This window comes from Cyprinodon tularosa, unplaced genomic scaffold, assembly GCF_016077235.1.
Source record: "Cyprinodon tularosa strain WSP-4 unplaced genomic scaffold, ASM1607723v1 ctg225, whole genome shotgun sequence".
Classification (NCBI taxonomy): domain Eukaryota; kingdom Metazoa; phylum Chordata; class Actinopteri; order Cyprinodontiformes; family Cyprinodontidae; genus Cyprinodon; species Cyprinodon tularosa.
In genome coordinates, this window is record NW_024038839.1 from 733,553 (window position 1) to 961,131 (window position 227,579).

At 38.9% G+C, this 227,579-nt stretch overlaps 10 protein-coding genes and 1 long non-coding RNA gene across 18 annotated transcripts in view; 3 read left to right on the plus strand and 8 right to left on the minus strand.

Annotated features, from left to right (window-relative positions):
• LOC119784405 overlaps positions 1-22,770 on the plus strand; it is a 30,700-nt gene extending 7,930 nt beyond the window's left edge. For 2 of the 5 annotated variants that reach the window (XM_038286442.1, XM_038286446.1), the window contains 29 exons: positions 1-87; positions 217-491; positions 580-752; positions 2,279-2,337; positions 2,518-2,606; positions 2,895-3,014; positions 3,099-3,136; positions 5,698-5,832; positions 5,949-6,065; positions 6,192-6,221; positions 8,544-8,582; positions 8,749-8,874; positions 9,905-10,031; positions 12,567-12,737; positions 12,824-12,858; positions 14,104-14,268; positions 14,901-15,035; positions 16,840-16,878; positions 16,965-17,105; positions 17,973-18,052; positions 18,130-18,153; positions 18,599-19,376; positions 19,460-19,541; positions 20,186-20,308; positions 20,392-20,634; positions 20,728-21,174; positions 22,274-22,390; positions 22,471-22,592; positions 22,676-22,770. The exon at positions 1-87 is cut by the window's left edge and continues 243 nt beyond it. In XM_038286442.1, the coding sequence (XP_038142370.1) occupies positions 1-87; positions 217-491; positions 580-752; positions 2,279-2,337; positions 2,518-2,606; positions 2,895-3,014; positions 3,099-3,136; positions 5,698-5,832; positions 5,949-6,065; positions 6,192-6,221; positions 8,544-8,582; positions 8,749-8,874; positions 9,905-10,031; positions 12,567-12,737; positions 12,824-12,858; positions 14,104-14,268; positions 14,901-15,035; positions 16,840-16,878; positions 16,965-17,105; positions 17,973-18,052; positions 18,130-18,153; positions 18,599-19,376; positions 19,460-19,541; positions 20,186-20,308; positions 20,392-20,634; positions 20,728-20,864 (3,568 nt within the window). In that variant the 3' untranslated portion in view covers positions 20,865-21,174; positions 22,274-22,390; positions 22,471-22,592; positions 22,676-22,770. The remainder of the gene's footprint in view (positions 88-216; positions 492-579; positions 753-2,278; positions 2,338-2,517; positions 2,607-2,894; positions 3,015-3,098; positions 3,137-5,697; positions 5,833-5,948; positions 6,066-6,191; positions 6,222-8,543; positions 8,583-8,748; positions 8,875-9,904; positions 10,032-12,566; positions 12,738-12,823; positions 12,859-14,103; positions 14,269-14,900; positions 15,036-16,839; positions 16,879-16,964; positions 17,106-17,972; positions 18,053-18,129; positions 18,154-18,598; positions 19,377-19,459; positions 19,542-20,185; positions 20,309-20,391; positions 20,635-20,727; positions 21,175-22,273; positions 22,391-22,470; positions 22,593-22,675) is intronic. The other 3 variants (XM_038286443.1, XM_038286444.1, XM_038286445.1) reach the window with 3 other exon arrangements.
• A 4,612-nt stretch (positions 22,771-27,382) lies between these two features.
• LOC119784398 lies at positions 27,383-37,237 on the plus strand. The gene is made up of 5 exons (XM_038286431.1): positions 27,383-27,511; positions 31,996-32,074; positions 32,358-34,699; positions 35,247-35,308; positions 37,183-37,237. Exons 3-5 carry the CDS (start codon positions 32,732-32,734, stop codon positions 37,220-37,222), a joined length of 2,070 nt encoding a protein of 689 aa, XP_038142359.1. The 5' UTR covers positions 27,383-27,511; positions 31,996-32,074; positions 32,358-32,731; the 3' UTR covers positions 37,223-37,237.
• Positions 37,238-37,278: 41 nt separating this feature from the next.
• On the plus strand, positions 37,279-59,425 carry LOC119784397 (neurofilament heavy polypeptide-like). Its single transcript, XM_038286430.1, has 20 exons — positions 37,279-37,600; positions 37,803-37,993; positions 38,604-38,752; positions 38,912-39,043; positions 41,872-42,005; positions 42,141-43,036; positions 44,515-45,719; positions 46,846-46,948; positions 47,050-47,172; positions 47,246-47,521; positions 47,679-47,885; positions 52,572-52,736; positions 52,908-53,102; positions 54,345-54,491; positions 54,649-54,843; positions 55,997-56,275; positions 56,453-56,632; positions 57,596-57,712; positions 59,038-59,159; positions 59,236-59,425. The coding sequence occupies exons 7-20, from the start codon at positions 44,601-44,603 to the stop codon at positions 59,308-59,310; spliced, it is 3,303 nt and encodes a 1,100-aa protein (XP_038142358.1). The 5' UTR covers positions 37,279-37,600; positions 37,803-37,993; positions 38,604-38,752; positions 38,912-39,043; positions 41,872-42,005; positions 42,141-43,036; positions 44,515-44,600; the 3' UTR covers positions 59,311-59,425.
• Positions 59,426-63,697: 4,272 nt separating this feature from the next.
• On the minus strand, positions 63,698-68,563 carry LOC119784416 (matrin-3-like). Of its 3 annotated transcripts, XM_038286458.1 has the most exons (6): positions 67,564-68,563; positions 67,448-67,484; positions 64,845-64,955; positions 64,650-64,771; positions 64,496-64,580; positions 63,698-64,285 (listed from the first exon to the last, which is right to left on the minus strand). In XM_038286458.1, exons 1-5 carry the CDS (start codon positions 68,497-68,499, stop codon positions 64,512-64,514), a joined length of 1,275 nt encoding a protein of 424 aa, XP_038142386.1. In that variant the 5' UTR covers positions 68,500-68,563; the 3' UTR covers positions 63,698-64,285; positions 64,496-64,511. The 3 variants fall into 3 exon arrangements, with proteins under 3 accessions (XP_038142386.1, XP_038142385.1, XP_038142384.1); XM_038286457.1 differs by having other exon boundaries at positions 63,698-64,580; XM_038286456.1 differs by having other exon boundaries at positions 63,698-64,771.
• Positions 68,564-73,162: 4,599 nt separating this feature from the next.
• On the minus strand, positions 73,163-87,893 carry LOC119784409. The gene is made up of 15 exons (XM_038286450.1): positions 87,580-87,893; positions 87,229-87,413; positions 86,949-87,083; positions 86,458-86,556; positions 86,326-86,378; positions 83,647-84,362; positions 81,859-81,945; positions 81,746-81,780; positions 81,305-81,457; positions 77,412-77,540; positions 76,995-77,033; positions 76,673-76,798; positions 76,479-76,605; positions 73,310-73,480; positions 73,163-73,233 (listed from the first exon to the last, which is right to left on the minus strand). Exons 1-15 carry the CDS (start codon positions 87,695-87,697, stop codon positions 73,163-73,165), a joined length of 2,244 nt encoding a protein of 747 aa, XP_038142378.1. The 5' UTR covers positions 87,698-87,893.
• LOC119784410 lies at positions 87,889-91,517 on the minus strand. Its single transcript, XM_038286451.1, has 4 exons — positions 91,051-91,517; positions 88,822-88,883; positions 88,185-88,223; positions 87,889-88,060 (listed from the first exon to the last, which is right to left on the minus strand). Exons 1-4 carry the CDS (start codon positions 91,429-91,431, stop codon positions 87,889-87,891), a joined length of 654 nt encoding a protein of 217 aa, XP_038142379.1. The 5' UTR covers positions 91,432-91,517.
• A 4,214-nt stretch (positions 91,518-95,731) lies between these two features.
• On the minus strand, positions 95,732-99,435 carry LOC119784411 (neurofilament medium polypeptide-like). Its single transcript, XM_038286452.1, has 4 exons — positions 98,136-99,435; positions 97,973-98,050; positions 95,999-96,097; positions 95,732-95,742 (listed from the first exon to the last, which is right to left on the minus strand). Exons 1-4 carry the CDS (start codon positions 98,986-98,988, stop codon positions 95,732-95,734), a joined length of 1,041 nt encoding a protein of 346 aa, XP_038142380.1. The 5' UTR covers positions 98,989-99,435.
• Positions 99,436-101,121: 1,686 nt separating this feature from the next.
• Positions 101,122-106,146, minus strand: LOC119784412. The gene is made up of 6 exons (XM_038286453.1): positions 106,095-106,146; positions 105,867-106,007; positions 105,489-105,577; positions 105,369-105,392; positions 103,549-103,628; positions 101,122-101,666 (listed from the first exon to the last, which is right to left on the minus strand). Exons 1-6 carry the CDS (start codon positions 106,110-106,112, stop codon positions 101,122-101,124), a joined length of 897 nt encoding a protein of 298 aa, XP_038142381.1. The 5' UTR covers positions 106,113-106,146.
• A 3,112-nt stretch (positions 106,147-109,258) lies between these two features.
• On the minus strand, positions 109,259-183,299 carry LOC119784395. Of its 2 annotated transcripts, XM_038286427.1 has the most exons (54): positions 183,211-183,299; positions 166,236-168,064; positions 164,671-164,732; positions 164,326-164,364; positions 163,638-164,222; positions 162,824-163,467; positions 160,498-160,775; positions 156,255-156,404; positions 154,678-154,776; positions 154,499-154,560; positions 152,997-154,087; positions 152,689-152,901; positions 152,565-152,599; positions 151,540-151,692; positions 150,637-150,765; positions 150,481-150,519; positions 148,743-148,862; positions 148,536-148,662; positions 147,990-148,160; positions 147,878-147,912; positions 147,160-147,324; positions 145,274-145,408; positions 144,850-144,888; positions 144,614-144,754; positions 142,285-142,373; positions 137,876-137,899; positions 136,435-137,144; positions 134,718-134,879; positions 134,596-134,630; positions 133,957-134,109; positions 132,461-132,589; positions 131,785-131,823; positions 130,063-130,188; positions 129,851-129,977; positions 127,726-127,896; positions 127,611-127,645; positions 126,586-126,750; positions 126,376-126,510; positions 123,808-123,846; positions 123,577-123,717; positions 122,956-123,035; positions 122,830-122,853; positions 121,997-122,715; positions 119,175-119,315; positions 119,062-119,093; positions 117,711-117,860; positions 117,474-117,596; positions 117,229-117,267; positions 114,677-114,799; positions 114,475-114,595; positions 110,789-110,938; positions 109,979-110,013; positions 109,596-109,760; positions 109,259-109,506 (listed from the first exon to the last, which is right to left on the minus strand). In XM_038286427.1, the coding sequence occupies exons 2-54, from the start codon at positions 167,847-167,849 to the stop codon at positions 109,339-109,341; spliced, it is 10,476 nt and encodes a 3,491-aa protein (XP_038142355.1). In that variant the 5' UTR covers positions 167,850-168,064; positions 183,211-183,299; the 3' UTR covers positions 109,259-109,338. The 2 variants fall into 2 exon arrangements, with proteins under 2 accessions (XP_038142355.1, XP_038142357.1); XM_038286429.1 differs by lacking the exon at positions 156,255-156,404.
• Positions 183,300-187,723: 4,424 nt separating this feature from the next.
• LOC119784413 lies at positions 187,724-215,440 on the minus strand. The gene is made up of 39 exons (XM_038286454.1): positions 215,406-215,440; positions 215,183-215,323; positions 214,656-214,741; positions 213,033-213,056; positions 212,539-212,822; positions 211,688-211,882; positions 211,566-211,600; positions 211,082-211,234; positions 210,859-210,984; positions 208,685-208,723; positions 208,383-208,508; positions 208,182-208,302; positions 204,680-204,841; positions 204,565-204,599; positions 204,279-204,443; positions 204,058-204,192; positions 203,604-203,642; positions 203,379-203,519; positions 203,189-203,262; positions 203,071-203,094; positions 202,205-202,812; positions 201,897-202,067; positions 201,772-201,806; positions 199,356-199,505; positions 199,114-199,242; positions 198,918-198,956; positions 198,640-198,774; positions 198,439-198,565; positions 196,800-196,976; positions 195,741-195,775; positions 194,966-195,127; positions 194,733-194,867; positions 194,131-194,169; positions 193,905-194,045; positions 193,569-193,657; positions 193,435-193,458; positions 193,019-193,319; positions 191,399-191,603; positions 187,724-188,864 (listed from the first exon to the last, which is right to left on the minus strand). The coding sequence occupies exons 1-39, from the start codon at positions 215,436-215,438 to the stop codon at positions 188,734-188,736; spliced, it is 4,971 nt and encodes a 1,656-aa protein (XP_038142382.1). The 5' UTR covers positions 215,439-215,440; the 3' UTR covers positions 187,724-188,733.
• Positions 215,441-215,528: 88 nt separating this feature from the next.
• LOC119784396 lies at positions 215,529-217,551 on the minus strand. The gene is made up of 3 exons (XR_005280929.1): positions 217,445-217,551; positions 217,118-217,282; positions 215,529-215,664 (listed from the first exon to the last, which is right to left on the minus strand). It is a non-coding gene; the product is annotated as an uncharacterized LOC119784396 (long non-coding RNA).
• Between the last annotated feature and the right edge of the window lie 10,028 nt (positions 217,552-227,579).

The window sequence follows — 227,579 nt, forward strand, 5'->3', positions numbered from 1 at the left end:
GTCGCAAAGTCACAGCTCTGAGGACAGAAAAGACAGACGTAGGAGCCGGTCCAGATCACCTCGCAGCTATAGAAATACTCACAGGTCTGTTAAAGCGAAGGTAGATGGGGAACTCTTTCAACCGTTGGTTTATAATTACATCTGGGGCATCATATTCAAGTTTGGATGGCTTTAACCTCTAGAAAAAAAACAAACCCAGCTCACTTGTTTCTCTGTTAGGTCTAAGTCTCGGTCTCCACGCTGTGACAGGCCCACCTCCTCTTACCATCGCTCAAGAAGCCCAGGAAGACGTTATTTATCCTTTAGAAGAGTTATGGAGCAACGCCTTCAAAGACGGCCTTACCAGAGAGATCCGTCGCCAAGAAGGAGCGAAAAATGGAAGTCATCGAGAAGAAGCCGAGAGAGACGAGAGTCGTCAGAGACATCGGCCCCTCAGGATGAGGGGTCGAGCAACGTGGAGAAACTGGCCAAGAAAGTGCTGGAATCATCAGGTTGGACCAAACTAGGAATGAGCTTAGATAGCCTTATGTGTTACGGTGAATATTGTTGATTCATATTTTTGTGTTTTTTTCCCTCTAGCCGTCCAGACTTTGTCGGACCAGATAGACGTGGAGAGCTTCGTCAAAACCCTGGCCCCTGTCTTCCTCGCAGAGATCGACAAGCTGAAGTCCACACCCGGGTCGTCATCACCTAAAGATGGGGCGGACGGAGCAAAAACAAGAAGCGCGGCTGGTTCCGCCGCAAAGCTAAAGGTCTGATTACTTCAAACTAAGATTCCCCATTTTCAGACACCACAGGGGCCCCTTCTGACCCCCAGCATTTTGCATCATGTGTACACACATTCATCCTGTTTCAGGACTGCCTAGTATTTATCTCATCCATGTCCCCTTTAGCCTTGTCTCACTTTCTGCTCTGTGTTGACGAACGCTATACTGCTGCCACCATGTTTCACCAGGGGATGGATAGTTGAGGGTCATCTGCGGAGTTAGATATTCATCCAAACTGAGATCTTTCAGATTTACGTCTAGTCTGACCATCTTCCTCCCGTGTAGTTGCTGCACCTCACTGCATGGCTTGTGGGTAACTTCAAGCAGGACTTTCTTTCCTTAATTTCTATGCTGTGGCTAGGGTTGCCAACTCCCTGAAAAAAAAAGGGACACCTCATGGGCGTGCCAGGTGACCTGATTGCTTTTTTTTCCCCTTTGTGTGGGAATTTTTTTTTTTTGCATTGAATTAGATGCATATTTGTGAGTAACATAAATACACGGAAAACAAATTACTATCCAACAATTCACTTTAATATAAAATATCAAAACTTTGTTAAGTATCTTAAACTTAAGCCTGTCCTGCTCAACTTCAAACTGTAAAAATGAATATAAAACAGTAAATTAATAGTGCACATTTTTGTTGCAAAAGCAAACTTGTAAACATATTTGCGCCTTTAATGCAATGACAGTAGGCTACAGTTGTAAAACAGAAAGAATCATTAGCTAAATGCTACATTATTTCTTCCACTTGTTTTTCCTCTGAGCTCTTGCAGCAGTGAGTTGTTTGTCTTTGAGTGCTGCTCTGTTGTCTCGCGCTATCTTCTCCATGAGCATCAATTGGCTCGACCAATGGGATGAGGGTATTCTGGGTCGTTGCATATATGTATATCAACAAAGGACAGGGCCTGGGAACAAGTTTACCATAAGTTTTGTATCTAATGTGCCCTTGTTCTTCATTTTCCATTAGCTTTATAGTATTTTTTTACTGCTACAGCTAGCCAGGGCTTTCACTTCTGAACCCCAAAACCTCAAGCAAGGAAACGGAGACAACAACAAAAAAACAGACATAGAGTGATTAAAGACAGACTTAGCACGGAGATATAACGACATTCATCATCAACTTTATTTATAAAGTACTTTAACAACAACTAAACTGAGTAAAGTATTGTAAATAAAAATATAATGAGAAAAACAAAAAAAAGTTACAGTGTGTTAATAAAGCTAAACATATAGAAATAATGTATATAGAATGAAAACAATAAAATACAACACCATTAAAACAGTTAAGATTCATAATAAAAGAGTTGGGTTGATTAAGCAAAAATAACCAACATCAGTCATGCTATAACAGCATCATTCTTCTTCCAAGTGAAAAAATGAATGTTGAAAAAGATGTGAATTAAGGCTTCATTACCCAGAGGATCTCTGCCTTTGTTATCAGCCATTTATTACCTTTTGATGAATTAGATTATTAACTGTAAAGTTATTTTGCAATATTTTTTTATCAACAGTCTTCTGTTCCCAAGAAGCCTCCGTCGACTTTAAATGAGCAGAAAAAGTCTCCTGAAATGTAAGCTTTGTCTTGCTATTATGTCATTGAGAGTTTTAATTATTCTATGTTTATGTTATGGTTCTATTATTAATGATTAATGAATCTGTGTAATATTAATGTTTAAGTAGCAGCGTTTTTTGCTGCTGCTACTGTAAACGTTTATTGCTGCCGTGACCAAATTTCTCTGGTTCCTCACAGAGAGTCTGAGCCGTTGGACAAGTCGGTTGTTAAAAAAAAGGCAGAAGCATTAAAGAAAAAGCAGAAAAAGGAGAAAACTCAGCTGAAATGTAAGTGGGAGACTCTTCAGTGGTTAGAAAGGTTTATTGTACAGTTTTTCAGCTTGAATATTGTCTTGAAACTTTTTTTTTATCTGCTCTGAATGAGGATTGAGAACTAAAACCTTCTGCTATTTAGATGGCTATTACTTTATTGGAGCATTTGTATAAAATTGTCACAGTTACCCTAAAATAGACCAAATTATACTCTGATGTTTTTTTCTTTTTGTCGTGTTTAATGTAAACCAGATGTGGATGTGATATTATCTATTTACACTTGAACACCTTATCTTTTTAAAGCTCCTGTGAACAAATCTGCAGCAGCTACTGCACCAAATAAAAAGCCGACAGCAACATTGGCTACATGTGACCAGACTCCAGGAGAGCAGATAGAAAAATACTTGGATCCCGAAGACCTCTGTATGTAAATAGTACAGTTCTACTAGTAATGATAAAAAAAAAGTTTTTGTTCTTCAATTTTCTATTTCTTTGACTCCTCACCAGGTCCTCTTGAATTTAAGGATTTCTTATCACAGCCAGATGTAAGCGCTTTTCTCTTTTTTGTCATAAAGCTAATCATACTATTTAAATGTGACGTTTATAAATTTGTATTTTTGCTGCATTATTTACAGGAAAGCCGCAGTTAAAATGTAATTGTGTGTTCTTCTCTTCTTTTGTGATCTAATTTTATTGGTGTTTTAAATTGGTGAGGCATAACGAATTAGGCACACCTGTGCCTGTCAAAATGTAATTCAATTTAGTTTATTGATATAGCTCCAATTCACAACCCCTGTCATCTCGAGGCACTTTACGGAGACAATACAGTCAGATTGGGTAAAAGCTCCAATCAAGAAAAACCGATTGACCACATCAATACACTGACTTGCAAGACATGCTCCTCCTGTATGAGCTTGTGCCGATGATTTTCCATTAAAATTTGTAATTGACTCTTCAGTAATCCCAGACACTGAGAATGCATGCAGCGAGAGTTGAGAGGAAAAAGAAGAGAGAACACAAAGTTATGGATTGAAATAACTAATACTTCAGAATGGGAGAATAGAAAGAGAATGAAGCAGAATTATAAAAAGTGGTCCCTATGTCCTCTAGCAATCTAAGGTTATAGAAGCATGAATATAGAAAACTCAGTGAAAGTTCAGGTGAATAGTGTGTAACTGTGTAAACAATGAGACAGCTGGTCAGTGAAAAATAAATTTAAGGAAAGAAGCGATACAGTCTTTGTTATCTGTAGGAAAATGTTAAAAGCTGTTTTAAGGCTTTTGAAACTAAAGCCCCTGTCACACCTTGACGATTTATACCAGCGTATGCCTGACGTACAGAAAATCTGGCAAAATCGCTGGCATACGTTGGATAAGTTATGGGTACGTTTTCTATAAGTTATGAGCACGCTGAAACACGCTGGTCCAGGTCAGCATATGGCAGGTACGTCAAGAACCCAACGTATGCTAGCATTTGGGGGCAACAGTGGCGTTGGATGTAGGAGTTTGCCCTGAAATCGAAGGGTTGACGGTTCAAGCCCCGACTCCGACTTTCTACTGATGGTGGTCAGAGGGCCCGGTGGCGCCAGTGTACGGCAGCCCCGCTTCTGTCAGTGAGCCCCAGGGCAGCTGTGGCTACAATATAGCTTGCCACCATCAGTATGTGAGTGTGTGCGTGAATGGGTGAATTAATGTAGTGTAAAGTGCTTTGGTAAAGTCTTGAAAAAAGGCGCTATATAAGTACATGCCATTTACCATTTGCCATACATGGGCCATAAGTTACAGACCAAAACCTATGAGTAACTTGTGCACAACTTATGCATAACTTATCAAGAACTTATTTCCAATGCATATCAACATACTGAACGCCTTTCTAATGTTCTAGCTACATTTAATGGCATATTGGCAGCATTTTGGTATAAAAGGGGGGTCACAGCAGGAAACCATTAGACTTCATCCCCATTATAGGGTGAGTGAGAAGGTAAGTGTAATGAATCCTCCCTGCGTTCACGCCCATAGCCAACAAACTTCCTAGCAGACATGACGCTGATTCTCCTGCAACTGCAAACCTTCTTTCTTTCCTTTTTTCTTTTTCTTTTTTTTTTTTTGGCGGACGGTAATCAGCAGCAAGGTGCATTGCTGCCCCCCTCAGAACACTGGCTTGTGCATCATTTTATGGGCATTACGCTACCATCCGTTATGCATAAGTTAGGCTGTCGTTGGACATAAGTTCTGGACTCCTTACGAATACTTTATGTATATTCCAAATTTAGAAAGTTTAGGGTATGCCAGCGTTTTAGAAGATTCTTGGACGTCAGGCATACGCTGTCTAAATCAGCAAGGTGTGACAGGGCCCTTAGTTGCTAGAGGAGCAAAAAAATGCTCCAAGAGGGATTCGACAATGCATCTTGGAGATCACAAAGAACCCAGATCAATATCTTAGGCTGAGTATATCTTACTTACCTTAGATAAGTTTAACGTGATTACAATTGAAAATGAAAAAACCGGGAAAAATTCAAGTTAGGAAAGCTCCATTGGACAATCTTTGAGATCATATCAAAATAACATAAAAGCCTTTCTAACATTGATCAAAACACATGCAATATCCCCAGATTTTGGAACAAACTCATGGTAGGAGTAGTAGGATCCAACTGTACACATAAAGGATGTGGTTCATGAAAGCACAAGGAATAGGATGCACTGTACAAAAATCATGGCTCCCAAGGTTTTCTCACAGGCTTTGATAAAACCTTATTTGAATGGAAACCTGCAGCCAATGGTTACATTTCTAAGGTTAGTTCCCTACTCCTGCTTTGGTTGGCTTTACCCTGGACAGTCATTAAGTAACATGTGTATTTCTATGAATGAAGACAGCAGTTAATCAATATTGAAGTAGTCTGTGAATGTTAGGGGATGTTTCAACTGATTGGGGTACCTTAGCAGAAACCTGGCTTAAACAACACATTTTTGAATCTAAGAAACTTCATGCTCACAAACAACCCCCATGTGCCAATGCTTAGGTTTGATCTATGTCCTTATCAAAGTGGTCTTACATGAATGTTCTCTTTGCTAACATGAGTTCTGTTTTGATTATGTCACATTTTAAGACGAAGGAGCTGCTGATAACCAACCTTCCCAAGTATTCTGATGGCTGTTATAAAGAGGAGGACCTAGTCGACCTCCTCCGGCCTTTTGGGTTTAAAAACAGCAGTGACATTTTTGTGATTCCTCAGAAACAAATGGTAAATATTTTTGTGCAAATCTTTTATTGTACTTCCCCCCCCCCCACCCCCCTAGTTAAGTGCATGTGATGCATGTATCACAGAAGATTTGCTAAGTTCTCCTTGTTTCCTTTTAGGCTTTTGCTTTCATGCAGCATAAAAATGAGCTGAAGGATGCACTCCAAAGATCTCATGACGGCATCTTTTTCAAAGGATCTAAACTTTGTTTTCAGGCTTGCAGATTAACATCTAAGGTAAACACATGTGTTTAGACTGTTAGGACGGTTTCTGTCCCTCCAACTTTTAAAAGGTTACAACGCTTTTATTCAGAGAGTCATTTATACTGCCTTTTTTTAAGTATCTGAACTCTCTGTTTTCAGGATCATAGGAGACCCATTGCCCGATCATCGGTGAGTTCTGTATTTTCTCAGCTCTGTAATACAATACAAACAGCTCTGTTTTTCTCTATCTTATGCAATAAAGTAGTTTCTCACCTCATTTTGTATTTTAACCTTTTCTTCATGAGCGGGTAAGTTCCATCCAGGATGTCTGCAGCAATTTGTTTTTGGTTGTTTTTTTTTTGTTTTTGTTTTTTACACGAGTGTTTCTCTCAAATCTACAAGTACAGTTAATTTCCTCTTGGTTTTGTTAGATCCTGAAGATTATTTCTAAACTAAGCTGACTCATAAGAGGTGGATGGATGAGAAGAGAAAATATAGATATTAAATGTGGTCCATTCAGATCAGGATCAGGATATTTAAATAAAACATACTTCATTGCTGCAGGTAAATATTGTGAAATATTGATATAAACACATACAATGAACATTAGGATTAAGCTGTTACAGATTTAACCAAATCACAGGACATTAGAATAGATCAAAAGGCTACCAAAAAAAATCCAGAAATTTTGTCTGCCAAGGCTGACTGGGCTTCAAAGAGACAGAAGCAAACAAAATCAAGCAGAGATGCAAAAGGTAACTGTTAACTAGCTCTACAGGCGGCCCTGTCCAGGAAAAACACAGCCAGGCAGAAGAGCTTCCATGTCAGAGGATGAAACGGCACATCCAGTTAGTCACAGTTAGAGAAACAGGACTACACTAAAAATCAGGTCTAGCTCCAACATCTATAAACAAAGGTGTTGATGGAAGCAGCACAGCTGATATTTTTCTCCAGGATCGAGTCAAAGCCAAACAGGAACAGACCAGGCAAAGCTACTATAAGAAAAGCAGAGAGGGCATAATGTTAGAGGTTAAACTGATAAATACTGCAGAATGGGAGAATAGAGATAGAATGCTGAAAAGGGGTCCCTATGTCCTCCAGCAGTCTAAGGATATACCAGCATAAATATAGAAAATAACCCAGGATAACCTAACTATCTTGGATGAGGTATAAGAAATGTAGAGCTAAGGAGAACTGTCTGTCAGGACTGAAATTCTCCCAAGCTTGATCAGGCTATTAATGCTCCATGTCAACCCACATCTCTACCCACCCAGTGAGTAAACATACATCTATGTTTTTAACTATAATCTTTATTAAGAACTTTTTAACCTACTGTAGCCTTGAAAGTAGACAGGGTGTCTGCCTCACAGACTAAAACTGGTAGTTGGTTCCACAGGAGAGGAGCCTGATAACTAAAAGATCTGCCTCCCATTCTACTTTTAGAAATTCTAGGAACCACTAGTAAACCTGCAGATTGAGAGCGAAAGGAACAATCATATCTCTGATATAAGATGGAACTTGGCCATTTAAGGCTTTATATGTGAGAAGGAGGATTTTAAAATTTATTCTGGATTTAACAGGAAGCCAATGAAGAGAAGCCAGGATAGGAAAGATATGATCTCTCTTTTTAATTTTCATCAGAACTCTGGCTGCAGCATTTTGGATCAGCTGAAGGCTTTTAACTACAGTTTGTGGACTTCCTGATAGTAAAGAATTACAATAGTCCAGCCTTGAAGTGACAAATGCATGGACTAGTTTCTCAGCATCACCCCTGGACAGGATATTTCTAATTTTTTGCATTTTTTTTGGAGATGGTAGCAGAAAATTCTAGATACCTATTTCATATGGGAGGGAATTCATTTTTTCATATGGGAGTTGCAGCCTAGTGGTTAGGGCATTGCACTTGGAATCCAGAGGTTCTGAGTTCTAGCCCCACTCCCACAGACTGCTACTCTGGGTTCCTAAGCAGGAACTTTACCCCCACAATTTCAAAAAAGCTGACGCTGAGCTAAATGACAGGTCCTTTTAAAAAATAACCACATTTTCAATTGATTCCAATCCAAATGAAGTGGCTGTTAATTCATGGCCATAAGTTTCAGCCTCTACAGCAGGCCTCAAGGGCTGATATTCAGCAACTTTTAAATGCCCCCCTGTTCAACAAACCTGAATTAATGACTGATTTACCTTATTGGTTGCAGCCAGGTTCTTTCGGGTCCTGAAAAGGATCGAATTAATTGATTCAGCTGTTAAAACCGAGACACATCTAAAATGTACAGGTTCCTGACCCTCTAGGAATGGGCTCTGATTTATGACAAGCAGTCATTGTGATTCCACTAACTGTTTCTTCCTACCTCACTTTGGGTTACTCCCTACAGTTTAGCCAAATTTAAAAAGGTTTCACAATCCTGGTGAGAAAACAATGTCTTAAAACAGACTGTTCACTTTTTGCACTTGCATTTTTAGATTTTCTCATTGTATACTGTTATATTTACCCTGAATTTTCTGTTTCAGCTTGGCTTTTACAAAGCTCTGATGCAGTGCATCGATTTCGTAAGTAATATTCATCTAAACCCTTTAGAAGGTATTTGTTCTGAGCATTGGCTGTTTGCTCTGATGACTGACTACGTAATATTCCACAGTTGATTAATTAGAAACCATCAGCTGTAATGTCAAACAAATTTTTAGGTTTAACGTTCACCTGCTCTTCTTATTTTAGGATGTGGAAGATAACGAAGAAAGTATAATCCAAATTCAACACATCTCGCCAAGTGAGAGCAGTGACCTTAGGAAGGCTCTGAGAAACATTAGTTCTGTTAGGAACTTCCTCCCTCTACTAAACAAGGTACCAATACATGCACAGTCATGGCATATAGTACAAATCCTGGTTCTGCTGGAGGTTTTCTTCCTGTTAAAGGGGACTTTACATCTCCACTGTCACTATATGCATGCTGACTAATGGTGAATTGCTGTAAAGTCATCAACACAATGCTAGCAGCTGCCAAATGATGCTACATGTTATATATTGAGGAGTGAATTCTGCAATATGAATAACAATGCAATCTGCAGGGTTCCTTAAATAGAAAATGTTTTAGTGGAATAGAATAGGAAAAGATAATCCTTTATTAATCTGAAATGGGGAAAAAAATTGTGTTTTTTTTTTAAATAAGAAAAAATAATTCTGTAAATTTTTTTAAAAAACAACCTGAAATGTACAATGAGGAGGAGGAGTTGAAAATGTACAAAATGTGCATGTTTCAATTTTGCATGAAAAACAGCAACAGACAGTTTCTAAATACAAAATGCCTAGATATAAAAATGCTTATTGAGCTTTTTGGGTGATAGTTATAAAGCAGGCATCCCCAAAGTCGGTCCTCGAGGGCCGCTGTCCTGCAGGTTTTAAAGGTTTCCCTGATCCAGCACAGCTGATTTTAATTGAAAGCTGATTGACAGGCTTTTGTTTAACTGCAATCATCATAATCAGCTGTGCTAAAGCAGGGGAACATCGAGGACCGACTTTAGGGATGCCTGTTATAACATCTAACAGCTGCTCATAGTAAAGACCTGTGATAACTCCGCTAAGTGGCCCTAAGGTGCAGCAGTCTTTCACTCTTTTACTCAATCTGTTTGGATTAGTTAATTGAACTCACTCTCTAAAGGGTCTTGAGATGATATATTTTATAAATTGGACTAAAAAAATGACTATACTAAACTAAAAACAGAGGTTTATATCACAGCTAATATCCTCCATGAAATATTTACTAATGTCACCAGTTCAAGGTTTTTCTGATAGGATGCAACCCTAGAAGTGAAATGTGTTTAGGTCAGTTTTAAACACCTTTGTTTCTCCCCTGTGACTTGTGTGTATGTTTCAGGTTTATGTGGAGTTTCATTCGGATCGAGATGCGGATCGGCTAGGAGTTTGGTACAGCTTCTTGAAACCAGGCCGCAAACACAGAGTGAAACGCTTAAAGATCCCAAGGGGCCTCACAGTAGCACTGTGTGAGTTTCTGTTTCAAAAATCCTTTAAAATAAATATACTTATTTAAAAGTTACTGGTTAGTAAAAAGTTGTTAAAAACATTGAAAGTAATATACCAACTCAAATTTCAGAACATGTGAAATAAGAATGAACTGGAGGTAAACTCTCCTTATCTCTACAGCATTTCCTCCTCTTCGTCCTTGAGCTTTTTCTGTGGTTTTTCTCTTTTCCCTCTACTCAGCAGCTCCATGGTCAGCAACTTGTTCACATTTCACTTATATCTCCTTTCCACAACCCCCGCCTCTAACTGTGGCACAACACTGACTGACTTGACCTGTCTTTCATACATCTCTTTGTTTAAGATAAAAAATGAAGTCGTGCAGTTAAGGTCTCAGTGACGAAATTGCCATTTTTACTTTACTTTTTTACTCTCCTCACTAACAATATCACTTTAAATATGTTTGTGGAGGGATTTCTCTTTTTGATTTATTGATTGACTTTATTCATCTCGCAGTGGAGAAATTTACTTGCTACATCAGCTCAAATAGTCAAAGAAAAAGAATGTGCCAAAGGAAGAAAAAGGTGCATTGGATATATACAGTACCTCCACATATAATGTTTGTTTTTTTCTCTTTTTTTTATTGTAAGATCATTATACCATACGGAAGAGGATTGGGGCCACTGAAAAAAAAAAAAAAGTTAACTGTTTTTTAAATTTTATTATTTTAGTTTAACATAGGAAAAAAGTCAGAATTCTGACTTTTTTCTCAGAATTCTGACTTAAATCTCAAAATTCTGACTTTAATCTCAGAATTCTGACTGAATTCCGACAATAAAAAAGTCAGAATTCCTAGATTAAAGTCAGAATTCTGAGATTAGAGTCAGAATTCTGAGAAAAAAGTCAGAATTCTGATAAAAAAGTCAGAATTCTGAGAAAAAAGTCAGTATTCTGAGATTAGAGTCATTATTCTGAGATTAGAGTCAGTATTCTGAGATAAAAGTCAGAATTCTGAGAAAAAAGTCAGAATTCTGAGAAAAAAGTCAGTATTCTGAGATTAGAGTCAGTATTCTGAGATAAAAGTCAGAATTCTGAGATTAGAGTCAGTATTCTGAGATTAGAGTCAGTATTCTGAGATAAAAGTCAGTATACTGAGATTAGAGTCAGAATTCTGAGATAAAAGTCAGTATTCTGAGATTAGAGTCAGTATTCTGTGATTAGAGTCAGAATTCTGAGATTAAAGTCAGAATTCTGAGATAAAAGTCAGAATTCTGAGATTAGAGTCAGTATACTGAGATTAGAGTCAGAATTCTGAGAAAAAAGTCAGAATTCTGAGAAAAAAGTCAGTATTCTGAGATTAGAGTCAGTATTCTGAGATAAAAGTCAGAATTCTGAGATTAGAGTCAGTATTCTGAGATTAGAGTCAGTATTCTGAGATAAAAGTCAGTATTCTGAGATTAGAGTCAGTATTCTGAGATAAAAGTCAGAATTCTGAGATTAGAGTCAGTATTCTGAGATTAGAGTCAGAATTCTGAGATAAAAGTCAGAATTCTGAGATAAAAGTCAGAATTCTGAGATAAAAGTCAGAATTCTGATATTAGAGTCAGTATTCTGAGATAAAAGTCAGAATTCTGAGATTAGAGTCAGTATTCTGAGATTAGAGTCAGAATTCTGAGATAAAAGTCAGAATTCTGAGATAAAAGTCAGAATTCTGAGATAAAAGTCAGAATTCTGATATTAGAGTCAGTATTCTGAGATTAGAGTCAGTATTCTGAGATAAAAGTCAGAATTCTGAGATAAAAGTCAGAATTCTGAGAAAAAAGTCAGAATTCTGAGAATAAAGTAAATTCTGAGAAAAAAGTCAGAATTCTGACTTTTAAAGTCTGAATTCTGAGATTAAAGTCAGAATTCTGAGAAAAAAGTCAGAATTCTGACTTTTTTCCCATGTTAAACTGAAATAAAAATTAAAAATCAGTTAACTTTTTTTTTTTTTTTTTAGTGGCCCTAATCCTCTTCCGTAATACGGGGTTATTGCACAGGGTTTTTTATATAGATGAATATTTTGTAGAGAAAATGGTTATATATTTATATGCTGGTTTTATGAAAATGTTAACAAGGCACATCCAAAAGTAAGTAATACATTTTTTCCTAGAGTAAAATTTCATTCATGTAGTGTAATTTAGTCATCATGGTTATGTTCTGCTTCACTTTTCACAAAAACTCCTGTAAATCAAAGGAGACCCAACATAAAAGTTTGGGATCCACTGTAATAATTATACAGTTCATCCTCAGACAACACTAAACTAGATTTTGTCTTACTGTAATTTAACTCATTATCAATATTTTCTATAGGCATGTTTTCCTGAAATGTGTAATTATCACTGTTTTTTTCCCAGATTGTTGACCAAAGGTAGATCAGTTCCTCCACCTTTACGCCACAGACTCGCTCTCATTCTCATATTTCACTGACTTTCCACTCACTTTCCTGAAGCAGCATAGAAATAAAACCACGTTTCTACAATATTGTGCTTGTAATGAACTTGCTCTTATTTCTGCAGCACCCAGACTGCCTTCCCAGGCTCTTCCTGATGTAGCTGATGCTGTTCCTGGTGCGAGGATCCCAACAGCCAACTGTGGGGTTCCTTCTGGCACTGTTCCACCATTTTGGGTCACAATGCCGTCTCCCCCGTATATATTTCCCACCGTGGCTCCGTGGTTCAACATCCCTGGTAACAAAAACTACTGTCTGCTAAAGAAAACACACCTTTAGAATGAGTTGGACCGACTGAATGATGGAGCTATTTTTGATTCTCAGATTTCATGACGGTGAAGGAGATTGATGACATTGAGGTGAATTACTGTTTTTTTTCTTCTGTTTAAGAAAATGGAGTTTGCATGTTCTCCCTGAGTATGCGTGGGTTCTCTCCGGGTACTCCGGCTTCCTCCCACAATCCAATAACATGACTTTTATGTTAATTGGTTTCGCCTAATTCTCCTTGGGTGTGAGTGTGTGTACCTTACAAAGTATAAAAATAACAGAATAAGTGGCAGAGTTAAAAAATAAAATACTGTACTGTAAAGTGTTTTGACAAATATAACTACTGTATATATAGATGATAATAAATGATCGATAAACAGCTGTGGAGGTTTTTACAGTAATGGATATGTGATAAAATAGCAGCAACACCAGAGACGTGCAAAATGACAGCAGCGTGTTATTTAACTGACTAAGATAGAAACTGCAAAATCAGCCTGAATGTAACAACTTATTGAGGCAGTTGGGAACAGTGATGGTTATAAAGTCTTCTGGCTGCTGGGAGGAAGGATCTGTAATAACGCTTCCTGGTCCATTTAGGGTGCAGCAGTCTGTTAGTGAAGGAGCTCTGCAGTTCAGCACCAGCTTCATGTGTGGGGTGGGAGACATTATCCAACAGAGATGTTACTTTAGTTAGGATCCTTTTGTTTCCAACCTCCTGCATCGAGTCATTAAGTAAAAAATGGCTGCCTTTGTAGAGAAAGTGGTTATAAAATTATATGCTGGTTTTATGAATATGTAAACAAAGTAATAAGTTTTTGCCTAAAGAGTAAAAGTTATTTCATGTCGTTTAATTTAGTCATTGTAATAATGTTCTGCTTGACTTTACAGTGATTTAAAATTAAGAGAATATACAGAAAAAAGTACCAAGAACATTTATTTTCCCTTCAGTAAAGATCTTTAAAATAAGCTCACCTGTTATTAAAGAGTTCAAGTAGTTCAAGCCGATGCTGATAATCTAAGAATAAAGAAGATAAAGGGCCGTCCAAAGTATTAGCACTTTGACCAGTGATAATAAATGAGCCACAGGTGTTTAAGAAAACAAAAGAAACCTTTTTTTTTCTTAGCGTGTAATGTTTCTTATATTAAATGTCTGTTTTACTGCTTAATTTTCTGGTGTTAGATTATGCTGCTGTATTAAAAAGACATTTAATCTTAACGGTTTATTCAGTGGGTGGTAGTTTATAACCCAAAGTATTTAAAAATGTTTGAAATGCAATAATATGTGCTCCCTTTGTTGGTATATATTAACTGTTTTTCTTTTAACCCCATCCCTGCAGAAAGCTCGTCCTCAGGCCTCTAAATTCTCCACCATTATGCTGACTGGGTTTTGTGTATCAGTGTGGAAACGCATCCAAGTCGATGAGCTGGTGGGCCGTTATTTCTCTCCCAAGGACCCTGAGTCTTTGGTCTCCAATGTGGTCGTCCTTCCGCTGCAGAGGAGGGTGAGGAACTCTATGGCATGCTTTGCATCCAACAAAAAAACAACAACTACAACAATACCGTAAATAGAATAGAATAGAAAAACCCTTTATGGTCCCTCAGTGTAATTGTGGTGTTACAGCAGCAAAAGGTTATAGCTGAAGTGGTCACACAAATGTGGACCTTAAACAAGTGTATAAAAATAACAGAATAGGTGACAGAGTTAAGAAAATAAACAAATAAATGACTATACTTTACATTGTTTTTACAAAGACATACTGTGCATCTAGTGAATAATCAATAAACAGTTGTGGACATTTTTACAGTAGTGGATATGTGAAAAAATAGCAACAATACCAGAGATGTGCAAAATGCACACGGTCAAATAGCTCTAGGGAGACTAATTTGTTGTGGAATAAATATATATATATATATAGTTTTTCCAGTTTTATCTGCCGAGATTCAGATAAAAAAATTCAGATTTTTATAAAATAGAAAGTCCTAATTTTACTCAAAATGTTAATCGGGAGTAAAAAAAATTTTTTTTGCACTTTGTTTTATTTGCACATCGGAAACATTTATTCAATCCTCCTACACTGTTTATTAAACCTTACTCTGTGTTTAACAGTCTCCACTGTTTCCATGTCGTCTCCAGGCCTTTGTGTATTTCAGCAGCTGGGATTCCTGCTGCGCCTTTGTCCAGGAGCATCTTAAACATCCCGTTTCTGTGGAGGGCTCCCCTCTCAGCGTCCACTTTGTGTTAGAGGACACCCATCCAGGAGACACCGAGGTACTGGGACTGGCTGAAGCCTCAGAGCTCCTCACTCTGAACCATTTAACCTGCCTCTAATTTTGAAGGAAAGTAATAGCAGTTATAAAGATAACTCAAAGGTTAATAAATAGGTTATAATGGATCTTCTTGTTTCTGTGTTATGTTCCATTAAAGGAATAGTACACCCAAAACATGATTAGCCTTCATTTTCTACTCACCTCCATGCTGAACAACACTCTGGAGTACTTTTTTGATATCTCAAATGCATCTGGAGATCTGGGAGGCTTCTTGCTGTCTGCTGACATTCAAATAATGGAGGTCCATGGCGCCCGAGACAGAAAGGTCCATAAAAGTCCACAAAAACGTGTCAATATTCCTCCATACTGCTCGTCCAATGTAATCCAAGTGTCCTGAGTGGGTAGCATCCAGAATTTACTCGAAACGAAGTCATTTAGAATGTTTTTAGAGCATAAACAGTAGTGTATAGGATTTCCTAATAGCGCCCCCATGCGCGCTCACGATTCTACGGAAGCCGGCAGACCAAACCAGCGCATTCAGCTCGGCAAAGAACTCATGCTCTTCCTCAACACTGAAGTCCTCAGACATTTTTCTTTCGTTGTTTCTTTCTTTGCACAGGTAAACAGCACATTTCTTCTTCTACGCTTGCATTATCGGCAGACCAGACGCTGAATGCGCACTTTCTTCCGGTTTGGTCTGCCGGCTTCCGTAGAATCGTGAGCGCGCATGGGGGCGCTATTAGGAAATCCTATACACTACTGTTTATGCTCTAAAAACATTCTAAATGACTTCGTTTCGAGTAAATTCTGGATGCTACCCACTCAGGACACTTGGATTACATTGGACGAGCAGTATGGAGGAATATTGACACGTTTTTGTGGACTTTTATGGACCTTTCTGTCTCGGGCGCCATGGACCTCCATTATTTGAATGTCAGCAGACAGCAAGAAGCCTCCCAGATCTCCAGATGCATTTGAGATATCAAAAAAGTACTCCAGAGTGTTGTTCAGCATGGAGGTGAGTAGAAAATGAAGGCTAATCATGTTTTGGGTGTACTATTCCTTTAATACATGACCTTCATTCATCACTTTTAATTTGAGTTTATTGATCTCAGATTTAATAATTTTTCTTCTTTAACCTCTATTATTTACTCATGGGTGCGCTTAACAACACAGCATATTGTCCATGATCTGCATAAATGATAAAAATAAACAAAGATTAGCATAAAAGTTCTTATTTACAAGAAGAAACAGTTAAATTGATATTTGATAGTTTTTTTTTTTTTTTAGTTTAGCATCCTAAACCCTTGAGGGAGAAATTAACAGCATTCTGTTGAAACAGCAAAAAGATAACAGGAAATATTACGTTTTTGATTTTATTAGAAGACATATTTAGAAAAAAAAAACATAAGTAGGAGGAAGAAAATATCTTTATTAAAAAAGCAGTTATATTCTATAAATACTGAATAAATTGTAAAACAAACCTAATTCATTAATACTATGAAATTTAAGGTAATATAATGGAAATTATGCTAAATCAATAAGCAGATATGTTGAGGAAAACATCACTCACACTACGATTCAGTGAAATTTACAAATTAAAAAAAAATTATTTCTTGAAAGGAAGGAAGGAAGGAAGGAAGGAAGGAAGGAAGGAAGGAAGGAAGGAAGGAAGGAAGGAAGGAAGGAAGGAAGGAAGGAAGGAAGGAAGGAAGGAAGGAAGGAAGGAAGGATTGATTTTGGGTCTCAGGAAGAAATTTAGCTTCCTTTTGTGTAACCTCAAAGATGTAATTTTGTGTCTTCAGGAGACGATGTACCAGACTCTGATGAGATGGAGCAACTCTGTGAGTAATTACGGTAGTCTTTAATTCCAACCTTCCAACATCAGCCTTTTCTTCTTTTAATGATTTATGAATCTGTTTTTTTCCAGCATGTTTCTGAGCCTGAGTCCCTCATGCAGCGGCTGATCTGTGTGAATCAGTCTGAGGTCAGCGTGGGCCTTGTCACTGGCCTTCTGAAAGAGGTTGCATCCGTTGCTCCGTTTGTCAACTACCTGGTCCTGGCTGATCGAGTATGTCTGCCCAAACAATCTGAAGCTGCTCTATTTAACTGTTTTAACAGGAGATGCATTTTACCAGCTCAGGGTGTATTTGCCACATTTGGTCTCCACGGTCCAAAGCTGCCGTTCTACAGGAGTTAATACATCGATACAAACCCTGGTTCTGACCAAACACCCAGACTAAAAGCGCTACCAGACTCTGGTTCAGTTAGTTTCTGCCTAAATAAGAACCATCCAACCTTTTTGGACTTAAGATACCATAGCAGTGAGCATTCACTGCAAAACATTTCAATCTAAGTCTATTTCTTTTAAAGTAAGTGTTTTTTGTTGTTGTTCTTTTCTTGAATGAAGCAGGTAAGTTAGACATTTCTCAAATTAAATGAAAAAAATTAACATTTAAAGTAATAAAAAAACAACTGCAGCCTCTTATTTCAATATCAAATTATCTTATTTTAAGGCTAGAAATGTAGTGCTGAAATCATACTTGGTCCTCCATAGGTTGCTTAGCAAGTGTGCTGTGGGTCTGAAAGGTACAAATAAAATAAAGGATGCTCCTCTGGGTCTGTACTGTAACACCTGTGGCTTTGTGATGCTACTGTGATATAGCATAAAGAATAAAAATGTTAAAGCAAGCAAATGAAAAGAAGAAAGGTCCACCTTTGGTCTGGATCAGAGAATAGAACCAAATGACACCTCCTCTTTGTATGGCTTCACTCTGGCTTCACTCTTTGTATGGCAAAAACTTTATTTTTCATTTTTTATTTATATATTCAATAGGAAAAAACTGCTAATGTTCACACTCTAAATGGAACATCAAAATGAAAACAAGAAACATATTCTGTTTGTTTCTCACTAGTTTCCCTTCTCTATTTGCTCCAGATCTACATAGAAATGTGTGAATCCAGCGGTGCAGCTCAGCTGCTGAGCTCAAAGAGCAGCCTGTCTGAGCGGACCGGTTGGTGAGTTTGGTGATAAATGTCTGATTCGAGTTTCTCAGTGTTAACAGACTCTGAACAATTGTCTCTCTGCTCCATAGTGGGAAGGTTCAAGGCATCCGTCTGTGAGTATCTGAGCACTTTTTTTGTTGTATGCTGATGAACATTCTCAGTCATCCAGATCATAGTCATTCCTTAAAGGTTAAAAAAAATCCACTTGACTTGGTTTCGCCACAAAGCTTCCTGCAGAGGTAGCGAAAACGTCTTCAAATCACAAGTCCAGTGGATTTTTTTTTTTTTTTTTTACTTTTACGGAAATTTTTTTGTTGTTTTGTGTTTTTTAGATCATCATGTGTAAAATATCCATCCATAAAAGGTTTCAACAGTAAAACATTTCCAGCAGTTTTCAGTTTTTCGACCTTTAAGGTTTTATATCAATGTAACCTGTATCTACTTTTGCATGTTAATAGTTAAATGGTTTGAAAAACTATATTAACTCAGATCCTAAAGGAATATTTCCCATACATTCCAGGAATGTGTTTTTCCTATAAGATATGTTCCTGTTTTCAGTTTGAAGAACCAGGATCAGAGTTCAGAGGACTTTGAAGTTATCTCCTCAGAAGTTGCAATGGAGGCAGCAGTAGAGGACGCTGCTGCAGGAACCGTTGAAACTTCAGATGGTCATCGACCTGCAGATGGGGTCCAGTCTGGTTGCTCTGAAACCTCCTGGCTCGGTCCTGATAGTCTGAAGACCAAAGATGAAACTTGTGAGGAGCAGCAGAGGGGAGCAGGGGCTTCTGTCACTGAGCGAGAAGAATTTAAGGGAAAAGATCAGACAGAAGGTGAAAATGATCATACAAACCCTGAATTTCCTCATGAGACGTCACCTGAAGCTGAAAGGGGAAACATAGAGGAAGGGGAAAGGGGAAATAAGGAGATTGATTCAGCAGACGATCAGCCGGTGAAGATGGCGAAAGACTTGGAGGGCGGTGACAAAGAAGAAGAAGAAGTGACATTTCAGAAAGATCATGGAGCGACCAGGAGGAGCAGCACCAGGATCAAGAAGTCTAAAACCAAAGAAGAAGAGAAATCAACTAAAAAAACAAGGACGATGCATAAAAAATATCAAGAACAAGGAAATGGGGATCAGATGACGACGGGTGAAGAGGATGAAGCTCCAGCTGGATCAGCAGTAAAAGGAACATGTGGCGCTAAGGCGGAGAGAGAACCTGACCAGGAGCAGGGGGCTGAGCGATCCGGTCCAGCGGAGAAGAGAACAAAATCCCAAACAAATACAAAAAAACAGTCTAAAGGTGAAACTGGAGAAGAAGAAGAAAGGGGCTCTGAAGTGAGGAGAACATCTGTTAGATTGTCTTTCCAGAGGGACAACTCTGAATTCTGTTTTTCATCATGCTTTTATTTTATTTTCAGCTTCCAGTGGTTCTGAAGGAGGATGAGGAAATCAGGGCCGACACCCTGACAACTGTTACCAGCAGGGATGGAAACACCTCAGGTTTGTGTTTGGTTTTTAACCAGAGTTTATGTTTATTTCATGGTAACTAATTCTCCAGAGAAGGCTGGGTCATCTAGATCAGATATCAGAATTTAACACAGCTAAACTTTTATTTTTGTTAATGAATGTTTTGTTTTTTTTGTCCACCAAATCTAAAACATCATAAAATAAATCCAACAGTCCAATTAGGTTTATTGAGTTTATTAGATTAGATTAGATTAAAAAGATTTGTAATTTTGTATACACGTGTAAAACAAAAAGAAACTTCGTTTAGAACAGCTCTTTAGACAATATCATTTTTTTTAAATGCAGCCTTGAAAAATAGTAAAATATATATATATATATTAAAACAGTAATATTAATTTTTTTAGTTTATTTTATTTAAAATGATAAAATATAATTTATATAATTATTATTCTGATGCAGTCCTAATGCAGCCTTTAAGAGCCCATTACCATTTCAATAGAAATATAGTAACATTTTTTTTGTCTAAACTTTGACATAGTTTGTTTAATTCATGTTCTGCCCATTTTTACCTGATAGAGTCCGGTTTAGTCCAGTTATCTTGGGTTATAAAAGAACACAATCAGTCAACGAACCCTTTCTACCTTTTATTGTTTTTGTTTTTTTCATGATATCTTAAGTTTTGGATCAAAATCCAAACATTGCGGCAGCAGGTGAGATGGAGAAGATGGAGGAGAAGGAAGACAAGGTGACACAAACCAGAAAAAGAGGCCGACCCAGGAAGAAAACCAGGAAGTCACCTGGTAGCAAACATTACATTCAGCTTCACAAGGATCTCAGACTGAGAGAAAAAAACTAAGATTTATCTATATTGTATTTTTGTTAGCAGTGAGAAAATCTGCTGGAGGGGAAACTAAGAGAACGGAATTAAACAGAGAAGAAGAAGAAGAATTGAGGCCTCCAACGCCACAAAGTCCTGCTCATTCAGGAGGAGTCCAGCCAGAGGAAGAGATGGAAACGGGCACTGAAGCAGCTTCAGCTGAACAGCAGCTGCAGCCTGAAGGTTCTGACAGTCAGAACCTGGATGGAGGCTCCAAAGAAGACGGACAAACCACAGCAGACCTAAAAGGTTTGGATACACTGCGTTCTTTTTAAATCTCCCAAAATACATCAAAATATGACACAAATCTCTGCAAATGTTATTTTATATCTTATGTTTTAGATCAGACTCCAAATGCGGAGGAGGAGAAGATGGAGGAGAATGAAAGCAAAAGGAAACGAACCAGAAAAAGAGGCCGAACCAGGAGAAAAACCAGAAACACAACCGGTAGCAGAGCTCACAAGCAGCTGCACAAGTGATGTTTAATGCTAAAAATAAAAAAGATTCACCACTATTGTGTCTTGTTTACAGTAAGCACTGCTGCAGTAGAAAAGACTGAGGGGACTAAAGACAGAAGAGAAGAAGAAGAAGAAGAATCACAGCCTCCGGAGCCGCTTGATTCCTCCTCAGCTCTGAACACAGACACGTCGGCTTTATCAACAGAGATCCAGGAGGAGGAAAAAGATGCTGTAGCTGCTTTAACTCAACAGCAGCATGAAGGTCCTGACAATCAGAACCTGGATGGACGCTCCAAAGAAGAAGAAGGACAAACCACAGCCGACCTAAAAGGTTTGGGATGTCAGTACCAGAAACAAAACAATAAGTTAGACATTATTCACTTTTTGGATCGCGTGAATACTTGAGCATCAGTTTTCAAACCTCACCTCAGGTTCTGAACCAAATTAGCTCCAGACTTTGACTGGGTCATTTGAAATCTGTGCTGTAGATTATTTACAACAAAAATAATGCATTTGCTCTGTCATCATGACCTAATACATTATTATCTGTAATAGTGCCACCATTTACAGTTTTTGGCTTTTCATAGTCATTAAATTGTCTTTTTTTTTGCCACATTTATCTGAGGAACAGAACCCACATGTAAATTCTAGAGTTATGATCTCTGGAAAATCCTAGAGAAACACATCATCAGATCCATATATACGGCTTTGAGTTTCAAATTTTACACAGAATCCTGCAGGGAGTTAAATCTTTGGAGTTAAATCAAGGTTCTGCTTAGGAGAAGCAGCCCCGTAGCATGATGCTGCCACCACCATGTTCATTAATGGGCACTGTTCCATGAATTCAAACCCTGAAAAATATGCAAAGTATGCTATTTTTGTGTATCAGCACTTTTTGATGAATAAAATCTATACATTTATGTAAATTAGTGCTGAAACAGTCGTATTATTCATGATTAATTGATCATTGAAATAATCGTCAACTAATTTAGTAATTGTTTAATCGTTTAAATGGAGTTTAGAGACTGTAAAACATGCCTTTAGCTGAGAGAGCGACCCACTTATACCAAAGATTGTAAAAAGATATATTAACATTTTGCATTTAAGATTAGAAAAAAACTTTTACTCTTATCAGAAATGCTTTATCCTTATCTCCTCAAATGGAAAAAAATTAGTTTCGTCTAGTTTAATTGCGTAAAAAGTATTTTTTAAGGAACCTTTGGCTATCTGAGTATTAATCAATTAGCAAATTAATTGTTTCTATTTAGAAGAAAACCTTTATTGACTTCTAAAAGGTTAATTTATTAAAGCTTTATGACAAAAAAATCTGTCTAAAAAGCTTTTAAGCTTTAATTTCTTTAAGAAAAGATCATCTTCTTCTGATCTACCGGTAAGTGTATACCTGCCTTTTTTTTCTTATGTATCTTTAGCAGTTGTCAAAAGCCAGAGTGAGAACCTTGTCGAACCTGTGAGGAAGCGAACCCGCCGGTCTCTTTGTGGCGCTGATGATTACAACCTGCCACCATTCAGCCCAGACGTCTCCTTTGGTGAGACATCAAGTCACATTAGCTTACCACATTGAAATGCTTCTCTGCATTTTCATGTTTCTGCTCCCTCTCATCTGCAGGTAAGGAGTTTACGGTCCGTAAACTGGGATATTTCTGTTCCCTCTGCTCTGTTTTCTACCTGCTTGAGAACGCTGAAGAGGAAGAGCACTGCTGCAGCAAAACGCATTACGAGAACCTGCTGGTAAACACAAATACTAGCTTTAATGCACCGGATACACACAGATGGGAGAAAGCATGGCTTATAAATGCTTATTTGATTTTCAGAGACATTACCAGATGGAAGCAGAGCAACCTTCACCACCTCCAACAAGGAAGACCAGAAGCTCCCGCTGATCCTGATTAACTGGACGTGTTTTACTGCAAAAACGGAGGAGTCAAACTTTAGTTTCCATCGCTTAAATTGTACTCTATCTAAGTGTTGATGAAGGTTCTCAGTCATCCAGGTCATAGTCATCCCATAAAAATTCAAAAAATATCCACTGGACTTGGTTTTCAAGATTTGAAGACGTTTCGCCACCTCTCCAGGAAGCTTTCTCAATTCAAATGTCTGGATCCGCAGTGAGTTTGAGTCTTTATATAGACAAGGCCTTGTATCGCTTGGAAACATGCAATGGTAACCGATGAGTGGGTCGTTAGTTCCATCGTTAGCCTGTAATATCTGAACCTGTCTATGATTCTAGGGGTCGGTCGTTAAAGGGGGGATTGTCTTCTATAATACCTGAAACCTGTCAATCATAGACAGGTTTCAGGTATTATAGAAGACAACCCCCCCCCCCCCCTTAATGGCAATCCCCCCTTTAACGACCGACCCCTAGAATCATAGACAGGTTCAGATATTACAGGCTAACGATGGAACTAACGACCCATTCATCGGTTACCATTGCATGTTTCCAAGCGATACAAGGCGTTGTCTATATAAGACTCAAACTCACTGCGGATCCAGACATTTGAATTGAGAAAGCTTCCTGGAGAGGTGGCGAAACGTCTTTAATCTTGAAAACCAAGTCCAGTGGATATTTTTTGAATTTTTACGGGATCTATCTAAGTGTGAAACTTTGAGGGGAAAAAATAGGATAAAAGAGCACATACAATACCATATATTAGTTTTTTACAGAAAAAAATTTTTAATTGATGGTAGCTTTGATGTCCCAAAAATGCTTCAACACAATTTTTTCTGTGTTTGATCTTTCAAAACCATTTGTCAGACCTCTTAGACTAACGCTTGCTTAAAACTCCAATGAGGAAGCAGCTGGGGTCTCACAGTCTGCTCTGATTGGTCGGCTTCCTCTCAGCCTCTGAAACTTGTTTTAGAGTTAAAAAGGTTTTATGGAACTACTATGTTGATTTAAACTGGATGTAACTAACGCCAGGATGAATATTGCACATTGGCTGTTTTTATATACGATGTGGGCGGAGTTAAATACTAACTATGTAAAGACAGATAGGTGATTAGGGCTGATTCTGATTATTGTAGTGATTTCCTCTTTTGCATTAGTCAGGCTTCCATTGCTCGGCCAAAAGTGGTAGAAAATCTAGCCACTGGTTTTAACTAGAGCTGTCGGATTAATCATGATTGATCGTTTATTGAAATAATCGTCAACTAATTTAGTAATGGATTGATTATTAAATGGAATATAGAGACTCTAAAACATTCCTTTAGCTGACAGAGAAACCCACTTAGAGTAGTAATCATTTTTTTTGTTTAACTGTCATTACACTGTCACAAGTACAGAGAAATGAAATCAACTCTCTGAAACGAAAATCCGCTGTAATTTGTATTCCTTGATTCATTGAATAAAAAAAACAAAAAGGAATAAAAGGTTTTAAAAGGCATTTGCTTAGTCTGAATTTGACCATACATTTGAACATGGATGTGTGAATGCACCACATGAGAAGCATGTGTCATTCTAGACCAAAACAATGATGAAGATCATTGCTGGGTTTTACTTTTTGGTAGAGCTTTTTAAATAAGTACAGAGCAAGGCGTTTGAAGAAGGTAAAGTTAATCTAAAGTTAAAACAATATAAATTTGGGCAAAAAAACTATCTGCTGTTGAGGAGCTGTGAGAATTGGTTTCCGGGTTCAGACCCCATAGCAGGAGCTGGCAGTCTTCACATTTTAGACACAATTATCTTTCAAATAAGAACTTCTACATCTCTAAAAAAATTGGACAACATCCAGTTTCAGGCTTTGAGGTTATGTAAAGGGGCTTTTAAAACAAGCTTAACAGCAGCACTGCAGGTGGAAATGGATGAAATGCCACTTGAGTTGAGAAGCATTCAGTTTTTATATATATATATATTTTTTTTATTTAACCAGAAGAAAAAAAATCCCATTGTGAATAAAAACCTCTTTTTCAAAGGAGTCCTGGCCAAGAGGCAGCAAAGTTAAATAAGAAACAGAGATACATTAAATTAAATGACAGGTACATTAAAAAACATTTCAAGTAAAACAATTACAGATCATTGAGGCTGCTTCAAATTCTTTCAACTTAAAAGCATTTAAAGATAAAAACTTCCAGTTTCTTTGTAAAAATAAATTCCACGCACAAGGAGCTGCGTGCCTAAAGGCTTTCTTCCCCAGTTCTGTGTGGGCAAAATGAACAGTGAGCAACAGCTGATCAATGGATATCAAGGAAGAAGAAGCCATGATTTTTTGTGTAAGTGAGGTACAAATGTAAGAGGGCAGTAATCCAAGACTCAGTCCTTAAATAAACGTGTACCAATGGCACTGCCTTCTATTAGGGAGGGAAGACCATCCCACCTGAGAGCAAAGGTCACAGTGATGTCATGGCTCTACAGTTTGTGATGAACCCTAATAAGGCATGGTAAACAGAGTCCAACATTTGAAGACATGAAGAAGTAGCATATAATTTAAATGAATTATTGGGCTAATTTACAGGGCCATAGTGAAGATCATCCAGCACAAAGCACTTTAAAATCTTGTTGGGGAATGGAGAAGAGGGAGAGTAAAAGCAGTTATACAAAAAGCAATGGAGTTGGAATGAACAGATTTAAAGTTCGGTCCAACAGTACCACTGCCAGCAGTGCCACCTTGGATACTAGAATAGAAAAGGATATAAAATCCCTTTATTGTCCCACCATAGGAAGGTTCTGTTACAGTAGCAAAAAGATTATAGAAAAATAGTCACACAAATGTGGGCTTTATAACATAATAGTGAAGAGTTAAAAAAATAAACAAATGAAATACTGTACTGTAAAGAGTTGTATCAACTGTGCAAAGTCAGCCTGAATGTAACAACGTATTGAGGTGGTTGGGAACAGTGATGGTTATAGAGTCTTACAGCTGCTGGGAGGAAGGATCTGTGATAACGCTCCCTGAACTACCTAAGGCGGAAGTAGATCTTACACTATTAGAAAAGAAAGAAAAGGACAGGGGGTGTCATTTGAATTCACATACAATACAGGCATATATTAACAGTTACTGCAAGATATGAGTATCTGTTATTGTTCCAGAGTTTGATATCATAATAGGAAAGAAGAACAGTGATAATATATCAGCTAGCAATTCTGTTTGCAGTGAAATGGGTTGATGAAATAAGACCATTGAGAGTGGTTATTTGTTCAGATTCATCGTCATCACTAATTAGTTTACAGAGAAGTCTCTCAGATAGAAGAACACATGTTTTAATAGAAATCCAGCAAACATACAGAATTCAAATGATGGGGACAAGAGTCATATTGTTGTGGGTACCAGCACACAGGGGAGTTAAAGGAAATGAAATGGCAGATAAGGCTGCAAAGGAGGCTACAAAAAGAGAAGCCGTCCATGTGTAAGTTAAAATTAGTTAGATGGAAACAAAGAGCATCATCAAACAGACTGAAGGAAAGGTGGCAAAAGCAATGGGAAGAAGAGAGGAAAGGGCAGGGGTTTGACATGATTCAGAGGAGAGTGGGAGAAATGAGATGTGCATTAAGGAATAGAAGAGAAGATCCCATTAGTGTCCCACAATGGGGAAGTTCTGCTGTTTACAGCAGCAAAAAGATTATAGAAAAAATGGTCACACAAAAGTGTATAAGAATAACATAATAGTGATGAGTTAAAAGATAAACACATACAACTCTGTACTGTAAAGCTGTGCACCTGGAGAATAAATAACCAATATGAAAGTATGGACATTTTTACAGTTTTTGAAAAATAGCAACATCAGAGATGTGTAATATGACAGCAGCATGTTATTTAACTAACATAGGTAGAAACTGTGCAAAAACAGCATGAATGTAATAATTTATTGAGGCTGTTGGGAGCAGTGATGGTTATAAAGTCTTACAGCCACTGGGAGGAAGGATCTGTGATAACGCTCCCTGGTGCATTAGGGTAAAGCAGTCTGTTAGTGAAGGAGCTCTCCAGTTCAGCACCAGCTTCATGTGTGGGGTGGGAGACATTATCCAACAGAGATGTTACTTTGGTTAGGATCCTTTTTTTTCCCACATCCTGCACTGAGACCAGAGGGCATCCAATCACAGAGCTGGCCTTCCTGATCAGCTTCTCCAGCTGCTTTCTCTCAGCTACAGATAATCTACTGCTCCAACAGAGAGCTCCATAGAAGATGGCTGATGCCACAACAGAGTCATAGAAGGTCTTTAGGAGTACTCCTTGCACTTCAAAAGACCCCAGTCTGCAAAATATAAGGAAATATAAGAAAGAAAAAGACTTAGTTTTGGTCATAAATGGATTAAACTGTACTTTACTCAAAATAGGTAAACATAACACTGGTAGGTGTGAATACTGTGAGCAACAAGAGACAATTGAACTTGCTATGGTAGACTGTATAATATGAAAGAAATAGGAGGGAAATGCTTCAAAATCTTAAAAAGGAAAGAATATGCTTTAATTTAACAGAAATCCTTAGAAGGAACTCAAGAGATAAGTGTTATGTAATTGTTTTTCATTATCTTATATTAATTAAGGTTTTGTTCATTTTATTTTGTTGATTTTGTTAAGTATAAGTAGTAGCCGTTCAGATCCACACTCCCTACCAGTTGGTGGCGGTAATGGGACATTTCGTTGCGTGGCAACCACCGATAAAGTCCCATACAGACGAAGAAGAAGAACTTCCTTCGAAGGCCTAGGATATACGTACGTTACGTTTTTATATTTTATGCATAAAAAACATTTCGTTTATTTTTATTTTTTTTTGTTGTTGTTGGTTTTATTTTTATCTTCCTGAACGCACAAAAAAAATTTCATTAATTTTTAACGTCGGTTTCCTGTTCATCTCCCTCAATGGTGTTCATTGAACTTAGTGCAGGAGGCTAACGTTAGCTGCTAGCCTGAAAGTGAAACTGTAGGAAAATCTCCTGCATTTATACTAAATTAGCTCCTAATTTACGTCCTCTTACGGTAGTGGGTTTAATTACGCGTCATATATATTTTGGATAAACCTGCCAAAGGCTGATTTGCTCATTTTTTTCTTCTTTTAGCTTCTAAGCTAACATGCTAGATCAGCAATCATAGACTGCTCTTATGTTATTTACTTCAGTTTTATATATTTGAAACATTTCAGCCAATTGTTCAGTAGGAGAAATTGCTTTGGTCAGCCAAAACTGCTTTTAATAACACACAGAATGCTAAAATGTTCATTACAAGTATGAAAATGTCTGTTATAAGTGTGAAAGAAAATGTGTCTTAGTGCTAACTGAATACTGATGCAAATACATAGAAGGTAGGGGCAGTTTATAGCCTTTTGGGCCTAAGTTTGGTGATTATTCAGACTTATACCTTATTCAGACCTTAAGCAGGTGTGTTAAAGTAAACTTACTCCCATCCAATCTAGATTAACTAAACCGCAACAATGTGAATAACACAAAAACATAATTTCATCTGGTTGGTGGGACTTTTTAATTCAATGATGTATGGGATACAATCAAGATGATGCCATGATTGCATCGTATTAATACAAGAGGTGGATCATCTGAGTGAAATTATCCTGATTTCTGAGCTTTTTCAGAAACTTTTTTAATTTTTTTAACTGGAGGTTTACTATTAGTCCCCTATCAGAGCAGCTTCAGTGTAGGGCGGAAACAATTAACCGGATTAATCCAGATTATTGAAATGATCGTCAACTAATTTAGTAATCCATTAAACGTTAACTGGAGTATAGAGACTTTAAAACATTCCTTAAGCTGACAGAGCGACTCACTCAGAACAGTTATATATAACTAAATTGTACAAAAAAATAGTTAAACATTTTGCTTTAACTTTAAAACAATGTTTTCTTCTGTTAATATGCTCTATCCAGAAGTCCTCAAGCGGTAGAGTTTTAGTTTCCCCTGGTTTTAATTCTGTGAAAAATCTTCTTTGAGGATCCTTTGGCTATCCGATTATTAGTTGTTTAATTGAAAAAATAATCAACCGATTTGAAAAATTATTTGTTGCAGCTCTACTTCATTGCAATATCTACCCTTCTCATTTACACTGTTACAGCAAACAAGAAAAAACAGCCTGATTTTTAGAAATTGATGAATATGAAATTTCACAGAAGTCCATATATTGACTAACCTGCCATGGCATAAAATCTTTTTGTTATATATTGTGTTCAGGCAGCATGGCCATACATGCAGTCTGTGATGCAGTGAGTAATGCACTCTCCGAACCACGATTCCAGCTAATTGTCATAGTGATAAAAATAATATTCAGAGCACAAGCACACTGCTCTAACCACTCTCCCAATACTCCAAATTATCTTCTCTCAATTTGCACTCTGATTTTTGTAATATATTTTTTTATTTAGCTTCTTATATCAAATATTCAAGAAACAAGTGAATGCCCAGGGTGTATGAGGACATTATACATTTAGAATACAGAAAATTAAAAAGGACGGTATCTCAAAAAGAAAGCAAAGGAAAAATGAACTACTCGACTTGTCTGGATAATATTTTGTTTTAACCATTTGATTTTTAAGGTATTTTATTGCATTGTTGTTGTATTGAACGTTTCTTTTTCCCTCTGAATTACATCAGGTCTTCATTAAAAGCTCATGTCATTGTTTCTCGACCAGCTGATGGGCTGCTGGCTGGACCGTTTTCTAGGATTCAGGTCAATCCTGAAAGCTAGCCTGCCCTACAGCAGGTTTGCTGTTCCCAGTACGTTACCATGGTGACTAGCTTCGTGGTACTGGATAGTCAGGGTTGAGGCTGAAGTTGTCTCTCTAGCCTAGTAATCCAGCTTCATGATGCAGGCCTCTGGTCTAAGTGGTTTTCAAACTCAGTCCTTAGGATAACCTGACCTGTGTGCGTGTTTTAGATGCGTCTATAAAAGTGTATTCGGACCGAGTGCAGCTGACCAGGTCAAGATCCGCGATTTTAATCATACCAAACAAGCAAATGCAAAGAATATGATTTAATGTGGGAACTACTTTCAGTGATATAAATCGTGTTTTGTGAGAAAAAAATCCTCTGCTTTATGTAAATAATGTCTTAAAGAAGCAGTATTTGAAATTTCTTGTAATATGGCGTGCATACTTCATTAATTCTTTGAATTAATTAAGTTTTTAATTATCAATTTTGTTGTTATCATGGTAGTACACATATTCATCAGTACAAAGTACTAGCATGACGTGTCTCTGCTCCAGCACTCCCCCCTCAGCAACCCGCTAAGGCTGCAGGGGCCTGCAGGTGTGTGAAAATCATACAGGATGGTTGGTTCTGCGGACTGAGTTTAAAAACCACTGGTCTAAATGACCAATAATCTACATTGTTAAGCTGTTTGTATGCACTTTGATGATCATTCATTTCAACATTATGTATACTTTTACAGTGATCTGTTCAGTTGGTTTTGTAATATGCTGTCAAAAACTACTGAGGTTGAGAAGTGGAAGATAAATTAGGCTCTTTAAAATAAAACCGAATGTCTATAAACTGTGACATAAAGCTGCCTGTTTTGGGGCTTTTTTTCTCCTGACTCTAAACACCTGGCTTGAATAAATGAGTGATTAACAGACTTAATAAATGGCATTTAATTCTGATGTGATGGAGCACAGATTTTTCTCTAAAGGGAAATGTTGCATTAAGGAGAAGGAGAAAGGTTGGGACGTGGAGAATTAGGCCTTGCACCTATGTGGATGTGCGTTTCCTTGCTTGGAAATAAATTTTCATCCAAACCTTTTCTTTTCTCTATGGTTAACTTGATATTTGACTGGAGGTGCAGTTAATATAATAATGAGGATGTATGGAACGAGTTAAAGAAAAGCATGCCTTAGTCATGCCTGGGTCATGGTTACCACAAAAACAGGCATAAATTGGAGGCAACTGGACTTTCATGCAGTATTTCTGAGAACATTTTGACATCTATCCAGGAGACTTTGCTCTTGTTTTCATGCCTCTGCTGGGGTTTGCTTTGCTCCGTTACTTCCTTGTTTACTCTGGTACAAGCCGACAGAATAGACAGTCCATCATCAAGTGTAAAAAAAAAAAAAAAAGGAATATCAGATGCCAAGAAGGAAGTGATCTGAGTTAAATAAGAAAGTTGGTGTTCACTGAACCTGGAGCTAAGGTGGAGAACCTGCCAATTTGATGGATATGCAAGTACTGCCAGCAGATGGTTATGGCATACCACAGTGTTTTCTGTCTGCTGATTGTGCTCTTTTGAAGCTTTAAAGGAGTTGGTCCCTTCTGCAAAAGTTGTTCACATGTAACTTTTTTTGTTTAGATTTTATTTTTTTATTTTTTTTAAAAATTGTTGGCCTAAACTAAAGTCATAAATTGTTGGTTTCAAAGCAGGACATCCCTGTATATAAATCCTGTAAAGGGCCTTTCTATGTGAGCATCCAGTCCAGAAGTTGTCAACAATTGGCTTTCTTAACTAGTTTTTACGTTTGAATTGTTTGCGGCTGGTTATTTATTTATTTTTAGGTTTTTACGGCACTAGTGACTCATTTTTAGTACAGTGGGCTCACAGGAAGGGGCTATGAGAGAGGGGGAGAGACCTCCCGCACACACTCTGGTGCACCTCTCCAAAAAGGCCTCTGATTGGTCAAATCTAGATCTGCTCTGCACTATACATATTTCCTGTTTGGTACATTTATTGGCTTGTTTTGTTTGTATGACCACCATTGTGGAAAACGACTCGTGAAGATGGACCAGCTATAAGACCGAGGAGCGCGAGAACCCTGGGACCCTTCTTTCCACCTGGATCCCCGCTCCTTTTCGCCCTCGTTGTCCCTCCATTGTCGCACAAACTTGCCCTCTGCATTTTTCCACTTCCTCACCGCCTTGGTTACCCACGGCTAGTTCGTGATTGTTCCTCTTGCATTGTTGCGTGGAATAACATAGCGCAGACCACTTTTCAATGTTGGGCATAAATCAAAAATATCTGCGACAAGCCCACTGTGACACACTGCTGCAGGAGTATAACCAGCCCTTAAAACCTCCAATGTGTCGTGTGTGCCAACCACTGTGCCACTGAAGCATGCTCGCGGCTGTTTTGTTTCTGTCCACACACGCCCTATTCCTCAACACAATGGATTGACAACACCTTTGAATCAACTGTGTGTTCTGAATGTAACGTACTTGTAATTATCTTGAATGTCTCTTAAACCAGGTTGTTCTTCGCCTTTTTCCCAGACTTTTGTTGAATGTCGACTGAGGAAGTGCAAGAATCTCGAATCTTCTGCATTCCTGTTGCACTACATAAACGACTGAGGTGAGTTTAGAGGATGTGGTTCCAGGCCGACCGACGCTCGTCTCTTCAGCAGTTTTTCTCTTCGGAAAATTCAAGTCATTCATTCAAGTTTGGTGTCTTACTATATGACCACTATATAATGATTATTTTGTTGGATATTCTGTTTCACATTTTGGTCTTTGTCATTGCGTATTCTTGTGTAAGAAAATATTTTTTTTTCTGTTTGGAACTATTTCATCTTTAACCCCTGGTTTCTATCTTCTACCAACTCTGATGTGTCACTCTCTCTGTTTTCTTTTGGTAGTGGACAACTGAACTCTCTTAAACCTCGGAAGACGGTGAAGCTTCTGAGAGGCCTTAAGACTGTCCTGGTGATGGCTTAAATCTTTGGAGGACCAGTTCTACTCCATATTCAGAACACATTTGCGTTCAACATTTTCTTTTCTTTTGCTTTTGGACTTATGTCTCAACTCTCAGAGATGTATGGCTACCCCCAGAGAGATAATTTTTTTCCCCCCATGTGTCGTTTAAACTGAACATTTAGGTAGCGCTGATGCAGGTCCACAATGCGATGGTGGTAATACATTAACTATCTGCTATCCAATTTTTAAGAAACTGACTTAGGCACCACTCTGCTCTTCTGTGGGGGGGCGTTAATCTATTGGTATTGGTAAAACCATGTCATTACCACCGTTTAATCCCTATAATTCAAGGAATCAAAATCCTACCCAAGGTCAGCCCACTAGGCCAATCTCTAGTAGATATTCAGAGATGGACAACTGGAGGGCACAGCGACTTATTGATCCTGATCCAGAAAGGCAGCGTTCTCCACCATCTTTGGAAACTTCAGGAAGAAGAGTCCCTCGAATACTAGATATTCCAATGACTTATAGGTCTGAACAGAGAATGGTGATGTCAGAAAGGGACTTTGAAAGATCAGCTGGGTTCCTTGACAGCAGAATTCGAGAGGACACTGTAACTCCGCCTTTAAGCTTTTCATCCACCACCAGAAGTGTGCCATCCTTTGATGATACTGACAGAGATGGAGAATCTGATGATGAAAGTGACAGCAACTCTTTGAGTTGGTTGCAGATTTGTAAGATCCCTTCAGAGGGTAATCCTGGGAAATTTCAGCCCTCAGTTTCATCTCACCATCCCAGCACCAGCGATGGTAGGTGTTTTTCTGGCGAGAGACAACACAATAGGGAATCTCTGTCTGTAGCAAGAAGTTATGATAATCCAACTCCAGGCAAACAGAGCAATGAGGTATCTCAACTCCAGTCTACTTCAGACCTTGCTGGTGTTCTCCTACAGCGCTTTGGACTTGAAAAAGAAGACTTGGATTATCTCCTGATGTTACCTGAAGATCAAATAAATTCTGATAATATCGATATGATCTTGAAACAGATCATCCATATGAAGAAGAAAACATCTTCAACACAATCCTGCTCTGACCCCCAACCCTCCACAAGCTTTTTTGGACAGGACGAGCCTAAAGACACAAGAGAGCCAGAGATGTTCCAAGACGATATCTTTACAAGGTTCTTGAAACCTGCCAAAGTGATGGACTATGGACATACTAGGAGTTATACTGTGGTTGGGGAGAAAAATGAAAATGTCATCAGTCATGAGACTAGACGTAAGAACGATACCTCTAGCAGAAGCAGATCTAAAGAAACATCGGGAAAAAATACTACCGAAGTGAAGACCAGCTTGCCAATTCCTTTACTTGAGTCGACAGATTTTTCTTCAAGACTGACATCTACTAGCAGGTCTGGGAGTCTTCAAACCAGAAATCTACCTGGTAGGCCACAGTCTCAACCAATCCAGGCTTCTCAAAACACCCCTAGCTCGTTGATTACCCAAAATAAAAACACAGACCCATCTATGAGGGGACTAAACCAACCAGCGTTGGTCTCTAAAAAAAGTTCTGCCTCCTTTATTCCACCAGAGGCAGACGGGGATGCTCCTAAAGAGCCGACGACCCATGCAGATCCCATTGAGCCATTGCAGAGCCAGAACCAGGCACCAAAGATTGGTTTCATTCCTTTTATTATTTCAAAGCAAATTGCAGAAGAAAGGAAAATATCCAATTTGTCTTATAGACACTATCGCAAACCGGGTACTCCACAAGTGGAAGCTCAAGATTCAGAAAAATCAAAACCACCTAACTCACCACCAGGTGAAGGTGATGGTAAGCAAAGTAGTCCTACTGATGATCCGAGTAAAACCCACAAACATCCTGCCGGGGTAGCTAAAGAGCAGGTAAAGGAAAAACCAGCACCAGAAGAACTAAAGCAAACGTCTCAAGGAAGTAAATTAACAACAGACTCCAAGAACACCGACATGATGAGGCAAACTAAATCCCAAGAAGAGGCATTACAGCCATATTCTTCATCCGCGGAACGCAGTGCTTCATATGCTTTTGTTTCTAAATCACTTGCTCCTCCTCCACGTCGGTCAAACACTGAAGCAGATAAACGCCATAGTTTGGTAAAGTCTGCTTACAGCGAATTGGATCTAAAGAAGAACAAGGTTTTCAAGGGAGTACCAAGGCAGTCCAAGATCAATGACTATTTAGATGTCACGCCACCAGGCTTTCCACATCGCTGCACTCTTTGTAACGTCTCATCTAACAACGTAAAGGTAAGTCATTAAGGGTGTTCTATTTTTGATTTACTGGTCTGTCTTTTTTTGTTGAATATTTGATTGAAAGCTCAGACTTGAATGAGCATTAGCTTAAAACACCTGTATCCGTCAATCCCTAGTCTTAAGCTATTTTTTAACCATTTCAAACATAAATGGTGTTTACGATGTTATGTTTTTTCATTGTATTTGTTACCCATGAAGTAGACTTGTTTTTCTCCTACAAATTCTCATGAGAACCGGTGTCATGTTATCCTTGTCTCCTCATCCTCCTGCCCTTCACTCATTGTCCTGATCAAGTCCCACTTGGAAAACCATTGCAAAACATGAAGATAACTGAAGAGAGCTACCTCAGACCTGACCACAGCACAGGATTCCTTTTCTTTGTTGTTTTTATTCTGTATGCTGATTTTAATTTAAAAAAAAAGAAATGTTAAACAAATTTGTTCGGTGTATTTTTTTTTTTAAGTCTTTGAAAAAAGGTAATTTAAAAAACGGCTTACCCTCTGGAAACTTCTTAACATTTTTTGTCTCTTCTCACAACCAGGAATTGGCTTCCCATCGTAAGACCACCCTCCACCGCGAGAACTGCAAGTTACTTCAGAGAGAGTTAGTTTTTTCTTTCTCCAGATACATTTACCTTTCTTATTATTAATAAATGGTGAAAACACTGGTTCTCCTTATCAGGCAATTCATTGAAAGACCACAACCTTCGCTAATAGTGTATTAAGTTAATCATATTTCCAAGTTGTAGTCTGACTTTCTTTTTTCTTGAGCCAAACAGCAGTGTGTAGGAACTGCCTAGAACAGTTAGGCACCATTTTGATACAGATTATTGATGTACTCATTTTTTGAGGAGAGAGGAAACCTTCATGTTGGGATCGGACAAGCTGTATAATGGCTATATTATAGCTTGATATTTTCAAAGGCATTCGCAAGTTTAAGACCCTAAACGCATTTAAGAGTTTTACCAGAATTTTAAGACTTGGATATTTAGAAAAATATTAGACACCTGGTTTCACAAACTAATCAGCTAATTAAATCAAAACACATGCAAAGATCAGTTTAGTTCTGTAGGCTACACAATCATGGAGAAGAAAGCTGCCTTGACGGTTATCCAAAAGGCAAGCATTGCACTAGAAGGGCAAGACATTCATTGCTTAGGAGGCTGGCTGTTCAGAGGTATGTATCTATGCACATTAATGTGTGTTGTGAAGGAAAAGATGTGGTATAAAAAGGTCTACAAGCAATGGGGTTGGCTGCACCTCGCAAGGATTGTGAAGCAAGACCTATTTAGAAATGTGGGGGAGGTTCACAAAGACTGGACTACAGCTGGAGTCGGTGCTTCAAGCAAGACATGAGTTATATCTGCTGCATTCCTTGTATCGATCCGCTCTTGAACAAGAGACATCGTCCCTGTCTTTCCTGGGTTAAGACAAAAAGGACTGGACTGCTGCTGCGTCGTCCAGAGTTTTCTCCGATGAAAATACTTTTTGCATTTCCTTTGGAAAAAAAGGTTCCAAAATCTGGAAGAAGAGGGGAGAGATGGAATCCATGTTGCTTACTTTCCGGTGTAACATTTCCCCAGTCAGGGATTTTATTTTTATGCCGTCTGCCCGTGTTGATCAATTGTGTTTTCTGAGGTCCAAGGTCACTGCAACCATCGACCAGCAAGTTTTAGAGCACCTTATCCTTCCAGCAGCCGACCGAATTTATGGAGATGTAGATTTAATTTACCAATACGTCTTGAAACCTGCACACTGTGCCAAAACTACCACGTCATATTTAGGGACCATCGTATCACTTTTCTGATTCGGTCAGAAAACTCAGCGCTTCACAGTACCCCATAGTACATCTATGGGGTACTGTGAAGAGGATGTTCTTTAGGTGTAATAATCCAGGCAAAGGGAGCCCCAACAAAGTATTAAGTGCTGTACAGACTCATACTTTTTGTTAGGTTGTTTTTTTTTTTAACATAAACAACTTTTTTGTTGTTGTTAATGTTAATACTTTTTCAAAATTGGCAAAGAGTTTTGTAAAAGTTTTTTCTATTTTGGTCTTAAGTAATATAAACATTTTCTAAAATACTGACTTCTGGGTTTTCATTAGTCATCAGTTGCAATCCTAAAGATTAATAGAAATAAACGTATATATAAAATATATAAGTCTGTGTGTAATGAATGAATATAATCCAATTTTCACTTTTGGAATGAAATTATCAAAATAATTTACTCTTTCATGATATTCTTATTTTATAGCCAGTAGCTGTAAAAAGGGTTGAAAATGGCACAGAATGTAGGAGGAATTTGGCTATTAATGCAACACTCCATTAAAGGGTTTTCTTAATTGAATCAAGCTGTGCGGTTTGTTTTTGTAAACCTCTTAGGTGTTTTATGAATGCCTCTCTCTAATGCAGAAATCTTTCTGCTGTTAAACTCTGACCCATTTCATCTTAGGTAATTGTTTACATGTCTATATTACAGATATCCAGACTGGCATCACGGGAAACAAGATCAAAGGTAATTGTCTATACTATTAATTCACTATTACACTACAAGTATTGTCTGTTTTTGTTTTTCTAACTGTATTGTTTTTTTGCAATTGTAGAGTCTTGGATAAAAAAGCTAAAACCCGGAGTAGGAGCCGTTCCCATTCACACGGTTCCTACCACCGTCACAGAGACAGGTCCAGCAGCGGCTCCTGTTCTCGCTCACGCTCCCGTAGCCCACAGCGCAGTCGTACAAAGGAAAGACGCACCGAGAGCAGCTCCCGTAACCGCTCAGGCAGCCCACAGCGCAGTCGTACAAAGGAAAGACGCACCGAGAGCAGCTCCCTTAACCGTTCCTGCAGTCCTCGCCATCAACATGGCTGCAGGAGTGAGGAGAGACAAAGGAGGGGGAGGTATGTGAACACAGGAAAAAAAAAAAACTTTCTCAATGCACCAAAATCCAGTATCCATTTGCCTAAGTACTTTTTAGATCATTGAAGTTTAAAAATTATGCATTTAAAAAAAAAAGATTCTTATGGTTTTCCACTTTTTTTGTATTAAAATATAATTTTTCTGATACTTTTTTTTTATCTGAAATTATTTACTGGCTTTCAGGTCCCGGTCTCGTTCCTCATCTCCATCACACAAGTCCCGCTCTTCTCATAATTACCGTTCACGTTCAAGGAGCTCTGAGAGAAAATCGAGAAGAAAACAAGAAAGACGATCATCATCTGAAAGATCAACACCCAAACGCAGGAGGTCTACCAGTACAGAGAGACTTGCAAAGAGACTGCTGGAGGCATCAGGTTTGACTTGATATTTTAGATTTTCAAAATGTTAACCAGGACAAAAAAAAGTCTGACTTTACTCGCTATATTGTCTAACTTAAAATAATCCCAAATATGTATTGCAACACTTAGCTACCCATCAGTGGGTCACAGTTCGGTGCCTACCTTGGTTTTAAGTTTGTGTTTCGGTACTTTTGCAGTTCCTTAAGGGAAGAAAAAGTAAAACATAGAACTACTTATTTTTAGCGTAAACATGAAAAGGTTTAATTTAAAAGGACAGCAAAAAAGATTGCTTGCCATAGATACAAAAATCAAAGTGGAGATCATTCAGGTAGATCAGGGTCTTCACAGCCAAGCATTACCGAAATGCATGATGGCATTTAGCCTGGCGTTGCCTGGTTAATTTGCTCCAGTACATGGAAACATGTCTAATTCACATTTTTATTGACCGTTGAAAACTTGAGATTAATGAGTCGGTTCTGAAACAGTCTGTAGAATAAAATAAAACTCTACAGTCACTGGAAACAGGAAGCACTTTACATGAATGTTGAAAATGACTAGAGGCTATGGCCTTCCGTCAAAGGTCACTAACAATCCAAACAAGTTATTCCATTTCATCCATCTTTAGGTGTCCAGTCTCTCTCAAACCCTTCGGATTTGGAGGCATTGGTAAAATCTTTGACACCTACTTTAATAGCTGAACTAAATAAAGGGAAGCCAAGATCCTCTTCGCCGTCCTCTGGGTCTACTACAGAGACAGACTCTTCGGACACTGAGGCAAGTTATTCTCCATGCTAATTAAATGGCAAACAAAAAAAATATATGCAAGTGACGGAGATAAACTACCGTAATAGTAGATTTACCACTTTAGCTCACAATACTCTATTAAAAAGAAATCCTGTATTTACTCTTTTTCTGTTTCTGCCCTCTGTCCAGGATGAGTCCTCATCTGAAAGGTCAGTGAAGCTCAAAGGGATCCGATGCTATAACTCATACAGTGAACTCTCCACTGCCCTGAAGTCATTTGGGAAGATCGAGACGATTTTGCTACGTAGAGCTCGACAAAAGGTATGTCTAAAGACTGAACATAAAGTGTTCAGGACAAAACGTATGTCATTTGCACACATTTCTCTTAGCTGTAACATCTTGTACTAGGTGTGGGAAAAATATTGATAATCATTAAGTTTTTTACTATTCAACATCAATCCACAAGATCCTCTGCATAATTGTGGGACATTATCACGTAATTAAAGACGTTAAGTAGAGAGATGTAGAAAAATCCCTCCAGACCCTTTTCATAAAACTAGTGTAGGGTGAAAAAACTACAGCTGCTGTCGCAGGAAAGAGTCTTTTATTGAAACAATGAAGGTTTACAATTATAGAGGCTGTTAAGTTCTGATTATTTTGGCAGATTTAAGTTGTTAAGTCTGGAAATAAACCAAGAAACCATGCAAGTTGTAGTTTTTCCTTTAGAGCGGAGGTCTTCAACAGGAGGTCCGGGACCCCTAGAGGGTCCACGGAGGTACTACACGGGGGGGTCGCAAAAGTTTTAGTTGATTATCTTTTTTTTTTATATTCCCCACTGCAATGTTTTCCACTAATTGAAATATCTATATATCACAATTTAGTGAAGTATTTCAAGCTGGGCACCATTTCATGTTTTTTCTACTTTAATAATCCCCGAGGGAATTTACTTCTCTGCATTTAACCCAGAGTCACAGTCTGTGGGAATGGGGGATCGAACTCACAACCTCATGATTCAAAAGGATACAAAACCTGTCCTGTCAACCAGGAATCGGAATCAGAAATACCTTTATAATCCCAGGGTGAAATTACTTTTAACATATTTCTCCATCTATTATAGAGTGACTATAGTTTGATATACGCAATTTCATACAATTTATATATTTAGGTGGTCCCCGCTCCATCTTGCCATCGGTTTGGGGGTCCTTGGCCTGGAAAACGTTGAAGACCCCTGCTTTAGAGAATATTATATATGCTGCTGCTGATTATGTTAATCATATGAGATTAAAAATAATATTTAATCTAGAACTCTAACTATGCTTGTAGATATATATTTATACAGCAATGTTTTTCAGCAGGGCTGCAGCTATCGATTCTTTCAGCAATCAATTAATCTCAATACATTTGTTTAGTTTAATTAATTTAATTGAAAGTCCTTTTTTTTTTAACAGTGTCCTGTCTGGCAATGTGGCAATAAGAATAATTGTCTTGATGCCAAAAAGAGCCCAACAGATTTTACTTTCACAAGTGGAGCGGTATGGCAATTGCCATATTGCTCCACTTGTTTCATGTATATAAATTGCTTTATTATAATTATGCAGGGAGTTTTACAGTTTATATGGACACTGCAATGTAAATAGAGCAGAAGAAGAAAAGGAAAAAAGAAAAAAAAGAAAAATGAAAGAAAGAAGAGATTGAAAATGTTTTGTCCTTATCTCCTTTCTGTCTGCTTCATCACCTGTAACGAGATGAAAAAAGAACAGCACAACCGAAAGACATGGTACGAGATATACAATAAAGCAACACCTTTAAACTATCGCTAAAGTAATATTATTAAGTCTGACATGTACTCTGTGGTGGAAAAATACTTTCAGTAAAACATTTATATTTGGAATTTAGAAAAAAATCTGTGTGTATTTATTTCTTTTTTTTATACTTTATGTTTATTGAATGTGTTTCATTTATCAATCACATACAGAAAACAGAACAGAATTACTGTCGACAAGAAGAATTACTTACATTCTGACAAAGATGAACAGATACAGGATGAAAACAGCATACAATTTTACATTTCAATCTTGGGATTTTTGAGCAGCTTTTGAAGTGACAGTAAAAGTGACCTGATTCAGTTATTGTTTTCTAGAAATCTAGTCCATTTGCTCCATCTCTTTTTATAAAGATCCGATTGCAGTCTCAAATCTGTGTGTATTTTATATGCATTGCAAATGCAACAACTCTTACAAAAAAAATTACATGTAATAAAATATTTATACAATACAAAGCTTTTTAATCCTAAAGGAAAATGTTTATATTTGTATAGAGTTTTCTTAATTGCTGCTGTAGTTTGATTATTCTTTCAGCAGACAGCCTTTAGGATGACATATTCCAATATTAGTTTTTTGCTTGATATTTGGCCGATATCTAATATAAATGTTGGACCCTGTCAGAAACTACCAGATACCTTTTTTCCCTCAGTCTAACCTTAAAGGAGAACACGTTTGTTTTTCACATTGGCCCCTTGATTTTATGATATTACATCATGTTCTACTCACCCTTATGAGTTTTGTGTCATTTGGAGCCGTTCTGAAGATATTCTGTTAGGTTATATCCAAGTAACGTTTTCCTGTGGGCAACGACTTGAAGGCACAAACTAAACTGTTCATAATTTATCATTTATGGTACGCCAGCATTCATAACATGTAGGCAAATCACAGCGTGGATGGTAGTGCTGGAGTGCATCTAGCGATCTATACCAACTATAAAAAGGCAATCTTTATGAGATGGTTAAACATAAATACTGCTCTGCACATCATCATCTGCCATGGTTGCTGTTGTTCTTGCCGTTTCTTCATGGCAAGACACAGAATAGTGACCTTTGTCGGGTATTAATGGCGTTTAGGTCGGATGAATGCGACCTGGCCGTTCAGACACAGGTCGCTTTTGAAAAGATCAGATTGGTATCAGATTTAGTACCAAATAGCCAAGTGGCCTGGGTTGCATTGGAAAAAAATCGGATCTGTGTTGTCTAGACTGCCATGAAAAGATCAGATAAAGGTCACATATGGGCCAAAAAATCAGATTTGGGTCACTTCAGGCTGCTGTGTGAACTGAGCCAAAAGGAATACAAGTTTATCATGTTTGCTTTATTGTAGGCAAAGGTCATTTTCAGGGAAGTGGAAGCTGCAGAGAAACTCCGGCTCGCCAAGGGCTTCGACTTGATAGCAAACTATATTTCTGTGATTCCTGCTTCCACTCCTACTAAAGAGCAGAAGACCACTCCTCCGCTGTAAGTCATAAAAATATCTGTAGAATTGCTGCTATTTAGTTTTTTTTTTTTTTTGTTTTTTTTTAACATCCAAGCAATTAGTCAAATTTGAATATATGTTGTCGTCTCATACCTTTATCCTTTTTCTGTGCAAAGAAAATCTGCTGACGATGATGTCACATCCCGAAAGAAGGAAACTGCTTCACATTCCTTACCTCAAGAGAAAACTACAACCGGCACGAGTGGAAGGGCTGCAGATCAGAGAGATGACACTGAGACAAAGATCACCAGCCTCAAAGAAGAGACGGCTTCAGCCCCAGCGGAACCTAAAACTAAAGCAGACAGTTCAGGAACCAAAGAAGCCAAAGCTGTAAAAGATTCAGAAAGTGGGCTTTATGCTGGGGAAGATGTCAATGAAGAAAAACAGGCATCTGTAAAAGATTCAGAAAGTGGGCTTTATGCTGGGGAAGATGTCAATGAAGAAAAACAGGCATCTGCAATAGATTCAGAAAGTGGGCTTTATGCTGGGGAAGCGTTCAATGCAGAAAAACAGGCATCTGCAATAGATTCAGAAAGTGGGCTTTATGCTGGGGAAGCGTTCAATGCGGAAAAACTGGCATCTGCAATAGATTCAGAAAGTGGGCTTTATGCTGGGGAAGCGTTCAATGCGGAAAAACTGGCATCTGCAATAGATTCAGAAAGTGGGCTTTATGCTGGGGAAGCGTTCAATGCGGAAAAACTGGCATCTGCAATAGATTCAGAAAGTGGGCTTTATGCTGGGGAAGCGTTCAATGCAGAAAAACTGGCATCTGCAATAGATTCAGAAAGTGGGCTTTATGCTGGGGAAGCGTTCAATGCGGAAAAACTGGCATCTGCAATAGATTCAGAAAGTGGGCTTTATGCTGGGGAAGATTTCAATGCAGAAAGTTCTGCAGAGGAAAAAGCTGAGAAGTCCATAAAACCCAGTGATGCTCAGCTCTCCAGTCCAGCTGAGACCCCACCTGCTTCATCAAAGCAGGATCCAAACTTGCCAACTGAAGCTGATCCTAAAGGTGAATATTTGACTTTCTATACTGAGGTTTTTAAGGGATTTATTAATGGAAATGAGCAGAGTTTATAAAGCTAAGTTCAAAGAAGGTCTATTATCATCATTATAAAGCTGGTTTATATCCAGAAAGAATCAATCATGGTTTCCACTCAGTCTCTTTGGATTTTTATTGGGCTGATTTGACTGTTCATCTCTGAAGGCTTGTTAGGGTGGATGGCGCCACTTTTTAAAAATAGACAGGTGTAAATAAATTAAGGAGGGAGAAAAGACTGAATGCCTCTAAAAATCTAACCATGGATGGCTGAATATGATCTTTGTCTCACATATGGCTGGGAATCTGGGACACAGCCAGATGTGAGACATGGCAGGACTGCTTTGCTAAATGTAAGAGGCTCTTCCACCATTTAAAGAAACGGCTTGTCGTCTTGGTTACTCTATTCAGGTTAACTGCAGTAAATATTGCTGTAAAATAGACTAGAATCTATTTTAAATAACAAATCTATCCCCTCTAAACAGTGGTGTCAAAAGTACGCACATTTATACAAGTATAGATACTGCAGTTTAAAAACACTCTGGTAAAAGTTGAAGTATCAACCTAACCTCTTTACTCAAGTAAAAGTGAAAAAGTATGTGTTCCAAGAACTACTTAAAGTATAAAAGTATAAAGTAACCTTAAAAAAAAAAACCAGTCTCCATCTCCTGATACGCTCCTGCCTGTGTCCAACCTTTCAGACATTTCAACATCTTTTCCTGAAGCGAACATTGTAGCATGGCATAGACAATTCACAATTGCAATCTGATGATTTCCTTTAGCTAACCAATGAGTGTTTGCGATATATGACTCATCCAGTTACACTAGTTTTCACTAGACGTGGATGAGGCCAATGATCTGCATTGGATGGCGCACATAACATGGAATAAATATTTATCAAGATTAAACCGAAGCCAAGAGTAAGGAGTAATGTTCGTTTTAAATATTTAAGGAATAGAAAGTACAGATAATTATGTGAAAATGTAATGAGTAGAAGTAGGAAGAAAAATAAGTATTGGAGTAAAGTATAGATACTTAAAAACTGTACTTAAGTACAGTAACGAAGTATTTGTACGTATTTGTTAGTTGACACCTCTGCCTCTAAAGTTTAATTATTTACTAATTATTATGTAGGCAGCAAAAAGCCCTAATCTAAAAGAGGACAACTTAGGGATGTTTATCAGTGAATAATCCATAATAATGATCTACTGACTTTATCTATTGGATCCTCAGAGCGCTTTATTGTCCCAATTTAATGTCAAAGCAAATTAATTCCTTGTAGATAAATCTACAAGGAATAAACTTAATTCATTTGGCGTTTAGCAGTAATATAATACTAGTATCAATGTCCTGCATAACTACAGAGTTGTGCAGTTCAGGTAAAACCTGAAAAAAAAGTTTAATCTGTTATTAGATTATGTGTAAATCACTAAAGCTTTTTGATCCCAAAGGTTCAGAAGACGTTGGCCCTGAAGAAGCTGAAAAAGACTCTTCAAAAGATGTTCACGACACACAAGTCATAGATGGAGACAATTTAATGGATGAGACCATAACAGAATCTGAAGGTCCAGAAACCGATGCCCCAAATGAGCTGGTTTCTAAACCTGACGGTGAACACAAACCAGAGGAAAACGTTGTTCACCAAGGGGTGGATTCTATGGAGGTTGGATCAACAGCAAGAGAAGAAGAAATCCGGGCTGAAAAAGTGGAAGAAAAAACAGACGATTCGACAGCCTTGGGAGACCCAAGGCCCAGAAGAAGCCAGAGAACCAAGATGTCTAAGACTGAGGAGGACCCTCCAAAGAAGTTTATGTCAAGAGCAAAGAACAGAAAAGCAGAACAAGAGGCAGAAAAAACAGAGGAAGCTACTGCGGCTTTAGATGCTGCTGAGAAAGAGGTGACTGAAGAAGATGAACCTGTGATGCAGCAGAAACCCAAGAGAGGGAGACCAAGGAAAAGCAGCAGGAACACTAGAAACCAAAAGGCTGCTTTGAAAAACAAACAGCCCTGCAGTCCAGCAGCTGTGGAAGAAGATTTACAGGACAATGACTCAGTGGTGGAAGAGAAGGTTAATGAAGCTCCTGGAGGAGAGACAAACTCAGCAGAGCCTCAAAAGGACGTAGAAAAGACAGTTGAGAGAACAAGCTCTGCTAGAAATGAGGAAGAGGAGCTTCAGGCCGTCACATCTCTGGATGCTCCGGTTCAGGAGATGAAAGTGGAAGAAACTAGCAGCCTGGAGGTAGCAGGAGATGAATTTAGAAGAGAAACAGATGTTCAAGATGAAGGAGAAAACCCAGCAGAAGTGCTGGTCTCTGAGGAGCAGAGTCCGATTCAATCGTCTGGGGATGCTAAAGATGCTGAAGGAGCTTTATCTGGTGCAGACGGGTCCAAACAGGAAGTCTTAGAGGAACCGAGTCTGAATCCGTTAGCTGATCCTTTAAATCAGGATGGACTTTATTCTGAAGGGACAATTCAAGACTCCTTAAAGGAAGAGAGTCTGGCTGTGTCTGACTCTAATGTAGAGGCTTCACCTGAGGAGTCAGCTCCTCCAGAGGAACCTGCTGCAGGAGAAACCACCCCACCACCAGAAAGCAATGAGTGGGAAAAACCTACAGCTGATCTCAACGAAGAAAAATGTGTCTCCTCCATGTCTGAGGTGAACATTTGATCTTTTGGAGCTTATCTGTGCAGAAATCAATGAGGTGACTGAATGGCTGATTTGTTTTTTTTATAGATCACATCAGAGGTAAATGAAGCAGGTGGAGCCGAGAACAGATGTGACACTGAGGAAGGAGAAACTCTGAGATCTGCTAAACGCAAACATGATGAGAGCACAGGTCTGAATGCTTCCAGAGTTATTTTCAAATATTCATTATTGAGTTATGACTGCAGTTAGCTATTGCAGCGGCAGAGGAGGGCAGTTTTAAGTTTGAAAGTCTGACTTGTGTTTTCAGATGAGGCTGCGAATATTGTATCGGCAGAGGAGGAGGGAAAAGCAGATGAAGACGAAGATAAAAAGGAAGTTAAAACTCCCAGAGGCAGAGGTCGCCCCAGGAAGAAAGCTAGGAAGACTCCTGGTAACACAATGACTGAGACACACTGAGGTTAGGGTTCAAATCCAAAGATCACTGAGGTTTTCTTCTTTGGCAGTGAAAAAATCTACCCGAGGTCAAAGAGCTGAGGCTGAACCAGAGAGAGAAGAAGAAGAAAAGGAGTCTTTCTCTGCTTCACTGGATTCTTCCTCTGCTTTGGATAAAGACTCGTCTGCCTCTTCAGGCGCCGTCCAGACAGAGACCAAGCGGACTGTGGAGGAAACAGACGGTTCTTTGGTCTGTGATGAACAGCAGCTCCAGTTTGAGGATCCTGATGGAGAGAAACAGGAGGAAGGTTTGAAGGAGGAGAGAGAAGGATCTGAAATTAAAGGTAAAACATGCTGCCTTAGAAGAGTCTTAGAGGAACCGAGTCTGAATCCATTAGCTGATCCTTTGAATCAGGATGGACTTTATTCTGAAGGGACAGTTCAAGACTCCTTAAAGGAAGAGAGTCTGGCTGTGTCTGACTCTAATGTAGAGGCTTCACCTGAGGAGTCAGCTCCTCCAGAGGAACCTGCTGCAGGAGAAACCACTCCAACAACAGAAAGCAATGAGTGGGAAAAACCTACAGCTGATCTCAACGAAGAAAAATGTGACTCCTCCATGTCTGAGGTGAACATTTGATCTTTGGGAGCTTATCTGTGCAGAAAATCAAGGAGGTGACTGAATGGCTGATTTGTTTTATTTTAGATCACATTAGAGGTAAATGAAGCAGGCGGAGCCGAGAACAGAGGTGACACAGAGGAAGGAGAAACTCTGAGATCTGCTAAACGCAAACATGATGAGAGCACAGGTCTGAATGCTTTTAATTATTGAGTTATTATGACTGCAGTTAGCTATTGCAGTGGCAGAGGAGGGCTGTTGTGAGTTTGAAAGTCTGACTTGTGTTTTCAGATGAGGCTGCTAATATTGTATCGGCAGAGGAGGAGGGAGAAGCAGATGAAGACGAAGGTAAAAAGGAAGTTAAAACTCCCAGAGGCAGAGGTCGCCCCAGGAAGAAAGCTAGGAAGACTCCTGGTAACACAATGACTGAGACACACTGAGGTTAGGGTTCAAATCCAAAGATCACTGAGGTTTTCTTCTTTGGCAGTGAAAAAATCTACCAGAGGTCAAAGAGCTGAGGCTGATCCAGAGAGAGAAGAAGAAGAAGAAAAGGAGTCTTTCTCTGCTTCACTGGATTCTTCCTCTGCTTTGGATAAAGACTCGTCTGCCTCTTCAGGCGCCGTCCAGACAGAGACCCAGCAGACTGTGGAGGAAACAGACGGTTCTTTGGTCTGTGCTGAACAGCAGCTCCAGTTTGAGGATCCTGATGGAGAGAAACAGGAGGAAGGTTTGAAGGAGGAGAGAGAAGGACCTGAAATTAAAGGTAAAACATGCTGCCTTAGAAGAAAGTTTGTGAACTTCATTCATTTTCTGCAGTAATCAATGTGCTGCGTAACTACAATTATGTGGTTCAGATAAAACCTGAAAAAAGGTTTATTTTTAGATTATGTGTAAAACACTAAAACTTTTTGATCCTACAGGTTCAGAAGACATTGGGCCAGAAGAAGCTGAAAAAGACTCCTCAAAAGATGTTCACGATGGTGAAAGCATGGAAACAGAAAGTTCTGAAGATGAAAAAGCTGAGAATTCCATAAAACCCAGTGATGCTCAGCCCTCCAGTCCAGCTGAGATCCCACCTGCTTCATGGAAGCAGGATCCAAACCTCCCAACTGAAGCTGATCCTAAAGGTGAATATTTGACTTTCTATACTGAGGTTTTTAAGGGTTTTATTAATGGAAAATTGCAGAGTTTATAAATCGAGAGTTGCGCATCTAACTACGGTTCTATGAATCCCGGATGACCGCCAGAGGGCGGTGCTGAAAGCACTGAATGTTCCCTTCGGGCATGCGCAGTTCGAGTAATTATACCAACAGTCACACCTGTGACACCGGATGACCACTCAGAAGCTATATAGCCTGGTGTCATCCTTTGTTCTGCTCCTACAGAATCTTCTCGCAAAAGCAAGGATTCTGAGTGACAGAGAAGCTCTGGCGGTCATCCAGGTTTCATAGAACCGTAGTTGCATACGTAACTCTCGTTCTATTTCATCCCTACTGACCGCCAGAGGGCAGTGCTGAAAGCACTGAATGACTAATGCCGACGATGTCGCAAGGAATCCTGAGCACATACCTCACTGAGGAGGCCCAGCAGAACCCTGTAAAAGGAGCTGACCCAGGGGATGAGGGGCAGCCACATTGACACTGTAGAACCTGGTGAAGGTGGTTGGGGAAGCCCATGAAGCAGCGGCACATGTTGCTTCTAGTGGAACCCCTCTCAAAGCCACCCAGGAAGCGGAGACACTCCTGTTGGAATGTACTCTCACACCGACTGGCAGGGAGCAGTGACCTGCAGCGTAGGCATGGCAGATGACACTCACAACGCTGTTTAGAAAGAGGACAGCCTAACCTTGCACCCCCATAGCATAGGAAAAGGTGGTCCGAGCGTCTCAGATTGGCGGTGGCTGCAAAGTATGCCTCCAACGCCCTTACTGGGCACAACAACTCAAGACTCATACTCAGTTGCACCTGGCTGAGGTTTAAACTGAGCCAGCCGCAATGGCTGGTTACGGTGAAAAGGAGACGATACCTTAGGCACAAACCCAGTATTGGGCCACAGGGTAACACCAGAGCCATCTGGAGCCCACCTGATACACATAGGTCTGACAGAGAGAGCATGTAGCTCGCTGACCCTCTTAGCTGAGACCATAGCCATCAGGAAAGCAGTCTTGCAGGAGAGCCACTTGAGTTCGGCTTGTGACAAAGGCTCGAATAGATGGTGGCACAGAGCTGCGTGAACCAACGGCAGATCCCAATCTGGGGCTCATGGATCCGGCCACTGGCATAACCTACGAGCACCACGTAGCATAGTAAAAGGTGGTCCAAGCGTCTCAGATTGGCGGTGGCTGCAATGTGAAAAAGTGAAACCAGTTCATGGTGCCCCACTGTACGGTTGTCGACAGATCGGTGAATACACGAAATTGCTGCAACATACACTTTAAGGGTTGAAGGACAGCAACCCTTATCAAGGAGAGACTGGAGGATCTCTAAGATAGTGGGCACCGAGCAGGAAACCGGGTTCTCATTGTGGGCAGAGCACCACTGAGAAAAGAGGCGCCATCTGTTAGCATACTGCAGCAGAGTGGAGGGCGACCTAGCACTCAATATGGTGTGTCTCACGGTGTCTGAACACCCAGTAAGCCTCCCAGGGGCCATGCCCAAAGCTGGAGACGTTGAGGGTTGGGGTGCTATATCTGTCCTCCCAACTGAGACAGCAGATCCCACCTTGCTGGAAGACGCCATGGAGTACCGTGACACAGACTCCAAAGCACCGGGAACCACGGCCGCGCTGGCCAGAACGGAGCTACCAGCAACACTCTGTGGCCCTGCTCGAGAACCCTCCGTAGAGTCGGCCAAATCAGCGAGAGGGATGGAAAGGAATACAGGAGAACCTGCGGCCATGGATGAGCCAGTGCATCCTGGCCCAGTGCGCCCGCCATCCCGGTCAGGGAATACTACAGGGGGCAATGGGTCTACTCCCCTTGGGCGAACAGATCTACCTCTGCCTGCCCAAAGAGGTTCCAGATTATGCGCACTACGTCGCATAACCGGTGAAGAGACCACCCTGGAGCAGGTGCCTGGCAACCTGGTTCTGCCGTCCTGGCAGATACGCTGCACGCAGGGTACTCAGACGTCTATTCCAGGAGATCTCTCGACACCTTCAAGAGACCTGCTGACCTGGTGCCTCCTTGGTGGTTTATATGATAAACAAAAGAGATGTTGTCTGTTCGAATCAGCACATGCCCTCCCTCTAGGTGGGGCATAAGGCACCTGAGGGTCATGTGCACAGCCAGCAGCTCCAGCACATTTATGTGTTCGGTGCGCTCCCTTGGGTCCCAGAGACCCCAAACATCTCTGTGTTGCCACACGTTACCCAAGCCCATGAGGCTGGCATCCGTGGTGACCACTTCCCTTCGACACACCACCAGTGTCCTGAACAGATGCAGAGAGGGCTAACATGATGTGCGCCAGGGAATTACAAAGGCGGCCAGCACGCACTCCTGCATTGTACGCCTTACAGAGGAGGTCATCTGTAACCCGACATTGAGTCCGCAGGCACTGGACACTCAGGACGCAGGGCTTCATCTGGTGACACAATCAGTGAAACAACAGCGGGTTCAATTGCTGGCATATGGTCCAGTGCCGGCCTTCACCGACTCATGCTTGGCAGCTAAAAGGCAACCATCTTAGGAGAGACGTGACAACTCTCTCGGTTCCCGCACTCGGTTCCGGCTCTCGGTACACACTCCCCTCTCCGGGAGAGGGGCAGAGATGCCGTGGTCCCATCACGGCGCTTAGAACGCTTGGGGGGAACCACCTGCCCAGAGGGCGAAAGGTCCGAGCCCTTCAGTGGGCACGACTGAGCCAACCAAGCCACCCTCACTGCATGGGGCATAAAGCTGCAGTTCCTGGAGGAGTTCTCAGACAGCACCTTCAAAACGTGCTCATGTCCAAGGCAGGTAGGGCACAGGTCTTGGCCATCCTCTGCCTGCAGGGCAGCCCCACAATCCATGCAGCTATGAGAGCCATCCATGTCGAAGGCCGACAAGGCTTTAAGAACAAAAAATTATCTAAAATCGGGAGAGGGGGCGCAAACACAGTCATCACAAATTATAGCAGAGAAACGAAAGAGGCTGCGAACACAAGGCAGCCGATAGTGGGAGAGGGGGCGAGAACCGCTACCGTCACCAGGTATAAAAACCAATAAACCAAAAAAGCTAACAAGCTGTATGGTAACTTAAGTTGGGAGTAGGAGCGAAAAACGCTGCTGTCAGCAATTAAAAGAGCAGACCAACGAAAAGGGTGCAAAAAAGGTTGATATTGGGAGAGGGGGCGAAAAACGCTGCCGTCACCATTTATAACAGAGTGGACCAACGAAAAAGGCTACAAACAAACCAAAAAAGGCTAACAACGTTAGCCGTCTCCAACTTCGGCAAGTGAAGCTGACCACACTTGGTTGGGAGAGGGAGCGAAAACTGCTGCCGTCACTGATTATAAAAGCGTAGCCTGGTGGAAAAAAAGGCTGCAAGTAGGGCATATACTGGGTGAGGGGGTGAAAACCGCTGCCGTCACCAGGTATAACACCAACAAACTAAAGAAGCTAACTACGTTAGCCGTATATAACTTCGGCAGTGAAGTTGTTCACACTGGGAGTAGGGGCGAAATCGCTGCCGTCACCAGTTCAAAATAAAACAGCACGAAGCTGTACATAAAATGTTAAGAAAAAGCCGTGAGCTGGGACAGGGGGCGCGGACGCTACCATCACCAGCAAACAAACTAACTAACCCTCCGTAATCTTCAGAATCGACCCGTTGCAGCCCTGGGAGGGCGGAGAATAACCGCAACTCCAGTCAGCAAGAGACAGAAGCTTTAAACAGCGGGTAGGCTAGCGAACCGCTTGCGAGGAGAAAAAAGGAGCAGAGCAAAGGATGACACCAGGCTATATAGCCTTTGAATGGTCATCCGGTGTCACAGGTGTGACTCTGTTGGTATAATTACTCGAACTGTGCATTTACCGAAGGGAACGTTCAGTGCTTTCAGCACCCCCCTCTGGCGGTCAGTAGGGATGAAATAGAACCACTCAGAGTTGAACACGTGAGTGACAAGTATGAAAAGCTTTTGTCAATGGAGCCCCAATTTGACGAGTCACCATGACAACAGGCAACAGGAAGTGCCTATTTCACTCCACTAGAACTAGAGATTTTAATTAAGAGAAAAATAGCACTACAGCTGCAAAGGAGAGGAGGATGGAGAGGAAGATGGCAAAGGAGAATATTGTTGCTCCAGTTAATGCACAAGTTTATATGAAGTAGGCTATGGCAGGCCATTTTTACATTTATTAAAGCACTCTCCTCTCTGTTGTTCCATTTGCAGATCACTAAAATAAGATTCTTCCTGATCAAAATCACACCTCTAGACTGAACTGTAATAATATATTTTCTAAATTATGTTTTTGAAACAGAAACTGAATTTCAGAAAGAAAAACACAAGCAAAATTATACTAGTAAGAATTAAGAATTGGCTGTTTTGACATTTATCAGCTTGACTGAAAATGTATTTATTATATCTGGGGGAAAAAAAATCATAGTAAAAATAATAGAAAATGAAGACCAGTAACAACAGGGATGTGTAGATCTGAAATTAATTTCTAGATGTCCAGAATTTTTATTCTAGATGTGAAAAACGTAATTTTGTTTGAAATGGTCATTTTGACCAGAAAAACTATTTTTATCAGATATCAGGAATACATACTCAGTAAAACTAATACATATCAAAATGGCTCTGCTTCCCTGGATTCTTCCTCTGCTTTGGATAAAGACTCGTCTGCCTCTTCAGGCGCCGTCCAGACAGAGACCCAGCAGACTGTGGAGGAAACAGACGGTTCTTTGGTCTGTGCTGAACAGCAGCTCCAGTTTGAGGATCCTGATGGAGAGAAACAGGAGGAAGGTTTGAAGGAGGAGAGAGAAGGACCTGAAATTAAAGGTAAAACATGTTGCCTTAGAAGAAAGTCTATGAACTTCATTCATTTTCTGCAGTAATATAACACTAGTATCAATGTGCTGCATAACTACAGAGTTATCGTTCAGATAAGACCTGAAAAAAAGGTTTATTCTGAGATTGTGTGTAAAACAAGAAAGCTTTTTGATCCTAAAGGTTCAGAAGATGTTGGCCCTGAAGAAGCTGAAAAAGACTCTTCAAACGATGTTCACGACGGTGAGAACATGGAAACAGAAAGTTCTGCTGAGAATTCCATAAAACCCAGTGATGCTCAGCCCTCCAGTCCAGCTGAGACCCCACCTGCTTCATGGAAGCAGGATCCAAACCTCCCAACTGAAGCTGATCCTAAAGGTGAATATTTGACTTTCTATACTGAGGTTTTTAAGGGTTTTATTAATGGAAATGAGCAGAGTTTATAAAGCTAAACTCAAAGAAGGCCTATTATCATCATTATATTCATCTCTGAAGGCTTGTTAGGGTGGATGGCGCCACTTTTTAAAACTAAATAAAGGAGGGAGAAAAGAGTGAATGGCTCTAAAAATCTAACCATGGAAGACTGAGTATATGCGTCTAAAGAAAAGCAGTCAGAGATGTGGGTACGGTAAGGCTCTGCTCGCCCTTAATGGACGTGCAACAGTGAGAAAAGAGCTGCTTTGGTTTAGAAGGGAGGAAAAACTCTGAGCACCTCTGTGGTGGAGAGATTTTATTTCACATAAAGGTATGAGTTGGACGCACATTCACTGGTTATGGTTTTTATGGCAGCACTGCTGTTCTAAGTCTAAGAGGCTCTTACACCATTTAAAGAAACAGCTTTGGCTAGATACCCAGCTCCTCTACTTCCTGACCTTCAGCTGCTCCTCTGTTTCCTGCCTTTCATTACTGGACAGAATAATTCATCCAGGTGTGTCTGGCCCTTGTCGTCATGGTTACCGAGATCAAATTAACTACAATAAATAACATTGCTGTAAAATAAGCTATCACCTCTAAAATGTAATTATTTACCCATTATTAGTGTTATATTGGCAGTAAGAAGCCAGAGTTTAAATAGGTGAATTTCACATTAAAAATAATAAATTAAAATATTGCTTCAATTGTCGCATATTGGGATTTTTTAATAATAGTATTTTAATTATTTTCTGTGATTTGGTTATTTTTTTTTTTATTATATTTTGATTCAACAGTTATTTAATGTTTATACTTATTTTGTGTGACTTTGGGAGTTTTATCAGTGAATAATGCATAAAAATGATTTGCTCACTTTATTGGATCTCCAGAGTGTTTTATTGTCCCACTTTATAGTCAAAGCAAATGAATTCCTTGTAAATGTAAACCACTGCTACTACTAAACTCTCCTCTGATTCTTCCTCTGCTTTGGATAAAGACACACTGAGGTTAGGGTTCAAATCCAAAGATCACTGAGGTTTTCCTCTTTGGCAGTGAAAAAATCTACCGGAGGTCAAAGAGCTGAGGCTGAACCAGAGAGAGAAGAAGAAGAAGAAGAAGAAGAAGAAGAAGAAGAAGAAGAAAAGGAGTCTTTCTCTGCTTCCCTGGATTCTTCCTCTGCTTTGGATAAAGACTCGTCTGCCTCTTCAGGCGCCGTCCAGCCAGAGACCCAGCAGACTGTGGAGGAAACAGATGGTTCTTTGGTCTGTGCTGAACAGCAGCTCCAGTTTGAGGATCCTGATGGAGAGAAACAGGAGGAAGGTTTGAAGGAGGAGAGAAAAGGACCTGAAATTAAAGGTAAAACATGCTGCCTTAGAAGAAAGTTTGTGAACTTCATTCATTTTCTGCAGTAATCAATGTGCTGCGTAACTACAATTATGTGGTTCAGATAAAACCTGAAAAAAGGTTTATTTTTAGATTATGTGTAAAACACAAAAACTTTTTGATCCTACAGGTTCAGAAGACGTTGGGCCAGAAGAAGCCGAAAAATACTCTTCAAAAGATGTTCACGATGGTGAGAGTATGGAAACAGAAATTTCTGCTGAGAAGTCCATAAAACCCAGTGATGCTCAGCTCTCCAGTCCAGCTGAGACCCCACCTGCTTCATCAAAGCAGGATCCAATCCTCCCAACTGAAGCTGATCCTAAAGGTGAATATTTGACTTTCTATACTGAGGTTTTTAAGGGATTTATTAATGGAAATTAGCAGAGTTTATAAAGCTAAGCTCAAAGAAGGTCTATTATCATCATTATAACAACTGGTTTATATCCAGAAAGAATCAATGATGGTTTCCACTCAGTCTCTTTGGATTTTTATTGGGCTGATTTGACTGTTCATCTCTGAAGGCTTGTTAGGGTGGATGGCGCCACTTTTTAAAACTAAATAAAGGAGGGAGAAAAGAGTGAATGGCTCTAAAAATCTAACCATGGAAGACTGAGTATATGCGTCTAAAGAAAAGCAGTCAGAGATGTGGGTACGGTAAGGCTCTGCTCGCCCTTAATGGACGTGCAACAGTGAGAAAAGAGCTGCTTTGGTTTAGAAGGGAGGAAAAACTCTGAGCACCTCTGTGGTGGAGAGAAATTATTTTAAATAAAGGTATGAGTTGGACGCACATTCACTGGTTATGGTTTTTATGGCAGCACTGCTGTTCTAAGTCTAAGAGGCTCTTACACCATTTAAAGAAACAGCTTTGGCTAGATACCCAGCTCCTCTACTTCCTGACCTTCAGCTGCTCCTCTGTTTCCTGCCTTTCATTACTGGACAGAATAATTCATCCAGGTGTGTCTGGCCCTTGTCGTCATGGTTACTGAGGTCAAATTAACTGCAGTAAATAACATTGCTGTAAAATAAGCTATCACCTCTAAAATGTAATTATTTACCCATTATTGGTTTTATATTGGCAGTAAGAAGACAGAGTTTAAAAGAGGTGAATTTCACATTAAAAATAATAAATTAAAATATTGCTTCACTTGTCGCATATTGGGATTTTTTAATAATAGTATTTTAATTATTTTCTGTGATTTGGTTATTTTTTTAAATTATATTTTGATTCAACAGTTATTTAATGTTTATACTTATTTTGTGTGTTACTCAGTGAATAATGCATAATAATGATTTGCTCACTTTATTGGATCCCCAGAGTGTTTTATTGTCCCACTTTATAGTCAAAGTAAATTAATTCCTTGTAAATGTAAACCACTGCTACTACTAAACTCTTCTATGGTTCTTCCTCCGCTTTGGATAAAGACACACTGAGGTTAGGGTTCAAATCCAAAGATCACTGAGGTTTTCTTCTTTGGCAGTGAAAAAATCTACCGGAGGTCAAAGAGCTGAGGCTGAACCAGAGAGAGAAGAAGAAGAAGAAGAAAAGGAGTCTTTCTCTGCTTCCCTGGATTCTTCCTCTGCTTTGGATAAAGACTCGTCTGCCTCTTCAGGCGCCGTCCAGCCAGAGACCCAGCAGACTGTGGAGGAAACAGACGGTTCTTTGGTCTGGGCTGAACAGCAGCTCCAGTTTGAGGATCCTGATGGAGAGAAACAGGAGGAAGGTTTGAAGGAGGAGAGAGAAGGATCCGAAATTAAAGGTAAAACATGCTGCCTTAGAAGAAAGTCTATGAACTTAATTCATTTTCTGCAGTAATATAATACTAGTGTCAATGTACAGCATAACTACAGATTTATGCTGTTCAGGTAAAAGTTGAAAAAAGGTTTAATCTGATATTAGATTATGTGTAAAACACTAAAGCTTTTTGATCCTAAAGGTTCAGAAGATGTTGGCCCTGAAGAAGCTGAAAAAGACTCTTCAAACGATGTTCACGACGGAACAGACGGTTCTTTGGTCTGTGATGAACAGCAGCTCCAGTTTGAGGATCCTGATGGAGAGAAACAGGAGGAAGGTTTGAAGGAGGAGAGAGAAGGACCTGAAGGCGCTGAGATTAAAGGTAAAACATGGTGCCTAAAGGGGGGATTATACCACTGCAACAATGTAAGGTTGGATTTTTAGGGATGTCCTGATCTGATATCGATGTCGGAAAATTGGTTCAGTATGATTTAAAAAGTTAATATTGGAATAAATCGACCTGCTTCTAAATTCTCAGATACTCCAGAGCTCATAGAAACACTGCTTTTCTTTTTAAGTTTAACTCTTTGGTGAATAAGAAATGTTGTTCATACCTGATGTTATTGATAAATTTGGATTAAAATAAGTAACAAAAGCCTGGATGATTAATGCAGATCGAGTTAATATCAGTCACTCAGACACTCGAAGCTGCAGGATCAGTGAAACAGAGCCCTGATGTTTTTAAGCCATAACTCAGTGACGTTCTCCTTTCTCCTCCACTGAATGTGTTTTAATAAAGATTTCCTGATTTTTCAGATATAACTGAAACAGATCTGCTGATAAATACAACCAGTAACTTTCATATTTTTATTTCATTTAAAAACGTCACAGTGAGCGGGTCACAGAATCATTCAAACCAGCATATTGTTTTAATTAAATGTTTTTCCGTTTCGATTAGTTCAGACTGCCAGAGTACCGTCTAGTTTAAAGGTATAGTGGAGGAGTTTCGCACATTTTTGGAAAGACCCGCTCTCTCCAATTAAATAGAAATGCACATGCATAACCCTGTACCCACTCACGAGAGGGAACGTCTATTAATCACGTGCGAGAGCTTGCACGAGCCATTCGTCCTCATGCAAGGTCTGTTTAAAAGTTGCCGTCTGCATTGCTCACACAAGCTTACTTTCCAAAGATTTGCAATTTTTCCGGTATGTCAGACTCGCCACCGGTAAACATATCACCAGAATGATTGACAGTTAGGAGGACCATTTATCCAGCCTGAAACAGAACAGAAATAAAGCTGCTGATTAAAGGACTTAAAATGATTTATTTCTTTGTTCTGCAGCAGAGAGCAAACAGAGAAGGGAGCCGGCCGGACCTGAAGCAAAGAGATCTAGATCTGTCTCTCCAACTGTTGCTGATAACTTCAGGCTGCCTCCATTTGACCCCGATCTTCCTCTTGGTGAGAAAACATTTAATACTATTTTTTTTTTTTTGTTCCAGTCTGTTTAGTTTATGTTCTTTTGATTAAACCAGAAAAAGAAACCTTTTGCTCTGTTAGAACCTTACATCACTCCAGTCACAGGTACTTGTTATTTTGTGGTTTCTCTTTTAAATGATGGTTGTTTATAGACAGTCTTTAGCAAAGAAAAATAATAATCCTAGTATAACCGAACAGTATTTCATAAATGTACTGAAAACAGCATATAGAATATTTAAAAGGAACATTTTCAGTCAATAGCAATTTTACATAAATCATACAACATACTAGATTGTAAAGTTTTGTGTTTAAAGTATTACTGTCTGAGAGATCCTTATTTAACATACTGTGCAGCACTATGGTGAACAGCATATTTTATGATGTGTTGCAACATAAAAGTGCCATACATATTATAAATAGGGCAGGATTTAGCCACCATACTAATCCACCATTTATAAATTCAAAGGTAATTTAAAGATCTTGTATGTAATGGAATAATGGAATTTAATAAAAATAAAATAAAACGCCTATTCTATTCCAGAGAGTAAGAGATGAATGTAAATTTACCTTACATAAAGTAAATCAATATTAGATGTGGAGAACTGCTCAAAGTTTAAGTCCTCTACATCCTGTCATTGTTTAAAAAAAAAAAAAGCTTAGATTTTTTCTTGTATTATTTCTAAATTGTTAAATTAAGTGTAGCTTCATGTTTTGTAAGGCATACATTCCTAAGCTTTTGCTTCAGCCTAATCCTTTCAGCCACAGTATGTAAACACCATTTGTTTTTATTTCTGAATAAACAAAACTAGTAGCTTAATGAGGTACACAGTTGCTTGGCTAGCAGTGCTGGTCTGTTCCCCTCAGGGTTGATCTAGCTCAGTCTGGCTTTCTGATGTTCTTTCTTGGCTGCCACATTTAGTGTATGTGTGTGTATATAAAAAAACACAGATTTTGTATGCTCTCACGTGTTTTATAGGCGTTCCCTCTTGGGAGCAGGTACAGTGGTGTGCATGTGTATCTTTTCAAAAATTTGCAAAAATCCTCCACTATAGCTTTCATAATTTCTCCTTTCATGTCCTACTTGATTTCTTTTTTTTCTTGCTGTCTAACTTCATCATCTACTTCCGTCTGTGTCGATGTTTGTTTTAAGAAACCTCAACAGGTGCAGAAGGATATAGGAGAGTGAAAGTTTTTATCTAAATCACCTTGAGAGAACGGATCACTTCCATTTCTGCATTAAAAATATTTTTTGTAAATGAGTTTAGCAGCTTGACCCTATAGACATTATTGTTTGGTTTCCTCTACAGGTCAGGAGTTCACTGTGCAGAAACTGGCACGTTTCTGTCAACTGTGCTCGGTTTTCTACCTGAATGAGAATGAGGATAAAGACCTGCACTGCTGCAGTGAGGCACACTATAACAATCTGCAGGTAAACAAACAGGAACCAGGAATCATCAGTGTCTCTGATCGTCTCTCGTTGACTCTTCCTTCTCTTCTGTCTTCAGAAATATTACCAGGAGCTTCAGCAGAACTCTACCAGATCCTGTGAAGAAAACTCCCATGGTTTGGTTTCTGAATGAACTGGATAAAAAACACGATTTAAAGTACTTGGTTAAAGACGTCCCTGGATGAAAAACACTGCTTAGAGAGATTAAGGAAACAGATCCGCTGATTAAACTAGTCAATTTCAATATATTTGTTTCTTCTTGGTTTCATTAATAGAAAATAGTTTCTATCTGTAAATGTTCTTGCTTGTTTTGTGATGCTTCCTTGAAAACTACCAGCATTTTATTGCATTTTGAATAATAGAAGTGTGATTTGATGGAAAGTTTTAATGGGACACTTTGGTACCGACTGAACGGCTTCAGAGTTTAGACCTACAGCTTCAGTTATTTTAATATTTGCTATTTATTCATCAATAAAAGAAAAATAAATTGTCAGGCAAATTAAATCAAGCTATTGCCCTGACCATGATCCATCCCCTCAATATGGCAGCTTTTTACTTCAACTTTTATTCATTTTAATCCCCATCAGCTACAGATTAACACTGCTGCTACTTTCCCAGAGTTCATACGAGGAATAAAAAACAAAAATGCTGAAAACTTAAAGGTGCAGTAGATCTTTTCTGATGCATTTTTCACCATGTGGCTTAAAGATCTCCCCACAGCTGCTTAGCAAGCAGTGAAATAGAACTGGAAGTGAAACTAAAATGTTCCCCGCAGCAGTGAGAGATCAATGAATAACCTTAACCAATCACAAAAGAGTTCTACACGAAGATTAACATAAAAAAACATGCAGAATACTTCATTAGTCTGTAACTGTTTCAATAATAAAAGTTGAAATTAAAATCTCAATACCACCCATAAACCCCCTTATAAAACGCTGTCATTACAAATTTACATCGACACTTATAGTGACTTTAATCCTCACTATTTACCAATTGTGAAAATGCCTCCATCCTATATACACATACACCCCAAATATATACAGTGTAAAAAAAAAAAAAAAGTTGTCAGCCACTGATTGCAAGTTCTAATTAGAAAGATGAAGTGTAATTTTCATTGAAGGTTCACTTCAGCCAAGTGACCAAAAAAAAATAAAGGAAATCATAATATTAACTTTTACGGAATAACATAATGTTGGATTTCAGAGTTTATTTGAAATTTAAGCATTTGGTCAATAACATTGTTGGTGATGACAGGTCAAACGTCTCCTGAGGCCTTTTTCACAGAACCAAGATTCAGGGATTCAGTCTCGATTTCCTGCCTGCTTTTCTCTGCTGTTCCTTAGCAGCAGCAACACCAACGTTAGTGATGTGTGGAGCCCATAGAGCATAACACTATTGGTGCGTGTGTCGTTTCAAGAAAGTCATGTGACCGATACAGGACTGACTCACTAAACTGTGTTTAAAAATGTCTCTACTTTTGCAGTTTATCATTAAACTTATCAAGAATTTTGGAGCAGCCTAAAAAGGATAGGAATATTTCAGCGTTGTTTTTATTTTTAATTTCCTTGTCTCTGTTATCACTCAACTTATCTGAAAGTTAATTTCAAATTGACTTAGTTTACAGTTTACTGTATTCATCGTTTCAAAAATATGATTTAAAATCCTAGTACACAAGCGTCCTCATTTACATTTTCTCCTAAATTGTCACGTTATGTTTATATTATTGATTGGCTGCATAAAAAAAAAAAAAATCTAAAGATATAAGAAATAATACAATGTACCGGTAACTTAAATTATATCATTGTGCTAGGTCATCAAATTGAGTTTAATCTGTCAAATAAGCTGCCTGTAGTGTCTTTAAAGGTCCAGCAGGTGTCAGTATTCTGAGAGACAGGATCAATAGTTTGGCAATGTGTGGAAACGCTTCAAGATGCCTCATTAACCATCACTAACGTACGTCGTCCTGTGCTGCCATGTTGATTTTAGCTCAGCAGCTTTTGTCAGCTCTCTACGTCCCCCTTAAACCATAATACTGCTACATGATTCATAGAGCCGTTTTAGGTCAGACTCTGAAACATTTGAACTTGCACATACCATCAAGTATGATAACTGAAGGTGGAAACAATTCCATATCTTCAGTTGGGCTTTATCACATGATCCAGGACACGACGGAAGAACTAAGGCTACGTTCACACTGCAGGCCTTTTTCGTGAAATCCGATTTTTTTGCATTCCCGTTCACATTTCCAAATATACAGGTGCTGGTCATAAAATTAGAATATCATGAAAAAGTAGATTGATTTCAGTAATTCCATTTAAAAAGTGAAACTTGTATATTATATTCATACATTACATACAAACTCATATATTTCAGATGTTTATTTTGTTTAATTTTGATGATTACAAATGACAACAAATGAAAATCTCAAATTCATCATATCAGAAAATTAGAATATTGTGAAAAGGTTCAAAATTGATGGCCCCTGGTGCCACACTCTAATCAGCTAATTAACTCAAACCACCTGCAAAAGCCTTTAAATGGTCTTTCAGTCTAGTTCTATAGGCTACACAATCATGGGGAAGACTGCTGACTTGACAGTTGTCCAAAAGACGACCATCGACACCTTGCACAAGGAGGGCAAGACACAAAAGGTCATCGCTAAAGAGGCTGGCTGTTCACAGAGCTCAGTGTCCAAGCACATTAATAGAGAGGCGAAGGGAAGGAAAAGATGTGGTCGTAAAAAGTGTACAAGCAAGAGAGATAACCGCACCCTGGAGAGGATTGTGAAACAAAACCCATTCAAAAATGTGGGGGAGATTCACAAAGAGTGGACTGCAGCTGGAGTGAGTGCTTCAAGAACCACCACACACAGACGTATGAAAGACATGGGTTTCTGCTGTCGCATTCCTTGTGTCAAGCCACTCTTGAACCACAGACAGCGTCAGAAGCGTCTTGCCTGGGCTAAAGAGAAACAGGACTGGACTGCTGGTGAGTGGTCCAAAGTCATGTTCTCTGATGAAAGTAAATTTTGCATTTCCTTTGGAAATCAAGGTCCCAGAGTCTGGAGGAAAAGAAGAGAGGCACTTCATCCACGTTGCTTGAAGTCCAGTGTAAAGTTTCCACAGTCAGTGATGGTTTGGGGTGCCATGTCATCTGCTGGTGTTGGTCCATTGTGTTTTCTGAGGTCCAGGGTCAACGCAGCCACATACCAGGAAGTTTTAGAGCACTTCATGCTTCCTGCAGCTGACCAACTTTTTGGAGATGCAGATTTCATTTTCCAACAGGACTTGGCACCTGCACACAGTGCCAAAGCTACCAGTACCTGGTTGAAGGACCATGGTATCCCTGTTCTTAATTGGCCAGCAAACTCTCCTGACCTTAACCCCATAGAAAATCTATGGGGTATTGTGAAGAAGAAGATGCAATACACCAGACCCAACAATTCAGAAGAGCTAAAAGCCACTATTAGAGCAACCTGGGCTATCATAACACCTGAGCAGTGCCACAGACTGATCGACTCCATGCCACGCCGCATTGCTGCAGTAATACAGGCCAAAGGAGGCCCAACTAAATACTGAGTGCTGTACATGCTCATACTTTTCATGTTCATACTTTTCAGTTGGCCAACATTTCTATAAATCCTTTGTTTTTATTGGTCTTCAGTAATATTCTAATTTTCTGATATGATGAATTTGAGATTTTCATTTGTTGTCATTTGTAATCATCAAAATTAAACAAAATAAACATCTGAAATATATGAGTTTGTATGTAATGTATGAATATAATATACAAGTTTCACTTTTTAAATGGAATTACTGAAATCAATCTACTTTTTCATGATATTCTAATTTTATGACCAGCACCTGTATGCTACTTGTATGTGATCTCCTGTGTGAACTGCAGTCATACAACGCAAGTGTTCCACATACGCAGTAGAGGACGCAATGACATCACAGGCCAGCGTGCTCTGTGTTTACGGAAGTAAACATGGATGGTAGTACTGGAGCGCATCTTGCAATCTATACCATCCATAAAAACACAATCTTTACGAGATGGTTAAAATGTATACCGCTCTCCGCATCGTTTGCGATGATTGTTGTTATTCTTCCTGCCTCTGCATAGAAGGACCCAGAATAGTGACCTTTGTCGAGTATTAATGGCGTTCATGTTGGATAAATGTGACCTGGCTGGTCAGACACAGGTCGCATGTGAAAAGATCAGATTTGCATCAGATTCAGGACCACATAGCCAAGTGGCCTGGGTGCCATTGGAAAAAAATCGGATCTGTGTTTTTCAGACTGACATGAAAAGATCAGATCCAGGTCGCATGTGGTCCAAAAAATTGGATTTGGGTCACTTCAGGCTGCTGTGTGAACGTAGCCTTCGTCTCTGCTGGTCTGGGAAAGCCTCAGGCGGAGATGGGGGGAGGCGTCTGTGGAAAGGAAAGTCTGGGAGTACCTGGCCTGCCACGGCGACCCGGATAACACAACGATCTTTGAAGTTATTGACAATACTTTGAATTTATTTTGGTCCAGCTGGAACCAGCAGCCCGTCATGCCAGGGCACTGAGACCATCTGAGCGCGGCAGCACCGCCTTCCAGCGTGTTTAAGGGCTGCAATCGGTCTCAGAAGACAACTACTTTCATGCAACATTTAATGGTATTTAAGTACAATACAAACAAAAGAAAGCAATTGTACAATCAGGTAGCAGCTGATGATTACAGTTACATAAATCAACACTTTGAAAGCAATTTATCATTTTCAACAACTGAAATATTGGGGGGAAAAAAAAAAGTTTTTCCAAACTTTGGAAGAAATTTCGTAGAGTATCTGTTAGGGACAAATCAACCATATTACTTCCACAGTAAGTCAACATATGGGGCCCTAATAACGCTCCTTCACTTTAAAGTTTTTTTTTCCTTCCACCCAGTGAGGCTGGAAAAACAAAAACAATTTCTGTGGAAAAACCCTAAAAATAAAAAAACCTAAGCAACAGGGAGAATCTAATCAGTCTGCCTCGATCTTCCAAAAGATAAATAACATTTTGACGGCTGAACGGCTCTGAATCTTTAACCTGATCCGGAAAGGAACACGTTTCTCATTTCCATCTGTGCAGCAAATGAAGAACATTGAATTAGAAAGTATAACTTCCATCCAGCGCCACAATGTCCACTATTATACAGCAACATCTCTGGCAGCAGAAAGGGAAAAGAAAGCAAACTGTGCATCCAGGAGGAGAAGGTAACAATAAGCTTTACAACAGTAGCATACATCTTCCACAGTGCGATGCTGCGGTTGGACACTTGATTGAGGATTACCTCAAAGACGGTCAGATCAGTCAGATGCAGATGTCTGGTAAATCAGGTCGATGGATTCAGTCGTTGACAGCTTCTGGTAATAATTCTGAAGGACAGATGAAGAGGAGCTGAGGCTGAGCTGGTGAGTTAAACCCTGGCTGTGTTTCGATCGTACCTTCAGGCGGTCGTAGTGAGCGCGGCTGCTGCAGTGGGAGTCATCAGCTGTGGTCCCGTCCAGGTAGAAAACGGAGCAAAGGGAGCAGAATCGACCCAATAGAGGCTCCACAAACGCCTCACCTGATTGGACACGGAGACTTAAAAAACAGAACCTGTTCGTCTAAGATCACAGCTTTCAGTGAGCATGTCTCACCGAGGAGAGGTCTGCAGCTGGAAGGGAACAGCTTAAAGCTAAGGGAGACCGAGGAGGACTGGAGGGGAAACGTCTTCAGTCCATCCAGCCCTCTGCTTGGTTCACTGCTGACTGAGGGGAATCAGATCATCAGGGTGAACAACATGAAAGCATTTGACCTGAACACAGATATATTAAAACAAGGAAGTAGTCTGGATTATAAAGAATACAGTCCATGGAAACTAGCAAACGTTTGATCAAGTCTTTTTTTTTTCTGAGGGTTCATATTTTCATGTCTGTGCATCAACCACCTCAGTGGCAAACCAATGTTCAGTCACTCTGAGGGCTACAAAAGGCCCCCTGAGCCATATGTCAGCCAAACAGCAGGGAATTAGTCCCAGCATATTACAAATGTCTCCATCTTCAGACTGGAATCTGACGATTCATTCTAAGTTGGATCATCTACATGACGTGTTGATTACAGACTCTACGGCGACAGTAGTGTTTGGCGTCAGATGAAGGAGTTTGTCCTGCAACCAAAATTGTATATACCAGTATATAAAAAACTGTAACTAGAGCGTGTAACAAAAGTAATTTCCCTCTGGGATTATTAAAGTATTTTCTGATTCTGAACCAGAGGGTTTTCAGTTTAAACCTTTCAGTGTCGTTTCCATGGGTAAGACATTTTATCTGCATTGCCAGCTGATGGTGGTCAGAGGGTCCGGTGGCGCCTGTGTACGGCAGCCTCGCTTCTGTCAGTGAGCCCCAGTGTAGCTGTGGCTACAATGTAGCTCACCACCATCAGTGAGAGAGTGACTGTAGCGTAAAGAGCTTTGGTTGAAGTTTTTTTTTGACTTGACTCTTCATAGGACAAGTTACCGTTTTTTTTATCACTTTAAAAATGGAGATTTATATCCAGCCATTCAGCAAAGATACTGCTAAACAGCTTTACATGTTATTTTGGTATTTGATCAATTGGATGACCCCTTGAATGATATATTACCTATACTAAATTAAGCAAAAAAATTGTTAATTTAAGAAGCAAAAAAAGTAAAATTTAAATGAAAATGTTAAAAAAGTAAGAAAGCTTTAAAGCTCTAAGATAATGCTGAAACAAAAACCTTTTTTTCTTTCACTCAGTGTTTTTTATTCTTATAGAAACACTTGTAATTTTTTGTCAATATATTTGGGAAAGTGGCCCTTTCTTGTCATCACATTGACCTTAATCTTTGCCATCAAAATATCAATGTTATTTGAACGTTACAAAGGTAATAAGGTCCTGCCCTGTCCTCCAATAACACTCTTGGCTTGAAATTGTGATTTATAAATACAGGCCATTTACCGTATTACACACACAACTGTGAATCTAATCCCCAAAAAGTTTGGTCTCCCCTGTGTGCTACTTAGAACAAGCACATCCTGTCCCTGAGTGGTTAATTGAGGGTGATTAACAGCCTTTCTAACTTGTCTGAAATGTTGATCTGCCATCTTGCTGTACAGCAGCTTCACTCTGAGCAGCAAATACGCTCTGAAATCATCTTCATATCGCTGACAGTTTATTCTCTACTGAAGGCGCCTCTACATAGAGCTAACATGGAAATCACTCAGTTCAGTTGCCACATTCAATGTCTCTAATAATTAAAGTCGTAGGGAAGCGGCTGTTCCAACCGTTGCAGTTCTGAATTCTTCAAAGAGCCTGACTTTACACATGTGAATAAAATGAATGTGTTTGGTCGTTTATCAAGGGGGTGGGATTGTTGTGGCGGAAGGTTCGCAAGCATGTTTGGTTGTGGCCGGTTTGTTGGAAGCATCTTGCTAACCAGTTAGCAACTTAGTGCTAGTAGATTCCCAATGGGAAATTCCATTGGGACCAATTAGCACTTAGAAATGACACTGTCAAGGAACGCTATGGACAGAGGAAACATGCAAGAGGAGTAGAGTTTTGTGTCGGAGGTCGTGGATGAGTCTCCTCTGTCATAATTTCTATTTAGAGGAGGAAAGCGGGGACAAAGATGTTGTGGAAGAGGACGCCAGAAGCTTGGTTTGGTGTAGAAGGCTTCCAGCCGTACATGTTTGAGCCCTTGCCTCGCAACGCTGCCAGTTCTGTTAGCTCTACGCCTGCTGAAGACACAGACGTCCATCCCTGTGAACACTGGGACGGAACTCAATGGTGAAATAAATTATTCTTACTTCTCATTTCAACCATTGCCTATGTTAGCTGCGACATATTAATCAAGATGCTATGACCGAAAAAAATTTGATTGACAGATGACCATTGATATAGGATTGGCTGAATTTAGGTGTACAGGCTGACGTATAACTAACTGGCCTGCATAAAATAACGAAACAAAAACAGATTTTAAGACAGGATTTTTTTTTTTTTCTAAATAGAAATTTTCTAACTTTTGGGACAATATGGTCTGATACAGAATACATGTTTAAGTCAAAATGATTTGACGTTTAAATATGACTTCCCTACAACTTTGAGGCCTTTAGTGATTTATTTGTGAAGATCTGGTTTTACCAGATTTCCTTCACAGCAGTCGAGCAAATGGAGCCAAATTCATGGCACACCTCCGATGTATATGAAAATAATTGATCATCACGTTCAAACAGATACAGACCTGAGCGTCTCCCTCTTCCTGCTGCAGATCTTGGACTCTAACAGGAGAATGAGGCGGTTAGAAGTAAACCAGACTTTTAGCTCCGTATGACTTATGAGTTTAGATGTGAACCACACCTCTTTCTGTAGGGTTTTTTCTTGCTCTTCACATCCTTCGCTCTCATCCATGGAACGGAGCTCCATCAGGTTTCTCTTTATTCTAACATCTGTTGCGCTGTCACCTTTCTCTGCTGGATGGATTTCCTCCAGAGGAGTTTTCTCCTCCCTTTGCTGCTCCTCGTCTCCACCAGATGGTTTCTTTTCTTGGTTCCAAACATCTCCCTCAGTCGTTCTTCCTCTGGTAGATCCATGTTCATCCGCCTCCATCTCTTCATCCGTCTCTGTGTTACTTTCAATCCCTTCCCTTCCAGATGTGTAGCTTCTGGTTGGTCCATCGTCTCCTGTTGGTTTTTCTTCATTAGTTTCAGACTCTCTGTCAGTAGGAGTCTGATCCTCCCTTGAATCCATCACTTTGTAAACTCCTCTAAAAGGTTCCTCCTCAGCCTCAGTCAGCAGGTTAGAGGAAGTCTCTAGTTTCTGCACCTCAGTCTCTGTCACTGGTTGATCACCAGCTAGATTCCCAATCCCCTCAGATACCAGAGGACCTCCATGATGGTCGATCGGGTCGTTCTCAGCCATAGGTGTCAGGGATCCTTCATCTTCTTGCACTGGCTCAGTTCTATAGATTTGTTCCTCTACAGACTGACCTCCCTCAAATCTTACCGCTGCAGCTCCAACATTAGTCTTCAGGCTCTGGTTGCATAATTCCTGCTTTCTCTTCTTCACAGAGCAGCGCTTCTGTGATTCTGTTTTTTGTTTGGTTCCTGAGCTGCATACAGTGATGGACTCTGGTTTACCATCTTCTCTGTCCAACAGAAGAGTCTTGGCAGCGGCGGCTGAAGAACATCTTCGTTTAGCAGGGAATGAACCTTGTGAGGTTCTACTTCCTCCCTGCTGGGGCCAGAAAGTCATCCATCCAGCTGCAGGTTTTACAGAGAAGGGAGCAGCAGCCATGTTTGTGTTCACCTCAAGGCTTATTTCAGTGTCAGTGGAGTCCTGCAGACGCTGGTTTAGACTCCTCAGACTTAAAGAGCAGAAACAGGTTTAAATGTTTTTTCCTCTGCAGAGGATGTCCAATACTAAAATAAACAGTGATTTATTTATTTGTTTTATTTTGGTTTCTCCCTCCTAAAGCCGTTTCCCTAATTAAACAGCAGATTTTAAGCTAGTGTTAGATTTTCTAGACCAGGAGTCCACATCCTTTTTAAGGCAGAGGACTACTTTATAGGTTAGTAGGTGGAGGGTGGAAGGGATGGAGGAAGAAAGAAAGGAAGGAAGAGAAAGGAGGAAGAGAGTGAGGAAGGGAGGAAGAAAGAAAGACAGAAATAAAAAAAGAGTGAGAGGGACAGAGGGAGGAAGAGAGGGAGGGAGGGTCAGCATTTACCTTAATTTCATACATAAAACATTTTAATTTCTTTTAACTTTTTTGTGACATTTCCATTTTGAAATCTCTATAAATGCTTAAATACCCTGTATGAGTAAAACTATAAAATGTCATTTTTTAAAATAAAAATCAAATAAAAATGTCAATCTTAGCCCACTGGTGAGTTGAGCTGTTTTAAGCTGCTGTGGGAAGTGATGCACTAAATGTTTAGAGGAAATCAGCCGTTTTTCCAACTACAAATATTTTTAATTGATCTGAACTACAGAAAAAAATAACATTTCAAAGGATGTGAAAAAGAACACCCAAGCATCTCCTATTATTGGCCAGAACGCGAGTCACCCTGCAGAGCAGAGTAGGAATTATCTATTGACTGACTGGCTTTAATATAAGATACTTACGGTTCAATACGTTTCACTTGGCTCCTGTTTGGGAAGAAATAAACAAAAGTCATCAACACCAAGACCCATCTGGGTTCGTATCAAGTTCACTTAAATCCTCTCATACCAGATCTGATGCGTTGATGAAGCGCCCAGTGAAACTTTATGAACAGCTTCTGTTACGCCACTAGGTTCAGCCATCTCCACCACGATCTGACAGGAAACAGGTGGAGGAAATAAAATCAAGAATGAAACTAAAACAGAAAACTATCAACTTTACACTTTGCTCACGGCATACGAGTCAGATATCCAGCATCATTTATTTATTTTTTTCCTCTATTATAATTCATGCAGGGAGTATTACAGATTATATGGACACTGTAATGTAAGTAGAACAGGAAAGGAACAACAGGAAAAAGGAGAAAAGATGATAAAAAGAGGACATAAAAGGGAGACGATAAAACACCTTCAGTCTGCTTAATCACCTGCAAAGAGATCTAAAAAAAAAAAAAAAAAAGAACAGCACAACCAACGGATTCAGTATAAGATACACTAAAGTAGCACCTAGTAGTATTATTTAATCTGACATGTATACTGTGGTAGCTGGAAGTAAATCTCTAAGCACCTGGAACCAACCACCTGTAGTTGTTTGTGAGAGTGCTCTTGTGCATGTAAAGTTTATCCAAAGGATAAATGCTCAGTAGTGGTTGTGAAGAGCCAAAGACCCGCCCCCCACCAAGGGAGGAGGTGAGCAATGTCACACTAACCCATCTAGTCCAACATCATCATCAAACTACATGTCAAAAATGAGACAAGTTGTGATGCGGGTGTTTCGCAGTTACCCGGTTAGCGAGCGGCAGGAAGTTCACAAAAGCAGCAACAGAAGCTACTTCCTTCATGACCAGCATGGCGAGGTGTGGGGACGGTTGGGAGGTCTCCACGCACAGCAGCCGCTCCTCCAGAGACGCCGCATCTGAGACGTGCTGAAGGAACAAACACCTGAAGGTCACCTTTAGCTGCCGCTTCCACTCAGCACTCTGAGAGAGGAAGGACTCACAGCATTGCTCCACTTCATCAGAGCTCTGTACATCGTCTCCTGCAAGCAGAGCAGAGAGTTGTTAGAAATCCTTCCAATGGTTGCTGTTCCCTGTTTTTAATGGAAAATGATCAGGGAGCCACCTGTAAGTGGACCATAGCTCTTCTGCTCATTTTATATTATTTACTCTTGCCATTTGATCCTTCAGCTTCAAAGTGTTACTTTTGCTCTTTAGCTGTGTAATAAATGCTTTTACACAACACATACATATTCTTAAATTTTAGTCAAAATTATTTCTCTGCAGATATAAACAAAAAAGCAAAAGAAGCGCCTTTGCAAACTTGTGACAATTATTTAGGCAAGTTTTTACAACTCCTCTAATATAACCTTTAAAGAAATATTTGCTTTAAAAAATAAATAAATAAAACCCAGACACTGACATAGACTTAAGTATATATAAATATTTAAAATATCCCATCAATGTTGAATAAAATCATAATGTGAGATATTGGGGCTGGGAGATTAATGGATCTTGATCTAATTACATTTTCCATTTATGATCATTTAATTTTTGGAAAGATATTCTCAGTGTTTGCAGAAATGTTCTCCTCTCTGGAGGATATGAGGGTGTGTTAGGACCATGGTGGATAAAATGAACCAAAGTTTAAAGCTCAAATGGAAAGGAGTGCGTCTAGAGCAGTTTTATCATGTGTGATGGTAGATGATCCTTTATTCCGTAAAAGTTCAAAAAATATCCACTGGACTTGGATTCCTAAGATTTGAAGACGTTTCGCCACCTCTCCAGGAAGCTTTCTCAATTCAAATGATTCTTTATTTTCTCTATGTGGCTGGTCTAAATCGTGCTAAAAAAGTAATAGAAATCAAAATAATTTCACAGTATGCTGGACGCCTCTAGAGATCACCAGCTGTGGCGTCAGTGTAGTCAAACGTCGTCTCACAGCATCAGTTGGATTAAATATACCACAGTTGCAGCGGCTTGTTTTCTCTGTTTTATAGCTTTAATAAAGTGCCTGATGGCTATAAAGCTTATTTAAAGCATTCTTTATTTTATTTCATCAAAAAAACAAACCCTAGCTAATTGAACAGTGTTGTATAGCCGTAGCTCCAGATGGATTTCCATATCATTACGGTCCAGGCTCCAGAACAACAAGAGCCGCGACGGATAACAGTCAGCTACTGCAGGTGGAGACTCACAGCTGGAACCCCACTGGCCCGGAGCCATGAGCAGAACTGGGTAAAAACCACATCCGAAGGGCAACGTTTCCCACCCGGACAGCAGAAAGTGTTTGGACCGCTCAAACCCAGCCACCACAGAACCAAGCCGAATCCCAAAATAAAGGTCAGACTCTGGTTTAAACTAATTAAAGCTGGTTCTGTGCTTCAATGTTCTCAAAGATAATGAACTTCCAGCGGTTCTGCATTTAGCAGCAATGATTAAACCAGCAAGCATAAATAAAACCACTAAGACTCTGATTGCTTCGTATTCATCAAAGGATAAAATTTCATCACAAAGGTGAATAAATTATTGACTCGCCATTTAAAATGACTACTTCCTGACATCAGGGCATCCCTCAGTGGGTCATTCTGAGGGATGCCCTCATTTTTTCTAGCCTGGGTGCCATTCCGAACTTAGTCCCGCCCACAAAGTTTGAGGTCGGGAAGTTCGGTCTGGCTCTGCTCCATAGTAGCGCGAGTATTATCGCCCACCCTCTGGCGATCCAATCAAATTGTCAGGGCGGGCTTTATATGATGAGGGACAGATGACCAACAGTAACGTAATCAACCACGTGACCATTGCGCGCATGGGTGACAACAATACTGGCTGCCGCTGGAGAGTTTAGGTGAGTAGATTCTGCTATTAGGTCTGTTCTAGAAGATATCGACAGCAAATTAATTTTAAAAGAGGAACATAGAAACGCGATCAAGTCTCATCTTCTTATTATAGGCGTGCAACTGCACGCTTTGATTTTTGTTGACAACAACTATGCGTTGCTTAACATACGTCACGCACTCCGTTGCTCTTATTGGTTGTAGGTCTATCCAATTGAGTGCCGAGGCATTTTTTTTCCTGGTTCGTTCAAAACACGCCCCATAATCACAGCTCTATGGAGCAGTATCAGACTCATATTCTGACTAGAATTGAGTCGGACTACGTCAGGCTACATTTTTTCACTTGTGATGTATTTAACGTTGTACATACTATCAAATTCGAAACTATAACTATGTGTCTTCTATTTGAACTTTAATATTAAGTTTAATATTAGGAGGTTTTATCCCCCGCCGCTCATTGTTGCAGTCTTCCCCCCTAATGATAAACTGTTTCGTACCTCAGTGAATCCGGGCTGCATGTCCTCTAAGACGAGGTGAACGCTGAGCTTGCAGCCTTTGACTGAAACTGGCTTTCTGATATGATGTTTGACAAAACCCCTGCAGGCGCTCCAGCTGCTAAAAAACACAAACGCCTGAAGTAGAAAGAAAAGAGAAAAAAGTGAGGACAGAATTGATTGTCTAACAACAAAATAGCCAGGATGTGGGGTCTCTACCCTCCTCTGCAGCGGTAAGACTGTCACATTGTAGAACCAAGTGTGCAGGTTTGGTTTGGGGAAGAAATGCCAAACCAGCTTGGCCACATCCTGATGGGTGTAGTTTTTCTGAGGTAAACCGGTCAGCATGACGGTGCTGAACCTCGAGGCCTGGATAGCCACCTTCTGCACAACAACAAGGTACAGAAGCAAAATATTCACCCTAAAAACTCTAAACTGTGCCACATTCATTTACTCCTAGATTCTTATAAGTTTGTCAACATTTGAGTGAAGAGAGCAAAACAGAAATGACCTCTACAGACTCCATTGTTTCGACTGTCAGATAATCTAAGAAAGGAAGAGAGAAAACTGTTAATCTGAGTAACAATAAGGCTCCAAACTGCTTTGAGGGGATTTTTCCTACCTGGAATATTGAACCAGGGAGCGAAGGTGGGAAACACACAGGGGTTGGTGCTCATGGTGATCCAGAACGGAGGAGCGCTTCCCTGAGGAACGCCACACTTCGCAGTCGGGATGGCGGCGCCATCAACAGCTGCATGGCCGTCTGGCAGAGCTCTCTCTGCAGCCGCTGGTGCTGCACACAAATTGACAAAAAGTGTTTTTAATGGTAATGAACACTTAGTTTCACTAACAATCTAGTGATTTAATTTTTGTTTTAACGGAAACTAATAAGTAAATAAACAGTTTTTAATCCTGTAATGAGGTTAAAGCTCTACAATGAATGCTGGTCTGTCAATGAATGCAACAGTCATCAAAGCGGTTATCAAAGGGGAGCCAATTTAAAGATAAAAATCTGTTGTTTTAAAAAAAAAAAAAAAAAATGGATTTATCATAGCTGAATACGAAAATGGTGTAATGGATAGTGAGCCATTTAAAATAAATTGCCTAAATGATTTATTTTTGTAGACTATTTAAAGTAAATTATTGAAAGTGAATTTTCCAAATTGAGAATGTTGATTTTTTTTTCATGGATATTCGTTTTGATTGGCATTGTTTGTTTTTATTTTTATTTTGTTTTAATGCATTTGCACTCTGTAATGTTAAAAGTTTTTGTTTTGTCCCTCACAGGCTGCCGTAGCTAATGAGGCCCTGTAACAGTTGGTAGAAAAATTGTCCCAATGAATGACTTGAACATTTAAGATTTTTTTGTCACCAAGAAAACGACACGTAGTGTCCCCAGTAAATGCAGCGAGGTACCTTTGGTTTTATTGTTTGTATTATAATATTTGTAAAGGTTTTAGTTTCCACGGTGACTAAGGTAACTGTGGTGGCTATGATAAGGATCTTCATTAAATAAAATGCTAAATTCACCTTTCGAGACTGGCTGAATAATTCAAGTGATGGGGAGCTTCTACAGGTTGTTTTCTTGTAAAGTGCTTCAAAGCTACATAAACGTACATGAATCGCTGCTCAGACACAGGTCTACTACTGGCAGTCAGCTGGACTCTGGATCCTTTGGTAACCTGCTGCAGCATTAGTTTTGCTGAGACCTGATAATGACCGACCAATATACGTAAGCTGGGCAAAAAAACCCTCCAACACATGCAGGAAACCCAACCTCTGAGGACCTTTATTTCCTATAGGCCCTGGCGATTTAGACCTTGACGATTTAGACCAACATATGCCTGACGTACAAAACGCAGCGCATGTTGGATAAGTTATGTAGCCTGATAAACCAGACTAAATGTGAGATTAAATGTGTAATTTTTTTCTGGCCCTGATGAATGAAACATTGGAAGATTGTTGATGAGAATAACCTGTTGTCTTTCAAACAACAATGAGGACAGCCAACTGTGACGTAGTAAGTGCGACAGAAAGCTGGTGGGGGAGTGTAAATAAAAAGCTTGTCGGTAAAACGGCGAATACGTCGTCCTTAAAAATGAATGGGCGTAGAGCCTCTTCCTGCTTACGTTTCAACGAAAACCCCAATTCTAATCCTTCCAAAACTGATTCCAAAGCTGAGTCAAATGAGAACTATTCAATAGTTGCTGCCATTTTCCTTGTTTTGCTTTTGTCGTCACGCCCTCAAAACCCCGCCCACTTAGCATAGAGAAATTCAAAACACTGCGTTATGATTGGCCCGCTAGTTCTAGGGCCTGGGGCATTGATCGAGGCTAGACCTCTCGCTGGCAGAAATGACTTCGGCCGTTGGCGGGTGGGGCTAGTTTACTACGCTATAAGTTATGGGTAATTTTTGTATCAGTTATGAGCACGTTGAAACACGTCAACATTTGAGCAAAATTTCCTAACGTATGCCAGTGTATGCCATACATGTGTTAAGTTAAAGCTAAGTCATCTGATCGTCGACATATGTTAAGTGTAAGTTACTCACAAGTTGTGGCGTCTAGCTTGTCTAAAACTTATGAGTAACTTGTGCATATCCAACTCATATCAGCGTATGTGATGTGTTCCAGTCGACCGCTGAACGTGTTTCTAACTTACAGCTACTGTATAATGGCGTATTGGCAGCGTTTTGGTATAAAAGGGGAAACTATCAGTTTTCCTTCAGGCTGCATTCGCTTCATAGGGTGAGCGAGAAGGTGAGGGTGATGGATCCTCCTTGCATCCACACCCATGACCAACAAACTTCCTGATGCTGAATCTGCTGCGACTGCAAACCTTTTTTATTTATTCCTATGTTTTGGGCAGGTGGTAAACAGCAGCTAGGTTAATACTGCAATAAAAGACATCTTTTTATGCAGACAGGGTGCCACCAGGCGCATTGCTGCGCCCTTAAGACACTGGCTTGTGATATTTAATGGGCATTAAGGGCAGATTATTCTTCTGCAACCGCACACCTCAAATGTCGCTTGCGTCTGGCCGTGAACCGGTTTTGCTAGTATGGTTCTGCAACGTCGGTCTGGAATTTCTAGGGATGCACAGCAGTTTCCCGCCAAAGCACAAGGGGGAGCCTATTCAAGAACTCGCGGATGGTCACAAGAACTACTTGGGCAGTGCCGGCGGGAGTGTTTATCTTCCAAAACAACAATGGCGCGTCTGCAGGATATCACAGTCACGGAGATGGATATAGAATTGCGAGACATTGAAGAGAAACAGGTTCTGTTAATGGAGTTGGCAAAAAGACAAAGGAGGACCCGTAGGTGGTGTGTACGCCCCTTGAATCACACCAGGGATGGGACTGGGGAGTTTCGACCCGGCACCGAATCGAGAAGGACGACCACACAGCCAGCCGGAAAGGCATACCAAGGACCAAACACCGCTGCATTTAGGTCTGCGCACTTCCGCTTGAGTGCTGTGCGGGTTTGCGACCGTCCGACGCGCAGTCAGGATTTTTTAGAGGTGCGCGACGACGCTTGGGGACAGCATGGTCGCGCAGAGAGACAGATGGTTGCAGAGGCTATGCGTCAGAAATATAAATTGGCCTTTACGCCATCCGTTATGCATAAATTAGGCTGTCGTTGGACATAAGTTCTGGATTCGTGCAAAATGACCAAAATTGAAAAAATACATGGAAAGTTCAGCATATTCCAGCGTTTTAGGAGATTCTGGGACATCAGGCATACGCTGGATAAACCAGCAAGGTGTAACAGGGCCTTAAAACAGAGACTCACGTGGAGAAACACTGCTGCTTTCAGGTATTATCATCCTGAAGACGTAATAAGGAGGAGAGTCCCTCAGGAAGCTGTACCAAACGCCCAACAGATCAGCCTCATGCCTGGATTCAAATTCAACAAACACCTGAAACACAGGAAACATTCAGCAAACCTCCCTTCACTCCGACAGACAGATGGCTGAAGGTTAAAACCTTTTCGAGGAGCGGCAGGTATCGTTTCACTGAGCCGATCTTTATCAGAGCTTCCTTCAGAGCTCTGATCTCGCTCTGGCAGATGTTGTGGATAAAGATTACCCTTCCTCTGTCAGTCTTCTGGCCCTGTGGAGGAACAACTCATTTTATCCGCTTTCCATCTCCATTTGTTCACTAAACAAAAATGTAAAGATATTTAGACAATAACAGAATTCTGCATTGATTGCTTTAGAATCACAGAGCTCTGAAATAAAACAGTTATCAACATCATTAAAGTTAAAAACGTGTTAAAGATGTGAAGAAGAAATATGGCCATACTTACTGATCGGGTCTTTTTGATCAGAAACGTATAAAACCCAAACTGAAATAAGGCAGAGGAAACTGTGTTACTTCAACTTCTGCTCTCAATTATACAGTTTTAAGGAAAAACAAAAAAAGATTCAAATGTATTTGAAAAAGGTTCTAAAAATAAAAAGATGAGAAAAAGAAAAAAAATGGGGAAGAAGCTCAGACACTGAAAAAACATTAAGGTTTGTTTCTTTTCAATTGGACCACAATTTAACCAATTCATGTTTTCATTTACATAATGGTTAGAAATAGTTTAGCTCTGTATAGATCTGCAATTTTTGATTAATCAGATTTTCCAAACTAAATTCAATAAAATTCAAAATAAATTCTGTCATCTGTCATATTTCCATCTCATTTGGTACAAAGTAATAATATAATGTGTGAATCTTACTGGCTTCATTGAAACCATGTCATGCACAACTCTGACTGAGATACTGGATCCTTTGAAAACGATCTGGTTCTGGTCCAAATAGGCGATGATCTTTCTAACATTTGTTACATCTGGCATCAGGACAAACGCCTAAAAACAAAAAAAACAAAAACATGTTTATAACTGTAGCATCACTCCTAAATTATCTGAACACTAAAGGGCATCACTGTCCATATATCATATGTATCATATTTATTATTTGTCATTGAACCAAATGATTCTTAAATAAACAAGCAAAAAAGTAAATTGTTCCAACCCTTAAATTAAGATACTTTGATTTGTAATAACTTCACTCTTTTTATCTTCTTTTCCCAGGAATAAATGTATTTTAACATTAACAATAATGACTTGCTGACATGTTCTAATTATAGCTCAGGCTCATAGTCATGTTAGAAAATAGTTGTTAAAACTACAATTTAATCAAAACAGCAAATACATCTTAAAGTGACAGAGCTTGATAGTCCAAGTAAAGCTTTGTAATAATATAAAAATGTCTGATTAATCAATTAAAAATGGGATTTCTTGGTTTGCATCTTTTATTACGAAAAAAAAAAACCTTATTTTTCTTCTCCATGTCAACTTAAACAACTCCATCTGTTATGGGACATTATGAGTAAACATGTACAAGCATTAGTGTTTCTCAACATGTAATTTATTAAGGTAAAAAAAGCATTTTCCAGAACTGTTTCTATAGAAGAAAAATGTCTTAGTGCAGATAAGAATTGATGCGCATCAAGTTCAAACCACAGGAAACAACTTCTTCGTCTGGTGGAAAATATTAATACCGTCTAATTTTGTTATTTCCTGTTAAATTGTTTTATTCCAGGCACTAATTTTTAAATCAAATCTGTTAACAGGAAGTGAGCGTGGTATTAGAGGACCTCTCTGGATCAGCTGTTCTACAGTCATGGAGAAGGCATGGGCTTTTCTCTTCATTTATAATACAGGGTTTATTCAGGAATGAGTAACTCAAATTTAATGCTTTTTAATTAACTTTAAATGCTCTTAGAATTTTAATGCCATCAACTTTACCGTCGACAGGCTGCAGCCATGTCCGGAATTGCTCGTTTTCCAGCCACTTTTATTGAAATTTTCATTCTCCCCATTCTCTAGCTTTTTCTCCGTCTCAAGCTTCTTTTCCGAACATACGGCTTTATGATCAACCCGAAGAAGTTCCACGCAAACATGCGGAACCATTTATATCTCATATCTGACGAAAATAAAGCATTTTAAATGCCACGATTGTCACATTTAATGAATTTTAATGCCAATTAATGACTTTGAATGATTTTTAATGACCCGTGGAAACCCTGTAATACATCCAATTCAATGGGAATCTATTGAATGGATTGGAGACAACAGAATGACGACAGCACATTTTTCTCTCCAGGCATATAATACAACAGATGAAGCTAGGATTTTAAGGCAAGAGTGTCTGAAGGAGACAGATTAGATGTAATGTAGACCACTCTGGTGTCACGTTGTTGGGAGCAACCTGCTGAAGCAGGGCTGTGAACATCAGGGGGAAATAGGCTACATTCACCTCTGAGCCATCACTAGCTACGTTTACATGCGCAAAATTTCCCCGATCCGATCCAAACCTTGGTTGATCGGAAATTCAAAATCTCCGTTTACATGGACACTAAATTAAATGATCCGATCATCACGTGTGTATACATGTACCAAGCGTTGGATCAGATTAAATCTTTTAAGCATGCGCAGAACTTCCTGCCAAACTTGGCAGTTCTGTCTGCGTCTGGTTTTTGGGAGGCCTGACAAACGATGCGCTCGGAGCGAGCGGAAAGAAAAAAGGAGAGAGGAGGAAAAAAGCGCTTGGCAGCGAAATGTCCGAGAGAAAATGTAGAGAATGAGCGATTGAACCGGCGTGGGAGAGCGAGTGGGCTGTGGAGAGAGAAAAGAGGAAGAGGAGGATAAATTCCTGCTTCCTGCAGCTTTAAATGAACTTGAGTGTATAAGTCGGCGTTCCTAGACTCCTCCCGCCATGTTGTTCACAGCGAGAGCGACCGGTGGTTTCCTGTTGTTGACAAGGCGGAAAAACGTCACGCTGACGTCGCACACATGCGCAGTGAAGATTATTTTACTCTTAAGATCCGAATGGGTGTTTACATGGACGCCAATCGGAATGGCGATCAGCAAAAACCACCTCTCTCTTTCGGAATTAAATTTATTTCCGATCGGACCGAATCGGATTAGAATCTTCAGTCTGACATGTTTACATGAAACAGGGTTAGGGTTAGGTTTTGATCTGATCAGGCATTCAATCTGATTATTTGTGTCCATGTAAACGTAGATAGTGTTTAACTTATAACACAAATAAAACTGAGGGGATCCCAGGCAGACTGTGCTCACAACAAGGAGCTTTTAGGTTCCTCTATGGAGATATGGTTTGGTGGGTCTACATAAAATAATCCCACAAAGTCTTCCCTTCTTGCGGGCTCCTTCAACTGGAGGCTACTTCAATTCACTTCAGTTTATTTCTATAGCGCCAATTTTACAACATGTCATATTGTTGGATTAATTAATTGTACATAAGTTATTCTACTTCAATCATATTACTTTAATCATATTATACTTACACATTTTGTTATCTCTATCTTACTCATATTACAAAGAGTGTTAAAACATTTAGTTTTGTTTACTGTGTCATTTAATGTTTTGTAAGTATGTCCAGGAGGGGTGCTGACTGCTGAGGTAACAGATGCCGTTAAGGGTGTGGAGGAGCATGGAGAACTGTGCAACTAGATAAGGAGAGGGGTTCTCCTTATCCTATGATGTTGTATGACGTTGTACGAAAATTCTGGTTTCAACTGGGATCTGTTCCCTCCCCCTTTAGCGGTTGAAACTAAATTGTAATCAGGGCGTTCTTTCAATAAAGAGCTTGGAGAGCAGATACTGCTTCAGAGTGGGTTGGAGGTTGTAACTGAATGCAGTTTCTGATCCCCTCTCCTTGCAAGTAAACTATACTCAGTTCTCTGTGTCATTCTTTGTGCAGGTTGCTGAATAAGGTGTTTGGTGTTTAAACCCAACATATCAAGGCACTTTACAGTTCAACCAGATCATCCAGTCAAATTGATTCAAAGTTTTCTATCTAATGAAAACCAATTGATTGCATCGACTCATCGACTAATCATGCTTGTAGCGACAGTGGAGAGGAAAACTCCCTTTTAACAGGAAGAAACCTCCAGCAGAACCAGGCTCAGTGTGAGCGGCCATCTGCCGAGGCCGACTGGGTTTCAAGGAGACAGAAGCAGGGACACAAAAAGCAGTTGTAAAAGGCGGCCCGATCCAGGAAACACACAGCCAGGCAGACGAGCTCCGAGCCAGCTCCCATGCCAGACGATGAAGAGAGCACATCCAGCCAGTCAGAGAAACAGGACTACACTGGAAAAACAGGCCCATATTCAACATCTATAAACAAAGGTGTTGATGGAAGCAGCACAGCTTTAGTTTGATTTCTTTATGCCTTAATATCAAAACCTTCCAACTCCACAGCAACTTTCCCCTTAGCTCTAGGCTGTGATGCAGTTTATCCATGCTTTTATACACATTTCCTGCTTATTTTGGTTTGCTCTAATTATTATAACCTGCAAGCCTGAACAATATTTAAGGGTAAAATGATCAAAGCTATCATCCTCGTCACTCAAAGGTTTCTCAGATGTGACTGGCAATGATTTCTCATATTGAATGTTGCTAATTAATAAAAATATGCAGGAATTGATGTTTAATCGAGTGGTTCTAATGATCTATGTGTGTTTAGGCACCAAAAGCGTTTGGTGAACTATGAGGCTGTTCAGCTGAAAGCATCAAGTTGTGGTTTATGTTCTGGTACTCACCATGCACTTTTGAGGAATAACATAGATGTTGTTCCCCTTGTAGAGGAATCCAAAAGGGCAGAACAGGTCGGCAACATCACTTTCTCTGTAGCAGCCATCGTAATACTTTGGCAGCTTGGTTATCATGAGCAGCTTCGCATCAAGTGTAAATAGCTTGACACATTAGGAGAGAGAGATGATCACACAAGTCTCACATGTCTTAAAAAGATACCATGTCAACAGTTTGGGATTTTTTTTATGTGGAGCCAGTAGGGTGGTAGAAAGAACAGCTCAAAGAGGAAACGCAAACATGAGGGAATTTTTACTGTCTGATGCAACAAACTGGAGCTTATTGTTCATTGATCTTGTTTCTCATGCAAACAAAAGAAAATATTTTTGTTTGGTTGGTAGTCTAACACCGTTCTTTAAGAAAAATTAACAGTTCAGTCAAAGAAAACTCACCTTTGGTGACAAGACTGTTTTCCTGCTTAAACACCCTGAGAACAGAGTAGAAAGTAAAAGTCTGCATAGGTCAGTAAAACTGAGGTAACTGCAGGTTTGAACAGATTTCGTACCAATCAGGTGTTCGACCTGAAGTTCCTCAAACGTCTCTTCGACCATCGGGATGCAGGCAGCAGCTGGAGACTGCTCTCTAGTTTTCACTGCAGATAACAAAATATTTTATTTAAACGCATAACTTATCACCCATCACTGGAAAAAAAAAATTATAACTAGAGCCTAAACTTGATTACATTTACTGACCGTTAATCACATGATTAATCATATCCAACAGTTTTTAGTTTTTAATCAAGACGTTTTTGGTTTTTTTTTTAATGGAGATGTGACAAGCCTCTCTTAAAAGAAGTAAAAACAATGTCCATCTTGCGAAATTAATCTTTGGTCAGTTTATGTAAAAATTGTACATTGAAAAGTTTTTATTCATTAATATGCGTGGAAAAAATCTTTGATTTATAATCATACATCTTATAATTGCTAAACAGCTTTTAAAATGTTTGAACAAACATTTTCCTGATTTCTTCGCGGTTGAAAGGTTTCCATAGCATCACTAATTTTTAGGGCTGAACAACTGCATCTGCAATTTATAAAAACTTTCTTTCAAAATCACAGATACGCAACATTTTTGGTCACTTTACATTTAAGGACAGTAGGAAGCTTTATTTCTCACAGCAGCCCTTAAGGTGGGAAAGAGAATTATACCGTAAGCTATGAGTGCACCTAAGTTGAAAGCCCTTTTCCACATGGCAGGCAAATTCTGTTTAATCCGTTTTAAGAAACGTTACCATTACCACTTAATCAAGCGCCAGTAAAACCAGGTTTCATTTTATACAACTTGATTTTTTAACAGTTTTAAAAAAATCTAATTGTGGGACGCTTCGGTGGCGCAGTGGTTAGCGCACACAACCCATGTACGCAATCTTTAGTCCTCGACGTGGGCAACCCGGGTTTGGGTCGGACCTGTGGTCCCATGTTGGACCTCATCCAGGGTTTTTCTTTATTCTAACATCTGCTGCGCTGTAATCTTTCTCTGCTGGATGGATTTCCTCCAGAGTTTTCTCCTCGCTTTGCTTCTCAGGTTCTGCCCCCTTTCCTGACAGCCTACTGTCCAAGAAACAAGCCACTAGTGCCATAAAAACTCAAAATAAAATTGTGTAAATCTAAAACGGAGTATTAGGGCCAAGCTAGAGATTCTCTTACAAGAAGTACGGTCTTCCATAAAATGAGGAATGTCCAGCATCATGTGAAGTTATGCTTTGGCGTCAGTTTGGCAAATAAGGAATCAAATTGGGCAGCATGTCAAAGTGGACTCAGGTTGTTTGGTGGTGCTGGTCGGCCGGCACATGCTGGTTGGAGCTAAAAGCTTTATTTCTGAAATGTGTTGAGGTATGACTTCTTCGTTTGTTATTTTTTTAACTTTATTCTCGTAATATTACAACTTTATTCTCAAAAAAATTAAATAAAAATATCTAGCCTGGCCCTGTCGTAAATCAAATTAACATAAAAAAAAAAAAAAAAAAAGTTACTGCAATTACACCAGTAGAGGTTTAAACCTCCCCTGGTTTCATGATGGGTCCTTAGCTGGAAACCCGAGGCCATTCAGCGGCTTTCGTTCTGAAGGGGAACTTACTACTACTGTAAATCAATACTGAATAATGCTAATCAGGGTTGTGTTTGACCATCAATTTAAGAGGTGTTAATCAAAGGTGCAATTCAAAAAATAAAAAAAATTCCAGAAAATATTCTACCTATAAAAACACATAAAAAGCAAGAAACTCCAACATATTCTACCTTCCAGCAAGTAGAAAATCCTATCAAGCATTCTTTGTTTTTGCAGCTAAATGTACCTTTTTTCTTTGCTTTTGTCTTTATGTCTCTCAATTTCTGTGATTTCTTTAAAAGAGATGAACTTCCTGGTTTTTGTTGTTTTTCCAAAGCATCTGGTTTCTGGTTCTGGGATGATGAACTGACTGGGGCTGTTGGCGTTTCCAGATTTATTGTCTGAAGATCAGTGGGATCAGTTGGTAAATTCTCCTGTAGATCAACTTCATTTGTGGTTTTAACCTCTACAGGATCTGCTGCTCTTGTTTCCAGATATTTCTGACTTTCAGCATCTTTTAACTGTTTGGAACAGAGATTCATTTCCTCTAGTTCAGCTTGCTGCTTTCTTTCATGGGTTGTTTTTAAGGTTTCTGCCACCGGTGAGGATTCTTGAAGCTGAATTTCCAAATTTTCTGCTTTGAGATTCATAAAAGCAACCTGATTACGCTCTGAAACCTTAAGCAGCGATTCTCTGGTCACTTCTTCCTCTTCCTGCAGACTTCCCAGCTGGGATTTAGGTTTCAGTCTAGTGTCTTCCATGCTCTTCTCTTCGAGTGTCTTTGGAGACTCGTCAGCATCTCTTTGGGTTTTATCAGGATGCATTTGTTGTTCAGAGTCGCCAACATCTCCCCTGTTTGCCGCAAACATCAACGTTGCAGATTCTGGAAGCTTTGAAGATGTCGTTGCAAAGGATGAAGGTTCAGAAGACTGTTGTTTGAAGACACTTTGATCCAGAGATACTCTGAGAAGAGGGGTAAAGAGGAGAAGTTAGTAAAATACAGAGAATGAAAAGAAACATAGCAGCATGTGTCATTCTTCCCAAGCCTGTAAAGCCTCTCTGGGTACTCCAATTTCCTCTCATAGTGCAAACACATGACCGTTAGGTTAAAGGTGCAGTAGGAGATCTTTTCTGACGCATTTTTTACCATGTGGCTTAAAGATCTCCCCACAGCCGCTTAGCAAGCAGTGAAAAAGAAGGTCTGGAAGTGAAACTAAAATAAATGGTCCCCGCTTCAGTGAGAAATCAATGAATAACCCCAAACCAATCACAAAAGACGGTTCGCTGTACACAATTGGTTCCATGACACGTCAATCATGGTCGTCCGCTTGTCCCTCCCCCCTGTGCACGTACACATGAACGAATCAACCCCCCAATGCACGTGCAGGACGCCATGGCTGGAAGCTAGCCACTGTTATGCTACGTTCACATCTATGGTGACCAGATTTGGGTTTCTGAAAAGGAGGACACTTTTTTGGGGCAGTGGGGCTGCTGACTGGACTGGACAGGGAACCCCGGCGCCCGGGGACAGAGCAACCAAACCCGACCCAGTGACGGTATGCGTCCCTCTGCCTGCCTGGTCACCCTATTCACAACTAAAGCAGCAAGAGCAGCAAAAACGCGCATGCCACTTAATTTTTTATGCTTGTACAAGTTGAGTTCTGATATGCGGTGAAGCATCTCTGCTGCTCTGGCTGTGCGGTGGAAAAGTGGTTCTGATGCACCTTGGGTGGAGCTACCCTATCCTTTCTTTTCCTGTAACAATGGCAGCTATATTTGCTTTGATCAGGGGGTAAAGAGTAAATTGAATCTATTTCGAATTAAGAAAATCCGCCTGAAAACATTGTCAGTTCATCCAGATTACCATCCTGCCTTCAAATATCATTTCTCTGTGGGAGCCGCTCAGACCCCCGTACACCGGCGGTGCTATCACTAGGAATCCCATTCAACAGCAGCCTATGACCTGGTGGACTCTTCGCAGTTTGCCACCGAGGCTGGAAGGCGTTCTTCATCTATGTAATCCAAACTGCAGGCACCAGGATAATAAAAGTGAACATGTTTTGCCAGCAGATTTCAACATTTTAAATAAATTTAGGCGTTAATAAACTGTTCAAGAGGAGTGATCATAGCGCTCTGCATCATCAGCGCTGTCTGTCTCCCTGCCAGCTCAGTGCTGCTTCAGCTGCTCTAGACACGCTGCAGATAGCATGCACGTTCATGTGTTTTGAAGGCGTGGTTTCTTGGTGTGGTCTGAAGGGAGAGGCATGGTTGTGTACGTTCAAAAATATAGCTTGCTGGAAGCATTTTTCCAAGATCTCCTACTGCACCTTTAATTGGCGTCTCTAAATGTTCCTTAGGTTAGAGAGATGGATGGAGTATTTGCTTTTCTCCAACTCTGATATTTAAATATTTGATGCCAATTTATATTAAAGCCATTTTTTTTATTTAATCACAAGAAGTAAAGTAGAGTTTGATAAACCTGTTGCAGGGCTGTAAAGCTTCAGTGACAAAGCACTGCATCTTTGGTGCACAAAGACGTGTTTTTACAGATCTTTCCTCCCTGCAGTTGTTCAAGTTTGTATTAATCACAGTTCCCAGCAAATTCAGTAGGTTCTTTATATCCTTGTTGCTATATGCACTGTTTCTACATAGACTTGTTCTTAGTATGTGGTGTTTTTTTTCCTTCAATAGAGAATTAGTCATATTTTCATTTTAACATTTTGTTAAGCATCACCTAAAAAAAAAAAAAAAAAAAACATAATCTATATATCGAGAGAGAGAGAGACACTATCCTTTTACAGCATCTCAGTTCCTATTTATATGGAACCGGTTGCTCCTTTTTGTCGAAAAAAAACCCCCCAGCAATGTTTTCCAATAAAATGAGATCAAACACTGTAAAATTACAAACATATTATAATCTACTTACGGTTGTGGAGTCATTTTCTGTTTTGCAGGAATATGTTTCCTAATGGCCTCATTCTGTAGAATGAAATACTTAATTTGAACTTGCAGGTGTGGAGATGTTTGAGTAAATATCATGAAAAACAAACCGCTTTACTTTTTCTGTGAAGACAGTGACTGATGTTTCCTCAATATCGATGCTCTTCATCTTTTTCACTTTCTCTTCATCTTCCTCATTTTCAAAACATGCGGTTGCCTTGGAAAGAAAAAACAAACTAGAGACATGAGTAAAACTAGAACTACTAATGTGCCACAGCCAAAACAACTATTAGGTTACAAAAAACTTGCCATTGTTTAAAAACATTAAAAAAAAGAAATAACACCATTTATCACAACCCACATTATAATACCAATTATTTAACAGAACTTAAATATGCTGCATTTACAGTTTATAACGGAAAATAAAAATACTGTAATTACTGTTTGGAGCAAAAAAAATAAAAATAAAAAAATCAAACTAAATAAAAGCACATGATTAAATACAGCCTTTTTAAAAACTGCACTAATAAAAGTAGACTTTCCTTGATGGAAGCAATTTAAAGGATGAAGTTATAAGATTGTTTTAAGCAGCAGATGAACTGAGGATACCTTTCGTTTGGACTTCAGCAGCCGATCAGATTTGGTTCTTCCAGATTTCTCCACAGCTGAGACCACATCGCTGTCGGGCAGAGAATGATGCGTCTCTCTAGGCACCACTGAGGAAGGAGGAGAGGATTCGGCAGCCTGATAAAAGGTGGAAGGTAAAAACAATTAATTCAGTTCCGCAACAAATATAATAAGATGTTTTATTCCCTGATAGAAACTTCAAAATGCTGAAGACAAGAATAAGAAAGAAACGTTTTATTTCAATAAGCAGCTTAGCCCCAACCTGACGTTTCCTGATCTGATGCTCAGGCTTCACTTTGGATAACTTTGCATTAAACCTCCTCTTTGTCTTATGGGAGGGAAAGGAGGATGAAGAGGATTTCATGTTCTTCAGTTCAGCCAAGATGAGTGGAACCAGAGTCTTAATCACAGCTTTGAGTTTAGGTTTCTTCATGAGGGATTGAACAGCTGCAGGAAACAAAATCATTTAAGAAGTTCAGTCAGTCAGTCTCCTTTGTATCATAGGGATCTATTAATTATGATAAAATCCAAAGAAAGAAAGAAAAACAAATCACCACGTCAGCTTCTAGCAGTGAATCACTTCAGTTTGACTCCGTAATAAAATGTTTCTAACCTGATTTTTTCAGCAGCCTCTCTGTCAGCTTCTCCACTTTGCTTAACCTCAGTCTATTGGAGGACCTCACCATCGTGGATGATCGCCTCTTGTGCCTCCTGCCTGATGTGGACCTCATCTCCTTCCTCTTCCTGGATGATGACTCCCTCTCATGGCTCCTTAAACATGAACCGTTATGCGATGTTGAAGGAGAGCGAGTTCTGTAGGATGCAAATGTAAAATCGGGAACATTCTATGTAGCTTTGAGGTTTCTACCATCTATCATAAAGAATATTGCTCTCTTCTTCTACAGTATTTCCCATATCTAACTTACCTCTGACTATTTAAATCCTCTCCTGATCTCCAGCCAGCCCCCAAAACATTGCTACAATAAGGACTTGGAGAACGGGAGCGGCTCCTTGGTCTGTCCCATCCATCCTCCACGCTGCTGTGACCTGATTGGCTTTCATTCCTTGACCTGGATCGGCTCCCTGGTCTGATACTGTGATTATAATAATGGAATATCTGAGAGGAGGTTAAAGCATACTGCCTGGGATCTTTATTAGAAAAACTACAACGAGCAGAAAAGAACAAATCAATAAGTGATTTTTTTATTTTTTATTTACCTTTTAAACAGTGGTACTGTACAGTCCCAATTGGGGTATCTGAAAAAAAAGAACGAAAAGGTCCTAGTTTAATACATGTTCCTGTTAAAATCTCAGTATCTGAAAGATTTTAATTTAATAAAGAGGAAACAGGATCTGATTTAAGTTAAGTCGTTTTGTTTTTTCCTAAACCAAGGTTTATCTTGCCCAAAACCTATGAAAAAAACTACAAAAGAATAAACATACATATACAAAATTATCAAGATCTTTATGTTTTACATATTTGTGTGCACTTGTAAAGGAACCAGCGTGAGGACCATTTTTCTGATTTTACCATCACAACGGGGACCGGATGTTGTCCAGTGAGGACATTTTGCTGGTCCTCACAAGCTAGTTTTCTAGTGGTTATATTTAGGGCTAAGGTGTCAACTGCGTTAGGGTGAAGTATGACTTGGTTATGGTTAGTTTTAGTGTTGGGGCTTAGAAAGAGTTGTATATGAATGAAAAATGGAACAAGGGAAGTCAATTGGGAGGTCAACAAATGGTCCTCACTACATATAGCAGAACAAACATGTGAGGATACAGAATATTATATAAATAAATAAATAAATAAATAAATAAATAAATAAATAAATAAATAAATAAATAAAAGCCTAACCGTTTCCGGAGGAGTTTGCAGTTCTCCAGATGAAAGCTGATATTCTGATGGAAGATCCATTCCTAGAAGTTAGAACCAGAAACATTACTGTAAACTGAATGAAAACCTTCGGTCTGTGCAGAGATCAATAAAGAGTAGATTATTGTTACTATATAATATTTTTATAATAAAAATAAACCCAAATAAAGTTTGAGTCCAGCTGTGGTCCAAAATAAGCCACATAAACCTTTGATGAAGGTCTGTTCTGCATGAAGCTTTGTCTAACTGCCGTATGTCTGTTTCTAGAGCAGGTAATGTGATCATAGCAGATTGTTAACTATATAAACTAGTTTTAAAAGCATCATGAGTGAATCATTAACTATTTTTATTCAATTAGTGTGCGTTGCTGTAGATTTTGATAGCTATAGTCAGGAAGGCAGGCTCTTCTGTAGAGGTCTGTCTCACAGCCGATCAAAATAAGCCTTTGACTGAAGACAGTTTTTTTTGGGGCGTGCTTTGGTGGTGCAGTGGTTGGCGTGCATGATCCATGTGTGGAGAAACCCCTTTCCTGTCAGTCTACCATTCATAAAACGAGCCACTAGTGCTATAAAAACTCCCCCCCCAAAAAAAAAAGCTTTTTGAAGAGGATGCCCACTGTTGTTCATGATGTTCCTCATTTTACTGCCGCTTGTTAGCTTTTAAATAAAAACTAAGGGTCCTACGTGGCCAGTCCTTCATGTCCAACGTATTTAATTTTATGTGGAAAAATTGCACAAATGTAAAAAAATAAAGGCACACTTTTTGTTTGTTTTTACATTTTTAAACGTAGTAAATGTAACAATTTGCCCACAAAAATATCTGTTTTGTCTTCATTCAACAATATGTTTTAGTTCAATTTGCACATAGTGATGTTTTCCACTGGCTCAAAGATATGGACTTAGCCAAATATTTTACATTGGCTTACATTGTAAGCCTCCTGAAACACTGATGTTTAACAGCTCAAACATTTTAAAAATAGACATAGCACATTGTTAATGGATTTCATCACAACTTTAAATTCATTGATGTTCTCATTAAAATCAAAGCAACGCTGAAAATTGTTTTGGGGTTTACAAATAGCCAGCTCGCTTGCTGCCTGATCGGATTCTGTCCTTTAAATCTACTGGGGGATTATTGGCTGTGAAACACTGATGTGGAAATATGTTAGGAAAGCTTGCATTAAACTAATAAATTGTGATGTTGAAATTGGAGATGGCCTGGGGAGTTGATGGTGAGCACCAGCGCCATAGGCCAAACAGTAGATTGTCAAATTGACAGTGACACGTCTCCTTTTGGGAATCATGGGTTTGGAGAAACGGCTGAGGAGATTGAGGACATCAAAAAGTCCCTCGACTTTCTTGCTGAGGACATGTCCGCTATAAGTAAGCAGTGACAAAAAAAAAAAAAAAAAAAATGGATTTGGTGGAGATTAAAGTGCTGACGACAGAATAAAGAGAAAGTTATCAATAGCAGAAGGCTATACGCAAATTTCAGTAATGTAAAAGATTTACATTAGTTTAAACAACTATTCAGTATAATTTCTTGTGAAATTCATTATCAGACTGTGCTTTTCCTTGGCTAAATAAAAGCAACAATTGTTCCAGTCTCTGCTGGAATGTAGGAAGTTGAAGCAGGGGTGATAACCCTAACCATCTCTACTCTAGACAAGGATAAACGTCCTTATTGTGTGTGAGGTTCTAACATCCTTTTTTCTGTTGTGAGCGGCAGACAGTTGATGTCATGAAGGGAAAACAGTTGTCCTGAAATATTTATCTGGCTAAATTTATGACTTTGATGAATTTAATTGTTTTCCTTCTTTTGTTCAAGTATATGAGAAAGCTCTTTTGTGCAGGGGTAGTTTCATGGGAGAGAGAGAATGTGCTGGGATTTCTGAAGAGTATAAATGTGCTTAGGATAGTTAAGTCAGAGCTTCTATATACTCTACGTCTCACTAAGGACGTTAAATAAAAACAAATATTATGTCTTGCAAGAATTTTTTTAGACTCAGTTTCCTAACTTCACAAGTTATATCCAAAACCTGGATTAATAAGGAGAAAGGGACAGACTCTGAACTTGATGGATTGGAATTTAGATATATAAACAGGTTAAATAAGAATGGAGGAGGAGGAGGAGTTGCTACATAGGTGAAGATGGATCCAAAATATAAAATAATTGATAATACATCAGTTACTATCAGGTGAAAGATCTTACCTGAATATTTGAACAAACTTGGCTGCAGAGAGAGCAGGTGTGAGGGAACGATCTGGGCGTGGCTGCAGCGTAGTCGTCCATCATGGCTCGAGGAGGCAGGCTGCTAGAAACGGGTAAAAGCCATCCGTCTGAAGCTGGCTGGAACCTCTGGCTGGAGATCACTGGGTTAAAGGCCTCCAGAGGTAAGATTGGAGAATCTGAAACCATCCCGGACCTTACAGGCAGAGCGTCTGATGTTGGTAGTCCCAGAATCTGGTCCGGCTCCCTTGGAGTCTGCTGCTTTGATTTTTTCTTCAGACGCTTTTCTTTTTTCATTTTCTCTACAGCCTTTAACACCTTTCTATGAGTTTTACTCTTTCTGCAGATTCTATTTTTAACCATTGGGTCAGCTTGGACAGTTATGTCTGATCCAGATGGTTGGATTTGAGGAGATAAATTAGCTTTTTGTTCTTTCAGATGAAGGAGTTCAGACTGTTTGGAGTTTGCAGAACGTCCGTCGCTGCTTTGGGTTAGGCAAGGCAACAAGAGAAAGGTTTGTAAACCCTGACATGGTTGGCTCTGCCATTTATTTGAGTCACAGAGTGGGGGCTCCACAGAGGTCCTAATTGGGCTCAAAATGCTAACGTAGCTATTTTGGTCATGCAAAGGCTTCCATTCAAGTCCAGAGTTTCTATCTTTATCAGGTTCAATAGTAGATGGGGTTTTAATTTGGAGAGTCTGTGGACTTTCAGAACATCTCATATCTTCAGGTCCAGCTGAGCTCTTAATGGATAGAAATCCTGATTCAGCAGCCATTTTCTTTCTTTTTAGGTTAGAGAGTTGTTGCAAGATGACAGGCAGGTTCATAGCAGTTACCTCATCTTCAGGGTAGTGCAGGAGATCTTCCATGTCCTCTTTTTCAAGCCCATACCACTGAAGGATCTTAGTGGCCAGTTCTGGAGTATACTCAGGGACAGTGGAATCAGCAGAGGACTGGTACGCCCCTGCAAGTGTTTCACATACTTGTTTCTGTGAGATATGAACCATGATTTTAGGAATATTTGTATTTCCAGCTGTAGAACATGATGGTTTTATTGTGGAAGAGTCTTCTTCCACATCAAAGTTGGTATGTTGAGAAGCTGAGCACAGCTGGCTAATGGGAGCATCCATGACTAAAGATTAAGGACTTTATATGCTTTAAAGACAAGAGCTTAATATTCCCAGGAGATGGAGGACAAAATCTGACATCAGGTCTGAAATATCAGCAAAGGGATGAAGACCAATGGTCACAGAGGATTAAAGGAAAGCATTCTTTGTCAGATTGTTTTTTTGTCAAGCACTGTCAGATAAAGATTGAGGGAAAATGTTAATTATACATTTATAAACAAATATGTGAGAGAAATAATTTGAAAGAGCCTTTTGAAGGCAAACTTGGGTCATAAATGTAAGCGCGAGTAAACGCTTTTTTTTAGGCTAAGCTAAAGGGAAACGTTAGCTAAAAACTGAGCAAACTTGTCACCTAAACCGTATATGTTACCTTTTCTTTCAACAGCGGTATTTACTTACCTATGGATGTTTTTCTTTCGGCTTGCTTATAAAAAAACTTACAGTGAGTCATTTCACTTTAAAGTAATTAACTTAAACTGTTAGCAGGTGCTTAAAAATGGCGGTGCAATCTGGTCACTTCCGGAACGGGTACTAATTTCAAAATAAAAGCCTAGCAGGTGACGAAAAAAAAAAAATATTTGTATTTATTGGTGGCTCACGTTCAACTATTTGCGGAAGAGGATTAGGGCCACTGAAAAAAAAGTTAACTGATTTTAAAATTTTATTTCAGTATAACCTTTTATAGGGGCACTCAGTGAAATACTTAAAAAAATTCAAGCTTATGTTGTTATTGGAATCCAGCACAAGACCTTATTATGATTGTAACATTCAACAAATATCGATGTTTTGATTACAAAAATTAATGTCAATGCAATCATTTAAAACATTTTAAAGTGTTTCTATAAGAAATTCACAAAAAACACTGAAAGTGAAAGAAACACCTTTCGTTTGTTTTTTTGGTACAACCTAACCTTAGATGCATTAATGCAGATACTGGCACTTAAATTTTTTTGTTTATGAACCTAAACATAATTGTTAACTTTGCAATTAGATTTTTACCTTTTTTCTTGACTTAGGGCTCATCTAATTGGTCAAATGCCAAAATAAATTTTACAGCCATATAGCAGTATCTTTGCTGAATAGCTGGATATAGATCTTGTGCTTCTAGACCTCGCTGAGGGACGGGGGACTCTATTTGTAAGGGTGATCAAAAATGCTAACTTGCTCTATAAAGGGATAACATGAGAAAAACGACAGAATTCCGACTATTTTTTCTCAGAATTCTGATTTTTTTTTTTCAGAATTGACTTTTTTCCTCACAACTGACTTTTAATCTTAGAATTGTAACTTTAACCTTAGAATTCCGACTTTAATCTCAGAATTCTGACTTTAATCTCAGAATTCTGACTTCTCAGGTGTTACTGGCCCTCCCAAACAACTCACATCTTTGTCAGTGAAGCTGAGTGCACTCAAATCTCTTCCTTCATGGTGTCCATCTACATTTAGATCCACAATTCTGTAAAGTTAGATTTCTGACTTTTTTCCCCATATTAAACTGAAATAACATTTAAAAATCAAACGTTAATTATTTTAGTGGCCCCAATTTCTCTTCCGTAATTATTGAATCAAAAACATCCAAGTGAATATAAATAGCATTACTATAGATAGACAGCCAGAAAATAGACAAAAATAGTGTGAATAAACATTTTTATCTAAAGGAAACAGTTTCAATTTATCAAGTAAACCATGGTATCTCTACTCATTAATAAAATGGCGAAACATTAAATTCAAACTGCAGGAGTTAAAATACCTAATAGAAAATAAGCTTCCCACATAAACATGTGTTATATTTTATGTGATTGTACACAAACACTTAAACAACCTTGAAACTTTTAATATTCATAAAGAAAAGTGACATGTTTTATTTTGCGCTTACAGAGTATTGGCAATACTGTCAGAGACATCATAATTTTAACTTCAAACTAATAATCTACAGTAAACAGCCTAAATAAACATGTACAAAACATGTACAAAAACATTTTAGAATAAAAGTGATCATACAAAGCACAAGTTTTCATAGAAAAATGAAAATACTGGATAAACTGTTAACCTAGAAACATATTTGTTCAATTGATGATCTTATTAACAGCGCACAAAATTTACTAAAGCTGTTCATTATAACAAAAAAATAATAAAAATACTTGGATCAGTTAAACAGGGTTTCCACTCAGTTATTTTTAGATGTTTTTGAAGATTTCAGCTTCATAGTCGTCTGGTAATATTTCTGAAAGGTGAGAAAAAAAGAAACATAAACAGCTGCCTCAAAGATGCAGTCATGGATCCATTTGTACTGCGTCTGTGTGAACCTGTAAGTTGTCGTAGTGCATTTGGGTTCGGCAGTGCTGGTCCTCTTTGGTTCCCTCATTCAGAAAGGGAACGGAGCACAGCGTGCAGAAATACCCCCACTTACGGCACACAAACTCCTTCCCTGAAGAGGAGAGAAACAAGGACAATGTTTGAGAAGAGACCACAGTTTTGGAAAGTTAGAGAAAAAAAAGTTAGCATTAAATTTGGGCATAAATGATATGAGTGCTTTAGCGCCAAAAAGTAAACAAACAGAAACCCTGATGTTAGTTGCTCTTAGTGGTACGAATATGTAGAACTGATAAGTATCAACAGTAATAAACATGCTTCATATTCAGAAAACATGAAATTGTGTTACTTGGATCTGTCATACCTTACCAAATATACACATTAGCAGTGCTTTGCAATAGCTGTATAGCACATAATATAACTGTAAAAACTACAATTTAATATCCACTGTATTCGGTTACCTCTGAAGTCAAAACTGGAAAAATTGCGGGGTTTGCTAAGTGCTATTATCAGAGACCAGGTTTCTATTAGTAACTAAGTGACAGGTCTGATGTATTTGTGTGTAAAAGTGGAAATTATTGAAAACAGATTTCTGTCCAGAACCCAGTGAAACCTTCAATGTTCCCATCTGGGATCACTTTCTACTATTTTCATTTATCCAACTTGAACCTTGGACTTTCCTGTGTATTTACTGAAATGGTACAAGCAACGAAAAGTTTAAAAGTGCTTTTCTAATGCAGGTCATCCTCCGCTTCTCAACTATTTCACCACTGGAAGATCTGATCCATGAGGGCAATCAGTCTGCATACAGAGGGGAGGCGGATTGTTTGGTTTCTTTAATCTGACTGGAGCTTGACCTGCTCCAGACTGAGGTGACGACAGAGGACTTTCAGGGGTTTTTTATGATCTCCAACCACATTTATGTGCAACTGAAGGCGCACTGTGATGTGTATTGTGCACAGAAGGTCCTGACTGAACACCTTGAATCTGCCCTCTGGTCTCATTATGCGGAACACCAAGTCTTACAACCTTCAACTTTTTTCAACCCTCTATACCAGACAGGAATGATTCCACCAATGACAGAAAGAGGACCCTTTAGCAGTCTCCACTTAGAATTAGACAAGCTGCTGCTGATATTTTAAAAGCCCTGCAGGCCGTGATAACTGCTAATGGGGGGAGAGGCAGAGTTCAAGCCCCACTGTGGGTCCCTGAGAAAAGACCCTTAACCCCACACTGCTCACCAAAGAGATGGGTTAAAAACAGAGAGTTAATTTCGTGCACTTTACTGGTGCCAGTGTAATGGGGAAAAAACAAACAAAAAAGGCTAATTATTGTGCATATTTGACCAAACTGACACATACAAACACATAAACACTTATGACTGATATAAGTGATAAACTTTGCCTTTTAAATACCAAATATCAGTTTCAAAATGTGTTGTTAAACATAAAATAAATCCTTAAATGGTTGGCAGAGCAGGGTGTCTCACCCAGCGGGGTTTTAGGGTCAAATGGAGGCAGTTTGATGTCAGCACTGGCAGATCTTTTTGGTTCAGGTCCTGAAAGCTCCGCTTTCCGTTTGCTAGGAGCTGAAAAGAAAAGAGACTCATTTCATAACAATAACTTAAGAGGCGTTCATTTTTAAAATTCTTGATATATGATTTAAATAACAGAAAGATGAAGGTTAATCCTAAAAAATACCTTTGTCTTTGCTTGTTGATCCTGTATTAAATCTATTTTAATAAACAGAAAAGTTGTAACACAGGTTTTGTTCATCAACACCAAATTAACGTTAATTTAGCGGATATTCATCCATTCGAGTGTTGAAATATAAGTCATCCTTACATCGACTTTGTTGTATTAATTGTATTTAAGTTATTCTACTTTAATCATATTACTTTAATCATATTACACTTACACATTTTGTTATCTCTATCTTACTCATATTACAAAGAGTGTTAAAACATTTAACATTTTGCTGTGTTATTAATGTTTTGCTGTAAGTCTGTGCAGGAGGGGTGCTGACTGCTGAGGTAACAGATGCCGTTAAGGGTGTGGAGGAGCATGGAGAACTGTGCAACCAGATATGGAGAGGGACTCTCCTTATCTTATGATGTTGTACGAAAGTTCTGGTTTCAACTGGGTTCGTTCCCTCCCCTTTTAGCGGTTGAAACCACATTGTAATCAGGGCGTTCCTTCAATAAAAAAAGCTTGGAGAACAGAGACTGCTTCAGAGTGGGTTGGAGATTGTAACTGAATGCAGTTTCTGATCCCCTCTCCTTGCAAGTGAATTATACTCAATTCTCTGTCTTTCTTTGTGCAGGTTGCTGAATAAGGTGTTTGGTGTTTAAACCTAACAGACTTCAAATTTAAAAATCATGTTTTTGTTTTCCTTGAAATCCTTCCCAGTTATTGTCAGGAGCTTCTTTACAACATCTCAAATTTAAATATGTTACAATTTTTAATAACAAATGCTGCTGCTCTGTTTCCTACTTCCTGTTTAAGGGAGCAGTGCTGCATGTCACTACCCGATCCGTCCCAGTAACACGATCCGAACCATCAGCTCATTTGTGCATGTGTAACCAGATATACATCCAGGACACCCTCGATTTTATTTTGTAAAATAGACCTAAATTGCGTTTTTCCCTCCTTAAAAATAGTAAGCGTACTAAACTATAATCTGTTAAAGCTTAATAATGTATTTCCTCAGAAAATAAATGCCTTAAAATCCTTTCTGTTTTAACACTCGTCTGTGACTGATCTGTACAGGAAATGGGATCCAACGCTACTTCCGGGAGCTACATTTTTAGGCTTTGGATTTAAACCTAAATCTAGTCTATTTGAGTGTTATGTTTTCATTTCAGCTAACATTATGATATATAGTGTGTAATCTAAAGAAAGAAACAACTAAAATGCAGATAAACATGCTTTAATCATATATTGTTGGACTACCATTAGCATGTCCAATGATCATTAAAAATCATTAAAAAAGCAGAAAATGTTTGACAAAATGTTCAGATCTTTTAAAATCATAGAGGATTACAGCTATATTACTCTGTTATTGATAGAGTACTAGAATATTTTTGCTCTATGTACGTTAGCTTAACTTAGTTTAAATGCTGCTTGAAGCATTAAAAGATTCTGTAGATTCTGTATCCTTTAGATCGGGGATGTGATCTGCTTACTAGATAAAAGAGAACAGACATCCATGTAATGCCGATTCACTGATGTATGTTAATCTGTGGGGGTTTAATCTGAAACAACTGGCGCTAGGATTGGGGCTCATTATTTGGAATCAGTTCAGCTTGTTCCTGTTCAGGTTCTACTTTCTCTGTTGAGATTCTTCCTGCAAGTAAAGATCTGTGATCTCAACAAGGCTTGTCTTCAGGTCTGGTAAATGTTAGAATTTCACCGACATAAAAGAAAAAAAAAAATCAATAAAGTTCTACCTTTAATTTCCCTACCTTTGTTTCCCTTCATGCATTCTTCCTTTTTCTCTCCACCCAGACATTCTGACTTCATCCCTCTGGTTGATTTCCTCACTGTAACAGAGGACAAACGAAGAGTTTCCTCAGCTTTTATTGTTCTTCTCTCAGAGATGGAGGGATGAAGCTCCGTCCGTCTCACCTGGAGTCAGTTCCACCGTCTTCTTGGCTTGAGCTCTGGTCCTGATCGCTGGAGCTTCCTGTTCCTCCTCTTTAGTCTCTCTGAAGGTAACGTCTCCAGAGGTTCCTGAGGATTTCTGCTCGCAGGCTTTCGATGGGACGTTTTTAGCAGCAGCGTTCCTCGTCCTTGGTGGCGTCTTGACTTCTTTTCCCTCATCTAAAGTTTTTTTCCTTCGTCCTCTAGGAGATCCTGAGGTGATGGTCGGTGCATTAGCCGCTGCTTTGTCTTGTGTTATTTTATCTTTGTTTGATTCTTTGGTAGATCTATCAGAACGTTCAGTGATGGACTCCTCTTGAACTGTATCCTCTGTCTCTGCCCTGCTGTCCTCTGTTGGAGTCTCAGACGGTTGATCTGAACTGTCCTGTTTTACTGCTGGATTCTCCTTTTCTTCAGGGACGATTTTCACATCTGGTTTTATTGTCAAACCTTCATCTTTGACTGGATGCTCTCCTTCTCTCACAGACACTTCATCGGTGACGCTCTCCTTTTCTTGAACAGGAGCACCCGACTCAGTTTCAGTGCAAGTTTTGGCCTCAAGTTCTCCCTGATCTGATTTTTGGCACATCTCGGCCGTGCTAGCATCGAAACCAATATCCTGCTTCTTTTCTTTCTCCGCTTCTTGATCGGTTTTCTCACAAAGGGAATCAGGGATGGAATGATTCTCCTCACCTTGCCTCTCCAACGTTCTCTGGCCATCATCTTTTTCTTTGGTCTTGACTGCTTCCTCTCTCAGCGTTTTCTCTGGAAAATCCGTCTCTGGACTCTGGCTCTGACTGGTCAGCGCCAAGGTCTCTCCATGTGCAGATTGTTCCATTTTAGTGGAGTTTTGCAAACTTAACTCATCTATTTTTACAGCTTTAGTCTCTGCAGAGACTTTAAAGCCAGGTTTGCCCTTTGCGCTTTCTTTGGATCTTGCTATGCGCTTCTGTGCCTGATAAGTTTCTGGACAGATCTTCACACCTGCTGAAGATGAAGGGGTTTGCTGACCCGTAGATGAAGACGGAGCGCCCTGAGTTTTAGCGGAGTCTGATGATGAGGAGGAAAAGGTTCTGTGGTCTCTGTCAGGGGAAAAGAGTTTGGGGGAACATGTGGCATCAAGTGGAAATCTAACTTGGGGGGATTTGGATGGGGTTGATGAAGAGGGTGAGCTTTTGTAGTTTCCAGAGGAACCTGCTGAGGTCCCGTTATCTTCAGGTGGCAACTCTGAGCTTGAGCTCTGCTCCTTGCTTTTCTCTTTATTCTGTATGGATAAAGATACATTATAATAAATAGCAACAGCTAAAACACAGCATCTTACTGGGCAAATTTAATAAAAACTGAAGCAGTGGAATGCTAAACACCAAATTAAGTGTATAATGCATCAGCAATCATTGTGCATACGGGTAGGCAGCAAGATCCTGCAAAATTCGAGGCATCACTTTGAAGAGGTAAACTGACTCTAGCCTTCAATGAGGTAACTCTTTCATACTAATTTTTTTGATCCACATGTAGTTATTAAAAGGACTTCTAGTAAAAAATATTTTCTTTTAAATTATTCTCTATCAGCCAACTGTTGAATCTGAATCTGCAAGAACTGTTTTATACCAAAGAAATGAAACTACTGCATCTGAAATGTTAGTAGGCTACATCCCTTTCAGTACCAAGGACAGCGCCCCTATCGGGTAATGATGGTAACATGGAAGGGGCTCTGACAAGGAGGCACCTTAAAAATATTAAATATAAAGTTAAATTGGACACTTTACTTGCTCACAGACATTAATGTTGTATATCTGGGGTGATATGCCAATATTCAGGTAACTTTTTTAAAAGGCCAGAAAGCGTGAATTTGGTAGAGCACGATGTGGATGTAGGAGAATCTAAACCAGTGTGGAATCCTATTTTTAATTGGCCTATTCTGGGAGATAAAATGTGTTGAGCGTACCTGTTTAAGTAGGAGGAATGATAGAGACATCCTGTACCATTCACTATGCAATGTTATTTAGGAGGACAGAAAGCAGATGCCTCCCTACCCCAGACAAGGGTGAAGGGAAGGTTATGAGAGAAAATGAGTTCACAAAGCCTCCTTCATGCCGTGGTTAAAATTTATGTCCTTGATGAACTGAAGACTCAATGTTCATGTGTGTGGAGTCACTCTATATGCAGGGGTGGGATGCTACCCCACCAGACCCACACTAACAGTTTCAGCAGTATGTGTTGTTCTCCTCTGCAGAGTAAAATATATTTTTTTTCCTCCCTTGCATATCAACTCTCAGTGCTCATTTTACTTCACAGTAGTTAAACAATGTTTTTAGAAAGTCATTTTTTAGAAGCGCAATTACTGAAGCACATAAGTCCGGTATATGCTTTGTAAGAGTTGCAAAGCTGAGTATTTAAGTTGAGCTAAATCTAAAGTTTCCATTCAAATTTTTTATTAACCTTAATAGATTTCAGATAAATCTGTCAGTAAATGTGGTTGTCTAAATGGTTAGCTGCAGATGTCATTGCCCAAGTCAGCACATAAGATTTCTGCATTTGTAATTCATGTACGGTGATGTCATTCATGCTTATAAAGGCACTAGCATCATTATAACGGCTAACAAACAGCCTGGTTGATGACACGTCTGGCTGCGTGCTCTAATCAATGCAGAGGCACTATAAAGGGTGTGTGCACTATATGCAGAGCAAAGGGGGGCTAACTATAAGGAATGCCTATTTCCTTGTTATTAGTGGGTTAAATCCATTTCAAAACTGTTCTAACGAATTATTCTCAAAGAAGGTTTCTGGTTCAGAAAGCATGAGAACAACTTTTTCCAAAAATGTCAGAATTATCAATAAAAATACATAATAAATGCGCAGAACCATCTAAAAAACAGTAAATATGCTAATGTTAGCCTGGATTAGATGCATGAAAACACTATTAGATGGAGTATAGACATGATTATGTGTATATGCTAGGCATGATATGTTTTTAACGAAACTGACAGGAGTACATTAAGTGTGACAAAAATCTCAGATTAGAATATGATCTGATCATGGCCATAGCACAGAATGGATACATACAACTGAGACATAATGAAGTAAACGTTACCTGCAAAGTTTCTGTGGAGCTGCCCTGTTGCCTTCGGAACTGAACAACTAGAGCTTTGATTACATTAAAACTGTTGATGTCGATTTTAGGGAGGTCTGGCTTTTCTCCCACAGGCTCAATTAAACTGGTCTGCATGGGGCTGAACTTTGTTGACTCTTCTTTTTCATCTGTTGTCGTCACAGCAGATAAATTGGTGGAACTAGTTGTTTTCTCAGCTTCACGTCTCTCCTGTATCGCTGCACCACCCTGTCCTGCAGAAGACATGGATGCTGCCGTCTCAGCAGAGGAAACAGATTTAGCAGAATCAGGGGTTCTGGTTTTTGTTGCCTTCCTATCAGAAGACTGTTCTGCCTTCGTCATGGCAGTGGGTTCAGTGTTGGTACCAACTCTGTCCAGTTCTGGGTGTACTGGGATGCTCTTTTGACCTGGTGTTAAAACAGTAAATAAAAGAAAGAGGACTGTGTTGATATCACTGACATTTATAATGTCCTTATTTTATAATGAGCATAAATAACTGATTACAGCTTCATATTTTTGGGGTTTTATAATGGAGAGATACAGCTATTTGCTACCTTTGGTTTTCGTTGCCCTTTTCCAGAAAGCTATAGAAACAATTTAATAACCATCATTCTCCTGCCTTTCTGCTTTCTGTCAGGTAATGACATCTGGAAGGCTGTCTGAATTTATCTCCTTTCCTATTCTAGATAGTCTCCTTACTGTTGTCCATGCTAAAGGTAGGAACAGGAGCTACAATTTGCCAAACCTAGAATTAGCCACAGACAGAGGGTCTGGCTCAATGTTTTAGTAGTGCTAATATATATATTTTTTGCCGTAAAGTCTAAAGTCACAGTGTTTATTTTTTGTTTTTTAGGGCACAGCATCACCATCCTGTGTCATTGTAAAAATGCATACTGTAAAATGAAATGGGTCATTACCAAATAATGTATTTTATATTGGTTTACAGGTAAATTTGGAATATTCTTGAATCATAAGGATAGTGGACCAAAATGGTACCTCCTAATCAGACTGCTTATAAACAACACAAATTAAAAGCAAGACATTGGAAGGACCAAAAGAACTGAACAGTTTTGTTTTTTTATTGGTTGATATATATATATATATATATATATATATTAGTGCTGTCAATCGATTAAATTTTTTTAATCGCGATTAATCGCATCAATGCCTGAGTTAACTCGCGATTAATCGCATTTTAATCGCAAATTTTTTTTCTGATTGAAAATCATTTAAATACTCTCGATGACATACAAAAAATACATACAGGCTAGGTTTGTGCCAATGTTCTTTTTTTTTAAATGAAAACAGGTCACAGACACTGATTTATGCCATAGAAACATATGGCAAGAAGATGGGGAGGCATGTAGCAAAAAATAACAAATATGTAGCCAAAAAAAAGGCCCTGAAAACAGGCTGATGTAAAAGACAGTCTTTACAGTTAATACAGTCTTTTGAACAAAGACAAGCATTTTACCCTACTGCTATAAAATGTAGTACAGTTAACATTAGATGTTAATTAACCAAGATAATAATCAACAATTTTCAATCAATACATCAAAATCAATAGACCGACATCACTAGATGGAGGTAGTCTATGCTCTAGAAAGTTACTTTTCAGCCTCTTAACAAAAATGAGAACACACACACACACACACACCCACCCACCGACACACACACGCGATACCGACCTGTGGCGTACACAGACAGCAAGAGTGCCGTAGCAGATTCCATTTCACCTCAGTAATCTGTTTTCTCAGTGTATTTCAGGTTGCTACTAGTTACCAGACACTCAACTTGTTTGTTGGTGGTGGGGCTTAAAGAAAAGGCACTAGCGTCACTCAGTGTATGAGCGTCTTTTTTCCTTGAGGAGCTCCGCTCTCGAAGCCTATGAGAAATGCATAGACTGGGGGAAAATAGCCCCGCCTTTCCGCAGGCTGCAGCGGGATGTACTTGGAAAATTTTACCATAAAACCACATAGCGTTAATCTCACGTTAAAAAAATTATCGCCGTTAAAATGGCCTCGCGTTAACGCGTTAATAACGCGATAATTTTGACAGCACTAATATATATATATATATATATATATTTGTTTTACCTTTTAAGTGCACTGTTTTTGTTCAATTCATTGTGCACAACCTACTTTAAATTGAAAGGAAATACAAAATATCTTACTCATCCATCTTTTGTACATGTTCGCTGTCAAACAGCCAACGGATCTATGAGCCGCCTCACCTGAACCTTGTTCTATTATCCCAGTTCAAAGGTTAATGGTAACTTCACTGTCTTACCTTCATTCATCACAGTATTGTTCAGCTGGTTAAGAGCCCCATCTTCACAATCCTTCAGGCGCCGTTCTCTGCTCTTTACTCTGAAAGGTCAACCAGAAACAGATGTTGGGAAAATCTGATTTATTCATAAAATATATCAAAACAACATAGAGTGGATCTCAGAAGAGTACGTATTTCTGGCATGTTGCCAATTTTTTACAAAGCAAATCAGTTGAAAATTTATAAATAATCTGATAAAAAAAGAAAAAACTACTTTGGAGATCTGTCTGTATAAATACACATGTATAATGATCTAGCTTTAACCTTTAGTCTTCTTGGGTATTGGGATCCCCAGTGTTTGATTAACTTTAAATAAAGTTATAATTTCCGGGTGGAATTTTCTTGGCTTTTTTTTTTTCATTTATAATCTTTGCAGAGATGTAAACAAATATCCAAATCATCCCTTTACACAAACTGTATTAGTCAAGAGACAGATGCCAAAAAAAAAAAAAAAAATCAGTATTTGCAGAAACATTTCTCATATGTTTAAGTAAAATAAGGACTGAAACTTCCGAAGGATGCCATCGAGAGGCCAACAGCAACACAGAAGACTTCTGGGATTTCGGGGAAATGACTATTTGTTATTTAGAGAATAATGTCCTGTTCATATAAAAGACAGAGACCTTTATCTTAAGCAGCAAATGCAGGTTTGCAATAATATTTCTAAATTATGTAGGTAGGGTTTTCACAACACTAATATTTAAAACTTGATTTTGATCCCCAGGATCATATTCGATACCTGATGCTATTTTCATTACCATGTGGATAAAAGAATGAGGTAATACAGCATAAAATATATATATCATTAACCTGAAAAACTCCCATCTTTAAATCTTAATATAGAAACATAATTTTTTTAACATAATCAGACGCAGGTTAAATAAAATCCAATTAGATGCTAAATTAATAACACATATTTATGCAACAAAATTGCACCTTTTTTTACATTTTTGCCTCATAAACTGGTACATTATTTCACCTGCATTGCTTATTTACATGTTTCACTTTTTACAACTGCTGCTGGTTCACCAAAGGACATTTTATACCCACTTAAACATGAAAGAAAAATAGCTTTACTTGCTTTTATTCTGCTTTTTTGTGGTCCATTTGTTTTATAAATTTTTTTTGCTTTTATTCTGCTTTTATTTTTCTTCTTTTTTTATTATCTAATTCATGTAAAGCACTTTGAATTTACCATGTACTGAATTGTGCTTTATAAATAAAGAGCTTTAAACAGAAACAATGGCTGCCGATGAACTTCTAAACATGCTCAGATATTCTTTTTTGGGTAATTTTTAATCTAAAAATGGATTTTAGACCGGATGTGATCAGCAGACAAACATAGTTGTACAGAGCTGCTATTTGCTGGCAGTACCTACTCACACATCCATTATCTCGCCACCTTCTCAGTGTTCAGCTACCGCCACACAAACACTTCCACACTGGGTTTCAAGTGCTAATTGTGTCTTTTCTCTCCTGTCATTTGGTATTTTACCAATTTTTTTCAACTTGTATTTTTCCCTCTTTCTTTCCACACCTCTACTTGCAACGTTTGGATGATACGCCGTGATAAGGGGTCTTATCATTGTCTTATCATCGTAAACATTGAAAACACTTAAGTTTAGATAGAAATTGATAAAAACGATATGTAAAACGCAAAAATAAACCATAAGCAGCCCACAGGGCGCCATGTTTAATCAGAGTCTCTGTATGTTACAAGAGTACGCTAGTGACAAAGTCACAAAACCTTGATTTAAAACACAAGAAAGTTAAATACTTACGACTCAATGCGTCCTACTTGCTCCCTGCATGACGACAAAACAAAACTCATCATCAGGAGGATGCTCTTATGGATCTGCTATCGAATCTTTGGCCACTGTGATTAAAACTCAAAAACTTACCAATCTTTATACTTTTCACATAATTCTGGCCGCGACAGGTTCTCTACAACCTTTGCCATTTCACTTGGTGTCGTCATCTCGATGTAAATCTGTAAAGAGGCGGTTTTGTACAGAGAAAATTAACAGTCATAGAAGAAATAATTAAAATGGTGCAGATGATCATGAAATCCCTGTTGTCTTTTATGGTTCAAGTTCAGATTCTGGTTTTTGGTAAAAACATAAAAGTGCTGTTTACGTAAGATACCATATAAATAAATATGCTAATTGCTTTGATCTTGTTAATCTTACAGTAGAAAAGATTTTTAACAGAGAAAAGTCAAGAAATCGTCCCACTGAGAACGTTCTATGCATAAGTATGCAGAATAGGTGATGGTCTACCCTGTTGGCGAGAGGCAGGAAGTTGGTAAAAGCAGCGATGTTCGCCACCTCATCCATGACCATCATGGCTATATCCTGGTCCATCCTGGACACCTCCACACACAGGAGCCGCTCCTCCAAACCCCACAGGTCTGAAATTACCTGGAAAACAAGAAACATTCTGGTTTCAGTTCACAAGCAGCCAATCAGAAATGATGAGCTGATGAAAGGAAGGGAATATCTACTCACAGCGTTGCTCCATTTCATCAGAGTTTTGAACAAGGACACCTGTAAAAATGAAGTAAGATCTTTAAAAAAAAAAAAAGAACTAAACACTCAGATGCATGTAACAGGAACTCAAAGTAAAAATAGAGAGGATTGTTCTGCTTGTCATAGAGTATATGTAAACTGCTGTACAGTACTGATCCCCTAAAGGGATACTGAAGAAAAATACTCTCTTATATCGGCCAGATCTCTTCTTTTTTTCTTTACCTTTCATCCATTTTCCAGACATTTTGTAAACACCCATCTATATTCATTCAACTGACCAGTTGTTTACGGCTGTGTTTGAATGAGTGTCACAACATGAACAAGGTTTGTGCATCCTTTGCGCCGAAATAGACCACAGGTAGGGTTGTCAAAAGTATCGAGACTCAAAAAAGTATCGATACCAAAATGTTGTATCCGGATACAATACTCGTTTTTAAAAGTATCGATACATTGCTACAGTGCTTTGTTTCTTAACAAGTTTGGCTAGTGTCATTGTTATGTGTGCAAAGCATAGCCAAGGAAGGAATACTTAATTTTAATTTTGTAAGTTTTTTATCAAGCTTGCTTAATATTGTGCACAGCAAACAACCTCAAAATATTGTTCTCATTGTTTATTGTATTTATTTATTGTATTTTATTTATTAATGAAAATATTTCTGTAGAATTTTGGAGTCTTTGTTTTTATCCTTGTGGTATCGAAAATGGTATCGAGTGTCGAGTATTTTCCTTAGTACTGGTATCGAGTTGAAAAGTTTAGTATCGTGACAACCCTAACCACAGGACATCAGGATACGTTTTAAGTGACGTTCAGACACAACATATTGGTGATGTCTTGCAAGCAATGCAGCAATCTCTTTGTATAGTAGCCCAAACTGAAAATATGGCCTTATTAGTTCATGTACATCGATTTTAATGAACATGGTTGTCCAAAACACTCATGAGATCATGCAAGAAATTATCTGGTACGCACAAGATACTTTCTAGTACGTACGTAAAACAAACTGGTGTGCAGAAGAAAGTTTTTGTTTAGTTTTTTTCTTCAGTGTCCCTGTAGGGGCTCAGTAGTGCAGCTGGTGGTTTTGTAACATTCATTTAGTAAATTTAAAAAGAAAAAAATGGTATAATAATAATACAAAAAAATTAATACAAAAATAATAATTGTCTCCATGTTTTATGTGTGACATTGTTTGGGTTGTTTTGTGCTAGTTTGCACCAAACATGACAAACTAGTTTGTGATGTTTACTAGTTCATATCATGCTTTGCATGTCTATGAAAACAAGTAAGAGTTTTACTGCTGCCAAGTGCTCGGCAAGTAAACACTATTTGTGGCTCTAAAAGTTGTTAAATGACATCATCTATTAATTTGCATATTTGGACATTTCATTTTGATCCAGAATGTAGGGGAGAGGATATCCAAGTTTGCAAGAAAAAAAGGGAGTTAAAAAAATTATCAAAAAAAAAACTATTAATTAATGATGAAATGAAGTTTAATTTGTCTTTGCATTAAATTCAAAAATCTAAGCAACTTGATTTATGCTGTTAGGTTTCAGGCAACTGCAAGGATTACATTTTTTGCACAGTGTCAAGGAAAAAGAAACAATAACATTTATATTTAGAATATCCGTTCACTCGTTTTATAATCGGAGAGTCATTGCAGAATGATTAATTTGTGTTTTAATGACTAGTTTGCCATTTATTTCCAAAAAGTCCACCAAATTGTAGCGGGTCATCTCAATAAAACAATACAACATGATGTCTTAAAGTATTTTGATGTATTCAAAAAGGATAAATATCCCTGACAACATAAGACAATCATCCCCATACCATGATGTCTAAGCCACCATGTCTAACAGGCTTAACCCTCTCCAGGCACATGTTGCAGATTTGCAACAGCTAAATGCTACTTAGCTAATTACTCAACATCCATATTTTAAGAGATTTTGTTACTCAGAAGTACAACAGAAGGACTTAGTTGTGCATTTGCAACAAACAGTTTCTCACTGCTGACTCACTTTCAACATGGCTGAGTCCTTGGTGTCACTGAAACAGATTTTCTAAGCACCAATTTCATGTAAGTATCACTACCAATTTCCATTATTTTGAAATCAATACTACATAAGATGAATCATGAATGTGTATAGATATGACACATGCCAATTAGTAGATTTTATCTCCTCTGGGTTTTTCACCAGAGGCATCTTGATTTCAATGTTGTGGATTCGCAACGTGTGCCCAAACAGGTAGCAATAGATGCTACATGCTTTATCTACTAGTTTGCCTATATTTTGAGCAACAGTTTAACAGAAATGGCCTTCTCAAGAGGTTTTGAGATGTCGGTTAATATCAGATTCAGTCTTCAGTGTTAATTTACCACTCCGGGCCACTGTTGCAAATCTGCAACATCCCAGAATACATTGCATGTGAAGTTCTCTCTTTCAAAAAAAAAAAAAAGTCTGAATTGTATATTACTACCCCATATGATAATTTTCTCCAAATATCAGATTTTTCCTGCTACTACAGTGGCGTTGGATGTAGGAGTTTGCCCTGAAATCGAAGGATTGACGGTTCAAGCCCCGACTCCGACTTTTAGTGTCGTTGTGTCCTTGGGCAAGACACTTCACCTGCATTGTCTCCTGATGGTGGTCAGAGGGCCCGGTGGCGCCAGTGTACGGCAGCCCTGCTTCTGTCAGTGAGCCCCAGGGCAGCTGTGGCTACAATGTAGCTTGCCACCATCAGAGTGTGAGTGTGTGTGTGAATGGGTGAATGAATGTAGTGTAAAGCGCTTTGGTCAAGTCTCCTATCTTGAATAAAGGCGCTATATAAGTACATGCCATTTACCATTTACAACTTAATTTGAACCTGAAAGGGTTAATTGCAGAGCTTGAGGATCATTTGTCAAGCTGGCCTTTTAGACCTAAAAGGAACAATCTAGCCTTTGAACGTCAATAGGCTTCCCTAACAACACTGGGTCCATGCTAAGCTGTAGCCACCATTGTTCAATTTAAAGCTGGAGCTCAGAAAACTAGTGCTGGAAACCGATAAAGCTCAACGAGTCAGGAACATTAGGTGTAATGCGTTTCCTTTGCAAATCCTTTCCTCTAAACGAAGACACACTCAGTAAGTGTGGAAAGAAAATATTTATGAGGCAGAGGAATGCAGAGGATAAATGTCCTTTATAACTCTGGTTGGCTCTCATTTTTAAGATAAACCAAGTCTTTTGTTTCAACTCATCTGTGTGTTTTCATATTTCCACACCTCATCGTGTGCAGGAGAGATATTCTCCTTCACCAAATAGGCAAAAGAATGGGATCCTTTTAAGACCACTGGGTAAATGGGGTGATCTTGAAAAAACCTGGAGAGAGCGACCCAGCTGCTGAAACACACGAAGGCCTGGAGATGAAAACATGAGGAGCGTCAAACATCCAACCGTAACTTATGAGAGAAACATTTTAGAGATCAAACATGGGAGTTTTTTTTACCCTCTTCTGCAGAGGTAAAACCATCACATTGTAGTGGAGTGTGGGAAGATTCTGCTCTGGAAAATACTTAAACACCAGCGCTGCCACGTCCTGGTGTGTGTAGGTTTCATTTGGTAAACCCGACAACATGACTGTAGGGTGAATGAGACCTTCCAGCTTGCATTTCTGCAGGAATTGAGGTTTAAAAGTCAAACAATTATGCAAGAAATAAAACAAAAAACAAACTGCTGATAGTTTAACCTCAGTGATCTTTTATAATGAATGAATAATAAAGGAAACTAACTGAAGAAAATCGTGCTTGCAATATATTTTTAATTATGAGAGCTTTTTTAAATTTTTCATTAAAAATAAAAGAAAATGTGGAGAACAGAATAAACCCTCACCTTTATCGTGTCCCCTGCAAGCTGTTGCCAGTAAGCTAGGAGTAAAAAACACAAAATAAAACATTAACACTGACAGTAATAAGATTAGAAATTTAGAATAACATCAGTCTAAGCCTTGAGATTAAACGGTCACATTTTCAGCTTTTAAATGCAAACCAATATAAAACTCACATCAAAATCAACCAGCTGCAAAGGGAAAATAAAGGGTAACATTTGAATTAAATGAAAAAACTAAAATATGGGTTTAAGTTCTAACAAAGAAATGCATGTGAGGTAAACTAAAAGATTTTTATTTTATAATAAAAAATAAAACTTAAGAAAAGAGAAATCAATGACTTCTCCGGGGGTATAAAGAAGGATTAACACAGAGGGTTTTTTCTGCTAGCCTGTAGGCACAAGACTGGACCAATTTACATTCATACCATAAACTGATGGTAATGGAGGTAAAACATATCCCAGAGCTCGCTGTTGGACAGAAAGTGGCATCAAAGTGCCTCAATAATTACAATTAAATATCATCTACATGCTAAATTGTATTTTAGGAGTTTTGCCAGGAAAAAAAAAAACTTTTCCATCCTGATATAACAAATGTAAACATGTTTCTTTGCTTTGGTCAATTGAGGGTAAGAATGAACATTTCATTTAATGTGGATGAGTGGAAGTGAACCACCTTGTGATACGTTGCTATGACAACCTATCAAAGACCTTAGGACAGTCTGATCAGAGCAGAGAAGATGTAAAAGGTATAAGTCCTCCCAGTTTGATTCCACGCCTTAGAAGATAGACCTAAAGTCTGTAAGTTTCCCTTACCTGGGATGATGAACCAAGGAGTTGCAGTGGGGAACAAGAAGGGTCTAGTTGTCATAGTAACCCACAATGGTGCTCTGCAGCCCTTAGGAATGACTGCCCTGTCCTTAATCACAGCTAAGTCAGGAAAACGCAGGGCTGGCATTCTAGGTGCTGCAGGAAAAAAAAAAAAACCTAATGTGAGGCATCTCTGCTTCTTTTCATATTAAAATGGCTCATATTTAAGCCCCCCTTCTGGAGAGAGAAATAAGATGTAAAACTGAAAGTTGTTCACACTGTAAAAAAATTTTGTTAAATATTAATTACAAAACATAATTAACGGTACATTCCACCAAAAAAGGCCATAAACACTTAATAAATATCAACATGTCCCCAGTTTTTTTTTTAGATAGATTCTACTACATTTTGCAAAAAAAAAAAAAAATATTTTATTATTAAGTATAATATCTTTAAAACTTAATTATTAAACATTATTTGTAGTCGTATATGAACATAAAAACTGTAGGGATTTAAAGTGGAACTTTGTGGCCGATTGTGTTAGAAAAGACAATCCCACCTTGGCTAACAGGACACTGAAACACCTTTTTCCTTTTGCAACAAACCTACCTGTGTTTGTCTGGCTTTTTTAACTTTAAAGATTAAGAAAATAAAAAGTAGAGCCTGTCAACATGTGGACTAACAGCCAAGCCCTCTTACTCTGTTCTTACCAAGAGTTTGGGAAATATTTGTCATTCAGTACAAATATAACAGTTAGGAGAGAAATGATACAAGTGTATTAATAACTGGACAGGAATAAAATTTAAAAAACACATTTTTAAAGTTGTTTTTGTTTCAGTTTGTGGATTTGGTAGCATTGTCTGTTAGTTTGCAAGGTCAATACTGTTTAGGTGGCATTGATGGAAAGTTTGGGAACGTCTGAGTATAAATATCCTGAACATCTGATCCTTTTTGAGCAGGGGTAACCAATGATAAATCAGCAGGATCTGAATAAAGAAAAACAACCAGTAAAGGTCCGGAGACATTTTTCATTTTAACACTGAAATAAAATGCAGGCGTTTATGCATCCGTTTTATACATTTAATTTTTGAATAAAAATTATAAAATAAAAAAAATAGAAAGTGTTTCCATTTTGCAATCTAGATTGTTTAAATCTAGATTTAAACAATTTTTTTAATAAAACACTTAAACTGACCTTTCTTTCTTTTTTCTGTCTTAAAGGGATAGTTCGGGATTTTTGACATGAATCTGTATGGCATCCCCATCACCAGTGTCATGCAATCACACTGACTTACCCCTGGCAGCATCCTGTGAGCAGAGTTCTCGTCCAGCTTTGGTCAAGCCGAAAGTAGTCCGGCAGGTTTGCTAGAGCCAGCGAAATAAAACGTTTCTCTTCCCAAAACATTATGTGTTCAAAAGAGTGATATTTTTGCATCCCAAAAACATTGTAGTGGAAAAAGTCACACGTCGTTATCACTTGGTCCTATTTTCTCTCTGTTCGTATCAGTGCGCGCCGTCATTCTGACAGCGAGCTCAACTTTGAGGAGGGCAGGGAAGTCGCTGTTGTTTGTGATGCAGACAGCAGCTGCTGCAACTCCGACATCCTCATCAATGGAAAGGTTCTGTATCTCGGGCATTACTAAATCCCACTCGTGGCAACAGTAGCATCCACCTCTGTCTGCATTAATTCGCACTTGAAACAAGTGCACCATGATTTGTCGGCCACCCTGGATATCGCAGCTCCAGCTGAGGCTCCTGCGGCTCCGGCTTCAGCCTCCATCACTTCTCTGTCCACCCTCTCTCTTTCTGCCCGATCTAACTCCATTTGTCGAAGTTCATCGTCAGTGTACTCGGGTTCATAAAGATATCCCTTTGGCTCTAAGTGGAAGTCGATGTTTTCCTCGTCGCTCTCGTAGTCAGACATCTTCCCCAGTAGTAAACAATCGCGAATCAAACAGGTAGGCCCTTAACCTGACAACAGCCAGATGCATGCCTCGCTCCGCCCAGCTAGGAGCTAGGCAGAGCGAGACATGCATCTGGCTGTTGTCAGGTTAGTAGGCCCTAGCTGTCAGGTCATGGTGTCGCGCGCACTGATACGAACAGAGAGAAAATAGGACCAAGTGATAACGACGTGTGACTTTTTCCACTACAATGTTTTTGGGATGCAAAAATATCGCTCTTTTGAACACATAATGTTTTGGGAAGAGAAACGTTTTATTTCGCTGGGTCTAGCAAACCTGCCGGACTACTTTCGGCTTGACCAAAGCTGGACGAGAACTCTGCTCACAGGATGCTGCCAGGGGTAAGTCAGTGTGATTGCATGACACTGGTGATGGGGATGCCATACAGATTCATGTCAAAAATCCCGAACTATCCCTTTAATGAGAGCAGTGGGCTTTATTCTGCCCTGCAAGGCTTTAAACCTGGGTTTGAACGGAGACAAAGCCATTCTAAAGCACATATCAAGGTGCTCATTCTGAACCTGGATCCATATTGATTTTTGATTCTGTTCATGGTGGAGAATCCTGCTTCACAGCAGCAGGTTGAGCCAAACACTCTAAATGTGCAGGGTCATATTTGAGCACGCCATTTTACTTTTCTTTCACCAGGTCACCAAAGTTCTTCCAGCAATCCACACTTTCTCTGCTTTCTTTTTCTCATCATCTTCTCCTTCTTTCCCATCGCCTGGCTTGCCACAGGTTTACCTGCTGTGTCTAAAAGTAGCTAACAGCAGAGACCCTGACCGACAGCTCATTGGCTCATTTGGATCACGCTCCGGAGGGCTTTACCATATTAACAGGAGAAGCGGTGCATGTGAAATTAGACACTGTAGTTGGACAACATGCAGTAATTTATAAATGTTTTAAATCAGGTTGGGTCCAGATTAGTGTGAGATGAGACTGTACCTTTCCTCAGCCAAATAGAAGTTACCTTGAACCTATCTATGCTGGAAGTTATGTGGGGAGTTGCGAGTGAGATGACGGAGAGAAGTTGCCTCCTAACTCTAGACAAGGGTGAAATATAGATACATGCCCTTCAAGATCTTTAAGACTCCCTAAGGCTATGAATGGAAGAGACAGCTGCTTTGAAATGTTGTTATCTGACTAGTGAAAAATTGATGTCTTGAATGAACTCAAAGCTGTTTCTCTTGGGAAGACCCGATGTTCATGTGTGGGAATTATCTTTATATGCAGGGGTCGGAGCCCAATCCCGCCAGAGAATCAATAACAATTTAACTGTGAGTGTTGCTCTCCTCTGCGGAGTAAAATAAAACTATTTCTTAATAGCATATCAACTCTCAGTGCTAATTTTATTGCCCATTAGCAAGTAGGTGGCTCCGGATCCGGGTCTACTAATCCGTGACCTCTGCTTTAGAGAATACAAATCTCTGCTCATTCTCCTCAGGAACAAACTTAAGTGAAACAGGTTATGTTTTTTTTTCAGGTTCTCTAAATAAAAACCCTACGATTACTACGGACTATCCAGTCTGCTACTCGGGCAAACCCAAGAAGTGTCCCTAATAAAGTGGCCAAAGACTGCAAATTAATTTTCCATCCTCTCCACTGATCTTGGAGCTTGATAAATAGTAAACAAATGGTATTCTATGCAAATCTGTAAGCTTCAGGGAAGGAGAATAAAGATTGTTGGCTTTTTTTTTGTCACTGAGGCTTTTTCAGTGGGTTCAGACTCACCTTTGGCTCTTAAAGTGGATCCATCCAGCCTGTAAAGGGAGAAAGGACGCCCATGCTTCGGGAAGCTGTGATACACTCCAAACCGATCACAGTCAAAATACGTTTGAAACTCCACAAAAACCTGTAAAATCCAGGACCAAAAGTCAAGTTTTCATACAAACAACCTGTGACCGTGTGATTTGTTTTTCCTTTTTTTTTTTACCTTGTTCAGCAGAGGCAGGTAATTTATCACACTCCCAATCTTTTTTAACTCCTCTCTGAGCTCTTTGGCATCAGTTGCTGAGATGTTCTGGATGTAAACTACTCTTTTAGGATCCATATTTCTCTGTTGATGCAGTGAGAGTAGATCGACAATCGTTGTTGTTTAATACATTAATGTTATTCTATGGTTACCAATGGCAACCACAAAGGAGAAAGTGAAAAAGAGGATTTTACCAAGACAGAGATAAATGTGTCAGTGAGTGAAGTGGAGTGTCTAATAAGTATGTTTGAGTATTTCAGCAGAGAAGTGATAAATAAAGTGAAGTAAATCAAATAGCGACAAGTCTTAATATATGAACAAAGACATTAAAGACTGCAGGCAGTGCTGTGCTTTGCGCTGGCTGTGATATCTCAACTTAATGAATACATTTACAGAGTTTCTTTTTGTTTTTTACATAACTTTAGACATAGTTATTTTTTATGTACTGATTGATTTCTATTTAATCTTTATTTATATTCACCAAAATATAAGATCTTATTTTCTAGAAATCTTGTTAATTATGTTTAACACCTGCCGGAGGATTTGCACTGGTAAGAGCCGATTGCCAGAGACCTCAAAGTTGTAAAAACCTCCATTCAATCATAAGAAAAAACATGGATAAGCAGATAACTGAAAGATAAGATTTAATATTTATACCTTTATAGAATCATGGATAATCTTGGATCTTTAATTAACCTACTGCGGCATGAAGCCATGCCATTTTTCACCCATATAACTTTGTGCTTATGCAAGCTTCATACATAAGACCCCTGATAATGTAAGAGCCTTTATGCTCCCTTAAAAAAATAAAAAAATATGTGAGGAAAGGTTTTCATGCTGACTCACTGCTTTGTCCTGCTTGTTAATCTGTTTTGCCTTAATTTAAATTCTGTTTTGAACTTTGTCTTGTAAAGATAATGGTAGAGTAGGACTGAATTTTTTCTCAAGAACATTCCAAAGATTTAAAACTTAAGATGTGATGCTTGCAACACAAATGGGAAACTTCATCTGAAACACCTAAAAAGTCTGAATTATGATTATTATATATCTATTAGGGATGCACGATATTGGGATTTTGGCCGATATCCGATATGCCGATATTTTAAAACTCATGTAGCCGATAACCGATATCCATACTGATGTTAAAGCTGGACAAAAATAAGTAGTCATTGAAAATAGCAGTTTTGTTATCCATTTCTGACACTTTGAAAAATAATAAACTCAAATATATTTTCATATGCTGATATCAAATTGATTTTTAAAAACGCGGTATCGATCTATTTTACTTTCAAAATCTTGTGAAAATTCATTGTTCTGTTACAAACTCTCGTGATGTTTTGCAAATTCTTGTGAGATTTTGTTAGTAAAATAGATCGATACCACGTCAATATATCAACATATAAAAATATGGCAAAATTTCGTGAATTTTCGAGGGATTTCGTAGCATAACGATGACATATAGCAATATTTCATTAGTAAAAGAGATTGATATGGTGTTTTTAAATGGCAATATATCAGGATATGAAGATATTGTGATATTTTAATGTATCAATATTTTTTCCTTCGTCTTTAGAAGTTTTTAAGTCTGTAAAAAAGAAGTTTTTGAGGAAGAAGAAGAAGTAGTATATATATATATATATATATTTTTTAGACTTTAGAAACTCAGAAGCTGATCAAATATCGGGTTAAATATCGGTGGGGTGGCCGATGTCCGATATTCAGTTTTAAGGCCGATACAGGCCGATACCAATAGGGGGCAGATTATATCGTGCATCCCTAATATCTATATCTCTACTTTAATTTGTCTGGGACAGTTTTAAAAACAAAATCCTTTTATTCTACTAACGTTTAGTACATCATTATTTATTATTACCTTTTTCATTTTTGAATTATTTGAATTACTAGTGTGATTTTATCATTTTATTTGATGGGACTGTATGTACGTTTTCAAGCATAGCTGTATATAAACAAAGAAGAATGTGAGCATCCACAAGCAGGAAACCTGAACTCCATCACCTCTGAGATTATGTCTGCATTGCCAGTAGCAAAGGAATCAGAACATAAAAGTTGGCTGTGGAGTTTGTCTTGTTTCCTCATGCTTTTATTGGTTTTTCTCCAGGTATTTAGTTTTGGACACCATTAATAGAAGATGCTTATAGGTTATATGGCTGCTCTAAATGGAATTTAGGGTTGACAAAATGTACCTCTGACTTCCCTGTGTGTCTAGAAAAAGGCCGAACCTCATGCAGCTGTGCAAGGTTTAAACAGGTGGAGCAAACAGATCGGTACCATGCAGGTGATTGTTATGGTTAAAGAATGAACATATGGAAAAGTAGGAGTTTTAAAGGTAAATAAAGTCTTTTTGAATTTAGCTCATCCATGTGCTTCTTTAATACCAAAATTATCCTGTTTATGTGTGATTTCTGTTTACGGTCGAAATAGTTATGAGAACACATTTATCCAAAAAAGTAGAAAGAAATTAGAATATAAGTCAGAGAGATTGAGATACTTACGATTGTGGTGAAACTCACTAAGAATTTATAAACCTCAACCTGAGAAAAACAGACAAAATTAAGTCATTATCTTATTTCAAGTCATATTTAAGTTTGAGTGAAACTTTCTTATTAGTTTATCTCACAGCTATTGTCAGTTACATCATTGGGATTTAAATGTTCCTTTTATTTAAAAACGTCAATACAACATACAGATAATCAGTGAAACACCAACAATGGGAAATCTGTGTTTCTGTCAAACTTACAATATTTGGGGGTTTAGGGTTTTCTATGACACAGAAGCTGAGCTTTGACCCTTTGAGGAAGATGCTCTTTTTGGCCAAAAGAAACTTCTGCACTTCTTTCATATTTGGAGAAAATACAAAAGCCTAAAAAAGAAAGAAAAAACAAAAAACAAAGGTTGGTTTATTTTTCACAGTGAGGCAGAAAAAACAAACTTAATGCTGAAATGGGCTGGTGAGAAAGACGAGCGTGGCACCTACTGTTCGAGACTGAGGAACGATGAAGACTTTTTCATCTTCACAACCAACACCAGAGTTTTGGAGCAAACTGATGACTTCGGCCTCCGTGTAGCAGCCGTCTCTAAACTCCGGTAGGTTGGATATAACCAGAGTCGCACTGAGAAAAAGAAACTGCAGACAAACAACAGAGTAATGTTATATATTTAGAACTTAAACATAAATGAAATCATTTATGATTAACATAAATTTAATTTAGCATAAAAAAGGCAAACATAGCAGCAATTAGAAGACATAAAAATTTAAGTAACACAATGGCTCCACAACATAGTGAACGATTGACCTTTGATTGACATATTTTGCTGGCCAATAAGATGATATATCTGAAGTGCAGGGGGCGGGCTGAAAACATAGGATTCATTTACCTCCATAAGGAGTGAGAGGAGAACCTAGCAGTTACTCACGGAGTGGACTTTCACTCTTCAAGATAGGAAATATTGTATATAAAAATAAATAAATAGCTTGAATAAAAATTTGAGTAAATCTAAACATAGGAAAGTGTTTTTTATGGTCAAATTAGTCATAAAATTCAAATAATCCATTTTGTAAAATTTGGCCCAAATTTTGCACGATAGTGCTGAATGGATCTTTTACATACAAAAAGCATCATAGTTTCACAATGCTTATGACAAGAGATCTGACATTTTACACAGTGGTTGTCCGCAGCATGAAGAACAAGTTTAGTAAGTGGGAGAGGTCAGCTATGAATTATACAAAAGACATAAAACAATTCTAGGGGTGAAAAAAAAAAGTTTCTTTTGAGACATGTTGGCTCTGGTTGTGTAAAACTGAAACTAGAAGGTCTTAACTTTCAAATGAGATATATTACAAGCACGTGGGATATATAATTTTACTGGCCAGTGGCATTTTTGGTATGCAATAGGTTTGTGCAAATGCCATAAAAATGTGGGTGTTAAGGGGGATTAAACTCCTTCCTCCTAATTCTACACACTAACCCTTCTTCAGTCTTTGGTAGCTGTTCTGTTGCGTTTCTATAAGTTATTTTCTCACACATTTACATTTTTTGTTTTATTCTATTAGGGCATTTGCTAACAAATGTATTGAGTTGAGAAAATAAAATCACAAAGGTGATTAGAACATGTTTGAACTATAATTACCACTAATTAGTTGTGAACTAAATTAACAAAAAAGCTTTAAGTAACAGTTTTTCCAAACAGAAAACTAAAGCTACAATAGGACTGAAAAAGACCTGGATATCGACATATTTACTTTATTCATATTAAACCCACATATTAAGAAAAAAAACACTGTAAAAATAATTTACATGGACCTGAGCTTGTTAAACTAAACTCACTTTTGATGAAGACACAGCCTCAGAGACCCGTTCTGTTAACAGAGATAGAAATTAATAAGAAGTTTAAACAGGAGTGATTTTAGAGATATGGCTGAAATCTGGAGATTTCTTACTGAATGCCGTCGTTGCGTTCAGGAAGATTTCCATCTTTTCTCCAGGAGTTAAACACGTGGCTGCAGTTTTGTCAAACGCACTAACTGGTTTTGTCAGAGACAAACCTCCGTCCGCCTTAGATGCTGATCTCCCCAGAAAAGCTTTAAAAAAAGAAAAAAAATAATATTTTTGTGCATTCTTCAAAAAGCAGATAAGAACCAACGTTAAACAAACTATTCAATTAGGTTCCCAATCTATTAATTCAAAGAGGGGCCATGGGAAGAGAACAAATGCTGGAAGACAAAGCAGAAGGGAGGAAATCAAAGTAACTTGTTGGGAAAAAAACAAACCCTGACACCTCGAACCAAAACAAGCAACCTGCAGCTTCAGCTCATACTAAAGGCTGTGCCCATTTAGACTTTTGTTTTTTAACTATGCAGCACATAATATTCATTAGGGATTTTACTACCATCACTATGATTTCAAATGAGCAGACATTGCAGCACAGTAGACTGGTTGAACCTACTGAATTACATTTAAAAATGGTCAATTAGCATCAACTGTCATTCTTGTTCTACCAATCAGTTGTTGGTCTGAAATAGCTTCCTAAAAACAACCGACAAACTCAAATCCCAGGATTTGAAAAGGTAAATTTCCCTCTGCAGCAGCAGATTATAGCTTAACATCCAACTTAACTTTTGGCACTAACAGAAAAAGTCTAACAGGGTTTTAAATGTAGTCTATTTGTATATCATAATGACTGCATTAGAAATTGATTTTAATTAATAAATCTTAATAAAACATAATGCTGTCAAATATTTATTTATTTTAGTGAATCAAACTAAAATTTAAGACTTACTCTGCATTTTTCCACACAGTGGAATATATCAAGCATTTGTTTCTAATAATTTTGATGATTATTGCTAACAGCCAATCAAATCACAGTATTCAGTTTGTCCCAAAGCTAAAAGATTACATAAAAGAATAAAGCTGACTGACAGCTTTATAGTCACTAAAACAAAGAAGGTTAGATACAAAAATTCATGAACCATAAAAGAAAATTTAGTGGAGGGAAAAAAAGGAGGAAGCAGCTGTTGCCTTTTAAAGGCACACTATGCAACATTTTTCAGTTAATTAATGTGTTCCATAACGTTATGGATGACTAAATGAGTCATTTCAGGTTGAACAAAGGTATTCTCGGCCGCCCTGGTGATCTGTGGGGGAAATACTGCACTTGCAACTGCAGGAGCACCGACCCGCACCCACAGGCTCAGAAGTCTCGTGAGAGTCAGTCTTGCTTTACGGCGAGAACTGCTACACGCCCCCAGTTAAAAGCATTCTCGTTGCTAGCACAGTGGCAATCTTTGTGCAGTTATGCTACGTTCACGCAGCAAAAGCAGCAAAATCGCGTCTGCTGCTTCATTTTTGCTGTTTGTACCAGTTAGTTCTGACGCGCGGCTGAAGCAGCTTTGCTGCTCTGGCTGCGCGGTGCAAAAGTGTGTCTGACGCGCGTTGGGCGGAGCTTCACTATCCTTTCTCTGCCTTGCAGCTATATTTGCTGTGATCAGTGGGAATAAAGTAGTTTTAATATGTGTTTAAGTGAGAAAATACACCTGAAAACGTAATCAGTGCAGTCAGTTCATTCAGATTATTATCCCGCCTTCAATATTTTTTCTGTCGGAGCCGCTCAGACCCCCACATACCAGGTATGCGCCGACAGCAGGGATCCCGTCATCAGCAGCCTCTGGCCGGGTTGCCTCCTCGCAGTTCACCGCGGCAGCTGGTAGGTGTTTTTCATCTAAATAATCCAAACTGCATATTCTGCCGGCAGATTTCTGCATTTTCAGTTAATTTAGGCGTCAATAAACTGTTTAAGAGGAGTGATCATCAGCGCTGTGTCTCTCTCCCTGCGTCAGATGCTTAAACGCGCTGCTTCAGCTGCTCAGACGTGCTGCGCCTGCATCTCAAAACGCGCTGCAGGACCTTTTGCTGCGCCTTGACGCGCATCAACCATTGACTTTGCATGTAAACTCGCTGCTTCTGTCGCGCCAGCTATGTCCAGTGTGAACGCAGCATTAGTCATTCGCTGCTAAGCTCAAAACAACCGCGCCTGGCTTGACGGAGAAACCAGGAGAACAGCTGAGCATATTTACGACAGTGCACTTTTACTTTCGCCCTCTGGGGGGAGCCTCCCTGGAAAATCAACACCGGTTGCATAGTGTACCTTTAAGTAATTTAATCTTTTCTATATTTCGTCTAGTGCTGAAACAATTAATAGTATTAATCTGATTAATCGATTATTGAAATAATCATCAACTAATTTAGTAATCGATTAATGGTTAAATGGGTTATAGTGACTGTAAAACATGACTTTAGCTGAAAGAGCAGTTATTATACCAAAATGGTAAGAAAATATTTTAACATTTTGCATTCAAGATAAAAAAAAAAAAAATCTTTCAATATGCTCTATCCAGAACTCCTCAAGTGGAAAAGTTTTATTTTCACCTGGCTTAATTCTTTAAAAAAAACAAAACATCTTCTTTAAAGCATTTTTGGCTATCCGATTATTAATCAATTAATTCAAAAAGTAATTGACAGATTGCAAAATAATCATAAGTTGCAGGCTTAATTTCGATGTTTTTCTATTATCATCTCATAATCTTTAGTGTTCATCTTTCTATTTTTTACAGGTCCATCATTTAAGGTTAAGGGATTTCTGTTTATTGGGGCTTAATAGTACTTTCTATTTTCTTAAAACAAAATCATATTTAACAATTCCTCTAAAGAAAAAGAGGATTTCCAAATAAAACACAGATAGAAGTTTCCATGCAGCCCAAACTACCTGATGTTCCTGATGTCTGCTGCTGATCTGGAGTGACTGCTTTGGTTTTCTGCTCTGCTTCTGGCAAAGAAGGGCCTGGGTTTGGCTTTCTGCTCTCCTGGACCTCTGCTGGGGTTTTAACTGGGACTTCCTGGGTCGTAGTCTGTGGTCCTTGCGCTAAAGACGTCACAGGTTTATGTGGTCCAGTTTCAGGTTTAACTTCTTCTTTGGCCTCAGTAGAATTCTGTATCAAAGCTGTTTCCTTCAGCTCTGATGATTTGGCATCTGTGCTACACTCTGGCTGAACATCATCTTTAACCATTTCTGCCTGTTTCTTCTGTTCAGGCACTGCTTTACTTCCTGTATCTGTAGCCTCATCCACAGATTCTTCAACTTTTCCAGAGACACAGACTTCTTTTTCTGAAACTGTAGACCTGGGCGGCACATTTCTGTCCTCTGCTTGAGTTGCTCCTGACTTTTCTTCTGCCCTAACCTCTGTTTCAGACAGGTTCTCCTTAGAGGTCAGTGGTGTTTTTGTTTCTGAGGCTACATCTTCTTTCCCTGTCGAGACCACGTCAGGATGCTCTGCAGGTTGTTGTGCATCAGGTTGCCTCTTTTCACCAGAGACATCAGCATCAGCTTCCCTTTTTCCAGTCCGGGTCCAGATGTCTTTGTTGTCCAGTTCAAGGTTGAGCGTGATCTCTGCGCAGTCGTTGAGACGCCGTTTCAGACTCTTCACGCTGAAATTAAAGATATTTTGTGAACCTAATCTTATATTAAAATAAGATAAAAGTTTCTTTGATAGTAAACCGGTTAAACAGTTGAGCCAAAATGGTTTAAAATAAAATACTCACGTTTCGACGCATCGAATGTTTGCCCTGTTTTGGGGGGAAAAAAACAGTCAGTTAAGATTTTTAGTGGCATAAAAGTGGTAAAAACACTAAACTTTAAATTACTTCTTCAGTTACGTCAATACATACCACTCCTTAGGGTAAGGCGCTTGTGAAATCCTCTCCTGCACTAGTGTTACGCTGCTTGGATCTTCCATCTCAATGCATATCTGACACAGAAACACAATCATGAGCATCAAAACAGGAAACCAGCTGCATCATAAAAAGTCTTTTACAATGAAAATAGCCCAAAATGTGTCCAATTCCTTTGGTTTTAATATCCAAAGATACTTTAAGTTAGTATTGAATATTTATAAGTCATAATGAGATAAAGCGTTCATTATGCATAAGGCTAATTTGAAGTATTATTAGTAAATCTAAGAAGCAATTAGTCAATTTTGGAAATAATGAAGTCCCTCTCTGTGTTTTATATTCAGTGATCCTCTACTTTATCAGAGAGAAGCTCAAGGTGTCTGTGCAGCTATCAGACTTTACAATGCAGCATTATAACTGCAATAACTAATGTGCAATTACTTCTTAATACCCTGTGCAATGATCCGGTCAAATACATATATGTGTCACCCGTTAGATATGTATATATGCACCTTTTCCTCCTTTTCGCACCTTATTTTGACTATGGAGCCAATGTGACAAGTGAATTTCTCCACTATGAGAACAATAACGTCTAATTTATCTGTTCGGTTTTCATACCCTGTTGGCGAGCGGCAGAAAACTGACGAGCGGCGCAATGGACGCCACTTTTCTCAAGACGTTACCGATGAGGTACACGGAAATCTCAGAAAGAACCACGAGCACCAGTCGCTCCTCCAGGGACTCCAGCTCTGGAACATGCTGGAAAATAGTGGACCATGTTAATTAAACAAAAATAAAAAAAACGGGTTAAGAAGTAATAAAATGTTGGTGAAGGAACAACCAACTCACAGAATTGCTCCATTTCATCAAGTTCCTGTACATTATCTCCTATAAAGAAAAAGAAACATAAAAAAATAAGGGAAACATTTTAGAGTCCCTCAAAGTTCAGATCCAAATTATGATTCACAAGAGATCCATCACCAAGAATATTATTTAGAAGATTATTCGATTCAGTATTTCTTTCAAATGGGTTCAAAACAATCAACAAACACTGACATAGTTTAAATTTCTCTTATTTCTATTAATATGGCCAATATCAAATGAAAAAAAACAACTTTTGTTTTCCTCACTATAGATCAATTAAGATTAGACGTTTGCCAATACAAAGTCAGATACTTTAATGCTAAGATATCTTTTATGACTTAGGATTAAAATGCTGTAAAATTTAATTTGCATTGTTTTCTAGGACAGGGCAAAATATATAAAAGGTAAAATATTGAGATTTTCCTTCAAAAGTGATAAGATGGGATTATGTTGTTTAAATCACAATAATCTGTGCTGCTCATACTTCAAATTGTATATATTTTCAGCCATTTCTAAAGCTGTAAGTCCAAAGTGTGACAATGGCAAAATATATATATATATATATATATATATATATATATATATATATATATATATATATATATATATATATATATATATATATATATATATATATATATATATATATATATATATATATATAAAGCTGTGATTTATAATTGCTTTATGAAGATAAAAACAAATCAAATATTGTAGACTGCAGTGCTGTTTGAAAATAATCATTTTGATCCTGGTTTCATGCCACACATTTAAATCTTTAACTTTATCAAATCCGACCCTGCATAGCAGCTATTCAGTAAACTCTCATGTATTTTCTACTAGCTGTTTAACTTGGTTTTGTAAAGCTAGAGTAGGCTATTGATACTCTGTTTTCTCTCCTTTTTGATTTGACTCATTGGTAAATTAAGCTTAAACACATTTACCTGGAATTCAAGTAATTTTGTGCAAAAAAAATAAGTGAAAAAAAAAAAGTGCACCAAAGCCTGGTGTTTCTTCTGCTGTCTGCACAGAGCAGGTTTAACCCTTTATAGGTCAAGTTACCATTTCTGATCACTTGCATAATGCATACCCCTTACAAATCGAGTCCCGTCCCTGAGTGAGATTTTTGTGTTTTTCATTAAATTCTTCTAGAACAGGGGTCACCAACCTTTTTAAGGCTGAGGGCCACTTCAAGGGTACCGAGACGTAGGAAGGGCGACCATTACTGACCCATGAGCTGCAAGGGTTAACGTTAGCCTAAACTTTGTACATTATCAACATTTTCATTGTTTCTGTTAATTTCTAAGTTTATTTAGATGTTGTCATTTTTGAAATCTCTATAAATGATTAAAAAGAAGAGCAACAGAATACAATAAAATTTTATTTAGAAGGCTCTGAGGGCCCCCCATGTGGTCCTTGAGGGCACCTTGGTGCCCATGGGCACTCTGTTGGTGACCCCTGTTCTAGAAGCATTTTTGTTATTTTTCTTAATATATTCGGGCAAGTTGGCGTTTCTTGTATTACATAGACATTAATTTTTGCCATCAAAATATCCATATTTTTGGAATGTTACAAAGGTAATAAGTTCTAGTCCTGGATTGGCTTAAAATGTAAATTTTCAAAGTTTTTCACTGAGTGCCCAAAAAGGTTTAAGCTTCATGTAAATGTAGCTGCATTTTTAATCATAAAAAACAGACTTTGCTAGCATCTAGAATTTGTAGCTGCAAAGCTTTTCAACAAAATTATTTTCTTTCTTATTTGTTACAGAATACTTCAGCCAACTTCTATGGTCTGTTGGAGCAGTGGCTACTCTGTAGCGGAGAGAAAGCGGCTGGATAAGCTGATCAGGAAGGCCAGCTCTGATTGGATGCCTTCTAGACTCTGAGTGCAGAAGTTGGGAAAGAAAAGGATCCTAATTAAAGTAACATCTCTGTTGGATAATGTCTCCCACCCCATGCATGAAGCTGGTGCTGAACTGGAGAGCTCCTTCAGTGACAGACTGCTGCACCCTAAATGCTCCAGTTAGCATTATCACAGATCTTTCCTGCTAATCATTCATGCAAATATTTGCAATTTCTATCTTAGTCAGTTCAATAACATGCTGCTGTCATTTTGCACGTCTCTGATGTTGCTGCTATTTTTCACATACCCATTACTGTAAAAATGTCCATAGCTTTTATTGATATGTAATCTCCAGATACACAGTATTTATATTTTTTAAAACACTGTAGACTACAGTATTTCATTTGTTTATTTAATTAACTCTTTCACTTATTGTGTTATTTTTATACACTTTTTCAAAAGTAAACAATTGTGTAACCATTTCTGCTAGAACCTTTTGCTGCTAAATCGCCACAATTTCCCCAATATAGGACAATAAAGGGCTCTTCTTCTCTATTCTATTCAAACCTGAAGTTCTGAACTGAAATGCTAAAACATCTTTTGGCCAAATAGGTGCCAAGAAAAAAAGACCTGATCCTGCACATCTCTCACAGGAGAAATGCATGATACAGACACAATTATTTTAACCTGTAGAATAATAGGGCAGCTTACCTCGCTGAGTCCAACAGGCATTTCCTGTAAGACTTGGTGGACGTACAGCTGCTGGTCTTTGATGGAAGCAGGACATTTGAGGAAATTTTCCACAAAACTGCAGCAAGAATTCCAGTCATTGAAATGCACAAAAGCCTGGAAGAGAGGTAAAGCATACGGTCATTTATAGTAATAGAGATAAGAAACCAGAGCTGGTTACCAGCTGCTTACCCTCCTCTGCAGAGGTAGAACCACAATGTTGTAGAGCAGAGTCTGAAGGTTCTGTTTGGGGAAATAGCTCCACACCAGCTTGGCAATGTCTTCGTGTTTGTAGTTTCCTTCAGGTAAACATGTCAACATGATGGTGGAGGACTTTTTGGCCTTAGAGGCAGGTGTCTGCAGAAGGAGGTGGTCAGAAATAAAAGGTTTTCTTTCAGGAACAGAAATCTGTTTCCTTATCAGAAGTTAAAGACATAGAGGACCATCATTTATTTCTGGGTGGATCATATGAATAAGTGGTCCTCCTAATTGTCAATCATTCCGGTTATATGTTTAGGTAAGGCCGTCCTTCATCCTAGTCCCATTAGCTATCTTTTTCTCCGCATGCGCAATTTCAGTCGTATATCTGTGATGAGCTACGGTTTCAGACAGTCATTAAAGCTCACCTTTGGCCGAAGGTGGTAGGAGAAAAAGTGTCTACGAAGTGTATGAGAAGAAAAGAAAGGCCTCAGAAGAGGCAGATATATCCCAGAATGCTTTGCACGGAGAGCTCACCTCGCATAGCAATATGGCAATTGCTGTCATAATGGCCCACTGTCACCATAGGCTGTCGCTACCCGACAGCGGCGACTATTAACAAAGATGGCGCAGGCACCACGCAGTGAAGGAGGAGTTATACGACCAACTGGGAGCAAAAAGCAGTGATCATCTGGTCGGTTAACCGAGTTCACTATAAAGTCCACTATATAGTCCCCGCTCTATATAGTAATTAAGGTGGACATTAGGGCACAGTAAGCTTGTATGAGCTATGAGAACACGAGGAAAAATGGGCTCATGGATGCTCTCACACACGTTTAATAGGCGTTTCCTCTTCGGAGCAGGTACAGGATTGTGCATGTGTATTTTTTGTTTTTTAAGTGGAAAGGGCAGAAAAATCCTCAAATATACCTTTAATGAAGGATACATTTTTTTGAAAAAAAATATTTAAAAAAATAAATAAATATGCTAAATACAAAAGGTGCTAAAATAACACTCACCCACATGTCTCTCTTAGTCTTGATTGTACTAAAATCTAAAAGAAAAGTGTAAAATTACTAATTACTTCTTCAGATCATACACAAGTTTTTATTTGCATCTTTAAATTTCTCTCACTTGGGATGATGAACCAGGGAGACGTGGTCGGGAAGATGAAGGGATCAGTCATCAAGGTGACTGAAAATGGTGCTATGCTGCCCGGTGGAACGCCAAAGCTTGTTACCGGGACGACTGCTCCGGTTACCATATCTACGCTGTCTGGCAGAGCCTTCAGTGCCAGCCGTGGTGCTGCGTTCAGAAACACAAAGAAAGGCAATTAGTGTGTTCAAATCAATCCTGAGATATAGATATAAATGAAAAGGGCATTTAACGCAGCTGAATTTAATTATCAATCATGACTGAGTCATTATTTCATTTATTGTGTACTTTTAGCGACATTATTACAGCTGGTTGGTCTGATATTCTTATTCCTAGAAACATGGATATCCTTCTTTCCAATAGGACTTCAATAAACAAAGGAAGCTCTGGAGATAAACTTGATGACGATATCTTTAAAAACCTGATTTTTGTTTATAAATGATGCCTTTACTTTCCTCATGAAACACAACCCCTTAAAGTTAAAAGTTAATTCTATATTAAAATGTTTTAACGCATAAAAATATATAAGTACTTCCTATTTTAAATATGCACCAACTGAAATTTTTCAAGAAAACATTACTGCTATTGTAATTTCTTTCAATAGTGTAAATTGTCAGAATGGCATGTGGTGCCACTTCGTGTCCAGCATAAATAACTTTCAGGTAAAGGTCATTAAAATGACTTTAAAAGTATCAATATGCATTTTCTTCCATTTTTGGTAGTTAATGTAATTTGCAGTCCCATAATTTCAAACTACTATTTCTATTGCTGTCATGATTATCATTAGGATATATCCCAACTTTTATTTAATTTGAAAATATCAAATGTGGGTTGAACAATCATCTGGTGCGGCCATTGCAGAGGCTTTAAGTTATAAATATGTGTCCTAAATTGGTCATATTTGTGCTTTTATAATGAACTGATAGTTTCTATAATCACGGCTTCTTTAAATTGGCCACGAGTTGTTTTCACTACTATTAAATATACAATGTTTTACCTCATTTCTACACAATACAAGAAAAAAAATATAAGCAGCAATGATTGGGGCCTGTAATTCAACTAATTACACTGCAGACTTTGTGACCTCAGGACTTGATGCTAGTTATTTTAAATGATTCCTCAGGCCAATATACAGCGCTCGACTAGGGCTGGGTATTTTTCGCCAAAGTCCTGAATCGATTCGATTTTGATTAATGCAGTTCTAAATCGATTAATTTCGATTCGATCTGTTTTTACAATAATGAAAGTGGTTCAACTGTGTTTTAAAATACTCATGTAATTTGTTTTTTCCTGTCACATTAAACACAAAGTGCAAACTTGTAAATCCGACAGTTTAAACATGAGATGTGAACAAAACTGTCTCAAAAGTGCGAAATTGTTTGTTAAAAGTGAAAAAGTGAAGCTTCACTTGAGCAAGCAGACATGACACAGCAGACATAAATGAGCTGCATTATCTTCAATGCACAAACCATATTTGTAGCGTTGTCTGTAACAACTACAGGGTGCTTTCTGCTCAACACCCATTTGTTAAGATCTTCAGTCAACCTATTGGGTATATTTGCAGCTGTCTGGCTTGAAGTCATCTTGAGTGCATCTTTCCTGCTTATTTGAATGTGAACGTCACGCATCTCATTCCTTAGACATCCATTTTGCAAAAACGTAAAGGAATCGATTAAAAATCGATTAAATCGTTTTTTTTTACCTAGGCCTACGCTTGACACTATCAATGAAATAACAACTACATACCGGTAAGTTGGGAGACGACACACCGTCGTTGGCTTATATATTCCTGGAGCTCAGGCTATTTTTCTGCCTGCGCTACGATTGGTAAAAGCTGAGGCAAAGAAAAAGTTTAAATCTTCTTAGGAGTCGTGAGCTGTATGCCAAAATCATCCATATTAAGACAATATAAGTCCTGAAATATTTCAGTTAGTGTGCAATGAATCTAAAATATATGAATGTTCAAGTTTTATCATTACATTATGGAAAATAATGAACTTCATCACAATATGCTAATATTTTGAGCAGGACCTGTAGTTCTTACATGATACGTGCTTTTCACAGAATAAACACAAGCAATGATTTCCCCAGATTTGAGGCTTACGTTGAGACTTGCAGCTTCCCCGGGGAAGTTTCATCCTCTGGACTTTATGTGCAGGGCAGCGTTTCAGGAGGCTGTACCAAACTCCGATTCGATCAGCATCACGGGCCGACTCAAACTCTACAAACACCTGGACATTCAAAAAAGTCCCAGCAGAGTCAGGCTGGATGAATTTGACCTGAACAAATGCAGTAAGGGTGTATGTTTGATTCTACCTTGTTGAGCAGAGGGAGGATGTTTTTAACAGAATCCATTTTTCTCAGAGTTTCTCTGAGCTTCAAGGTCTCACTCGGCGAGATGTTCTGGATGTAGATCGTACTGGTCCCATCATCTTTGACCGGCTGTTCAAGAAAGGAAATAAAAATAAAAAGGATTTTTTTTCTTTTTTTAACCTTAACAGGTTTATTACTTGTAGATTTTGAGTAACAGATTAAGCTGGGAGGCTGGTAGCCTGGTGGTTAGAGCAGTGCGCTTGCGCTCTGAGAAGGTTGCAAGTACCTGGTTCAATCCCTACAGCCTGCATTCTGGGTCCCTGAGCAAGAACTTAACCCTACACTGCTCCCCGGGCGCCGCACAATGGCAGCCCACTGCTCCCCAAGGGGATTGGTTAAAATACAGAGAGTTAATTTCTCCAATATGAGATAATAAAGTTCAGTTATCATAAGAGAAAATCCTTAGTGGATGAAAAAACTATGGAAAAAACTGATAAAATGGCAGCATTTTGAATTAGATAGTAGTAACCAGTGACGTGCGGTGAGGTTCATAGCTGGTGAGGCACTGACGTCATCAGAATCAGATTTGCAAATAGATGCATAGATTGACAGCAGTTTACAGGTTATGTTTCACTTCTGCATCCTTACACATACAAACTGTAGCTCACAAAACACACATTTCCTTAAAAAACAAAACAAAATAAATGTTATTACTGTCTTACCTTTACTTATAAATGAATAGAAGTCCTCCTTATCTTCCTTCAGTTTTAAAAGTCTCTCTGTCTCAATGGAGATCACTGCCAGGGAAGAAAGCCTTCCTTGATCCGTCCTGTTCCTGCCTTATGTTTTCAGTCTCTTGAGCACCCCCTGCCATGAGGCAAGAGAACTGCCTGCCTCACCTCGAACTTGTTCTCTGCCGTTTATAATCGCTCATTACACGAAACACGTTACACAAACACAGTTGGTGACAAAAAGCTCTGTACATTATATACATAAGCCAAATTATTAGAAATAAGTTCACATATTACATTTGTTTAAACCATTTTATTGACGCCGTACAGCAACATGCTCTCTCCGCTTTGCAGCCAGCGCAGAGCCAGGGGTTGCGCAATCCAAGGTGAGGCAGAGCTCGCTGCTGCCTCACCGGCATCGCTTCCAAGCATTTGAATGGGAAAATAAGAAAATTCAGCGATTTTGAACAAATAAAAATCGAAATTGGTGAAGCTACATGAAAAATTAATATTTTTTAGTACAAACCACCGGATGAATATAACAATTTAAATTACTTTATGATTATATATTTTCTTTCTTTCCATGATGGCTGGTGAGGCACTGCCTCACCTGCCTCCCCTGACCGCACGTCACTGGTAGTAACATTAATACTTATACAACCTAACTGAAAAAAAAGTTACGATGTGGTGAAAAGAACCACAAAACATCTGAAACTACCTTCTACAAAAACCTTTTTTCCAACCTAATGCAAACAATTTTCTGACCATATTGATATCATTATATCTCATTTTGTCTTCTTGATGCTAAAGCTAATCCGATTAAGCAACAGTTTCAATGTGACATTTTCCAACTTTAACCTTTAACCAAATCCAGATCGCAGTGAGGTCACAAAGGACCAAAATGATCCCAGTCTGGAGAAAAGGAGAGAAATATCTGGAAACAGACCAGAGCACAGGATGGGAAGAGCTCGTGAAGAAAGTCGTAGTTACTTACAAAACCGACCAGTTCCATCAGAGACTTGTAGAATTCCAACTGAAAGAAGAACAGAATCGTTTCGTGATTAATCCGGTTTAGTTTCTGCTGTGTTTAAACTACTTAAACTGATAAATGTTGATCATTTTGAAGTGATGCTTAGTTTAAATAGCATTCATGGAGAAATGATAGAACAAAAGAAGAGGAGAAGCTGACCATCACTTCCTGAAATAATTTCATTTTATGTTAGCTCATTCTGTTAATTTGCTGGTAAAAAAACACGTCCCCTCTCCTAATCTTTTATGACTTTTAAAAAGATAATTTCATAGAAAACAGCTGATGTCAGTTATAAGTAATCAAAACAGAAGCCGTTTGTGTGAAAAGTTTTGCTGTGTTTATCAAAGATAATTTAACTGATCTAGCATTTTGTGTTGCACCAAAGGTTGCTTTTTAAGTAAAAGTGACTAGATGGATGTGGTCTTATTATATTATTATTAAAATAAACAATACATGTTTTAACCTGATGTTTTCAAATGCAAAGAAAAATATATTTAATTAATTTGTGCATAATATTTTTCTTATTAAAAACATCAGTAACTTTCCAGCACTGCTCTAAATAACCATGTATCTATTTCAAATGAACCAATATGTTTGAAAATGAACAAAAATTTAGATTTAATACATTAATCTGACTTACCGGTTCCATAAAAATCTTGCTGGTGACAATCTGGACACAGAGTTTGGATCCAATTAGAGTGAAGGAACCACTCTGGGAAGACGTGAAAACATTTTGTGCGCATCGGAAATTGGGCATAAGTACAAATGCCTGAAAAGAAAAGAAAAAAAATAATTTGTTTAGGCTCTCCTAGAGCATTAAGATTAACCTATAACAACTTGTTACCTCTAGGGATTGACTTCTATAATTCTACATTATTAGCAAGTCCAGGAGATAGTTAAAAGCCTTCAGCTGATCCAAAATTCTGCAGCCAGAGTTCTGATGAAAATTAAAAAGAGAGATCATATCTCTCCTATCCTGGCTTCTCTTCATTGGCTTCCTGATAATTCCAGAATAGAATTTAAAATCCTCCTTCTCAAATATAAAGCCTTAAATGGCCAAGATCCATCTTATATCAGAGATCTGATTGTTCCTTATGTTCCTAACAGAGCACTTCACCTTAATCTGCAGGTTTACTAGTGGTTCCTAGAATTTCTAAAAGCAGAAAGGGAGGTAGATATTTTAATGATCAGGCTCCTCTCCTGTGGAACCAACTACCAGTTTTAGTCTTAAACTGTTTTATCAAAAAGGAAAAGTTTTAACTATCTCTATAGTTATGCTGCTATAGGCTCAGACTGCTGGAGGACATAGCATAGTCCTCCACACGTTCAGGTACTAGCGGCTATCCAGCAAGTACCCATATAAAACATACATCTACGGGTAGTAAAAGCCCCATATTATTTCACGGGTGCAGGCATGGGGATAAATGAACGAAATGTGGGTATCAGCATTAAAGCAATAATGAAATGATTCATTTACTCTACATCTTAAAATAAACTGATTCAAGAATATCCAGATAAGACAATTTTTTAATGCAACAAGGCAAACTTTCTTACTTCAGCCAATTTATAGATGTTAATCTGTGAGCGCAGTTCACACTGGATGCGAGCGTGAGGCAATGTTCTTTATTGCCTCTATTATTATAAACAGCTGTGTGTACACTTTGTGATCACGGGTCGGGTTGCACTTTATTATTTACGGGTCCTTGCGGTCCCGGCCGGCTTTTAAATGGGGATAATTGCGGCTAACAGGTCGGGTCTCGGTTCTGAAGTGTGCAGGTGTGTGGATACAGTTTTGGAAAAATCAGACCCATGCAGGACTCTGGGACATAGTGTTCCATTTTCATTATTCTGCTTCACCGTTCAGCAGGATTTGTTTGTTTAAAGGGGATGGATATTTCTTCCTATTAGAAAGGGAGGTTTTCCTCTCCACTGTTGCTGTATGCATGCTCTGTGTGAGGGATTGAGTCCATGATACATTGTAAGCAAATATCTGGTGTCACCGGATGAAAAAAAAAAACAATCTGACGTTATGACTGGATTGAGTAGTCTTTGTAAAGTGCCTTGGGATGACATGCAGAATTGTGAATTGGAACATATCAATAAACTGAACTGAATTAATGTTAAACTTGGGCCTACCATGCACGCCTGAGGAATCACGTAGATGTTTTTTTGTTCGTAATGGAATCCAAACTTCTTGAACAGATCTGCAACGTCACTTTCAGAGTAGCAGCCATGGTAATACTTTGGCAGGTTGCTTATTAATAATAGTCTTGTGTAGTTAGAATAAAACTGGAAGAAAAGAAAAAAAGAGTCATAAAATATTTGTTTTAGCTTTTAAACAAATCCATCCAAGTCTGATTTATTTGTAAAATTCAGAGCAAAAAAAGAAATAAAATGTATACAGCAAAGATATTATCTGTTCATTCAATATAGATCAACAGAGTTATGTACAAATGAAGAGAAAAGAATGAAGTTTAGTTATTTTTCAAGCTGATAGTTACAGTTTCTAATAAATCTGTTAAATCCCTGGTAAAAACGTATATCACAATAAATAAAGGAATCTTCTGTTGTAATAGGATAGTCTGTCTCGCTAATTTTTTTCTTTAGAGGATTCTGACCTTTATATATAGATTTTTTTTGTGGGAAAGAAATTCAAAACAAAGAAAATGAGCCTCTAACAGACAGACGGAGACAGGACAGAGTACTGATACAACGTCCTAGTGACACATTTCAGAGGAAAGCTTTTAGTACAGTTTATCAAATGAGAAGCCTTACTTTTTTTGACATGATGACAGATTTTTCAAGACAGACTGTAATAGAAAGAGAAAGTTAGAAAAATAAAACGTAAACAAAAAATAAGAAGCATGGCAATTTTTAATTCTAAATACGTTTCTCACGGATTTGATCTGGATTCAGCAGGGTTTCTAGCTTCTCTCCCACAGTCAGGTGGGGATCCGCAGCTGCTGGCTTCTGATTGGCTGGGGCTGCGGCTTTCGGCTGGGTTTTGACAACTGCTGCCGACGGTTCAGCCAAAACAGCGGAAACGTTACACACAGCTGCTGCAGGGGACAAAGAAAAAATGTATATATTATTGAGAATAAAAAGGAATAATTTGACTATTTTAGCCAGTCTCCTTTGGTCAAATTGACCTTATGGTTTTCTAAATAATGGTATATTGAGGAGTAATAAAGGATTTTTGGTTGTTTTTTATGCAGAAGCTGTAAAATAAGAACAAGCAGAAAACATTGAATAAACTATTAAATTCTAGGGAAAAATGAACAAGAATAGAAAACAGAACTGAGAATGAGTAAATTTCTTTTACAGATTCTTTTGAGATTAAAGATGGAGAAGAGCACCGGTCTAGTAGTAAACATAGACTCTAATGTTGCGGTTATGTTTACTCAGATGTGTTCCTGAACTCCTGCTGGTCTAAAATTAGGTTTAGTTGTTTAAAGGATAACTTGTGTTTTCTGGTGTTTTTTCCCCCCTGTAACACTACTACTGGTGGATTCCACTTTGAATCCTTTCTTTAATTTGAATCAATCTAATTAATTTGTCTATTCAAAAGCCTCCAAGTTTTTTATTCTGGTTTGGGCTCGTTTTTCCAAATCTAACAACAGCTTGCTACGATGGTGGCATGACGATGAACTGTGAAAAAAAACCTGAAGTCTAAGTTAGTCAATTTTTCTTCAATTAAATGTTGTTGTTTTTTTTTTTTAATTGAGCAGCTAAATTAGACACTTGACCAATGGAATCATACAATCTATTATTTCGAGTGCTTAATATCTAATATCTAAGGGTAAAAACGCTAATTCCTTTGGCAGATCATATTATTTACCTACTACAAATTAAGGCCAAATGCAATTATTTCAACACATTTCTGACAATTTTTTGTTTTTTTGCTGTTTTGCTCTGGGAATGTTTTTATTCAGCAGGTACTGCAAACTATTCTGGAATGATTGCAGAATAGATTAAATAAATTGTTTTTAAAAAAGACGGAATACCGGTGGAAGCGGAGCAGCCAGCAAGTAAAACGATCCTAAAAGCTAAAATAGAATAGTTTAGATCAAAGCAAAATGTCCTAGTCAAAGTTCAGACCAAAATCCAATTGAGAATATCTGCAACAATTGAAATTGTATATTTGTTATACTCTTATCTGTTGGATTTTCTAAATCCTTTTCCATGTTATATAGTTAAAGTCTTGTTGCTCTCTGCTATGATCCACACTGATGGTTCACTCAGCAGTATGGCTGGAGTAGAGCTAAGAGACTTTGATGCACAATTTCTCTCCTCTTTTGCAAAAGCTGGTGAAACTTGCACTGGTTCTGCCTGGTCTCTCTATTTATAGGTTAGGAGAGCAAAATAAACGTATTACTTTCCAATCTGATTTACTTTCAGCTATATTGTAAAGATGGATGAAAACGTCATTCTTTAAATCTGCAAAGCTGGGGGGGATGAACCCAAAACAATTTTGCTGATCTAATTACCACTCAATTTGGTTCTATTAAGTACTAACTAATAGACGATCCATATTACTTTGTTGCAGCATGACAAAATGTAAAAATTTGTGTACAAGGACACTTCAGCTTCACATTCTCCTGCAGGCAGACATACCTGCTGTAGAGGAGTCTTTCTTGCAGGGCTGATTGGCGGCTGAAAGCGTTTCTGGGCTGAGCTTATCTTCAGCTGTCTTCTCTGATTTAGGCAGAGTTTCAGGAGGAGTAGCCTTTTCTGAACTTTTAGAAACATTGGGAGCTTCAGCAGCTCTTTCTTTGGGCACATCCTCCTGTTGTGGAAGGCTGGGAGGATGTGGAGCTCTTTGCACAAACTCCTCCTCCGTTTCAGAAACTTTGACAGGCCCAGCAGAAACACCGAGGTTTGGCTCCTTCTCAAGTTGCTCTTCGGGTCTTTCCTCTGGTTTAGAAATGTCATTAGGGTCAGCAACATTTCCTGCAGGTGTTGCTTTACATTTCAAAGTGTTGATGTCCTCTCCTTTTTGTGACCAATCTGCAGCTCTTCTCTCAGTTTTAGAACCTTCAGTTAAATTGGTAAATCTTTCACCTGATTTTTCCTCAAGTCCAGAATCACTGGGAGCATCAACACCTCTTTCTACACGATTTTCATCAGATTTGGAAACTGTTGCCTCAGTGGATGAAGACGCCTCAGCAGATTCTGACTGAGCAACATTATGAGACGTCTCAGAAGGAGGAGGCAGGGCTGCTGATTGGACGACCGGAGACTCAGCTCCACCTGCTGAGGAGCTTCCTTCAACGTTTAACGGGACCTTCTCAGAGTCTTCAATGCGCTTTTTCAGACTCTTCAAACTGGAATAATAATAGTATAAATTAGCCAAAGAAAAAAATATTTAGAGAGATACAGAAAAATGAGGAACTGTAAGTAATATGGACAGATTATGGAACCAATGATTTCTTTCTCAGATTAATTTAACCTTGGATGTCTAGATTAAAGCATACTGAGGATCTCAACCTCATTCTAAGCAGTAAATAAAGTCAAAGATGAAAACAAAAGCTCTAACCCTACCCTAGCCTTTTTAAATTTAATGATAAATCAAAATCTTATCAGAATACTAAGGGAGATTATAATTAATAATGATAAAGTGAGGATAAAAAAGGAAAACCTTACTTCTTTGCAGTCTTTCTTAGATAACTCTATGGTGGTTTTATTTTACCAAACAAACACTAACAATACTCTTAAACGATATACACATCAAAATGTGGCTTGTGTATTTAGTTATTTTCTACAGATTTGTCAATGCAGCAATATAAATATAAAAATAAAAGAAGAAAAACAGTGAAAAAAAAAATTTGATTATTCAGTGGGTTTCTGGAGTTTTTAATCATCACTGAGTCTTATTGTTTAGAGGAGAAATCAAAATTGATATCATGATTATCATGTTAAGATAAATGATACAAAAAATGCCCAACACAAACAAGATATAAACAAAGTCCTTAGAGGAAAACACCTGTCCCACTGTCATTAATTAACATGCTCTATTTTAAGAAACTAAGAAGAGCAGAAAAGGAAAAATACTCACGACTCAACACGCCCAACTTTGCTCCTGATAAAAAAGAAAAAAAAAATTTCAAAGTGTAGTCAGTGCATCTTAATACATCTATAATCTAAATATTTCATTTTTTTCCCCAATTTAACTCAAATTTATCGACACATTCGACTTTTCAGAACAAGTATTTTGGTAAAATCATGGTGGAAAAAGTCCAACCTATGCATATAATAGAAGAACATATTTCCGATTACATGAAAATTCCCTTTTTTTTTAATGCTTTTCTTCTTTGTAGTTTGAGATTATCGGCAAAAAGAAATCACCTATAGATTTAATCTGGACAATTTTCAGCCTGATAAACCAGAGATCAGAAAGGATGACCATTAGTGAAACAGTTCTATTTCATCCCTACTGACCGCCAGAGGGCGGTGCTGAAAGCACTGAATGTTCCCTTCGGGCATGCGCAGTTCGAGTAATTATACCAACAGAGTCACACCTGTGACACCGGATGACCACTCAGAAGCTATATAGCCTGGTGTCATCCTTTGCTCTGCTCCTTTTTTCTTCTCGCAAGCGGTTCGCTAACTTCCCCGTTGTCTGAAGCCCCTGTCTCTTGACCGGAGTTGCGGTTATTCTCCGCCCTCCCAGGGCTGCAACGGGTCGATTCTGAAGATTACGGAAGGTAAGTGAGTTGTTTGCTGGTGATGGTAGCGTCCGCGCCCCCTCTCCCGGCTCACGACTTTAGCTTTTTACCTACAGCTTCGTGCTGTTTTGTTCCGAACTGGTGACGGCAGCGTTTTCGCCCCTACTCCCAGTGTGAATAACTTCACTGCCGAAGTTATATACGGCTAACGTAGTTAGCTTCTTTAGTTTGTTGGTGTTATACCTGGTGACGGCAGCGGTTTTCGCCCCCTCTCCCAGTATATTCCCTACTTTTGCATCCTTTTTTTCACCGGTCTGCGACCCAAGGGAGCGCACCGAACACATAAATGTGCTGGAGCTGCGGGCTGTGCACATGGCCCTCAGGTGCCTTCTGCCCCACCTAGAGGGAAGGAACGTGCTGATTCGGACAGACAACACCTCTGTTGTTTATCATATAAACCACCAAGGTGGCACCAGGTCAGCACGTCTCTTGAAGGTGTCGAGGGATCTCCTGGAATGGGCGTATCCCCGTCTGTGTACCCTGCGCGCAGCGTATCTGCCAGGACGGCAGAACCAGGTTGCGGACTCTCTATCCCGCCAGGCACCTGCTCCGGGAGAGTGGTCTCTTCACCCCGACGTAGTGCGCATAATCTGGAACCTCTTTGGGCAGGCAGAGGTAGATCTGTTCGCCACAGAGGAGTCGACCCATTGCCCCCTATGGTATTCCCTAACCGGGATGGCGGGCGCACTGGGCCAGGATGCACTGGCTCATCCATGGCCGCAGGTTCTCCTGTATGCCTTTCCACCCCTCTCACTGGTTTGGCCGACTTTACGGAGGGTTCTCGAGCAGGGCCACAGAGTGTTGCTGGTAGCTCCGTTCTGGCCAGCGCGGCCGTGGTTCCCGCTGCTTTGGAGTCTGTGTCACGGTACTCCATGGCGTCTTCCAGCAAGGAGGGATCTGCTGTCTCAGTTGGGGGGACAGATATGGCACCCCAACCCTCAACGTCTCCAGCTGTGGGCATGGCCCCTGGGAGGCTGACTGGGTGTTCAGACACCGTGAGACACACCGTATTGAGTGCTAGGGCTTCCTCCACTCGGCTGCAGTATGCTAACAGATGGCGCCTCTTTTCTCAGTGGTGCTCTGCCCACAATGAGAACCCGCTTTGCTCGGTGCCCACTATTTTGGAGTTCCTCCAGTCTCTCCTTGATAAGGGCCGCTCTCCTTCGACCCTTAAAGTGTATGTTGCAGCAATTTCATGTCTTCACCGAACTGTTGACAACCGTACAGTGGGGCGCCATGAACTGGTTTCACTTTTTCTGCGTGGTGCTCGTAGGTTGTGCCAGCGGCCAGCCCCACGAGCCCCAGATTGGGATCTGCCATTGGTTCTCACAGCTCTGTGCCACCCTCCATTCGAGCCTTTGGCACAAGCAGAACTCAAGTGGCTTTCCTGATGGCTATCGTCTCAGCTAAGAGGGTCAGCGAGCTACATGCTCTTTCTGTCAGCCCTAGGTGTATCAGGTGGAATCCAGATGGCTCTGGTGTTACCCTGTGGCCTAATACTGCGTTTGTGCCTAAGGTGTTGTCTCCTTTTCACCGTAACCAGCCATTGCGGCTCGCTCGGTTTCAGCCTCAATCTGGTACAACTGAGAATGAGTCGGAGTTGTTGTGCCCAGTAAGAGCGTTGGAGGCATACATTGCAGCCACCGCCAATCTGAGACGCTCGGACCAGCTTTTCCTATGCTATGGGGGTCCAAGGTTAAGCTGTCCTCTTTCTAAACAGCGTCTGTCCCATTGGATTGTGAGTGTCATCTGCCACGCCTACGCTGCAGGTCACTGCTCCCTGCCAGTCGGTGTGAGAGCACATTCCACCAGGAGCGTCACCGCTTCCTGGGCTGCTTTGAGAGGGGTTCCGCTGGAAGCTATATGTGCTGCTGCTTCATGGGCTTCCCCAACCACCTTCACCAGGTTCTACAGTGTCAATGTGGCTGCCCCTCATCCCCTGGGTCAGGTCCTTTTACAAGGTTCTGCTGGGCCTCCTCTGTGAGGTATGTGCTCAGGATTCCTTGTGACATCGTTGGCATTAGTCATTCAGTGCTTTCAGCACCGCCCTCTGGCGGTCAGTAGGGATGAAATAGAACGAAAGTTACGTATGTAACTACGGTTCTATGAATCCCGGATGACCGCCAGAGCTTCTCTGTCACTCAGAATCCTTGCTTTTGCGAGAAGATTCTGTAGGAGCAGAGCAAAGGATGACACCAGGCTATATAGCTTCTGAGTGGTCATCCGGTGTCACAGGTGTGACTCTGTTGGTATAATTACTCGAACTGCGCATGCCCGAAGGGAACATTCAGTGCTTTCAGCACCGCCCTCTGGCGGTCATCCGGGATTCATAGAACCGTAGTTACATACGTAACTTTCGATTTATCTAAAGCAATAAGCAGACTCTGTTCTCTCCTCAGAGTAAGTCATAAAAATTTTTATTCAGTATAAAACTGTGCACTTGTTCAAAACCACAAAGCTCCCTGAAATACCAAGTTTCTGATACTAAACGGTATATCTATATGCTCTCAATCATCTGGACCAAATCCTGACTGATAGCAGTCCATTCTTGCACAATCAATGCTTGCATCTTATCAGAATTCCTAGGTTTTCGTTTGTCCACTTGATGATTGACCACAAGTTTTAAATGGGATTAAGTTCTGGGGAGTTTCCAGGCCACGGACCCAAAATCTCTGTTTTGTTCCCTGAGCCAGTTAGATATCACCTTTGCTTTATGGCAAGGTGGTCCGTCATGCTGAAAAAGGCATTGTTCATCACCAAACTGCTCTTGGACGGTTGGGAGAACTTGCTAGACAAAGCCATTAAACATTGGTGTGCACGTTTATATGTGAACTACACTCTATTTTCTTTTAATTTTTCTTTGGGTCTGTCTTAGAAAATCCCATAAAGGTATGTCTACATAGAAGGTGATATTTGCAGCTGGAGCAAAGGATTTCCACATTATCCCTGTGTAGAGCTAAGCAAGGCCAAGATGAAATTTCACTTCACATTAAACAGTTCGATTTGCCTGCTTAAATCATCGTAGTAGGCTGTGTTTGTGTGAGTGCAGTTCCAGTAATAGTTCTGTTAATTTAAATATTTTTGATTTAGATATGTGTGGAAAATTATCAAAACATAACGGTGTCTTTTCATTTTATATGTAAAGGAGAAAAACCAGAAAGTGTTCCTCCTTTGGAAAGAATGCAGAGGCTCAGGAGGATCAAATTTAATCATGTTTTTTTGCTAAATGATTAGTAAAACTCTTTTCTCTCTCCTTAATCAATGCAGCTGTGTAATGCTGGTTGCTATATTTTAAACAAGCATGTGAGCTAGGGAAATGGTTTAGGATTTGCTTCCCTCCTAAGAGATCTGTTTTCATCTGGTGTCCTCTGGATGCGAGGAAGAAGTCATGTTTCAGGTGTTTATAGGAAAACTCTGGAGAAACCACTCCATTGTTTCATAGCCAGGTCATACTACAAGATTAGTCACTGAGTAAGTTTGGAAAATTGCTTAAAGTGTTTACACAGATCCAGGAAAAGTTTGTTTTTTCTCTAATTATATATAAAAGCCCAGTTCTGTAGGAAGTTCAGGATTGTGGTGATGGTCTGATGAGGATTATGATCTGCTTATCCCATAATAAACACTAATACTAATAAAAACTATAGATTTTTAGTTCCTTTTTATAAACATTTAGCAAATATTTTCTAACACTTCACCCTAAATAACTGTTTCCATTTTCTTCAACGTGATCCAAACCTACCAGATCCTGTGTTTTGACAAATCCTCCATGAAGGCAATTTCCTCAAGTACCTTCTTGACACCGCTGGATTCCAGCATCTCAATGCAAATCTGGGGGGAAAATATATAATTTGTTATTATTAGTGCAAACATTTAGAAAGGATTTTTATCAAATATATAAATCAAAAAATATTGATTAGTAACAAAGTATTGTGAAGATGAGAAACAGATCGCCCCACATGAATGAAAGATGCAAGTGAATGGCAAATATGATTTGATATAATTAGATATATATGACTGAGGATACTTAGAATGCATTAATGTGAACGTAGTTGAACCCAATATGGCGATGAGTAGAAGACTGGTTCCAAGTCAATTTTGGAAATTGACAGATGGAAAAACCAATAACTTCTTCTCCCATACTTAAAGTTTTATTATTTGTTCTTATAGGATTCACAGTACTGAATGTGCTTTAGTACATAGGGAGTTTTTTTGTTTGTTTTATGTTTTGTGTGAGTCTTTCTAAAACCAATAAATGAAAAATAACTTAATGGTTCTGCATAAGTGGGTTACTGTAATGTCAGCTTACCTTTTTAAAATAAAAAGGGGGAATAAAAGGTCAAATTTAAACTGATTTAATGATTACCCGATATTTCAGAACCTTTAAACCTCCTAAATCTCACTATGCTGTCACACAACTTTTAAAATGTACCTCAACAGCAACTATTTTGTTTTTCTTCTTCACATAACACAACTTTCTTATTCAATTGCTCTATATGATTCATGAACAGTTGCAAGAGAATCTGGCTGCAGATCTGCACTGTCAGGACCCAGAGCTGCACTGTCAGGACCCAGATCTGCACTGTCAGGACCCAGATCTGCACTGGCAGGACCCAGGCCTGCACTGGCAGGACCCAGATCTGCACTGGCAGGACCCAGGCCTGCACTGGCAGGACCCAGATCTGCACTGGCAGGACCCAGATCTGCACTGGCAGGACCCAGGCCTGCACTGGCAGGACCCAGATCTGCACTGGCAGGAACCAGGCCTGCACTGGCAGGACCCAGATCTGCACTGGCAGGACCCAGGCCTGCACTGGCAGGACCCAGATCTGCACTGGCAGGACCCAGATCTGCACTGGCAGGACCCAGATCTGCACTGGCAGGACCCAGGCCTGCACTGGCAGGACCCAGATCTGCACTGGCAGGACCCAGGCCTGCACTGGCAGGACCCAGATCTGCACTGGCAGGACCCAGATCTGCACTGGCAGGACCCAGGCCTGCACTGTCAGGACCCAGATCTGCACTGGCAGGACCCAGAGCTGCACTTGCAGGACCCTTCGTTGCAGACCTTCAAAATGGGGTCTCGTGCACTGTTAGAAGCAAAAGTTTATTCAAGAAGTTGTATTTGAAGCCTTTGGGAATAGCACACATCACATGTTTGCTACCAAAGTTTATAACAGTGTTAAACTGAGCATAGGAGCAGTTTAAATTATACAGAAAGCAAAAATCCTCATAGGATAGCCAACCTTCGTTGTTGTTTAGAAAATGTCTTATAAACCAAATGCCCTTTTACATCCAGCGATCCAAATACAGACTTATCTCAATGTAGCAATGTGGTGGGGAGTAAAATTGTGTGTGCACACAAGTTTCCAGCATAACAACCCTTGTTTGTAAAAGGAAGCTAGCTTAACGTAGAGTTTATCAATGCTATCTTTTACTTTAGAAAGGCTTCCAATCAACTTCGCTTTTACTTTTAATGTCTTCGAATAAACTTTGGCTACAGCGCAGAGACCTCACAGTGCAGGTCTGCAGCTAGGGTCCTGACAGTGCAGGTCTGGGTCCTGAAAGTACAGCTCTGCAGCCAGATCCCTCTTAACAGCAGAAATGCAAAAAGAAGGCCTTCTGAAACTTCATAGTCCAATATGGCTGCTATGCAAACAACTTAAAGTGAAACCTGTGTTGCTGTGCAGCTTATTTGCATTTCCTGTATGCAGCTTTATTCTCATAACTCTTTCCCACACTTATATAAATGTGTATCCTATGTTTCTTGAATTTTTATAAAACTCAAAAGAACAAATGTCCCTAACATACAAGTATGAAAACTCTAGCCTGTTTATTGAGTAAACATGTGGCAGATTCCTGGACTTAAAACTGGAAAATACAGTTTGATTAGTTTTGTTGTTCTTCTCAGATTCCTATTGTCTTCAGAGGTAAATGTAATGTAGGTTAAAGTTTAATAGCCACCTGGATATGTTCCAATAAGCTCTTTAATGTGGGGGTTGTGACCCCAAATAAGCAACTAATTAAGGATGCACAGAGGGCTGACAGATGCAGCTGTTGGACTGACTCACCCTGTTAGAAAGTGGCAGGAAGTTGACGAAGCTGGCGATGGAAGCCACTTCCTTCATTAGGTTCTTAACAAGGTCCACATTAAACTCAAAGATTTCCACACACAGTAGCCGGTTCTCCAGGAAATCAAGCTCTGGAACATGCTAAAAAAAAACAAACGGAAAACAGCCAGAATTTTGTCAAAGTAAGCCTTTTTATTTATGTGTTCTGATATAATTGAATAGAAAGAAGGACTCACAGCATTGCTCCATTTCATCATCACTCTGTACATGATTTCCTGAAATACATAAAATAACAGAAAGTGGGAAATAATTCTACCAAATCAGATTTGATCCAAAAACAACTGGAACCTTTAGCCCAACAATGTAAGTGTTTGGAAATGAAAGAAAAGTGGCTTGTTTTTATGTTAAGCCGTGTATGTTAGACCATAGACCAGGGGTGGGCAGTTCCAGCTCCGAGGGGGCCAGTATCCTGCAGGTTTTTTATCCATTTGGTCCAACATACCTGAATGGAATGGCTGAGTTGCCCCGTCAATAAGCAATCAGTTCCTCCAAAGTCCTCTAGGCAAATCTAAAAGCTGCCGGATTCCGGCCCTCAGGAGCTGGAATAGCCAACCCCTGCCACAGACAGTTCTCTGAAATATTTTCTACCAGTTTCCATACCTCACTGGGTCTAGGACGAATGTCCTGTAGGACAAAGTGGACCGTAAGGACGCAGTCTCTAATAGAAACTGGCTTTTTGACATGATCCAGGACAAAACTGCAGCAAGCCTTCCGGTCGCAGAAAAACACAAAGGCCTAATGGTGAAGAGAACAAAGAGACAACATCAAATGTTGATTCGGAGAGCTTCACCTCACATTCTGCACTTTTATCTCCAGCATACCAGTTTCCGGAACAAGTCATTTCTCATCCCTAAAGAGTAAAGTTTAGGACCTTTGATTTATTAAAGTCAAACTTTACAGTTTCTCAGAGTTTGTGTACAATCTATGTTTTTGTTTTCTGACAAAAATAAACCCAGACAGATGTGTTATTTTAGGACTAGTTGTGATGTTTATGGATGATTAGGCAACATTTAAGTGAATGTGGTGTCTATTGATGTGACCTTTTCCCTAAAGGACTTTTAAACCTTTTGCCTGACTCATTCTATCTATAAGGCTCTTTCCCACTGAAAATACCAGGTTTAAGCGTGATTTTCAAACATGGGTGACCCGCTGACAATCAGCATTTGGCTCCCATTCTAGTGGCAAAAAAAAGCTGAGACTGACCCCCTGCTGGCAAGCTGCGTGGCCTCTGTCCCCCGCGGCTACATGTCTGGTGACACCATCACACTGTGTTAGCATTGATGATCTCACCAGTGCAACAGAAATCACTAATCAAGAGCAAAAAGTAAGGGACTCAGGGCATAGTCAGTGTGCATCTTTTCCGAATCTCTCTCACTCGCCATGTTTATTGAATGTAAACAGAGTTATTTCGGCTTATTAGATCAGATGTTGCTGGCACGATGTGTTGACCTCCGTATGTTGTGTTCAATGGTGTCATGTAATTTAGATGGTCAACCCTGCTCTTGAGCCGGCATGCCGATCAGAGCCGAGGGGATTTTAACGTGGGTCGCTTGCCGAGTCATTTGACCGGGTAGACACGCGTCAGTGAGCAGTTCCCACTGCCACTAGAAGCCAACTTTTCCCGGGGTTTAAACAGGTTTTTAAGCCAGTGGGAAAGGGGTAAAAGTCCCAGTTTTGTGGAGTTGTTGCACAGTTATTTTAATTTGAAAGGGAATGTTCTCTGAGAAGGCAAAAGGAGAAAAAGAATTCTTGTCATAAACAGAATTTATTTCAAAGAAACATGATTAATACCAAGCTTACAAACCCAAAGGAAGCGTTAACGTTAGAGCGTGGCAGTTTAAACTATTTTCTGCCATCGACTCATACCACAAAGCCACCTTACTACACTGGAAAAATAATCTAGAAATAAGTAAACATTTCTTGAATTAAGTGTACTTACCCTTGATTTGAATAGGTAAATGAGATAGTTTGCCAATGGGATGAGTATTTTTTATCTTAAAATGATATAATTCGATAGTATGCACTTGAAATGAAACAATGCAATTGGGTTTTCTTATTTTAAATCTAAATTGTCTTGTTCCATTTTCAAAATGTCTATATTATCTCCTCAATTCAAGAACAAATGCACTTATTTTAAGAAAAAAATGACTATTTAAATTTTTTCCAGTGCATACATTCCTAAAGCAAAAACGTTTTTTATTATATGGTAACAGTGTTGCTGTTGAAATGTCTGTTTTTCAAGTAGTTATTTTAAAACAGAATGTCAATAGAAACAAAGAACTGAAGCAGTCTGCAAGAAATAGACAGCAGTACCTCAAAGAAACACAATGAATAGCAACAGAAAACAATGGCACTGAATGTCCCTCCCTTTTGCAAAACCTTTCCAAAGGAGCCTTTCCGGATAGATACTATGTGAATTTCAAACTGATCTATCAATCTGGCTTCAGCCAGCTTACGGGAATCAAGGAGCACCAGGATCTCCTTACCCTCCTCTGCAGTGGAAGGACCAAGATGTTGTAGTAGAGAGTCCTAAGGTTCTGTTCAGGGAAATAACATCCCACCACAGCCACTATGTCTTCATGCTTGTAGTTTCCTTCTGGTAAACCCGTCAACATTATGGTGCAGTGTGCAGAGCCTGGATGAGGTGTTGTCTATTGGAGGAGCAAAGTTCATATGTAAACATTTTAAGTTTAAAGTATGCAACATGTTTTTTTAAATAACGTCAAGTCAGACATTGCACATGGGTGCATCTAAAGCACTCTACACCACACTAATGCAACAATAGCCGCTTATGCTACAGGAGGGTAAAGGCACACTATCTTGTGTTAGCATACCAGCAGTGGAGAGTGAGCCAGGAGTATTTAGCAAAACTTTTCATCACATATTTGTGCATTTAGGGCAAAATTTCACATATTTATTTCGCAGCTTTGAACTTAATTTTCCCCCCACATTGTCAGTTTAATAAATAGTCCCATTTGCTTCAATGTGTTGTACCATAAAACATAAAAACTTTACCTGAAATCCAAGCTAATTACCTTGAATTTGGAATACTTGATTGTTAAATTAAAAATCCCATAGAGAAGGAAAAGGTTTAACTTCATGCCATATGTGTAAATATATTTATATTTTGGGTGAATACCTTTCAGAAACTAATGTAAACCGTATTCATACGACAAAAATCCGACATGTATATTAACTGCTTACCGTAAGGGCTTTCTTTCCACGGATCGTCAGAAAATCTAGGGGCAACAAAATTATTTAAAAAGAGTCAAAGATAGTTATGTAGACCGTATTATTTCCATTTTGTCTCTCTAACCTGGGATGTTGAACCAAGGGGAGGCAGTAGGGAAAACGTAGGGAATCGTTGTCATTGTTACCCAAAAGGGTGGATTGGTGCCTTGGGGGATGCCATATTTTGCGTCTGGCATTTCCGCCCCGGCAATGATCTCGTCTTCATCGGGCAGAGCATTCAGTGGCAGCTTTGGTGCTGCACGAACAAAACAAGGACAGCGTTTGGTTCGAATATAAATGGAGAGAGAATTAATTACCTAAACTAATATTCTGTTACAAAAAAAAAAAAAACTGAACGATCAAGATACAACATCATGACTATGACAGTTTTCCTCACAGAGCATTCTTTCTTATCCAGAAATAATAAAAAAAAAGAAACCCCAATAATTTGTTTGAAACTGAGTTTATGATTTCTAGGTTAAATTACTAATTTAACCGGAGACAGGAATAGATTTCTATGAGCTTTCTACACGCACTTCCACTTATAACAATTTAGTTTCATACCCTAAAAAGCTCCTAAAATGTTTACATTTGATTCCACACTACTTGTATAAAGCAAGCATTTCCTTACGCTGTGATTTCCTGTTGCTTCTCGGCAGCCTCAGCCTCTCCACCACGTGAGTAAACCCTACTTTCATGAGGCTGTACCAAATTCCCAGTCGATCAGCGTCATAAATGGAGTCGAATTCAATGAAAACCTGAAAACACAACGAAATGTTAAGAGGCTTGAAATCCTGTAGAAGCGATTTGAAACATGAACTACTGTAATGTTCATAACCTTGTTGAGCAGAGTCAGGAAGTTTCTGACAGATTTAATCCTCCCCAAAGCCTCTCTGACGTCGATGGTGTCACTTGGGGAGATGTTCTGGATGTAGATGGTGTTTGGTGCCTCGACTTTCTGCTCGAACAGCAGACAAGAAACAATTTAACAAAAAATGGAAACTGCTGCAGTTCTTTATCTCATGAGCTAAAATAAATTGTAGCAGAGAAAGATGTCTTAAATTACAGTTTTTATGCTTCTACTCATGACTTAGATATTTACACTAGGGCTACGTCTATTTGATCACACAGGTTCATACATAAAGGCCGTTTCTCAATATGTGTACTTGTGCATTCTCATGTGCTGGTGTTCTCCGAGGCTAACAGCAGCCAGGGCTAACGGCAGCCGGTCTCCAGCAGCCCTCTCTCGGCATAGCCGTGTGTGAAGGACCGCTGGCTCTGATAGCGAATTTTTAGTTTTATTTGGCAAAATGTTCATTTGATTTGTGTTTATCAGACTGTGTTAATTATTATTCCCCCACTAAATGAAAAAAGTAAGAATTTAATATTATCCAGAGACTATTCACAACAGGAGGTGAAATACATACTTTTCTGTGTTCCTCTCTAGAACATACTCGGCCAGGACACGAGTCCGTACTCGCGCTCTAATGAATTGACAAACAGCATTAGTCTCCCCCCTTGATTTACATAATTTGTGGAAGGGTGCTAACGCTAGCCCAACTTGCTTTCACCATGCCTGTCTCTACTCCACCAAAAGGGGCCAATCCAATAATCAAAGATTCACCTGCAGGCAGCCAGTAGCATTGCTGCTTCTGTAACTTTTTACTTTTTGTGTAAAAGATGAAGAAATGATGGTAAAAGAACCTTGGCAAATTGCTAATGTTGCTAACGTTACATGCCCAGATAGGCATCCATCCACCACCGACGACAGATGATAAAATAACTGCACTGATCAACTTTTTTTGTTGTCTCCAACCACAACACGCTGCAGTTTTGCCTCAAATAAAATACTCTGAGTAAAATAATAAAATGGCTTTAGTTTTATTTTTTCCCTTGGCCACCGTGTCATTTATTTTAGGCTTTATCCAATTGTTCATTGCTCAACCCTCACATTCTGGATAAACAAATTATTTTTTAATCTCAAGAGAATATTTAAATCTTTCTTGAATGTTTGTCTTTCTAATTGTTTCAAAAACATTTGAAAGATCTATGCTGATGAAGATTCTCAGTCATCCAAGTCATAGTCATTCCGTAAAAGTTTAAAAAAAACAATCCACTGGACTTGGTTTCCAAGATTTGAAGACCTTTTGTTTCCCCTCCAGGAAGCTTTCTCAATTCTGAAACCTGTCTATGATTCACCGACCTTCAGAATCATAGACAGGTTTCAGATATTACAGGCCAACAATAGAACCAAACGACCCATTCATCAGTTACCATTCGCATGTTTCCAAGCAATACAAGGCCTTGTCTATATAAGACTCAAACTCACTGCGGATCCAGACATTTGAATTGAGAAAGCTTCCTGGAGGGGAAACGAAACGTCTTCAAATCTTGGAAACCAAGTCCATTGGATTGTTTTTTAAACTTTTACGGAATTTGAAAGATCTTAAATTAGATTTTTATCTGGAGAGTTAAACCTACATAACTCTCACATCTGTATTCCAACAAATGCAATTTCTGTAAAGACCAAACCAAAAGAAAAAGGCAGGGAACAATTCAATTCTTATGCTACTTACGAAGGACATTAGCGCCATGATTGATTTATAAAAGCCGAGCTGAAAGAAAAAAGAACAACAAAAGCAGAATAAACAACAGTCACTGTTCCTTATAAGATAATTGCGGGAAAACTCCAAAAGATCCCTTGCAATTTAAATTAACATTACCATACTCACCGGTGTCATGAAAATGTTTTTCTTCACGATGAACAAACAAAGTTTATGTTTTTTGAAGATTAGATGGTTGTGCGCTGACGCCGAAATGAGTTCAATCACTGACCGCTCATTGGGCATCAGCACAAAAGCCTGAAAGGAGCAAGAGTAAAAAGAAAAAAGCAGACATTCACTTTTACTTTTACAGGCAAAATATTTGGCAGTTATTTGTAATTATGATGCACCACTAAATTAGCCTTTGATTAAAGTCCCTAAGACTGATATTGGTGGCTGGGCGAATGCTGAAAACCAACAATAAACCATGTTTTGTGTTAAACAGAAATCAGATACAGGTTAAAAATGGCACATTTTACAGGGAAAATAACATTCCTAATAGTTGTTGAAATTTAATAGACAGATTAATATCAACTGAACTTATGGGTGCAGAAGATTAAACATGGTTTTTCAGTTCATGTTTTAGGGGTTTCCCTTCTGCTTCACAACTGCCTTGAATAAAGGACATCATTAACAAGCTTTTGCAGCTCTAAAAGATATGCTGTGTGAATCCGCTGTAGCAGAGACCCATCTAAACTTTGTAAGGAATGTAAGAAATGATGACCAAGAAGCAATAAACACTGACATTACATATATTTATGTAAATAAAATGGGAATTTTCCTGCAGCAAGTAGCCAGAAATGGCCAGAAAAATATGCCCTGGATTTAAAACCGCACAGTGCTAAAACAAATAACTTAGATAACCCCAAAGTCTGAGTCATTTATGTTGCAAAAAGGCATATAGAAAAAAAAAAAGTTTAATATGTTAAATGAAAGTACAACAGTAGATAGATAAAATATATGGACAGAAAAATGAACAAAAGATATTCTACAACAGGTTGAGCTAATAAAGAAATAAAGCCAGGGGCTCACCATGCGGCCCTGAGGAAAGATGTAGATGTTATCATGCGCGTACTGAAAGCCAAATTTACAAAGCAGCGTCACAACTTCCTCCTCTGTGTAGCGACAGCTGTTGTACATCGGCAGGTTGGTTATCAACAGCAGCGTTGAGTCAACTGTTAAAGGCTGCGAGGAAATAAACATAACAACAGAGTAAAGGATTAATGCAATCCTCAGAAACTAGACCAATAATTCACAGCTATGAGAGCAGAAAATGTTCCTATTTTTTGTAGAAACCAAGTTAATTTTAATTTAGTGACTCGATTAAAAGAAAATATGAAAGGCAGATCCTAGTTTTATCCATCCATCTTCCTCCGCTTATCCGGGATCGGGTTGCGGGGGCAGCAGCTTAAGTAATGAGGCCCAGACTTCCCTCTCCCCAGCCACTTCTTCCAGTTCTTCAAGAGGAACCCCAAGGCGTTCCCAGGCCAGCCAAGAAACATAGTCTCTCCAGCGTGTCCTGGGTCTTCCCCGGGGCCTCCCCCCGGTGGGACGTGCCTGGAACACCTAACCAGGGAGGCCTCCAGGAGGCATCCTGACCAGATGCCCGAGCCACCTCAACTGGCTCCTCTCGACATGGAGGAGCAGCGGCTCTACTCCGATTCCCTCCCGGATGACCGAGCTTCTCACCCTATCTCTAAGGGAGAGCCCAGCCACCCTACGGAGGAAACCCATTTGGGCCGCTTGTATCCGCGATCTCGTTCTTTCGGTCATGACCCAGAGTTCATGACCATAGATGAGGGTAGGAACGTAGATCGACCGGTAAATCGAGAGCTTCGCTTTTTGACTCAGCTCTCTCTTCACCACGACGGACCGGTACAGCGCCCGCTTCACGCCAGACGCTGCAACAATCCGCCTGTCGATCTCCCGCTCCCTTCTTCCCTCATTCGTGAACAAGATCCCAAGATACTTAAACTCCTCGACTTGGGGCAGGACACCCCCCCTAGTTTTATACTCAGTAATTTGTGCAACTATGTGGGAAAGAAGAAGAAACTCACCCCAGCCGGCAGGATGCTTTCTGCCAGAACAAACTCTGTGGGGGGGGGAAGAGTCAAAGTGAGGACAGAAAAGTGAAAACAAGTCCCAGTAATTAGGTTCCAAAATAAAAAATCTGACAATCACCTTGGCTGTTCAGTTTTAGTCGATTCAGGACAGGCACAATCTGCTCGCCGGCGGTGATTGACGTATCAGCTGGACACGTAGGAACAGTTGACTTCATCTTGCTCTTAGCAAGGCTGGTTTTAATGGCTACACTATTTTTAGCCTCTTTTGGTGATAAGGTTGGAACGCTCGCCTGTGGGGGCGTCGTCTGAGTCTTTGCAGTGGCAAAAGTATCTTCAGAGGACAAAGAAACGTCAGACAATAACGTTAAAGACTTGCTGACAAACCAGTTAAAAAGGAAATAATTAAATTGTGTTTACCAACCGTACCGATTTGCTTTGCTTTTGTCTCCTCCCTTTGGACTGTTGCCATGGTCACAGCAGGTGTTTCAGCAGAGCTTCCTCCTGTCTGTAATGAAGTCAGATTCTGTGCGGTGGAGTCTGGCTTTGACACAGCTGTCATTTGGACCAAAGCTTTGGCAGACATCTCTGGGCTTTTGGTGATCTTCTCTTGTCTTAGAGGTGGAGCAGGTGATGGTTTATCCGCTATGGTCTCAACTTTATCGATTGGCAGTTGGGCGTCTTTCAGTTTAGGTGGTGAAGCCTCATCGGTGGATAACTTCAGTTCCTTTTTCACAACAGGATCTACTTCCATTGACCCTGCTCCTCCAGTTTTTTCCAGCTCTAACAACTCTGCCTCTTTTAAATTTTTCATCTCAGTAACTTTGCCAACATGGCCCTGCTTGGTTATCTCCCTTATTCTTGCAAGGACTACTACAGGGTTTTTAGGCTCAGCAGCAAATTCTTCAATGTTTGATTTTGAGATTTCAGCCTTGAGAGTTGGCGGATCTGATGTATTTACAGACTTTGCTGCAACGTCTTCTATTTTCTCCATTCTGGGTGGATCTTCTTCAATGGGGTCAATTTGCAGAAAGTTTGTAACGGATTGTTTTTTTGCCTTGCTCGCAGAAGATTCATTATTTTCTTCCAGCCTATGTTTTGTTGCAGTTTCTGCTTTAGTAACGCTTTCCTTGCCTGGATGTTTTTCACCAGCTGCCCCGTTTGATGGCTTGCCAGTTTTCTTCTTTACATTCCCAGAATCCTCCCCATTAGCTTTGAGCTTTCCGTTTGATTTTTGTCCAGAGTTTTTTTTAGATTTAGGTATCTTTTCTGGCTTTAAAGCATCTTTTTTTCCTTTAACTGACCTCAAAGACCGTGTTTTAGCCAAAATGACCGCTTTTAAAGTTTGGACTCCCTGCTTCTTGGAAACACTCCTTTCTTTGGAAACTAGGACCTTTGCCTTTTTCAAAAGCTTCACTGCTGCGACCCTTTTGGATTTTGATTGTAATGATAAAAGAGTTTTACTTGGTAGGTGAACCAAGTTTCCACCGGAAACAGGCTGACAGGACACAGTAGGCTTTCTGTGAAGGAAAGTAAAAGACAAATGGTCTGAAATGGTCCTAAAAGAGACACCATCTCATATATTTCCCTGTGAATTAAAGCTACAAGTTTACAGTTCACTCTGAGTCATCGAGTTTTAAACCAGAAGCAAAAGTAAAGAGGAATGAAACTCGTTCAGAAACTACAAAGAGCTGTAAAATGCTAACAATACAAGAACATTAGAAAGTCCTGATTATTGATTTGTCAGCTGTTTTATCCATCAGGATATAAAAACCTTGATTCACATCTGCTCGAGCACAAAGCCGTTACACTTTCAAATCTCCAGGACCTTTTTTCTGAATCCTGTGTTCCAAACCCCGGTTAAAACAACAAGGTGGTAAATTACTGCATCAGTGAGCATTAAAGTTGAGTCTGTATGAACCAGAACTTACTCTGGGGAGGGATTCTTCTGATCCGCTGCAGCCGTAGAGGGAGGAGACCCGGAAACACTGTCCTATAAGTTAAGTGATGGTGAACTGATCAGATTATTGATTAAAAAAAATAAAAAAAAACAACAAATAGATATATTTCCAAAAACACCCCAACCCGACATACCCAAATCAAGACATACCTGTTTAGAGACAAAGGTGATGGGTACTCCTTTTATCTCAAAGTTTTCTGTGCTTTTAAGTTTGGCTGCATCTTCCTCCTTTTCAAAACAAACAGTTGCCTATGTGTCCGAAAACAAATCAACAGTAAGGATCAATTTACTCGTGTCAATGCGGTTTAAACAACAAAGAGTTTACATGCAACAAAACTGCTTAAATATTTATACATTTTTGTTGCTTTACAATACATCTTGTTTTTGTGTTAATCCAGAGCAAAATGAATCAATCTAAATCTATTAATGATGGTTTATCTAAAGGCGAAAGCTGGTATAAATGAAAATGGTTTGTTAGTTTACTTAATATATAAAAGTAATCAATTTTGAATTAAACTTTAGCCAAGCCTAGCCCAAATTCATATCTGAGTTTTTTGTTTCTTTTTGAACACTTTATTATTGCAATTCGTATACAGAACAACTAACATTGCAGTTTCCTTTTTTGACAACAACAATGGAAGGAAATTAATCCCCCCCAAAACATAATGAATAAATTAAATAGAAAAACTTGTCTACAAAATATCAGGTTGACATTATATAATATGAACCTTATTGAAAAACCCAATTATCTTCAATTATTGAAGAATTATCTGCCGTTGGTCACAGCCTTAATTATTTAACTAATCCTTTAATTATTGCCGTCATGCAATAAATTAAGTCACTTTAATGAAAACTTGAACTAATTTTCTATCACCTACTCCTGAAGTCAGAGACCTCAAAAGATTAACTGTTAGTTATTACGCATAACTTAAAGAACAACTATTTTAATTTTGGCCTAGTTTCCAAATAAAGAAAAACCTTAGAAGATTTTTTGTGATCAAATGAATAACATTTCTTCAACAGAAATACATTTTTTTTTTATAAAAAAAGGTTGAAAAAAAACCTCTTAAAAATATTTGATACAGTACGCTGTTATTCCTATATAAACATGTTTTTTCATAAAAAAAAATAAAAAAGATTCTTAAGCCAGCATTTTTTTTTTATTTAAATTCACATTTAAGAATATATATTTGTTGAACCAAAGTAAGTAACAGCCACCGTTAAAAGAGCCACATGTGGCTTCAGAGCTATGATTTACCAAAACTACTCTAAGGCGATTATCTCTTCAATAAACCAGATCCATAAGATGGAGGTTTTTCTGCCTCATATTTCATACTGAAATGGTTAAAATGAGGATAAAAACCACAGCTAATTTAAGTCATATGAAATGTTATGTAAAACTGTGCATCAGATCTGACCATTTTGTGATCTTCTCCATAATTCCTGAAAATTGACTACCGTAATAGCCAGCAGTTTCCATTTAAGGAAACGTCAAACAGGTAAATAAATGGAAGTAGAGGGGATGATATGAGACAGACCTGAAAATACCAGCACATTTAATCATTTATCAAACCTTACTGTGATTCTTTGCAGGTTGAACAACTAAAAAATGGTCCCAAATGTTTAATTTTAATTTTTTTAAGATTTTCACAAAATAATGCAAGAATATTAAAGAGCACCAAATAAAAAAAAACACATTTATGATGTATTTTCTTTTTTATACATACCTCTTGCTTAGACTTAAACAGTAAGAGAGATTTGGTTTTTCCAAAACATTCCATGGAGGCAATCACATCACCGTGAGAGAGAGAATCAAAATTCCCCTTGAGTCTCAACATGGTTGGAGGGGATGGTTTACCCAAATAAGAAAACTGAGGCTGGGGAAAACAAAACAAGCTATTTTTAAAAAGAACTGCAGTTGATCAAAGGTGTTGGATCTAAATGTTGTCCACAGCAGGGTTTAGAAGCTGATATCTTTAAGAGTTTTTCCCTCTTTCATTGCTGAGCAAAGCATGCAGAATTAGCAATAGATACATAATGAAAAAATAACTGTTAACCAGAATTAAATGACTCTCATCAGGGTTTGCATCGACTCAAAATTAAAAATGCAAGTCAATAAAGTGATCTTCACACTGAAACGGTCAACCACCAATGGGACCAACAGCGTTACAAGAAGAAACTAGTTACTGTTGGTTCATAGGCAGAGAGATAGAAGAAAATGAAACATTCTATAACTCAGAGTAGGGACTGTAAAGTCGTAGGGAAACGGCTGTTCCAACGGTTGCATTTCGGAATTCTCCCGAGTGGTGCACGACTTTACACGAGTGAATAAAATGAATGTTTTTGGTCGTTTATCAAGGGGGAAGGATTGTTGTGGTGGAAGGTTCACAAGCAAGTTTGGTTTGTCGGAAGCATCTTGCTAACCAGTTAGCAACTTAGTGCTAGTAGGTTCCCAATGGGAAATTATGTTGGGACCAAGTAGCACCCAATTGGTGACTTAGACACAACACTGTCAAGGAACGCTATGGACAGTGGAAACATGCAAGAGGAGGAGAGTTTTGTGTCGGAGGTCATGGATGAGTCTCCTCCTACATACATTTTTTATTTAGAGGAGGAAAGTGGGGACGATGATGTTGTGGAAGAGGACACCAGGGAGGCAGAAGCTTGGTTTGGTGTAGAAGGCTTACAGCCCTACATGTTTGAGCCCTTGCCTCAAAACGCTGCCAGTTCTGTTAGCTCTACGCCTGCTGAAGACACAGAGGTCCATCCCCGCCCATCACGGAACTCAATGGGAAAGGAAATTATTTTTATTTATCATTTCAAACGTTGCGTATATTAGCTACGACATAACAATCAAGACGCTATGACCGAAAAAATTTGATTGACAGATGAACGTTGATATATGATTGGCTGAACTTGGGTGTACAGGCTGACGTATACTTAACTGGCCTGCCTAAGATAACAGAAAAAAAACAACAAAGATTTTAAGACAGGCCTTTTTTTTATTGATTTTTTTCTAACTCTTGGGACAATATAGTCTGATAATTTATATAGATGTTTAAGCCAGAATGATCTGACATTTAAATATGATTTCCCTACGACTTTAAATGTCGGGAAAAGAATAACTCGACAAACCTGAAGAAATGCAAAAGTAAGGAGGCTGACTTAAAATGAGCCCGTCTACATCTCATTGATGCGTTTCAAATGAAGACAGAGAAAGAGCAGAGGCCTAAGAAGCTAAATAAAAAATGTAGATTCTACTATATATTGAAACATGTGTGAGGGTGTCAATGTTGGGTGGAATTTAGCTGAGAACCCAAATGCAGAGATGAGTTCTTGCAGATTTTACGGATGTAAATGGCCAAAGAAAAAATTCCAGGAACGGTAAACAACTAATTAAAAACAGGAGATGCCAGGGAGAAACACAACGAGGATCAAAGCAATGAAGAGAATCAAGCACTGAGGAACTGCACAGGAGTATACATGGGAGACAAAACAACGACTGTGCTGACAGCTGACAGGGATAGAAGGAACTAGAAGCTAGGGGAAAGGAGACTGGCACAAGTGGGAGAGCAACAAAAAAAAACACAACATTAGTCTGGCTATCTTGGACTGACTCAAAGATATTTAGCGAGTTGGCCATTCACATTGTGCCAAACAGAAAATAGAAAGTAGACTAAATAGAAAGTAATTCACTATGAAATGTCATTGTAGTAATTCTTTATTAAGTGGATGATGCTGTCGTTTTTGTAGTGTCTGTTGTATTTCTTATTTGAAAAAGTCATGTGCTTATGTATATTTCATGTTATATTGACGAACAAAAAGCAACTCAAGCATTTTTAAAGGCTAATGCACAGACAGACAGACACAGCAAAAAAGTATTTTGCATCATGCATGTTAGGAAGGCCATGTTTAGAGTTTTTTCATAATTGTTCATTTATATTACGTTTTCGGTGAGATGTCATATGTCTGACGTTCATGAACATACCATAGGCATTCCAAACTCCATTGAACGCACCACACCTGCATGTGAGATGGCTGAAAGTTTTTTCTACCGTCGTTTTCTACTGTCGTTGTTTAATGCTGTAGCATACGTTAGAGTCCTGCACGGGTCGAGTTTTACCAACCTGCACCCGCCCAAACCCGTTAGGATGACTACCGAACCCGACCCGTCACCCGCGGATATCTTCAATTCAAATCCGAACCCGACCCGTTGATATTTAACCCGCAACCCGACCCGTTAACACATCAAGTAATAGGCTATAGTACACTGCGCTGCAGAACAGCGCCATTAATAGGGCTGGGTTAAAAAATCTATTTAATCGATTTTAATCGATTTCCCTTTCAATAGCCCGATATCGATTCATAAAAACCATAAATCGATCCATTATAATACGTCTTTCCATACATTCATGACTTCTCGCGTCCCGCGAGATCTCGTCACTGCGCGAGAGGAGCGCACCAAAACAATATGGCGGAAGCTCTGAAATCACCGCCAAGAAGTTTGAAGGCAGATGTCTGGAAATATTTTGGATTTAAAAAACAAAATGACAGCAGTGAACTGGATAAGAGCAAAACGGTTTGCAAGATTTGCTATGCAGAAGTGAGGTAATGTGGAAACACAACTAATCTTCGAAACCATTTAACGAGACACCACTCAGCACAAACACAATCTGATTCAGCCCCGAGGCAAATGCAGCTCGAGAAGGCATTTGATATGAAGTTACCAGCAAACTCCCCACGTGCCCAGAAAATAACTAAGGCTATTGCTACATACATCTGCAAAGACTTACAACCATACTGCATGGTTGAAAATGAAGATTCCCGTGGCCTTATGAGGACACTGGAGCCACGCTACGTTATACCCTCACGCAAACAGTTTAGTGAGGTAATAATCCTAAACATATACGCACTATTCAGTGTGTTTGTTGCCATTTTATTTACACAGCCTGCTGTGTGGTTTGAGTTGATTTGGTCAGGTCATGTTAAATAAAACATACATGATTAATGTAACTGCGTTGGGTTTAATTCCTAATGTAAATATGTAAATTTTTTAGTAATGCTCCAAGTTTGAGCTAGAAGTTTCTACTATTTGCAGCATTGGTTCTTCTGAGAATGTCTTCCATATCAAGAAAACGAAACAATAATTGTGAATCGAATCGGGCCCTTGTGAATCGAATTGAATCAATTTGGAAAATCTGAATCGATACCCAGCCCTAGCCATTAACACTGCAGCAGACGTGTATGCACTGACTGTGGCCTTTTTGGAGGGAAGCTCACACTGCCTGCAGGGCTTTAAGCTACAACAAGGGTGACCCCAGTGCCTGATTAATATAACATTTCTGATGTCCATAACAACACACACGCAAAAAAAAATCACCAACTACCCGCCCGCACTAAAAAAATATCTGCCCGACCCCCGACCCGTTTATTTTTATTTATGTATTTTTCACGCGCAAAAGAGCATTTTAGCGGGTGACCCGTCGGGGACCCGCGGGTACCCGACCGGTTGCAGGACTCTAGCATACGTATTGTTTACATTCAGACGGGTCTAACTAGGGATTACCAATATGGTGGCTGGTGACTTCATTCTACCCAGTTATTTCAACGGGCAATCCAGTGAATAAATTGAGATCAGTGATCCTGACAGAGGTTTCAATCAGGCCAAGGCAAATTGAAATAGTGTAAGACTAAAAGAAAAGGCAGCAACAGCAAAGCAAAGGAGCCTAGTTTGATCCTTTTGATTTCCAACTTCGGTCTGGATGGAACTTTTTGGTTTCAAATCTCATATCCAGGAAAACACACGTCACACACAGTAATGCATAATTTCAATGCTGCTAATATACTGGAAATATAACCTAATTTCAAAAATCTTCTAAAAGAGGAAATCAGTTAGGCAGAGTCAACAATGAGAGTGCAAAGCTAAGGCTGAGGCAAAATACGATTAGTATTTGAAACCCAAACACCAACCTTGGGAACAGTTGTTTGTAGACTTGCTTCGGTCCTTGGAACATTAGGATGAATCTGATCCCACTTCGTATGCAACTTTGACTTTACTGGTTTGGAAGAAGGCAATGAAGAAGCAGAGGTTGGGCTGCTTCCTCTTGATGATGTGGAAGCCTCTTTCTTATTGGCCGGTGAGGTAAATGATGATTGTATTGGTGAAGGTGCCCGTATTTTGGCTTGCTCTACCACTGCAGCATCAACTAAAGGCTGAATCAAACTGGTGTTGTTCAGCTGCTCTGGCACTGAAATTAAATCATAAATCAAAAACAAGGCATTAGTTCTAATTAAAGACAATACTGTACAAAATATCATTGTAATGTTTTAGTATAATACTCAATTTAAAGTTGTTCGTTCTTAAAGGTTTAGAGGATTATCTTTTATTTCAGGGTGGATTATATAAATAAGTGGTCCTCTCAATTATCAATCATTCTGGTGATATGTTTACGTAAGGCCGTCCTAAGTGCTTGTCGCGTTAGCTATAGCTATATATCTGTGGTGAGCTACGGTTTCAGACAGTCATGAAAGCTAACTTTTCTTTCCCTGGTTCTTTGAAAATGGCCGAGGTTCTTAGGAGAAAAAGTGTCTATAAGGTGTATGAGAAGAAAAGAAAGGCCTCGGAAGAGGCAGATATATCCCAGAATGCTTTGCACAGAGAGCTCTCCTCGATAATAACGATGATATCGAAATGGAAGGAGTATCCGACTAATGCTAATCTCTGAAGACCCGGTCTTCACTCTAAATCTTCAGCTCAAACATGGAGAAGACTGATCAGAGGTGCCAAGAGGCCCATAATCACTCTGGATGAACTGCAGAGATCTACACCTAAGGTGGGAGACTGTCCATAGGACAACAAATTTGGCATTTATTGAAAAGAGCCATTTCTTGAAGATATCTATAAAAAGTCTTGTTTAAAGTTTGCCACAGGCCTCCTGGGAGACACAGTAAACATGATGAAGAAGGTACTCTGGTCAGATTAAACCAAAATATAACTGTTTGGCAACAATGCAAAACAGTTGTGTGTATAAGTACACAACCCATCAACCTGACCACCGCATCCGCACTGTGGATGGTGGTGGTCGCATCATGGTTTTGACCTGTTTTCTTCAGTAGGGACAAGAATGATGGTTAAAATAGATGAGAAGATGGATGGAGCCAAATACAGGACCATTCTGGAAGGACACCTGTAGAAGTCTGCAAAAAACCTGAGACTGGGACGGAGATTTATCTTCCAACAAGACAATGATCCAAAATATAAAGCAAAATCTTCACAAATACACATATCCAGGTATAAGAATGGCCAAGTCATAGTCCAGACCTGAAACCGATCAAGAAATCTGTGAAAATAACTAAAAACTGGTGTTCACAAATGCTCTCTATCCATCCTAACTGACGTTGAGCTGTTTTGCAGGAAGAATAGCCAAAAATATCAGTTTCTCCAAAACTGATAGACATACCCAAGCAACTTGCAGCTGTAAATGCAGCAAAAGGCGGCGCTACAAACTATTAACTCGAGGAGGCTGAATCATTTTTCACACCCAATTTTTCATTTTCTTATTTGTTAAAAAATGTTTAAACATCCAAAAACATTTCTTCCCACTTCATGTTTGTGTCCCACTTGTTGATTCTTCACTAAAAATTACAATTTTATATTTTCATATTGGAAGACTGAAATGTGGAAAAAGGTTTAAAAGTTCAAGGGGGCCCAATACATGCGCAAGGCACCGTAACCCCTACATCGGTAACAGACTTAGGCCGGGCATACACTGTACGATTTTTTCCCTTTTCAGGCGATTCTTCAGTCGTGCAAGAATTATTTTTGATTGGGCCGAGTTTCATCGTCATCGTGCATCCTGCGTCGTGTAGTATATAAGGCGCGATCCTCCTGGAATCGTAAGTTTGGGAGAAACAACAATCAAACATGTTTGAAATTCAGTTGGCCCTCGTAAGGTGAGCATATTCTGCTGTTGAAGCAAAGTTACGAGCTTCTACGAGCCGATTTACCAGAACCTCACGCACGCCAAACAAAAATGTTCTTAGTTTTCCTGATTGTCAAATCTGACCAGCGCCATTTCTCGGTGATGAGTCTGACATGTGGTTTTTGGACGTGCAGTGTGAGAAGGTATATCGCATCAGAGCATCGGGCCCTACAGTACTTTTTTAAAACCTGCGATTTCATTGTACACTTTGAGCTGTACGTGAGTACAAAGATTAAAAATATTGTATAGTGTATGCCCAGCCTTATCCTATTCCAATCATTGTGACTAATGATACTTATTTAAATAAAACAAACCTGAATTCAGAGCTTGGTCTTTTAGAATGTCTTCAGTGCATGACTTCTTTTTTTGAGAAGATGATTCTTCTAGTGATAGCTGTCTCTTACGGCTTCCATTTACTGAAGAGAGCTTCTCAGACTTTTTTGATGAGGTCTGTTCCCCATCATTTATTTTTTGTAATGACTGTGTCTTACAACTCTTCTGCAGTGAATGTGGTCGGTCATCATGTACCGACTGCGGCGCAACAATCTTCCCTGGTGACTGTTGTTTCTTACTAGATGCTTTTGGAAGGTCTTGCTTAATGCTCTTGTTTGGCAAACATCGTCGCTCACGACTCCTTCCTCTGGACTCTTTTGTCTCATCACTTTTGGGAGACAACGGTCTCTTGGGACTCCTTGACCGTTGTTCATCATCACTCCCCTCCAACCTTGGTCGCTCTTTGTTTGTATGTGGCGTTGGTCTTAGCTCAGCACCCTTCTTAGGTGACCGTCTTGGTTCACCACCCTTTCTTGGGGATGATTTTTTATCATTTATTCTAGTAAGCGACTGTGGCTTAGAGCTCCTTGTTGGTGAGCCAGGTTTCTTATGACTTTCTTTTTGTAAAATCCGTCTCCCAGAAATGTGGCAGCTGGTCTTCGGAGAGTAAGATCTAGAACGAGACCTGATTCAACAAGGTTTAAATTATTCAATGAACAAATAATACAATTTAGCAAGTATTTATGATCTTAACATCTTGAGAGGAAAAACTTGAAACCACATGATGAAACTTACATCAAAGTTATGTAATAAAACATCTCAATATCCAACCTCAGATTTAAAATTTTCACAAACCTGCAAATTCTCCTGGGGATGTACAGTGATTGTGTCCTGTTTTTTCGTTTTTCCCTTTGATCTTCAGAGCTGTGGGTGTTGCGAGTGTTATGAGAGCGAGAGGTACTGCTGGAGGAGCCCATTCTATGCCTCGAACTCTGGCATCGGCGAGGGCTGGAAGAGCTACTGCTGGAGGAGCCTCTTCCATGCCCAGAACTGCGTCGCCTGCGAGGGCTCCGAGAGCGAGAGCTACTGCTGGAGGAGGCCCTTCTACGACCAGAACTGCATCGCCGGCGAGGGCTCCGAGAACGCGAGCTACTGCTGGAGGAGGCCCTTCTACGCCTAGAGCTGCGTCGTCGGCGAGGGCTGCAAGAACGAGAGCTACTGCTGGTAGAAGCCTTTCTACGCCTAGAACTGCGTCGTCGGTGAGGGCTTTCAGAGGATGAACTACTGCTGGTAGACTCCCTTCTGTTTCTTGAGGTGTGGCATCGTCGAGGGCTGCGAGACCGAGAATGGCAACGACTCCCATCACTGGTTCTCTTTTGATGACCCTGGGAAGTCTGGGCAGAAGCTGAAGGTGAAATCCTGGATTTTCTAATGACATTACTGTTAAAAAAAAAAAAAAAAAAAACACACCAAAAGTTGCAGTCAGTCATAAGTGGAATGGTGGATTGTACTTTTATTTCAAATAAAAAAAAAGAAAATGTACCATTGCTGTGGTGTTACTTTGCCATCCCACTCTGGGTATCTGTGGGAAATGTAAGAAAACCAATAAATAAAAAAAACCATTGTAGAAAACTGCACATTTAACCAGATTTTTAAGTTACCCAAGTTCAATAGCTTTATTACACAAAATATAAATAAGATTATTAAAAGTCAGACCATAATTTCGTTGTAATACAATTACTTAAAAATCACCAAATTTTATTCCAATACAGGACTATTTGAATATTCCATTTTCTTTTCAACACTTTTCTTGCATTTATGTTCTAACTTTTTACAAAGAATGTATCTGTAACGTAAGAAATCAGCCAATAAAATAAATGTTACTAACTGATCCCGTAGAAGTTTGCAGTTCCCGAGGTGCAGGATGGTTTGCTGATGACCAATCCAATCCTACAGTTGACATTTAGATAGAAACATGTAGAACAGTGTCATTATCATCAAATGTTTTAAGTTTACATCATCATTTCTGATGGTTGTCTAACAAGATCACTAATCTGAATTTACGAAAAACTGTCTCAACATAGTGAGAGCTGAGAGGCTGAATCTAAAGATTGATCTAAGAAAGGAAGGAACACTCAAGCCGGAGCAGAAGAGTGTGTCGGCAGTCGCAATGATAAGTACTGCCCGAATAGTGCAGGCAGCAAGGAGGAAGGGAGGAAAAGGAGTATGAATGCCTCCTATCACAGCATAGGAACCTAAACTCTCATGGTCATTTCAATTAGGTGGCCAAGTTTCTGTGTGACAACTAGGGTTGTCACGATACTAAACTTTTCAACTCGATACCGATACTAAGGAAAATATTCGATACTCGATACCATTTTCGATACCACAAGGATAAAATTTCAACAGAAATATTTTGATTAATAATTAAAATACAATAAATAAATACAATAAACAATAAGAACAACATTTTGAAGTTGTTTGCTGTGCACAGTATTTAGCAAGCTTGATAAAAAACTTACAAAATTAAAATTAAGTTTTCCTTACTTGGCTATGCTTTGCACACATAACAATGACACTAGCCAGACCGGTTAAGAGACAAAAATAATTCTCAGCAGCTGCAACTGTTACAAAAAAAGTCTGAAACTGAAAAGTGCGTAGAATTATTCAATCACAGTGTTCAGAAAGTGCGTTGTCCTCTATTCTGCACTTTAGATGAATGACTGCTTAGGTGCGACTGGTACTCGATACTTTTGAAAATGAGTATTGTATCCGGATACAACATTTCAGTATCGATACTTTTTTGAGTATCGATACTTTTGACAACCCTAGTGACAACAAATTCAGCCTTCTGATTTTTTGTGTAAAAATTTTTGAGACATCAACTAGAACAGCAGTAAACCATGAGTATGGCCACATGAAAAGATTTCGTTCTGGTTGACATATCATGTTCATACATAACACAGATGCACCAAGCCGAAATGAGCATGCGATACAAGATACCCACGTTTTCCTCAAAGATTGTTTCCTTTGAAACTAGGTGAAGATACAACTACACTAAAAAGTCCCTTCTAGAATGCCAAGGCAGTCATAATATGAATGATGTTTCTCCAGGGTAAGTTGTCGATACATCAAACATGGAAGATCCGCCCTAACACAAATCCATTTTTACCTTTTCCATTGAGATGCAGTGTCTCATATATTAGTAAACATAACCAGTTCTAATACGTAAGAACGTACTTACATGATAATGGAACAGTTGGAGTAATTTACACACACAGATTCTCACATCGATCTCACAATTTAATTAAATCTGCTAATCAGTCTGAAAACTTTGCGGCTTAGACACCCTTCATTTAACACACACTTGAAAAGACCAAGAAAAGAAGGCTATTTCTATTTTTTCTTGTCCCCAAATTCACATTAGAGAGAAGAGTGCAATTGTTGACTCACCTTTATATGAGAGCAGTTTGTTCTACATAAAGAACAGGTATGTGGAAACGTCTTCGGTTTAGTTGCAGTATAATCATGCATTTTAGCTAGTGATGGGAGACCCTTGAAGGTGGCGGGTTTTGCCGCAGACTGTTGAGTAGATCCTTGCCCATCAGTGGTCTTTACCAGATCCAAGCTTGGGATGTTTGGATAAACAGGACTGATACCAGAAGGTTGAATGGAATGAGAAACATCTGTGACTGTAGGGGTGCAAGAGTAAGGGGAAAGTGATTCCAAAGCAGTGGTCTTCTGAGGTTGTGTCATCTGCACAGGGGTTTGCTTCGGCACAGGTTTCTGTGGAGTTTGCTGTGGTGTTATATCTAAGGTCTTTGAACCTTGGTCTTGAGTTTTACTTTGAGCTTTTGCATCTGTGCTTTCCGTGTGTGTCTTTGTTTTAATGTGGGATATTGATGCTTTTGCAGGTGGAAATCCAAAAACGTCAGACTCTGGTTTTGAAATGTCCCAGTTTTTCTTTTGTACAGCCAAAGCTGGGCAGGTTGATTGCAAGGTCTGGTTTGATTGAGTATTTACCAGTTGGGCTGGAGCTACCACATTCTTTGCTGAGCTCAAGCTAATAACAGATGTTACATGTTCATTTGATGTAATCAAACCAGTGGGTTTTAACTCTGAATTTTTTTCTGGCCCTTCTTTATTTTGGCTGTTAGTCTTGAAGTTGTCCACCAGCGAATTATTGCCACATGCCTGAGCCTTACTGAAAATATCAAAAGTCTTATCCTCAACATGTGGAGAACATTCTCCAGTATGTCCATACTGAGTCATTTCAACTGTCTTTGAACTGTCTGATGGCATTTCATTATGAATTGTTTTTGGCTGTCCATAACTATCCAATCTGTTTAGTCTATCTGTAGTTGGTTGAGATGCAGATGCTGATGTGACTGCAGATGAAGCCCTATTGGCGTTCTTCATACGAATCTTCTGCAAAGTGTAGGGTAGGTTCTCAGCCGTAGTTTCTTCATCTGGACAGTTTATGAGTTCATACAAATCCTCTTTTTGAAGCCCATAACTCAATAAAATCTTTTCAGCAATTGCAGGTGTGCACACAGGTGCATGGGATAGAGTTTGGCCAGTTGGTTGAACTGCAATAGATTTAGAGTAGTTATAAGAGCTACTTCCACCACAATCACCACTGGGTTGAAGATGACCTTGAGTAGCTGATGAGGCCAAGTAGCTTGTCTCTGTTGTGGCTGAGAGTGATACACCTCTTTGTGTGCTGCCAAACAGAGCACCCTGGCCAACAGGTTGATACATAATTTGCTCTCTGGCGCAGATGTTAAAGGTAGAATGTAAATTGATGTTCGAAGTGGTTTGACTTGGTTCAGGCCAGTTTCTCACTGGTAAACTAAATCCACCAGCAAATGGTCCCACATTTGGGATTATTTCTCTAGTCCCAAAACTGCTGGGATTACCAGAAGCTCCAATGAGGTTTAAGCTGGATCCAGGTACAACATTAGGCAGTGTCCTACATATACCTACATCTGTCTGTCTAGTAGGAAGTCCATATTGCCCCTTAGTTACACTATCATTCAAAGAGGGAGTATTCATGGACTGAGACATGGGGGTCAGCAGCTTTATGAAAGTTTGATGAATTTATGGGCAAGCCAGCTTGTGAAAACAGTATTGTTGTTATGTATGGAAATGTTTACATTCAACAAAGAACACCACAACCCTTTTTTGGGCTCCAGATTAACCAGCTACACGGCTGCAGTCTTCTTGATGTCCAGTAAAGGACATCTAGGAATCCCAACAACAGCTTGTTCCGGGCCCAGAATCTGTACGGGAAAAGTTGTAGAGGAGACATGTTAAAGGTCCCATATTATGCTACATTATTATGGATAAAAAAATGCTAATTCATTGTTTTAAATGTAGTTAAAATGACTGTTGATAGAGTTAGAAAGTAATCTTGCCTGTTCACCATTTCCCTCTTTTAAAGTTGAAGCCGTTAACAGATTTATCTGGTACAAAATTGTCTACTGAGACTTCCGGTGGTGACGATGTAGGAGAAGGCCGCTCGAAAGAGGTCTCCCGGGTAAACTGCAATATATTCCTGTAAACACTACGTTTTGTTTTGGAAAGACGACGGACTGTGAACTGTGTCTAAAACTACCAGCACGTCGAGCTGTCCTGTTACTCGCGGAGGGGCGGCTACTGTGGCTGGCAAACTAGCTAAAATGGCGGCCGCATGTTCGGATACAGGTAACACGGCTGGTCCTGCCAAAGACTCGCCAGATATCTTGTCAATGAGCCAGCTGGTTTCTGAACTGGAGAAGCAACGTGCCTCACTACGGAACGACATGCTAATGCTAATCCAAGAGTCTATTAAACCACTTCAGTCTTCTGTGGATACACTGTGTGAGACTGTAAACCACTTTAACAGCCGCCTCACTGCTGCAGAGACTCTGGCTGGGGACAACTTTGAGCGCATTACAAACAGCGAGAAGACCGTGAAAATACTAGAAGCCCAGAATAAGTCTCTTCAAGACCGCCTCGAGGATCTCGAAAACAGGTCGCGAAGAGTTAACCTCCGTATAATCAACATTCCTGAGGGCAGCGAAAAGGGCAGAGACCCGACCGAGTTTATCTCGGATTTGTTGATGGAAAACCTCGGTCCTGACGTTCTCTCCAAACCACCAGAGCTCGAAAGAGCACATCGCTCCCTAGCCCCTAAACCTGGACCCGGAGGCAAACCCAGGCCGTTCGTGATATGCTTTCATCGTTTCCAGGAGAGGGAGAAGGTGCTTCGGTGGACCAGACAGCACGACCTTAAACACGGAGAGACAACACTTCGAGTGTATCCAGACGTGAGCGCCGCTACCGCAAAGAAACGAGCTGCTTACAACCGGATCAAGCAAGCCTTCTACCAGAAAGGTGTGAAGTTCAGGCTCCTTTTCCCTGCCCGCCTGCAAGTTTCATATGAGGATCAGTCATTCACCTTTGAGACCCCCGAGGAGGCGCAGACTTTTTTCAACAATCGAGTGCTGGGTAAAGAGTGAGATGCATTATATTCCTTCCGCTGTCGTCGCTGTGTTCGCTCTGTTTATTTGAATGAAACAATCTGCCTTTATTGTACACCGTTCTGCGGACTCAGCACGGGCACTCAGAGGACATCCTTGGGCATCACCGTAACCATGGAAACTGGTAGGCGCAAGGGCTAAATCTACTCTGATCACGGGACGTTGTTTACTCCCGACTGCTATGACATGAGAGCTGTTCTGCTCATCTCTTCTGCTCAGTTTATGACGGTAAATATGTTAAGGTAACATGGAACCCTCAATCTGGCTGATGTACCTTTTTACAGATACTATATTCACAGGAACCACTTACTTAGATTTATTTATTTATTTTATTTATATATATTTTTTTTTTTTTCTCCTCCAGCTTCATTGCTTTTTCTTGTAAATCTTTAACTCCTATGTGTATCTCTGTGAACTGAAACCTTTTGGACGGAATTAAATGGCTTTTTTTTTTTTTTTTTATTTATTATTATTTTTTATTATTATTATTTTATTTATTTATTTTACTTATTTATTTATTCATTTATTTTTTTATTTTATTTTTTTTTTTTTTCCTTTTGTAAATTTTTCTTTTTCTTTTAAACACTTAATAATGATCAACATATCACCTTAAGACAGAGTGGCAAACTGAGCGAGAGACCGTTAAGACTGACGATTATGGTTATAACTTGTTCTTCAAAAAACGTTAAAAAGTGGTGTAAGTTTTATTTTCTTTTTCACCTGGGTAACCTCTTGAACAAGAGGTCATGGAAGCAGAAAGTGATATCCTGTTGGGATTGAAGGTGTGGGGATACTTGGTTTGTATAAGACTATTGGGGATGGGTAAGATGCAGAGGAGTGCATTTTTCCTTCTGTGTTTTTTTTTTTTTTTTTTTTTTTTTTTTTTTTTTTTTTTTTTTTTTCCTCCTTCTTCTCCTTTGGGCTCAGGAGACACATCAGACCGGGAAGAGGTTATTCTTAGTTTTTCAAATATATGACAGCTCAGAATAAGAATCTCCGCTTTATTTCCTGGAACCTGAAGGGCATCAACCAGACCATTAAACGAAACAAAGTAATGGCCCATTTAAATCAACTCAGGGGTGATATTTTTTTTCTGCAGGAAACTCACCTTAGATCCTCAGAAGTTAACTGTATTAAGCGATCTTGGATAGGACATGTATTTCACTCTAAATTCCCTGTAAGGGCAAGGGGCGCAGCTATCCTGATACATAAAAGTGTTCCTTTTGAATTATCAAACTCCATTGAAGACCTTAATGGTCGATTTATAATAATTTCGGGTAGACTATGTGGCATTCCTGTGATAATGGCCTGTATTTATGCACCAACAGTGGATGATGACGATTTCATTAGATGCTTTTTTTCCTCTCTTCCTAAAGTTGATGATCACTACTTAATTATTGGCGGTGACTTCAATTTAATCCAGGACCCCTCTCTAGACAGATCTTCTTCATCTCCCCAGATGTTATCCAAATCAGCCAAAGCTCTTGATGTGTACAAGACTAGTCTTGGTTTATCTGACCCATGGAGAGTTAAATCACCTTCGAATAAAGTATTTTCCTTTTTCTCTCACGTCCATCATTCATATTCACGAATAGATTTTTTCCTTCTGGATAATTATTTTCTGTCTAACATCCATTCCTGTGAATACCATACCATTGTCATTTCTGACCACGCCCCCGTATCGGTTGATCTTACCTTTTCTAGCCTGTGTCCCGCCCCCCAGACGGTGGAGATTTAATTCTGCCTTACTAGCTCAGGCTCCCTTTAAAAACTTCCTTAATGCTCAGATCTCCTTGTTTTTTGACACCAATGACTCCCCACAAATATCAAGATCCACACTATGGGAAACTTTTAAGGCATATATGCGTGGACAAATTATATCATATGTTTCAACTTTGAAGAGAAGAGAAAGGGAGGAGTCGGAGGCTCTCACTAAGGAAATACTGAGAGTGGATCATTTGTATGCTTCAGCTCCCACACCCACTCTTTATAAACAACGTCTTCTGCTTCAGTCCAAATTTGATCTATTATCCACGAGTAAAACACAAAAACAGTTATTCCTGACTAAACAACGTTTCTTCGAGACTGGGGATAAAGCAGGAAGATTATTAGCACATCAAGCACGCGCAGCCACACAATCTAGGCTGATCCCAAAGATCAAATCCGCTTCGGGTGAAGTTACCTCAGACCCTACTGAGATCAATGAGATGTTCTGCTCCTACTACTCCAACCTTTACTCCTCACAGTGTCCATCGGATGTCTGGAGAGACGATAACCCGCTAGATAAGATAACTTTCCCTAAAATTAGTGAAGACTTGTCTGGAGAGCTGGGAAATCCCATTTCTGTCAAGGAGGTACAGGAAGCAATTTCAGCACTCCAAAACGGTAAATCTCCGGGCCCCGATGGGTTCACTGCTGAATTTTTCAAGTCATTCTCGGTTACCATTGCCCCAGCCCTTCAACAAATGTATAATGAATCCTTTGCGAAGGGGTTTTTACCCCCCACCCTGTCGGAGGCCTCAATTTCTCTCCTGCTAAAGAGGGATAAAGACCCTCTAATGTGCAGTAGCTATAGACCCATCTCCCTTTTAAATGTTGATCTAAAGATTCTGTCAAAGATTCTTGCCCTCCGTCTACAGCGTGTCCTCCCAAGTATAATTTCAACTGATCAAACAGGTTTTATGCTAGGTAGGCACTCATTCCACAACACAAGGAGACTCCTTAATATTATTAGTGATCCTAGTTCAAACGTTCCCGAAGTGGTTGTCTCACTTGATGCAGAGAAGGCCTTTGACAGGGTGGAGTGGAACTTCCTTTTTTTTGTTTTGCAAAGATTCGGTTTCAACTCTGAATTTATATCTTGGATTAAACTACTTTATGCCAACCCAGTTGCCACTGTCCACACAAATGGTCTTCAGTCAATCTCATTTCCCCTCTGTCGGGGAACTAGACAGGGCTGTCCTCTCTCCCCCCTCTTATTCGCATTAGCAATCGAGCCATTAGCCATCTGGCTTCGTCAGGAGAGTGGGTTTGAGGGCATTACCAGAGCCGGGAAAGTCCATAAATTATCGTTATATGCTGACGACCTCCTTTTATATATGGCTAACCCTGCTGCGTCTCTTCCTGTAACTCTAGATATCTTTAAAAAATTTGGATCTTACTCAGGCTACAAACTTAATCTCCACAAAAGCGAACTTTTCCCTGTTAACTCTCTGGCCAAAAATATCCCCCCAACTTTTTTCCCTTTTAAATATGCTAGGGATGGATTTAAGTATTTGGGGGTGCACATTGCAAATTCATTCTACCAACTTTTCTCCCAAAATTTCTCTCCTCTCCTTGAGAAATGTAAACTAGACTTTGACAGATGGTCTGCTCTCCCATTATCCCTGGCAGGTCGTGTTAGTTTGGTTAAAATGGTTGTGTTACCCAAGTTTCTATATCTTTTCTCACATATCCCTGTGGTTATTAACAAGTCCTTTTTCAGATTGCTTGATCAATCAATAAGTTCCTTCCTCTGGGGCAACACAAGTCCACGTATCAGAAAGTCAGTGCTACAGCTTCCAAAGGCGCTTGGCGGCTTAGCGATGCCCAATTTTTTACACTATTACTGGTCCTGCAATATTCATAAACTCTTATATTGGATAACCAACACAGCCGATGATGAAAGACCTGCCTGGGTACACATGGAACTTTCATCCTCTAAACTTTCTCTTCATTCCCTGATTTGCTCCCAACTCCCGTTAACTATATCCAGTTTTACTTCAAATCCTCTGGTTTTTAACTCTATTAAAATTTGGATCCAAATTAGGAAAAGCCTCGGTCTCCACAGAGCCTCAGATTTCTCTCCAATTGTAAACAATCACCTCTTTCTGCCTTCCTGTTCTGATTTGACCTTTCAGGTTTGGTTTGACAAAGGGATAACTAAATTTAAAGACCTTTATAACCAAGCGACTTTTATGTCCTTTTCAGAGCTGTCAGAAACATTTCACCTGCCCAAATCCCATTTATTTCGTTTCTTCCAGATAAGACACTTTATTCAGAACCAGAATCCCAAATTTCCCAGTCGCCCCCCAGAATCTCTAGTTGACTCACTACTGGCTCTTGACCCTGAACAAAAACGATTGACCTCTAGCATTTACAGCCTCATTAATTCCACTGCCAATACCCCGGCACCTGAACCCAGAGACTCGTGGGAGCAAGAGCTTGGAACCTCGCTGCCTGAGGATTATTGGCGACAGGTTTTAAAGATGGTTCACTCCTCTTCAATCTGCGCAAGGCACAGCCTCTTGCAATGTAAAGTTGTACATAAAGCCCACTACACTAATCTAAGGTTATCCCGGATTTTTCCCAATGTAACTGATTCGTGTAATAGGTGCAAACAATCTCCAGCCAACCATTCCCATATGTTTTGGTCCTGCCCCAGGCTTGCCACATTCTGGTCTGAAATCTTCAAAACTCTTAGTACAGCGTACAATACTGTCATTACTCCCGATCCTCACTTAGCTTTGTTTGGTGTCCCCTTACAGCCCTTTAACTCTAAAGCCATTCAAACTGTTCTAGCCTTTGTCACCCTGCTGGCCAGGAGACTCATACTTCTTAAGTGGAAACATCCTCATCCTCCATCTCTCAACAGATGGATGAAGGAAGTATTACTGACAGTCAGGCTTGAGAGACTTAGATTTTCCCTCAATGGGTCCTTAAGTTTGTTTGAAAGGACTTGGAAACCTCTATTAAATTACATTGAACATTGTACACCTCTACCTGATTGTGATGACTGAACGTCATTAATACCCGACATAGGTCACAATTCTGCGTCTTGCTATGCAGAAGCTGCAAAAAAAACAACAACAGCAGATGATGATGCGGAGAGCAGTATTTATGTTTAACCATATTGAAAAGATTGAGTTTTAATGGTTGGAAAAGACCACTGGATGCGCGATGGCACTACCATCCATGTTTACTTCCGCAAACACAGAGCACGCTGGCCTATGACGTCATTGCGTCCTCTAGTGCACATGCGGGACACTTGCGTTGTATGACTGCAGTTCACACAGGAGATCACATACAAGTCGCATACATTTGGAAATGTGAACGAACTAACGAAAAATCGGGTTTCACAAAAAAATCTGAATTGAACATCACGGCCTGCAGTGTGAACGTAGCCAAAGACTATTCAAGATACAGGGAGTGGTGGCCTAGTGGTTAGGGCATAGAGCTTGGAATTCTGAGGTTCTGAGTTTGAGCCCCACTCCCACAGACTGCCAATCTTGGTCTCTGAGCAAAGACCCACACTGCTCCCCGGGTGCCCCACGATGGCAGCCCACTGCTCCCCAATGGGTTAAATGCAGAGGTTAGTTTCTCCATGTGTGACCAACAAAGTTAAATTATCATTCTTAATTATTAAGATGGGTTTTGCACAAGCTATTATCCGTACACAGCGCATAAGCTACAATCCTGACAATTATATTCATGCAGTATGGTTATGTACACCTGTTCAGAGGTTCTGGGAATTTTCAGAGAACCTAAGTTGTAAAATCTCACCTTCCCCATCATTTTTTTTGCTTGGTAACTTTGAGGATAGCCCTTTGGAAGAAAACAAATTGCATGGTTTTAACTGACCTATCTGTCGCAAAGAAAACTATCACCATGAATTGGAAAAGCAAAAAATAGATAAATCAAATTAACTTATGAAAATATATGTTTAAGTGAGACTGACAAGCTGTGTAATGAAAACACAAGCCCTAAAACAGTCTGCCCTTGCAGGCTAATACCACAGATAGGGTCCACTTTAGGGCTGAAACTCTGCACCTATTGCACATTATCGGGCATCAATGCTGCTGAACGTTTAACTTTTAGCCCTGTAATTGTTCATCTCATTTCTATTTTCAATAACGCATTTTTTTGCACAAATGCCTATTTGCACTGAACCACTGCAACTTGCACACTGTCTCTTATCCTCTGCACTGTTCACACTTTGACCACTGCAGCACTTTTGTATTTTTGCATAACTTGTGCCATTTGAAATATCAATGCAACGTTCATAAGCTGTATGTAACGCAATTTCGTTCTGTATGCACCCTGTGCATACAAAATGACAAATAAAGAAGTCTAAGTTAATTGGATTAATCAATTATTGAAATAATCGTCAACTGATTTAATAATTGATTAATTGCCAACTGGAGTTCAGGGGCTCTAAAACATGTCTTTAGCTGACAGAGTAACACACTTGGAGCAGTAATTATACCAAAATTGTAAAATAAAATATATATACATTTTGCATTTAGGATACATTTACCTCTGTAAAAATGCTTTATCTATCAGACCTCAAGTGGAAAAGTTTTATTTTCACCCTCTTTAAGGAACCTTTGCCTATCCAATCATCATTCGATTGAAAAATAATGGACAGATTAATCGCCCTAGTCCACTTCACTAACAGCAAGTAGGCACAAATCTTAGCTGGAACGAAATACCCTCTTTAATACTATTTTCACATATCTGTTCATCTAGAATTTTAAATGTTTAATACGTTTTATTCTATTCGTCTTAATTTTTATTCAGTGAGCAAGCAGGGTTATGTTTTTTTTTTACAATGTGTCTTAATGCATTAATGTGACAGAAAACAATATTCTTGTTCGGTCAATATTTTATTTAGCTGGCATAATAAAATATAATGATGTGCTTCTTTTTTAAATACAGCATACTGTTAGAAAAAAAAAAAAAGGGGTAGCCCTTCATGTTAAAAAGAAAACTCAGGTTTTTAAGAAAATAACCCATTATCAAATAATTATTTGATCAAGAAAATCAAATTTAGATTAACTTAATCTTCTGTTGGATACAATATTTTTGGAGTCACATTAATTCTGGTGATATAAATTCAAATTTTAGCCAATCTCTGGTAACCTTGATAGACTTTCCCTGTGGTCTATAGCCACACCAAATATAATTTTAATAATGAAGATAACGAGCTTCAGGAAAGTACTTTTGCTGAACGAGTAGTTGAAAAGAAAAACTGCAAGTTCTAGAAAACAAAATCATCAACAGTACTAGAGGTGAGTATTGGCATGAGTGTTGCGATTCAATACATTTTGCGATACTTGGGTCACGATACGATATTATCACGATATTTCAGTACCACTATATATTGCCCATTTTCCCATCAATGTTTTATGTAACCATTTATTTTTTTAAATCGATACTAAGAAGTGAACGATCAATATTATATTGGGCAATATCACGATATATCGCCAAAACGATTATTTCCAACACCCCTAAACATTACCATGTTTTTTGTTTTGCTTTTTTAAAGAATCTGCACCCTAAGGTATGACTTACTGCTGAACTTTGATATAAGACACAGGAGGAGCACTAAGTAAATTTTTGATTCGCACAGTGTTTATTAAAGCAACACTGTAACTTTTGACCCAAGAATTAGCTAAATGTGAGATATATTGAATTATTTTTTTTATGTACATTTTTAGCAATTAACAAATTTAAAAAATATATATCTGCCTCTGTCAGAACGTCTGCTCCAACCCTTCAATCACAATATAGAGCAGGGACTTTATAGTAGACTTTATAGTGAATTCCATGAATTGAGCTTAAGTGACCTTCCATTCCTAATCCCTTTAGGAATGGAAGATGACATCCACCCTTTGCAGCTATTACAGTTTCAACTCTTCTGCGAAGGCTTCCCACAAGGTTTCATTTGGATGGGTGAGCAAATACATCTAGTAATACAGTATAAATCACACAGGTGGCCGCAGTTGGGACCCATTCATAAATGTCAAACATTCCACAAAATGAGCAAAAAGAGTTGGTGAATATAAACAAAACACGACACTCAGTATTAAACAATTTGGTACAACTCACAAGTGGAAATAATAATACTCAGCAATACCCTGTTGACACAACAATCATTTTGGCCGATGTCGTTTTCACATGTGGCATAATATCCCCAAACATTTTCACATCAAATCTGATTCTTGCTTTATTCCATGTTCATTTAAGAAAATGACATATTAGATAAATAACTTTTAAAAATGTACTTTTACGAACAGCAATTACAAACAAAAAAAAAAAACTAAGAAAATGTTTTTGAAACAGAAGCATTTAAACATAAATCTGTGTCTGCAACAGAAGACAGAATGAAGACAGAATCGGGAAAACCAAAACTACTTTTAATTTTATTCTCAATGACACCACTTATGACCACCAATGTAATGTGTTTTGCTTTTACAGATTTACTTCTTCTGATTAATAAATACTGATTACAAAACAAAACCATCCCTTAAAGTTTAAAAATCCTCAGAAGCATAACTTCAATATTAGTTAGCTGTCCTTTAGCTTGCTGTACATCAGACTATTACCCCGTTTACACTACCCTTAAAAAACTGAGCCGAGACCGGTCCGAGCTCAGTAACTGAGATAACTTGTCGTGTGTGAACGGAAACAACCTGAACTGAACCGAGATAGACATAACCGGACCGCGCTAACTGCAGACCAGTTCCCGAGGTGGGTTCGGCTCGGTTTTTTCCTGGCTCGGTTCTCTGATAACAAGAGCGCATGAGCAGAACGCGTCATCGCCGACTGGCTGAACATGCCGATTCACACTCCATTCCAGAAAGTCGGCTTCCCAAAAGCCGACTTTCTCAAGTACATCCGCGCAAAGTTGCCGTCTTCACCTGACCCACCGCAAACACGGAAGTACAGCAATAATAATCAAGCATAACTTTCTGAATGTGACGGGCGCCGCCATTTTGATTTGCTTGATTCCCTCCTCCTTCGTCTTCTTCTTCTTGGGTTTTACGGCGGTTGACAAACAGAGTTTGGTGCATTACCGCCACCAGCTGCTTGAGTCCCTCCTTCAATCCTAGCAGTAATACCTCACATCGTCACTAGGAGGCGAGGAGTCAAGGAGTCGAGATAACCGAGATAAGTGTGACGTGTGAACGGTCGTCAAAACTGAGCTTGGCCTGGTTACCGATCCAAGCTCGGACCGGTCTCGGCCTGGATCGGTTTTTCAAGGGTAGTGTAAATGGGGCTTATGTGAGTTTTGTAGCCATTAATAACCTTCTGTCATCATGGTGAACATTCTTCTTTTAACCATTTACAAAAATGTTTTGGAAATAGGCCAGGCTTTAAAACATAGTCCATGATATTTACACATAACTGAGGTTTGACCTTTGGAGAACCAATCCAGAAACTTAAAGCTACCCGGTTGTAGACTTGGGCCCATTTTAAACATCTAGCCTTTAGTGGGGAAATGAAGAATTTGTAGGTCTTTTTTCCTGCCTCTTCTATCAACTCTGTTTAAAAAACTGGCTATTGGTCTCGAGAGTTGGAACAGTGTTCTTAGCTTGAAAAACATCTGCTTCAGGGAGCGGCAACAGCTGTCCTCGAGGGCCGGTATCCAACATCAAGGCTACGTTCACACTGCAGGCCTTGATGCTCAATTCCGATTTTTTGGGGGGAAATCTGATTTTTTTTGTGTTGCCATATACATTTCCAAATATATGAGACTTGTATGTGATCTCCCTGTGTAAACTGTATTTATACAGCTTATGTGTCGCATATGCGCAGTAGAGGACGCAATGACGTCACAAGCCAGCGCACTTCGTGTTTATGGAAGTAAACATGGACGTAGTGCTGGAGCGCATCTAGCGATCTTTCCAAACCTTAAAACCTCAATCTTTTCAAGATGGTTAAAAAAATGGTGTTTGTTTTTCTTGCCGCTTATGTGTAACAAGACATAGAATAGTGACCTATGTCGGTTACTAATGGCGTTCAGGTCGGATGAATGCGACCTGGCCGTTCAGACACATTTGAAAAGATCAGATTCGTATGGAATTCAGGACCACATAGCCAAGGGCCCTGAGTCAGATTGGAAAAAAATATTTAAAAATCGGATCTGTGTTGTTCAGACTGCCATGAAAAGATCGGATTCAGGTCGCATGTGGGCAAAAGAAAAAAAAAAATAAAGAAAAAAATAAAAACTGCTTTGGGTCAGTTCAGGCTGTGGTGTGAACATGGCCTAAGATGCGTGTTTGGTCCAGCACATCTGGGTCAAATGGTTGAATTACATCCTCAGTGAGTAGGTTCTTCATCTATTCACTTTATTCAGTTGTGTTGGAGCAGGGACATATCTAAACATTTCAGAACACCAAACCTTGAGGTTGCAGTTGCCAATTCCTGATCTACTTTATGCCATTTTTGCCAATTTTGTGTCCTTGGTACATAAAACTTCCTCTTGAAGCCATTTCACTCTTTCCTGTGGGCAGATGTAAAGTTCTGTCCCATTTTAAGACTCCCCTTTTCAAGCACGGTCTTCTCTCATGATCCTCGCCCTCTTGGTCCATGGTGATGAATAACCAGCTGCACTTAGACAACGGCGTTCTCGTAGTTTATCGTTCATAGAAGGCTCCATCCTTGGTGATTCCAAAAAAAATGCACTGGACTTTGTTTCAAGATGTTTCGCTTCCCATTCAGGAAAGTTTTTCAATTCAAAATGTCAGAATTTGCATTGAGTTTAGGGCTTTATAGAGTGGACAAAAACAAAGCCTTGTTTTGGCTTGGGAAACATGCTAATTTAACCTGACCAACAGGTCTGCTCTTTAAGAGTGGGCAGTCGTTTGGGTTATTTTTTAGCTTGCAACAATCTGCAAGCTTCCTGGATGGGAAGTAAAACGTCTTCAAACTTGGAAACAAAGTCCAGTGGATTGTTTATTTTTTATTTTTTTTACCTTTTTGGAATGACTATGAGCTGGAAGACTAAGCATCTTCACCAGCTCCTTCCTTTGTGGTTCCATGTAGAGACTGACACGGGAGTGGATTTTCACTCCTGTCCTGTCCCACTCCCACAGAAAAAAGATTGTGTCCCGTCCCGATCCCGGGCCAGAGTAGAAATCTAAATCCTGTCCCGTCCCACTCCTGGTGAAATTCCCCCCACCCCGCTCCCATTCAGAATGACTCCCGCTCCTGCACCGCTCCCGTTCTTGTTTTTTTTTTTTTTTGAGCGCGGGTGAAAAACTCAGAGCGGAAGCACTGTTGGTTTTTGGGTCGTGTAGTTTTTTTGACTCGCATTATAGTGTAGGCTTCAAGGAAAAAAACTACAAAATGGCGGCGCCGCACCAGTGCTGGATTTTTTTTTTTTCTATTTTATTTTTTTTTTGGCATCGATCCTAGTTTTTTTTTTTTGTTGTTATTATTGGTTTTCTCCCGCTTCCGTCTGCTCCCGTTAATGTTTAATCCTGTACCGTCCCAATCACGTGGTCTTTACTAATACTGACTCCCATCCCACGGGATTCCCGAAAAAATGTCAGTCTCTAGTTCCATGGTAGTTTGAAAACATCTGAATCGATTTTCTTTCCCTCTGAAGGCAATATTTTGGCTCAGATGGTTGAAAATTAGACAGATTCTGTCAGTTCTTCCTAATGGACAATGTTACCCAAGGAAACATCAAACTGATGGGAACTAATGAGTCGGAGTAAGATTAAACTTCTGAAACAGTTCTTTAAAAGACTTAGCCTCAGCCCCACAGTTTAAAGGTCCTATATCATGTATTTTTAAGCCTTTTAAATTGAAGTATAGATCAATCTATCATGAAATAGCAACTTTAGCACTATGCTGTATACATTTGTTGAAATATAGTCGTTCTCTGCCAACTCTAAAGAAAAATTCAAACTGGAGCAAACACTGAGAGGCGGCTCCACTTTGAATTTTTTAATCATCAAGTTTTTCCTCACAACAACCCTCCCTAATGTGAGAAATGGGGTGTTCTTTATAGAACAGCTGCAGCATGGCCAAGGTAGTTGCTTCCAGAAAATAGCCTTCCTGAGCAGATATTCTCCATCTGCTTGTTTTCACAGGTCAGGGACAGACTGCTGGAAAGGCAGTAGAACCCATCAGTATGACTCAGAGATGAAGGAATGAATGAAATATAAATTTCTGCAAAATTCTGATCAGGAATAACATAAAAGTGAAAAATGCGGGACTGTCCCGCACATGTGGGAACATCTGGTCAGAGTAGGTGAGGTGCCCAGGTGTGGAAGGATTCCAAAATGGCCAATCTGCAACAGCAATGTAATTTCCAGGTCTTCTAAACCCTTGGTCTCAGCCTCCAGTCCTGCAACTTTAGATTAACTTCCGCTTCAACACACCTGACCTCAATATGAACTCATTAGAAGAGCTCTTTAGAAATTACCTTGTAAAGAAATTGTTTGGCAATTTGATTCAGGTATGCAGGGCAGGGGACATATCTAAAGGCTGCAGGACAGCGTTGGAGGCTCGATCTGAATATGTCAAATTGCTGGGAACACTTAAGCCGTGGACATAGGTCATACTAGGGCTGCAACTAACGAATATTTTGCGAATCGATTAATCTATTTTTTCGATTAATAATTGGATAATCAAAGGTTAATTAAAGAAGATTGTTTTTACAAATTAAACCAGGTTAAGCTGAAGCTTTTCCACTTGAAGGGTTCTGGATAGACAATTTTTTAAATATATATTTTTAGAATAATTGTTGCTGTAAGTGGGGCGTTCTGTCAGCTAAAAGCATACTTTACAGTCTCTTTGCTCCATTTAACGATTAATCGATTACTCAATTTGTTTACCATTCTTTCAATAATTGATTAATCCAAATTATTCTGATTAATTATTTCAGCCTTAGTGCGTACCACGTCACCATAGTGCTGTCAGTAAGGTAGGAGATCACCAGGGAGCATAAAACTTCCTAGAACTAGCAGTAGGCATAAGAATCTCCTGACCCCCCTAGCCGGTGCTAGGAGCAACATGATGGCACGCAACCCTTTGCATGAAACGATGTATGGGAACAACCTATTATAAAGAGCTTAACAAATAGAAAATTTTGTGAAATGTACACTGGCATACACATGCTAATGTCCTCATCTTCATATGTTTTGTGGTTTATAAAGGAGTGCTTCAGCAGTTTGCTACATGGGTGTAAATTTCATCTTCATGTGTTTAAGAGGGAGTTTTCCTCTCCACTGTCACTACAAGCATCAAATCCAGATGCAACCAGCTGGTTTTCCTTCGATAGAAAGCTTTGAATCAAACTGACTTCATGATCTGATTGAATTGTCTCTGTAAAGTGCCTTGAGATGGCATGTGTTGTGAATTGGTGCTATATAAATAAACTGATTTGAATTAATATTCAATAAACCCCTAATGCTCTTCAAAAAAAAAAACACCCTTCCTAATCTTTGGAGTATGTAAATAATATAAAATACTGAATGTTGTACAAAGCATGGAACATAAATTATCTTAATCAAGCATATTTTCAAAAGATATGTGTTTTTAAAAAGTTATTTCCCACTGTGATTTTTTTTTTTTTTTTTTAGGTGCAGAGGTTGAACTGTACAGGTGAAATATTCCCATCCAGCTGCTTAAACTGAACTTTTCCATCTTTAATTTAATGGTCATGCATGTGGAGATCATCCAGCTGGGGGGCTGCCATGTTTAGATCAGCCCAGAGAGGAGCTGATGAAGGCCTTCTCCTCCTTATCACTTTAGTTGTGCTTAAACATCCTGACGTCAGAGCAGAATACCAAGGATGGTATTAATACCATGTTGGCGTCTGAACCCCCTCTGGTTGAAGACCAGACTCTCACTGACCAGCTATCAGGGTCCACAAACGGAAGCAAAGCGAAGTTAAATTAAAGGCTTATGTTTTTATGTTCATGAGAGTTCCTGAAGTTACCAGAAAAATTCAGAGTTTTCGACAAACCGACCGTTTGCCAAAATCGATCGTTAACCTGCTTGCCTTTTTTTTTTTAAACCAGCGGTAAACGCAATGACATGCAGATATGAGTAAACACAGAAGACAATGAAGTTAAATAACTCTTTAAAATACAAAAAAAAACAAAAAAAACACTCCAGTTTCTTACCTTCGGTAAGGTTTGGTTCTGATCTCTTTCCTGTGCTAAATAAACTCCCCTCCTCTTTATTCTACTACTCTCTTCCTCGTGTCCTAAAACTAACTTTAGTTTCTACACCGCCTCCTGTTGACTGAATCTGTGAACTGCAGGCGCTCGGATTTCCATATAGGTTGATGTTCGTTTTGTTTAAAGGCTGAAAGAACAAGAGCATTTTTTCCCAGCACTTTTCAGTACCTGCCCCTGCAACATCAGACCTTTTTGCAGGAATATCTTGATAAGTCATATCTAAATCTTTTATTTAGGCAATCCTTTTGAACAACAGATATCATACGGGTCCTAATTCCTGAGCTGAGAATAGGTCATAACCATGCTTTACCAACAAGGCAAGGCAGAGTCTATTTATATTGTCCATTCACCAACAGACTCACTATGTGAAAGAAACTTAGAAAATAATTGTATTTTGTATTGTCTTACCTTTTCATGTCACTCAACATTTCAGTTTAGAGAATGATAAACAGTATGATTTCAGTATTGGAGTAACATTTATTTCACCCAAAGAAAGGCACTTAATATGAAGCTACAATTGTCCCATTTAGCAGTTTTTACAAACCCAAGGTGAGTCCTTCCTGCATTTGTGACAGGTATACTTTGTACAGTGCACACCTGGCCTGCTTATAATAACAATGCAAAAAATCTAAAAAAAAATAAATAAAAAAATAATAGAGTTTAGCACATTTTCCCAAAGAAAGAGTTGTAGTCTTGTAGTGGATTAATATCTCACAATGAATAGAATGTAGTCGATTAATGAATATATTCTTGTCACAATGGTTAAATGGTGTGCTTTAACATATATCTAAGAAAATAATGTGTGTGGCAGTCCAGAGATCAAGATAAGATTAAGAGGGTTAATGCAAACAAAACGTGGCAGTGGAGAAACCGAACGTCAAGCTATACTGAAGAAGTCAATGTAAACAAAATGTGTATCACCATGGTCCAAAGGTCCGGAATGGGCGATGACGTGTAGCCACTTTAAAAAAATATGCACCCTGGGCAAATTTCCACCTGTAGGTAAATAGATAATAGATATCGTGGAAAAAGTACCTGAAATTACGTAAAAATAGGAGGGGCTCGGGGAGGAGCCCCCAAGACCCAGAGAGAGTATATAAGCAGACCCCTTTCTTTGTATCATTTAGATGTTGACCGGTGAACATCTCATGTGTGGTGGACTTGTATTATTGCAATAAACCATACTGGACCGAGACCCAGCTGCCTCTGCTTCTTTTTGACTACTGTTGGTGACTTTTCAACTGCTTTACCAAGAAATTAGAATTTTTGCAAGACTTAGTACAAATTACTACGTCGTTCGGAGGACATCCACGACAGTCTGAACTAGATTAGGTTATCTATGTGTGCTACAAGTTTGGAGGCAATACAATGATCTATAGTGTAATTATTGGCTATTATATGCCTATAATGACAATGAAAAACTCTCAAAAAAAATAGGGTTTAGCACATTTTCCCAAAGTAAGAGTTGTATTATGATCCAGATGAGGTTATCTATGTGTCCTACAAGTTTGGTGGCACTGCAATGATCTAAAGTAGTCATTGCTCATTTTACACTTATTCTGATAATAAATTAGAAATGCCATTTGTCATATAGGCTTTGGGAAATTCCTCATAAAAGTATTATTTTCGATTCCAATAAATGTGATAATAATCCACCTCTCCTTCGTGACGCTTTTGAATTTTTCTCTCTGATTTTTTTATGGTGTTGCAACTTGCAGACGGTCCCTAATATATGATTCAAATCACATGTTTTATTCCAAGCTAAAAAGAATAAGAAAAGCTGAGTATCATCAGCACTGTTATACTGATGATACTCAGCTGTGTCTGTACATTTCTGCTAATGAATGCAGACAAAACAGAAGTTATAGTCTTTAGACTAGAGTCTTTGTAAAAGAAGCTGATTAGTCAGTCACTTCATTTGGATGGGATTAAACTGATTTCAGATAATAAAGTAAAAAATCTTGGTGTTATATTTGCTCAGGACCTGTCATTTAAATCCTATATCAAAGAGGTTTCTAGAGTTTCCTTCTTTCATCTGCGCAATATTTCAAAAATTAGAAACAACAGGTTTGATGCTGAGAAACTAGTCCATGCATTCGTTACTTCAAGGCTGGACTATTGTAATTCTTTACTATCTGGAAGTCCACAAGCTGTAGTTAAAAGCCTTCAGCTGATCCAAAATGCTGCAGCCAGAGTTCTGATGAAAATTAAAAAGAGAGATCATATCTCTCCTATCCTGGCTTCTCTTCATTGGCTTCCTGTTAAATCTAGAATAGAATTTAAAATCCTCATTCTCACATATAAAGCCTTAAATGGCCAAGCTCCATCTGATATCAGAGATCTGATTGTTCCTTATGTTCCTAACAAAGCACTTCGCTCTCAATCTGCAGGTTTACTAGTGTTTTTTTTTTTTTTTTACTTGCCTTTCAGGGCAAAAAATAATAAAAGAAAATGACCTAAAACTTTCTTTTCCATATTTTTTTTCTCTGCCTTTACGGGCAAAAAAAAAAAAAGAAAAAAAAAAAAAAAAACTTTCTTTTCCAGATTTTTTTTCTCTGCCTTTATGGGCAAAAAAATAATACAAAAAAAAAAAAAAAATACTTCAAACTTATTTTCCTGATTTTTTTTCCTCTCTTGCCTTTCAGGGCAAAAAATAATAAAAACTTAAAACTTTTTTTTTTCCAGATTATTTTTCTCTCTCTTGCCTTTCAGGGTAAAAAATAATACAAGAAAAAAAAAAAAAACTTAAAACTTTCTTTTCCAGATTATTTTTTCTCTCTTGCCTTTCAGGGCAAAAAATAATTTTAAAAAACAAAACAAAAAAATAAAACGTTTTTTATTTTTTTTTCTCTGCCTTTATGGGCAAAAAATAATACAAGAAAAAAAAATTACTTCAAACTTCTTTTCCAGATTTATTTGTTTTCTCTTGCCTTTCAGGGCAAAAAATAAAAACAAACAAACAAAAAAAAAACTTAAAACTTTCTTTTCCAGATTTTTTTTTTCTCTCTCTTGCCTTTCAGGGCAAAAAATAATACAAGAAAAAACTAATTACTTCAAAGTTCTTTTCCAAATTTTTTTTCTCTCTTGCCTTTCAGGGCTTCCGTAAACAGGAGAATTCAGGCAGCCTCTTCATTTAAACAATTTGAATTAACCAACTAAATGTATTTCCTAATTTTAGAATTTCAACCACTGCAAGTTAACCAAGCAACCTTCCCACTGAAGTGCAACCAAATGCAGGCATGAAGAAAGCAGGTGAGAGATTCTGCCTTTATACTCACACCCATTGAGGTAATCAGGTGCTGGTGGTCCTCACTTCTGGGGCAGACTTCATCCTGCTACATTATGATGGCACGCATTTGAAACTAGACGAAACCAAAACAGGGAGAGGACAGAGGCCTACAGCACAAAACCTCCATTTGTTTCACTGATCTAAAGTCCTAATTGAGATTAACCAATTCTACCTTTAAATTGATTTTCTTGAACATATGTGGCCCCTAAATGTTGCTATAGGGACGGAATCCTGTTAGAAATAGATGAAGTTTAATGTTAACTGAATACTGTTGTTTTATATTAGATGTCCTCTGGTTTAGAAACAATGTGGTTAAATATTAACTGTAGGTCACCTGTAGACTTTGAGGGGAGCTGAATGTTGAGTAAGCTTTCCTTTAATCATAGATAAGCAAGATGCATGATGACTATAGGCTGACAGGGCGTTGCTTTAGTATAAGTAGCAGGGAAACATGGTTATTTCTGAGCAGATTGTCACACAGGTTTGAATGATTCTTGCTTTTGTGCTTTTAGCAGTGATTTTGTTAAACTTGAATGGAATAAATTCTGTTAATACTTGGAGATGTTTTCCCCATTTTTTTGGATGACTCTGAGAACTTTTCCTCATGAATTAAAGAACTAGTTTCACACACCTTCTTCCTGCAAGAGTCTAAGATGTATGTTTCTACCATTCCCAACAAAAAGTCAAGAGGAGCAGATAAAAGATCCTTAAAAGTCTCAGCCACATAAAAAAATATGTATATATTTAAAAATATTTTACAGCAATGTGGTAAAAGAAAGGAGTTTTTCTTTTCGTTTATTAGCTGTACTTTTGCTGATGCAATAAAAAAATTTTACCTGATTTTGGGACATAACAATTACTACAGATATCATTTAAAATTTGCACTACTTATGATCTAGTACACTGAACAATATATTTGCTCCAAACAGATGTGAGTTGCCCTAACTGTAACTCATTTCTGGAAACAGACCAAAATGTCAGGCTGCCCTTGGTGTCTGTAACTGGATATGTTTTCCATCTTGACTAATAAACAAAGAACAAAAATGTACAAAAAATGTTCCTTTTAAGTTAAAGATCAAGTCTGCAAAACGAAGAAATGCTATGATCCAACTGCAATGCATGGTTAGAGGATTTTTTTGTTTAATTATCAAACGAGACAAACAGCACTTCCAGTTGCCTGCATGTTTTTATAAGATAAAGAACAAACTGACCTAAAAATACAGAACTCATGTGACCTTGATTGGCTGCATTTCAAAGAAATTTATGAGCTGTGAAAAACTAACTGAAACATGTTCAAAACAATGAGGTTAAAGGATAATTACATTTGATAATGTTTAGTTAACTTTTAGAGGCTAGGTCACAAAAAAAAAAAAAAAAAAGAGTAGTATTTTAACAATCTTTAGCAATTTAACAACTAGTTCATTATAAGTGACATCACATGTAGGGAAGCTGATGTATAATGCAGAGCAAAATTGTTTCCCAGCATTTTCCCAACTGTCTAGTGTTTATATAGCCGTGTGCTTCAGGGTTAGCTTTTTAAAAACACAAAAAATATAAGTTTTTTTTTTTTTTTTTTTTTAAAGGTATATTTTAATCTAAAAGAAAGACTCTGGTTCCAATAAAACTGACAGAAGAAATGAAAAAAGATAAAAATGATTTCGCATGCTGGAGAAAAAATAAAAAAAACCCAGAGAAACCATGAATTTGTACATCACTGCCTTAATTATACACATAAAATATACATAGAAAACCATTTTCCGCTTATGAATGAAATGTTTTTTCAAGAACGGTAAAAGAAAATCTGTGTGCAAAGGTAAGATTGTCCTGAAGGCAAAAAAGGTGCTAATGTGGTTTCTTGTCACGTCTGACTGGTTTGACGTCTTTAGTTTCTTCTGTTTTCTCTGCGTTCTGTTTAAAATAATCCTCCTCAGATAGTTTTCTTCTTTGTTGGAGTCTCATCTTTTCTTTCAACTAAAGAGTCTCTCTCAGTTATTTTTCTTTTTTGTCTCGTAGTTCTCACGGCGGCAGCTGTTGTATTAGACGCCGTTTTGTCCTCATTGGTCTGATCTCGTTTGGCGGACGTGGTCGTTGGTATAAAAGGTCCTTTTGCATCAGATTGGTCTTTAACAGCGTCCTCACAGACCACCGCCTCTTTTTCCAGTCTTGAATTTGGGGTTTCAGCTGTGCTGACCTCTGACCTCTGTCCCCTTCCAGGTGTCTGTGGGTTTTGGTTCCTTTTCCTGTGACTTCTTAGTTTCTACAGACGTCTTAGCAGCTGATGATGATGATGATGAACGAGTCAGTCGACCTGAAGAGGAAGAAGCTGTTAGGTAGGTAAGAAAAAAGTAGAATTAATTCTAATATAAAGGAACATTTCCACAAATAAACTTCATGATTAAAACTTTAATACCAATAGCTATCTGCAACACCTGCGTGCATAATCTCAAATATTACCTCAAATTTGAATATTTACCGACATTGTAAAAAAAATTTAAAAATATGCATACTAACATTGACAACTAACTACTATCTGTTGGCTGCTAAAGGTTAGGACATCTAACTGTTAATGACGCAGAGCTAGCTTATATGAAAACAGAAGGTGGATATTTCCGATTATTATTGCTGATGATTTGTTTCTGTCCTGCTCTTACCTCATTAAAGAGACAGACTGTTATCTTGCTTATGAGCAAATCTCTCTTACTTGTGTAAAGCTCCTACCTGAACAAATTTACTGCTTTTATTCAAAGAGCAGCTGAGCAGCTCCTTTAGTGAAAGACTTTTAAACCCGGTTTACAAAAAGGAGTGCTACCGCAGGTCATTTATCCCTGCTGCCATCACTTTACTTGAACTGCAATAACTTGTGGAATAACTAATGTGCAATCATTATTTGGTACCATGCGCAATAACTATAGATTAGGGATGAGAACATTTCGCAAGAAGAGGAGAATTTCATAAACTTTAAACGAGGCAAAAGAGTTTTTACCTGCTTTCCAATAGTTTAGATGTTAAAAATAGCATATTTGTATTAATTTCCTGAGATATCAATATCAGATCGAGATGTCCCTTAAAAGCTAAAATTTATTTGTTTTTAAAAAGCCAACTCTCTTCATCCCAGCAGTTATAATCTAACTCAGGAGGGTTTCTAATGACCAAAACAATACAGCCGCTGCTCTTCCAGCTTCCTTTAACTCACAGCTGCAGGAAATTATTGTCCGTTTTCTTTTGCATTATAGGTAAGTTACTTAACTTTCCTTTACACAGGCTTGAAGGAAATACATTTTTGTTTTTCTTTAACATTTAATAAGGCTACAAAGTGCTATAAAAACATCTAAAAATATTCCAAATGTTTAAGGACATGAAGAGATGTTTCTGCTGCTTCTCCAGCTTCCTGTAAATTACTATATCTGCAACACAGAGCTAGCATCAGCTTGTTTATTTTCCAACACAGCTAACGTTTATTTTCTCAAACAAGAAAAAACTTGATGTTCTCAGCTCAATTTGTCCAAATCTTCCTCCTGAGCTTTTTCAGTTCAATTGAAACACCAAAACACATTATTTTAATAAGGTTTTTAACAGGTAATTAAAAGTTGCAGTGACTTATAGGTTAATTATTTATCCAGGACTGAATCCCAAACCGCCCCCTAGGCACTAACCCTTAACCCTGGTCCTCAAGGCACCCTGCCCTGCATGTTGTATGTTTCCCAGCTTTCACACACCTGTTATCAGTTGATAGCAGATTATCAGGCTTTGCAGAACTGCAATCATCTGAATCAGGTGTGCTGAAGCACAGAAACATCCAAAACATGCAGAGCAGGGTGCCTTGAAAAACTGCCTTAACTATTAAGTGTCACTCCCAGTGAACTCTCACTGCTGCTGTGGAAGGAGGTTTGTTTGAAGAGGGGAGGGGTATAAACTAGAAAGAGACATCTTCTTCCCTCCAACGGTAAAGGGAAGCAGCCGTTGCTATGGCAACACAGTGGTGCCCCGTGTGTGGCTGTAGCTCTGTGGCGTAGGTTAACGCAACATTAAACATTTGCCCCTTTCTTAAAACAAATGTATACGGTCAAATACAACCATTTCAAAGAGGACCTTCCATTTTGGAATTACTTACATTTTTTTTTTCATGTACTAACTTATGATTTTCTGTCAGTGTGACAAAGATGCAGCCAACCAGCACGATTTACATTTGGCGGAACGTGTTTCCTCTCCCACCAGGCTGCTGTTACACCTGCTGCCAAATTCTGATGCACTTGCTATTTAAGGGCTGAACGGTCCACTCACTCTACCCACTAGGGGATTTGGGATGGCACTTAATTTGGCAGACCCTCCGCTTGTGATGCGCAAACGAAGGGTAGGGGTTTAGGGGTCAGTTTGGGATTGAGCCCAGGTGTTTTAGGTGTTAATAGCTGTAGGCAGGAAGGATCTTCTGTAGTGGTCTGTCATGCACCACATCTGGACAAGCCTCTGACTGAAGACACTGTTTGAATATTTTTTTAAGCGGATGCTCACTGTTGTCTATAACTTCAAAGATTTAATACATTTTGACCAAGATTAGGGGAAATCTTTACTGCAATCTACACAAAAGGACAGATTAGTTTGAGATTTTTAGACTTAACTGTGTCTGGAAGTGTCCGTTTTTTTTTCCTGTCAGATTTTTTACAGTGCAGCTCTCTGATCACACCTGTTGGTTAGGCTTTGGTACTGCAGGCACAGTAAGGTCCGCCTCATTATGAACCGACAGATAAGTCTTTGCAGATGATGCATTTAAACCGGTATGTTGACCTTTGAGGTTTGAGGTTGTTCTCTGTGAGGAATCCCTCTCTTCTGATTGATCTTTCTCACCTGAGGATGCCAAAGGTTTAGCGGGTTTTGAAGAAGATGAGGAGCTGCTGTTTGCTGACAGAGAAAATGAGTTGGAGGTCTTGCAGTTTTTACTATACTCTGGGTTATCTCCTCTTAAAGATGATGAATGTGAATTCTTCATTTCTTTGTTGGTCTGCTCAGAGGAGGAGGAGCTTTCAGAGTCGCTTCTTTCTTCAGTGGAAATCTAGAGAAATATATGAGAAAGATCAGGAACTTAGAGTTAACCTCCAATATAAAAAATATTATTGCTTAAATATGCTCCAACATATCTAGTGGTGAGCGGCCTTTACATTGCAAAAAGTAAATTTTACCCTCTTCGCCGTTTTTTTAAAAGAATGAATCTTATAGAAATATGTTTAATATCTAACTAAAAAAGACATTTTCGTTGGTTTTTGAATGAAAGTTTTAGATTTGTTTTAATGGTAAAATGTCTTTATAAAGAAAATAAAGAAATTGTAAATTCAACAAATCTTCAAACCCATAAAAATGTATAATCCTTTGCAAATATAACAGTAAATTGAATTGAATTGATTGAAGTTATAGGTACGTTTTCTACAAATTATGAGCACGCTGGCACACGTTGACATGCGGCAAGTACGTCGAGAAATTCAGAGCATGATATAATTTTCCGAAGTATGCCAGGGGAAGCCATACATGGGCCATACGTTACAGGTAAGTTATCTGATTGTTGACATTTGTTAAGTGTAAGTTACTCATAAGTCGTTGTATCTATCTTATCTAAAACCTATCAGTAACTTGTGCATAACATATGTGTAACTTATCAAAAGCTTTTCTCCAACGCATATCAATGAATTTGACGTGTTCCAGACTTTTTTTTGAAGTACCGCTACCATTTAGTGGCGTATTGCAGCGTTTTGGTATAAAAGGGGGTCTACAGGAGGAAACCGTGAGTACTCCTCCAGACTTCATGGTGAGCAGACAAGAGATGAAGGATCCGGCAAGGCTGACACGGGAATACATATTTGCTGTCCTCCAACATCAGCATGATCTCATCAATTGGACTCCAGTTCCAGTTTGTGGGGTGAGCAAGAAGGTGAGTGTGATGGATCCTCCCTGCGTCCATGGCCATGACCAACAAACTTCCTAGCAGACATGACGCTGAATCTGCTGCGACTGCAAACATTATTTTTCTTTACATTTAATTTTTCTTTTAGCGGGCGGTAAACAGCAGCTAAGTTAATACAACAATCAAATAAATATTTTTATGTAGGCCGACTCCTCGAGGCGCATTACTGCGTCCCTCAGGACACTTGCTTGAGCATCATTTCATGTGATTTAGGCTGCCATGCGTTATGCATAAGTTAGGCTGTTGCAGGACAAAAGTTCTGGACTTGTTATGAATAATCTATCTATACACCCAAAATTGGAAGAAATACATGAAAAGTTCAGTGTATGCGAGCGTTTTAGAAGATTATGGGATGTCAGGCTGGATAAATCATGAAGGTGTGACAGGGGCTTTATTAAGTTAATTGCACCGTGGTAAACTAGGAGCCACAGGTTGCAGAGTACAGGGTTTATCTCCCCTTTTTTTGTAAAATATATACATATATAGTAAAAATAAATATAGAATAAAATCACCTGCTTGCTCAGAGTGGAGCTCTCTCGTTGATGTTTGAATTGAAGAATGATGGTTTTTAGTTTATTCAAAGAAGCCAAGTCAAACTGAGGACTTTCTGGTTCTTTATCTGATGGAAGCAAACTTGGGTTTGGAAGATCAGCACTGGCTGCTGCTTCCTCTTCCATCCGTCTGCACGCCAGCTGAGGCGACTCTGATGGAGCTCTCAGCGATGCGGCCTCTGTAGAGACACTGATGGCGTCACGCTCAAGGTTCACTGCAGTCTTCTGACACTCCTTCAGACGCTCCTTTCGACTTAATAAACTATAATAAAAACAAATATCAGGGAAAATATTCACTATTTTTAGATCATCCAGTAAAAAAGTTTAATCCTAGAGACACAATGGCTGAAAAGTTTGACCATGAAAGAAATTCTCACCGTTCAATGCGTCCAACCTGCCTCCTGAAACATTAGGGGGAAAAGAAGAAAGACAAAGACACATTCTTAGAAAAATGACAATCTTTCATTTTTATCTAATGGCCGACTGTTATGAATGAAGTTCCCAAACCTACCAAGCTTCATGCTGCTCAGACATTTTGCACACGGATAAGTTTTGCATCACCTTTAATACTCCGCTGGACTCTGCCATCTCGATGTAAATCTGTTAGATCAACAGTAGAGGGTGCAGCAAACAAATGAGTGAGAAAAGAAAGAAATTATAACGTAAACCTCCACTGAATGCACTGTAAAGCTTTTCATTTGGTTATTGGCCTTTTTTTGCACACCATGAGTACCGCTCTCAGTCAAAACTATTGATTGTCCAAAAGTGAAATGTACAATAACTACATATAAAATAAGATATTTTACTTAATATTTTAATTTGAGCTCATTTCTGCTATTTATCGTACCCTGTTGGCGAGCGGCAGGAAGCTGGCAAAACTAGCCAATGTCGCCACTTTCTTCATCACCATCATTGCAATCTCCTGGTTTGTCCCTGAAACCTCCACACAGAGCAGCCGCTCCTCCAAAGACTTCAGATCTGGAACAAGCTGGAAAACAACAAGGAATTTGGTTTTAATTCAAAAAAGGAAAATAATGCATAGATAACAGGGAAAAAAGTGAAATGTGACTCACAATATTGCTCCATTGCATCAGAGTCCTAAACATGGACACCTGGAACAACAGCATTCAGTTTTTAACGTTCACTGCATTTTATATACAATTACGAACTTTAAAATAATAGAAATAGGAGCCTAAAATGCAACATAAGAGCATGAACAAATGGTCTTATGTTGTTAAAAACAAAATAATGCAACATGGACAAAAGTGACAAGAATAAACTGCTGATGGGACTAACAATGTCTCACGTAAACATCTAAGTTAGAATATTCTGATTGTATTTGGGAGGAAGTTTTTCTCTATGTGGGAGGCTGACCCGAGTACGCATGTTGTTCCCACAACAACGTAGCGTACAGTTCTTCTTTTTGATTACATGACTTCTTTCTTTTAGTCTGATCAGCCGTTTAAATCAATCACTAACCGTAAGTAGACAGTACATATATTTTATTGTCTACAACAGTGCAAGCACATCTTTTCACATCTAAGGGAATGTTTAGGCTCGAGTTAATGCAACATCCTGAAGCAATCCTTGATTACCATGACGACCCATCCTATATCCAGGTAGTAATAGCAGTTACTGATGGAAAACAGCCACAAGTTCAATGTAAATCCCTCACCTCACTGGATCCAAGGTGAATATCCTCCAAGACTAAATGAATCTTAGGAATAAAGTCTTTTAAATAAACTGGATTTGTGTTCTGATCTCGAAGAAATCTTTGGCAATCGTCGCTGCTGCTGAAAAACACAAAAGCCTGCAAAATAAAAAAGATTTGAAGAATCAGGACGCATTGAAGCATTTTTTTTTTAAACCTGGGAAAAAAATGGGGAAAACATTGCTGCAGCTCCATACCCTTCTCTGGAGTGGTAAAACCACAACATTGTTGTAGAGAGTGTGAAGGTTCTGTTCAGGGAAATACTTCCACACCAGCAAAGCCACATCCTCTTGTGTGTAGGTTTTATTTGGAAACCCCGTCAACATGATGATGGGGAACTTCAAATGTTGCTTAGAAATCTACAGGAATAAAAATGTTAATTTTTTATGTACTGAAAATTGGTACAGGCTTGAAGATAAAAAACAAAAAGAAAATATTTTTGACCGTATTTTTGGTACTATAGAGCGCACCTCACTATAAGCCACACAAGTTTTCTTTAAAACTTGGAAAAGTACATATGTAAAGAACATCGGACTACAAGCGCTGATATCTACTGAACTGTCTCCCACCAAACCTTTTTCATCTCTGCAGGAGTTGCACAGTGTCTCCTCATTGATTCAACAGCTTTCATGTGGCAAATAAATGTAAGATGTGTGAATTTGGGACATTTATTTTCTGCTGTGCCTGTTGCTATAGCATATCCTTGTGCTAACTGAAATTAGCCCTTTCTTTGTTTTCAAACATCGATTTCCACCCCCTGGTGTTAGGAAAAATCCACAATAAAGCTGCAACTTGGTATAGGCTGCATGGTTCAAAGTGTGGGGAAAAAAGTAGAGGCTTATAGTCTAAGGAAATAAGATTTTCAAGTTACAAGACTTTTTTTTTTTTTTTACAAAAATAGCCAATTTATTGCATAGTAAATAGAAGAGTAGAATTTTGCTTATAATAGGAAGAAAAAAAAACCCTACATACCTCCATATACGTCTTCTTATTGACGGTCTGATAAGCTAGGGGTGAAAACAAAGCCAGTTTACTCTTCATATCAACATGATTTACAGCTAATATGAACTGAAATAACAAGGCAGAGGTCATTCTCTTTCGTAGTTCTGTAACAAGTAGAGAAAACACAGAAAACTAAAATAAAGAGTTTCATTAAAAGTCTTTAGAAAGGGAGAGAACATTATCAGAGTGAGATCAAAGGTATTTAAAACACTGATATTGTCAACATTTCAATTATTCCAGCGAATTAAAGGTACAGTAGGAGATCTTTTCTGACAGATTTTTTACCATGTGGCTTAAAGATCTCCCCACAGCCGCTTAGCAAGCAGTGAAATAGAAGGTCTGGAAGTGAAACTAAAATAAATGTTCCCTGCTACAGTGAGAAATAAACAAATAAACTAAACTGTTTGCATTTCTAGGTCTCTGTGCAAGTTGCTGTTTCCATGTTTCAGAATCTCTTCCTCCAGCATAAATGATCAGATTTATTGGTTACAAATCATCTTTATTTAATAACAAATGCATTGTTATACTACGGTACCTATTTACTTCATACATTCATCTGCATTCTAAAAATTTGCACCGTTTTACTTCAATTGTACATTCAAATAATTATTAGCAGGTTTTCGGGCCTTTGAATAAAACCTGCAGCTAGTTTGATGTTTAGGATCTCTTGACTAAATTGCTAAAAAATATTTTTTTAACCATACACTCAGAATTGGTCTCCTCCAGTTACATTAAGATCTTCTGGTGGCCACTTCGGGAGCCATTTTTAGACAGAAGATAAGAAGGTTTAGGGTTTATTTTGTATTTGAGCTGTATTTGCACTGGATATGTGAATCTCAGACAACAGTTTCAAAGGGAAACTTGTTATTTAATAACGGACTAGCATTTAATCTATTGCTCCTTTTCTAGTCCAGGAACTGTCTAAGACCCTGATCAGGACTCAAACAACTAAATGCATCAGATCGACAAGATAACTGACAGTTTAACACCTGAACCTCACTTAGAAATGAAATGTTGTGCTTGTTTTACCTGGGATGTTGAAATAAGGAGATGCAGTTTGAAGCACGTAAGGACTTGTTTTTGTGGTATTCCAGAAAGGGCCCTCGCTTCCCTCTGGAATGGGCAATGGGTCTTTCCTCTGGACGCTGGCTCCGGTTGAGATGTCCTCCCTGAGAGGCGAAGCTGCCACTGCTGCTGGAGTCGGCTCTGCACAAACACAAGATGTAAATGTAGATATACGTCTACAGCTACAGCTGCAAACAGGGGGGGGCTCAGAAAATGTTGATTGTGAACTTTCAGTCTACATGTTTTTCAATGAGGCACAGCAAGTTTAATTGTAAAGCACATTTCAGTAGCAAGACTTTAGAAAAAGAAACATAAGAGAAAAACAACGATATCTATACATTGCATTATAAGAAATCAATACATTAAATGAATAATAAAATAAAAGAAAGATTGATGAGAAATGAATTTTTCCACAGCAAAATGAAAGACCGCTGTAAGAAAGATTAAAAAGCAATTTAGGGTTTCAGCAATTTTATAGTTTTCTGGAAGGTTATTCCGGATAAGTGGAGCAGCGCTCCTTTTTATAAACCGGTTGTACACATCTTTGGCAAACCCCCAGATTCCACATCCTCAACCCCACCCACGTACATCATGTTAATCATTGAGAACACATCCACCGTCTACGTACTTCTTCTCCCTCAGTCACCGTCAAAATACGGAGCCGAGCCGGCCAGGTCAAGATCCGCAATTGCAATCGCAGCAAACAGGAAAAAGAACGGCGAGAAGATCCCGTTTCTCAAATTAAAATATATTAACGATGGATTCGTAACTACAAATTAGAGCATAATTCTTATACATTCCCAAAAACTATGACTGTTTAATTTAATGATTGACTGCAAACTGAGAGGCTTGAAAGTTTCTTCAAAACCAGTCACAACAGCTTCGAAGAACGTCTCTCACATCTTGAAAAGAAAGTTTTTATTGCAGTCAGCATGAATGAAGAGATGCTGAGTTTGGAAGTAGAGACAAAACATTCATACAAGCCAAATTTGATCTAGTTATCACTGTAACAAAAATACACAACAAAAAGAAAATATTTGGGCAGAAAGTGCACATAAGCTGGAAGCTGATGGGGATTTTAAATTCCGCATTTATTTTCGCATGTGTTGCTCCATTTTATTTTAAAAACAATATAGCGCATGCCCTTTTGGAGCTCCAAGGAAGTCGGAACGAGCAACACAGGAATAACCGCGGAGGCTTTAGGCTTTGCGCAGGCAGTCTGAAGCAGAACGGCGCGGTCACGGAGGATGTGGGATTTCGGTGTAAAAGAGCTGCTCAACTCCTTTTACAGACTGGTGCAGAGAGTGGAAGGTGTCATCCATGGTGGATGTAAGCTTGGACAGACCCCACCTCTCAGCCTCACTTCCTCCATTGAGTCCAGAGGGCAGCCCTGGACAGAAACGGCCTTTCTCACCGGTTGGTTCAGTCCAGTTTATTATTGAAATTAACACCCAGATATTTTACGTTGTTTTTAATTAAACTTTTTCATAAGTTTGGATAAATATTTACAGTTTGAGAGTTAAAAAAAGCATCCAAGAAGGAAGAGAAGCAGAAGCACAGGAGTTGGAATGAGCTTATCTGGTGTATAAGGAGCCTAACTCACCTTTCGGAGAATTCAACATTTCATTTTTCTTTGTCTGCTGACCATTAGGAGAACTGGGACCTTTCCAGGACATGTACCAAACTGCCAGTCGATTGGCATCCGAAGCGTTTTCACAATGAACAAAAGCCTGGAATAAAACACAAAGTTATGACAAAGCTTGGACATCCTCGTCTTCAGGGCTGCCAGTGTGTGCGTCGTTACCTTGGAGAGCAGTGGTAGGTAATTTCTCACTCGCACAACTCTTTTCAAAGCTTCTGGCAGACCTTTGGCTTTGCTCGGCGACATGTTGTTAAAAAAAACGATATTTCTTGTGTCGTACGTCATCTGCTGTTTTTGCTGGTTGATCATAAGAAATGCTCACAGATTAAATTATTTTCTGGATTAAATAGCCAAAAAAACAAAATAGCTACCTTGCATCAATGTGAATAAATGAAAAGAAAAAAGAATGTAATAAGTCAGTTAAAAAGCTAAATACTTACAGGGTGAGCGAAGGACATCAGAAATCCATAAAACTTAAACTGGAAAAAGAAAACAAGACAAACTTGAATTAAAATGTGATTTTTTTTTGGTGCTAAAAATGCTCATTAAATGACACCAATGATCTTCTCTGTCAGGAATAATCAATCTATTCTTAAAGCGATGCCAATAGGAAAACAGAGCTTCAGAGAAACTTGCCAAACTCATTGAGGCAAGGCCTCTGATGACGTGGAAAAAAAGTTTGGACCCTTTGAAGACGATGTTTGTCCACGGCAACACTTGGAAGAAATGTTGCACCTCTTTCACATTTGGGGAGATGAAAAAAGCCTAAAAACAAAAAAATAAGCTCAATTTCTTCAATAATCTACAACAAAACATCTTCGAACCTGAAGCAGGACCTTAGGTGCAACTAATAAAAAAAACTGGAGTTTTCTACTGACCATTTGCGACTGAGGAACGATGAAGAGTTGATCTCTTTTACAACTGATTCCAAACCCCTTAAGCAGACTGATGACGTCTGCTTCGGTGTAACACTCGTTGTGGTACGGTGGAAGGCGACTTATCGCAAGGATAATTTTGAAAGACAAGAACTGCAGATGATACATAATGGGAAAGTTTAGAACAAATAAGAACAATTATCTCTGCTGAGATGTTGGTGCAGGAAAGTCATGTTTAAAAGATTAAAAAAGAACAAGAAAAAGTGAAGAATATGGGGGGAAAAGCAGACCCAGGCTGAACCTGAGCAGGATATGTGATTGATTGATTATCACTGCTTCCACCGGAAGAGGAAATCTGTCTCAACTATGAGGTCATTTAGCAGCTGCATTAATCACTAGGCCACAAATGAACAACACTTATTACAAGGAAAAGATAGAAATCAGCATAATTTAGGCGAAAAAATGAAACATAGTGGAAAGAATTATCTACAAGAATAACCACTCACAGAAGAGGAAAATGGACAAAACAAAAATACACAAATTAAAAAAGATTAAAACTCTTGAATTTATTTTCCAAAATGCTGCTAAACTATAAGTTCTAGAGACTAGACATAAAATCTTGACATTTGTGACCACTGGGACTTCATTTTAGAGCTTATTTTAAAAGCCTATATTAGTGATAAAAGCCTGTAAGTTTCACAGATAACGACTTAAAGGTATAGAGGATGATTTTTCATTTCTGGGTGGATCATCTAAATATGTGGTCTTCCTAATTGTCAATGATTCTCAACTCAACTCAACTTTATTGTCAAATGTGCTACATGGTAAACATACAACACAGAGGAAATTTCAGTCCTCTCAACCCCACGGTGCATAATAAAATATAAAATATAATTAACCATAGCATAAAAATAAAAATAGAAATAAAAACCTAAGATATAAAAATATTTAAATATGCAAACAGTAGTGTGAATGGTGCAAGTAGTGCAGCAGGGTGAAGACATTGCGGGCGGGGTGGGTGAGGTCACCTGCGATCCTTCTGGTGATATGTTTACGTAACGCCGTCGTACGTGCTCGTCCCGTTAGCTATCGTTTTCTGCGCACTTTCAGCCTCATATGTGTTGTGAGCTACGGTTTAAGCCAGTCATTGAAGCTCACCTTTCTCTCCGCCGTTCTTTGAAAATGGCCGAGGGTCATAAGAGAAAAAGTGTCTATGAAGTGTATGAGTAGAAAAGAAAGGCCTCAGAGGAGGCAGAAATATCCCAGAATGCTTTGTGCGGAAAGCTCTCCTCACAAATCATTATGGGATTTGCTGTCACTCGCCATAGGCTGCCGCTACCCGACGGCGGCCAATAATAATACAGATGGCACAGGCACCTCACAGTGGAGGAGGAGTAAAATGACCAGCGGGGAGCAAAAAGCAGTGATCACCTGTTCGAACGCTCAGTTAACTGAGTTCAGTATAAAGTCCACCATATAGTCCCTGCTCTATATAGTGATGGAGGGATTTTGGGGTTAGGGTGGATGTTTGGGGACAATAAGAATGTACGAGCTATGAGAAAAGCAACCTCTAAACAGAGCGTGCACGAGGAGAAATGGGCTCGTGCATGTTCTCGCACGCACATTTTTATTTTTTTTTAATTCGGAAAATCCTCCACAAAACCTTTAAGCAACACTATCTCTAATCTAAAACTGGAAAAATATCCAAAGTTTTAAATTCCCACCACCACAGATTTCTAACAACTTTTATTCCAGATCTACTGGTTTGATCTCTACACTTCAACCTTATTGTCTCAATCTTCAAGGAGGCGACGGTTCTGCATTTATATTTAAAATCTATTTACTTTAAAACTGTATAAAAATGAATAGTCAGAAACTACTACTTCCAAAAGAGGTTATTTTCTAATATTTTTACCCGTCCTGGTTTCTCTAGAAAAAAGGCGTCTCTATTTATTGGTCTCTGCCTGGGAAATTATTTCCCTCACGTTATTATTATCATTATTTCTGGCCTACTATATAAAGCTTTGAACTCAACACCAATTCTGACTTTTTGATTTGAAAAAGATTCCTAGATGGGAAGCAAAACGTCTTTAAACTTGGAAACAAAGTCCAGAGGATTGTTTTTTTACTTTTTTGGAATTTTCCTCACACCAGTGTATCAGTTTAAATTTGCAAATTGTTATATTATGCTTGTCTTTAGAATTTTGTTAATAAGAACCTGCCTTATTGCAAGTGTTATTTCTCATATTACAAAATATTACCATTAAAAATAAAAAGAATCCTATCTAAATGTCTTTTATAGCATTAAACTAGAACACCTTTAAATCCAGATCTTTCAAAATTTAAATCTAAAAGTTTGTTTTAAAATCAACTTTCACAGAAGAAATAAGAGTTTATAAATCCTCAGTGACAAACTTACCGCAGGGGACAAGATGGTCTTGATATCAAACTGACCTGAGAGGAAAACCAAAAATCAATAAGAAGGCAAAGAAATATGGCGGCTGATGCATGTATTTCTGATCTTTATATGCAGTTATTTCATACGGAGCACAGATGGTTTCAAAAACTGCTGCATCTTCTCTCCAGGAGTCAGAGCAGACGCTTCATTTGAAGGGGCTGCAGCAGTGGGCTCTGATTCTCTCTCTACTGCTGAGGATTTCATCTTCGCTTCAATCTCTGCAGAAGATGCTGGTTTCTTCTGATTCTCCATAAGATCTAAAGAAAAATAACATTAAACAGATGATTAAGACCATTTCCCATAAAACTAATTCAAATGAAATAAAAGTAATGTTCTCTCTTTAGCTCCAGAATAACATTCTGGGAATGAAACAGCAGCCTGCAGCCAGAAATACCAGAGTTTGCTGAAATGTTGGTTTTGGTCTTCAGATCTTCTGGCTTCAGCTTCATGCTGCTCTGGACCTGTGCAGGAGCTTCTTCCACAGAGCTCTGCTGGGTTTCTGAGTTGGTCTCTGGGCTATGATGTGGATCATTTGGAGGTTTAGATGCCTCAGTCTGAACTGTGCCGCTTGGTATCGGACTCTCTGTGGGTTTTTCATCTGCAGTTTCTCCTCCTTTGGATTCAGCTACATTCTCAACATAAACATTTGGAACCTGTTGGTTCTTCTCAGGACATTTCTCATTTCTACTTTCAGTCGTCTCTCTTTCAACCACTGTTGATCCTCCATCTTTCCCACAGGAATCCAGACTGTTTGGTGAAATGTCCCTCTGAACATTGGGCTCAGAGTTTTTGATCTTTTCCTCTGATCCAGATCCATTTGTAGCCAAATTCTCAGTCATCAGATCTCCTTGAACAGTAGGTAGGGTTTGTTTTTCAATAGGAGCATTAGGAGACGGTCCACTCTTTGTAGCTGAAGTTTTAGCATTGATGTCTTTGGTGTCCAGATCAAGACCTAGTTTAGTCCCGCCACAGTCTTTCAGACGCTGTTTTAGGCTACTCACACTGAAATTAAAAGAAGACACAGATTACATAAAAACAGAATAAAACACTTTTTGTTTAGGTAAATAAACACTCAGTTTTGTTTCAGTAAGGGAAGAAGTAGGGTATAAATTCTACCCTTATTAATACACTAAGGCTTCAAGCTCAGAAAAGTGTTATATTTTCATTAAAAGGCATAAATATGAAGTATAGAGTTTAACAGTTCAAATATTAAGACTTTTAAGGATGTCATTTTTGAAGCAAATTTTTATCAATACTCACGATTCAACACGTGGAACATTATTCCTATATTGTGGTAAAAGAAAAGATCAGTAAGTTGATGAATATTGTAAATAACTAATTTCCTTTCAGAGATTAAATATTAAAGAGAACAACATACCAGGCTTTAGCTGCATCTGGTAGCCTTGAAACCACCAGGTTTACTCCACTAGATTCAGCCATCTCGATGCATAACTGAAACAAATAAATACAAAAAAAAGATTATGATATTTTTTTTTTAACATATGTTTTTGGCCCTAGAATTAAATTGCATGCTTTGTAGGAGCTGTCTCTTGTTTCTGCTGTCCTACCCTGTTAGCAAGTGACAGGAAGTTGACAATGGGAGAGATGTTGGCCACTGCTTTTAGGATGCAGTTGATGAGGTCTACAGAGGTCTCAGAGAGCTCAACACACACCAGCCGCTCCTGCAGACACTGGAGCTCTGGGACGTGCTTTAAAAAAAAAAAAGTTACTTTATTTAAAGAAATCAGGCATTCAAACAATTTAAAATATGCACAGAGTGAACTTTAACTTACAGCATTGCTCCATTTCATCAGAGTCTGGTACATTGTGTCCTGCAAAAAACAACAACCAACAAAATGATTGTAATCATCATATAATATTGAACACCCTGCATCCTAAAACCATTTTACATTTAAGATAATTATATGCATGGAATTTGGGATAGATATAACATGTAATGAAATGCTTTATTTCTAATACATTTCTGCAGGGGGGTGTGAGGGAATCACCTCTTTCTGCTACAAAATGATGGGGAGCCCTTTGGTTATCTTTATAAACTGTTCTAATTGACTTTGGTTGCTAGTCTAGTTAGCCTTCTTAGATTGCTACTGATAGAGTTAAGGTTGTAGCAACAACTTTTTCATTAAAAACAATCACATAAAAATGATACAATCCCAGGATGAAACTATTAATTTCATTGAAAAAAAACCATAAACCCTGAGTTCCCAACTTCTAAGATCACCATACCTCACTGGATCCAGGATGCATGTCCTCTAAGACCAGGTGGATGTGCAGCTTGCTTCCTCTCAGGGAAAATTGCTTTTTCATGAAATCTTTGACAAAACCTTGGCATGACTGCCAGTGGTTGAAGAACACAAAAGCCTTGAAGTGGAAAAAAAAAAATTCAACACAGTCATGAAACAGTTAAACTGGAGAATATCTCAGTTTATGCACCATGAGTCATTTACCCTTCTTTGCAGAGGTAGAACCACGATGCTGTAGAACAGAGTCTGAAGATCCTGCTGAGGAAGATATTCCCACACCAGCTTAGCGACATCCTGGTGTTTGAAGTTGGCTTCAGGTAAACCCGTCAACATAACAGTGGAGAACTTTGAGGCCACTGACTCCGATGTCTACATGACGAAAAGTTGAAAACAAAATTTTATTGAACTCAAACGTATGTGAAACATATTTAAATTAAATCCCGGTACATTTACCCTTTAAATTAAAAACAAAACATGTAAATCCTCTTACCGACAGGTCCTCCTCCGTACTGATCGTCCTAAATTCTAGCAGACAGGCACACAATGTCAGGTTACGTCTCCAGCTCCATTTGTAATATTGTTTGGTTTCCAAATGTTTCTCTTACTTGGAATGATGTAGCAAAGAAACGTTGTGGGGAAGAGAAAGGGAGCAGTTGCCATGGTGATAAAAAATGGCGCCGTGCTGCCCTCTGGAACGCCATCATCAGTCAGAGGGAGGACTGGTCCAACAACCAAATCTCTGAGGTCTGGTATAGCTAGCCGTGGTGCTGTGTATAGAAAAACAAGCTAAAGCAACAATTTATTTCAAATATATCTGAATATATGAAGAAAAAAGACACTAAAATCCTATTAAAACCTCCAGAACCTCATACTTTTATTCTCAGTCACCTTTTGGTTTAGCTTGTATAACCAAGTCAGCAGACTTAAAGGAATAGTACACCCAAAACATGATTAGCCTTCATTTTCTACTCACCCCCATGCTGAACAACACTCTGGAGTACTTTTTTGATATCTCAAATGCATCTGGAGATCTGGGAGGCTTCTTGCTGTCTGCTGACATTCAAATAATGGAGGTCTATTGTGCCCGAGGCAGAAAGGTCCATAAAAGTCCACAAAAAACGTGTCAATATTCCTCCATACTGCTCGTCCAATGTATTCCAAGTGTCCTGAGTGGGTAGCATCCAGAATTTACTCGAAACGAAGTCATTTAGAATGTTTTTAGAGCATAAACAGTAGTGTATAGGATTTCCTAAAAGCGCGTTCACGAGTCTACGGAAACCGCGGCAGACCAAACCGGATGAAAGTGCGCATTCAGCTCGGCAAAGAACTCATGCTCTTCCTCAACACTGAAGTCCTCAGACATTTTTCTTTTGTTGTTTCTTTGTTTGCACAGGTAAACAGCACATTTCTTCTTCTACGCTTGCATTATGGGCAGAGCAGACGCTGAATGCGCACTTTCATCTGGTTTGGTCTGCCGGCTCCCGTAGCGTCGTGAACGTGCGGGCGCGCGCTTTCAGGAAATCCTATACACTACTGTTAAAGCTCTAAAAACATTCTAAATGACTTTGTTTCGAGTAAATTCTGGATGCTACCCACTCAGGACACTTGGAATACATTGGACGAGCAGTATGGAGGAATATTGACACGTTTTTTGTGGACTTTTATGGACCTTTCTGCCTTGGGCGCTGGGTACCTCCATTATTTGAATGTCAGCAGACAGCAAGAAGCCTCCCAGATCTCCAGATGCATTTGAGATATCAAAAAAGTACTCCAGAGTGTTGTTCAGCATGGGGGTGAGTAGAAAATGAAGGCTAATCATGTTTTGGGTGTACTATTCCTTTAAGAAGTGGCGCCTCTAACAGTTAAAGCATCAATTTCATTAAAACAGGGTTTCAGTTGAGTCACAGCAAAGATTGAAGCATGTCACTCAATTCAACTTTATATAAGTGAGTGGAGAGCAGAACTGGTGTGATGGATCAGCAATTTTTAAATTTGGATAAGAAGCACTAATGAACACATATTTCAAACTGAAAATAAGTAAATGCATAAAAGAAAACAATAAGGCAAACTATTATAGATTTCAACAGCTATCTGGCTTTTTTAGAACTGTCACGTTTTTATTTTTCGGACTACAGAGCCCAACTGTCCCTCAGTAAACCTGTAGGGGGAGCTCTATATTCAGCAGTCGGAACAAAGAAGAACGCTAGCTCCCATTAGCTTGTTGGCTTGCAGCAATAAGAGCTTGTAATGAAAGACGGGGCTTAATCAGCTCTTTATTTCAGGTCTGTAGGAGTTAGACATAGTTTCTTAATCAGTTCAGCAGCTTTAATGCAGCAAATAACTGTCAAAATGAGTGAATTCTGAGCATTTGTTCTCCTTCGTGCCTGCTGCTAGCATACGTTTGTGCTAAATGGGGCGTGCAGGTGGTGCAGTGGTTGGCGCACACGACCCATGTACGGAGGTCTCAGTAGAAGAGCAGATTGCAGCGTGTCATCCGGTCTGCAGAGAAGGTGATTGGCTGCAACCTCCCATCTCTCCAGGAGCTGCACGCCTCCAGGACTTTGAGGCGTGCAGGGAAGATTGTGGCTGATCCCTCGCACCCCAGTCACTGATTATTTCAGACACTTCCCTCTGGCAGGAGGCTGCGGTCCATCAGGACCAGAACCTCCCGTCACAAAAACAGTTTTTTCCCATCTGCTATCGGCCTTATCAACAAGGCCAAGACCCGCCCGTGACACTGGACAATGTTTCTCTCCCCCATTCAGGATTTCTGCGTTACATTAACGCACAGTCTACTGTTTGTATATAGCTTCTGTGTGTGTATATATATATATATATATATATTCTATCTTATTTTGTTATTTTGTTTTGTTTTTTGTCTGCACCAACAACACCAAGTCAAATTCCTTGTAAGTGCAAACCTACTTGCCAATAAACTTGATTCTGATTCTGACTCGACGCGGGTGACTGGGGTTCAAATCTGGCCTGTGGTCCTTTCCCGCATGTCTCTCCCTCTCTCATACCCCATTTCCTGTCAGGCTACTGTCGAAAAAAACGAGCCACTAGTGCCATAAAAACTGTGAAAAATGCTAAATGAAATTAGCCCCTTTGATTTCAAACGCTGATTCCTGCACATTTAGCCAAAAGGTGGGTGTCCATCAGATGCACAGGGGGAGTGGCAGCCTAGTGCTGAGGGCATTCCGCTTGGTTCCCAGAGGCTTAGAGTTCAAGCCCCACTCCCCTGGACGCCGCAAAATGGCAGCCCACTTCTCCCTAACGAATGCAGAGTTGAATGTTGTTGCTTTTATTGCTATTATTATATTCTATTCACACAGTCAAGCAGCAAACTAGCAGCTCATATTAGAAACTGTGAGAACTATCTGACATTCAAGAAAACAGTCAAACTGTGGTTAAAAACAAACCGGTTCTGTTCACATGTATATCCAACACTTGTCTATTTTAATGTCTTTGTTTATTATTTTAACCTTTGTAGTCCACTAATGTTTTATGGTGCCTGCCTTAATTCAGTTTAATTCATTTTATTTCTATAGCGCCAATTCACAACACATGTCATCTCAAGGCACTTTACAGTTCAACCAGATCATCCAGTCAGATTCATTCAAAATTTTCTATCTGTGGAAAACCAGTTGATTGCATCGACTCATTGACTCGGATGCAATCCCTCACACTAAGCATGCTTGTAGCGACAGTGGAGAGGAAAAACTCCCTTTTAACAGGAAGAAACCTCAAACAGAACCTGTCATCTGCCGAGCCCGACTGGGGTTCAAGGAGACAGAAGTAGAGACAAAAAAAGTAGCTGTAAAAGGCAGATGAGCTCCGAGCCAGCTCCCATGCCAGAGGACGAAGAGAGCACATCTAGATTTTATTGGATCTATTTTTTTTTATCAGTTCTTTTATTTCTATAGTTGTTGGAGGTACCGTCTGTATTTTAGTAGGTTTGATACTTTGAATATTTCATTTATATATAATATTATTTATATATATCAGTAATATACCAGTAGTTAAAAGTAGTTGAGAAGTATTTTTTTTAATGATGAATCTTACAGTAATACTGTAAATATAACTGTATTTAAACATCAGCCTTACGTGATGATGATGTTTTGGAAAGTTTCATCCTGTAGATGTTATGTGGCGGGCGATTCTTTAGAAGGCTGAACCGAATTCCGAACAAATCAGCATCAAGAGCAGACTTGAACTCAATAAACACCTGAAACCGAAAACAGAGTCAAACCAAAAGAATTTTACGCTCAAAATGACAAATGCGCTCATAGAAGCTTTTGTTTCTACCTTGTTGAGCAGAGGAAGGAAGTTTTTAACAGAGTCCATTTTCCTTAGTGTTTCTCTGAGCTCCCTGGTCTCCTTCATTGTGATGTTGTGGATGTAGATCGTACTGCTCCCATCGTTTTGCACTGGCTGCGCAAAACAAACACATTTAGTTTAATATTTGATCATATTTACCATTTTTAAACAAACAGGGATGATTGAAGAGAATAATTAAGAAATGAACTTTTCAGTAACCATATTTATAATGTAAACATATTTAATCTAGAAACCTAATTTATGCCAGATGTAAAGGTGGAGTTACTTACATTGTTGATTGTTAACATCAGGGATTTATAAAATCCGAACTGAAAAGGAGAAGAGAATAAAGTCCCCATGGTTAGCAGGAGCTCACTGCCTAATATTTTATTTTACAGAGTAACAGAACAGCCATTTGTTCCTCACTTGGTAAAATTCTGATTAGCAGCACCGAAAATGTCTGCATCTGAATGCCGAAGCCATGCGACGCTGGAGTTAAAAAAAACTATACTTTTGCAGCTTGACAAAGCATCAACTAATCAGAAAAGCTGATCCAGCAGTTTTTTTGAGGAGATAGACACTAAATGCAAGCTGTGATCACTTCTGCAGAGCTGTCAGCATATGAAAAATAATATATATAAAGTTGAACTCCAAAGGTTTAAAAAAAAAAAAGTCAGGAGAGTGGATTGTAATGTATAAGGGAATGAGAGCGAGCTCTGAAATATTCACAACACTTTTTTTAATGAACTAAAATGAAGCAGTGTAATGATGAAGCAATACCTACATTTACTAGAAATGTTAAATATTGCTGATAAAAATTTTTGATTTTATATTCTGGTACTTGTAGTATTTACCACAAACCTTAGAAATGCATTATATTCACTTCCAGCCACAGACTGGCCTCTTAGAGAGCTTTCAGTGGGGATTTCCAGCACTGCTAGAGTTCTGTCAGAACAGCATACTCTGTCAGATCGGCATACATTGCTCCATAAGCGTTTTTAGACCATTTTTGGGTTTGCTGAAGCACCCTTAAAGTGAATCATAGCACCAATTAAATATGTTTGATTATATATTTTTTTTTTTATACTGTTTGCCCTTTTAAATTGAAAAAAGTAAAAAAAAAACATAGTAAATAGAGGGTCTAAAAACTATACAGAACTTGGATAAAAAAAATACTAAAATTATATATACTCTCCCATTAAAGATGGAAATAAATCATCTGCCAGAGAAATGGCAAAAAGAAATCAATAAAAATAGTGCCATTAATTTTGGTTCAACAGAAATATTAATAACAAAAAAAAAAAAAAAAAAAAACACAGGTAAACCTGCATGATAGAGATCCTAAATTAAAATGCTGAGGGAATCAATGCAATCAGGTATTGCAATCAGATTTGTACTCCTGTTGATGTTTGTTGGTGAAATGTTCATGAGCATTCTGGGACTGTTTTTTTTAATATCACATAATCAAAATCAATATTTCAATTTATCAAATCATAATTTTGTACGATTCCTGTTATTAGAATTACTGTAGTGAATTTACCCTTTTCTTTATGGTGTGGAGTGTGTCTAAACTGTCAATCACATTTTAAATACAATCCATTTTAGGATTGCAAGTCCAAAGAGGGAGAGGTGTTCAAGGGGAAGGAGAGGAGCAAGGTTTTAGGTCAGGAAAAGCCAGGTAAGTTTCGGTGCAGCGCGTCCAAGCAGACAAAAACACAGAAAGAAAAAATAAGAAAGTCTCAGATAAGATGTGCTGCCCGTCCAGACAGCTCCCTGGATGATCAGCAGCCCTAAACCTCTGATCCTACAATCCGCCCTGCATTGCTCTAATACGCATGCGTAACAGAGAATTATTCCCACATTGAAATTTAACAGCAGTGTACCAACCAGCAAAAAAAAGTTAATTTTAACTTTAATCAGCTTTGATTATACTGCTATTCCTTGGATGTAGAAACGGTCAGACATGATTTAAGTTTCCGGGATGTTAAGAGAAGAAGCCTCAAAACCATATTAGTCAACATTTATTTAGAATTAGTTGCTTTAGTATTAAAAAATGTATGTGTAGAAATTTTTTATTTGGTTAGTTGTTTTTTTTTCTTGCTTATTGCTTTGAGATGACATTTGGACTATTTTAAATTTGACTGCAATCCCCTTTCAAATTTCATCACACTTTTTTTTTTTACACCGAACTGTATACTACTTATACTACTACAACTGCTGAATAAATTGCCAATATTATTGGAAAAACATCAGAGGATCCAATTGTGATTTCTTTAAATTCAGTGAAATGGAAATGAAATATAAGAAATCTTTATACCCTGATGCAAAACAAAACTTATTTGAACTTATTTCAATAATGAATCCCTTTTAAAAAGCGAACACAATTTTTATTGCAGTTCTTATTGATTTGTGATAACCTATAAATAATGATAAAATCGAATTCAGTCTTTTTGAGCCCACTTACAGGTATCATAATAATCCCGTTGCTGATGATCTCCACACCAAGCTTAGATCCATTGAGACTCAAGCCATCTTTTGCAGCCAAAAAGGCTTCTCTTGCTTTACGATAACAGGGCATAAGAACAAAAGCCTGGGGGGAAAAAAATGACAACAAAAACAAATGAACATTTAAGATGGAAATAATCAGTCTATTGAACGATCCCTCTAAGGTTCATACTACTGCTTACCATGCGGGCCTGAGGAATCACATACATGTTTTTCTCCTCATATTGAAACCCAAATTTGCAAAGCAGATTGCTGATGCCGCTCTCAGTGTAGCAGCCATCCTGGTACTGTGGCAGGTTGGTTATCAGTAAAAGTCTTGTCTGAAATGAAAAAATCTGATAAAAGAAAAGTTAAGATTAGCTTGGGTTGGAAAGCTCTGAGTGTCATTGCACCAATGCCTCCAGCCACCAATTAACACAGACACTTTTGCCAGCAGGATGACTAAATTATTCCTACTATATAAATCCTGTAACTACCTGTATTACGCTAGAGGTGAGTTTTTTTTTTTGTTTTTTTTTTTTGCATATCCTCCTCCCGGTATTTTGCATGATCTGATTATCAGCATATGTTCTGCATATTCATGAAGGCAAACACACTACCATTAATATATGTGATTCTCTAAAGATCAGGCCCTCAAACTACAGCTCAGGAGGCTGAACAACTTACTTTTGGAGACATGATGACATGATGGGGAAAACAGCCTGTAAAAAAAACAATGAAACCACAGTCAGGATTCATGCAATAGATATAAAGGCCAGATATTTAAAAATATTGTAAAGATTTCATACAGATTTTCTGAGGATGCAGCAGGCTTCCTATCCTCTCTCCAGGAGTCAGACAGAAGTCTAAACCATCCGCCTCCTTTTGGACCAGTTCCTGAGCTGTTGCCTCAGTTCTGACAGATGAAGAGGCCTCAGCGGACTCTACTGAAACACTGCTGACAGATCCTGACTCTGGACTGGTTTGGCTCTTCTTATCAGGAACTTAAAAAAAGGAAAACAAAAACTTTTTAACTGTTGTTGCAGAAAACTGATTACATCTTTGTGTTTCTTTTAATAGCCTTTCGTGATGTTTATTTAAAGACTTGTTAACATTGTAGTAGCAGCAAATGCTAATATTTGTTTGGATAAAACTAAACACATTCCTTTTCTTTATTCTTGACTGGACTTAAAACAACAACAGGATCGTCAGAGATCCACAGCTAAACTGAGAGAAACCCAGATTTTTCTTCTGAATCAAGACACCCTGACCCTGCTGGGGTGGAAAACTGTTTTAATCATGGCTTCAGCGTGTCCCTGAGAAACTAAATCTCTCATAACAATAAGGTGATATCTGGAGGAGAAACGACAACAAAAGTGAAAAAAAAAAGACTCAAACTAGGATATCTAAACCTAATCCCTCTGCTTACTTCGATGCATTCATGACCTTCTGAACAGTATTATTGTTATACCTTTTCCTGCTAAATTTCTCATCTAGATTTGACATCAACTTCATTTTTTATGAAATAAAATTAATGCTTTCTTCCTTTTACTCCCGAGAAAGTATTTATTCTGGGATCTGGCAAACAACCTCATTAAACTACATAAACAACCTCAATTCTCAAAGCGTCACCAAACCGTTAGATATGAGACAGACTTACCTGCTACAATGAGACTGTTCTCACAGGGCTGACTTTCTTCTGATGTTGAGGCGATTTCAGCTTTGGGAGGTTCAGGTAGTTTGTTGCTGAGTTCTGATTTAGTTTCAGGCATTGCAGATTCAGTGATGGCTGCTGGGGCAGCAGAAGCACCATCCTCCTCACATGGCATCAGATGTTTTTCTGTTTCCAAGGCTGGAGGTTCAGTGTTGAGTCCTGATGCGTCCGTTTCAAGGTTTATCTTGATCTCACTAGCCTCGCTCAGACGCTTCTTGAGATCAATCACACTAAAATATAAAAAAATTATGTTTGCATACAGTAGGCCCACAAAACAAAGTATTATAGAATCTTTGTGTCTATTAAGATTTTCTTTAAAAGGGAAAAAAAAAAACTTTCAGCAAAAAGAAAATTAAATGTTTTTAAAAGCCAGATTTCTCACTGGCATCATTGCAAATGTCTTTTTCTTCACAAGCACATTCAATTATGACCATACTTACCACTCAACACGTCCAACCTTGCACCTGTCGAAGTAAAACATAGAGGTGGTTTACATCCACGATTACCATTTCTGTTTCCCCCAGATAAAAGTATTCCTATGCTTTATTTTTTTCATACAAACAATCAATGATCAGGTATTTTAAAATATAAGAACCAGGGGAAAAGGAGGAACTTAAATTGTACTTCAAACCTTAGAAAAACATAACCTTTAAGATGAGGTGAACCCTACTACCAGCTTGGCCTTGCAGGGGTGAGCGGCTAAGTCTTTCCCTCTGCCTACATCTCCCAGAATGCCATGGGTCTCAATTAGAGTTCACTGATATTATAGATGATTCCATAAAATGCATTTTCTATTTATTTGATATGGGTAATGTGGGAAGTGGCGGCCAGCTGGTTAGGGCAAAGGGCTTGGAATACTGAGGTTGTGAGTTCAAAACCCACCCCCACAGACTGCCACTCTGACTCTCTGAGCAAGACCTTTAACCCTACATTGCTCACCCTGCGCTGCACAGTGGCAGCCCACCGCTCCCCAAGGGGACGGTTTAATGCAGAGTTCATTTCTCCATTATGAGATGAATAAAAGTTAAATTCATTTTTTTTATTTATGTTTTCTTGCCCAGACCTAGCCTGTCATATCTGACATCAGGATGTTACCATTTAGCTCCCAGTAGATTCTAGTGGCTCTTTTCCATTAGTAGCAACTTAAAACATTTCTGTACACCGTAACTAAGGCTATTCCTATAATGATAGTTAAGTGGAGTCTTTTATGTTTTACAACATAAATATTATCATAACTAACAAGTCAATGAGTCGATTTCCTTAGATGGAAAACTTTGAACCAATCTGACTGCATGATGTGGTTGAATTGTCTCTGTAAAGTGCCTTAAAATGACATTTATTGTGAATTGGTGCTATGTAAATAAACAGAACTGAATTGAATTCAAAATAATAATATTAAATAATAAATAATTGTACCACAAGCTAGCATTCGTTAATATTCCCTACCTAGTGTTGGCGCTTTTCTGTACCAACCAGGTGTAGTCACATGGATTCACCCATAAATCTGATGTAAAATGAAGATACTGATAGACTGAATCAACTTCTTTCATTGCTCAGTGGACTAGTTCTGATTCCCACCTTTTGTTTCTTCCATTTTTATTTAGGATCACCTAATTTACACCCTGATTGGCAGGTAAATAGGAAAAAGCTGATATCAATAGATAGGTTAAAGAGATGGAAAACAAATAAGCAGCTTAAATTAATGGGAGATGTAAATGCAGAAATGAATGGGGGAAAAAATGGGAAAAAGCAGCTATAAGTGTGTATATATATATATATATATATATATATATATATATATATATATAACCATAAACGATGAGATGTGAGCTTGGGCCACCTGATATGTTTGATGCAATAAAGCTCTATGTGCCGTAAAATGTGAAACAGGTCTTTTAACAAAACTAGCGTCAACTTCCTCAGCTATTTTTAGCAGAACGGAAACGTCCCAAAAGCTGCTGTAGAAATATCCAGACCCATTTCCTTGCACCACAATTCAGTTCCTAGAAATATATTTGCTCATTATTGTTGATTTCAAATCCTTAGTTTACTGACAAACCTACCAAAAATTCTTGGATGATTCCTTTCTCATCTTAATCTTTTCCAGAACCGATGCGATGCTGCTGGGTGGAGCCAACTCAATGCATATCTAACAGAAGAAATTTAAATCATGCATTATTCTTTTTCATTTTCTGAGTACAATCATGCTAAACTTAGCATTTTTTTTGTTATAAACCAAACAATTGTAACAGAAACCTGGGTAATTGCATGTCTTTGCGTTCTTCACTACTAAGTGTTTCACCCTGCATACCGTTACCTAAACAGCAATAATTCACCAGTATGATAACAATTCGTTTTGCTTGATTGGATTCAAATTATCCTCTTGCTGCTTGTTAAAAACGTCACTTTTTAATCAGCAAACATTCTAAAAAGTCTGCCTATTTCAACTTGACTGATAAATCACAATAGTAAAAAACATTTAGTTTGAAAAGCAATTAAAAGTGGATTTATCTTGGTGCTTTAGTTAAATATAAAGCTCTAAAACAATGATCCTCTCAATGAAAGGAATGCATGTATTGTGTTGTTGTACCCTGTTGGAGAGCGGCAGGAAGCTGGCAAAACTGGCCATGCCGGCTACTTCTTTTATGACACTCTTAATGAGATCCACGCGAGTTTCATAAATCTCCAAGCACAGCAGCCGCATCTCCAGCATCTTAGGGCATGGAGCATACTGAAAACACAAAACCAGGAGTTGTTAAAGCACATACTTTTAAATCAACCGATGGTATATTAAAAAAAAATAAAATACTTACACCATTGCTCCATTTCATCAGAGTTGTGTACATCATTTCCTGTACAACCGAACAGCACAGAAAGTTAAATCTAATGTTAACAAAATGACTGCAGAAGTTCAAGGCCAGAGATGATCCTCCGTACCTCACTGGATGGAGGATGCATGTCCTCTAACACCAAGTGGACGCTGAGAGGACGGTTCTTGACTGAGACCGGTTTTTTGACACAATCCTGGACAAAACTGCGACATGCCTTCCAGTTGGGGAAAAACACAAAGGCCTAACGGTAAAAAGAAGCAGAAAGAATACTTGCTTTTATTCTCACAATAAAGGTCAAACATATCCATCCATTTTTAGTGGTGTATTCAGGCTGATCTGACTTATTTGTGTTTATTTTGAATGGTTTTATGCTGACAGCTCTGCAGTAGCAGAGATCGCGCCTTGGATGCAGTGACCGTCTCTCTGACATCGGCATCAAGTAACTTTAGATTTTCCAACTCCAACACCTGACGCTTTCAGTGTTACTGATCCTAATCAATAGCCTGGGTGCCATTCCGAACTTAGTCCCGCCCACAACGTTTGAGGTCGGGAAGTTCGGTCTGGCATTGCTCAGTAGTAGCGCGAGTATGCTCGCACAATATCTGGCGGGCCAATCAAATTTTCAGGGCAGGCTTTATATGATGATGGACAGATGATCAACAGTAACGTAATCAACCACGTGACCAAAGCGCGCTTGGGTGACAAAAACAATGGCTGCCGCTGGAGAGTTTAGGTGAGTAGATTCTGCTATTAGGTCTGTTCTAGAAGATATCGACAGCAAATTAATTTTAAAAGAGGAACAGAGAAACGCGATCAAGGCTCATCTTCTTATTCTAGGCGTGCAACTGCACGCTTTGATTTTTGTTGACAACAACTATGCCTCGCTTAACATACGTCACGCACTCCGTTGCTCTTATTGGTTGTAGGTCTATCCAATTGAGTGCAGAGGCATTTTTTTTCCTGGTTCGTTCAAAACACGCCCCATAATCACAGCTCTATGGAGCAGTATCAGACTCATATTCTGTCTAGAATTGAGTAGGACTACGTCAGGCTACCTATTCAATGCTTGTAAACCCAAAATGCGCTGAACCTGATGCTCAACACTCCTCAAGATGCACAGTCCCAGAAGGAGAAAACTCATTGCGGGACTTCTTTAGCCCCCTTGATGCATGTCTACCAGACTACCTAGACCTTGCATGTAAAATGGCTGCCTCCGACACTTAAAATATGCTTAATATGAACAGCATAGCATAAAGCTATGGACATAAACCTGCCCTGCTTTGACAGTCGTGTAATAAAAAGCAAACACTGCATTACTGGCAAGTTTATTTGGCCCATCTGCCTCCTGCTTTTAATGTTTTGAAACATCTTTAAGGTGTCTCTCTGCACTGTGGGAATAATGCTAGCAGAAGTTGCAGCATGTAAAGCAAGGATTGATAAAAGCAACATTTAGTTAGTTCAATCAGTTGGGAGGTTTAATTGGTTTTTAACCAGTACAATAACCTGAGTCCTCATCTAAAAGAGACAAAAAAGGACTTGTCAGCAGAAATTAGTTTGAGACACACATGCAGCATTTTCTTTCACGCCAATTTAGATCAAAGTTTGTGGTATACGACCTCAACAACCATTAGGGTCTGACATGTGTGCATAAAGTGCATTAGTTTTGGATCTGGTCTACAAGAACAGCTCCTTACCCTCCTCTGCAATGGTAGGACCAAGATGTTGTAGTAGAGAGTCTGAAGGTTCTGTATGGGGAAATAAGGCCAAACCAGCTTTGCAATGTCTTCGTGTTTGTAGCATGTTTCTGGTAAACCAGTCAGCATGACAGTGAAGAACTCAGAGCCAGGATGGGGGGTCATCTATGGGACATAAAGGACAGAGAAATCTCAGAAGAAAGGCTTGTTGATAGTTGAATCCATTTCCCCCATAAAGTTAATTCGTCTTTGTCACAGATGGATTTTTTTTGCACAAATACCACATTAACAGATTTATATCTATTATAAAGGAAAAGGGGGCCTCACCAAAATGTCCTCTTCTCCTTTTACTGTCAGAAAATCTGAGAATAGAAACAAAAAACAATCAGATAAAGTCACCAGCAGAGAGCCTGGTATGTCTGCATCTTCTCTTTTCTTACTGGGGATGTTAAACCAAGGACACACGGTTGGAAACACATAGGGCACAGTCGTCATGGTGACCCAAAATGGCGCAGTGGTTCCCTGAGGAATGCCGCTCTTTGCATTTGGTATTTCTACCCCTGTCAAGATCTCCCTGCTGTCCGGTAAAGCTTTCAGTGGCAGTTTTGGTGCTAAAGAAACAAAAACATTGGAGGCATTTGGTTACTTTTCATTATAAGAGTGATGAAATATCAGAACAGTCAGGTTTAATGTGCAAATATGTTTTTCTTCAGACATGTAAGCCCCTTCTAACAGTCCTAAGGAATCCTTGTGTTTTACTTCCTCCATATGTCAGTCAGGATGATTGAGCTGCTAAAACAGGAACAAGGCGGTCATTGAGTCTGGTTGCGGCACTTATTGAACAATAGCTTCACTACAAAGAAATGGGTAGGTAAATATCCTGTTTTTGTCGGCCTAACGATCCTTTTTTGCAAAAAGAACTACAACAACTCCGAAGAGCCTCGTCATTTTCTCTGACTGCTTCTTTTGTGGGTTTTTAATCAAACGCATTCAAATTTTGTTAAACTTTCTTTGCTTTATACTCATCCATGTATGACACACAGAGGTTTGCCAATATAATAAGCTCCTTATACAGCTACTATGCCAGCTTAAATTTTGAAACCTTGTTGATCATGTCAGGAATCTGGAGTCTGTATGAACATGTGCAGCTTTATCTAAGAATGCATGCTTGCCTTTAATGTTTCGCCTTTGAGTTGGTAATCAATAAATGATTTTGACAAATTCATCCTTCATGGATTATGTTCTAACTAATGCGACAAAACACTTTGAAGCCTTTTCCAGTTTTATGTCGACTCTCTTGCAGGTTATTTTCTCTTGTATCCTTGTTAACGGGGAGATTTTTCAAATGCTTTTCCAGCCATAAATCTGTTTATTTCCACAGGCTTCCCATTAGAAGAAAGCAAAATACACAAAAAAAAATTCAATATGAATTGCGTAACTCTGTATGTCCTTACGTAGGGCTTTCTTGATGCTTCGTGGTACATTCAGCCTAAAAACCCTGTAGCATGAACCCAGTCTCCTGAGGCTGTACCAAACGCCGAGTCGATCTGCATCATAAACCGTCTCGAATTCAACAAAAACCTGTTAACACATAAAGTCCATGAGGCCAGCTTCTGCACATAGGTCTGAATAAGGAATTGAAGATTTCTTTTTCCTACCTTGTTGAGCAGAGGCAGGAAGTTTCTTACAGAACCGATCTTTCTCAAAGCTGCCCTGAGCTCAGCAGCGTCGCTATGTGAGATGTTGCAGATGTAGATTATACCGGTTCCATCATCCTTCATGACCTGTTTCAGCAACGGCCAGGCAAACATTGAAAACCGTTAGAGATTCATATTACTTCTGTTTTTCCTCCAATTATTACGCTGACTAAGCAGATTTAACTTTAATGAGGTAATAAATCAGGATGTGGAGTTAAGTGGTTTGAAAAAGAAGAACATTTAAAGAATATTAAATCTCTTTGGTTTACTAACGCCATCTACCCAATAAATTTGAATCTTGACTCTAGAAGTGAATTCATTTATATCCAGGAAAATTTCATCTTGAAGATAATTTTTCTGACTTTTGGGGAAAAGTCTCAACTAAGATCTTTACAATCAGGGGAGACATTTTTGTCCTCAGTTCATCTAAATAAAACCTGCCTAAAGAAAAAAGAAAAAAAAGCCACTTATGATATTTAATTAATTAATTTTATGTTGATAAGTATGCTTAAGAAACTAAGAAAAATTAAAATTAGCAAAATATAGGATGTGTCAATTAGCTCCTATGGGATGCTGATATTTGAGGAAGATGATGAAGAAAAAAGCAGAGGTTTCTAACCAAGTGACCAAAAAAAAATAAAAAATACAGGTTAAAAATATATTACTAGTTTATATAGTGTCTTTCCTTTGAATAAATTCCAGGCAGTTGTATGAAAACAAACTGAATAGCTGGTGAAGGCTGCATGTATTAATATATCTGTTGCACTGACCTGCTAATTGGGGGCTATTGGGGTGCACACCTGAAGTGCTTTGCCTGACACTGGTGAAGGCATAAATGACACCTAGGAAGACAACTGATAATTCTTGCAACTTGTGTAAGAGACTCATGCTGCAAACTAGCGGCAGAAAATTGAGGACCCACTGCTGCTGCGTTTAATTTAGTATATGTAATTTGAGTGGAGTCCTCCTTGATTTGAAAATAGCTACATTGGTGTAAATAATTTGGGAAATGTGTATCTATGTTGTGCTTTATGGGGTTGGATTGTATGGTATTTATGGTTAAATGTCTGGGCAAGGTGCAATATTTAGGTACATTTTGTAAAACTCTGTCATGTATACGGAGATTAGATTGGTTCAATTAATCTGATGCCATTTATAGTTTGTGTGTCCTGAATATAATGTGTTAACTAACCATCCTTCCTTTCTGTCCTAAGGTTTTTACCTGATTGTTGTTAAGACTGACCACAAAATGGGGGAAATAAAAAGAATGGAAAAAGTCTCAACTGTTCTGTCTGAGTAAATCCAGCTATACTCTAACCCACTAAAGTCATGCGTCCACCCCTTTCAAGTGTGGGGTGCAGTAACTGAAACACTTTACAATATCCATCTTTATTGGTTTGAACTAAAGTTGGCAGGTTGCACACTCCTGGTCTAGACCCAGCTCTTAATTCCAGTTTAGTGCTGAAAAAACATGTCTGCTCTGCAGAGCTGAGGTTTGTTCTTGCAACTGTCCCAAAGGAATTAAAGTTCATCCTAATCGGAGCAAACAAAAGAGATCTGTAAGTTTTTTGGAGTTTTTAGAATTGATACCATCTAATATCAATCACAGCCTGCTGGGATGTTTACTAACTACCATATTAATCAGTAGAAGCCCTTATTTTTTTTTATAATTTATTGACAGAGGGAAACTAGAAGGTTAAGTATAAATTATACAAGGCTACACCCAAACAATCAGGTCAGAGTTACTTACAAGAGGCGTTGGTTCCATGAGAGATTTATAAAACACAAGCTGAAAGACAAAACGCTCAGTTAAGAAAATCTATTAGCTAAAACTGGTCTCTGTTATTAGTGTTGATTAAATTTTACTTTTGATGCCTAGAATGTGAGAACAAGAAAACGATTAATGATTTCATTAGTTAATTATTTCTCCTACTTACCGGAGACAGTAAAATGTTATTTTTCATGATGTGAAAGAAGAGTCTTTGCTGTTGGAGATGGAGTTTGTTTCTCTCCGACACCCAAATGATGCACCTTGCTGAAGGCTCATTGGGCATGAGCGCAAAAGCCTGAAAAGGAACAAAGATAGACAAAATAAATGTTAATAATTTTTAAAAAATGACAAAGATTTTTTTCTTTTTCCCTCCAACTCAAATGTTTCAGATCAACCAAATTTCAGATGAAATAGCCAACAGAGCAAAATATAGTTTTCAATTGATGAATTCTTTCATTAAAAGTAAAAAACTATCCAAAGCTAACCTGCCCAATGTGAAGCCAGGAATACCCTCCTTGCTAAATCATATCTTTGCTATGAATATTCATGTTTTGGGTTTATTTTTGCATGAACATTGGTAATAACACCCATAAACCCAATAGATCATTTAAATAGAACCTGTCTGACAGCATGAAGTAGGCTAAATAAGTGGATCCAAAAGCGTGGGCTTCTTCTAATTAGTCAAAAATGACAGAACAAGTCAACTTTTCATTAAATATTGATAAGTATACCATGACTGTGTCAGCCTACATCAACAAATGCATTGATAACGTCAGCATAAAAAAGAACATCACCACCCGGGCCAACCAACCACCCTGGATAGATGGAGAGGTTCAGAAATTGCTAAAAGAACGGAGCTCAGCTTTCAAGAGTGGGGATAAAGTGGTACTGAGAACAGCTCGGCCAACTTAAACCGTGCCATCAGATCAAACCACAGCCAGAAGGTCCAGGATCTTTTCCACGATGACAGCAACACCAGGAGGATGTGGAAAGGCATTCAGATGATCACAGACTACAACACCCCCCCAGATAGATGCAACAAACACTGACTTCCTAAATTAACTGAACAACTTCTTTGGAAGGTTTGAGGCACTAAACAGCACTCCAGCAGTGAAAGCTAGTCCACACCAGGAGGAGGAGACACCTAACCTGGATGTGACTCACTTATGCTACATCTGTATTATTATGCTCCATTAACCTATTATCTTTGTTGTAATGGATTTGTATATTATGTCATATTACATGATTTATAGACTCCATAGACTTCATAAAGAGTTTGCAATGCGCCTATTTTTTGTGTATTATTAGTTACAGTAATCTACTGATGCTATGAAACGACAAGTGTGTCAAAGTGATGAATTTATCTTTATTTTAAAAGTCTTAAGCCTCCCTGAAAATGAGAAAACCATAATTGTTTGATGCTGTATAGAAGTACTGTTTACATTGCGACAGGTATAACTAGGTAGTACCAGAATGGCAGGCCAATGGGCAATCAGCAATCCAGTGAATAAATAGAGATCAATGATGGAGCTCCAGTCCGAGGCAGACTGACAGTCATGTTTAACTTCTTCCATTTTCTAATGATTTCTCCAACAGTGGACTTTTTTTCCCATTTCTTTTTTTTACCAAGCTGTTTGATAAAAACAACATCAAACAGGTGCATCTAATTTAGGATAATTAATAGAGTAGAGGTGGCCATTTTGAAGGCAGACTAACAGGTCTTTGAGGGTCAGAAGTCTAGCTGATAAACGGGTGTTCAAATACTTATTTGCAGCTGTGTCATACAAATAAATAGTAAAAAAAAAATCCTATATTGTGTTTTCTGGATTTTTTTTTTTTTAAAGGTTTTTTCTCTCTTATTGTCGACATTAATCTACAATGACAATTTCAGACCCCTCCATAATTTCTAAGTGGGAGAACTTGCAAAATTGCAGAGTATTCAGATACCTATTTTCCTCATTGTAATTGTGCAGGTGGTCGCTCAACATGAGTCAGCTACTGTCAGAAGTATAGACTGGCTTGATTTGGTATAGAGGGGAGGTATAACACACCTTTGAGGCAAAGTTCATCCATTCATGGGTTTTCTAGCTTAGCATATCAGTCAGAAAATGCAGAAGCAATTGATTAAAAAACAAACAAAAAAAAACATTCCAAAACTTACCATTCCGGTCTGAGGAATTACGTAAATGTTGTTGGCCAAATACTGAAATTTAAATTTGCACAGCAGATCTGCAAGTTCCTTCTCCTTGTAGGAGCAGTGCTGGTGCATTGGAAGGTTTGTTATCAACAGCAGAGTGGAGTCAAGAATGCAAGCCTGAAAGAAAAATAAAAATATTAACCTGCAAGAAAGCATGAAATGAAACTAAAGAGCCTTTTATTAATCATGAGAAGGCAACGCCTGAAGCTAGTTTAAATCTTTAGAGATGCTTTAAAACCCAGGATACCAGTCTCTGTTGATTATTACTAGTAAACAGACACAATTGAAGGCCCTTCGCTTTTACAAAACAAATTACATATATAAAGTCTACTGGATGATTTTTTTCAGAGGGCATTCTACTAGCCATAGGTGAAGAAATTGAGAAAAGAATAAAATCTTACTTGAGATGACAGGATGCTTGTTGCAGGGACACAATCTATGCAAGTTGGTGCAAAGACAAAATGTTAAGGTCTAAAACAACTGTCCATTATTTCAGAAAATATTAAGTCTTCTTACCAAAGCTTGTTATATTCAGGTAATTTGCTATCCTTTCACCAACAGTCAATGAATCAACGTGGTTTGGAGTCTCAGGATTTTTACAGTTCGTACTGATTATGGGAGAGCTGGCCCTTTTGCTCACCAACACTGGTATGGTACACACAGGGTTTAGTGGCTGGGTTTTCTGGGTCTGAGACATACCAGCATCTTCAGAGGAAGAAAAACAAAACACTGATGACATCAACAACAAAAACAACTAAATGTAAATTTTTTTGTGGTGATTTAATCTAGAGAAAAATACATAGATCTGCATGTTTTTGGTTTTTTTCCCCTTTAAAATCTTTTGAGGAAGGGGTATCCAAGACGTGCATCCCCAAGGTCATGGGGGTACCAGCAACATAATTATATGTCAGAATCGATCAACTGATATTTCTGTTAAGCAATTTTAATCAAGGACCGACTCAAATCCTGTTCTTGAGGCTGAGAATTGATTTGATTGATTTTTCCTCAGTAAAAACTAGGTACCTTAAAAAAAGCCAAACTTTGATTTTAGATTGATAAATTATTCTAGCTACAAAAACAAAAATCCACTTGAAATCTCCAACTCTAAACTTAAAAATTGAAGACTTAAAAAGGCAACTACCGGTATTCCTTTTTTGCATACTTTCTTCCAATGTTCTTTTTAAAGAATTGTCTATTCCTTTACTCTAAAATGTGCATCCACCTTTCAGGGATGCCATACGTCAGGTACATTAGTAATCTTTTACAAAGATGCTAGACCACAAAGAGTCAATATTAAATTAAGTACTCAAATGTGACTGATTAAGTGAAATATATACATCTTTCTTCTGCTAGAAAATATAGTATTTAGAATTTATATAGATAAGTCATCTCCAACATACCTGTTGGAGCCATATTCTTCTCCTGCCATCCAATTTCCTGCAGTGCCGCGATAGATGCATCAACAGAGCTTCCTGAAGACTTTAGTTGTTCTTGCAACTGTTTCCCATTTGTGGAGTTTAGATCTGCAAAGTCTGGATTTGTGACAGTTTTTGCTTGGACCTGTGACCCAAATTTGACAGAGGTTCTTAGAGTTGGTACCTCTGTTGAATCAATCAGCTTATCAGGAATGGTGACTCGTTGGGCACCATCAGAGGAAGATGTGTTGGTGGTGGTAGCTTCATTTGTCTTGGTCTCAAGAACAGGTATACTGGTGGGAACATCCGCTGCAATATTTCCAGACTGTGCCTTATAATTGTTTTTATTTTCTTTTACATTAGGTTCCGTCTGCTTGCTTATTTCAATTGCTAGATCGTTTGCCTTCACCGTGTGAACATTATCTTCCATAATGATGGAAGGCCCTTCCACCTTTATTTTAGAGTTCACCTTTTTTAAACTTCCATATCCCTCAGGAAGGTTTTCTTGCAATGTCAACTCCAATGATGCATTAATGATCTGAGACGAAGTTTCTTCTTTTTCTTTGCTGCTTAATGACTGACTTCCATGTGTGTTGCATCTGTGTTGCATCCCAGATTTTGAAGTCTCAGACTCATCCAGGCAGGTTTCAGTCACTGGCAATGTGGATGCAGATGTTTTTGAAACACGGACAGTTGATTCTGGGAGCCTTTCCTTGCCTTCGTTTTCATCAGATACTGGTTTTTCTAATATTTCGTCAAAATCAAGATTCTTTTCAGGACTTTTGGACTTCTGGGGAAGTGGATTTGGACCCGTTCTTGGCCCGATGTGAGGTAGCGCTTTGACTGAGATGTCCTGAGTTTTGACAATCAATTCTTTGGCTGGAGGTGTATCAGATGTGGCCTTCACTTTACTGTCCAGTGGCTTTGTCTCTTTGTGTCCAGGCTGTGAAGTATTTGAAATAGGCCTTTGGTCTCCCCAGGAATCTTCTTTTTTTATTTGCTTAGCTACCTCAGAACACTTGAAAGTTCTATCCAGATTTTGATGTAGAACAGTTTCTGAATCGTTCATCTTTGCTTTTGTTAGAATTTTCTTATTTGATGTGGCAACCGTTTTCTGTAACTGCTTTCCAACCTTGGTAGTACCTTTAACCACAACCTGAGAGTCTTTGATTTCTTTGAAAGTGTTCTTTCTGGTTGTTGATTGAAGACTTTTGGACTTCTTGGAATCTGATACATTTCCTGGTTGGACTTTTGGTGAAGCTTTAACAAATGTTTCTTCCATTTTGATGATGGTCTCTTCAATTTGAGGTTGATGCGAGGTCATCACAAGTTTACTATTGAACAGTGGCTTAGCCTCTTTTGGATCCGGCTGAGTAGAATTTGATACATGCCATTTTTCACCCAAAGAATCTTCAACTTTAGACCTTGAATGTCCAGAATATTTTTCTGCAGATGGGTTTGAAGCATTGGCCTTTACTTTTTTGACAAGTCTCTTTCCATTCTTTGATTCAACAACAATAATCCTTGCTACCCCTTTCACCCTGGGCTTTTCTCTAACTGTAGCTTCCAAATCTTGATTTTTTCTGGAAACTAGTCTCGGTTTATGGTTTGATTGTCCAGTGTGAGGCAACTTTTCTTGAATTCTGTTCTTCCCAGATGGCTGTAAGGGTTCTGTTTTAAATACAACTGACTTCAAAGTGTGTTTTTCTACAGAGTATGCTTTGGACCTGAAGGTAGTTTTACCTTTGTAAGACAATTGTTTTGCTTTTCTCACAAGTTTTTGATGAAGGGATAAAAGTTTTTTAATTGGAAGATTATCCAGATTCTCGCAAAAACCAAGTTCTTTGGTAGCACTGGATTTCCTGTTGGAGAAACAAAAGTAATCAAGAAAGCAGAAAAACAAAGGATTTTGTTTCTTGTTGTCTTATCCGTGCTCCGAATTAAGAAACTATATTATGGTGACGTAGCTAATCCCACAGCTCCCCCTCCAAAAACAAAAACATATGAAGTTCATTACACACAAAGAGGCAATCACAACCACATTTGGGAAACTTTAAAACAATTTACCAGAACATATCAACCAAAGTGTGTGATCTAAAGTAACTATTTTAATATGAGAAACAAGAACAAGTGAAACTTGGCCAATTTGACTGCCCCCTACAATATTTCTGTGAAAAGCTTAGAACCTTTTTTTGTAACTTTTAATGCCTCTTCTTCAAAGATAGTTTAAAATGTTATAGATTCTCAGAAGTTTCAAATGCAAGGTAAGTGGAATAAAAAGATGGGTGTTTGCAGACCAGGAATAAGACAGTGGTTTTCTCAATCAGAGTTTTCAAGTTAACCAAGTCTGTGTCCAAATGTCCACCCTAATGCTGGTGAAGATTTTCAGTCATCCAGGTTATACCGGTAGTCATCCCAAAAAAGAAAAAAAACAACAAAAAAACCCCCAAAAAAAAAAATAAAAAAAAAAACAATCCACTGGACTTTGTTTCCAAGTCTGAAGACGCGTAGCTTCACATCCAGGAAATATTTTCAATTCAAAATGTCAGAAATAGCATTGCATTTGAGGCTTTATAGAATGGACCAAAACCAAAGCCTTGTTTTGGCTTGGAAAACATGCATATTGGACCGGACCAACGGTTCCACCCCTTAGGAATGGGGGTTGTTAATACCCGATACCGGTCTATGTCTCTGAAAGGGGTCTTTACAGGGAACTGTTGGCCTGGCTGAACAGGCAATGTGTGTTTTGGTGCACTCTTTGGTCCCCACTCTATACTGTGATTGAGGGATTTAGGGGTTAGGGGGGGCGTTTGGACACAGCCCCAGTGTTACTGAATACTTCAACACTATGTGAAGTGAAGAGAAGAAAAAAAATGTAAGATTTTATCTGTATGATACAAAAAAAAAGCAACTTACATTTTACAATGTTTTTTCAGCGTTTCTGTAGTTTTGTAGAGGACCTTCTTTGAAGTGACATCCTGGATAAAAGAAACATTGTAAAGTAAATGGTTCGGATTAGTGATGATTAAAAAAAAAACATTTTTACAAACACTAAAAAGAAAAAGTTTCAGCATTAAATTGTTGTATGTAAATATACAAACAAATGCACTGAATTACAGCGCAAGTTTTTTTCCCTTCCTTCTCTAGCAAATACAGTGGTGTCAAAGTCGTTGAAGGTCAGTGTCCCGCTATATCTGAAAGTTTGCCTGAAACAAAGCACATTGCCCTCTTACCCCTCTTTGTATTCTTTGTTTCATCATAAATATCTGCTGTGGCACGAGGAACCGCCCACCTCTATCATCTGCCAGTTATACAGATCTAGTCCACTTTTGACAGAAGATGAAACGAAACATATGACTTTCAAAAATAACCAAAGGAGCCA

Excerpts from the sequence above, each read along its gene's own strand:
- LOC119784398 (XM_038286431.1), top strand. The coding sequence starts at position 32,732 with ATGTCATTACCACCGTTTAATCCCTATAATTCAAGGAATCAAAATCCT. Across the intron at positions 34,700-35,246 it reads TCTCATCTAACAACGTAAAG|GAATTGGCTTCCCATCGTAA; the intron begins GTAAGTCATTAA and ends TCTCACAACCAG. Across the intron at positions 35,309-37,182 it reads TGCAAGTTACTTCAGAGAGA|ATATCCAGACTGGCATCACG; the intron begins GTTAGTTTTTTC and ends TCTATATTACAG.
- LOC119784397 (XM_038286430.1), top strand. The coding sequence starts at position 44,601 with ATGGATGAGACCATAACAGAATCTGAAGGTCCAGAAACCGATGCCCCA. Across the intron at positions 54,492-54,648 it reads AAAAGGACCTGAAATTAAAG|GTTCAGAAGACGTTGGGCCA; the intron begins GTAAAACATGCT and ends TTGATCCTACAG. Across the intron at positions 59,160-59,235 it reads CACACTATAACAATCTGCAG|AAATATTACCAGGAGCTTCA; the intron begins GTAAACAAACAG and ends TTCTGTCTTCAG.
- LOC119784416 (XM_038286456.1), bottom strand. The coding sequence starts at position 68,499 with ATGGCTGCTGCTCCCTTCTCTGTAAAACCTGCAGCTGGATGGATGACT. Across the intron at positions 64,956-67,447 it reads AGGAAGAGGGAGACGCTCAG|TCAGCAGTGAACCAAGCAGA; the intron begins GTCTGTATCTGT and ends GATTCCCCTCAG. Across the intron at positions 64,772-64,844 it reads CAGCTGCAGACCTCTCCTCG|GTGAGGCGTTTGTGGAGCCT; the intron begins GTGAGACATGCT and ends GTGTCCAATCAG.
- LOC119784409 (XM_038286450.1), bottom strand. The coding sequence starts at position 87,697 with ATGAGGTCCACATCAGGCAGGAGGCACAAGAGGCGATCATCCACGATG. Across the intron at positions 86,379-86,457 it reads TCACTGTCTTCACAGAAAAA|AATGAGGCCATTAGGAAACA; the intron begins GTAAAGCGGTTT and ends TTCATTCTACAG. Across the intron at positions 73,234-73,309 it reads TCCCTGGTTCAATATTCCAG|ATTATCTGACAGTCGAAACA; the intron begins GTAGGAAAAATC and ends TTCCTTTCTTAG.
- LOC119784410 (XM_038286451.1), bottom strand. The coding sequence starts at position 91,431 with ATGGTTAAAAATAGAATCTGCAGAAAGAGTAAAACTCATAGAAAGGTG. Across the intron at positions 88,224-88,821 it reads TGCAAACTCCTCCGGAAACG|ATACCCCAATTGGGACTGTA; the intron begins GTTAGGCTTTTA and ends CTTTTTTTTCAG. Across the intron at positions 88,061-88,184 it reads ACAGTACCACTGTTTAAAAG|TATCAGACCAGGGAGCCGAT; the intron begins GTAAATAAAAAA and ends TTATAATCACAG.
- LOC119784411 (XM_038286452.1), bottom strand. The coding sequence starts at position 98,988 with ATGGAACAATCTGCACATGGAGAGACCTTGGCGCTGACCAGTCAGAGC. Across the intron at positions 98,051-98,135 it reads GACGGTGGAACTGACTCCAG|TGAGGAAATCAACCAGAGGG; the intron begins GTGAGACGGACG and ends CCTCTGTTACAG. Across the intron at positions 96,098-97,972 it reads ATGCATGAAGGGAAACAAAG|CTCCTAGCAAACGGAAAGCG; the intron begins GTAGGGAAATTA and ends TTTTCTTTTCAG.
- LOC119784412 (XM_038286453.1), bottom strand. Across the intron at positions 105,393-105,488 it reads TGTGAAAAGTATAAAGATTG|GGAGCAAGTAGGACGCATTG; the intron begins GTAAGTTTTTGA and ends GTCGTCATGCAG. Across the intron at positions 101,667-103,548 it reads CAATACTGTGATGAATGAAG|GTCAAAAGAGCATCCCAGTA; the intron begins GTAAGACAGTGA and ends TTTTAACACCAG.
- LOC119784395 (XM_038286427.1), bottom strand. The coding sequence starts at position 167,849 with ATGTCTCAGTCCATGAATACTCCCTCTTTGAATGATAGTGTAACTAAG. Across the intron at positions 119,316-121,996 it reads GCAGACATCAGGAACATCAG|CTTTTCTGGGGAGATCAGCA; the intron begins GTAGTTTGGGCT and ends CTTTTTTTAAAG. Across the intron at positions 117,268-117,473 it reads ACCCTAAACCCCCAAATATT|GTTGAGGTTTATAAATTCTT; the intron begins GTAAGTTTGACA and ends TGTTTTTCTCAG.
- LOC119784413 (XM_038286454.1), bottom strand. The coding sequence starts at position 215,438 with ATGTACACAACTCTGATGAAATGGAGCAATGGT. Across the intron at positions 199,243-199,355 it reads TCGTTCCTCAGTCGCAAATG|GCTTTTTTCATCTCCCCAAA; the intron begins GTCAGTAGAAAA and ends TTTTGTTTTTAG. Across the intron at positions 196,977-198,438 it reads AATGTTGAATTCTCCGAAAG|AGCCGACTCCAGCAGCAGTG; the intron begins GTGAGTTAGGCT and ends GTGTTTGTGCAG.